The 288,358-nt window shown below is 38.3% G+C and overlaps 16 protein-coding genes and 2 long non-coding RNA genes across 30 annotated transcripts; 13 read left to right on the plus strand and 5 right to left on the minus strand.

The window, feature by feature from the left end:
* Positions 1-4,831: 4,831 nt before the first annotated feature.
* LOC114143966 (ATP-sensitive inward rectifier potassium channel 12-like) lies at positions 4,832-18,020 on the plus strand. Its single transcript, XM_028016380.1, has 3 exons — positions 4,832-5,182; positions 14,552-14,730; positions 15,659-18,020. The coding sequence occupies exons 2-3, from the start codon at positions 14,639-14,641 to the stop codon at positions 17,301-17,303; spliced, it is 1,737 nt and encodes a 578-aa protein (XP_027872181.1). The 5' UTR covers positions 4,832-5,182; positions 14,552-14,638; the 3' UTR covers positions 17,304-18,020.
* A 6,097-nt stretch (positions 18,021-24,117) lies between these two features.
* Positions 24,118-45,387, minus strand: LOC114144163 (uncharacterized). Its single transcript, XR_003595422.1, has 3 exons — positions 45,373-45,387; positions 32,277-32,282; positions 24,118-24,216 (listed from the first exon to the last, which is right to left on the minus strand). It is a non-coding gene; the product is annotated as an uncharacterized LOC114144163 (long non-coding RNA).
* Positions 35,154-38,854, plus strand: LOC114144160 (transcription factor Sox-10-like). Of its 2 annotated transcripts, XM_028016686.1 has the most exons (4): positions 35,154-35,282; positions 35,571-36,271; positions 36,515-36,789; positions 37,240-38,030. In XM_028016686.1, the coding sequence occupies exons 2-4, from the start codon at positions 35,829-35,831 to the stop codon at positions 38,028-38,030; spliced, it is 1,509 nt and encodes a 502-aa protein (XP_027872487.1). In that variant the 5' UTR covers positions 35,154-35,282; positions 35,571-35,828. The 2 variants fall into 2 exon arrangements, with proteins under 2 accessions (XP_027872487.1, XP_027872488.1); XM_028016687.1 differs by lacking the exon at positions 35,154-35,282 and having other exon boundaries at positions 35,829-36,271; positions 37,240-38,854.
* rnaseh2a (ribonuclease H2, subunit A) lies at positions 40,812-44,269 on the plus strand. Its single transcript, XM_028016688.1, has 9 exons — positions 40,812-40,953; positions 41,187-41,322; positions 41,933-42,004; positions 42,177-42,303; positions 42,387-42,474; positions 42,646-42,783; positions 43,430-43,517; positions 43,651-43,774; positions 43,937-44,269. The coding sequence occupies exons 2-9, from the start codon at positions 41,196-41,198 to the stop codon at positions 44,088-44,090; spliced, it is 918 nt and encodes a 305-aa protein (XP_027872489.1). The 5' UTR covers positions 40,812-40,953; positions 41,187-41,195; the 3' UTR covers positions 44,091-44,269.
* Positions 45,388-56,482: 11,095 nt separating the features above from the next.
* mast1a (microtubule associated serine/threonine kinase 1a) lies at positions 56,483-130,328 on the plus strand. Of its 4 annotated transcripts, none has more exons than XM_028016682.1 (27): positions 56,483-57,721; positions 68,953-68,984; positions 90,422-90,510; positions 92,834-92,909; positions 93,381-93,453; positions 97,968-98,128; positions 99,985-100,060; positions 102,508-102,717; positions 102,800-102,901; positions 104,663-104,795; positions 106,335-106,402; positions 106,579-106,655; positions 109,145-109,353; positions 110,439-110,577; positions 110,981-111,113; positions 117,493-117,658; positions 117,745-117,846; positions 118,732-118,854; positions 118,984-119,093; positions 121,981-122,144; positions 122,738-122,982; positions 123,115-123,372; positions 123,460-123,692; positions 124,140-124,262; positions 124,402-124,538; positions 125,142-125,329; positions 125,454-130,328. In XM_028016682.1, exons 1-27 carry the CDS (start codon positions 57,683-57,685, stop codon positions 127,061-127,063), a joined length of 5,076 nt encoding a protein of 1,691 aa, XP_027872483.1. In that variant the 5' UTR covers positions 56,483-57,682; the 3' UTR covers positions 127,064-130,328. The 4 variants fall into 4 exon arrangements, with proteins under 4 accessions (XP_027872483.1, XP_027872484.1, XP_027872486.1 ...); XM_028016683.1 differs by having other exon boundaries at positions 68,956-68,984; XM_028016685.1 differs by lacking the exons at positions 56,483-57,721; positions 68,953-68,984 and adding exons at positions 75,746-75,987; positions 76,084-76,163.
* A 1,445-nt stretch (positions 130,329-131,773) lies between these two features.
* atg4da (autophagy related 4D, cysteine peptidase a) lies at positions 131,774-138,063 on the plus strand. 2 transcript variants are annotated; one of them, XM_028016410.1, is made up of 11 exons: positions 131,774-132,112; positions 133,263-133,530; positions 133,628-133,711; positions 133,961-134,134; positions 134,831-135,182; positions 135,284-135,348; positions 135,448-135,599; positions 135,697-135,775; positions 135,936-136,012; positions 136,142-136,261; positions 137,013-138,063. In XM_028016410.1, exons 2-11 carry the CDS (start codon positions 133,314-133,316, stop codon positions 137,190-137,192), a joined length of 1,500 nt encoding a protein of 499 aa, XP_027872211.1. In that variant the 5' UTR covers positions 131,774-132,112; positions 133,263-133,313; the 3' UTR covers positions 137,193-138,063. The 2 variants fall into 2 exon arrangements, with proteins under 2 accessions (XP_027872211.1, XP_027872212.1); XM_028016411.1 differs by lacking the exon at positions 135,697-135,775.
* A 2,139-nt stretch (positions 138,064-140,202) lies between these two features.
* smarca4b (SWI/SNF related BAF chromatin remodeling complex subunit ATPase 4b) lies at positions 140,203-157,615 on the plus strand. 2 transcript variants are annotated; one of them, XM_028016407.1, is made up of 33 exons: positions 140,203-140,418; positions 141,601-141,733; positions 142,291-142,836; positions 143,028-143,126; positions 143,897-144,155; positions 144,754-144,880; positions 145,014-145,187; positions 145,270-145,443; positions 146,625-146,798; positions 146,921-146,968; positions 147,177-147,307; positions 147,656-147,713; positions 147,822-147,931; positions 148,015-148,162; positions 148,843-149,006; positions 149,108-149,174; positions 149,254-149,364; positions 149,606-149,848; positions 149,941-150,054; positions 150,504-150,611; positions 150,813-150,899; positions 150,997-151,043; positions 151,114-151,280; positions 152,168-152,331; positions 152,468-152,719; positions 152,796-152,873; positions 152,955-153,173; positions 153,285-153,547; positions 153,928-154,036; positions 154,115-154,216; positions 154,292-154,424; positions 154,833-154,972; positions 155,201-157,615. In XM_028016407.1, exons 1-33 carry the CDS (start codon positions 140,203-140,205, stop codon positions 155,234-155,236), a joined length of 5,001 nt encoding a protein of 1,666 aa, XP_027872208.1. In that variant the 3' UTR covers positions 155,237-157,615. The 2 variants fall into 2 exon arrangements, with proteins under 2 accessions (XP_027872208.1, XP_027872209.1); XM_028016408.1 differs by having other exon boundaries at positions 152,468-152,695.
* A 6,480-nt stretch (positions 157,616-164,095) lies between these two features.
* On the plus strand, positions 164,096-177,171 carry ldlrb (low density lipoprotein receptor b). Its single transcript, XM_028016409.1, has 18 exons — positions 164,096-164,342; positions 169,318-169,443; positions 169,559-169,681; positions 170,508-170,885; positions 170,968-171,090; positions 171,210-171,329; positions 171,456-171,578; positions 171,739-171,867; positions 171,954-172,125; positions 172,221-172,448; positions 172,535-172,653; positions 172,738-172,877; positions 173,012-173,153; positions 173,995-174,147; positions 174,242-174,391; positions 174,706-174,780; positions 174,885-175,045; positions 175,144-177,171. Exons 1-18 carry the CDS (start codon positions 164,270-164,272, stop codon positions 175,180-175,182), a joined length of 2,574 nt encoding a protein of 857 aa, XP_027872210.1. The 5' UTR covers positions 164,096-164,269; the 3' UTR covers positions 175,183-177,171.
* Positions 177,172-182,159: 4,988 nt separating this feature from the next.
* ap1m2 (adaptor related protein complex 1 subunit mu 2) lies at positions 182,160-187,394 on the plus strand. The gene is made up of 12 exons (XM_028018828.1): positions 182,160-182,391; positions 183,512-183,668; positions 183,857-183,924; positions 184,102-184,232; positions 184,326-184,473; positions 185,124-185,250; positions 185,347-185,489; positions 185,587-185,658; positions 186,275-186,433; positions 186,527-186,652; positions 186,955-187,030; positions 187,165-187,394. The coding sequence occupies exons 1-12, from the start codon at positions 182,350-182,352 to the stop codon at positions 187,188-187,190; spliced, it is 1,275 nt and encodes a 424-aa protein (XP_027874629.1). The 5' UTR covers positions 182,160-182,349; the 3' UTR covers positions 187,191-187,394.
* Positions 187,395-187,525: 131 nt separating this feature from the next.
* Positions 187,526-190,766, plus strand: cdkn2d (cyclin-dependent kinase inhibitor 2D (p19, inhibits CDK4)). Of its 4 annotated transcripts, XM_028018832.1 has the most exons (4): positions 187,526-187,978; positions 188,129-188,208; positions 188,327-188,487; positions 189,849-190,766. In XM_028018832.1, exons 3-4 carry the CDS (start codon positions 188,347-188,349, stop codon positions 190,200-190,202), a joined length of 495 nt encoding a protein of 164 aa, XP_027874633.1. In that variant the 5' UTR covers positions 187,526-187,978; positions 188,129-188,208; positions 188,327-188,346; the 3' UTR covers positions 190,203-190,766. The 4 variants fall into 4 exon arrangements, with proteins under 4 accessions (XP_027874633.1, XP_027874630.1, XP_027874632.1 ...); XM_028018829.1 differs by having other exon boundaries at positions 187,526-188,208; XM_028018831.1 differs by lacking the exon at positions 188,129-188,208.
* Positions 190,767-193,241: 2,475 nt separating this feature from the next.
* On the minus strand, positions 193,242-197,847 carry LOC114145547 (volume-regulated anion channel subunit LRRC8C). Of its 2 annotated transcripts, none has more exons than XM_028019171.1 (3): positions 197,730-197,847; positions 196,717-196,868; positions 193,242-195,658 (listed from the first exon to the last, which is right to left on the minus strand). In XM_028019171.1, the coding sequence occupies exons 2-3, from the start codon at positions 196,855-196,857 to the stop codon at positions 193,403-193,405; spliced, it is 2,397 nt and encodes a 798-aa protein (XP_027874972.1). In that variant the 5' UTR covers positions 196,858-196,868; positions 197,730-197,847; the 3' UTR covers positions 193,242-193,402. The 2 variants fall into 2 exon arrangements, with proteins under 2 accessions (XP_027874972.1, XP_027874973.1); XM_028019172.1 differs by having other exon boundaries at positions 196,712-196,868.
* Positions 197,848-201,197: 3,350 nt separating this feature from the next.
* keap1b (kelch-like ECH-associated protein 1b) lies at positions 201,198-215,603 on the minus strand. Of its 2 annotated transcripts, none has more exons than XM_028016505.1 (7): positions 215,502-215,603; positions 211,487-212,479; positions 209,301-209,546; positions 207,805-208,481; positions 205,573-205,778; positions 204,847-205,023; positions 201,198-204,311 (listed from the first exon to the last, which is right to left on the minus strand). In XM_028016505.1, exons 2-7 carry the CDS (start codon positions 211,790-211,792, stop codon positions 204,082-204,084), a joined length of 1,842 nt encoding a protein of 613 aa, XP_027872306.1. In that variant the 5' UTR covers positions 211,793-212,479; positions 215,502-215,603; the 3' UTR covers positions 201,198-204,081. The 2 variants fall into 2 exon arrangements, with proteins under 2 accessions (XP_027872306.1, XP_027872307.1); XM_028016506.1 differs by lacking the exon at positions 215,502-215,603 and adding an exon at positions 214,984-215,482.
* A 2,362-nt stretch (positions 215,604-217,965) lies between these two features.
* Positions 217,966-221,862, minus strand: s1pr5b (sphingosine-1-phosphate receptor 5b). Its single transcript, XM_028016507.1, has 2 exons — positions 221,734-221,862; positions 217,966-220,718 (listed from the first exon to the last, which is right to left on the minus strand). The coding sequence occupies exon 2, from the start codon at positions 220,511-220,513 to the stop codon at positions 219,293-219,295; it is 1,221 nt and encodes a 406-aa protein (XP_027872308.1). The 5' UTR covers positions 220,514-220,718; positions 221,734-221,862; the 3' UTR covers positions 217,966-219,292.
* An 11,145-nt stretch (positions 221,863-233,007) lies between these two features.
* On the plus strand, positions 233,008-233,823 carry LOC114145352 (uncharacterized). The gene is made up of 3 exons (XR_003595666.1): positions 233,008-233,148; positions 233,228-233,290; positions 233,546-233,823. It is a non-coding gene; the product is annotated as an uncharacterized LOC114145352 (long non-coding RNA).
* A 34,170-nt stretch (positions 233,824-267,993) lies between these two features.
* fdx2 (ferredoxin 2) lies at positions 267,994-272,645 on the plus strand. Its single transcript, XM_028019183.1, has 5 exons — positions 267,994-268,218; positions 268,537-268,588; positions 271,250-271,356; positions 271,423-271,510; positions 271,583-272,645. Exons 1-5 carry the CDS (start codon positions 268,032-268,034, stop codon positions 271,737-271,739), a joined length of 591 nt encoding a protein of 196 aa, XP_027874984.1. The 5' UTR covers positions 267,994-268,031; the 3' UTR covers positions 271,740-272,645.
* A 126-nt stretch (positions 272,646-272,771) lies between these two features.
* On the plus strand, positions 272,772-278,446 carry zglp1 (zinc finger GATA like protein 1). 2 transcript variants are annotated; one of them, XM_028019181.1, is made up of 5 exons: positions 272,772-272,981; positions 274,355-275,689; positions 275,783-275,895; positions 277,296-277,389; positions 277,604-278,446. In XM_028019181.1, exons 2-5 carry the CDS (start codon positions 274,368-274,370, stop codon positions 277,734-277,736), a joined length of 1,662 nt encoding a protein of 553 aa, XP_027874982.1. In that variant the 5' UTR covers positions 272,772-272,981; positions 274,355-274,367; the 3' UTR covers positions 277,737-278,446. The 2 variants fall into 2 exon arrangements, with proteins under 2 accessions (XP_027874982.1, XP_027874983.1); XM_028019182.1 differs by lacking the exon at positions 272,772-272,981 and adding an exon at positions 272,988-273,383.
* Positions 278,447-280,349: 1,903 nt separating this feature from the next.
* Positions 280,350-281,561, plus strand: LOC114145258 (forkhead box protein D1-like). The gene has a single exon (XM_028018740.1). It carries the CDS (start codon positions 280,613-280,615, stop codon positions 281,420-281,422), a length of 810 nt encoding a protein of 269 aa, XP_027874541.1. The 5' UTR covers positions 280,350-280,612; the 3' UTR covers positions 281,423-281,561.
* A 2,395-nt stretch (positions 281,562-283,956) lies between these two features.
* LOC114145257 (sialidase-3-like) lies at positions 283,957-287,449 on the minus strand. Its single transcript, XM_028018739.1, has 2 exons — positions 287,184-287,449; positions 283,957-287,086 (listed from the first exon to the last, which is right to left on the minus strand). The coding sequence occupies exons 1-2, from the start codon at positions 287,373-287,375 to the stop codon at positions 286,115-286,117; spliced, it is 1,164 nt and encodes a 387-aa protein (XP_027874540.1). The 5' UTR covers positions 287,376-287,449; the 3' UTR covers positions 283,957-286,114.
* Positions 287,450-288,358: the final 909 nt, after the last annotated feature.

Consider the following 288,358-nt stretch of genomic DNA (forward strand, 5'->3'; position numbering starts at 1 on the left):
TTAAAACTAACTGTAATTCAGACAGTTTAATGACTGTGGTAAAGCTACTTAATCCTTTTTTTCCCCTCATAAACAACTCAGAATTAAATTGTTCCTCCCACGCAGACACAAAGATTAGAAGTAAATCAGATGTTTACTGTTTCACTAGCCTCCAAACAATAAGTAGGATGAGTGGTATGTTCATATTTCTCTTTTTAAACTCCAGTGTTGGATATATGAATGAATTATGGGTGCTGTCAGAACTGGAGGATGTTTTCACTCCCACCTGCGCAGCCTTGTTACTGTTTTTTAATCCCTGTTAACATTCCATATTCATTAAGATCATATGCAGTAACTTTCTAAACCAGCCATTTAGAAAGTTGGTTAAACTAAATAGTAAAGTTGTTGCAGCTCATTTTATTGTTTTAAACTCAGTCATAAATGTACTGAATTACAAATCTATTTGACACTCTGTTCAGTTCATTAACTCAATTTGTAACATTTAATCAAGACTATTCAGCCTGTGTGATGCTCAAAAAAGAAAAAGTAATTCTTTGGGATGTGCATTTTTAGAAAATAACATTCAAAAGTTTTTTAAAACTGTAAACATTGTTTGCGTGTCATTTTCATGAGCTGATATCTTTTCAGAAAGGTTTATAGCTTTTTAACATTTTTGTGCAAGATTTGCAAAAATACCAGTTATTTTTTGGTTAATCAGAACAGATGGAAGATCTTACATTCACAGTTAACCCAAGGGCACTCTAGAGTCCACAGCTTTGAGAATGGAGGGTTTTACGTCACAGTTACAAATACTTTCACTTGTAATTGATTGTTCCTCTCGCCATCACTTTGCTTACTGGGACAAAACTGTTCAGAAAGGACATCCAAAAGGAAAAAAAGAACAACACATGTTTTATCACTTTTAAAGATTAAGTAAAGCTCAAGAGACAATCACTTCAGTAAAGAAGAAAGTAAATGCTTAAGCTCTGTGCGCCCTGATACAGCCCAAAGGAAATATTGATCATGTTCAGCACTCCTGTTTACAGCTCTCTGAACCCAATAACTCTTTGCTGCTCCTGCCAGATCTGCTGGGCTGGTTATCCTGAATGTGGATGAAGCAGCTACAGGAAACAGATGAAATGTATAACGTTCAGTGAGTCAGCTATTAGTTTCAAATTTTTCTGTACCCGTTTAATTTCCCTGCTCAGGGTTGCAGTTACAGATGGGCTGGGCCATTTCAGAAATACACTCAGGTGCTAATTCAACATGGAGTTTTTAGGTCGGAGGAAGAACCAGTTTCCACTGATAACCTACAGGTGCAGCATGCAATAACACTCCAGCTACATTCACATCTGGTCATTTTCTTGCTCATAAATCCTAATAATTTAAGTAGTCATTTCAAATTGCATGATAATATTCTTTGTTTGACATTAACTTTTTCTTTGATAATTTGAAACATTTAAATTTGCTGGAAAAAAGGCCAACTTATAAAATTATATATCCTTTCACACAGCATTAGATGTGCTAAGGCCAGACATAACAGCAAAGCTCATTATCTTCTTAACTAGACTGTCATTATGTCAAACCATCTCCTAATAGCATACTTTGTTGCTGTTTTTACAGCAGATATGAGGAGTTTTAGATAACAGCACACCAGAATCAGAAACATTTGGAACCCCTCCTATCTCCATGGCCCTGTTTTTCTAAAAACGTGTTGACCTGGATGAGCTCTGAAAGTGAGAAATGAGCCAGCCGCCTGCTTCCAAGTAAATTGGCTCTCATGGCATTTGAAGGGAGTCATCACACGGGCCCACGAGGAAGGCCAACACCACAAAAAATAGCTCCCATCAGCTGCACATCAAATTTAAAGAGGACTAAAGGGAAGAGTTATTATAACGCTGTTGTGGGATTTTGGGGCCGATTTTTCATCATTGACCCACTCGGTGAAGTTTTTTGTGGAAATATGTGACAGTGCTTCTGCGAGTATTATGAGAAAAGGTGTGTTTGGATCTTGGAAAAACAGAAAAGCCGAATGAGGAGAAAAATATGCTATTAAGATTGCCTCACTGCCACTTTGATCAGAGCTATTTCCATACACAGATGGTTACATTGGCAGGAAGAATCAGCTTCCACTAACCGCACTTAGCCTCCAATCTTGATGCTGCTGATTTGAGAACTTCCTAACATATTGCAGATTGAGACATTTGAAGCACTTGCTGTTTTAATGCTTTTATTTATTAGCTCTTTTATATCCAAAAACTGTTTCCCAAGTGTCAGAATGACCCTGAGTTTGATTGTAAAACTTTGTTCACGTTAATCATCAAACGGCCAAAGTAGCAAACACAGAAGCAACGACTTTTGTTTTCTTCAGACTTAGCAAATAAAGCAAGCAGTGTTTGGCCAGCCTTCTTGTTCAGGCTTTGTGCCGACTTCATTAATCCCCTGACCTCTGATCTATGCCCACACTTCTCGGTCCAATATGGCTGCTGTCCAACACCCCACCAACGCAACGAAACACCCACCTGTTGTTTCATACTGCTAGATAGAAAGGGGTTTTAAAAATAATCTTCATGGAGAGACAGAGCAGATTTGTGTGTGTGAGAGAGGAAAATAAAGTTTCCATGGAAACTAAAGAGTTCTGTCTAATTGGTAAAAAAAAATGCTTCAAAGAGGTATTTGTACAAATAAGACTGGTCTGACATAGCCACAATGAAACCCACATCTGAGATGTTCAATCAACATATATATATACAGTATATATACTGTATATATGCAGTTGAGATATTATCAGTAATATCTGTTTCGGTCCTGATATTGAAAAGATATTTTAGATTGGGTATCTGTGACGATGTGCTCGATCCATAAGGGCAGATCTATTCAGTTTAATTCTATGCTCTCTGCTCTGAGCTATGTCATGTTTTATTATTTATTTTACTTTAGATCATATTTGGAATTCAATTGTACTTCCTTAGTGATATTGAAAGAAGGTTTGTTACAGTTAACTTTTATGTGTTTGTTTTTGTCAGTTTCAGTTTCTTTATTATTTATTTTATATTGGCTGTTATACTCATTATTGCACTGACTTGAGTTAAAGTTGTGTTGTTTTTATTAGTTTAACTAAGCTTGTGAAGCAACTGGTGTATTTAAGTGTGCTATTCTGGGGCAGGGTTATCAAATAAATTAGAAAATTCAGTACATTTACATCTATGTTTAAAAAACAAAAGATTTGAAGTCAATTCAGCACTGTTTTTCTGGATTGGGTCGATATCCTCTCATACGAAACCTGAGATATTGGTATCAATATCGGAAGTGAAAAAAAGTGGATCGGTGCATGCCTAACATGCAGATTTGTTCTCAAGAATAGATGACCTAATAATTTAATAGAAGGTATAGTAGAGTAATACAAAACCGACAGACCCAACAGCTATGACATGAATGCTGCTGATTCTGTCACTGAATCCTAGATTGAAAGGTGTGCGCCCAAAATAAATGTAATGTGGACTCCACTCAGAGAGGTCATTCATCCTTTGGAACCCCCTCCTCCAAAAAGAAACAAAAACTGTCACACAATTGGCTCTCAGGCTACGTTCACACAGCAGGTCTTAATGATCAGTTCTGATATTTTGCTGAAATCAGATTTTTTGTGTGTGTGGTCGGTCATACTTATTAAATGTGACTGCAATCAGACTTTATGTTAATAGTTTTCAATTTCAAAACAACCCACATGTGTAGAAGAAGACTGTTAATGTCACACAGCAGCACACTGTTTATGTAAGTAATAATTAATGGAGCCGCATACGGATCTATTTTAAATTAGCAAAGTGAGACACTTTTTATAGTGTCTCACAAGACTATAAAAGACGAAGGAAACGTTCCACTAATTAGCTCCAACCAAAGTGTCGGCACTGCTCAGCCATTATTTACATCCAGATTTACCATGTCTGGCTTCTTCTGCTACAAGATTATGATGCATGTCTTACGTGAACAACACAAAAGTCAAATAAAATGCAACATGACTGTGCTGACTGCAGATGTTTTGATTTAGTACCACATATGGAAGTGGCACAAATCGGATTTTCTTTTGGGTGAAAAGATCGGAATTGTGTAAATCAAACTCCCATGAAAAATTCAGATGAGTCTCATTTGCCTACTGTGTGAATGTAGCTTTATGTAAAGCTGCAATAGGGAGCTCTGAGAAAAGCTCTAAATGTGTGCAATTTTAATCTATTTTGATGGCACATACTGAAAACTACCATGGTCTCTGACCTGAGCTCTATTGAAATTTATTGACAGTGCTAATCCTACCAAAATGAAACAAACTACCATTTCTGTCTAGAAAAGAAATCCTATATCCAGCCAGAATTATGCCAGAAACTTGTTGATGGATAATCAAATTATGCAGTAAAGATATTAATGGGGTTGTATGTGTATAAGCTCGTGTGTATAATTTTGGCTGAGTGGGAGGTAGAGACAATTCACTATCAGTTCAAGCTAATGCAAGTTGTAACGTAAGCTCACCTTCAAATATAGGTCAAATAAATCATCAATAATGCTAAATTGCTACCACATTTGTGGCTTTAAGGAATGCACAAAATTAGCTAACAAACACCGAATCAAAGATAATGCCTGTAAGCGAAGTAAATATGTCTGTTAAAGTTTAAAATGCAACAAACAGGTTTAAATTTGTTACGTTTAAAGAACCGATTAACTTCTCTCAAACTGGGCTTGTAAATGTCACTCATAAATCTCTACTGTGTGTTTTAAGGATCTGCCTGAGTTGGCTAAAATCTTAAATATATACTCCACATTTCCACTCCCTGGGGAAAACAATAGCACTTATAAATAGGCACATAATCAGAGCTCTCTCTTTTTCTCTCTCCCACACTCACAAACACACCCCTACACACGCACAGTCACCGACTCTGTCAGGCATCAGGACAGATACACAACTCTCAGGCAGGAAAGAAAGAGCGACTCGGTTTGTAGACAATGGAGCAACAGGAGAAAGCTCTGGATAAAGGCGTCACTAAGTTTGCACTTGAGCCATCGGGGTGAACTTTCCTGACAAAGATGTTTGACTACTAAAGAGAACAAGGAGGAGAAGAAGGAGGGAAGCAGCGACAAAAAACCTGCTTACATGTCTGTTCATGAGGATGAAACCACAGTTGGTCTCCATATGATTTTGATTTCCGCACTGCAAAAGGTGAGTGTGGGCAGTTTTTTAAAAATTATATTTGAAATGCATTTATGTGATGCCATACGCTGATGATGTAGAGGTGGAAAGGCTTTTCACATCTTTCAAACATGCTTTACTTCCATGAAACAAAGTAAATCAGAAAGTTGTATACTGCCTTAAGTTGACACTTTGCCCTCTGCTTTGACAAATTACTTTTTAGAAGTTAAAAGTCACCATTAAATGAACGTACAAGAAGGTGAAAGAAACTATTTGAAGAGCCGGTATGCTTTGTTTTTGTCAGGGCAGCACTTAGCTGTAGCTCTTCTATCATCCTCCTGCTGTCAATTATTCCTGGAGGGGGAAATTGATTTTCAGAACTGGACAGTTCCCCTGGCCTGAATGAAGCTAAAGACGTCACAGCTGCAGCTCAGTTTGCAAACAGCCTCGTCATAACTTTAGCTTGCGCTGTGAGAACTCATCGACCCGGATTTAGGAGTTTCTCCTGCAGGGCGTAAAGATAATGCTTTAGAGTTTTGTTTTAAAGGAACTGCAACACTGCAACAGCTAATTAAGTTTTGATGTGGGTGTGAAAATTGCATCATTTGCAAATTTGCCATGCTGTAATGAGTTAAAATATAGACACTGGTTATAAGATGTGCAAAATTCTTAATTTGGAATTTAATTTCCTAATGGTGGAACACACAGAGAGAAAGAAACAGAACATAAAAATTAACATTACATACCTTTGACTCAACGTTCATGTTTACTCTAAATGTACCAGTAGATAAATTTGTTTGGCAGCTAATTTTCAAAGGATGGGTTTTAAGAAACACATGAAATAAAGAGTTTGCGTAGGTTTTTCATTAAATATAGAACATAAGTCTATTGTAGATGAATGATTGTACTTGGTTATATGTGTGTTCTCCTATTTAAAAAGAGAACAGCCCTGGTGAGAGCTCTAGTTTTGGTTTTCTTCAGGGATAGGGCCCAGCAGGAAGCCAAGATAACACTCTTCAGCAATACGCAGGCCGCTCTCGCTTAGGAACATCTTGTACCAACTGTTACAGATTTGAACAAATTCTTGTCTCATATAAGAAACACTTTTTCGAATTGTTTTTTGTGTTGATTTGTTAGTTTGTAATGTTGATGGCTGTAGATCTGAAAAAGAAAATCCCTCACATACTGAAATTTATTCTTTTAATTCTGTCTTTCAGACTCACATCCACAAGTCAAATAACTAGGGCCAAATCCTAAATATAATCCATTAAATTAGGGCATTGATTTTATCTTCATGAGTGCATGTAAACCTATTAAGAAAGAAATATGTGTTTAGATTTTTCTGTATTTGAACAATTTATTAATTATTATTTAAATGTGTTGGACAGTTTTTTAATGCATGCTTTGATTATTGATTGAACAAATTAGTCATTCACATTTTATTTTGCAAAACCATCTTGTATTATTATTCTTATTAGTTTGATCTTATATGCCTATTCTTTAAGAGAAATGTGTTTTCAAATAATGCAGTCATGCGCTATTCATTTACTGACTTATGCATAAAAAACAGACTATGATTCTATGATTTTAGCACATAATAAATTCGACATGACCTGTAAAATGTCCAGGGTGGAGGTGCCCAACTTCAGTCCTCAAAAGCTAAGATCCTCAAAGGCTCAAATTTTTAAATGTGTCCTTCCTTCAACACACTTGAGTCAGATTAATGGCTCATTACCAGGCCTCCACAGAGCTGAATGACTGAGTCATTTGATCCACAGGTGACGCAGAAGGGTTCACCTAAAAGTTGCAGACTTGTTGCCCTTGATGCCTGTAGTTGGACAACCTTGGTCTCGTCCAATACCTACTGGAGATAAGCAAACCCTCATCCCACAGCAAGAGCTTCCAAAATACCCTCTATTACACTGGAAAATATATCATTTGGGTCTTTTAACTGGGTTGCTTTAAAAATTACTATGAACCTGACTGTACCCTCAAAGATCTTTTTTTGGTGTCTATTTTAATATGCTATAATGAAATTCTGCTAATTTTCACATATAAGATTATGTCATCTGTTTCACACAATAAAGCATCAATCTTTCACAATGAACACAACAAGCCAGCCACAAAGGTGGAGCAGACATGTTCTCATGGAGATTTACAGCAATTCAGATCATTATTACTCACTGCAGCTCCCTCTCGGGACTTATGTCAGCTTGGGAAATGACTGTGCTCACACTGAAAGAAAAGCCATTCAAGTTTACTACAGTTATGATGGCTTGGTGGGAATCTACTACCAAAAACAAAAGAAAGCAAGCAAGACAGAGAGATGTATTTAGTTACACGAATGATCTTATGAATAGCAAGAAACTGCACGACAAATGTGGATCAGCCCAAAGGAGTTTTCCTATCATCTCAAAGTTATATAGTGTTTTCTTTTTACTTATTACAACTGAAGAATCCATATTTTAAAGACAGCGTTATCACTTATTTATACAGCTAATGAGCATAATAAATAATAGTATCTGTGCTGCACTTAGTTCCCGTAAAAAGCAACATTTTCTGGTTGCTTTGTCTTTCACTGCTACTTTTATTTTGAGGGCAGAGCAATGTGCCAAAAAGCAGTTCCAGGAGAAAAAAATAACCTTAGAAAATTGAAAAGATCCTGAACTAGGCATGGGGACATATCTTCACTTTGTAAAATATGTGTAAACGTATCATAGTTTGATCTGCTTTTGCTTTGAACAAAAAACAATCTTAAGATTAGCTGTAATATTTATTAATTTTTTTCTATTTTTACATTTAGACAGTAGAATGATGATCTATTGACTGCATAATTAGTTAGGCTGTCTACTTTAAATCTTCTGCCAACTGTAGTTTTAAAACTGTTTTACCCTAACATGAGAAAAAAGTGAAGGATGGTGCTTGTATAATCGTAACACTGCCACTGTCACAACCAGAAATATTTGTTACAATCAAATTGATAAGTCCTCTAAGCAGCCTTCTTTCAGCCAGTTGTCTGACAGTACTCAATTACAGGAAAAGGAAGTGCTGGGCTGTTTTATATTTTTTAAACAGTTTAAAACCTTGAAATACATTTATACAAGTATCTGTCCCATGGCTACTCTGAATCTGTGGCAAAAGTCTTCCAAAGGGACTTTCTAAGCATTTCTGATTGGTTGCGTATTTTCAGCTGTTTGGATCCGTCGTTCCGACTCCGTCATCTGAGTTTAATCTTCCCTAAATCTCATTATTGCTCTTTAAATATTAAAACGAGAATATTTGGAAATATTTTCAGAAACAGACTTCAAACTCAAATACAAGAGATATTTCATACACAACTCTGGGGCAGTAGAGAGAACGAGACAACACAGGTGTCAAAAACTTCTTTCAAGGTTTTTATTTGAGGGAAACCAATCCGGTTTTAAAAAATTTCTTTCTAAGGACTATAACATCTACAAAACACGTTTATTTAATTCAACAATGAAATGTATTAAACATTTATTGTAAGGGCAAATGGCATGTTGCAGGTTCATTGATAGATGTAGTAAGTTTAGATCAAGTCAGAGAATATCATTTTTTGTTAGTGCATCAAAGCATATGTCCCTAATTTTTATTTTATTATGCTAAGCTAAAAAAAAACCTGCTTCTTGGTGACACTTTCAAACTTAAAGAGAGCAGGTTTTAAGTGTTGATGCTTTTAATGGGGGAAAAAATAGATTTTCAGTATTATTACTTATATAAGCTTCCAATAGTCAGAGCAGATGAAGCTAAAATTAATTGATTTTGATGACTGGTTGATTGACTGGGTAATTATAAACCATAACTTTAATAAAGATATCAAGATGTTTTAGTTTAATATTTTCCTGATTATAACAGAATGTTATTTTCCTTTTATTTAGATCTGAGCTTACATTATTTCATTGAACTATTTTTAGATTAAATCAGAATTAACTACATTAAGTTGGGTAATTTGTCATTTGATTGAAATAGAATTATGGTTGTTTTGTTACATGAAACATTAATATTATGTTGCCATGTTGGTCATTCACACCACAGGGCATGCCACGAAGTGTGTTTTCTTGTTTAATATTCTAATCTCAGATCTCAACCAAGGACTAGAATCAATATGATGTCAAACTTTTTCTTGTGAGGAAAAGCTCTGTTTCAGTTTCCCTTATTGAACAGAAAACTGCTAAACATAATTTTATTTATCCTATGACTGGACTTTCACTTTGTACAACGTTGTTTACCTATTCCCTGCTGCACCTTCCTGCCTGTTTGACCTGCTCTGTGTAGAGGAGAGTGGAAAAGAAATCAGCTGAAATACTATTCATTACATTTTATGATGTTCAAGGCAAAGCCCTTGGTTTATGAAGCAAGCGATCAGATCTCTTTTAGTTTTGTTCCCACATAATTTGGTTTGACTGCACTGAAATGAGTCAAACTATCAACAAGTCATATCAAAACATCTAGTGAACCTGATGGCGTCAGCTTAGAACTTTTGCAAATGTCCATGCTTCAACTTAAATTTAGAAAGAAAGAGTTTTGCAGAAACACCTTTTGGTCACCGTCGAGATAAATGGGTACTGAAGGATCCAATGGAGTGAACTAAATGGGACCTAATGAGAAGGGTAGTATATCCAAGACTGTAGTTAAGTAAGAGTAGAAATACTACAGTACATTTTATAGTGAAAAAGGACTCAAATAAAAAAATAATATTTTAGTTAGAGTAAAAAATTCTGGTATTTTAAAAGATGAACAAAGAAAGAAGCGTAAAATCAAAAAAACATCATAACCAAATAAAAAAATCTAAGCAGAAGAACTACATATTTACAAAGCCAACACCCACAGTGGGTGTCAGAATGCAACCCTCTCCTCTACAGATCTCTTCTGTTTTGATTTTTGTTACTCTTGTTTTAGATGATCAAAAAAAAATAAAAATACTGATGGTAGCCAGTTTGTAACATCCGCCCTTACACAAGTCTGGGAGCATCATACATCAAAGTATTTGCACAAATCAAACATGGAGTGAAAGAAAATCCCATCAAGTTATGTATTATCATGTGTGTAAATGTGTGTAGATGTTTTTGTGTCTATTACTTGAAATATCACTATTGAACTGAGGCTTTTAAGCTGCGGCTCTCAAAAATTTTCCCGAAAGCATCCATCGCTATTTTTGATTAATGCATGCCTGTCGGTTATTGTACAGCAACAATAATGATGCACGCACAAGGAACCACAAACCACCACTGACCTTTCGCACCGCATCCAGCTGGGCTTCTATTGCTTATGCAACCCGATGCTTTTTGGTTCCTCTTGCTGACATAACCTTGAAATCGGGCCAAAGAGCGGATCAATTGTTCCTCTAACAGCAGATTACCACTGATTCATCTCTTTTTTAAACCTTTGTCCCTTCCCCTGCCTGTCTGGTTTTCCACCCATGGTAGCTCTGAACGGGCCTAGGGCTAATCACTGGGTAAGAATGCAATCAATAGGCTTTCATTACACAAATCTGTCTCGTCTGCTCCATGCATTAGGCAGAGCTGACAACTCTCGCACATTGAACATGAGATGCACGCAACTAGTCTGTTTCACACATTCTTGCGCCATGCGGCCACTTTCACACATGGCTGGAAAACAATTTCACAACTGATAACATCACTTCACAAAAAAGAGGACACGGACAACATACGGAAAAACAAGACTGGGAGAGCAAGAGCAGAAATGTATTTCCACTTGTTGTTCATGTGTGTTGCTTCAACCATCAGCTGAAAATTCAATATCATATACTAATCTGTTTAATTGCAACTTGTTCCAATGTAACCTTTATGAATGTCTCATCTGATGCTGTTCGCTTTTTAGACACAATATAAAATACTTTTTTCCCCCAGAAGAACAGGTTTACAATTCATTTACAAACATGAAGTCTTTGTCCTATTTATTTTCAGGTGTACGCTCAGTGCCTTGCAAAGGTATTCATAGCAAATGCTGAGAAAGTGTAAAACATACAAGTTATTGCATGTTTTGTGACAATTTTAGCACTGCAACCAACAAAAACTGGAGCATAACTGTGAAGTGGAAGGAAGATGATGCATGAATTGTGAGGATTTTTAACACACAAATTAAAATCTAGAAAGTGTACCATGCACATGTATTCAGGCCCCATAGCTCCTAAATAAAATCCAGTGCAGCCATCAAAAGTCACCTGGTTGCTGAATATAGTCATTTACTCTTTGTATAACTCCAGCCCTCAGAGGTTTGTGGAGAACATTATTGAGCAAACTGCATAATGAACAAAGAATAAGAATAAAGTTGTGAAGAAAGTTTAAAGTTGGGTTCATAGAGAGAAAAAAATCTCTATGTTTTAGCAATTCATCATCAGAAAATAGAAGGAATGTTACAACTGCTAACCTAATAACATGCGTTGTCCACGTGAAATGTGAAAAAAAAAGGACAGAGGGAGCATTAGTTGGTAAAACAGCAAAACGTTGTGACTCCTGAGGAGCTGCAAAAATCTGTAGCTTTTGAGGGAGAATTTTCTCAGAAACCACACATTCCTCATCTACCTTCATGGATTAGTGGCAAAACCCCCAACATTGTTTACATTACAGGTCTGCTTGACGTAAGTCATAAGAGACACAACAAACCTGCTGCAAAAGGTGCTCTGGTTAGAAGAAACCAAAATGTAAAGTTGCGGTCTACATGCAAAAAACATATTGGATAAAAACTAAAACCTCTCATCAGCCTGAATACTTTATCCCTGCTGTGAAACTTGTTGGTGGCAGAATCATTCTTGAGTGACACTTTTCTTCAGTAAGGACAGGGACTCTAGACAGAGTTGCTGGGAAAGTGGGTGGAGCTAAATACAGACCAGACCTGGAAAAAAAAAATGTTAGAAGCTGCAAAAGACAAACTGAGTTTTGCAGTACAGCATGCAAATTATCTTAAACATGCTGAATGGGACTAAATCGCATTTATGCATTGGATTGGCCCAGTCAAATCCAAGACCTAAACCCAGTTGAGAATCTGTGGCAAGACATCCAGTCTGACAGAGCTTGTGCATTTTCACAAAAAAATGGGTGAATTTTACAGTCTCTAGATGTGAAAAGCTGGCTTGTAGATATAAACACATCAAAACGTAACTCTGCAAAGTACTGATTCAGCAAGAGTAGAAACAAAAGCATAGTTTTCAACTCTTATTTACTTGAAAACCATGTCTCATTTCTTTCTCTTCGTAGTTATGAACTACTTTGTGTCTGGTCAGTCTCATGAAATCTGTAGGCACTGAAAATTGTCATGTTTTGTATTAGTACAAAACATGAGTTATTTTGTATTGGATTTTGTCTCTTGTTTTCAAGAGGTTTTTATAATTCTGACTCCTGATAATTGTTGTTTGTATGGGGTCTTTTAGATGTTTGCAATACTATTATAAATGGAACATTTTTGTAAAAAATAGGATTTGTCCTCTAACAGATTTCTTGTGTTTTAGCTTTTTTGTCGTAAATGTTTCAGATCATTAGAGGAAGTCTTAAAAACTAACAAAATGACAATACAAGTTATTTGAAAACTTGTATTGTAGTACAGGTTTTAAAGTAATGAACTGAAGGGGGAAAGGTCATCCAAACTAACCTGCCCCCTAAACTGGATGGGCAATCCTTGATCGCAACAGTCACCATCAATCACCACCCTAATGAGTCTTCTATGCTGCTGTGAATGAATTATTGTCCAGTCTTTGCAGAATTGTTTTTAATCTGCTACACTGAAAGGTATAAAGCATGAACAGCTGTGAGTGTATGATGGATGCATGGTTGTTTGTCCGGCTTGTTTTCACATTGTCCTGTGATGGACTGGCCTACCTCTCACCCAGTGAGCATTCCTCAACCCTGTGAGGAAAAGTCTGTATAGACAATGAATGGATAAACAAATGCCGGTGGAATTGCTGATGTACTTTACATTATTATGCTGGCTACAAACTGATGGTTTCATATTCTCCTGGATTTTTTTGTCAGAGAAAACAGTATCCTGACAAACTTAGCTATATATGTACAAACATTCTCAGAGGAAATGTTCCTGTTCCTATTTTTGCTTTCACTTGGTAACCTGACTCTAGAAGCCATGCATCAAGACAATAGCGCAAATATTCAAAATAAATTAAACCAGAGGGCAAATAATATTAGATTCACCCAGACATAGCTCTTACAAATGTATCTTATAAACCAACAGTGAAGAAGTTCTCTTGATTTCAAAACCAGATTGCTGCATCTCTCTAAACACACATAACTTAGGCAACATGTTAGCAAAGGTGCCCTTGGCCCAAGAACCTTGTTTGCATATGAACAAGAATTGTTTCTATTATTCAGAAAGTGTTTTTTGATGTAACTGTTTGTGTGTACAGGGTAACGAGTACATTGGCCAGTATGCTACTTAGGACAACACTACCGTTGCTCTAAACATGATCCCCTGAAGCGTATTGCTGCTTACCAAAGGGGAGAGTGGAAATGATCCAGTGTCTCCCCAAAGGGTTCAACCACAGATCCAGCTTTGCTGTTTATTTCTCTGTCTGGTCCCGGACCATCTTGGAGAGCTGATAACTTCTGCCTGTTACACAGATACAATACATCTGGAAAAGAAAGTGCCGGCTGACAACTTTTGCTACTGTAACATCCTGTGCCCAGAAGTCATTAGTAGCCTACATAACAAGGTCCCCCCCCACCTCCACCCCCGCATTCTGTACAGAGATGGAGAAGAGTATTTTATTCTTGACATACATTTCTGGAAAAAAACATCTTACATAGAAAATATTGGTGGATCATTTGTCAGCTGGTATGAGAGCACTACTGTATAGAAAAAGACTTGACAACTCATTAGCAGTTCTTTGCAGTTGAATTGTCATATACAATATAATCTGACCCACCATAGATACACTTTCTCAACTGTAGTAGAGCTTAAATTGTTCTCTGTCACTACATCAGGATTACAGAGACACTGACAGTCTTAAAGCAAGATAGACTAGGTGTGTTTTCATCAGCAACTAGTGGGTACTTAAGCAAAAAATACACAATACAAGTTTCTCTGTGATGGTCTGATATTTTTGTACAAGTTAAACATTTGCAAGAATTGAATGGATGTTGGCCATATCATCGCTCTACCATTTTATTTTTGTCATTTTTTGTTATCTTGTACTTGTCTTTCTCACCTGCCACAAGATAGTAGACTCACACTCACACAGAATAATATGTCTCAGTTTCATACTCAGTTATCAGAGTAGAAATGTACTTTAGCAACAAACAAGCAAGCAAACAAAAACAGACTATTTGCGTTGATTCTGGTTTAGAATAAGATAACGTTCATGTTTCTAATTACTTAATCAAATTCTGTCTTCATTCTATTTATCTACAGGAAATGTATCATGAGAAAGGAAGTCCGATCACAAATGCATGACAGACCTGAGCTCATATATCCTCCTTGTCCAGCAAGAATACGTTAATGGTTGGAACTGCCCGCCCCAACCTCCATTACTGCCCTCGCAGACACAGCCTGATGATCACCGGTGCCATGGGAGCGGTGAGGGTCAACAGGTATGTTGGATAGAAGTTAAAACCATGTCAGTAATTACAGTTTAGAAGCAAGTCATTGTACACTGTTCACACAGTGTACAATGACATCAAAAGAAAAGTGCTGTTCACCACAAACCACAAAAGATACCCACCAATCTATATTTAGAGTCATGGAAGTGAATGTGAAAGCTTAAATGTGTGTGGTGGTGTTGGTGTTGCAGTTGAGGTAGATGTGAGGGAAATATTGTTTGCAATCAATAGCCTTTTTCACAAAGCATTACGTCACAAACGCACAAAAACAAACCACCACTGAGCTCCCTCTGCCTGTTCATAAATCACAAGTGGATACAGCAATATCCTGCACAGCTGAGAGTTTTCCAAACTGAAGTTGGCATGGGATATCAGGAGGAGTAATGGGACATTGACGTCATCATTTTGCATTGGATCGGTTTTCAAGTTCTTTGTGTATGAACAGTGTATCATCAGCCAGCTGATGAAGGGCTGTGACTACCTTGTTTAGTGAGACTGGTGCGTAATACAGGTGGCTGAGTTCTACCAACTCAATGCATCGCTCCTTTCACAAAACACATGGAGACAAAAAAAGGCATCTTTATAAAATCTTGAAGTGACTTGTAAAACGGGCTATTGGCAGAAAAGTTGGGTGCCAGGTAGCCTGCACCCAAGCACACTATTAAAAGAGTGCTTTGCAGTATTTCAATAAATATTAGGAAGTTGTCCATTATCTTATATCTTATATCTGCTTTGTTGACTCTGGTCATGTCTAGCTAATGTTAGCAGTTTTGTTGGAATTTCTGTTGGAGCTAACACCATCAGTACCTTAGAATAGCACTTCATACAGTCTTTCAAAATGAAAAGAGAAACGCATGACTTTGTAAAATTGGGATCAGGTTAGTTATCTTTTGTACCTTCTTCTCCTTTTTTCCTCTAGATACAGCATCGTTTCCACTGATGAAGATATGCTGAAAATCTCAAGTTTGGGCCTCCACAATGGCCACAGTCCTCTGACACAGCAAACACTATCAGGGGCATGCATGCGGGGTGAGGAAGGAGGTGGAGGAGGAGAGTATCCAGGAGGTGATGAAGTTCTAGGGGCTTTGCCCTTGAGGATGACGAAAGAGCCGATCATCCACAGCAGCTGTCGTTCCTCTCCTCTGTGTCGTCTGGACCTGGATCTTAGCACTGGACGGCTGCGCAGCCGTTTCGTGAAGAAGAACGGCCAGTGCAATGTAGTTTTCAATAACATGGAGGATAAACCACGACGATACCTGGCTGACATTTTTACCACTTGTGTAGACATACGTTGGCGTTACTTGCTGCTCATCTTTACCGCTACTTTCCTTCTATCCTGGCTGCTCTTTGGTTTTATCTTCTGGGGAGTTGCTCTTGCTCATGGGGACTTTGAACTGGACCTTCCTGTGGCGGATGAGAATCCTAGAAGTATCTCAGAGGAGGCAAAAGATAAAAAGCGGCCATGCATTCTCCACATCCAGGGTTTCATTGGGGCTTTCCTCTTCTCAATAGAGACCCAGACCACTATTGGATATGGCTTCCGGTGTGTCACTGAGGAATGTCCGATTGCTGTTGTGACAGTGGTAGTGCAATCCATTGTGGGGTGTATAATTGACTCTTTCATGATTGGCACCATCATGGCAAAGATGGTTCGCCCCAAAAAGAGAGCGCAGACCTTGTTGTTCTCGCATAATGCAGTCATCGCCCTGAGAGATGGTAAGCTGTGCCTCATGTGGCGCCTAGGGAACATGCGTAAGAGCCACATTGTTGAGGCGCATGTGCGTGCGCAACTCATCAAACCGCATGTGACAGCTGAGGGTGAGTACCTTCCCTTAGAACAAACAGACATTGATGTTGGCTATGACGACGGACTGGATAGACTGTTTTTGGTGTCACCACTGGTGGTTGTCCACGAGATCAACAAAAACAGTCCTCTTTTCAACCTGAGCCACAGTGACCTACAGAAGGAGGACTTTGAGATAGTGGTCATCTTGGAGGGGATGGTGGAGGCCACAGCCATGACTACACAGGCCCGTAGCTCTTACTTGGCCAGAGAGATCCTTTGGGGTCACCGCTTTGAGCCGGTGGTGTTTGAGAAGGGTGACCGCTACCATGTGGATTATTCCCGCTTCCATAAGACTTACGAAGTGCCATCTACACCTCAATGCAGTGCCAGAGAACTGAGCCAGAAAAAGGGTCACAGTGGGCAATTGTCCTCTTCAAGTTCAAGCTTCTCCCGATCTCCATCACTGTTTGCTCCAAGAGCAGCAAGACGTTTGCAGGGATCTCACTCCCCCAGTGCTTTCTGCTATGAGAATGAAGTAGCTTTGTGCTGCGGAGACGATGCAGATGATGAGGAGGCAGATAAGGAAATGGACGGGCTCAAAACAGGAAGTAAAAGGGAGATAAAAATAAGGGATGACATTCACTTGGATTACAAAGGGGCATTTGTGAAAGAGCAGACAGTAGAGATGCTGTGTGTTCTGGACACAGAGAATCAGATCAGCCTTGATAGACTACAGCCAACCCTACCTTTATACATCAGCAGAGAATCAGGAGTTTGATTAATGATAATTCCTGCCATTTTGTTTGTTGTCTGACATTGTTTGATTCAACCAAAGCACTGAACTGAGATAAATATAAAATATGAAAGATGCAGTGTGAGCTTTGCATGTGGAGTGAGAGACGTTTGTTTTCTTAGAACTGGAATAAATTTTGTTTTTGTGTAAAATACAGTTTCAGTCAAAAAAAAAAAAGACGGCATGTGTAAAAACCTCAGAGGTCTTTTAATTTTAAATGTGGTGACAGAGTAATACTTTTATTTCACAAGTGTAAATGTTTTCCTAATTTATTCAGTATTATTTGTGTTTGGTCTATAACTACCTGAAACTTTGTGTTGTTAATTTCCAGTCTTTTTTTGTGTAAATATATGCTTTTATTAACTTTACTTTGGATCTGTTCAGGTCTTAGGACAGAATGTTTATTTATTATTTAATATATAAAGGCAAGAAAGCACAAAATAATTTTCTTGGTTATCTGTATTTTGAAATAGTGTCTTCTTGAATGAGTTTCTTTAACTATTTGTATTTAATTAATTTGTTTCTTGAAAGTCCAACGCACTATGTTCCTAAATTACCCAGCACAAAAGAGGTACATAGTGCAGAAACATGAGATTAAAGTAAGACCTGTGCAAATGAACAAGCACTTTATTATAATATTATCAATAGAAACAAACACTTCACAACTGTCTCTTCATTTTGTATGATCAAACAACTATTAAACAGCAGTTTATACTGTTAAAACTTAAATTGTCTGTGCTTTGTTTCTATGCTCTTGTGCAATGGCCCTCCATACAAGTTCATCTAGGGTTTGTTCCTCCTAAGATAACTTCATTAACCTTGTGTTTACTTATCAACTGAATATATCTGCTCATCTGAGTCACACGCATATGAACTTGAAGTGACATTCAATTCTTAACTCAAAGGGTTTAATATGATGTCACCCTTTGCAGCTGTAACAGCTTCAACTCTTGAGGAAAGTGTTTTCCTGAAAGCAGTGTATTTATGGAATTTTCTGACCATTCTTTCAGAAATGCATTTGTGAGATCAGATGCTGATGTTGGACAAGCTGGTCCAGTCTACTTTATTTCAAATGCTTTTTGTTAGGTTCAAGTAAGGACAGTGCATGCAGGCAAGTTCTAAGACAACTTAGTCACTTATTAGCTTTATGAATCTTGCTTTGTACAGTGGTATGCAGTCATGTTGAAGGAAGAAAGGGGCATCCTCAAACTACCCCCTCAAAATTGGGGGAATAAAATTATTCGAAATGTCTTAGTGATCTGAAGAACTATGAGTTTCTTTCATTGAAACTAAGGAGCCAGACCCAACTTCCACCAAAATCTCAACAGTACCAAATTTTGATACTGTTGGTGAGCTCATCACACCATGTGTCTCAGAACCCACTTACTTTATTCTGTGATTTTACATGGCCTACCTTATTATGGCTGAGTTGCCGTCATTCCTCTCACTCCACTTTGTTATATTTCATCAAAAGCTGACTGAGAAAATGAACAAGTGGCATCCTAATATTTCACCACTGACCCATTCCTTTACTTATGATTGTGTAGGTAGAACCAGTCTGCACACTTAGGTGCTGGATGATATACAGCTGTCATCATGGAAGAGATTAGAACACCTGAGATCAATGATTTGGAGAGATGTGCAACCAATTAATTTAATGCTAGTTAATATGTAGGGCAATATAATCTGTGTTGCTTTCAATAATATTATTACTAGTGTTTTTCTTTCACAGAATTGAACATTTTACTTGATATGTTGCGTAACTCTTGTCTTCTTTCAAGTTATCATCACAAAATTAGGTATCAGTGAACAAGTTACATTTAAACACATTTAAGGTAAATAAATGTCGTTATTCATTGAGACCATTAAAATAGCGATGTCCAATATGTTTTAGATATTGACCTGAATAAAAGGAATAGGTCACAAACAGGTGTATGTGCAGCTTGATGACATGCTGGGAAGCTAATTCAGCCCAGCTGTAGGACAACATGTAGGACACAGATTCTTAAGGACTGGAGTTGCACCCATGAAGTAAAAGCAACCAGGCAAACCACAAATGTGGATATTGCAAGAACTAGTTTCTACAAACTTCTTGCAGTTCTAAGCATTGCATAGAAAACAATATTGAAGAATAAAACGAGTTAAATAAATTTGTAATCTGCATAGATTGAAGTCCTATATTATACAGTCACCGATAATAAATTATCTTACTAACTCATTAACTCAATTCACTTATTAATCACACACAGATTCATGCTTTCAAGCCTTTATTCTTCCTAATTATGATGATTCCCAGCTTTTTGCTCATGGAAACACAGCATTAAAAATTAGAATATTACAGCAAACCAATAAAAAACATAATTAAATTGCCTGGAAGATTAGTACCAGACTTGTCTGGTACTAATCTGAAGACTTTAAAGTACTGAAGACTTTAAATATGTGGCCAATTAATATTTTTACTGGAGAAAAACTACAGTGAATAGTTATTAACATTTTTAGACAGCAGCTGGCTCAGATTCTAACATCAGTATGTTTTGTCTCAACCAACTCTGATCACTCTACAACCTCACACGCCTGGTAAAGCAGATTAAATTGAGAATATGGGTGTGGACGATGAAATCCAGTTGTTATTCATTAATCCTGTCACATTTGTGACTATAATGTCTGAGACGCAAGAGGAGCTGCACTTTTCCAGGTTCCAAATAGAGCAACTAAATGTCTTCCATTAGGTACAATATGTATTTCACAAAAATTTGACTTTCACTCCTTTGGCCAAATAGATTAAATAGGAAAATACAAATCAGCAGAAACTTTATGCTCAAATAAAGTACATGGACATGTAAAATAAGAGCAAACAAAATGGATAGTTATCTTACTAAAGTCTGTTTAGCTGCAACGAAAAGGCAGGTAGTGCCACTTGCTGGGACACCGGCGCCACCATGTGGTCGAGTAGTGCCACTACAGACTCACTGCCAAAGCCAACGCATATTATACAAAAAATTCTCAAAATTATGACGGAAATATGATTTCCAACGGATGACTTACAAACTAGTAAGATGTTTTATCTGACATTTTTATGCTTGTAGGACATCTGATGCAGCATTCAAATAGTCCAATAAGATTGTTTTCTTCACAAAAATAAATTAATAGTTCAGAGAATCTTAAAAGTTTAATTCCTTAATTTGCAAATAATACCAATTTTTTTTGTTTTTTTTATTAATTCATACCTTCAGTCAAACATGTTGCTAGTAATTGTTTTCTTTAGTTTTTTATTTTTAAAATATGCCTTATATATTCGAACAAACCTTTGCAGTTTCAGAGAGGCCTCTGGAAAGGTCACAAATGTTCATGTAGGAAGTATTCAGATTAATGTCAGAGTTGATTTTGTCCCACTCCATGTATTTCAGAAAACTGATCTTCAGTGTTTTGTTTTTCCCCAAATTTAATTCTTCCTTCCATCTCTTTAAAATGTGTCACAGGCAGAAGAAAGGTTAAAAGTTGTCCTTTGTCTTTTCTAAGAAGATATTTCCCTTTTCTCCCTGCTGTCTTTCCATCCTGCTTTGCATCTGTTTTCAGAAGTCGGTTAATTATCCGTACCATCACGTCCCTCTGTCGTCAGCGTCCGTGAGGGGAGCAGCTGTGTGACCTCGCGACCTTTCATAAGACTCCTAATGGCCGACCAGCATCCTGCCTAATAAGCTGCTGTGCGTTCGTTCTGGTGTAGGTTAAGTGTGTGAGTGTGTTTGCGTGCTTTCATGTGTGTGACACCCCTGGATATCTGCTTGGCCTCTCCGGCCTTACTGGCTGTTTGCGGCCTCGGGCTGGTGACAGGGCGTGCGTGCACAGCAGGGGACAGTATTTAGGCACAGAGGGCTGAGGCTGGGGGATCTTTGATTTCATAATAAGCTGTTGTCTGCTGTGGAGCTGCGGAGCGGCCCACTGGGTGGACAGAGGAGCATTGTCTGCAGCTCAGCGTTGCTCAGCTCAGCAGAGGAGGCCTGCTGAGCCATCCTGGGAAACACCACGGGGTAAACATCCTCTGGCTGCTCCTCTCTGTCTCCTGTTTGTCCTGTCTCTCCATCAAATATAGCTTTGCCTGTATTTCCAATAAGGAAATTTTTTTAAATTTTCATCACCCTCCTGCTCATTATGGAGGGTGATAAGACAAATCACATGTCCTAATCCAGCCGGATGTGTCATAATTATGCCTCTGGGAAGCAAAAATCAATTAGATATTTTATGACCCAAAAAAGATTCAGTGACATTTTTGGCTAGTTTAAAAATAGTTATTAATAATAATTAAATATTTCTTAATATTTTTCCCCAACTGAATAAATGTACTTGAAATAATGGTGGATTGTTCAGAACAACTTCTGTGAGAGATTAGGATCCTGCAGTCAAAGCTGTACACATTTCTCTAGTTTCTTCTTTTGCCACCATTGCATTTACAGTTTGTATTTAAAGTACATAGTATCTATAAATAAAAACAACTATAAATACCAGAACATCAATATGTTTATCTGCACCAGTTTTCTATTTTTCTGGTCGTGTTGGGACTTTAGAAATAGATTTCTTGACACTTGAGATAGCTAAACTTCCCAGAGGTCTTTAATTTTTTATGGCCAATCAATTGGATGGCGTCTTTATCCAGTTTATCAATTTCTTAGTGTGTCATTAAATGTTAAAAACTTTGATATATCTTTGCTCGAAGCAGCTGTTGTAGAACACTATAGTACCCAGTATAATTGTTAAAATTTATTATGACATTAGGCTAGCTCACATTCAGCACAGCAAAGACAAGGAGTCAACAATAAATCATCAAATTTCTTACTCTTCTCTCCAAAATATTCCATCTATCTTTCTGTCTCATTGCCTTTAATCTCTCTGTCTGCGCTGACAACAACAGCCTCTTTCATGTAGTCATCTTTTCCTCAGAGCCTCGGGCCCTCACCCTCTTTCTCCTTCGTTCACACGGACTAATTAAATGTTCTGAGAAGAACTCATGATGGGGAAAGTCAAATCCACTTTCTGTTTTCCTCCTACTACTTCTTTCTCAAAGAAAAATGTGTAGATATTGACCCCAAACAGCGTTTAAAAGTTATGTTTGGAATAAGAAACACACATATCACATCTGTTTTCCAAAAAGTGTCACTTTAATGTTTGCACTTTTAACTCAGCTCACATTTAAATTCATTGAGCACAATCTCCAGTTTTAAAAAAAGACGTGACCTCAGAGGAGGAGGCAAAACCAATGGGTAACAGACTCCTGATTTTAATAAAACAATGAAAATTACCAATAATTTGAAATCTGTGGTTTTTTTACTTGTTCATAAAAACACCAAAAGGCACAAAGTGTTTGATAATATAAAAGAACATAAAAAGACAGGACATGGAATTTATGCAAGCTACAAACAGTAAAAGAAAAGTCATTGGTATTATAGCAATCAGTTTAAAGACATACAGCATTTCTATGGAAGAACTTCACACCCATTATTTCTCTTTCTTTATAGAAATAAACTTGTTCTAGGTCAAGAAGCAGCTATGATTCATTGTATGAAGTTTAGCTATTTGGAATTTCTACAAGTAGAAATTTATACTTCACTTTACATGCGGATGTCACAATTTTCTCCAAAATTCTTCAGCTAAGGTAAGATTTGTATTTTCTAAAAAGATTACATAAAATTGTGTTAAAAAAAAGGAATCACTAAATAGATGATTAATGTTTTAGACAAAACTTGACAAATGATGGACTAGTGATTAGTGAAGTAATAGAAAATCTGCAAACTCACATTCAATCCTGTGTGAGACAATCATTATTTAAAAGTCAGAGGAAGTCAAAGAGTGAAGTCATCCTTTCTGGTAAAACAACAAGTGTCAGACAGGTGGCACTTATTTAGCAACAATGGCAGTGAATGTTACAATCTGATAACAGTACACTCTTCTTAGAAACTGAGTAATGTGGGTTTTCCAAAGATATTTGGAAAACCCACATTATAACTTTGACATAATACCTTTGACAATAATTACTTTGACAATAAAACGTTGATTGGAGGGGAGACCTTTCAAGGATGAGCTGCTTAGGCAAAATGATCTCAAATGCTATTAAATCAAAACCAAAACAGTGGAATTAAATGAAAAACTACCATTTAAATGTATCAAACAAAAATCAAAATGGCAAAGAGTAAGCCAGAGATGATTTTGGATGAAAGCCCATGAAAACTGGAACAATTGGATGAGTTTCAAAAGTTATTGACAAGAAGCTCCCGCAAAGCACTGCTGAAAACTGACATGCCAAGCAAAACATTGACTGGCATAAAGAGGAATAGAGTAACATTTTATGGACTGATGAAAGCAAAATTGTTCTTTTCAGGCATAGGAGACAGTTTATCACTAAATTCAAGTCACTTGACTTAGACTTAGACTTAAACTGACTTTATTGTCATTTTGCATGCACAGGGTGTATACAGAACGAAATTTCGTTGCATACGGCTCAGGACAGTGTTTTGAGGTTCCAATGTTGTGAGGTTACTCCAGAATAAAATAAAATACAGTATAAAATATGAATATAAATATGAATATAAAATATAAAGTGCAGGACTGACAGTAAAATGGACGTTACTTAGCTCTGTACATGTGCAAGGTATGAAGTGGAGACCAGATTTTGAGTGCAGTCCAGTTAAGAGTTCAGCAGTCTGATGGCAAGTGGGAAAAAGCTGTTTCGGAACCTGGTGGACCTGCACCGGATGCTGCGGAACCTCTTTCCAGAGGGCAGCAGGGAGAACAGTCCATGGTGGGGGTGTGAGGGGGCTTATGCTTCATTGTATAGGAATGTTTCTCATTCCTCAGAGTCTGGAATATCTTGTGGCATAGCCAAAATTATTGATCAATTTGAATTCATCTATATACTTGAGGAGTTAACATTCCCTCATGTTGAAGAGGAAATGTGCTTGAATGGGTGTTTGAACAAAACAACAACTCCAACCGCACTAAAAATTGAGTTGTATCTTGTTTCATGACCAACATTGAAGTTGTGTAGCACCCAGCCCAATCCCCAAACTTCTATCCAGTAGAAATCTTAGTAGGGTGACACCAAACATGCTGCCACTGAGGCAAAACAATGAAATGTAGTTCAACTGTCCTGCATTGGAACATCTGTCCACGTGTGTCAGAAGTTGGATAACTCCATACAACATTGATGTGCAGCACAATTTACACAAGTAAATATAAGTTCAGTTTGTAAAATCACAATTCCTAAGAACTACTTGAATGCAATATTTGGTTGGATGTCATGACTCAGGGGCCATGTACTTACTCAGAGTGTGCATTTACTGTACACTCTGCATGGCAATATCTGGCCAGTTAAATGGGCACTGGCTTCCCTTCATGCTTGCCTTGTACATATTTTGTATGCCCGAGAGGGAGAAGCTCACACAAAATGTGAGGGGAAAATTGAAAAGAGAAATGGGGTTAGTCATAATCTTTGTTATCACAAAGGTTTTTTGTTTTTTTTAGATTGAGCATCCCAGATTTATAGTAATTCATAATAGTTCCCTTTCATGTGGCAGACAGATGCCATATCATTGCGAGTCTGTTAACAAGGTGAAAAGCTAACAGCTTCACAAACAAATCCAGGATTGGGTGTTTTTAGCCATTTACAACAACTGACACCAAAAATATTTATATCATTGGGATGCAATGCTCCAACCGCAGCTCAGAGAGTGGATTTTAAAATACTTTTGTTAGGTTATAAATGACTGAATGGCTTAGAACCAAAGACATATGTATCAACCTTACAGAAAGATCTTCTGGTTCTAGTCTACAAGAAGGTCAGAAATAAAACATGAAGAAGTAGCATTCAGCTTTTATGTTCCACTAATCTGGAACAAACTTCCAGCCAAAACACTGAATTCAATTACATCAAGACTATAAACCCACCTGTTTAGAGTTGCTTCGGATTAATAGCAATTGGATTTCGCATCTGGCTGTGTTTTGTGTAGCAGTATCAAAGATTCCACATTCCTTTGCTTTTCCAGGATTCATAACTCTTTGGAAAATAACACAAAGAGTTATTTTGTGTTATTTTCTGATGACTAGGTGATCGGTCTGATAAAGCAGATTCCATCAAGATAAACTTAGAACAAGAATCTCAAAGTTCTTCTGCAAGAACAAACTCAATGTTCTTTTATAACACTATTAGTATATAACTACATTACATACTAATGTAGAGGTATTACACTTATATAAACATTTTCAGTTTAAGTTGTCTTTCTAAATTGGTCAAATCTGCAGGAAATGAGACAAGCATCTCTCAAACAAATCAATAGCACAATGTCAATAATCAATGGAAAAATCATCAGTACCATTACAACAATCAAATCCTCCTTTAAGTAGAGATTTTTGCATCTTTCCACTGGTACTTGATTATTTATGTTGAAGATGAACTATTTGAGGATGAAGGCCTCCTGTCCATCTCCCTAATCTTTATCTTTCTCCACAGATTCTCTATCAGAACCAAGTCAGGACCGGACATCGTAAAAATGCTAACATTACTTTCAGTCATAAGAAATATGTTGGTAAAATGAAAAAAAACAAACACTTTAAACCCCAAAACGGGTATGAATAAAAGTGGGCTTACCTGTGTATTTGATCTGGGTTAAAGACAACTTTCTGTTTATCTGTAGCTCTGCGTTTTCACAGTCTATGTTTTCATGGGAAAAAAAATAAATATTTATGAGGACTCACTGACCAAAGAGGTTTTTTTTTAATCTGGAGCATTCCTGGTTAAATAGGATAAAGCATTAGGCTTCATAAAAAGACTTGCAAACATTATTCAGTTACTATTTTACTAAAGACAAACACTAAGTCTAAAAATAATGCTGTCTCAAAATTAAACAAAAAATACAAATGTTTGTCTCATGAGCTTTTAATGAAGTTGTCTACAGCCTTTCATATCCAGGACAATAAGCTCTCGGTTATTTGCTCTGTTCTGATTGAAGAGAAAGATTAAATCTGAGCTGACAGGTCACCTGGGTCCACCTGATGCTGACCTTCTCTGTTTAACTTAACAAGTTTGACTCACTTATTCTCATGACTGAAAAATAAAAATAAAAAATCCAAACGGAGGGATACAAGTCTTGAAAGACATGTAAAAACTTTCAGAAATGACTCTGTCTGAAGTGTTTGTACAATCAAGAAAAAAAGATAATTTGAGAAATAACATGTTTTTTTGTAATCAAACAAGAAAGCACTTGCTGATTCTGCCTTTGCTGAACTTAACGGAGGAATTTCAGGGTGGACAGGAGTCAACATAAATGCATGACTAAACAGCACGCTGGCATGTATGACTGAAGGGCAAACCAGTCATAAAGTTGCAGCCTGAATGCCATCATTGTCTCCAAACCCATCATCCCCACCATCATCATCATCAGCATCATCATGACACTGAGATTTAACTTCCCTCTCCACCTGAGACACCGTCATCCTTCTCTCTCGGACCTTGACTCAAACTTTGGTTTTGGGGGGAGAGAGGAGGTCTTATCACGTTCATATGCAGGTTGTAGATTTCTCTCTTTATGTTCACATGCTTTTCTTCTGTCGCTTCCAGCGTAGCAGAAGTTGTGGCAAAGAGACGTAGACACAGCAAAAGGCCGAACAATAGACCATTCATGGTGCCCTGCAATGCAATGATGATCCTGCTCTGCCCTCCACCTCCTCGCCCTGCACCAGCCTCCACAGCTGCACAAGAATGCAGTCCAACAAGTTCCCCCCTCCCTTCCTCCCTCAACCCCTCTCGTCCCCCGCCACCACCATCGCTACCACCGCCACCACCTCACCAAGTGCTGCCGCTATCGCAACCGAAAGCCCCCTTCTTTCCCCAAACAGAAAAGATGAAGAAGGCAAGAAACCACTGGGGGCGGAGGAGGGCTCTGCAGATGGAGCACAAAGGGAGGATTCATGCTTGGTCACATACACTCTTGGAGGAAAGAAAAAAGAGGGGCACCCATTTAAGTGTGGTGCAGCTGCACTAATTCACTTGGTGAAAATGGGCAAAAAAGGGAGTGACAGAGGTCAGATAGCAGAATCTCTCTTTTTTTAATCCATCCCCATGGATGGCGTGTCACTGCATCACTACAACTTAAAAAGTCTACATGCTGCATAAATCAAGAGATAAGCCGAAAATGCACCTGCACTCAAAGACTTCACCCCTGTCCTCAGACTATAAAGATTTTGAGCCTCTATATATTCTCAATGAGTCAATACTGCGCCTTGTCAAAGCATATATAATGCTCGAACTGTTTCAGAATTTGTCACATTACAACCACAGACTTGGATGTAATTCATTGGGATTTCATGTGATAGTCAGGCAATGCCCAAAGTGTGGCCCGGGGGCCATTTGTGGCGTTTCAAATGATTTTGTGCGGCTTTCTGCAGCAGGACAAACTAAAATAGATTTCCCAACAGACGTGGTTAATGCAGATGCACATTTTAAAAAAAAAAAATGTTAGTATGTACCAAAACAGATCCAGTCAAATAAAAATCATCTCAAGATGTAAAATATGAGGTTCAACACAAAGTATTCAAAATGTAACCCATGTTTTTTTTTTTTTTTTTTGCTAATTTAATTTGAGAGTAAACAGAACCACAAACAGATTTTGGTAAATCAATTTAGTAAACTTGGCTAAATAAAGTAAAAATGTGTCATGTCCTGTTCTTGTTGATGAAAATACACTAACACATGTGACTCATACACACCCAACGCACTCTATGTTATCTTTTTTTTTTAAGCGGGTAAATCTGCATGACCAGCTTTATGTTTTGGACCTACAATCATTTACATATCTTTTCTCTACATACTGGCTGCTTTACTTTACTCAGTAAACGACTGCATGTTCACTTTATCGTTGAGTAAGCAAAATGAATAAAGAGAGCTTCTAATCCCAATTTTAAAAAGGTATAATAGAAAATGTGGCCCCAATGACAAAAACTTTGGACATCAGAGTGACGGAGCAAAAATAATTTAGTGGACAAATGTGACATGGAATAAAAACTATGCATCTATTTTCAAGTTTTTATAAATAAAAATCTGAAAATCTCTACTCACCACCCACGAATCAACACTTTGTAGAGCCCTTTAGCTGCTGGCTTTGCTATCCTTGCCGCTACAGAGGGTAAATGTTTCGCCTGTTGTCCTATGCAGAACATGAACTTTGATTTTGAAGTCTTGCCACAAAGTATTGATCAGAGTTAGAGCAGAACTTTGACTAGGCCATTCTAACACATGATTATGCTTTGATCTGAACCACTTCAAAGCTGTGGTTGTATGTTTAGGGTCACTGAACTGATGGAAGGTGAACCTCAACTCTAGTCTCAAGTGATATGCAGCCTCCACTAGGTTTTGTTCCAGTGCTGCACTACACTATAATTCTCCCTCCATCATGTTTGAAGGTGATGATATGTTCAAGGTTTCACATGTAGACCAAGAATTTTAATGCTGAACTAAGAGCAAAAGTAAAAGGGTAGCTCCGGTAGCTCTGATTTTTCAAGTTACCACTGAAAAAAAACACATGCATGAATTTTTAATTTAAAAAAAAAAGATTTTTAGACCTTCTTTCATATACTAATTTGTGTTAGTCTATCAAATAAAACCCCAATAAAATGTATAAAACATTTGGTTGAAGTTTCAATAGGCATGAATACTACAAAACACAGCATGGCTTCACAGAATCTGACACCATAAAAGTTTTATGGGAGAGACGACGTCTCCAGAGCTCACCACACAGGTCCCAGAAAATGGCGGCAGAATCACATGAGATGCATTTTTATTGGCAGCAATAGCCTAGGAGTTGGAATTTCCCAAGCAAGAAGCACTGACCACAAGTGTTGTCTTCACCCAGACCCTCAGAGGAAATGACATTTATGAATTACAGTGTTTTCCAGAAGTCAAGAATATACACAGCCAACCCGAAGCACAAGAACTGTTGTGGCGTTTACTGATTAATTCTTCTTTTTTAAGGCAGCTGGGCCAAGTAGACCAATTTATGTCACAAATTCAAAGTCTTTTTAATGAGTTCGTCATCTCTTCGAACAAATGCTGCCTTTCAGTTCAAGCCAAAAGTGCCTATTGACATGGGAGTGAATACTTTCCAGCGATTATGCATCAGTTTAATGCAGAATGTGACCCAGAATATTTGACCGCTGTGCATGCTTATCTGCATCTCTCTCCAACTTTCTCTCTCTCTCTTTGTATCAGCCTGTTTTTCCCTCTTGTCTCTCATCAGATTTCAGGAATTTCCCCCAGAGATCTGTGCAACTATTGAGGTCAACGCTAAAGGATGTTCTCACTTTTCCATTTGCCTCTGTACCTCCAGCACCTGATCAGAAAAAAAAAACACACCTCTATCAAAATGTTCTGGTGAAATGAATTGACCAATCATAGAATAACTCTAAATGAGCCAGTATTTCTATCTCATGACAGAGTGTGCACCTGAGGCTGACTCTTTGACCCACTAGGATCTGTGACCTCCCATCTTGATCATGAGACCCTGTCTTCCCATCGTCTCCCCACTCTCCCCCAGGAGCCAGGAAGCAGGCTCTTGTGACACGGCAGTCTGAGGAGCCATGGAGAGGCCCATTAGTGTAGTCACATGGCAGGTTAGCGCAGTTACTGATGCAACTATGTGAGCTCTATTTTCTAACAAGCAACAGCTGCCCCGAGGTTCATGATAGTTTAACTAGAGACAGGAAAACGTTGCCTGTGCACAAGCAGAGTAAACATTTGGACAACATGTCAGTCGCAGGTAAAAGAATCATAACTTGAAACTTTTTGACTCCATCATAGCAGAGCATTGTGTATAAAGATGCATTCTATTTCTATGCCCAAAGTTGGGTTTTTACAAATTACCACTCTGAAATGCAACAAAACCGTTTCCTGAAGCTGCAACTCAGACTTCATAAAGTCAGATTGCTCCAAGCAGGCCCAAGTTCAACAATCAACATGGCTGCACACATAAAACTGGGAAATTTGCAGGTGTAAGCCTTTTACACACAGCTCTGACAGTGTGTACCACAATAAGCCAGAAGCAGGAAAAGAGCTGTATAACTTCGAATTATAAACATCTTCCTCTTGTGTTTGAACCCTTAAAATGGGAAGAAATACAAAAATGCAAATTGCACATCTTATTGGTTTTCCAAAATACAAAGGAGGAATTCTATTTGCCTCTAAGGTGTTTCCCAAATTCCCAATTTGGAGTTATGACTTGGAAATTTAACAGTTTTCAAGTCAGATTCATATTCCAAAAATTCAAATATATGTTCTGATTGGGCTTGTATGTCTTATCAAAATGTTTTGATAATAACAACCTCTCAGTATTTTTTTTATTTATATATTTTCCTTGTGAATCGAGTTACTGAGTAAATTAACTTTTAGGTAATATCCAAACTTATTGAACATGACTTAGATGAATAACAATTAGTAAATGACTGGTTTGCTGACTTGCAGATGCTGTGCTTATGTTCTCCTCGGAAGTCAGATTTCCCAAGTCCACAAATGAAACGCTCGGTGAAGTCGGATCTCTAACTTGAAAAGTCAGCGACTGTGGAACCGCCCTGCTTCCAGCTTGGCTTCCTGACATATAAAATGCTGAGGAAGTTGCAGGAAAAAGACTATTGTGCTGCACAATATTTATGAACATGTCCCTTTTGTGTTTTAGCCTATAACTTTGGGAGGAATACGTGAACTCGCTCTACGTTTGTACTACGTCATCCACGTACTTACTTACGAGACAAATTGATCGCCTCATTAAAACACCTGTCAGAGGGGTAAAAATGTCTGAGTGATACGCATCAAGTACAAAAGTATAGAAAGCATAAATTTGTTTAAAATAAACTATCTGCTTCTGCTAAATGTACAGAAGGCATTTAATTTAAAAACAAAGAAGGCATAAATTAATGCAATATGGTCACTTTACACGGAATTATTTGAGTTTTGAAATATTGGAAATATTGGAAAATTTAAGACATAAAATATCTGTTTAAGTCAAGGTAGTTTTGAGAAATGTGTAATTGCTAAAAACAACAAACATTGTTAAATGAATTTAAAAATCCAGAAATACGCTTCTCATATGAAAAATGATTTTAACTATAAATATTTGTATTTTATTTATATAAATAAATGAAATATAAATATATATATATATATATATACACATTTTTAACATCTGAAAGTGAGCAGATTACAAATCATGCGTCAAGCTATAAAGGCGTTTCAAGGCACTCCGCTTTCTCAGCATTGACTATCACATATCAATCAATAATTTTGTTGTCAATTGCAAACATGATTTAGCTGTAAAGCTGTTTATGCTGTCCTCCTTGATAAAAATCTTTGATTTGGATTGTTTATTCTTAAAGCATTCAAAATATTATATTGCAAAATCAATCTGAAATCTGAAATTAAAGCTGAGATTTTATTTCAGCTTTATCCACGAAGCGCAACGCATTTCGTTATTACGCACTAAAAAAAAATCGGACATTTTTTATCATTGTCATTATTATCGGCACAACGAAAACACTTTGATTAATTTAAAAAAAAAACTACTCAAGGGAAATTCAGAAGTGGAAATTTCAAATTTCAGTTAATAAAATATCTACTAAAATTCTTACGCAATTAATCAACTCAACAGTCATTTTAAAAAAATATGAATGTATTGATAACTGCTGAAGCAGTATTTAAATGCATTTAAATCGAATTTTTTTAAATTCTAAATTATGAGCTTTGTTAAAGAGATTATTCATTCCGGACATTCTCTCAGATGAAACTGGTTCAAACTGACAGAGTCCCTGGAGGCGAATGGCGCATCCAGGAGCAAGAACCAAACAGCCCCCATGAAACCTCAGCCCTCAACAATCTGCAAACACACAGAAAAGAAAACAACAACAACAACAAAACGAATACATACTAACCCTTTCCTGCAGAAACAACCTGAACGAAAATAAGCAAAACTAAAAGCACAACTCACTCCACAAGCCTGAGAGGCCTCACGCAGAATCTCTGTGCCGCTGCAATTTAGCCGGCCGGGTGCAGCAAGTAAGCAAGGTGTTTCCCCCCCCACACACACTCCCACACCTCCCCTCCACCAGCATCTTCCTCAAGCCCAAGCACCACCATCAGCACCTCCGAGGCCCAAATCCAGATGGGTGCACATTGGGAGCGGGGATAGTGTCGCAGCGGGAGAAACAGAGAGGTCCTTGCGTCCCCGTCTGCCGCCGACTATTTTCTCTGTGTGCGCCACTTGTGTCTTGGACATAAGGGGAGGAAGACGCACACATCGCTCTCTGTTATCATTTTTTTTTCCATGTTTGCAGCACAAAACTGCTTTTTGTTCCCCCCCATTTTTTTCATTTACGAGGGTTAATGGATAGAGGCTTGGGCGTTTGATCACATGGCTACAATTCACCTGAGATGGAGACAAAGAGAGCAAAGAGAAGGAGCAGTGAGAGAGAGGGAGAAAACTGAGAGCCGGGCTACACATAAGAAGCAATCGGACACACAGGGGTCATTGTTGCTGTCGTTGGGTGACTGTGTGTGTGTGTGTGTGTGTGCGTGTGTGTGTGTGTGTGTGTCTTTTATACGCTCATCAGACGGTGCTTCCCATCAGGCCACACTTTAACGGTTTATATCACGGCCTGAAACAGCGTGCAAATGGGCCATCATGTGCGGACACGCAGCAACGAAGAGAACAGGGCAATTACTGAACTTACAAGGAGTTTTAAAAAGAAAACATTACGGAACATACTATCCAATATGGGTAGGGTCAATAATCAGATTTGTTCTTTTTTTTTTTTTTTTTACTTTTCTTGTTGCTTCCGCATCTTCATCCAAAAGGGAGATTGGTCAACATGTAGCAGAGGAGGGAACGTTTTTTCTTGTTTGTATTATAAAAATTGCAGATGAACGTTTAAAAATCAACAACATAACAGAATATCCAATAACAGCTTTTGATAGGCTTCATATAGTTAATGTACAAATAACGTCAAATTTAGGTATTATGATCACTGTATCAAAAATAGGGTCTATATGTTATTTAGGGGTATCAGAGTAAAGAGGAGCCCAAATGGAAATCCGCTGGACACTTTTCTGGATTATTGTTTGCAGAAAAACACACACAAAAATACAAATAATAAAGTTCTCTCTTCTCTTTGCAATTCACCACTTTCAATTTAATTCACTGCTTTCCAACAAACTCATCGTTTACTGTTGGAATGTGACGCAGTGTGAAAAAGGTGATAATTTGGCAAGGTGCTGTAAAATTCATACAGACTGTACAGAAGATGTAATGCAACTTTGATGTTGTTTTCAAGTTTCAGTAATGAGCTGTTTACTGACTTAAAGTTCACCTGAAATTTAAACTAGTTTTGCAGAGCAAAGTGCACAATTAACTATTTTATTTAGGGGCATCAGAGTAACTTTGTAGACTTATATTTGTGAATACATATCTCCTTTCCCTTCACATTATAAAGTTTGTGGTTCTGATTTGGAAAAAATGTAAAAAAAAAAAAAACAAAAAAAAAAAAAAAAAACGTTTTTGATTCAATGAACAGATGTTCAATGAGGTCAGAAGATAAATGTGACCCACTTGTAAAAAAGATCTATCCAGTATTGTAGAGACAGTTGGTTTACACTATTTCTTATTTTATCAGAATTTTAACATTAAAGAGCAATCTAGAATGGGTTTACCTTGGGGATCATTTAAAAAAACCCACATTAAATATCAACTACATGACCGTTTTAGAAACAATAAAACAACCAAGAATTTAAAACAAATAATGGCGTGTGAGAGGCTTATAATGAACTTCATTTATAATTTGTTCATTTAAATAAAATAAAGTTTTGGGCGCCGCTCTGTTTCTACATGCTTCTCTAGATTTTATTCATAGGTATTGAATTAAACAAGGTTTTGTACAAATGAACGCCATACTACATGCACAAAACAAACAAACAAACAAAAAAGAAAGGAAGCAAAGTTGGGTTTTCAAAATGTGTTTAACTTGTTTTTATTTTAGGGTTATCAAATAAAGGGGTGTAGATATAAATGCAGGTCACACTTTTTAAATGTTTATTTGTAAAGCTAAATTGAAAACTATGTAGACTTTCTTGGGTTTTCCAAGTCAATGTGTCAGATTTGGGGACATTTTATTCAGAGATATCACTGACTGGGCTAAATGCAAATCCACAACAAACTTTTATAAATTCTATTTACTAACGGAAAATGCAAACTGTATCCTTTGAGTTTTCCAGATGCATGCGGGAAGTTTGGGAACTAATGTCACGGTATCAAAAGGTGTTTCACTGGATTTAAGGGAAAGAGTGAAGGTCGGCTCAAAATGTTTACAACCGTGTGGACTTCAGCATTTCCTAATCGATGTGGCAGATTTGGGAGCTACGCTCATTGTACCAAGTACTACATACTTCTGTTGGCCCACTACATTTCACGATTGATTTTTTACATTTTTTTTTTTTTTTCTGGAAATGACCGAGCAATAACTCTCCCCGCGATTGCTTATTTGTTTGAACCATGTTAACACGTCCAACAAAGATGGCCTTCTCCTGCCTCTAAATGGGCGCACTGTACACTCATCTAAAACTACTCCAAGGTAAAAAAATCTCACCTCTCCTCTGCTGCAAATCCAACATTGATGGGCACTGAGCTCTGATACGCGTTTCGGTCCACTTAGTCAACATCTGCGTCACTAAAGAGCCAATCAGAGCGCAGCACTGTGCCCCGAGGGGCGGGGATTAGCCCTGTACTGGAATGCTGTCTCTTTGGGAATGTTTTCCAGTTTCAATCACTTTTTTTTCCTCCCAGTCCTTCTCACAAGGCGCTCTTTAAGCTCCGCTGTTGCCACACAGAGCAGCCATTCATCGGCTCCGCAGTCAGCCACACACACCACCACTGGACATCTAAATTGGTAGGTTATGTAATTTTATAATGCAACATTTCGGACATAAATGATATCGATATTTATGTGTAACGTACAATAGTCCTTTACACTGACCCAGATTTGGCATTAATTTGTATTTAGCATAAAATTGTATTAGAATTTTTGGATTTTCTTTGGAGATGTTAAATTTCACCTGTTATAATGAACTGAAATAAACAGCAAGTTTTTGGTTCATATACATTTGAGCTTTTATAACATTTATTTTCAGATTTTTAATCGAGTTAAACTTTCTTCTCTTTTTTTGTTTGATTTTAGCTGCTATTTAAAAAATTTAATTACATTTTTAAAAAAGGACCCGACAACAAGAAAGGATATTTGGGCTCACAATTATGACTTTTCCCAAGAAGAGTCAGAACTAATCATTAATTGGTGACACTATAAACTTTTTAACAAGTCAATATCTAATAAAAGAGATTGTTTTTTTTATATTTAAAACCTACTACTGCATTAAAGGTGTTTTGTCAGTGTAATAAACAAACAAATAATAATAGTATAAGAGGAAATATAGAAACTATGTCGGGAGAGGAGCACAGCCTGTCAGAGTCAGAGCTGAGTCCCGTGGGGTCAGATGACGGCCACTCGCTGTCACCGAGTCAGTCCGGAGCGCCACACGGCCCGGACTCCCCCCTGAGCGGCCCGCCTCAGCAGCTCACCGCGCTCTGCGTGGCGGATGCGGGCAGCGAGGACGGAGGCATAGTGAGGGCCAAGTCGGAGGAGGAGGACGATCGCTTCCCCATCGGGATCAGGGAGGCGGTCAGTCAGGTGCTGGACGGATACGACTGGACGCTCGTGCCAATGCCGGTGCGCGTGAACAACGGGAACAAGGCGAAGCCCCACGTGAAGAGGCCCATGAACGCGTTCATGGTGTGGGCGCAAGCCGCGAGGAGGAAGCTGGCAGATCAGTACCCCCACCTACACAACGCGGAGCTCAGCAAGACCCTGGGCAAGCTGTGGAGGTTCGTATGAGCGGAGGAGCAGACAAGCCCTGCTATCATTCATGTCTTTCAGGATGTAAAGCAAAGGGATGATGATGTGCTTAAATGTGAAACGCTGCATGCGAGCTGTATTTCTTTTGAGTCACAAATCATAAAAAGACATTCACATTTTGAGTTGCTTCATTTTACATTTGTAGAAGCTGTACTTAATCGGTCTCAAGGAACGTATGGGATTTAATCTGTCCTTGTTTTTCTCACCCCCAGACTGTTAAACGAGAGCGACAAGAGGCCATTCATCGAGGAGGCAGAGAGGCTGAGAAAACAGCACAAAAAGGACTACCCAGACTACAAGTACCAGCCCCGGAGACGCAAAAATGGCAAACTGACCCCAGCCAGTGAGTCCGACAGCCAGGGGGAAGGGGAGGCCAGCCACTCCCAGTCCCACTACAAGACCCTACACCTGGATCACAATGGTGGGGCTGGGTCTCCCCTGGGTGACCTGCACCACCACCACCACCACCATCACCATCATCCCACAGGTGTGTAGATCCTGTATCCTGGTGCACAAAGCCAAGATATGTAATCAACATTTAAAGAGATATATTTTAAAGCTAAACCTCCCAAATTATGGACATTGATGGATATGTCTTTGATAGCAATGTAGAGCCAAGTAAAATATATAATTAAACTTTATAGCACATATATCATGTTCTAATTTAGTCTCAACTTAAACCCTAACCATACACCCTTAACCCTGACACAAGGCTTGTTTGATGTCTTTATGTAGACTTCTCTTTACACTTCACTTTCAGATACATTTTCACTTTGCTTAGATGGAAGTCGCCTCAACCACATTAACTCTCAATTCTTTTCAATGTCACGCACATATACAAGCTATTGCTTAAAAAACGTACATTGCAAAAATACATGAAAACAACAACAAAGCCAAAGTTCACCTGACAATGCTGGCCTCTCTTCTCTGTATCTAGGTCAGGGTCACAGCCCACCCACACCCCCCACCACCCCAAAGACAGAGCTTCAGTCTGGGAAACTGTCAGATGCCAAAAGGGAGGGTGGAACAGGAGCGGGCGGAGGATCTGGGGGTTCCAGGAGCGCCCTTGGAGTTGGAGCTGAGGGGGCATCTGGTGGTCCTTCATCGTCAAGCACCAAACCCCACATTGACTTCGGCACCATGGATATTGGCGAGATCAGTCATGAGGTGATGTCCAATATTGAGCCGTTTGATGTCAACGAGTTCGACCAGTACCTTCCTCCAAATGGTCACCCACAGAGTGGCGCCGGGGCCCCCCCGGCCGGCTCCTCCGCCTCATCCTACGCTTACGCCCTGGCTGCAGCCAGCGGGCACTCGGCTTGGCTCTCGAAACAGCAGCAGCAGCAGCCTCAGGCCTCTCCTTCGTCCTCGGATCCTTCGAAGGCCCCCATCAAAAGTGAGTCTGCGTCCGCTAGCCACTATGCAGAGGCTTCATCCTCCCCCTCCTCAGGTACCCACGTCACCTACACCCCGCTCAGCCTCCCCCACTATGGCTCCGCTTTCCCTTCGCTGGCCTCCAGGGCTCAGTTTGAGTACGGAGACCACCAAGCCCCCGGGGCATACTACACCCACTCCAGCCAGGCCCCAGGGCTGTATTCAGCATTCTCCTACATGGGCCCTACACAGAGGCCTCTGTACACTACCATAGGAGACCCCTCCAGCGTGGCGCCCTCTCACAGCCCCACACACTGGGAGCAGCCTGTTTATACCACGCTCACAAGACCTTGAGGCAGAGCAGCTGAGCAGCGGGAAATATGGGAAGTGTGTGCGTGAATCTCTTGTATCTGTGTGCAAACATGTGGGTGTATGAATTTTATGTGTGTATCTGTGCCATATTAGTGGTTTTTACCATGTTTTTTTCTTTTTTTTTTTTTTTTAGCCAACATGATAAAAAGTGTCCACAAGAGCTAACACGAAACAAAGACTCGTGCAGAATGAAATGCGAATCATGGGCCCACAGCCAATCAAAAACACGTCAATGTTAACAAACGTGTGCCATCCTATTTTATTTTTTACTTTGTCATGTACAGCACTTGTATATACGTTACAAACGGTAGAGCGAGAGCTGGGATTGGACTAGTGTTGGATTAAAGATTGACTCTGATTACACCAGGAGGTGACAGGTTTTTAGACTGACATAATCTAATTTTATTAACCAAACTAAACGATTATTTGGTGTTTTTGTGTTCATGCAAGTAGTGCATTTATTTTCATCACGGTGTAACCATCTTCACTGATCGGCACCACTGCTATGGAGAAAAAAAGAAGAAGCACGTTCTGTTTCATTTCAGATGTAAGATTGTTTTTCATGGCCAAAAATGGACAGCTGAAACTTTTGTTGTTGTTGTTTTTATTCTGTAGATATCTCACTCTATATTTCTTCCTTTGGATCTATTTTTGCTGAACTAAATAAGCGTGTATAGTGGGGAAAAAAATAGGAAAAAGACAGGGAAAGAGAGCTCTTAAAGATGTAGTATTTTAATGTGTGACTCCTTGGAGATTTACCTCAGTTCTATTTGCTTTGTGGCGATCACCTGAATTCCTGAAAAAAACAAAAAACAAAAGTAAAGCATTTTGTTGAGTTTTAAATGACAAACACTTTGATGATTTATCCACCACCTGTGTTAAGATCTAGAGGTCTTAACCAAATCTTTCGGGGTAACAGGCCAGCTCTGGGTATTACTTTAGGATTAGAATCACATGGACAAGGCTCTACATGTCAGCCAAAATTGTGCCTTCACCTTCAGTTTACACCTTTGCAGCCCTCTCCCACTTTATCAACCTGAATAACGGTCATTACCACAAGTTTGCCTTTATTACTTGACTCAAATGTTTTATACTGACCCTTTTGACATGTAGTTGTCTTTTTTTATGTGAGTAATAATGCATTGTGTGTCACATCTTTGCTTCTTCCATTTTGTATAATTCTGGTTAGTTTTGTAAAGTGTTTGGTATACACTCACTCGAGTATTTTTGCTTCCTTACAAAAAAGCAATGTTGAAATATTATTGTCATCTATTAAATCAATTTATTTATAAAAAAAAAAGAACTGTGTGTGAGACTTATTCTGTGCAATAAGTATGTGAAGGGTGAAAAAGTAAATAAATAACATGGTGCTGACGCGTTAACTGTAACAACAACACAATCAGAGCCCCACCAACCTAAGCTGTTTACTGTGTTTGTGTGTGTGGTGTGAGGCTAAAATTGACTACTAATTCCCCACGTTTAATCGGCTGGGGACTGCGTGTTACTGAGGGGCACAAAGGGAGCCTTTCAGTCGCCAAGAGGGATGCGGAGAGAGAGAGAAGGAGGGAGTGTGCAAGGAGCAAGAGGCAAAGCCAATTTCAGCCCAGGAACCAGTGCACACTTGGACTTTTGTGCATGGCTTTTCCTCTCACGCTACCCAGTCCTCACCACCTGAGGCTCCCTCCCTGCTTCCACGTTCAGCTGCAGTTTAAACTCATTAGGAGGGCATCCAAAATTCAAATGTCAAGTTCACTGCTGGGTCTATGTTTCAGAACACAATCCTAGCAAGCACGGTTCTATACTTAAAAAGTTTTGGATGTAGAGTAAAGAATTGGAGTTCTAAAATAATAATAGCACTTAAACTTTTCCACAATTTGTGGTGCAAAACAGGATAGGGTTAGGGTTAGGGTTAGGGATAGGGTTAGGGTAACCCTAACCCTAACCCTAGGATACTGAGAGATGGTTTTCAAAGAAAATGTGAAAAGAGTTACATTGTTTTGATTTCAGTTCCCAACTTTTTGTAGAAACTGCTTTTGTTGCAGTTATAGCTACAACTTTTTGGAAAATATAGTTTAGCATGTTTAAGCTAACATTCCCGTCTTATCATATTTGAAAAAGAGCTCAGGCACTTCATTGGAAGGAGTGCATTTGTTTTAGAGACAGATTTTTTATTGTATTTATGTTTGGACTTTGATTAGATCTAGCATGTTATGCTAAAAGCTAAACGTATCTCTGGATGTATGTTCAGGCTTGTCACGATCCAAGAAAGATAAATCTTCAGGACAGTCTCATCATTTGCAGACTAACAGATTTTCTTCCAGGATTGCTCTGAACTGATTTGTTTTCATTTTTTTTCCTGTTTTTTAAGCTTTTTCTGTTTTTCTTTTTTATTGTTTTGTATTTTGTTGTGTTGACAGGTTCCCACCCGAGCTGTGGCTTTCTGCAGTTCTTCCAGTCACAATGCCACCCCGGTCCCTTCAACTCTTAATGCTCTCCTTGTCAGTTTAAGTGAAAAGAGAACATTCAAAATTGAGTAAAAAGAAACTCTACATTGTGTAATTTTCCAAATTAAAAGAGAAGAGACGGGGAGCTTTAGAAAAGAAAAATCTAAATAAAGGTGGTCAATTTAAAAAAACAAACAAAAAACAGAACCTCCCAAACCTTCCAAGTAAAAACACGAATTACTTTAACCTGAACAAATTTTAAATTTTTACAACTTTTCTCAAGTTACCGAGTAAATGTAACCAGTTACTATACCCACGGCTCGCTTCATGTTTGAACCAAGGATGCGTGCGAGTCCACCTCCAGTCCAGGTGGTGGCAGTAATTTGCCTGAAAATTCAAAATAGGCGCGGCAAACTGCGGTGGAAGTGAAGAGGAGAGCAGCACAGCCACTGTCTGAGCAGGTCAGAGTTACTTGTGTTATTGTTGACTTATTTAGAAACGAGGGAACTAATAGTTTATTCTCAGTCCTCTTGGAAAACCTTGTTTTTATCTGTGCTGTAGCAGCATGTAGCACCGAGCTAACCTTAGAGTAATCCCCTCGTGGTAATATTGGAAACTGCAGTATTGGCTTTCATCGGGACGCCGATTTGAACACCGTTGTAAACTTTTTCATTTAACGATTGGGTCCGTTCAGTCAGCAGCAATGGACCTGAAACAGTTTGAAGCGGACAACTCTGGCAGCTGCAGGCTGGCCTCTCGGATTCCTGATGTGTGCAGGACGGAGGACTGCTGCCTGGGAGTGGATGAGGCAGGCAGAGGTCCTGTACTCGGTGCGTTATCATTTCATCATTTATCTGCTTATTTGTATTGGGACAAGTGTTAAGTATTAGCAAATACCTAACATAAAAGCATTCAAAGCTAGAGCCAGTTTACAGTGACGGTCCCTGGTTGGACTTTTGGGTTAACAAGCATGTAGAATATTATTAATGGGTTAAAAATAGAAATATGAAACCAAGTACCATTGCATCGTGACATCCCCTGTATCTCGTAGCTTTTCTGTATATTACTTAATGCACCAGGGTGTTAGGTTTCTGGGGGAAACAATAAATGCATAATTTAGTTAAAGACATTTTCTTGTGAAATAGCATCCTTACCAACTACATGTAAAAGTGTATTATCAGCAAACATATGGAAACCTGCACCAAGACATAGTAAAATTACGTTTTTTTGTCTCTGATGATAAGGTATTGTTCATGGCTTACAAAAAATGAATAAAGCCAGTCTGAACATATTTTGGAGAAATGGACATATAATAACATCTGGACATTATGGTTTAAAGGTCTAGACACCCTTTTGAAATTCAGCGTCAAATACTTCACCCTGATCCTAATTATATATATAATTTCTTGGAATACTTACAATGTTCTTTTTCTGATTCAGGACCGATGGTGTATGGGATTTGTTTTTGTCCTGTTTCAAAAAAGGAGGAGCTGAAGGATCTGAAAGTAGCAGGTAATCCTCCGTTTTCCTCTCAGAAGAATAGTCCTTGTTTAAACTGAGTTTATTTGCCATATTTCCTCAGACAAACACACGCACGCACACCCCCACACACACATCGTTCTTTAAAAAGCCTCAATCGGAAGCATTTAATCTCTTAATAAAATGTTTCTTTGTCTTTGGTTAGATTCAAAGACACTAAATGAGGCTGAAAGAGAGAATCTGTTCCAAAAACTGGATGAAGCACAAAGCTACGTAGGCTGGGCTTTGCAGATTCTTTCGCCCAACATGATCTCCACCAGCATGTTGCAAAGGTAGGGCACATTGAGCTCATATATGTGCCAGCCTGAGATGGTAATTGCACACACAATAACATTGTTTTTAATTTTGGTTTAAGGACAAAATACAACCTGAATGCCCTGTCACATGATACAGCCATTTGTCTGATTCAGTATGCCTTGGACAGTGGAGTACAGCTTAAAGAGGTTTGTAAACATTACACCAAAACAGTTTAATTTCTTCAATGTAGTTCTGAATATCCGCAGAGCACCTGCAGCTTGATGCTTCATTATGTGCCATTTTCCATTCTCTATTTTTCCCTTTTTACTCCATATCACCTCCTCTCTGTGCTGTCCTGTATCGCCGATGCTTCTCAGGTGTACGTGGACACAGTCGGACCAGCAGAGAAGTATGAGAAGAAGCTGTCCCAGCTTTTCCCTGGTATCCAGGTGACTGTGAGGCCTAAAGCCGACTCCCTCTTTCCTGTTGTCAGCGCGGCCAGCATCTGTGCAAAGGTCAGTCAGCCAATATGCATTGCTGTCCTTTTTTTTTCTCTTGTTGATCATGTCTCGTCCTATTTCTAGCATTTGTTTGACCTGATTTATACTTCCTTGGAAATCTAAATCTCTTCTGGATAGAAATGTTATTTTATATTTGTATAATACAAGTGTTGTCTAAATGATAAAACCTTTCCTGATCAATTTTAAGACATGTAATTTCCTTTGCTGCTTCATCATAAGGATGTTTTTATTGTTGCCTCACATTGACCTCCTTTTAAAGGTTTAGCTTTCGCTATTTTCCTGTTTTCCTTCTTGTCCGGCAGCTGGTTTTTTTTTGTTGCTGCTGGCATTCTTCTGTTTTTATGTCTGTACATGAAGATACTCCATGTTCACCAGCATCAACGTTCTTGTTGTGTGGTAAGAAACAGGAAAAACTGCACTACTAATGACATACGGCAGGTTTCTGTCACCCATTCCAGTCATGTAGCAAAGACCTGGTGGTGCAAATTTGAATAAAATTCCCTGACTAATGAATCCACAAGTTTCACTTTCTGAAATGAGTGACAACAGTTATTGGTCTCTCTACGGTTATGAGCTGTACTTTTATAATTATGTTTTCTTGCTTTATTTTCACAGTGAAAGTTCTGGTTGTGGTTTTCAGGTTGCCAGAGATCACGTTGTGAAAGGCTGGAACTTTGCAGAAGACCTGGGGGAGATAGATACAGATTATGGCTCAGGGTATCCCAATGGTAACAACATTCGACATGTCAAAGTGCAACATATTTTCATATTCTCGGTGTGCTGCATAGATTTAGAGATTTGTCTCTAAACGAAGGCCAAAGTGGGGAAATGATATCAAAACTTTCTGTTTTCTGTTGCTAGACCCCAAAACTAAAGAATGGCTGCTGAAGTACCTGGACCCTGTGTTTGGTTATCCTCAGTTTGTCAGATTCAGCTGGAGCACAGCTCAGACTCTCATGGACAGCAAGGCAGCGCCTGTACACTGGTGAGGAGCCCGAGGACTTTTTCCAGGCATAAAGAAAATTGTTGGAAGATAAAAATAAAACTTAGTGGAAACCTTTCACACTTTAGGTCTGTGAAAATCCTTTGACATCAGGAGACAAGCTCTAACCACTTTATCAAAAACCTCTTTAATCTGTGTACTTAGGGATGATGATGAAGAGGATGGGGAGAAGGCGGCTCAGCAGCAGAACAACCGTTCCATGTTGTCTTACTTTAGCGCATCAGCAGAAGGCGACAGAGCTCAGCCGACACACCGTTTCTTCTCGGAGAGGAGGCTGAAGAGTTTAAAGTCACTCTGAAAGGGCATCAGAACATGTGACTCATCCTGGACATTAGAGGCTCATTTGGAGAATATTCTCCAGCAGCACAAACAACTAAGATGTTCAGAGTGTGAAAAATCATCATTGGCTGATATATTCGTGATCTAAACTGCAATCTTTGATATTATTTTAATAAATAAAATAATGTGTTAAACATGGTTTCTCCAGATTCTTGTTCAAAAAAGTTCTCTGAGCGCCTGGTCACAGTATATTTTATGTAAAGACTCAGGTTTGGAGCGCTGTAGTGGTTAAGTTTCAAACAAAGCACTTTATACACCAACAAAAGATAAAAGGACCGTAATTCTATAGCTCTTTTTTTAGCCAGTCAGGTTACTCAAAGTGTTTTGCATCACAATCTCATCTGTGCTCCCATTTACCCATCCACACATATTCATTCATTCATTCAGTATGTTTAGTGTGTGCTCAGGAATCTATCATGATTGTAGAGGTCAAATATTATGCATAAGATATAGAATTCGATATTGAGTATCTTTAACTGTACGTATGGTAAAGTAGGGCCCCCAAATATCCAGGTTCACCCATCCATTTAATCAATGGATTAATTAAAAATAAATAAAGTATAAGTAAAAGATAAATACCATGTGTTTTTCCCAACATGTTCCCTTTTAAGATTTTAATATGTCAAAAACTTGGCTCTAAGGAAAAAAAAAACATCTGCATATTATGGGTGACCATATTTGTATTATTCTTGAATCAGTCGAGAGCCCAAATGACCCATGGGTCGCATTTTGAACACTTCTGGTTTAATAGTATTGCAAATGAAATTTTGTACAAAAGTATCGCATTGAAATGTTTTTCTGCTACCATGAAGTTTTATTAAGGAGTAACGCAAAAATAACCAGCCACCATTAGGTGAGCTCTTTGCCTTGCTTTGTGAGTTTAAAATTTGCTGTTCTGTAGTTTGAGAACAGCGTGGATAAGAGTGACTCTCCTTGTTTTTCTTAACTTGAGTTATTTCCAGCTGCAAAATTTGTCTATCTGGAATCTAAAAGAAAATTTGAGAAGCCTTGAAGAGCTGACCATCAGAGCGCAGCAGCAGGTGAGGAAGTGTCGTTGTTGCATTACTTTGTGCCCCATACACCCAAAGAAAACTTCTGTCATTTTGACACTTTCTCTGGTATATCGTTAAAAGTACTTGGTTCTGTAGGGATGATATTGCAGATGATATTGTGACTTTTAAATTTCACCTTGATATTAGAAACCAATCCATGCTTAGTTTCAATAGGGAAAAATATTTTACTTTTCATTCATCAAGCCAGAGACAACAGCTTGCAGGTCTTCTAATACACAATACCTCTAACATTTTTCTTCGTAGGGAAAAGACAGCTGAAATACAAAGTTATAATGATTATGTTGAATGTGATTCTACAAAACGATTAAAGTCCAATGTTAAATGTGGCCTCTAGAGGATTTTCTGTTAATAAAATATATAAAGTGCACCTGGAGGTGTATAAGATTATTCAGATCCAAACAGACCCTAAAGATGTATTACATGCAATCTTTCTTTCTGTAGGCCACGCATTCTAACATTTGCACCTTTCACCTTTCTGCACACTCTGAGCAGAGCCATCTTTTTTTCTAGTTTTCAATGTTGTTTTTATCACTATGACAACAAATCTGAGGTAACATTTGGAAGAGGCTTCTTGATATTACTGCATATTTTTTTCCACCTTCCTGAAATCAGCACCAGTTCAACAAGACATACATTGGTGGAAGCCAGAGGAGTCTCAAACTCATCCACTAGAGGTCTCACATCCTTCTGGTTCCTCAGACTATTCATTAAGATGCCTCATGCTAAACATACAACCACACTTTATGGTACAAGGACACGAGAAAGCTGACCACAAGAGCCAGATAATATGGCTTTGCAAAAAAAGAAAAAGAAAATCGTAATTGTAAGAACTCTTAACTCATGGTAGCTATTGAAGGCATATTCATCAGTCCAGGTGTTTTAGCTTCCATGAGGTTTTTGTCTCAACTCCTGGATCCTCTTCCCACAGTTCATAGCCAAGGCGGAGACAGCAAACGAAGACAGGATCACAATTGAAGTCCCCACAAAGTGAGATGAGACTCCTCTGGGTGCCGCTCGCATGGCTCTCCTGGGGAAGGCCTCTCTGTTGAAGGCTGCGCTGGCGTTCAGGGTCTGAGCTGCAGGATCCATGTTTACAGATTGTGGCTGGGTGGAAGAAAGCTGAAGTTGAGGTGAGGAGCTCAGGGCGTGCTGCGGCCTCACCAGGACGTTTCTGGATCTCTGTGTACTCACCCGCCTGTTTCAGGTCTGGATAGGACACGTATAATCTGGCATCTACCTCAAACCCTCTTTGTGCATCCTTTTATAACCTTGTGAGGCTGCTCCTCTTATTATTTTAAGCCTGGCTTCCTGCAACGTCAATGGGATCAGAAATAGTTAGCCCAATAGCCTGCAATGGGCTAAGCTGGTTATCTATCTCAGCTTACGAGTGAGTAATGTAATACTATTATATCATCCTGCCATTGTTCCAAAGCAACTGGACTTTTTCTGAACATTGACATTAGAAAACGTTCCACTTTAAATATCAATGAGCAATTTTTACCAAAGACTCCCTAAACCAGACCTATTTATTACGGGTAAATAAATCTCACTAGCTGGAGCATTCTTTGGTATTAAGATAGCACTGAAAGTAAAGTTAAAATAGCTCAAAAATAGCAGCAAAGGGTGTCATGTCTCTGTACGTTCACATGTATTTGTCAAAACAAAATAGGATTTTGAAACATTTTCAGCAATTTTGCTTATAATAATAATAATACTTAATGTTAATCTGTTAAGAGATGCAACTGTGATAAATGTGAGTCATTTTAAACTACCAGCCAGGACATCGTGACCATCCACTATTTTGTGTGTTCAGTCTTACACTGTTAAACTACATAAAGTTTGGGGTTGTAACACAATTAAATATGAAAAAGATCCAATGTTATTGATGCTCTACAAACTTGGAATTAAAAAGTCAATTCCAGGTGCAACATATGACTCGTTTGTAGAGCAGGTGCACTAAATTGAGAGGTTACATCTCTCCAAACAGTGGTCACTGAGTTGATTCTCGGCCCTGGGTGCCATGAAAACATTTTTTAAAAATAGGTGAAGGCTGTACTGAGGATGAATATGTTTTGTTTTTAAATGTTGTCAAATAACATGAAAACTTTAAATATTTCACATTGACAGGGTGATTTTGGCACTTTGTGCTCCCACTGAGATTTCAAACGTTGAATGTGGAAAAATACCAACAAGCTACTCATTCCTGAATTAGTTACATGGATCCACTTGTCACAGACATTTAAGCTTTACTATTTATAGGGAATAACTGATGTGGGTTGACATCTGAGCACTTGTTAATAGTTACTGAGTTACCAGCTATTAAAAAACTTTCATCTATATCATAAATAAAGTTCAGTTCAACTAAAACCACAAGTTTTTTTTGACTAGGTGTAACATAATTGGAGCCTCAGAGTCACCAGGTTACATGAGTTCAGGAAGGGTTCTAATCCAGTAAGCTGTTACAGATAGTTCCAGTTTCTTTTTAAGACTCCCGTACGATGAGGCTAATGGGATTAAACTTGTTCTTTTCCAACACAGACACACAGGCTTTTAATCAATGAATGAAATCCGGAATCAAAGTGGTTGCTCCAGACAAATACGTTTTTTTTTAAACAACAACAACAACAAAAAACCCATTTACATAAACAATCATGATGATTAGCAGGTTGTATTTAAAATTATGAAAAAAGCTCAAATTATTTTGTTTTAGAAGTAATATCCAGAAAAGTGCGTAGATAAATATACATACACACACATACATCCACAGACATTGCACTCAGAGAAGTACTGTGCATCAACAGAAAACTATCAACTCTATTGTAGGTGTGTTAATACACACACCTTTAAAAAAGTAGCCTTGCAAATTAAATATTGAAAAACTTTGATTCATAACACAAACATTAAGGACAAATAGGTTTTATACTGTTTTTTAAAATATCAGAAAAGAGATGAAAAATTGCACTTAGTTCAGCAGAAAACAGCAGCGTATTTCCAAAATAATTTGATAAAACAGCCTTTGCCATTTTAATAAAAGCATTGGACGCAAATTGTTTTATAAATGCCATTGTCTGCATGAGTGACCTTTGAAGATTCTTCATTAAAGTGCGGAGCGGGCCTCTTGGCATTTATATTGGCCTCACCCAGTTTAAAGATTTAATGACAATTCAGCACATAACTCACCGCTTCAGTTTTAATTAATATTCATTACACAGTGATGAAGGGTTTGCCGAGTGTCACATGCAATAGCATCCATGAAAGCTTGTAAACCATTGATAAGCATTTTGAATGCAGCCACATTTCAAGGAGCCTTAATGTTTGAGTAGCCTGAATATTCTTTGCCACAAATATTCTTCCTGAACCAGTGTACAGGTTATCTTTAATGGTATCCAATGCTTTTATAGTGCAGTAACTTCAGTGGTAACTGCAGCAAAGTTTCTTCTTTCTGTCAGAACTGGTCTCTGATTGGCCTCAAGAGCAGTGGGCAATTTTCAGAATCATACCATTTCCTTACTATGTACAGAGTCATTATAGCATTTGAAAAGCAATTAAATCTTTCAAACAACCACATCTGAGGCCACCCATAGTTTTCCTTTTCTTCATTGCTGTTTGTGTTACTTCTGTGTCATCTGTATCACTTTAGATTGTGCAAAAGTATTCATACCTATGGAATTTTCCCATAATTTATTACATTAAAAAACAAACTTTGCTGTATGTTTATAGGATTTCATGGAAGAAGTGCATGATCATCAAATGATAGGAACATTTTTATTTATGCTTGTTCTTTCCAAAATAGCTCCAGGGACTTGAACACTTTTGAAAATAACTCTAAGCTCCACATTTGCAACAGAGTTTGCAAAGGTGTGAATACACTTTAATACAACTAAATATTTTGTCCTATATGCAGTTTAGATTAGCTTGAATATGTAGATTGAACAGTTCAAAACAGCACTTGCTACTTTATTTTTATAAATGAAACAATAGTAAGGTTATCAACATGGGAATATGAATTTTACTGCTATTAAGCCATCGAAAGACTGCCGCCTCAAGATGGCGCCAGAGGAAAACTAAACTGATTCAGGGCATGCCAAGTATTCAAATTCAATGTCTGCATCATTGAGACATAAAATATAATTTTACTTCATTTAAATTTAATGAAGTGTATATATTAAATACCTTTAAGACACTGAATGTATTTTTTTTTCTTCATTATTTCATAGAAATATGCTATAAAAAGCAAATATTGCCAGAACCAAAGCCCATCACTGGGCTGGAAACTTTTTCGAAAGATGCTTTGATGGGTAACACATTGTCCTGTTCTAATTTCCATATGAAGAAAAACAAGCAGACACTGTGCAACCATATATGCAGCTCTCTTTAACTTCCTCAAGTATTGGGATGACTAATGCTCAACACTGCTGAGCTTATGGTGTTTTATTTAGAAAAGCTTTTAACACAGCTGTAGTCTGTGACCTACTTCCAGACAGACAGGGTTGGAAATGAGAAGGGGGAAGCTTACAGAGCCGCCTCACGGGGGTAGATCTGCACAAAAAGCAAATGTTAAGGAGGCAAGAAAAACTACTGCTATCTAGATAAACAGGAAAGAAGAAAAAATGACAGACAGTAGAAAGCGCAATCCTTCTTCAAATATGTGTGTTGGGCACCACAGAACTGGATTTCAAACATTGGTTTCTGTGCACTAGGTGAAAGACACAAGTATTAGAAATGTACTATTTCACCTGTGCTTCACCTCATATTCAGATTACATGCTAAGTGCAAACTGACATCAACAGAAGATTAATATGGCATGAATGTGACAACTCTTACCAGCCAAGGTTGTTAAAGGTCTTACCTGTAACCCTTCCAAACACTATCCAGTGTGTTTCTTTTATCATCATACTTCACTTATAGAATGTCTTGTATTCCATTTGTAAATTATAATGCACGGTGATCATGTTATAATAATAATAATGTAATTTAATACAATGGACAAACTGTGGTCCACGTTGGTAAAGAGGCTGTTGTGCTCAGCATATCTCCAAACGTGTGAACTGATGGTTGTCATCTGATGGTTCATGCGTGGCTTTGTACCTGCTAATTAGTTGTAGCGCCATCTGTTACTTCAATATACAGCATGTAACTGTTGGCAGATTCCACTCTGTGTTAAAACTTAAATTACAATTTTAATGTGAACATTTCTGTAGAGCAACACATCTGATCATGTTCATGTTTGAAAACAGCAAAAATCTAGCAGCAGGACTTGGATAGACTTTAATAATTTTGATTAGATTATACATATGCCGTAACCAAATTTGCTTTACAAAAGTGATCTACACAGAGATGAGTTGTTTAAGTAAGTGCAGCAGGAAATATGTTTATGCTAACTAGCAACAGTTACTGCTATCTCATTAGCAACAAAGCAGGCAGAAAATATGAAAGGGTTTGTAATTCACTTTTTCCTTTTCGCCATGTTCTGTTCAGGCTTGTTGATCATGATAGATTAATTTTCATATGTGAAGAAATGCATAAAAAAGCAAGAGAAAAATGGAGCTTCAGACAACTGAGAATGTGCAAGTCTGGAGACAGATCAGTAGCTTGGAGGTCGAACAAACTAACAAAGTCACTTCAAGCCAATGCTACATGCCAGTGCACATGTGGTGGTTGAATGGGAAGTCAAAATGCTGAACTCACAGAGCTCAAACACTGGGAAAAGTCACTGATCTAAATATGTGAAGAAAACACAGCAAGATTAAAGTTTGGAAAGAGCAGTTATTTTTTTATGTAATGAAAGCCACTGTATTTTTTTCACCTGAAAACATTTATACTTGTAAATAACATTTGTAGTCACCTTGATGGTCTGACTGCTGACTCCACCAAGAGCTATCCAGCTATCCATGGTGTAAACCTTCTGTTTTTCCTCACCTCTACTTTCAGTTGTTCTTTCCCCAGAAGACAAGACATCCTGTTATTTCGTAACTTCAAGCAGGACAGTCAAAATAGTCAAAAATGACTATTTTTGGTGAGTGAGAAGGAGTTCACCCTTTTTTTAAAAAAACTCCTCCACAATTTTTGGAGAATGCTCTTATGCTCAGAATAGTCATACTCATTTCAAAAAGGAATTGATTACCAATAAGCAGACATACAACAGTTTGATGTATTCCAGTTAAAAAGGTGTTTTTGTTACTAAAAACAATCAGTTTTCTGTTTACATTGACAAGCATTCCCGCACTGCACTGTCATCAATATTTGGCATCCGCTTTCAATTTTAGAGAGCCATGGCTCTCTAAAAGAGACTCTTTGTGAGTAAAAAACCCAACTCATTCCTTCTTTGAAAATGACTCATCCCCTTTAAAACTGTTACAAAGGCAAGTTATGATATTTAGGTATTATGATATTTGCCCTTTAATAATAATATGTCTTTTAAAAATGTGCCTGCATAGCCAATATTAATTTTATTTATTTTTTATCATAGTATGAACATCAACATGAGATCCCATCTGTCCAGTAAACATGCAAAATGGCTAACCAACTGGTTCCCATGCCTGCAGCCCCACACACACACCATGGTGGTGATTACAAACACAGCATGATTTAATCAGAAAGAGCTTCTTTTGATTTCAGACATAAGTGCCTAACTACCTAACCAAATGAAAGCTGCCGTTGTGATGCTCTCCTTTCACATAATTTTGAAGGCTCATTGATCTGAGTCCCACTGATTTGTATTTCTGGAGAAATGTTAAGCACTTCAGTGGGAAAACATGCTAATACCTCATTGTTTTGTCCCTAGCCTGGCTAATCAAATCTAATTTTATTTGTATAGCACCTTTCAGCAACAGGGATTCTCAAAGTGCTTTACATCATAAAAACACAAAACTACAAAGTCATAAAACACAAGGTGAACAATTGAAGCATTACATTTTGCCGTTGTTACACATCAGATTGTTGATTGTTTCATTGATTATGTCTCAAAAGCACCTCTAAACTGGTGGGTTTTTAGTCTAGATTTAAAGGCACTCAGTGTATCCTAATTATTAGGATAAGCTGCTTACATGACGAACACGTTTCGTGACACACAGGTGAATTGTTTAATCAATTAGTTCAGAGACTCTAAAGTGAGGGGTGATAATTTTATTACCACCAAAGCCGGTTGAAAAGGAATCTGAAAATCATAGCAGAATCAGTAAAAAATAGTTAAGTCATTAATAATGAATAATCTAGTCATGCAGTTCACAACAAGTATTAAATCATTTAACTTATTTCACAAAATAACCTTCGCTTTGTGTTTTAAATATTTCATGTAATGAAACAAGATCTTTGATAAACTGCAGACTTCAAACTGTAACTTCTCAAACTCCCTTCTATGCTGACAAATAAATGAAAGGTTTTCTGGACGGCATGCACAAATGCAGCACTTAGGTTTCCTCTGAAACTGCTGACTTTTACCTATTACTTCACTACATCCTGAAGTAATAGGATGTTGGGTTGTTATGATTGCAAATCCATATGAACTTGCATTTACCGTGGTTAATGTGGGTAAGAGACTCTTCTCTCTTGACTTATGTATGTGCATCACAGATTGCATTTGCGCGTGGACGGATAGACCAAGCATATCTGAATGCAGAAAGAGGCTCTCGCTGTCTGTGAGGAGATTTGAGCTGACGAAGCTCTTGTGAGGCAGGCTCACCAGGACGGGAAATGGGATCGTACAAGCAACGGGCGGATTTAAAAAGGCAGCCATGCCATACCGAGCATCAGGCTGCAGAGAGCTGACCTTGTTACCTCCCACAGGGCATTCTTTGAAAAAGTGGTGACATCATTTTTGAGAGCTCTTGAGCAGTGTAAGAGAAGGATTTTTGCCCACCAAAACTCTGGCGTGTGCACGCACTGCGCTGCCACCACCTCCCCCTTCATCTCTCCCCAAATCTCTCAGCACATAATGAACAAAAATATGTAAAATTCATACGCTCTCATTCATTATTTACACTGAAAAGGGAAAAAAAAGAAGCACAGCTTAATGTGGTAGAGGAGCGAGGCAGGCTGCTAACTAGGCTGTCTTTCAAAATATTAATGATCAAATGCGAACATGTTGTTAATCAGTTTTGTTCTTGGAGCATTATTTTTGTCTGTTGTTCACTGGAAGACATAAAAGTACAAATTAGAAAATGATTGAAAATTCATTTTCATTAAAAAGTTAAACTAGATTCATCATTTTTTTTTTTTTAAGCATTTATGTCTTTTAATTTTGAGGAATATGAAACACAGTCAATGGAAACTCAATGTTCTATTTCTTAGATAATTGCAATATTGCATAAGACCAGTGGATTTTCAATGTCAGCCTGCTGAAAGATACAACTCTGTGAAAACATTAAGTCTACTGCACTGAACCCCATTCAAAACCTCTTGGTTATTCTACCAGATATTGATTCCTGAACTCTTCCTGAGTTAAAACATTAGTATTGTTGGTTCTTAGTAAAAATAAACTTGTTTTCTTTTAATTATTTGAGGTCTGAAAGCTCTGCATCTTTTTTCATTACTTTGACAACTTCTTCAATTTCAGCAAATAAAAACAAAATTTTTGCTTTTAATTTCAGAGACGGGCAGTCAGTACTTCATAGAATAAAAGAACAATATTCATTTCATTCAAACATATACCTACAAAAAATAAAAACAGAGAAACTGATCATTTTAAGTGGTTTCTTAATTTTTTTCCAGAGATGTATGTCCATGCTGTGCACTGTGTTCTATTTCTTTAGTAAACAGTGACATAGAAGATAAGAGGACATCGGTCAGAATAAAGGGAATGCCTTTCTTTATGTCTTTAAGCTGACACGGAAGTGCTGCTGTTGGTGAGACTTGAGGTAATTCCCACACTGAGAGGGAGTGAAGCTTCCAGCTTCATGTTCCCAGTGAGACTGTGACCATTACGGCCATAGTGTTAAAAGCCTCAATGTAGCCTTCTTTTCTCACCCTACTGGAGTCAGAGTAGATGTCTGATACTGTAGGTGGAGTGTTATATCCTCACCATCCTTTAAAAAGGACCCCTTTGACCAACACTTTGCATTTTCATTTCTTTTATTTCATTTGAAAATGCTTAAATGTGTAAAGTTCTTCAGTCTGTCACTCTGTTCATTGGGATGGACTTTACTCATGCAGATGCTTGAGTGTTGTTCCCGTGACATGCAAACTGTCGATTCTGCTTTGCCGTCCATTATTGATGAGGTCAATATTGCAGACACGGTAGGGTCATACAGGTCTGGAGATATGAAAATATCTGTATCTGTAACCTGTAAGCTGAGAGTTTTGCTTCTGGTGAAGCTTTCCTAATCAAGCAGACATGCTGAGACATGTTGGACCGGCAAAAAAAAAGTGTGAGAAGCCTGAAAATGCTTCGTGTCAGTGAATCTCATATGTCGGGTGGCAGGTGTGCATGTTAAAAAATGCATAACGCTGGTTGCCACTGCATGCACCAGGTTATGCTGATGGTTGATTCAACTCCTAAGCTTAAAAATAACTTCATACAGTTAGCAGGGGCCATCGAGGAAAACTGCTGGGGGAGGTTCAAGTTTAATTTCAATAAAGAGAAGAGTTCAGAAACAGCCTCAGTGTCTGTCACAAACTGTCATGTTGAACTTCCCGACACACTTCTCTGTTTCTTTTCCACAGGATGACACAGGAAATTCTAAGATTACAAAATTATTACAGTGTAACATGTGAGAATGTTGAGTTATTGATGTTCACACTAGAGAATGTGTTTCCTCACTTAAGATAAAATTAGTCTTTTAGCTGTTAAGTAGTTTGTGCAATCTAGTCCCCATCTTCTTATATCCAACAGTCATATTTCAAGCAAATATCATAAAAACAATCTAGATAGATAATAGTTTATATATTGCATATATATTTTGTGTCCCGGTTCTACCATTTATCTTTTTCTCACTTCTCAACACATCTGTCTGTCCCCTTTGTCTTCTGAACCAGATGCAGTACATTCCTGCAATTTAATGAAATTAATTTAGCAACAGAGGTACGTCACCTGCTCTTTTGTTGGTGAAATTTGCTGTAAGGCAGCCAGACCCACCACAGAGTTTCACTTTACTGCCAAAAGAGGATACTTTGAAAGTAATAATAATTAAAAAAACCTAGAATGATACCTAGTTACATTTATCTCAGTATTTATCATAAATATGATTGTCTCTCTCTCTCTAGAAGTTCTCAGATCAGTTGAGTGAATGAACAAATAATATAAACACATAAGTGTGTCAATTTTTTTTAAAGTCTAACTGAGATTCCCATTATTGGAAATAAGATGCATGAAAGGATGCACCTATACATTCAGAGTCTCTTTTCTTCAAGGATAGTTTTAACATTAACATTAACCCTTGGATTACCTGCACTCTAATCAGACTTGTGCACAATGTAGCCTGTTATCACCTGCTCATTACCTTCATTATTTTCTCTACCTTTTGCTGCAATTCCCTCCTCGATGTTCTACCAAAGAAATCAATTGTGAACCTGCAGTGAGTTCAGAATGCTGCTGCCTCATCTGCACAAAAAAGAGAAAGCACATTACTGCATCACTCAAGTCCCTCCACTGACTTCCTGTAGCTTTTAAAATTGATTTTAAGATTCTATTACTTGTTTTTAAATGTCCTATTGCCTTGCAATCCATTTTTGTTCCATCTAAGCCGGCGGTAATCTTTTGGTGATAACTAAGTATCAAATTAGGAGGAAAGATGTCCGCTTTTGGCTACAGATGCTGTAATGCTCTTCTAGAGCAAAAAAGACTCCTAAGACTAATTTTTTATTGTTTCCATTAATTGGATTATATTTTAATTGTGGTTACATTTATTGGATCTGTACAGCACTTATCGGTTTACATTTGCTGATTACACTTTATTACAATAGAACTTTATTAGGGCTATTGTTGTTTTCTATTTGTGTCTTTATTTTTCTCTGCAAAGTATTTTGAAAACACTGATAGTGACAAGGTACTATACAAATAAAACTGTCTTTCCCTTGTGTTTTTTTGTTTTTGTTACAATTATTTCCAATAATAAAAACGTATTACTAGTATGGAAATGGGACACACTACTGCCTCTGTCCTTGGTTAGAATCTCAGCCTGCTTACCTAATAATGCAGGATCAAACCCATACTTCAGGCCTGTTGTGTCTGGATCAATACTTAGCACAGGGCTCCTTTAGCAAAATTACTAAAATCGTTGTACGGCATTGCTATTTATTAATACGACCTGCATTTCAATATGAATTTGGTACATATGGAAATAAATTATGCTGTTAAAGCATCTCTGTCTGAATCATAGGCGCTCCTCTGTTGTAAACTCATCATTCCCCGGGTGCACCGCCTCATCATCACAAGCAGAATGAGAGCCAGCAATCTGTACCTCCTCAGCCTGCCACGGCCTGGTTGCTGAGGGGTTAAAAGTCGTGTTATTGTAGGAAGTGGGTGGTATTGGAGACGAGGATGGAGCGATGTCTGTGTGGCAACATGAGATCCCTTTGAACCGGAGAAGCGGCGGTACATCGGAGGAGAGCAACCCGGACTGAACGCACCGCTCACCAGATGACGAGAAAATCCGCGTCCCGAGGAAGTAAAACGAGAAGCGATCGTCCTGTTACCACCGCTGCTGTTTGAATCCTGCCGTATGGACGCTGCACACTGGCTGCAGATTGTGTTTGACCGTGCCGTTGTTAGTGCTTAGATGCTCTAACACTGTGTGGATGTGTCATACTATCAGGGCTCCTAATTAAATGTGCGGCAAGCGTGGACTCTAAATAAATGCGACGAGCGAATATACGAATCTGGACGTGGTTCGACGCTTTAAGAGGACTTCGGGTGTCAGGTGTTTTATAGGTGAGATACAAGATTCCCCCCGCCCCCCATGCTGACAGATGACAGAAGCAGAATTCAATGTCCAACAAACAGATGCGAAGGAATTGTTTTTGTCTTGGATCGTTGCCTGGAAGTGAGGACCTCTGCAAACTTGTTTGTTCTATCTAATCTGTGGGGTAATAACCTTCGGTCTGACCGTCTGGGTTCCTAGCAGAGACTCATCTCTATCACTCAGCTGGACTTCAGTTCATCCCTCTGATCCCTCCATGCAGCCTCCCCACCAAAGAGCAGCCCTGACAGTGGTTCTTGTCTGACAGCATGGATTGTCTGCTCGTGTGGAACACAGGGGCCACACTGTATCATGAACCTTGTTCATAGATGGTTGTCTTTTTGACTGTAAACCAACCCCTCCTCTGCGTTTCTGTTTATAACAACAAACATGATGTTACAGCTTTAGTATATTTTTGTTTTCACCCGAAAATTGATGTGGGCCCTCAGCGAAGTGTGCAGCTGTGATGGTATATCGTGAACCGTGCTGGTCGGCTGGAAGCAACGCGAGACTTGGAACTCTACGTCCAATATTAAGAACTCAAGACAAGGAGACCCGCCACAGGTGTAACCCGGGCACGCGCCATGGATGATTCTGGTATCATCAGAAGACGAAGATTGCAGGTGAGCAGTTTTTTTATTTTAATTAATTAAAATTTTTTTTAACTCTTTAGTAATTTGTCAGAAATTATAGGTTCATTAGCATGATTGTCAGGTCTTATTGTATTTCATGTATATTATTTTATTCTTTTAGAATGATACACAAACACCGACTTCTTCCCTCGCTAATGAACTAATGATGTTTCTTATTGCTTGAGAAAAAGGCTAAGGTGGTTATTTTGGGGGAAAATGGAAGCTGTATAATACTCATACTGTGATAGATTCCAAAGTTGGTGTTAGGGACATATAATTGTTCCTAACACCATCCCCATAACACCATATGGGGAGGTTCTTGGCTGGTGAAGCACCAACTCTTCTGGAGTTAGATTTATATTGCAGAACTCAAAATAGACGCCCATTAAAATGTGAACTTAACTGTAACGTTTAATTGTTTTTAGAAGCTTTCAAAAATGCTTTCATTAGTTCCATATTGTTAAACAATACTAAGACAAACAAAAGGCTATTCAATATAATATTTTTTATCAGTCAGTCTGTAACACACAGATCACCACTACTTCACCTCACTCTTCTATGTCTTTGGCTTTGTGTAAATTCAACAATTCTGACCTTAAAAATGTCGAAATCGTACGGAAAACAAATTGATTTTCTCTTATCATTGTCAGTGATTGCCTCACTTGCCTCCCCTGACTAAACACCACTGAACCCACCAGGTGTGATATTTTGTAGTCACTTTAAAACTTAAACTAATGAAAGAAAACAATTGTTGATGAAGAATATTTCTTTACCCAATTGTTTCAGGTGTGAAATGCAGCCACAGGACGTTTGGTATGTTGTAGAAACACTGTTGAGTAATGCGTCTAGTAGGAGACAGCTCTATTTTATTAAGCCCTTTCTTTGCTGACTAATTGAGAATATCTGGTGAAAAGGGCTACCGTATAAATAATTATTAAAATCTTTTAAAAGCGGTAAACAAATGGCATCAACTGCTATTAGGTGCTTGCCATTGCTGGAAATGAGTCTTTTACGTCACTGTGTGGAGTAGTAACAGGATTTTTCTTTGTAGTTTTATTATAATCCAGACAGCCTGGAGGATTTTCAAGCATGAGTGGATTTTTTAAGATCTCACTGAAGCATTTAAATCAGATTTAAGTTCAGACATCAACTAGGCCTCTCCTAGACATTTTGAGCATTTACAGATGAACTTGCTGGTGTGCTTTGGATCATTGTCCTTCTGCTATTCCCAAGTGAGTTTAACTATTTGATAGCTTGGCATTCTCCTCCAGGACTTTCTGGTGGAGAGCAAAAGTCATGGTTCCATAAATCACAGAAAGTAAATAAAACAGCCCAAAGCCATCATTCTATCTCAGTGTTTAACCTATGACATTCATTTTCTAAGATGCTACTAGTATGCCTGAAGTGAAGGAATGGACAGCTTCCAAAAGGTTTCTGTTTTGTCAGTCCACATAATGCTTTAAAACACTAGAATGGCTGGGTTTTCGATTTCTCCCCAGAATGGCTGAACAGGGCCAAAAGGCCCTGAGTCCACCCTGACGACTCTGATGGCTCAAATTAGCATTCTTCTTCAATTGTAAATGTGGCCGTTGACCGTCAGGCCAGAATGTAGGAATGTGAATAGTCCATGTTGGGGGTGGGTATCTATGATACCTGCAGGAGATCAGATCTCCTGTAGGTAATGCTCTTCAGTTTAGTTTTGAAGCATACATGAAGTGTTTTTGGAGAGATGTGACCTTTTGCAGCTGATCCATGATGTTGTGCTGCATTATCCAGGTCATTTTGCCAAATGTACATAGAGTTTGCAAAACATACAATCTGTTTCAAGAAATATGCAAAGGTTTTTCTAAAAGAAATTAGTAATGTTTTTCTTTGAAATAAAGCTAAGAGGGTATAAAATGACAGTTTAGAAATAAACTAACCAAATTAATTGTGTTGATCCACCTCAAAAAAATCATGCAAAAAGTGTAAGCAAAAGAAATCTGGGAGACTTTGCACATGCAAATTTGCATGCAGCCTTTTGTGCTGTGGAGGATAAATAGGTGACTGCTTCACCTATTTAGTTCACAAGAACTAATGGCATTTATTTCAGTCATAATCTTGCGGGGGGGTGACCAAGGTTCCATCACTATGTGACAGCTGGTCAGCAAACCTGGCAAACATGATTGACATGGCAGCACTGAATGCACATGTGCTTTATCAGGCATGCATTGGGGTGCAGGAGAGACGGGTGGACTTCCTGGTTGAGCTTGCAAAAGAGTTCGGTAACTCTCATGTGAGTGAGAAGAAGGCACACAAGGAGAAACTGCTTCGGCAACAACCTTCCACACCCAGCTCAGGCAAAAGGGCGAAGTGTCAGGTCAACCATCGATGCAGGATGCGTGTCCCGAGGCCGAAACATCATCAGTGACCCCTCACACCCCCACCATGGACTGTTCTCCCTGCTGCCCTCTGGAAAGAGGTTCTGCAGCATCCGGTGCAGGCCCGCCTGGTTCCGAAACAGCTTTTTCCTACTTGCCATCAGACTGCTGAACTCTTAACTGGACTGCACTCAAAAACTGGTCTCCACTTTATACCTTGCACATGTACATAGCTAAATAACTTCTATTTTACTGTCAGTCCTGCACTTTATATTTTATATTTAGATTTATATTCATATTTTATACTGTATTTTATTTTACTCACATTGGAACCTCAAACATTATCCTGAGCCGTATGCAACGAAATTTCGTTCTGTATACACCCTGTGCATTGAAAATGACAACAAAGTCAGTCTAAGTCGAAGTCGAAGTCTAAGGAACAATTGTGCAACTGTGAGATGCGTTGAGGCCATTACCAGGGTACTTCTAAGGTAATGGCCCTAGGTAATGGCCCTATTTACTGAACAAAAGGGCTTCAGTGCAACGGGCTTCAGGCCAGTTGGACTATCTCTAGCCTGAATAGGTATATGTCCAAATGGCCTAACTCCAGCCATTCTACCCAGTGGTTCCCAAAGATTTTCTTCTGGGCCCCCCTATGGATTACTATAAAGTCCCCCCCAAAAATGAAAAAAAAAATCAACTGGGCACACACATCGTTCAACCAGACATAAACCTATACACATATTTTGTTTTCAAACTCCACTGAAGTTTATTTAACACTTCAGGTTGCAACAAAACAAACTCCAAACCACCTTTACAGTAAAACACTTTTGTGTAACTGTTTATTTTTATTTTTGTTCATGCATCTTCTTTCCGCACCCCTCTCCTTTCCCCTGCAATGGCACGCCCCACACTTTGGGAACCAATGCTTTAACCCAAGTTTTGTAGATCATCAATCATATAAGACCCTATAAAACTCCACAGTGAAAGCCTGAAAACAAATATCGAAAATCATGGTCAATATATATGCAGGGATCATACACAGGAAAGCTCATGTTGGTATACTGAATGAGAAAATTAGGCGAGAATCTGTGGTCAGGAATCAGAGCAAGAGGTTCGAGTTCAGATGTCAGAAAGGCTGTAGAGATCTGGTAAGGCAAGGCAGGAATAAAAGTGAAATTGGTGGGAAACTTGGAACGGCACAAGAGGGAGGAAAGGACCATTGGATTTCTACTGGCACAAAGCTGTAGATAATCTGGCATGAAGGCAGAGACTGAGGAGAGGTTAAATAGTGCATACAGGTGATACTGGGAGATAATTAAGCATGGCTCAGGTGAGTTGAATAAGGCTGATTAGAGAGAGACTTGGCATGAACAACATGCTGATGTGGAAACAAAATAAAGCATCGGGTTGACATTGGAATAACGTGAATCTTTACAGGGAGGAAAGAGATTGCCATGGTAACCTTTAGTGAATATACTGTTTTGACTGTATTACTGTTTTTTCCCAAATATATAAACCAAAAGTGGGAACATTATCTAAGTACTTAGATTTAGAGACAAAAATGACAATTAGTCTTGCTGCAGAAAAAATGTATATTGAATCCAAATGCCTAAGTAGAAGGCAACTGGACTTCCTTTGTTTCTTGAATATGTTTAACTTCTCAACCAAAAGGCTTTTTAAAGTGCCTTTAAAAAGTATTCAGCCACTTTTACTGGTTTCACAAATGAATCATGATCAGCAAAACGTGGCTTGTTTGGCATTTTTTAACAAAAAGACTTTAATGCCTAAAGGAAAACTGATTTCTACAAAACAATGACAATTGAATAAAAATATTTAATGTAAAATAAGTGGCTGCTTTAATGTTCACCCCATTGAAGTCAAGATTTAGCAGATGCACCTTTGGCTGCAGTCATAGCACAGAGTCTGTGAGGATGGATCTGAATTAGGTTAGGAAGACTGTGGTTGTCATCACTGTGTCTGCACAAAGCAAAAACGTTTCATATTTTATAGGCAAAATATGAATCACACATTTTTAGCTTAAACTTGCGATATATGCCTTCGCCTAAATAAAGAACTATGGTAACTCCTGATTTGAGAGTAATACAAAATTTTTTATTGAGATCTTGTTTAAATGTTAGACATTTCGTTATGGATTTAATTTGTTCAACCTAATTTAGCTTCTTTTTAAACACCTACAGTACTTTGGTCACTAATAATTCAGGCACATTTGGCAGAAAACACTGTAGAAGTGATTCAATAGCAAGTTAGAAAAACATTCATTCTGGGATAGGTGTCCATATATAAGAAACTTTCATATGTATGCATATAAATCCTCTGTCATGAGGTGCAGTGGTGAGGCAGACGCTGTAGACCCAGGTTGAAGTGAAAGATGGTAATTTTAATAATAAATCATGCTCCAAACAGTCCACAAAGTTCTGGCGGCATGGCTGAGCAGAAGCCAGGGCTCACACCAGTAGCAACAGAAATTATCCTTGGCAAACAAACAGGCAGACAGAAATGACGCGACGAGGACCCGACAAAACACAGAGACACAGGTGAGACTAAATACACAGGAGGTAATTAGGGAACGAGAAACACCTGGGAGTAATCAAAGGGAGACATGACAACACGGAGACTCAGGGACACAGGAAACTCAAAATAAACACACAGAAAAACACGGAACATGACATCCACGGTGTTGAAGTGTTATTCTGGATACATTACCTGAGTTACCAGTTTGTGCATTTGTACCTTAGCCATTACCAGAATCCAGAGTCTCCAGTGTGAATGGACAATATCCGTGCCTCTGTGTACATATGAAATTGACTCCTACCCCAAGTCTGTGCTCTCCATTTTCACTGAAGTGATCAATATCCATATCTCACACAGAGAAGGTCTAAATGCTGAGGATGTGGTGCTGTTGTCAGGCCCATTAGCAAGACATAATGGTGGCCTAAGAGCCTTGTGTGCCCTCAGGGAGGAAGAGCAACCACCAGCAGCAGGACAAGCTGAAAGGCTTGAGGGGTAGTGGGATGGGAGGGGGCAGCATAGACTGGAAGAAGGCAGCAACTGTATCCAATGAGAGAAGCTGTTTAAAGGGCTGGGATGTCTGAGTCTGGAGGAGGTAATATAACTTACTCCTTTACGTTTGCATGGTGGAGGCTAGACACATGAAAATCATACCAATGCACTTCCACGGTGATACTAAACAGATGAAGCAGATGAAGGATGGCATAGGATACTAAACAGATGAAGCATGGCCACTTTCTGCTGTTTATCTCTGACTCCTTCATTCAATTAATATTTAAAGTACTTTGTCCCAAGATTTTCACCTCAACCTTTCCTGCAGACATTATAACCATAAAAGGGGAGGAATTAAAGTGTAATTTTAGTTACAAAATGACAAAAAGTAATAAATTAGAGGAAATGGTGATGAATGTATGGGCCACAGCCAGCTTCTATGCTTGGCCTTTGGTAAAAGTATAGCTGTCTCTCAGGTATTGTTGTTAATTTTATCTACAGATTATATTTTTTCTACACAACCAAAAAAATCTAACTTACCAGGATCACTTCTAACAGTAACATGTAGCAACTTATTGAGATTTCTTTTTAGAAAAAAAAAAACAAAACTGTTTCCAAATGTTCTCAAACCAGATCTGGACGACTTCTGGTCGTTCGGATGTTACGGTGCTGCGTATTTAGTGAAAAAAAAAACAAAACAAAAAAAACTTAATATACATTTGATTTAAACTGTTAATTTGTTACAGCTTAAATAACATTGTATTGCAACGTGATGTAGCTTAAAAAACAAAAGTGATTTTTTGTATCTTTGAGAAATAGCTCAGAGATTTCAGCATGCAAGATAAAGATAACACTTTTTTATCTTTATCTTGATCATGAATGTGAGAATGGTTTAATAAAAACAAGTTTGCTGCCCAACTCTCCTTTTATCACAAAGTAATCTGATCTGCAACCAACCTGGTTGGGTGTGAGATATGGCCTCAGGGTAATAATTTAGTTTGTAATGAAGCCTGTAAAAATAGAAAGTAGTTCAGCTTAAAAGATGATCAGTGCTGTGATCTGCAGCATCAATTGGTGCATTTTATTTGACTGTAGCTGTATGACTGTGTCTGAGTGAGGCAAGTTGATTTCATCTCAAGCAAAACATCTTTATGCAATTGTAGGTGTTTGTGGAGTGCACTTATGCTTAACCCATATGCTCTTTTACTCACGCTGACAAAGAAAAGCATGTCTCATCCCTCTGTGACGTAGGAGTATATAGTGCTCTATTTACACACACTTGGAAGCATAATTTGTCCAATATTTTGTTCTGGGCAGTGTGCCCATTTCCAATATGCTAAGCACAGGGGATAAGAGTGTGATCACTGCGAGGACCCAGTTCTCTGTGCCAAGTCCTGTCACTCACTGCTTTGTTTTGTCTCAACATGTCCTTCTGATGTCAGTGTTAATCAGAAAAAGTTTGGCTTTGAACTTAGAGAGCTAAGCTGGTAAAAAAAAACAAAAAAACCCCAAACATATTAGATCCAGGTTGTGTTTTGTGAATAAATTAAAACTTATTACTTCTTGGCCTGAGAAAACAAAATAAGTTATTTACAACCTAATCACTAAAATAGATAAAAATAGAAAGATTCCAGTATTACAGTTTTAAGATCCATGTGAAACAAATATATAACATACATAACAACACAATTCTAAATTTAAGGGTTTGTTAAAAAACCCCCAACTAAAATCATTAAACCAAGTAGTATACTGTGCTTTGCAGCCTGCTGTTAGTTGGCAGTAAAAACAGAGCAGACGCCTTGTAATTTATCCAGAACATTTGCCCCGCATAGTAACATTTTTATGCCTTTGCTTGCTGTCTGTCCTTTGCTTCCCCTCTATAGTTAAATGACAAAAACAGAACACCTGCTTTCAGTTGCAAGGTCTTATACATCAGGATATGTTAGAAATGATCAGAACCCTCATTAGCTGCGTGTCCATTACAAATGTGTGGAAAATGAAAAAAAAAAACCCACAATTTTGTAATTGGGGCGTTTCCATTAATTAAGAAACGCAATTAAAATCACACGTGAATAAGTTTGTTCTTGCAATAAGTAATTAAAAAACATGCTGCCCCATGATCCTCCAGCTACTTCCTGTATTCTTCTTTGTGATTTGTGCCAGTGGCGACATAATGCAATGTTTCTATTGCTGTACAAACCAATTTTGATGCAAACTCATCCTAGCGCCAAAACCTTTTCTTGAAAAACTAGGGCTTTTATTTTAATTGGCATTTGACGTTTATTTTCAAAATGTCAAATTGCGTAATTATGGTCACTGGAAATGCAGCTACTCTTAAAGACTCTCAGATTCCTCTCAGAAAGTTCCTATCTTAGCTTCTTCTTCTAGGAACTGTGATTAGTTGATACACGGAACAAAGTAAGACACTCACACACAAACAAATACGCCCCAGTTAATAAATAATCAATAAATTGAAGTAACCTTTTTATACAGTCATAAGGTCCCACCACTGCATTTCAATCAGATCGAAGTCTGGACCTTAGATGAGCTATTGCAACATTTTCAGTGTTTACCTTTTCATTCATTTTGTTGGAAAATTACTGATGTATTGTGCATGTTGATGATCCAGTTTGCTACTTGTTCATTAGTTATTAGTTGTCTCTTGATTATTTTGGTTTACATGCAGGTTTGTGATGGGCTTTGCCCCTCCAGGAACTGGACAACTTGCCATAATTACTCTACTTCAATGCTGCTTACGAACATTTGACCAAAAGTTTGTGACATTAAGTTTATCCGCACAGCAGGACAAGTCCACCTTCCTTAGAATTGCTTAAAATAAATAAATCCAGGTGATTTGAAGTAACCTAGTTAAAAGTTGGACTTAAATAAGATTCAGATGCTGTGGCATCACTTTAAAGAAGTTATTTGGTTACTCTAAATTGTGAATAAATTAAGTTCAATCTGGAAGAAGAGTGAGTCATTACTAGTTATTGCCAACACTTGATTGTAGTTGTTGCTCCCGAAGATGGTGCATCCAGTTATTAAGTTTACAGAGCAATAACTCTTGAATAGCTTTTCCCCTTAATAAATAAAATCATTTGTAAACCTTTTTTTTGCCTCATTATGAAGAAGCTGTGGTTCGATAAATGTAGGCACACAGAGTAATGTCTGATGTCCCTTTTCCATGCCCTGATTATAACAGGATTTGCAACAAAATGCTGTTGTAGAAATCTTTGTCTTCATTCAAAGTGCTGCAAAAATCAGTGCCGGGGGGTCTTGAAAACCCACTAATAATTGACAAGTAGGGAGTAGGAATGTGTTGACCTTCATCTCTGGCACGAAATTGTTTATATAGTTATACAAGAGAATCTGTCACATCTGTCATTGTGTCCAAAGTCATGAATAATAATCGTAGATTTTATTATGAACCGTTTGGAGGTCTAGATGTAACCTTCTAGTTGTAACTGATCATTTTCTTTCACTCTTCTAGAATAAATACTTTCTGGATTCATGGATCTGGAGTATGGGTAAAGGAATAATGCTCAAAACTTTAATGCATTATTGTTATTACTTGAATTCTGACAGATAGAAATGATGGGATGACCAGTACCATGGCAACAGCGCACACAATGTCTGTGGATTGGACAGACTTTGAGAGGGAGCAGGTGTTGGCGGCTTTATCCATTAGCCAGGCATATCACCCCATATCCAAACACACACTCATGCACACGCACACACGCCGGCACACACACACACACACACACCCCAATGCACACACACATGCGCACCCCCACGCACACACACACGGACAAGACTCCTATGGGGCTCTCTCTGAGTCACCCTGGCCAAGCTTACTTCCTCTTGATGATGTAGTGTATTAGCATCTCAGAAAGCGCTCACCATAACAGATGATCTCACTCTCATTGAAAAAAAGGTTGATGTGCTCTTCTAAAAATGTTAGGATGCAACTCTAAGTGGTTTTTAATCTCTAACATTTTTAATTTAATTAACTGAATGTCAGCCAGAGGAGACTGCACATTTTCCAGTCCCAAATTTTTATTTTAGTTTTGAAATAATAATAATAAAAAAATGGTAACACTTTATTTGACGGGGTGTGCATAAGACTGACATGACGCTGTCATAAACATGACATAACACCTGTCATGAACATGAAGGAGTCTTTATGAATGTCTATGACCGTTATCATGAAGTGTCATTCGGTAAATAATGGCACTTTTAATGCAAAGTTGCTTTAAAAGATGCATTGAAAGTCCATTAAAAGTCCCAACTTTGCAATATTTTGTAAATAATGACACTTTAAAGCAACTTTGCATTAAAAGTGTCATTATTTACCGAATGACACTTAATGACAACGGTCATAGACATTCATAAAGACTCCTTCATGTTCATGACAGGTGTTATGTCATGTTTATGACAGCGTCATGTCAGTCTTATGCACACCCTGTCAAATAAAGTGTTACCAAAAAAACTCATGTATTGATCTTGACAGGATGGTAAAGACAGAACATAGTATGTTTATTAAATTAAAGTAGCTAAAGTAGTCAAACTCATTAAACTTTACCACTTTTTGTCACAACTACAAACTTTAGTGTAATCTAGTAAAATTTTAGACTAACAAAAACCAGAACAAAATTATGAAGTGAAAGTAAAGTGATTCATGGTTATAGTTTTTTTTAAGAAATAAAAATAGAAAAAGTTTAGCATCCTTTTTCAGGTCTCCTGAGTCAATACTTTGTAAAACCACCATGTGTTGCAGTTGCAACTGTTTCTACCAGCTGAGCACATCTAGAAATACATTTTCCCCATTTTTCCGTGCAAAATAGCACGACCTCAGCAATTTCAAGTCTTGCCACAGATTTCCAGCTTGTTTTAGTGCTGGATTTTGACTGAGCCAATCTAAAATGAAAATATGCTTCATCTGTTGTGATCATATTTTCACCTGTTTTTATTTTTTTTTGTGGCCTTTTTATGCTTTGTCATTTGCTTTTATTTTGTATCACAGTCATGCCTTTGTGTCTTTCTGCGTCATTTGAGTGAAAGCATAATCCACAAACATTAACTTCTTTTTTTTTTGTAAAGCCATCAAGCAGTATAAAATGTCTTGATAAGTAAAGTATGGCAGGCTGGCAATAGAAATTGAGTCATCTGATCTTATATAAACCGAATGTTCAATGGTTTTAAATTACAAACAGATGGACAGCAAGCAGTGTACAGATTCATTGCAGCAGAACCTAATCACATCAGGGTCGTTGCTGTTGTTTCCCAATGTCATAAATATAGCAGCAACAATTTTTCTATTGGCTTTTGCTCCACTCAACCTGCTGGTTCCTGAAGCTTTGAAGTCTCAGAGCACTTAGGATGGATCGGTTTTCAAACGGCCTTTCACCCACTCCAGACATGAATGGAGACGTTTCAAAACAACATCAGAATGGAGTTAAACTCAAATTAATCTAAACACTAAATTGCATCCAGTGATTTCAAGTATTTACAATAATGCGTTACTTCTTTGATCTCATGTTAATTTGTATAATTGTTTAAAGACTTTATTGTTGATTTATTTGGCTAAAGCTGGTCAATTACTGTCACTTTGGTTTTATGGAAGACATGCCAGGGGACATACCTAGGTCGGTGGATTTAGGTCTTTTGAATATTGTCTTATATGAGTATTGTTATTGGATTCCTTGCTCTGTTATTAGTTATTTATTGTTATTAACAATATAATGTTATTAACCATCTATTTCATCCAATCTGAAATTGATCTAACCTGGATTATCTGTTTTCTCTCCCTCCACCCTTCTGATTTGTCTTCCTCACCAGAAGGATTTACCTCTGCCCCGAAAAAGTAGCAGGTAAGATCAACTTTTTTCTTCTTTGAGTTAGGCTACGTAAAGTACATGGGTGCTTTTAAAGTTTATAGGATACATAAGGCATCTTCAAACTGTTTATTTATTTTTTTTGGCTGAAAATTGTCACACAACTATTCACAAAATAGATTACAATACTGTGCTTTAGCTGTTGCTATAAATATATTCTCACTACTTACAGCATGTCTCTAATTTCAAAATGTGAAGACGTTGTGTGAGGTGTTATTAAGACAGAATGTGCTCATTTTGAGCCAAATCTTCTCAGCAGAATGGACATTTCCTGCTGCGTTTGCTTTTTCTTGCAGCATGCAACGTCACACTATTCATTTATGAAAGAGAAAGTACAGAATTAATTGAGCTGATGTTTTGAGTTTTTTAAAATCTGGTCCCTTTTCTTCTGACTCGTGCTGAAAAGTTTAATGTCCAAAGGGAGTTGATCAGTAGCGGCAAAGAAAACATGACACAGTTTGTAAGAATCTTAAAATTTAGACTTGACTAAGTAAAGTGCATGACTTTCTTTCTTTTTTTGGTTGATGAATTGTTCTTGCCTGCATCTACTTGCATGCATTAGTATTTCAGTGTTTTTGTTGTAGTCAGATTTTCTGATATTCATAAGATTGTGTCTTTATTCACTGTACATCAGGTGAGTTTCATTTGTCGGATTGATCCATTTTTAGTTGACAGTTTTAAGCCTCTTGTGAAGAGAACTGTCTCCACTGACTGCAAGTGTCTTTGAATATTTTGGGTGGCTTGATAAGGAGTCATTTAAACAAGATAATCTGGCTAGAACTGGAAAATCTATCAAACATAAACCTAACATAAAGTAATCCTTGTAGAAGAAACTATTGCAGTCTATTTTTGAATTTCTCTTGCTATTTCCTAGTAAATTGTGATTTAATTGGACACAATTTTCTTGCATCAAATCAACTTCCACATTCCATCTGAATGACTTGGACCTGTAACAGTTCTTGGACAACATGAATGTAACATTTTATCACAATATTTTGTGATATTTATTGTAAAAACATGAAGATGAAAAAAAAATCTATTTACAACTTCTTTTCAGTCACTTTTAGGTAACTATGACTACAAACAGAAATACTGCTTTTAAAACACTTCCATTTATATTTACTGATGTTCTCATGGAAACCAACAGAGAAAATAGCAATATATATATATTTCGTGGATTTACTGCATCTTGTCTCTTTATTATATTTACATAAAGACTTGACCAGTTTTCTTCCGAAAAAATTGCAATCTGTAATAATTTAACCATGTGCAGTTGCACTCATTCACAGAATAGTGAACTATGCATCATATTTAAACATTTAAATTACAAATTGCGTGTCCCCATCATCCTTTTGCTATAAACAATCATGTTTACACTAAAGATTCAGCAAAAAAGATAAAACAATCTATTTTTTGATCTTTTTTGGTTGATGATAGGCCAGTAAAACATGGAAAACCATCAAAAGCAACACCTCTCCCAATTTTCAGTCTGAAAATGCTTAGGTCAGTAGCATGTTTCCTATTGGTTCTGTTTTGAGTTCAACAATTCATCAGATGAAGCTCTGAGAACTTAATCTAATGGAAATTAACTATAAAATACTTAAAAATTCCCTCAAGGAAAATTGTAGATCTGTATCAGCTAGATCCTGACTGCTGCATCTCCAGATGATTCCTATGTGCTTCCCATTTTCAAACATTTGGCTTTTATTGAGTAGAAAGCACAGAAGCTGAGCTACAAATGAAGACAAATAGCTTTTTTTTAAAGATCCAGACTCTCTCCTGCTTTGTAATAGGAAGTCATGGTCAAGTGGGGTTATTGTGCTCTGCCTGCCTTGTCTTTCAACTTCAGCATGTTTCAGCTTTGTGTGAGGCCTTTCACTTGGAGAGCTCCTCTGCCGCCCAATCTGTTGCACCAGTGAACTGTGCGATGAACAGTCAGCCGTGGGAGAGCTGTGCTTTCACCCCAATGGCCTTTCTGGATGGGGGGTTCAAGAAGAGAGGGGAATACAGCAGTGTTCATAGTGAACATGTGTATTTTTTTTAAAGATTTTCCTAGTTTCAAAAATATCACATTAATCAATAGCTGTCAGTGAATAACAGACAGGTTGTGTTAGTTTAGAGTAATTCCTTGACTCAAGAGAGGGAAGAAGTCTCTTAGTTGTGATTTTAACCTCTTGTCCTAGCTTCTCCTTTCAAGCATCAACATTAAATCCAGTTATTGACATTGTGTAGCAGCTTTACAATATATGTCCAATGTTTGTCCGAGAGAAACAGACAAATCTGGCTTCAATTGACACATGCATTCATTAAGTGATTAATATTGAAGCTTTGCAATCTGTTTGTATGTATAATTTAGAAAGGAGTGTGATTAAATTATCATTGAAAAATAAATTTAAATGTAGTACTTAAGGGTAGAAGTGTTTGTATTAGACAGCTTCAGCAGATAAACTGTGAAGTATTTGTTAAAAAGAAAACCAAGCTAGTTTTTAGTCTCTGTCCATGGTGCTGAAATGCCGTCTATTCTTTAAAAAGCATCTATGAAATAGGATCAAGGACTTCAATTGCTTTTGCTCCCACTATTTCATTTAATTGTGAGACTGTAATGCAGCAATCTTTTTCTTAATTTAAATCACTAATTTGTTTTTACTTCTGCTTCTGCTGGCCATGTTTGGGCTCACAAACAAAGACTGACTCGGTTTCACACACACTCAAATTATTAACTTCAAAGGACATAAAATAACAAAATGCACAAATATATGTGTATGTATGTACACATATGTCTGAGTATATGTATGTACCGATAGTTTGGAACAAATACAGTGCAAATGTGTGTATTTTGTACTTGACAGAAAATCAGGAAATAGAGTCTCTGCTTGGCTTACTTCCAAACATCTATGTACAAGGACTATCTCAGTACATACATTTTCTGTCTGTATGTAGCTGTAACTATGAAAAGAATGTTTTATTGATTGTTTCCCGTGTTTACATTTACAGACAACAGTCTGTCTAAATTGGTGACTGATCAGGGATATCAAGGTGCATTAGCCAATGAGTAACAGGCTTAAAAACTTCACATTCTACTCAAAATCCTCCCGTATTATTGAAATAACCAGTGAGTGAGAAGGTAGTTTGCATAGGCAGCTGACAACCCTACAATGAGTTGAAAGGACAATTTTACAATTCAAATTCCAGTAACATGTTCTTGTTGATGTTTAGCTTAAATAATTTTTATTGTTTTAATAGTTGATAATTGAAAATAATTATTTTTCTTCCCACCATCTTTTAGCGATTCACTGTTCTTTGAAGCACAGCATTAAGTTCCTTTGAGGTGAACAAACAAGCACAACTGGAAATTAAAATGATGCTGTCTCTTTAAAAACGGAAGCCAAAGGGCATCACTGTGCAAAACTGCCCCATCAGTGTAATAAAATAAACGTGTGTACGGATACATGCTGAATTTGTCGCTCACAGTTTGGTTGCCTTCATATGAGTGGTGCATGGAACTCATGTGTGTGCTCCTAATTGCAGTCAGTGGACAGGAGTGTGTGTGCGTTTTGTCAGTGACCTGTGACCTTTGTGGTGGAGTGGCAGATGTCACAGCCAGACATGAGGGAGACTATAGAGCCGGAAGTTCACAATCAGCTCCCCCCTCCTTTATGTGGTGCTGCTCCTGCTGTTGTATTTGTCTCATTAAGTCCTGCTATGGGTGAAGTTTTGTGCTGTCGGTTTAACTGTTATGGAAAAAGACAGCCAGGATAACAAATAAAAGATTTGATGTTTCAGAAAAGCACTGACACTCAGGAACACTAGTCCCATCTTCTGTATGATATCATGATCCTCATCACCGTCTCTGACCTCCCACTGTGCTACAGTGATATCACCCCCTTCCCTCCCTCTGCCCTCCTCTTCTCTCCCATGTATATTTCATCCATCCAGACTCCCACATTAGAGACAGCATCCATTATTGAATTACTCCCTTCAGCACTACTGTGCAACTGTCACCCGGCGTCAGCTTTAACATTTGGTGGATTGGTTTCAAAGGGAGGGACAGAGGGAATATGTGTGCACATACAGCAGAGTGACATATCTTGGTCGGACATTGAAGAGCAGCTCCGGTGTTACAGACAATACCTGGATTCATGCAGGGTGGCAACTTGCTTCTTAGAAAAATTTTAACTATGTTTCTGTGAAACTGTGCACTTTTTTTAGCTGCTGGTGTATTTATATTAGTACTGTCAATTGATTCAAAAGTGTAATCAGATTACTCACTAGCGCTGTGAATAATCTTGGTTATTCACTATGCTTAACTTTGCATAGTGTGTTATGCAACGGAGCACACCAGTGTGACTGTCCTCGCTTATTTTTCGCGCCTCTACATTGTTGAGGGCAATACAAAGCGTGCGTTAATATGTTAATGTGACAGTCCTAATTTCTAAGATTATAAATTGCTGTCTTGATATTCTACCAGCTGCTCCTTATTGAAGGACTGATAGTAAACTTAGAGGAGTTCATGATTTGCTTCTCTCAAGTTGAGGAGTAATCTGCCCTTGGAAATTAGACAGGTGTCTTCTTGTAAATCTCTTCTGGAAACCCATTGTTTACCCTGGGATTAGACACCATGAGAGATGTTTTTAAGAGATTCTTCTGTAGATTTTTTTAAAATTATTTTTTATTATGAGGTTGTTTACTTGTATATTGTGTGTTATAATGAGGTTTTGTTTGTAACTTATTCAACCATTGAGCACTTTGGTCCCGTACTGTGTGTCTCATGTGCTTTATAAATAAAGTTGGGTTGGCTTGAGTAAATACAAACTGTAGTTTTCAACTGATGACTTAATTTATTATGAGGGAAGACACACAAGACTTTGGGTGCTTTATATACTTTGTGGTTCTTTTGTGATATCTTTGAGTACTTTTATAGTAGTGTGTTTTAGTCTACTTCATGTTGATTTGACTGGTCAAATCAAACTTTGCTGAAATTAAAAGGGAACTACCATTTGTGTTTACTCATTTAAGGTCACCATTATCAGATTTCAGAATTTGTTTATTGACTTGAAAATATTGCGTTTAGCAAAAAGCAAAAGGCAAAAATCTGTAAGGGGACAAACAGTTTTTCACGGCACAGCAGATCATTATAGAAAATATCTGAGAACAGATCTCGAGGTACCTACGAATTACTTATGGAAGATGAGCCCATTTTTTATAAATGTTAGTCACATAGAAGTAATTGGCATGTTTGTAACATTTTTGAACTGCAGATGAACTGATTTCATAGTTATGCAGCAATAAATATCAGTCAAGGGAATGACTCAGAACAATAACATCCCCCTGTTTATAGTAATCAAGTAATATGCCACTCAGTAAACTATGTGACTCAATTGTGTACCGTACTTTTGAAAAGAAATGTCTGTAGATGTTCTGTGCTTCAGTTATCTGCTTCTTTTTAGCTTTTTAATAAGAACTGCATCATTTGTGTCACTCCACAGACTGCTGATTAAATACCGTGACTGTCAATGATGAAAAAGCAGTTAATTATTGGTAGCCAAAAAATTATAATCCCATTCCACTGAAATTAGTTTTGTTTTTCTCCCTGTATTCCATATGTTTATAAATTATTTTCTTCAGATTTATCCATGGCTTATTTACGTTTAACCATGAAGTATTGTTAGACTGATCCTATATTATGTGATATTGATGACAGATGTAGTGTTGTATAACAATAGTACTCTGAAGAAGTTGATGTAGGTGAGACAGTAAACTAAAGGTCAGCAAAACTGAGAATCAATTTTCTTCAATTACTCTCACATTGTTTCATACATTGTTGGCATATTGAAAAATATGTTTTCTTCTGCACATTCAGAGGGACATGAATTTCTGTCATGTCTGAATTATTTGTCTGGCTTTTGAGGCACTTTATTCTGAATTTTGTGTGTCTGCAGGGAAAGGGGATGTAAAATTTAGATCCTGCTGTACCAGGAATCATTGTCTCTTGACTTGTTTTCATATTCAAGGTCAACTGAGGAAGTGAGGGTTAAAGTGTGAAATTAGTGTGCAACTGTGTGGGAAGGCAATGCTAAAGCTTAATTGCTTTGTCTTATTATGCCAATGCAAAACAACAGTGTAACAGAGGTATTAAGATATTCTATCTATAAAATAATCTGAAATATAAACATCCTTATTTTTTACTCTCTTTTTCATTTTAGAAATAAATGCATAACAAATCTCATCACACAAGATGTCCCCATTTTAAAAAGTCATAATATTTCAAACTGAAACTATGTCAACTAGATAGCGCTATATCAGTTTAAGCTGTAACTGTGAGCCTTGATATCACAGTAAGTGGTTTAGTCTTGACATATTCTTGAGTCGTTGTCTTGCTGTGTTGACAGTCAGCTGTCAGCTGCATAAACATCAAAGAAGATCCCACCACTTTTAAATACATTTTTAGAAATATTTTTGCCGAAGAAAGCAAAAATGTTAAGTTCACGTGAGTTCATCAGCATTAATTATGCTGATACGCTCATCAGTCAGTGTCTTTTATGCCACTAATACTATATTAGTCAGTTTCCTTTTTTACTTCTCCCACTGATTTTCCTTCAAATTCACACATTTCTCCAATAGTTTATTGACATACTTCTGTTTTGATGATGATGAGAGCAAACACATGCTCTCTCACTCCCTCTCTTTTTGTGTGCCTAACTCCCTAACTCCCCCCTTTGTCACTGTACACTTCCTGGCTTGGCACGATACCCTTGAGATCATCCCCACAGTCCTCTCTCCTTTAGAGAGGGATGCTCGACAGCCTGCTCTCTCTGTCTGCCTCTGCTCTCCTTGTTTAAATTCTAATCTGCTTGCAGCTGTAGCACAGATGACACCTCCAAGTCTTTTTTTCACTTTTTTCATGGACCCCTGAAGAAATACTCATTTGTGCAGAGTCTGTGGGAGCAATAAGGGACAGTTTGAAGCTGTGTTTGTGTGTGTAAGTGGCCAAGGGAAGATGTCATGCCAGCGTGGAGTGTAATTGCTGCTTCTTGACTGCCTCTTTCTGTGTGTGTGTGTTTATTTCTGTAAAAAGCAATTGTGGCTGTGCTGCTCTCATGTTTATCTGCCAACACATCATTCTGCTGCGAGAAACATGTTTCGACGAACAAAAAGGTAAACGGCGACGTTCTGTCAACGTGCATTCTTTGTGACCGTTGTGGTGCCCTGCTGTTGTAGCTGTTTGTGGAGGTTGTGTTTTTTCCATGATGTTTCCGTGGTCACTGCCAGCTCTCATGCTGTCTCACAGTTGTCCCCTGTCTCCATTTAGCTTCAGCAATATGCCATGTGCTTATGTGTGTGTGTCTTTTTGTCCTTATGTGTTTATCAGCTGTATTCTTGTTGCACACAGCATTGTGCAAAGTACAACGCCATGCCCTTCAGGGTAATTGAAGTACAGTATTTGGTTTCAAAAGCTATGTATTTTCTCTGTGTGTGCTCTCATATGCAAATGCAGTGAACATGTGACACATGAATTTATATTCATGTTGAGCTACATTGTAATAATGCTGAAGCATTTTGTTTCAGTTTATGATTTGTGTACTTGTCTCTCTATATGCATACATAATGTGTTTGTACTTGGTGGTAGCCTGTGTGTCAGAGATAGAAATATGGAGAGAAAGCATTATTTTCAGTGTCCAGGGAGTGCTTGCAGAGAGCCAACAGCGGGCAGTGCGTGAGTGCTGTCTTCCTGGCTCAATTCCCCTATCCTCCATTCCTCTTCATCCCTCCTAAAACACACGCGCACACACATAAGTACATCGCTGTTGCCTGAATTTTGTGCCCCTAACATTATCCCTTTCTCTACTGTCGTTCTCTCCTCTCCTTTATGGGCCATCTGCACAGGGCCTTTAGTCCCCCTGCTGCTAGCTTTCTCCCCTTCTAATCTCAGGGGGATTAGTGTTAGACTTCACTATTATTTCCATCATGCATGCACTGAGCAACAGGATGCCCAGATGCATAAGGGAGAAGAGCTCACTTAGCTCTGGCTTAAGTGTTTGTGAGACATTACAGCTGACTTTTGTTCTAGTAGATGCAGTAGATTTAACCAAATGGGGGATTGATCCCATTAGGCTGTGGATCTAGGCCCTTTTTTCAGTGTTTGTGGTTTGACAGTAAAAACAACAAAACAAAACACACACACACACACACACACACACGCACACACACACACACACACACACATATACAGTATATATATATATAAAGTAAAATCAAAGAAATTGATAATTTTAAGTGGTCTCTTAATTTTGTCCAGAGCTGTACATGTGCAATTTTTAAGTACTAATGTTGTAGTAATGCTATTGACTATCTGCCTTCAGTTTCAATGACTTGAAAATACAGCAAAAACTCAATAATTTCATGTTGTACTATGCAGATTCTCAGTTTGCGCTGATGAAGATTTACTCACCTCTGCATGCTGAATAGTTGGAGCAGCTTCAACTGAGTGCAACTCTGTCTTAATTTGGTTGATACTTAATTCTTAGGGAATTGAATGTTTATACACTGATTCTGAGCTAACTAAAACAATTAAATCATTTAGTGGCACCTCGTTTTCTGTGTGTGTATTCATTCCAAATACACACATGGAAAATGGGGCAGTTTCAAAAGTGACAGATTTCAAAGACAGGACCTGATATTATATAAAACGCTCTTCATTTCCTCCTCTTTAGATCCCCCTAACCTGTCTTATTTAATCGTCCCACAAACATGGCAGAAGACAGAATAATAAGACAGAGTGTGCCAGCAGCTTAAGATGAAAGATACTCTTAGCTGAGCCAAAGTTTTCCAAAATCAAAAATACCACAACACTTAAAGTCTCCACTGTGCTTCAAGGAAGTATGTGCATGTTTCCCACTCAGCCACTTCCCCATTAAACAAATGGGTGCTTTGGTATTATTTTTTTTAATTAACAACATCCATGTTGTCATTGCTGGACTGGAGTTGATTCATGTACGTATCTTGTGGTCTGCTCAGCAACAATAGACAGTTTTGTTTTTGTCACTGTGTGCCTGAAAAATGAATGCAACAACAGCACAAGAAAATATTCTAAGAACACTACTGATGGTATTTTCTTGGGGTTTCTTCTTTGGGGGGGCTTGTTAATTATATTTAGAACAAAGTCAGTGTCACATCTTGTCAGAGAGGAGTGGCTGTAAAACAGGGTTTTACTGATATTTTAAAACAAAGAGGAAATGATTTGAGTTTGTAAAATGTCTATTAGCTGATTAAACAAATTAACTAAAATTATTAGCATCTAGTATTAAGAGATTAGCACGGTGAGCACTATTATATATAAACAACAGCATGTGTATGATGTCTCTCTTGATCTCTGCCTCTAACAGGCTGCCAACGTTTTCAAATCCAGCAGTTTGCATGATAGCCAGAGGTTGAGACAGACATATTTCTGTACTCTTTTAGGTTCAGTATTTCTTTTATCAACTGAAACTCTGTTACAGCTTGCATAATAAATGTCTGGACATGTAGAAAACATAATTTCCTTTTACATCCTTGAGGTTCCTTGATAAAACTTGAAATAGCTAGTCTAAAGTCTTCCTCCAGTTGTGGGATGCTGTTACCATGAATTATTCGAGCTTATCTTGGTGAGTTCACTGATGAGAAAAAGATCAATTCTTGACTTTCTGACTGGCACATGACGGATCAGGATTGATCAGGCTTAAAATTGGACGATTCCAGTCTACAGTCAACTTCTCTGTGCACCTCTTACTCAGTATTAAATTTCTTGTTTAAAGATTAGCAGTAGTGTACAATAAATGCTACATGCGAAGCTAAAACCAGCAAATATTTAGTTTTGTTTTTCTTTTTGCATTTTCAGTCATTGTAAATCAGTTCTGTTTTAAATTTGCTCAATCATTGCTAATTTAATTTGTAATTTACAGAAAAATTACATCTGCGGGAATTTATCATTTTTAAATCTTTGCAGTTGTTTCTTCCACTAACTAGAAATCACAACTTTAACTATAAGATTATGTGGAAGATGGATTTAAAGGTCTGGAAAGGTCCAGAATCTTGTTCTAAACACACATTTTTTCCAGGCTTTCTGATTATGTTTCATAAGTAGCTGTTGAAAACCAGATCTAAATTTACATGCAAGGATTGTTTAACAATTGGGCCCATAATAAAGCATTGGAGGAGCATTTGGCTGCCCATCCCTGGTTTGTGTTATAAATAAAATATCTTTCATCTCTACTTTCTCTTTGTTCATTTTTTAATTACCTCACATTTTGTCCTTCTGTCCTTTCTCCCTTGCTTTGTGTTGCATCTGTCCATCTGTGTATTTTTGGCTGGCTGTAGCAATTAAGAGGATAATGCTTTTCATCCACTCCAAACAGTCTGAGCTAAAGACACTGAAAATATGAGTAAGAGAGGGAACATTAAGCAGTAGACAGAGACTGTGGCAGAGCTGCAGGAAGAGGAGAGTGGAGTTGGATGAAAGGAAGAGCCTGAGGTAGTGCCTCAGCCTACATTTAAGAGAAGCCCACCGGGGTTAACAGACCCCTTGACGATAGATTCTTAAGTCCATTCCTGCTTGTTACTTGTTTGTTTTTACCACTTCTTGTGGGTCTCTGTTGGATTGTGAAAGAAAGAGATAAACAAAACATCTAAAGCTTAAATACTTTCCTATAAGTAGCTTAGTTGCCAAAAAAGTCATCTCACTCACACTCAATGCAAATAATAATGATTTGCACATCTACATTTATGTTCATCCATGATGCAGAGTAGAAAGGATTATGATAAAGCAGAAGATATCTCACAACCGTGTTGTACAATTTGCATATGCTACATTAGATATATAGCACTTTCTAGAGGTGATAGGGCTGGATAATAAGTCAGTAACAATATCGCAAAAAACACATGATCAATATCAATAGATAACACATTAGAATATTCAATAATTTCACTAAACTCCGAACCAGAACCGCACAGCATTCTGGGGGATGGAGGCAGAGGAAAGGCTTTATCTGGCCTGCTCAACATCTCATGGTCAGCTAAGAAAGGTTGCTGGCATCAACTAACTAACTCACTCACTCTTTGGTTACCTAGCAACAACCTGTTACTAGGTGACTTGCACAGCAGGTTCAGCCTGAAGCAACCAGTTTGCCAGTATTTCAGATATGTGAGCATAGTTATGTTCATTGATCAGAAAATTTTTATCCAAATTGCAGAAAATTTGGAATCTGGATAACTGAATTTGGTCAGGGCCAATCACATACAAACTTTCTGGTCACCGGCCAGTTTCTTGGTACATGTGATTTACTTTACTTTTCAAACACTGTGATGTAGATGTGGTCTCTGCAGATGGCTATTTTGCACATTATAAGCTTCCATAAAACTATCATCATAATGATAGCTCTGATACAACAGTGAGAGATCCAGTCATGCACTTCAGCATTGCTACAATGAGGCACACACTCATGGCTTTTATACGGCTCTGAGACAAATATGCTCTGATTTTATTTTTTTCATACATGATGCTGAAAATAATAATATTTCTACCTGCCTTCTTGCTGCTGCAGATGACTGAGATAGAGTTAAATGTTCATCCATTTGTTTTTACTGTATAAAAGTTGTGGAGTAAATTCTCAGCACCAAACATAGAAATACTCTCCATGTTTTTTGTTCCTGTTTGTACCGTGACAGGACCATCTGTTACTGACTGATGTTATGGTTGGCTTAAACCAAAATGCATGCTGACTGCAGTTTATTGCTATGGGATACTATGTTTGTCATATGTAATCTGTATTTATATGACAACCTGTACAGGGGCTGCAACAAAATTGCATTCACTCTTTTGTCTTCTTTGTACTCATAATATTGCTTGAATGCAATTTTTATTGGGACTTGGTTATGTATTTATAAAGGCTGCTGTCAAATGATTTGTCTTTTTATATCTGACGGCGTTGACCAAAACTTGGGACAAATTTCAATTGAGTTGGAAAATATATAAAAATGAATTTTAATTCAATTTATTGATACTTTTATAATTATTTATTTGAATACTTATACTTGTCATAATATATTATCTTAGTATTCCTTTAATTGTTTTAAACTATTATAATGTATTGAGTTTTGCTCCAGGACAAGAGATTTTAAAGACACCCTCTTACTACAATGTTTAAAATAAAAAATACTGGATCTGGGCATTAAGGGAAGTTAAAGTCCACTTTACTGGCCAAATTTGCAAAGTGGGACTGCATGAAACTCTGAATTGTATATCCTAATATCCTGGATGCAGTGCAATGGAGATATTTCACAGACAGTTTTTGTAATAATGAGCATTTTTTTATTATGTTCTTTATCGTGTCAATAGTAGAAATAAAAAATGGCTTCCTAAAATTCAGTTACAGCTCTAAATTGGTACTTCTCGGTGATGGAAATATCCCATATGAGATGCTGCATTTAATCCCATATGAGATGCTGATTGAACTCATGGCAATCATTAAGTCTGGTATATCATAGCATCCCTGTCAAAATGACAGGAAAAGATATTGTCCTAGTAGCAGCTAAAATACTAATCTTCAGCTATTTAGGTTCACATTCCTGAAAACTTTGCTTTCATTCATGATACTAGAATAAACAAAAGGGTGCTTTTCAGTACTGGAATATAAACCATGTCCCAAACCTGTACCACAAAATGCCCCAAGATCTGTTGGTACTTATATTTGTCAAACATAAAGCAAAGCCACAACTGATATCAGGGTCGGGGGAGGGTAAATCAAGACAAAAATGAAAAATGAACTATGAAATGACCAGCTAATCGAAGAGCTACAGCACACAGTTCCCATCTCTGTCAAACTGTATAACTCACTGCCCTGTCACTATCACTCCCTTGGTCTCATCCATCAGTATTCTACCTGGTTGCTGCTGATGGAATCACTGAAGCGACTGCACAGCGTACCGCTATCTGCCATTAATCTGACGTGGTTCTGGCTTCTGCATCCCATCTGGGATCATATTGCTTGGTACATAACCCTTCTGTCTAAAATGAGCAGCACACATAGTTGTTGTTTTTTTCACTACTGACAGGTCAGTAAAATCTCATCCCTTCACCTGCACAACATGCACACAGGACAGAAAGCTCGGACAGGCCAATAAAACTCCTTAAAAGGCTGTCGCTTGTACATATTTTGCTATCCAATAAAAGTCACAAAGTTAAAAGAGAAATTAATCATAATGGAAATCTATCAAGCACATTTTTAAGCTTATGTTTCTGTGTAAGTTTGTGTATCTGCAGGAAATTCCAGAAGAGTTTGTCCTGCTTCTGCTTAGTTTTTCAATTCACCACTGTAACATTTCTTGAGTTCTTGTCGTGCCTTGGGAAATAAGCCATATTGTCTATGTCATAAACTGTCACTGGACAATAAACAGCCACTGCCTTCATAGTAGATGTTCCTTTTTAGATGACATCAGATACAAAACTGTGTACTCTTGTCACTATCAAATGTTATGAGAAATAATAGCCACAAATGATGTCCTTATGTTGAGAGTATTGAGATTACTTAAATCCCGTTAATCTTAGAAACAAAGCATGCTGTCTGTAAAGATGATGCACAATTTGCAGGGTTTTGATGGGCTGCTGTAATGTTTGCATGAAACCATAAGCATCACACTGAACATTTGTTTATACCCACCCTCCTGCTGTTGTCTTTATTTTAGATTTGGTTTTTCAGAGCCTTGGAGCCTTAGCCACAGTCACAACATTTTTGCTTTCTTTTAGAAATGCTGCAAGAGTCAAGCTGGATGCAAATAAGGTCTATTCACTGTGGGACGCTTTCATTTTCTCTGTAAGGTTACTGCCACGGATCACTTCCTGCAAATGAGGACACTTTTTGGATAAAATGAAATGTCATTATTGCAGTGATTCAGGTGCACTTTCTGGCTCTTTACATACAGTCATTGTAGAGAAATTTCACGGCCAGAAAGACACACACTCACAGAAAACAACAAAATAAAACACAAGACAGACAGTGTCATGCAAATACTCAGAAAATCGACAGAGGAAAAGCTGATATGGAGGGAGGATCCTTTTGCATCTTTGCGATGGGGGACGATTTTAGCGTTTCAGAGGACATTTGACAAGAAGTCACAGACAAAAAGTCAACATTTTGATGTTTGTTGTTCCCTTCTGGGTTAAATCTGTGCCCAAACTGTGTTGTGCTGATGCTTCTCATTAAATACCGTGTTAATAGTTCTTATTTTATCACTGTCCACAAACACATGAATGAGTGGTTTTACTAATTTGGAGAACTTGCAATGTTTTTTTTTACTTTTTTATTTTTTTTACAAGAAAATGTTGAACTGAGCTCAGTCCTCCCTGACATCATCTGTTTGAAAGTGAACAAAGGGTTTTAATTGAGAAACTTTTCAAATAAACTTTAACTTGTTTATGCAGAAAAGACTCACAAAATTGACTTGTGAAAGGAAGAGGATGGTGTCTGCTGTTTCTTCCTGTTTCTGTGGGTGTCCACTCACATTTCGGGCTGTGGTGCACACACATCGGAAATCACGTCTAACTATTTTTGTAGAGATAAATACAGCCAAATTAAAAGCGCAAATGTTAATCTATGTGGCGGACTTTTTGGTAGCTGAAGAAACAGGATCAGGATTTAAAACACTCCTTTTCTGCCGTTTAAATGGGGCCTGACTATAAAAAATATACTTTTAATGAGCAAACTTGTGTGCTGTTGTAATTTCGTGGCAGTTTTGCTGTTTGCCAACTAAAACAGGACATTATGTTAATGAGAGCAGCTCTTTGAGAGTTTTGTGCTAATAAAATACAGTTTATGTGAGAAAAGAGAATGGGAGAGAATTACAGAGATGTGTATCTACTGACAAAGTCCAGGTTGAAATTGCTGAGTTATAATATGCTAACTTATACATGACGGCATGATCGATACATGGATGAGAAATAGTTCATGCTGGGACTGTAAACTCAGTTTTGAAGGTGTGAAAAAAACTTGGAACTAGCTCTCAATGATTTATTGTTATTGAAAACAATACTCATTTGGCCCCTCTTTGTCCTAAATTGTGTTACTCACCCCACTGGCTGACTAAGTTTCTTTTAATTGCAGAGGTGTAGTTAAATGTATTTTTTCTGCTGTGATTTAGCGCAGGTTGACACCACTCTTCCCTTCACCAGTGTAAAAACTTTCCATCTGAAGATTAGAGTTGTCACAATTTTAAATGTCAAAGTTGATACTGACACTAAGAAAAAAAAAACTCAATACCATTTCTACAACATTAATTGAAATGCCCAGGGTTTTGCCCAGAGCAAAAATCTGATTTATTTTAACTTCCTTAATTCTGACAAAATCGGAAAGTAGGGGAGAATTAAATCTTTCTTTAGAAAAAAAAAGTAATTTAAGCATTACTTCCCTGTTTGGCAAATCAGTAGAGAAGATAACACATCACAGTATAAGTGTTAATATCCTTCATGTAAATATGAGCCTTTGATTTAGACATGCAATTATTTTATTCCATAATAGTTGCTCATCTTTAGTGTACCACAGTGTGCTTCTGTTTTTGTCTTTGTTTGCTGTTGGGACAAATATATTTTTATACTGAGAGGCAAATAAAGCCCATCAGCCTTACTCAAAATAGAATAGAATAGAGTTTATTATCATTTGCACAGAATCATTAAGCACATTGAAATTCATGTGTGTTTCTCCAACTTAAGGATAATAAATGTTTATAAAATATAAAAAATAAATGTAAGATAAAAAGGACACATTGAAAACAAACATTTAAGAAAAAGCATCAAGCGTTCGTGTAAATAAATAGTAATTGATGTTGCACATTAAAATGATCTGATTGCAGTTCAAAGGCTTCACATTTATCATATTTTGTGTTGCAGTAATGAATAGTTCCTGCCATCTTTTATGTCATGTGCCACTAATTTAACAGTGGCTCTGAAAAAACCTCCTGTGTAATTACTTTGTATTATTTGTATGACTTTGGCTTTCTATTGTTACAAAAGCAATGCAGTGGGTGTTACTCTGTCATCTTTGTTCTCTTTCTTCAACAGAAAAACACCAGATCTTCTATTTTTGTCCCTCTGTGCCAACGAGCTTAGCAGCAGGAGGACCATGTGAATAACACCTGCAACAACCTTTCACATCAACATGACAATGTTGTTCTTCACCTCATCTCATCTTATCTTATTTATCTCTTCTCCTATCATTTTTGTCTCAGCTTGGCCCATTTTCTTAGATCTGCTGCCTGTCAGCATCACTCAGTCATCCTCTCAATCTTCATTTAAATGCCTAAAGCCTGTTAAATCTGGCCACATGGCTTGATTTGGACCCTGTCCCAAATTTGGGATCAGTCCTAGTCCCAGAGGATGTTTTGGACTGTGGATGCAGTGGATGTTGAGTAATTGGATGCACAAACAGGAACCAACCTAACTGGGCGGGGAAGCATTTTAAAGATACAGCTTTTTATCCCATTCAGCTTTATCCCATTGCACACGATGCAAAACATGCACTCACCTTTAAGAGGGCCTGATGTAACCTAATGTGTCCTGTCTGCCCCTGTGAGTCAGCACTCAGTGCAGAAGACGACACCACTGACTGACAGACAACATACACACACATACACACTCGGAGAGTTAATAACCTTCAGGGTAAAACCTATTAAATATGGACAGACGCTAGATCACATCATTCACAAGCTAACGTGTGCAGGCAGATGGAGGTTGAGTCGTGATCTCTCACCCAAACAGAGTGATAGGAAAACTCGCATTTTTTTCTTCACTTGTTCTATTTACATGCACTACCCACTGTGACAAATCTCTATAACTTTGGGCTCTTAATGTTTTCTTTGAATGATTTTTGTTTTCAGGGAGGAGTAAGCTTACAGCAAATAACATCAATAACTTCGACTTAAGTAAGAGGTCAAGAGCTGGACACATAAGTTAGATGTTTTGTGAATTTTCATTTTATAGAGATTCAGGCTCAAATATATACATACACTTGAATATGTGAAATGTCTCTTAGCAAGTTGCTGAAAAGCTCCACTCCTATCATATTGTTTAATAAGGTTCTGGATTCATTTTGGCTTATTTAAATTGTTTTGTTTCCTAGCAGATTTTAAGTATACACCATGCAATTTCAATAGAGCTTAGGTCACAACCAATACAAAAGCATCACATTAGCCGTCTTTGTCCATTCTTAAACCGTGGGCAGGATCATTAGGAGTATGACGAGCCAGAGAGCTAGCCTACTGACTGCTCATGTACAAAGCTGAAATGGCAAGCTGGAAGACCAGTGATTTCAGAACAAGTCTTCACAGTTCCTTCTCTGTAGATAAATGGAGTGCTACCAACAGGAAATAGAGAAAGATAAAACACTTTTGATGAATGAGTAGTAGAATGTCAGCAAGATCTTGGTGAGTTTATTTATCCAAGAAGATGCAACCTCCAGTGACACTTTAGGATTCCCCCAGTGTTAGAGGAGAACCTTGTTATCGGAGATGGTACCTAAATACTTAATCCCTCTACTATCTCAACTGGAGAACTGTGAACCACAGTGGTGACAGCCAAATGCCAGTTCCCTAGAGAAAATAATGAAGAAATTTAAATTTAATGACTTTAGCAGAAGCTTTTTTGGAGGGTTCTCCAACTCCCAAAAGACAGGATTGTAAATTTACAGAGATGTTGATGGCCCAATTGCCAGTTGTAGGCCTGCGGGGGATAATTGTTCGTCAAAGCTTCTGCTCGAGTCATTACTGTGGTTTTAACCTCGCAGTATCTCGCAGCATGCCGACTGGAGCAACCAGTGGCACTACAGTCTGTCATTAGTGACACACAGGCAGAGGTCATGTGTGTGTCAGTCTGACAGTTTTACTAAGTCATGTAAATAAATCCTGAAATTTCTGCACTGTGAAGTTATTGTACAAGTTTCGGAGGCATCTGGTAGGATTGTCTTTAATGACTTTGTGTGTCCATGCTGTAAAACACCATAAGATGCAAACAGGTGGAAGTTAAAAATCTGTTTTTTTGAATACAGTCTGATTCAAACAGATGGACTGTTAAATGTTCAAGATTCAAGGGGTGAAAATACTGTAGTGATGCTCTGTATGTATACACTATAAATATGTTGCGGTGCTGCCCACTCCATGTCTTGTGTCTCTTTGCCCTGTCAAGGATTCTGGTAATGTTTAAATGAGAAAACCTAGATGCACAGACCTTCTGATTCCTGCAAAACACACAGAAAATTACTTACTTGCTTTGCACCTTGTGATAGACTGACACGTTCACTTATATCAACAGACCCCCATGCGATGCACCTGACACTTCCAGACCGAGTGAATCACCCCACTCCTGAATGACAGCATCACAGATTGAGTCTACATTATGGATTAGACAGTGGATTATAATGGATTAGAAATCTGGCATTCACAAAAACCAGTGAATGCCAGATCCCTGCTTTCATTGCAGGGTGACGTCATTCTGTTTGGCTTTGCAGGCTGTCGATCGGAGCTCATTCAGCCTCATGCCCTCCTTCATTACTTCCTTTGTTTGACACGTCTGCTTCTCACTGTTAGCTTTGGTGAAAACGGTTGCATTTGTCACCGTTTGCTTTTTATAAGTGTGACTCTGCATGTGTTACTATGGCAACGCCGTACATTCCTCCTTACGCGTTTTCCCTTCTGGCTGCTCTTCATCTTTCTTCTTTTTTGGTCCATCAGCTCTAGATGGAGGAGAGTCGTGCTGAATGAACCCAATTAGGGTTATAAATTTCTATTAGTGGAGGGTCGCAGTTTTTTTATTAAACCTTCAGTTATTTTTTCAATTTAAGATGAATAATGCATAAGTGATTGACTTAATGATTTGCATGTGTATCTCGAAGGCTTTCTTGTGTGTGACACAGAGACGCATGCACGTTTAGATTTATGGTTTAATGACGACAGTGTGCTGCTTTCTAACTTCCCACTCAGACACAAACACACATGCCATCTTAGCCAGATTGAAAGAGGATGAGCAGTCTGCTATGGACAGATCTGTGAGAGAGTAATTTATAGCCGTGTAGACACAAACACACCTCAACACACTTACACAAACACCCCCAACAGAATTTACTCATCGCTTTCTCATTCAAGTTTATCATTTAATTTAGTTTAATTTGCTGACAGCCTCCTACAGCTACTGTAATCTTTACAGACTACTTCTGCTAATGACAGATAAAAGATTTTCTTTTACACCTCTTCTCTAAAGACTCCAGGTTCCGATTCACCTAAACCACCGTGTCACTTTTTTTTTAATGTTCAGTATTTTCATGAATTTTGAGACAATTTGTGAAGTTCTCTTTCTAAGATGTGTTCTGTGTACATTTTTACTGAAAGAAACAAAATCAATTAGATTTTTTTTTTGTAAACAGACTCTGGTCTACACAAGAACTACAGTATATGACCAAACATGTTTTCACCTTATACATGCTTCTCTTAAAACAAATCAAAATTAAGTTGTAGTTTGACCTTTACTGGCAGCAAGAATAAAGAGCAGCCCTTCTGTTTAGCCTTTGTTACAGTACAAATGCTTTGGGCAAGATGCCCTTTTCCAGAACTCATTTAAGATAACAATGTTGTAGAGCAAAAAGACTTTTCTCTTTATGGGAAGATTAGATGGCTTTGCCCTCAGGAGCTTTCATTGTGTTTCTGTCTTTAATAGTCTTGTCAGCTCTGAGCTCTTTACTTGGGACTTACAGGGGAACAATGTTCTTGACTTCACACATTTCAATAATTTATAATTCAACGAGCTCTGAACAGGATGAGAGCAAGGTTGGATATGGCGCTCTGTGAAAGAACAGACTGAGAACAGAAAGAGCGACCAGCCATCGGAGGATTATTTATGGCAATTAAAATTGATTTACTGAGAGTTCACAGTGACAAGCCACAGATTGATGTGCCATCTGGATAAGATGCAGGTTGATGATTAACCTTAAAATGTATTAAAAACCGGTGGTAAATATCAGGAAGCCTGGTTCAGCTGTAATACATGATGAATCATGAATCAAAAGCCGGGAATATGATCTGGTGTCAAGATGGAGCAGTATGTTTGTTTGCTTAAGTGACTCAGCTTCTGAATAAGGATGAGCAGGTGGATTATCAACACTGGAGATGAAATAAATAAGCTGGTGATTTCAGGCAGGTCTAGGAGCAGGACATCAGTGGTCGACACAAATGAGATAAGTATGTGCAGTTGGTGCCTCTTCACTGCGTCTGTTGTCTTTCCCTCCTCCCCATTGCTTTACTTGTCTTTTCTTATTGAAAAATCTAGAGTGAGGGATGGTGTTAAGTCTGCTCCAGCCCTCTCTGTTCAAAGCCTAATGCATTTCCCTTAAATATTTCAATGTATTCCTCTTCTGTTCTGCAAGGCTGAGTACAAGCTCTCCGTCAGCTGGCGCCCACATAGGCAGACTGCCACCAGGAAAATCCTTCTACTGGTTTGATGTCTCAGAATGCCAGAGAAAATAGCTGCAGAGTGACATCAGTAGGGAGAGAGATAAGGCAGGCAGGAAGGCAGGGTTTTGAAGCGATGCAAGATGATAGATCCAGGCTTCTCACATTATTTAAAGTGCATTAAATAATCGCCTTGTTCTCTATGGCTATATGTTCAGATTTCTCTTTGTGTTCTGCTATTTACAATACTTCCTATGCAGATGTGAGAAGGTTTGGTGGCTGATGCAATGAGAAACCAACTTGTTTTTTTCTTCTTCTTTCTTTTCAGTGGTTCTGCTTCGCAACATCTGATATTGCTGAAGCACACACAGCCACAAAGAGTAGTAAGCAAAAATCCCAGTCAGTACATGACAGTAACACCTGTATCATTCACTTCCCACTTTATGAGCTGTTGTGTGAAACAATAACTCCCGTGTTTCTGTGTGTGTGCCCTCCTGTCAGAATCTCCAATGGCACATCGAGTCTTGCCGCACCAACATGTGAAACCCTAGCGCTTCATTAATTTCAGTTTTTCATTACGGTGAACTCCCGTCTTCCCTGATTTTTTCCCCCTCCCTCTCTTTCCTTCACCACCCCTTCCATTAAATTTCTTGGCAGCAGCTGTCAAGGGGGTGAACCTTAAGGAAGTAAAATATTTTCTTGCTTTGTCGCTGCTTACTGAATAAGCAAATGTTGAAGTCCTGTGAAATGCAGAAACAAAGACATACTTCACTTAAGGTTGCAATATGCTTACACCTACATGTAGTTTACTAGGATTTTACTAAACATCCTATCAGAACAACAAGTAAGGACATATCTAAGAGCAGATGGTATTGATCTGGATGTCTTGGGGTAATCGGTGCAGCTGATTTATGGAGGAAAGACAAATACTTATTTGCTCTTTGTTCTGTTTCCAGTTGCAGAACCAGTAACCGGAAGAGCCTCATCCTGACCAGTACTTCCCCCACCCTGCCGAGGCCGCACTCTCCATTACCCGGACACATAGGTCAGTGAGACATATACCTGCCTGCCAATATATAAAGGTAATCTCATGTATTCTAAATGTCAACATATACAGGGGAAAAACCCCTCAGCACATTCTTACCTCCAATGTGTCTCGATTCATCTAAGAGATCAGGTATTTTTTTTACCACTATTTCATTTTGCAGATATAGTAAGGACCGTTTTCACCATCTGGCTAACATACATTAAGGAAAATGTGATTTTTTTATATATACTTAGCTTTGTCCAAACTCGTTATATTCATTTTGCTAGATTTTGTTCATTTATATTTTTGTGTGTTTGAATATCTTTAAAGTATGAATCAGTGATAGGAATTCAACTAATTTAAAGCACAAAGACTGGTTGAATATACAGGCAAAATTATGCCAGAAAAATTATGGCAACACAAACGATGTAATTTTACTGTAGCTTTCTTAGAAAAATGTTTCCATATATTAGTCAGAGTATGTTATATAGATCTACATTTGAGCCTATATGCTTAATTTTCAATCTGTGTGCAGAATATATCCACAAAATATTAAACCAATATACCTAATTATTTGTATTAGTTAAAAAAATGTATTGAAGTAATTTATTAACAACTTTTAAAAAAGACAAATATTTAAATTAACCTAATTTCTATTATAAAATGTTTGGTGAGAATTTTCCTCCTGCTATTTTAGAAAGTACAGATAAAATTGGATATACAAAACAATCTGTATGTTTACACTTTAAAGCTCTTTGCAGTTTCTTGAAAAACTCCTCAATATTTTATATCTAATCTGGTCTAATTGTTTCTGTATTTGCATTGCAAGACTGGCGTCATACACTCCAAAAGTCTCCACAGTTTTTCTACTGGGGGCTGTATTGCAAATAGGCCATTACAGCACCTGTAGTAACTTCTCCATGTCTTTGATATGCATGCAGGAAGCGGTTATGCAAATTCTTGTTGAAAAATGCATGGACTTCTGTGGAAAAGATGTCGTCTTGAAGGCAGCATATGCTGCTCTAAAACCTCTGCTGTACCTGCTGGCATTAAGGCTGCCATCATAGAAGTGGAAATTAGCTTTGCCAGGGGCACTGATACAAACCCCTGCTGTTACAGAGCCTGGCTTTGAGACCAATTTTTAAAAGTAGTCAAAATCACCCCTTAGTGTCTTTGATCTAAAGCACAGGTCATCCTTTCACCATGTGAACTAATCTCTAATCTACAACTCAGAATTAAATTATTTTGTATTCCTAGAATCAATTTATTAGACATTATGTAGAGAGAAACATTTTTCTTTAAATATTTAATATTCAATTACTTATCAATTAAGTAATTGAAAATCCCCTGACCTTCTTTGCTGTTCAATGGTTCATTCTTTTGGCGTCTTTTGCTTTTGTGCCAAATCATAATTCTAATCGCTTATAGAGTTTGAGCACAGACATCATCTTGCATTGCATTCTGGGATTTTTGGGGTCTTACTGTCAGATCTGCTAAACAGTTGTCTACTGGGTGGTGGAAGAGTGATACAGTTGACAAAGAGAAAAAAAAAACCAGAAAGGAATATAAAGAAAGATGGTTTTATTTATTTTAACAGAAAGCCTTACAGACAAGCAGCAATTTCTTTTTACTCCATAATTTTTTGTAGATGTTTTGCTGAAAAGCTCTCCACAAAGTGAATAATTAGCTATTATTTTCTGCGCACACATAAATCTTACATTTTATCTGATGTTGAAGTTTGAATCTGCCTTAGACATACACAGTATTCACTGCTAGTATAAGCTCCAACATGAAGATATGCTACTGTGACACAATGTTAAATAAAATGCTGAAAGATTAAAATGTTACTCTTAATAAATATTAAGATTTAAAGATGCTTAATAATTAACATTCAGTCTTTTGTAGAATGTTTTTGTAATAATGTTTTGTAATAAGGACAAACAGTACAGGTTTGGATTCCTAGCCTACTGTGATTCAGGATTAGAAGTGACCTAGATTTTGACGATTAGATAGGAAAATGTCTATGTCCGTCATTAGAGACTTGAGACTTGACTTGGACTTGGAAAAAAAGACTCTGAATCACAACAGTTAAAACCAAAACCAAAAAAAACACATAGTGCGTGTATCTTTGGTAACTTTGTTTAGTGTTGTATTCATATTTCCATACAACTGCTTCCCTGCTTCACCATCACTTTACCTTAGCAGATTAAACATAGAAACATTTTCTGTAGGTGTCCAAGTGCAAAAAAGGCAAGCTAGATCATAGTTGTCTCAAAGACAAAAGTGTAATGTCCTGCTTTATATTGCCGGCTTATTCTTTTCTCCACCTGCGTTTCATCAGGAAGCAGTCCACTGGACAGCCCTCGCAACTTCTCACCAAGCGGACCTGCCCACTTCTCCTTTGCCTCGTCTCGAAGGTTGGCTTTGCCTTTTATCACACCATCTGTAGCCACACCTGTGCTTTACAAAAACACAAGGCATTGCAGTTAAATTGTTCTTTGGATTACTTTTGCACACACAACGTCTATCGCAGATCTATACGTCTTTGTCCTGGCCTGCTCCCTCTACGCCTGTGTGACAATGTCTTGACAGCAGGCTGACACAGTTTGAATCAGGCGAAGGGCCAGGACTGTGCCCCTCATTACTCACTCAGAGGAGGCGTCAGACTCTGTGATGATTGGAGAAAGCCTCGAAGGAGAAGAATGAAAGAATCCTACATGTAATTGGATTGGGAGGAAGTGAAGGTGGCGGATTTGCTCTTGTTTAACTGCCAGTTGTGTTTTGCCATGAAAATAAAATAGAAACATAAGGTTACAAAAGAACTCATCCTCCTCTCGGTGTCTAACAAGAATCCTCTTTTCTGATTGTAATTTTTTGTCTTTTGTCAGGGCTGATGGGCGTAGATGGTCTTTGGCATCTTTGCCTTCCTCAGGATATGGCACCAATACACCCAGCTCAACGGTAGGCTCAACAAGAAATTAAAGAAAGATGATTTTTATTTGTCTTGAAATACTATACTTAAATGGTCAAATCTTTTTATATTAATCTTTCTCTTGTGATCTGCTTTATATCAACACACCCATAATTTACCACATATATAATTATATGTATTGCAGAGTTTCACCAACATGTACAGCTGGCTCATGAGGACACTAGATGAAATTTTATCTGTAAATCTGGGAAAATTACTAATACCATTTTTTTTCCTTTTTACTAATAAAGTATGTGCAAATTACAAACTTTCTTTTAAAGAGTTTCTAATCTGTTAGAACTATTGATGTCCATGTTAGACGTTTTGATGCAAAAATGTCAAACAAACAAGTTTTGACTTGAGGCTCAGACTCTCCTGTGTTCACATTATCCTGTCTATAAGGTGTAGCCAAGTTATCTGACAAAAAGCATTCAATAGAAAGCAAAAGCAGCCTTTACGTCCCTTGAGTTTGTTGTCTTATTATTGCAGCAGCAACCTCTCTTTATCCCCTCTCAAATCGAGGAGCCTTCTGACTAAGTGTGCCCTTGTAACAGGAAACTTGTCTATCAAAAAGCAACAGAGGATTTCTCTTCCCTCTGCACAGTGTGAAAATGGAAACTCACTTGGATCATATGCTTTCATCTCCATGTGTACCAGAGAAGCTCAGGAAGAAAACTAACATGAAAGCGAGAGAGATCTGGGTTTCTTCCACACTAATCTTTCTACCTAACTCCAAAAATCCTGATCTTAGAAGCTCTCTTATTTCTGAGTGAAAAGTTTTGCATCATTCTCATGCATATATTTATTCTATTCAAAGACTTAATTTGCATATATTGTAAAGATTTAAGCATGGATGAATCTGAAGATACATAGTTTTGTTTTGCTTTAAAATGATTACATGCCGCAGTTGCAGCTGAATGCCATGGATACACAAACATGTTCACTCAAGCGTTCTTTGACTTTGTGTTCTCTTCAGTGAGTCTTGGGTGATTTTCTTCTCAAAGCTTTTGACTCGCAAGAACATGCAACGCATGTAAAGCAGAGCTAAAAATATCTAATCAGTTGCTAAGATATGATCGACCTGGCTTAGCTGCAACTCATATCTTAGAGTTTCAGGGAAAAAAACGTGCAGCAGAGGTAATTGAAAGGAAATGTAACCAATCGTTGTGTTTGCAAGTGGTTTCTCTTTTCATCTCTAAATCTCCAGAGAGGCAGCGAAAGATGATAAAAGGAGCCAACTGAGACAAAATGAAAGAGAGGGAGTTAGAGATGAAATATGATTTCAGGCAAACGGAGAGACTAAAACAGCAATCGGCTCAGTCTGAATGCAAGATGTTCGAAACATAAGAGGCTTCTGTGAGAGATGAACACTGCCACATTTATTTTTTTTAAATTGTCCATTTAGGAAATGGATTGTAATGCGAGGGAAGCTCAGGTGGATGTGTCAACTCAGTCCACTTGCAGTGCATTTATTTATATCCTGGAGAAACTCACCTCCTCTGCATCCTTTCTGCTTATTCCTCCTAATTTCTGCACTGCAACAACAAAGTAATTCACTCTACTGACTCTTTTTATTGAAGCTGAAGATATCTGCTCTGTCTCTCCAAATTCTTTTTACCTCCAACACACCTCTCCAGCCTTTCCACCCAGTCATTACTGCTCTGCTGGTTCTGACATGCGCCATTACTCGCTTGATTAGCTACAGTGGGACACTTGCATACTAACCAGAAACAATGACAGGAGAACTCTTGTGTTTAAAAAGGAGTTTTTCTTTGAGAACGTTATATATAATAGAAGGGCTGCTGTAAACCCATGCAACGTATCAAATCACAATTGCAATCTCTAAGGACTGTTGGGTTGCAGTAATTGGTAGTATATGTACTTAGTTTTTTAAAGCTTTGATTGATCAGTGAACAGTCAGAGGTTTTCCCAGGATGATCTATGGAGTCAGGCGCAGGCAGATCTATTGATCTGAATTGACTCTGAGCTGGAGTCCAGTACACTTCAGCAGGGCTGTTGTAAACGAATATTTTAGTAATCGAGCAATCTATCGATTATTCTTACGATTAATCAACTAATTGGATAAAAAAAGATCAAATAAAACATTGGTAAATCTAACATAACAGCAGTGTTACTATCGCATATCAACATCAGTCCAATTTTTCACATTTGAGCTTCGCTAACAATAACTTTTATGTAGGTTAGAAAATGAACTTGTAACAATAATAGCTCACTTTCTAAGTTAACCAGAAGAAAAGTTACACAAGAATCTGAAGTTATATTAAATTTAATGATAAAGAGGCAGGCTCACAAATACGCTCATAAAAATGTCTATACTCCAGCTTTTGGTTTATGCATTCATCTTCAGTCAATTTAATAGATGAACTCTCACCTTGCCCAGTCATTTATAGCTTTTGTGTTTATGTTAGCGACGAGATTTGACACCTTCTTTCGTCACACACAGAAACTCATCAACCAGCTATGATGAGCTCCGCCGCCCATTCATTTAGACCGGGATGATATTAAAAACATTTTCCGGTTCGTCCGTAAGACTACACTTAGGTTAATCATCTAATGCGCAGCCGCTCGCAGTGTTCAGTCTATCTGCTCACCTGTATAAATACACCTTCAGCTCTTCCCCACTGTTCGCTGTGAACCGCCACCAGGCAGCAGCTCCGGGATGGAAAAAGCTGCCTTACTCCAGCGTCGTGCCAGTCATTTTAAGGATGCTTATTGATCTCCCTAAAAACGACAAAGACCTGCCGGACATAATCATCAATCAATAAAATCCTCCCAGGCCGAACTTGAAAATTGGACCTTCTGCTGCTAACACTTAGCTTTCGTCAACAACTCAGGCAGAAGTGAGAGCGCTGCGCAACGCAAGTAATTACCCGGCCGGAACACGGTGCATTAAATAATGAAACATAACTTAACGAAGCTTCGAGGCAGTGAAATTTTCCTCGAGGAATTTTAATAATCGAGGTACTCGAATCACTCGAGGAATCGTTTCAGCCCCAAACTTCAGTGCATCTTGTAGATATTTGTTTGTTTTTGACCTTAAGCATTTTCTACTTTATACAGTCCCTTGCAAAGGCATCTGGTTGAGCTTTTCCATGTTTTTTGATATCACCAAAACAACCTCTATGTATTTTATTGTGACTTCATGTGGCACACAAACACAAACTAGTGCTTGGATAAAGATATGTTTAAAGTTATTGTCTGGTACAAGGTGAATCTTCACACTAGTTGCAAGTATTTTGGAGCTTCTAACAAGTTTTATTACATCTTTGCCTTTTATTTAGCTCTGTCTGTCTTTCCTGTTTCTGCTGAAGAAAATTATCTAAACAGCACGATTCTGCCACCTTGGGGGTCAGTGAACTTTTTAGATTTAACTGCGGTATAAAATCTCGATGGGGCATGAATACTTTTGCAATGCATTGCATTACTCCTGTGAAGCAGAGTGCACTATCCTGTTAGGCTGCGGCAGCTGCCATCCTGCAGGGCTGTTGAAACGGAAATCGTTTTGTGGTAAATCAGTGCTTAGCTAGGTGCGGTGACAAAGAGGCATCTATATTAACTCTAAATCCAAAGATTTTCCTGCAGAAAGTTGCATCATGCCATCATGATCAGCACTTTTTTCTCGTTTTACTGCTTTAAACTGTGTCAGTGTGAATCTGTGTGTATCCAAAATCAATAAAACCTCATCAAAATGCTACAAAGTCTTGAAATTGACTGCTAGGTGATCCAACTGTGCTCCTCGTATAGAAAGCAGTTGTAGAAGAAGTGAAAAGATATACTCACAGAAACTCTTTGAAATATGAGATCAATACTAAACATATCTCTTCTATATTGATTATTATATTAAATAAAATTTCTATGAAATAATCTTTGTGTCCAAGAACTTCCTAATTAATTTAGTCCTGTCAGCTCTTCTCTAAACAGAGCATCAACTGGATTTTTGTAGCAGAAATGATTGTGACCAAAGCTAGCTAGCCTTGAACTCCCAAAGGGAGATGTGTTCATTAAGCCTCACATTGATCCAGGCCACTTTCCACTCCTGTGCAGAAGAAAAGTCTTTTGTTTGAGCCCAAACAGCATTACCTTCACCTCCCAGTGGTATCAAACACTTAAAGCAGCAAGTCAACATCTACTTTAAGTTACATTTTTGAGGGGCTGAGGTCTTTCTGATGTTTTCTAGACTACTAAAGTTGGCTATGCTCCTACACAAACCCTTTCAGTGTTGTATTTTCTCCACCTCTCGTAGTTGCTTTTCTTTTACTTAGCTGATTCTATCAATTAGTTTTCTACCCACACACATCATGCTGTGCTTTCTTCTTTTCTTTTTTCCTTTTCTTTTTGATGTGGTCTTTGTTATCTCTGGGTTTCTATTTTTAAATGTTTGATGTTTTTCCTCCAAAGCCTTAAAAAAAAGTCAAAGAAAGAGCAGGTCACTTTAACCCCTCTCTTTTTTCCCTTCTTCTTTCTGTCTCTGATCCCTCTCCAGTCGTCCAGTTCCTCTCAGGAGCGTCTGCACCAGCTGCCCTTTCAACCAACCATGGATGAATTGCACTTCCTGTCCAAGCACTTTGGCAGCACAGAGAGCATCACAGACGATGACGGGGGGCGGCGTTCGCCTCATGTGCGACCTCGCTCCAGAAGCCTCAGGTACAAGAGCTGCAGGTCAAAAGAACGATGTAGAAAAGCATTTTCAAGTGCTTGCTTGCTTGTATCCTAATGGAAAGATCTTATGCCAAATGGTGGAGGTAGAACAGATGAAATCCAAGAAAACAAGTCTACATGTAAGGTTTTGGTTTTTTTCTCTGGGTTAATTTAGGTTTTTGTGTTGTTTTCAGTTAAATTTAGTCTTCGTGTTGTCCTGTCCACTCCTTGATTGTCCCCAGCTGTCCTTTGTTTCTCCTGATTGTCTTCCTGTGTATTTAATCCCACCTGTGTTCCTGGTTTCTTGTTGGGTCCTTGTCTAATCTGTCTAGTTCTTGAGTAACGTCTGTCGTTTCGTCTGCCGTCAGTTATTCATTTGCTCCCGTTGTGCGCATTAGACTTCCGCTCATCTGTGCTGCCTGGATTATTGTGTTTTTTGGATCTATGGATATTAAATCATCATTCTCACTCAACAACCTGGGTTCATCGCATAATCCTCACATTTAAATGACACTACATTTAAAATGCTGATTAAATTTACAGGGATACAGAGGCTTATTTTATAAAGGATAGGGTTCTTCTGAGAGCAATATTTGTGTTCATATCAATCATTGTTGTAACCCTTGAAAAGAGAGATTTTTAGGAACACCTTAGAAATAAAGGGGTGAATACTGCACTTGCAAATTCCCTAAAAAGAGTAAATGTTTCCTCAATTAACATATTTTTCATCATCAGTTGTTAATCCAGATAACATTTTGATTGGCTGTATGTTTAAGATGTACTGGTCGGAGCTTTGTAGTTGATTTCAGGTTTCTAGTTGAGTTTTGCCCTGCTGTTTTGTACATGAAAAAGTCAGGTATGTAACAAACAAAAGCATAGAACCCAAAACTGCTACAGAGCTAAGTCTGAATGAACAGCAGCCATTTCTGTGTAGACAGAAGTTTACTTCTTCTTATTTGGTCTTTTGTTTGACTTATATTGATATTGTAATTAGTCTTCTCCCTTCAGCATTAACTTCCACACTAAAGAGTGTGCGAGATAGGTGTGGTGGATTTTCTGATCAGATTGAATTTTGAGTTTTCAACTGGCTGGTTGCTCAGATTGTGTATATAGAAATCTAGTAGCATTAAACTACAGTGTTCCCCTGCTTCTCATTGCTGTGTGATGATTTTGTATTAAATCTGTTTCTGGCGGTTAATGGGGATTGTAATAAAAACATTACAGAAGCGGCGTGCACTGAATTTCTGAAGACTTTATTAACATAATGGACCAAAACAACATTTATAAAATTAAGTAGAGCAAAAAAAAACTCTCTTTAAGTATAAATTATAAGATAGCATCTGTTAACTTCTTTTGTTTTGCTGTATTTTTGCCTGATTTCCTCAGTAAGAGGTGCACCAGAATATTCAGTGGTGTGACAAAGTGTTTCCTGATTTCATATTTTTATGCAGTTTTGTCACACTTAGGTGTTAATTTCTTTGGATTTCTTCATGTTGTGTTGCTTTTGTGGATCTTTTAGTGTACTTCACTTTGTCATCCAGGTTGTATTTAAATGATGTCTTAATTGAGCAGTGTGGCAGTAACCAGGCTTTTCTGTGCCTAGATACACTAAACTCAGGTGTGTTAAATCACAGTTAAGTTATTTTTTTGAGGATTTTTTGTCTCCATTAATAAACGCCTTAATTTAAAAACTGCATTTTGTGTTTACTTGTGTCGTCTTTGACTAATATTTAAATTGGTTTGATCTAAAACACTTTAAGTGTGACGAACATGCAAAAATAAAGAAAATGAGGAAGGGGTAAACACTTTTTCACACCACTATATGTGTATATTACTCTCCTGCTGTCTGTTTGTCTCCGCAGCCCAGGGCGCTCTCCATCCTGCTATGACAATGAAATTGTGATGATGAACCATGTCTACAAGGAACGCTTCCCCAAGGTCAGGCTCACACAAACCTTACCTAAACACACATATTCCTCTAACACACAGCACAATGGTCAAGTCTTACTTGCAGATAAAACATTCATTTTTTAACAGGAATCAGACCTTTCAAGAACACAGATACCAATTATTTTAGCAAGAACTTCCAAGCAACAGACACAATCTTAAAAACCTTTCAAGAAAACACATTTAAGATTTATTTTTTGTCTTAGGGTTGACAGGTGGCTCAGTATAAACACCTTTTATCCATTTCAGGTGTTAAAGGATTGGTTAATTTGTTTACATTATAAGTTTGACTTTTGTTGAGAATGAGCTAATTTGACCTCAAGATGAAAAGTAGAATATCATCTCAGGCTGTGCTGATTTATTTCCAGTGCTATTGCACACAGCTGCTGCTGTTTATGTTGTAAGACATGAGTCATTTATAACATTCAGCAACAAGTCGGCATTGCAGTGAGTTCTCTATCATCATTATCAAACAGCAGAAAGCGTGCAAGTGATTATTTTATAAAGCTCACAATGAAGGGATTATTTGTCACAGAGCTAACCAAAAAAAAGCCAATTTGTAAAATCTTGCCTCCAACAGCTGAGGATGATATTGGTAAAATATAATGTCAGCAGTTGTGGGTTTCCTGTGTAAAACCATAACTCTTTAGAAATAGATAGTATTTAGCATCAAGACCAAATTATTATACAAGTAGTATTTCATTTGTGACATTTTACCAACTTGTGTCAAGTTCAGTTGACATTTGTTGATTAGAACATGAAATTCACTCAGTCATACACTGTTCAGCCAAATTTAAAAATTGTATGTTTTGCATAAAAGGTGCAAAACAATATACTAATAGGCTTTCTATCAATAACAAATCCATTAGCCCTGTGTAACCCATCTTATTTTTCCTGTTTTATTTAATTGCTACTGCTCGTTTTCTGTTTATAAAAACAAATTAATCAAGGACAACAGCATTCTTTGGAAATTTGTATGCCCACTTTGTAGATATGGATAGTAATTTTCTTCCTTTCTTTTTTTAGGTGTCCATTTTATTGAATATCATTTTATTTCTCTTTGTATCTAAGTAGATTTGAGTAATGATGGAGATGAAGCATAAAAAGAGCTCAGTTTATGTATACATTTAAATATATTTACTTCAAACTTTTAAATAAATTTGATATTCATAATGACATACATTGTAGAAGCATGTACGACAGGATGCACGTCTAGGGAATGACGGGAAAAATGAGAAGCAGTTTCTGAATCCTGAATCCTGTCTCAAACATTGCTGCCATTTGTATTGCAGCTGGATGAGACAGAATAATGCAATGCATGTTTACATAGTGGGTTTAAGATAAAAGTTCTTCACACTTCTTTGTTTCTCACCCCAGAAGCTTCTTAAGTTAGTCAGCTGTAGAACATATTGCAGGTAATTATGTAAATCGGGAATGTTGAGGCAAAGAAGGTCTAAAACCTGCAGTGTTGAAAGCTTTGAGCACTAAACACTGCTTTCAATAGTAATTGCTTACCTTAAATTTGACATTATTGAGGTTTGGGTCTTCAGACTGAGTTCCAAATACAATCAAGAGTTTGGCCTACTTCATCTCAGAATATTATTTGTCCTGTAAATGCCACTAGATTTCACATGAGTGTCTCCTTTAAAGCTCAGTCAAATGCTTGCATTCTCATACCTTCACTGTTTATTTGTAGAGAACCCTTGTGAATACTTACATTTAGCTGACCTCCACTAAAGTGCAGAGCACACTGCAAGAACAAAGAGAAGTATTGATATTTCGTGAGGACTTTTGTGAAAAGGGGATCCTAAGATGTTCAGTCAATCAAGCTCTGCTGGTTACTGTTCAAAAGCTTTCCACAGCTGAGGGAGCAGACAAGCACGAGACAGGCGTCCTGGTTTCTGTTTCCATTGGAGACTTGGACCTGACTTCAGTTTGTACTTCTAACTCAAGAGTACCTAGACTGACAGAGGAACAGGCAATATTAATATAATTTCTATATAAAGTGGTCATGATAAAAAGAAAGTCTTTTTCTCATTGTTTGATCATATGCTGAAGGAACATTTTAATCTGAATCTGTACAAAACGTAAAACGTATTAAACACTGTCATAATTACTGAGAGGAAATGAGGTCACAATGTGTATTTGCCTAAAAATGTAATAATATATCCTTATTCAGTTGCTTGTAAAATCATATTTTTCAGCACAAACATGGTTTCCTGCCTGACTTTAACTCTAAATTGTCTCTAGAATTTTGACTTAAATGTCTGTATTTCATATAGGGTTGTGAGGATTTGCTTATTCAAACGCATGCCATGCAACAAATGTCATGGAATATACTTTAATAGAAGAATCCTCTACTTCTAAAACTTTACAGAAGTGTGCAGTCAAGGTTCTGTTGCATTGTAGTCTAACTCATCACACATGTCCCCACTAAGGCCACAGCTCAGATGGAGGAGAGGTTGGCAGAGTTCATCCAGAACTACTCTCCAGAGAACGTGCTGCCCCTGGCCGACGGGGTCCTCAGTTTCATCCACCACCAGGTCGCCGAGATGTCCAGAGACTGCCTGACCAAATCACACGAGGGGCTGATTACAAGCGTTTACTTCAGAGAGCTGCAGGAGAATCTGGAGAAGCTGTTGCATGATGTGAGTTACGCATGAATCATAAAGATGGAGATAATTGTTGACTTCATATCTCACCTAACGTCATCCTGTCTTTCTTTGCCAGGCGTATGAGCGCTCAGAGAGTTCAGAGCTCACCTTTGTCACTGAGCTTGTGAAAAAGCTCTTCATCATCATATCTCGTCCTGCCAGGCTGCTGGAGTGTTTGGCAAGTTCCTTCTGACCATATATATGTTCCTTTTATCAGTTTGGTTAGTTGGTTAAAAAAGTGTTACAAATCTACTGGGATTTATTAATGCTAAAAGGAAAAAATAAAAATCTTTAGTAATAATCAATACTTCCTGTTATCTGCTGAAAGTGCTGCTCTTTTATTTCCTCGCAATAAACCTCTCAAGCAAAGAATAAACTGTTTAGTTTGAAATAGTTTCTTACATCTCTCTAAGAAATTTCAACCCTCAGTAAAATCATCGTTTTAGATTTTGTGACAAATTCCAGTCACCTACCAATTTCCCTAAGCATCTTTACACTCACTCTGCATATCGGTTTCTTATTAGAATTACATAAATTATAATAGGCATAATAAGCTTTTTCCTGCATACAAGCACTAAATAGTTCATTAGCATAACATTGTTGCATGTTATCTGTAGCAATTCTTCAGTTGTGATATTCATTTTGCATGTGTCATTGCATTTAGAAATAGATTCCAGTGTTTATTTGTTGCTTTTAATTAAATAGCAGTATTTTTATTGTATGATATGTTGGAAACATATAAATGTGTTGTATTATGCAGTAGAGGTCAGGGTCTTGTTAAAACTGTGTGATTCGGTGTATCGCAAATGCTCTGCTGCCGCAGCATATATACTTAATCCTCCAGGATATTTTTTTACTTATCTGCAATATGGAAATTGGAATATTCCTTCCTCCTGTACCTGGCTGTTCTCTCAGAATCAAATCTGCCCTGGTAGATGGAGCCGTGTCCTTGGCATGCTGATGCATATTTCACCTGAAATTATCTAGGAATAACACTAGTTGTTGTGCACATATAAGGTCTAACCACACCTGCATATCTGCTTGCTGATTGATGGCCTCGACTGTTCATCTGGCTCCTAAACCCTCCGGCTCATCTTTCCGTTGTCAAGGCAACCGTTAGAAGAGGTCGATAGGGTCAGTCAGGATGTAGCGGGGACTTTAGATCCTCATGGCTCTAAGGTTGGAAAGGAGAATACTTGCACTGATAAAATGTTGTCCGTGGCTCTGGAGTTCATTTGGCATTCAGGTCAGTTACAAAGTCTGATTTGTTGAAAATGTCACACAGTGAGTACGCTGCTAGCTGCCGGAATATTATCCCCCCAGCAGAGGAAGTGATCAGAAAGCCAGGTTAATTCCTTCTCCTCTGGAATAGAGGAGCAAAGATGAGAAAGCATGGACGGAAATGATCCAACATGCCCTCGGTTTTCCAATCAAAATGTTTTCCCTGCTACAAGAATGAAACTGACTCCCACAAAAACGTGTTCCACTTGAAAAAGGGAGGATTTTGACAAGAAAAAGGGAGCAATTCAAAGTCTACAGGAGTGTTAATGCTGATTGTGTTTTGTCATGTAGTGGACCACTTATGCTTCTACAACTCTAGTGCATTCTTTTAAATTAGCAAAATATTACTTGTATGATGTTCTTCTATCCTTCATCCTTGTGTACGTTTTCATTCTTTCAACTCTTCCTACTGGCGCTTCCACGATATTTTAAACCTCTTCTCGAAATTTCTTCCTTGCATTTATAGCTTTAGTTTCCTATACTTAAAAATGAATGTAAACAACTGTAGACTCTGGAAAACCTAAAAATACATAGGGATGCTCTTAGGATTGGTTCTTCAAATAAATGCCCAATTAGTTTCTGTCTTTCTGTCATGAATACATTTGTGTACTTACTGTTTACATTGATTTCTCTTCAACATTTATCCATCCAATGACAGGAGTTCAATCCAGAAGAGTTTTACCATCTACTGGAGGCTGCAGAGGATCATGCCAAAGAGGGACAATTAATGAAAGCTGACATCCCCAGATATATCATCAGTCAACTGGGACTGACCCGAGATCCTTTAGAAGGTTAAAGAAAGAGCGAATATTTTTTATCTTTTCGCACAACGTTCTGCCTGAAGCAATGCACACAGAATTTTTTTTTCAGTTTGGAGACAGGCTTTAATAGTTTCAATTTATTTCCTGAAGTTAAATCCAAGGATCACTGCCACTCTTTTAGGTCCTGAGCTTCCTATCCTGGAGATGAACAAATAATTCACCGTAAACACTTGAAATAGTTGGAAAGATGAAGGAAATGCACCATGAAACTCAACCCACAGTAAAAGCATCTGACGATAAAAAGCTCACTTGTTATCAGTGAGTGTACAGACCAAAATAAGAAAAGTGGTACATTTGTGGTGAGAAAAAGACAGATTATCTGTTTTAGTGATTTCTGAAGGGAGCAGCTCTATCCTGCATCAATCTGAATGTTTAATGCACAGATTTCTTCATGAATTAGATCTGGGAACTGAGATGATCATTTAATAAGTTTAATTTTGTATGTTGCAAAAAGTTTTGCATCAGTACTTTGCTGAAAGATCCACTGACAATCCAGTTTCCAGATTATTAATTTGAAACCTCCTGATGTTTCAACTCTGATGAACTTAAAAATTAAATTATACATTAACAAAATGCTTCATTTAACTTAAAGAGATTGTTAGGGGCAATAACTGAGTTTGATAAAAAACAGTTATTACCTAAAATGATATTTTTTCACCACTAAATAAATTTACTCATAATGGTTGTATTGAAAAAGAAAATTCGGAATGACAGTGTGGATAAGGATGCTTTGAATAAGACTGTCTGTTTTAACAGTAACATTTGCTGGGTAATATTGTGTAAATGTTGCTCTCTTACATTTATGGTGAGTTAATTTGAGCCCTCTCACTCAAAGTTTTGTCCATTTCTGGTGAACTGCTCCTTTTGTAGTCCTTTAGGAGCTTTAATGGTTTAATGTGACAGAATAACTCACTAAGAAATAACCACATAGTTTTATTTCTGACTGAGTGAAATACTTTATTTTAATAAATCTCTGCTAACAATGTGCCACTTGATATCTTATCCTGCACAGCCTTTTGCACTTACATTGTCATGCACTGGCATGCATGCACACCCACATAGCCGCTTGCACGTTCTTACTTTCACACTATTGTTTCTTTTCTTGGTTTCTTAGCGACGAATGACAAGTCTTTCAGTCTGAAACAGAAAACTCACTAATTATGTGATTCTCTCCTCTGTGACTTTTATCTACAATCAATTTATTAACTACAGCGAAGAGTTGTCGGGGCTTTGGAAACTAAATTCTCAGTCAATTATTTCTCTGCCACGTCAAAACTGTGGCACAATCGGAGGATTTAACCAGCTGTCACATAGAAAATGCAGGAACGTTAACCGTTGGTTGGCAGTGCTGCCGAAGAGGAGAGAGAACAAAACAGGGAGGAAGGAGAGCTAAAGAAAATAGCACCACTTAAAAGGAGGACATTTTGGTTGCCAAAACAAAGTGGGATGCATGTGCTTTTTTATCTTTATAACACCACTTTTGTTTGAAACAAACATGTTTCTCTACAGAAATTGTGAGCCTTGACAGCTATGACAGTGAGGGTCCACACACTCCAGAGACGGATGACTCAGCAGAGGTGAGGAACTAACAAACAAACATCCACCCAATGCTCCTGTTTCATATCAGCAGTCACACACATTTCACATGGATGTCCCTACAGACTAGCATAAAAACTTGGACAGTCAGCTGTTGCAAAAGAAATTGCTTACGTTAATGTTTGAGTTGTGATTTTAAGTCGTTGGATGTTCCCAGGGAAAAGGCAAATCCATCAAGCCACCCTGTGAAGAAGACTTTCAGACCATCAAACTGATAAGCAATGGAGCTTACGGGTAAGTAAAGGATTTGTGCCTCACTGAGTCCGCACAGAAAGAAAATCACATCTGCTTAAGGTATATAAAGTCTTTAGAGGATAAAATCTGGAGAGTTTTGTGGGGACTTACAATCGACTTAAAAAGTTTACACAAGTTTTACACATCTAGAAAAAGCTGGTTTTTAAAGGTATAAAAATTAGACGTTTATTAATAATATTTTTTCCACCTCTAATGTGGCATATCATTTAAAAGTAAAGTAACAAAGTAATTAAACTGTTGGAGGGTGACATAAAAATGTTAATGAAAAAGCTGCCATAAGGCCACTTCAGGTGACTGTAAGCATTTCCTGTCGGATTTAGTTTAGTTTCGCGTTGAACTTTTTTCTATTGAAGCCAGTCATTTGATGATATGAATGGCTGGGCATAGTTTTGCTGTTTTAAAACCTAATATATGCTTTGAAATTGTGGAAAAAAAGTTGTAGCTTGACTTATTGGAAGATTATAAAACATTGTTCTGCAAGATTTTAGTGGAACACAACCAGTGCTAGTTAGGAACTCATGCAATTATTTTAGTGTTTGTCTCTTGGCAGTCTTTGCTGACCTTTTTCTAGCTTATCTTTCCTTCCCTGACATACATTATGCAGTGATTTTTTTGTGCCCATCTGATGCTTTCATACAATGGTTTCCTTTTATTTGTAACTTCTGTACAAAGTGGGGTGTTTACATTTCGGCAAATGTCAGGAAAAACCTACAGATTAACTTTTTTAAGGATTTGATTTTAATTGATGGCTGAATGTTTAAATTGAATCAGAAAGTGTTTTAACAAAGTAACAATCTAATGCACACATATGCAACCAGCTTATTGCAGTGTTTCTTTTTCATTAAACTTCACTAAGTTTTTTTTTTTCTCAGATTAACTGTTGAATAAAATATCACTATAAATGTTGAAAATGATTTATCACTTTACTACAGCACAAACTATAGGATTTAATATGGGTGTGTTCACTTTTTAGTTCCCCTCTAAAGCTAAACAAAATTGGGAATATTATCATTACATCATTTTTTTAAACTATTTAAAATAGGATTTTAGAAAAAAGGCAAAAGATATATATAAATCAGTTCCATATTTAAAATATTAAAATTTAAAATATTTTGGTCAATCATCGGTAATAGAACACTTAGGTTCTATTATTAGGTAACAAAACCCAGATATTCTAAGCTTCTCAGCCATGCTGACTTTGTTATACTTCGCATTCTGTTTAGCCAAAATTAAGATAACTACTTTTAGATTGCCAAATATTTAATATATTTTAACAGCTAGAATGTCATAAGCCAATATTTCTCAAACTAATAACAGAAACTCCTAAGATAAAAGTTTTTTCAGTATTCTAGCTTTTTCTGCTCCTAACTGTGTGGAGCTATGATATTTTATAGACAGAAATAATAGTGTCTTTATGAAACCTAAAGTACCACTAAGTCTGTGGACTTACATATTTTAAATTCAGTTATGTCTGTCAGTGTCTGAGTGATATGCGAGACAAAACAGTTTTGGCATCGCAATTTTTTTAAATCTTGCCCTTCTTTGCTCTATCAATATTTAAAAGAGCAGGAAGTCAAAACCCATGAGATTTAGATTGGACACATTTTATTGGGTTCATGTCAGACATTTGTTCAGGGAATGGCTTTTTCATTTATTTGAAAGTATGTTACATAATTTTAAATGGATTCAGGAAATAATATACCCAAAGGGATTTAAAATAATGAATAACATGTAGTGTCATTTTTATCTTGACCTGCACAAGCTGCTGCATGATAAAAGCTGCCTCAGGTAGCACAGGGAGCAAGAACAGTGCTGTCTCTGCAAAGCCTGCAGTAGACAGGAATTATATGTGTCATGGTTGAGGTAGGAAGGATCCAAGTGAAGAGATATAATATAGCTGGTAAAACAGAGTACTTTAATAAAAAATTTGAAATTGCAGAAAAAAACGTGGAGAGACAGCAGGTCAAAGATTATAATGAACAAAAGAATCAAGCAACAAGCAATGAAAGACCAGGAGCTTTAATACTGAGGCACGGATACAAACTGACAGATTAACCAGCACAACTGTAGGAAAACTGAGCAGGAAGACTAATTAATATAAAGTGAGTTGAACTAAGACTCAAAGGATCTATAAACCAAAATGGAAAGACCTGTCAATAACCTAAGATGAATAAATTTAAATGCACAAAGAACAAAACAAAAGTATAATCTAAGAAACTAAGCAATGAACACATTCCTGTGTTCATTATTGTTGTTGAATAAGGGAAGACCTAATGCACAAAAATAAACAAGCAAAGGATTAAAAGCACAAAACAAAAGCACCCTAGAATCATGACAATATGCTACTATATTCTACTCCAGCAAGAGATATTCTGAACAGGAAAGTTGCTTGTGTTGTATATTCTAAATTTAAAAACAATTTTTTTTTTTCTCGCTCCTCTTCCCTTGTTCTCCACTCCTCTTTGCAGTGCCGTCTACCTGGTGCGGCACAGGGAGACACGTCAGCGATTTGCCATGAAGAAGATCAACAAGCAGAATCTGATACTAAGGAACCAGATCCAGCAAGCATTTGTGGAGAGGGACATCCTCACCTTCGCAGAAAACCCCTTTGTTGTGTCCATGTTCTGTTCCTTCGAAACGCGCCGCCATCTCTGCATGGTCATGGAGTACGTGGAAGGTAACTGGATCAGAACTGGTTTATGTCAGATACACAGGGTGTGTGTTCAGTTTGTAAAGCTTACAAAGCTTTGCAAGTTTACTACGCTTTATAAATCTTAGTAAGTTTGTAAAGCTTCCTAAGCTTTGCAAACTTGGTTGATCCTTTGAACTTCTGAACTCCTGTTTATTAAAGCCAAATGTCGTCAACTGGAACAGATCATTGATCTCCCTCACAAATCACTCCGGAAACTTCAAACGGTCCAGAATCAGCTGCCCGTATCATTACTAAAACCCCCTCATTTTCTCACATCACCCTAGTTTTACAGCATCTTCACTGGCTTCTGGTCATGTTCAGAATCCAATTTAAAATACTGCTGAACACCTTCAAAGCCATCCATAACATCTCCCCTCCTTATCTGTCCGATCTCCTGCACATCACCACTCTTTCACGCTCCCTTTGCATTTCCTCTTCTATCCACCCCACTGTTTCCTCTGACTGCCTCAGCACCATGGGAAGTCTGGAACTCTCTATTTCCAGATATTCTCAATATACTCTCTTCTTACTTTTAAATCACAACTCAAAGCACATCTATTCAAGTTGGCTTTTTCATTGTAATCTCTTGTTAGTTTCTTGTTTTTTTTTCTTTCTTTTGTTTGTTGTTTCTTTTTTTGTGTATTTTTCTCCTGTAAATGTTCTTAGCTGTCTTGTAAACAAATAAAATGCTTATTATTATTAAAACCCAAAGGGATTTACAATAATGAATAACATGTAGTGTCATTTTTATCTTGACCTGCACAAGCTGCTGCATGATAAAAGCTGCTCAGGTGGCTCAGGGAGCAAGAACAGTGCTGTCTCTGCAAAGCCTGCAGTAGACAGGAAATATGTGTGTCATGGTTGAGGTAGGAAGGATCCAAGTGAAGAGATATAATATAGCTGGTAAAACAGAGTACTTTAATAAAAAATTAGAAATTGCAGAAAAAAAAGTGGAGAGACAGCAGGTCATAGATTCAGTCCATTGGATTTGTGGATTGAGCCTAAACTGTTTTCTGTAACAAAATGATAAAAGTTACTCTTGTTTAAAAAAGCTGCTTGTTTTTTCTCAGGAGGTGACTGTGCCACTTTGCTGAAGAACATCGGAGCTCTGCCTGTAGAGCTAGCGAGGATGTACTTTGCTGAAACCGTTTTGGCCTTGGAGTATCTGCATAATTATGGTATTGTTCACAGAGACCTGAAACCTGACAAGTGAGTTCTTTGTGCTGCAGTAATGACTTTCTTTAGATTTGTGTTTTCATGCCCTTCATGTTTTAAAAGTTACCCACTGGCTTTTAATAACCGGCTGAGAAATAAATTAAAGTTCAATGTTGATGTTTACATATACTGTAAGTAACCATGGTGACTGATAAAAATTATCCAGTATTCTTTTAACTCAGTTTGAGAATTTTAAAGACAACCCTTTATTTTTTTGTTACTTATGGAAGAGCAGTAGTTAAAACCCAAAAGAAAAGTTGAAGGAGTGAACAGGGCAATACCCAAACATTTTAATATGTAAAATTTATTTAAAAATAAAACATTAATGGCACAACAGCAAGAACGTGTATTTTCCATTTTTCAACAGCGTTAATGCCTTTTTCTTGTTTCCTTGCAGTCTATTGATCACTTCCATGGGGCACATAAAGCTGACAGACTTTGGTTTGTCAAAGATGGGTCTAATGAGTCTCACCACCAACCTGTATGAAGGACACATTGAGAAAGACGCTCGGGAATTCCTCGACAAACAGGTGCAGTCAGAAAAAGCCTTTATTTGAACATTTATTTAAAAGCTTCTCTCACACTGTTTCCTATCTTTCAACATATATTTTCTACATGCGTTTCACATGAGTCTAAATATGAAGAAATTATGGGCATTTTGAGAAACATCAAGCCCTGCTTTATCTGTGAAGTTAATGTGTGTTCCTTATAAGGTTGTCAAAATTTCAAACTTGATACCAATCCGTAGAAAAATCCTTCATACTGAACACCATTTTTAAAACCATGTGAGTGTTTTTTACAAAACAAAGGGTTCTTTGTAGATGACAACAAAGTATGATTAATTACAATGTACAATACAATTGCAACATTTTTGCCAACAGTAAAGACAAAAAATAAGCTCCCAGCAAGAGCTGAATGTGGATGAATGTGGTGGAAAATAATGAGAACATCTGGTGCCACAAGCACATTATTCCCAAAAAGTGACATCTTGAAATATTATGTTGTAATTTCTTGAAATACTCAGCATGTTGATGTAAAACAAACACCACATCCAAGCCATACTAGAAACTGTGTTGAATTAAACTGACCGCAGTTAATGGGTCATTGTCACAATTTAGTATTACAATACTTCAGTGGTTTTTATAAGCAGTATCTGAAATTACACGTGCAAACAGTCACTCTCTCTACTTTGGAAAGGTTTTGCAGGAGAAACCCAGTTTAAAGGAGTCCAAACTTTGTATGTAATATAATCTTTATGTCATTGGAACTGAAATACATTTTTTAAAGTGTTTTGTTGCTTCTGCTATACTAAATACCATTAATGCACTGCACCTTCAAATTATTTCTGCTATTTTGTGCGCTTTTGTGTTTGTACCTTTAAAAAAGCTGTATAAAGTTATCCAGACAACATTTAACTTGGTAGCCTTCAGATTATGTGAAGCTCGGTATGTTGTCTGTCTGTTCAGTTTACAGTGTTTTTTGCCTGCATCATTTAGATTGTGCAAAAGATGAGACATCCAGATGTTGCTTAGCAATTTAAAACATATTTTATCCCTTCCAGTCATTTATGCAAACTTGCCAAATCATCCTCCTAAAACCTATAAGCTCTTAAAACCTGCTACACAATTCCTCCTGTAGAGTTGCTGTTACTGAATCATTTATGCTCTCCAGCTTCATCACAAATCAATTTTGCAATCAAATTTATTTAGTCTGTAAATTAAACTGTAATCAGTCATTCAGGCTGCATGGATTCTACAGGCGCCTGTTAGTCTGCCAGTAATCATCTCATATTTGTGGCTAGCACAGACCACTAATTTGCTTTTTAAGTTTTTAATGGAGTCCCTTATTGAAGGGAAATGCCTCATTCAGTCGTCAGCAATGCCTGCCTTTATAAGACGGTGGGCACAAGTAGAAGCACTTACACCCTCACACAAAAGCATGCATTTATTACTCGGCAACAGATAGTCTAAAATTGCACATTAATGAATAGCGTATGCTAAGTATGGTTTCAGAGCGTAACCATGAACATTTAAACACATCACAAGGGACTCACTGAATATCAGAGGACACCATGGCACCATTTTAATCCAATAAAATCTCCTTATTTTCATGACATTGTCATCAGGTCCAAAGAAAAAATCCTCAACATATTTCAGTAGACGAGCCTTTTTCGGCTAGTCAGACACTGTTGTGGTCATGTATGGTTTTTCCACAGAGTTTACTAAATGAATAAATTGTTAAATCGCTAGTATGTCTTGTTTATTCAGACTTCAATTATCAAATCCAATAAACAACAACCCACAAGAGTCAATAGCAGAATGAGCTGTTTGGCATTGGCAGAGTGGTTTTGCCAAGCTTTTCCTGTGAACAACCCACACACTCAACTCAGTTGCTAAACGCACCAATGCATTCTCCTTGCAAATGTGGCACCATTTAAAGGGAAATAAACAGACTTTCCAATGATATGTTATTGCCCAGAAGTATTGGTACAAAAAAGAAATAATCAACTAAATACAAATTTCCTTAGTTTTTATGCTAAGTTTACATGGATAATACAAGTATTTTTAGTGAAAAATAAGAAAGAGCACAAACTGCTTTTCCCAGAGGTAACATTAGTTTTCTCCCATGACCAGATTCTGCTTTTGTTTGCAGAACAAGGATGCATCTTTATTAAAAGCTGCTGGAATTGATTAAATCCCTATAAAAAGGAAGAAAAAGGAAAACAATAGGAACACATTTTTATTTGTAAATGACAAGCTTCAAACTTTCTAGTTATTAATTAAGATTTTTTTTGTCATTTTCCTCTCCATTGTCTGATTTGAATGTTGCATTATTTTTCCAGCTTCAGCTAAAATTGTGGACCACAAGAGATGTTTTTCCTGCCATTTGTGGAACAAGGTGTTCATGGGTTAATTCGCACTCCTGAGAGTGGAACATCTCTTTTGAAATACAATGATTGATTTTTATCTGTTTGACTCCCCTGTTTGACGAAGAAAACATTTCAAAGGTTTAATTGATGTTAATGACATGGGAATAAAGGCATTTTAACAGTTCCAACAAGAGGGAACATCTGAGTTCTTTTGACATTAAGGTTTATGTTCATTTCAACAAAATACAGTGTTATAAATAAAAATTTTTGCCTCCTTAAATATTTTTTCTTTATGCTTTATGTTTGTTTTCAAATTATGATATTGTTTATTAAAGAAAAAAAGCTGTCAAACCAAAATAGTAATTCTCCTCTACACCTAAAAGCTGCCATTACGAGATTGTGATAATTGGTAAAGAGTTTTTATATCACTTTGGAGGAATTTAGGCCCGCATTTCTTTCCAAAATTGCTTTATTCAGCCAGACTGAAGAGTTTTTAGCCATGATCAGCCTACTTGATTTTATGTCACAGTATCTCAATCAGTTTTCACTCCAAATCCTTCATTTATTTTGTTTACTTTGTTTATTTTTTAATTGCTGGTGTGGTTTCAATCACTGCCTTTCTGCATTGCCCAAATGCACTTGTGGTTAAGGTCACAAGCTAACAGAAGCAGTCAAGGGTCTTCACAATATGTTTCTTTTCAAAGCAGGGGTTTTGTCCTTGTGACTCTGGGGGGGAAAAGCCAATTTTCCCAGTCTCTTTGTAATAGTTAAACACTGATGTGCATTGTTTAAGACGTTCTGGGTTCTTTTCATGACCTTTTGGATGAGTTCTCAAAGCACTCTTGAACTAATTTTTGTAGGGCGGCCATTTTTTAGAAGGTTGAACACTTTTCCAGTTTGGATAATGACTCAATCTGCTACATTGGGTCCAGAAACCATAAAAATGTCTACGTAAATCTTTCCAGAGCGATCAATGTCAAAAAATATGTGTCTCGTCTCTTGCTTTATTGCCTTGGCTTTGGATATGATGTGTTGTTTTTTTAGATCATTTAGCTGATATTCAGATTTTTTTTTAAGGGATTTCTTGTCTTGCCAAAATAACACCCGGAAATATTGTTAGGACAGGAGTCACAGCTGAAAATCGTGATTCAACTTGTCAAGAAAATCCGAGCTTCTGGACAGGGATTTACCCTGTCCAGAACTGAAGTAAACTCTGTTTAAGCTGGTTTCGAGAAACGATTCGCCTGGTTATCTGACGGCCTACATCCAGGTGTCCCACCCTTCTTCCCCCTGTGAATTAGCCAGACTGAGTAGCCTACAGCCAACTAGTTTCACAGAGCACACCTGTTAACGGTCGCTCGTTCTCTATTTTGCAACTTGCATTTGTTATTGAACCAGGTAGGTTTTAGTGACTCGGGCGAGTCCCAAGGATGAGGTTTTAAATATGGGCTACCAGCAACCTAAAAACATTTTCCACCTCTTCCTCTCCAGAATCAAACATCACAGCTATTTTACAACCATCAATGAACTTTAAGGTGACTCATTAACTGAATGTCCACAACATCTTTAGATTTTCTTTATGCTAAATATTTTATTAGTGAGGCATTTTTGCAAGGGTCAGTACAGCTTAATTCAGTAGCAGAAATAATCAAATAAGTAAAATCAATCATCTAGTCTATCTTTCCCTACTGCTGACACTGAGAACTAAAAAAGGAAACCTTTGAGAGAGACGGACGGAGTTTGGTGTTTCGAACCCCAGACCTGGCACGATGATGAAGAAGGTGTTGCAACAGGAGGAAGACGCCGATCGATGAAGGCCAGGATCTCCGCAGGTCTGATGAGCCTCCTCTCCGCATGGATGCTGAGGTCACACAGGACTTGGTGCTGGCAGGAAAAAAGGCACCAGTTCTCCTTCTTTGTCTTTGCCTTTGTCTTTGTCTTCATCTTTGTCTTTGGGGTCTGAACCCAGCCGATGAGAGAAGTGTGATTCGAAGCCACAGATTGTGGGCCAGACGGGTTGGTCTCCATGTGCAGGACAGTCTCCGGCTCCGTGGCCCCGGCTCTTCTTCAGCTGCAGAGTTCTTTGTCCATCTCGATCTTGGCTCGAAGCTGCCCGGAGGATCCAACGAACGGTTCCTCTTTTGCACCCACCTTATATAGGGTTTATCTGTCTGCTTAGACAGATGATCTCATATCCGTCACTGTCTTAAGAGACATCATGTCATGATGTCTGTGCCAATGTCTCGGGGCTGCTCAACCTCCTGTTTCCATATAAGGTGCTGATCATCTCTGCTCTCCTGTTAGTTCCCCTTTTTCCCTTCCTGTCACCTTTCACCTACCATCTACCTCCAACATATCAGTGATGTTTAATTGCAGTTTTACAACCTTTTACACCATTTCAAGTTCAATGTCAAAATCACATTTATATCACATTTATTTTCTTTAGCTTCTCTGATTTAGCATTCATTTATAATTTTATAACCATAACTTATTAGTTACTCTTATTATGATCTTAATGTGAGTTATTACAGATGTTTTTCTGAAAAGAAACCAAGAATAATCTATTATTCTAATTATTTGATACCAAAGTTACATTTGCTTGTTTTTCTTATAAGTGTTCTCACAAATATAAGTGTAAGTATTATTACAAGTAAATCAATATTAATATAAGTATTTTACTTTGAATCTTATCAAATTACTCAAAATGTTTAGATTTAATTTTTTAAAACTTTCATGCTTTAAAATAAGGAATAGTCTCAGCTATTTTTATAAATCTGCAGGCTGGAAACTTCCTCTTTTTCCAGGAAACCTGCTTTTCCTGTTTAATGACTCTCTCTGACTGACTATGATTTCTTATGATTAGATAGAAAAAAGTAGAATTAAAGCAAAGTTTGCATGAGACAAAAACAACACACACAACTAGATTTATTTTATTGACACTTAAGTCTACTGTTGGGCCTTGATGTCACTTGAGTGATTCATTTTAAAGATAACTTTATTTATTATTACTGTTAAACTAACTTTATTGACACTTAAGTCTACTGCTGGGCCTTGATGTCACTTGAGTGATTCATTTTAAAGATAACTTTATTTATTATTACTGTTAAACTAAAATCTCCAGCATGGGGAAGTGGGATGAGCTCGGATTTTCTTGACACCCCCTCCACGAGGTCAGACCTTTCACATGCTGGGAGTCCATCACCCTCCTGCAGTTCGCCGTCCTCATCCACTAGAAAGAGAAGAGGTTCGTCTGGGATGTGAAGATGCAGATTCTTCATCCTCAGTTTTCACAGAGGGCTCAGTGTAGTCATCAAAACTCCACTTCTCTTGACAAACTAAACCTATGATTTCCCACTGGGCCCACTTTTGTCTCTTAATAAAAGAAATCATTACTTAGAAACGTTTTCTTGTGTTCACTCAGGTTCTCTTCATCTGATATTCATATTTGTTTAATAATCTGAAACATTTAATTGTGACCGATAAGCAAAGGAAGAAATCTATTAGGTGTTAAGTTTTTTTCTTTCTCACACTATAGAGCCTAATTTCAAACACTGGATCCAGCAAACCCTCTTGCACAAAAAAATGTTGTTTATTGTATAAATGACTTTCACAGAGTGAGCTAGACAGAGTTTAATTCAGTTTAAACATTTGCTTATTGATTGATGTGTCAACTTCTCAGGCACTTTTTCTATAAATAAATGAATACATTATATCCCAGCATGTCATTAAGCCTTCCTGTAGGAATTCCTCTTTTCAGTAGGTTCTCAGTATTTATCTGTGTCATTGTGCTATATTATAGCCTGGAAACTGTTAATTGATGTCACACTGTTGTCTGTAAAGCTTCTCTAACAACAAAGCTCAGTGTTTCCCCCCTGGCAGAGATTTCAGCAAACCTACACAGGCTTCACTTGAGCTTGTTTGAAGTTTAGATAATCTAGCCTGGGCTTTAGAGCATTTCATAACATGCACAATAAGAGCTTACATTATTAAACATTTTTCTATTACATTCTTGCTCTTTACCATCTCTCCATCACTTCCAGGTCTGTGGGACTCCTGAGTACATCGCTCCTGAGGTGATTCTCCGTCAAGGTTATGGGAAACCTGTGGATTGGTGGGCAATGGGCATCATCCTCTATGAGTTCTTGGTGGGATGTGTACCTTTCTTTGGAGACACTCCTGAAGAGCTGTTTGGACAGGTCATCACTGGTGAGAAACCCAAATTAATTTGGTCTTCAAGTGATTTATCAGGCTAACATTTTTAACCTTTGCTCTGTGTTTGCCATCTGTTGTAGATGACATAGTTTGGCCAGATGGTGATGATGCTTTGCCTGCAGACGCTCAGGCCCTCATCTCTGCTCTGTTACAGACTAGCCCTCTTTTAAGGCTGGGCACAGGTACGGTTTCATGCATTTACTGTAACATTGTGTCTGTATTTAGAACCAAGTTACAAATTATATAGAATTACTATTGATCCAGTATCAATATTTTGGCAAGTTTTTTTCAGGGGGGTTTTCTACATTGCATTATTTCTGATTTTGTGTTGAATAACAATTATGAGCATTATGCATCCTTTATTTTTTTTTTAGAACACATAAAACCTAAATCTCTTAGTCTGGACAAATGTAACTTAAACTTAGCAAATGAAAAGCTGTTTGTAGGTGAAGCAGATGCCATTCACAGCCAATAGTTGTACACTTGTTCAAGAAAAAAAACTACTTTTTAAAGAGTATGGGAAAGTGTTTAATTTCATTTAAGCATTTTCAAAACCTGGATAGGTTTAAAAGAAAAACTTTGTATAAATAAATGTTTAAATATACAGAGTTTATTCTGTATACTGACAGCAAATCAGAATTTTTGAAAAATTGAATATTAGACTTCATTGGTTTATTTTTTGGTTGCCGACGGCAATGCTTTCAGCTGCTTTTGAGATGCTCTCAGTATTGCACAAATGTATAATTTCAATAAATCAAACTTTCTTTTAGTTTAGATTTTTTTTTAATAAATTTAACACTGTTGTTGCAACAAGTACTCCTATTAAAGTAAGACTGATTTTAATTGGGATTACTGCCTGAGAACCCTGTAATTGCCAAAGGGCAATCACTTTAAATGAATCCCTGACAACTTTAACTGTTATTATGTTTTTAAATTCTCAGGAAACCAGATAGTATAGGATGCACTAAAAATAAAAATGAACAAATCTAAATATTTTTGTCACATTTTTGTCCATTATTTTAAATCACTGGAAGACAGACATTTGTTGCCTCTGTTTCTCTCACCAGGTGGAGCATTTGAGGTTAAGCAGCACGCTTTTTTTTCTGCGCTGGACTGGAACAGTTTGTTGAGACAGAAAGCAGAGTTTGTCCCCCACCTGGAGTCAGAGGAAGACACTAGCTACTTTGATAGTATGTGCACTTTGTGTCTCTGGATTAATATGCCTAAAAATAAGAGTAAATGCATTTAAGACAAGTTTAGGTTATAATCTGACACAGCTCAGTCACAGCTCTCCTGTCTCCCATTTTCCTGTTTTCCAGCCCGTTCAGATCGTTACCACCACATCAACACGTACGATGAGGATGACACCAATGATGATGAACCTGTGGAGATCAGACAGTTCTCCTCTTGTTCTCCTCGCTTCAGTAAGGTACACCTCTTCCTTTTTCTTACCCTTGGTTGTGTTTCTATCTACGCTTTTATCTTCCCCTCTTTGTGTCAACACACCATACTTTCTTTGCACTTGAGATTACATGACAAGGGTTGATGAGGAAGGGGAAAAATGTGGGTCAGACTGCACCAAGAGGCTCTACAAGGCTGAGCCTGGTTTCATACCTGCTGTTAATGAGGTCTGTGTCGATTTTCTAACAGCCACACTATGTATGCTGCTTTCACCGGTCTCCAATTTCTACTGAAGGTTCAAAATGTTTATGCACCTTTTCAATATATTTAGAAGGTATTCATTCTCCTTTTTGCATTTTGTCATGTTACACCCCACAAACTGTAGTGTATTTTAGATGGTTTTTCGTAATAAACTAATAAAAAGCAATATATAAATGTAAACCCTCATGTAATTTTAGTGCAATGCTAAGGAGGAGTGCAGAAAATGTCACGATCAGACTGCAGGGAACTGTGAGAGGTCGTCCCGTCAGACCGTCAGTTCCCAAAACCACATAAAAAAAAAAACTAACTCGTAAATCTTGTGCTGGTTCACCATAAGTGACCAACCCAATGCAAATCATAACACAAAGTCCTTGGTCTTGATTATGTCAAGACCAAGGATAGACAAATACAGTGGTGAAGAAATTTAAAGCAAAGTTAGATCAGAAGAATTCAATATCTCATGAACTTTTCAATTTATTCTCTGAAACAGGAAAAAATGCAACACAACTGTAAACAAACCAAAACATCAACTACTTAAACTTGGTAGGTTTGCAGTCATTTACAGACAATGGGCTGAATGTTTCCTAACAAACTTCTGAGGCCTTCGTTCCACACAGATGGGTTCTATTTACTTATTTGGCATCTTGTGAAGGAAGTCGGCTACACTGGATTTTATTTACAAATACTCACCTTTTTTTATTGCAAAAAATGTTAGAAAATATTAGAAACCATGAATACTTTTGCTTTCTTTACAGCTATACACTACTTTGTGGTAGTCTGTCACATAAAGCCCAGAGAAAATACATTGAGGTCTGTGGTTAAAACACAGCAAAACTGGAACAAATGTATTTATAAAGTACTGTATGTGACTGTTAACATTGCTGTTTTCCTTCTGAGAAGACAGCTGGGTCTTCAGCCATTGCTTGTTTCCATGGTGCACTCCTGCAGCTCGTCTCATTGTCCTCCCCCACAAACTGTTACTCTGCACATAATGAGAGCCTTACAAGCCATGACAAATAAAAAATGTGACCAACATTAAACCTCAAGTTAAAATTGGTACTCTAATTATTTGCCACAATTACATAGTGTAATCAGCTTTACAACCTGGTGTGAAAGAAAACAAAATCACTGCTTGATGTACTCCACATAAACCTCTAATTACTAATCTTAGCCTAACAGATGACAGGGGCAGTGAAACTCTTGGCAGAAATTTAGGCATTTGGCTTTATGCTGCTTGTAGCTAAAGTGTATGTCTGTTCATCAGTTGGTTAAAATATTTGAGTCACATTCTGTCTTTTACCGAAGTTTTGTAAACAACTTCAAAAGTCTGGGCAAAGCTGTCACTGTGTTTATTAAAGGATCGAGATGCAGTTTGGCTGGTAGAAACAAGCAGTTATTCATATCATAAGAAAAAAACACAATGCAGAACTGATTTCATTAACCTAACTGATGAGAATGAAAATATACAGATTATGTATTATTTACTTTAATAAATAAGGAAGGGCTAATCAACCGGGAAGCAGGGAACAACTATTGGAAGCAAAGCAAATAGGAAGACAGACACAAGTCCTTGTAAAAGACTTGTCAGTTTACAGCCTCTCAAAAGTATTTATTCCCACATAGATTGTGTCACATTGCAACCACAAACTACAATGTTTTTTCATTGACCATAACTGATAGGCTAGTACAAAGTAGTGCCTAATTTTGGAGTGGAGGGGAAATGAAATGGGAATGAAAAGTCAAAACATTTCTCTGCAATGACAGCTGTAAGTCTTCTGGTCTTACAGCTGTCTTTCCAGATTTACCTCCTTTAGAGGTAAATCTGCCTTCCATTAACTGCTAAGCAAGTCCATACACCTTGGTGTTGGCAGAATCATATCTGCTTTCAGAATTATGTAAAATGTTAGTTTTCTGCCACACAAAGCTGCCTGCATGACCCAAAAAGTTAAAACAAAACAATTGACTTGCTCATCTTCTTTCACATATTTACTGTCTGCTGCATGGCTTGTAACAAACTGCAAACAATGCTTGTTATAGTTTTCTTTAAGCAATAGCTGTCATGGATAACAGAGTGGATTATTTAGGGTTTTATATCAGGATTGTCTGGATTTCTTTCTTGGTCTCTAAATAAAGTCTCAGAACACATTCATTTTTATTTGTTCAGTTGTGCATCACTTTGTGTTTGCCTTTTATATACAAAGGCAAACACAAAGTGTTTACAACCACAAATCACCATTTGTGGCTGTAAAATGACAAAATAGAATACGGTTCATGGGATCTGAAAATTTTTGCAAGGCACTGTTATTGCTTTATTTAAGGTTAAAGGTCATGAAGATGGAAAATAGTTCTCTTAGAAATCTTGAATTGTCAAACACAAATGTGATAAAAATCCTCCTATATTGAGAACTTTTTCTAATGAAAAGTGAATATTCTTCCTCTGTAATAAAACCTTCCACCATTACTCATAATGCAACACAAGTGCTGACAGTTATGTTTAACATGCAGCCGTATTTCTCTGCGAAATTTATGTAGCCTGACAGTTAACATAATCACCACACAGAAACACTGTATGGATCTTTGTTACGACTCAGCAGTTACATTATTAGTTTAAGACATCCAACTTAAGGATTTACGAGTTGTTTGTCTTTCCGCAGGTGTACAGCAGCATGGAGCACCTTTCCCAGCTGGAGCAGAAAGCCACAACCTCTGTGTCCCGTCGAGAACACAGGAGCCCACGAGAGGACAAGGTGGCAAAAAGAGAGAGCCTGGGAAGCTTCGGCATGAGGGAGAAAAGCTGGAGGACTGGATCTCCTGAGATGTGAGTTGCTGTCAGCTTTCTGTGAGGTTTTTTTATTGTAAATATATCTTAATTCTTCCAAGAAAACACATTGCTATTTACTCTTAATACATCAAAGATTTTGTTGCTGATTTTCACTTCTGAAAAGCTTTATCTGGAGATATCCATTTTAGCCAATTCCCATTTACCTTTAAGAATCATTAATAGCTTGAGCAGACTTTCTGCTTGCTTCACAAACGCAAAATGTAATTGTTTTAACATTAAAATGTTCATTTCAAAGTAAAAAAAAAAAGAAAAGATTTTTGTCAGATACCACCACAGATTACCTTGCTATCTGTTTCTGCATCACTGGGAATCTATAAATACAGTAAAAGAAGAAGCAAGGTCAATCCCCGTGTGAAAGAGAAGTTGGTGTTACGCAGATCTACAATTAAACAGGGCTTCACTGTCCTCACTTCTCTTTTCTTTCTACCCTTCCTCCTGTCCACCTGCTGTTGAACAAAGACCTGTAGTGCCACAAAAACCGTTAAAAATTCCTTTAATGCACATGAGCAAATGTTTTTATGCTAAAACTATAGTTATTGTTTTACCTCACCACCCTTATGGTTGTTCAGGAAGCGGCTGTCTTGTTCTGAGTCTCTGTACATGGAAGGAGACGCTAGCCCTCCTCTTGGTGCCAGGCGACGCTTCTCAGCTTTGATGGACACCCATCGCTTTGCGTCACCCTTCGAAGGAGAGTCCGACTCCCTGACCCGTCAGAACCTCATGAAGTTCCGAGGAACGTCGCTTGATGGTACCACTGTCCCTTCACCAAGCCTCCTGGAACACAGGCCCATTGGGAGGGAGATAAATGGAGCAGGTTTGTTGGCAAAACTTAGAAAGCACAAAGTCTGTAATGCCTGATTTGATGCAGAGAATCGAACCAGTGGGACTATTTCTAATTTCAGCTGAAATTATCCTGTAATGTTCAAACCATTTGGATTTCTTGCAGACAAATCAAGTAGACTTGGAGAGAGTGCCAGTGTAAGTTCAGCCATCATGGCATTATCCCCCGGTCTTGCAGCACCCAGTCGGGATGTGATCACTCCTCTGTATGACCCTCTGGGGCCCAGAGCCACAAATGACCTGGTCCTCCGCCGGGCACGCCACCACCATTTATCTGGCGATGGAGAAAAACGGAACTCCAGACAAGGAAACAAAGTTATCAAGTCAGCGTCTGCCACAGCTCTGTCTGTTATCATCCCATCAGGTGAGAGACTGAAGGTCCTAAAGCACTGCTACTCTCTGAAACGCCTGAAGTCTATTTTCTCTGATCTTGCCTCCTCCTTGCCTGCAGTGGAGCAACACGGTGGCTTCTCTCCATTGGCCAGCCCCATGTCGCCTCACTCTTTCTCCTCCAATCCCTCGTCACGTGACTCCTCACCCAGCAGAGACTTCTTTCCTGCAGTCAGTGTTCTGCGCTCCCCGATCACAATCCATCGCTCTGGAAAGAAATACGGCTTTACCCTAAGGGCTATCAGGGTCTACATTGGAGACAGTGACATCTACAGTGTCCATCACATGGTTTGGGTAAGAAAAATGTGGAAATGACATGAGTCATAGTTTTGTGGCATTTACTCTACTGGAGTTGAACATTTACTAGCTTAAACTACTTTATTACTTTGACTGTTGAATGTGCAAATGGAAATGAATGGTCTGATATAGCAGATTAATAGCTGAAAAAATAAAATAAAAGTTGAACACAGAGGAAAACTAGTCTATCTTTTGACCTGCATCTTTATATATCAGGCAGATTTGTTGGCACCCTTGTTAAAATTGTGTACCCCGGGGTTTCAATTAGTGTGTTCCCACAATGACATGGATATAAATCACCTCAACAGAAACCATCTGGATCATTTTTAAATGTTCCAAAAATGTAATGGTGCTCCAATTTTTTTATATATATATATTTGAATCATGACTAGAGGTATTTTGTTTTTCTGAATGCAATCTTATATATTTTTTGTGCCTCGGCAGCATGTTGAAGATGGAGGCCCCGCTCAGGAAGCCGGTCTTTGTGCAGGTGACCTAATAACTCATGTTAACGGGGAGCCGGTCCACGGTTTGGTCCACACTGAAGTGGTAGAGCTCATCCTCAAGGTTGGCATCAGTGACATTTCATCTTATTTATAGGCTGTGCCAGCAACTTTTAAATGACAAAGCATGACTAGTTTCAAACATGTCAACATTGAATCATTGTAAGCTTTCACGGCAGAACTCATTTAATTGCTCTGTGCAGAGTGGGAATAAGGTGACGGTGACAACCACACCTTTTGAGAACACCTCCATTAAAGTGGGCCCTGCCCGCAAAGCCAGCTACAAGTGTAAGATGGCTCGACGAAACAAGAGGACAGCTGGGAAGGAAAGCCAGGACAGGTAGGATCTACAGGTGTCATGAAGCTAACATTTAAAACTCATTACTTTAAATAAGCTACTAATTCCTTTACTGCTGGACAGAGTAAAGGAATTCCAATGAAGGAATGGTGAGCTGCTTCATCATGAAGGTTTTGGTGTCATATTCCAGTTATATTTTGATAGAGTATTTTGTCAATACATGCCTTTCTTCAAAATTTTGGGTAGCTTTACAGTCAACATTTTCAGCAGTTTGCTAGACAGTTTTACCATTAAATTCCCTTAACTAAAACTTGCCAGATGCTTAACAACATTTGTAATATACAGTCCTGCTTCTTTAAATACTGTCTCTTGGCCACATGAGTTAAAAGTAGATCAAATTCAGTTTTTCTGCATTTTTAGGGTATGGGTGTTGATTACCTACTTCCTTTATTTAGTTAGCCAGGGTTTATCTTGTTTGAGTTTTCCTCTTCATATTAACTGTGTAAGGAAATGGTCTTTTATAGAATCTCTAACGATCTGGTTTGAAACATCAAGAGTCATTTCTGTGCCAGTTAGTATGAGTATGTGTTAATTTAAGATCAACACGTTCATTTTGTACACTTCAATTCTCTGTCAATCCTTCAGTAAGAAGCGCAATTCCTTGTTCCGTAAGATCACAAAGCAGTCCAATCTCCTCCACACCAGCCGCAGTCTGTCCTCTCTGAATCGCTCATTATCCTCCAGTGAAAGTCTTCCTGGCTCCCCAACTCACAGCCTCTCTGCCCGGTCCCCAACTCAGGTCCACCGCTCAACCCCGGAGCCCTCCTACCTCGGTATGTTGCCATGTTTAGATAGTTATCCAGCAATTATCCTTGAGATCACCTTTCTTTGTGTAACTGTGAACCTCTTCCTCTGGTGATTTCTTACATCTCCCCATGTGTCCGCTGAACTCTTTAGGTGCTTCCTCCCAGAGCAGCTCTCCTGCCTCCAGCACTCCAAACTCACCCTCTCCCTCTCAGCACATGCGGCCCAGCTCCTTGCATGGCCTGTCCCCAAAACTTCACCGCCAGTATCGCTCTGCCCGTTGCAAGTCTGCTGGAAACATCCCGCTGTCCCCTCTGGCACACACACCCTCCCCGACTCAGTCTTCCCCTCCTGCGATGCCAGGCCACACAATAGGGAGTTCCAACACAACACAGTCCTTTCCTGCAAAGCTCCACTCCTCGCCACCGGTGGTCCGGCCCAGGCCAAAGAGCGCAGAGCCCCCGCGGTCACCTCTTCTCAAGCGGGTGCAATCAGCAGAGAAGCTCGGCTCACCTCTGACCCAGTCCAGTTCTACCGGAGGGCTTGGAGGTCCGTTGAGGAAGCACAGCCTGGAGGTGCAGCACTCTGAGTACCGCAAAGATGCCTTCCTCTGTGAGCTGGGGCTCCAGAGCCTGCTGGAGACGGAAGGAGAAAATCTGCCTCCTAATGCTCCTCCACTGCCCGTGTCCTCCACCACTCCAGAGACTGGTGTGCTGAAGCCTGTGAGGAGACTCGGGAGACAGGAGTCGCCGCTCAGCAGGGAGACTCTGCTGGCCGGAAGGGAGAGGGAAGAGAGAGAGCGAGAAAGAGGAAGGGACAGGGAGAAAGACAGAGACGTAAACCAAGCAGGTCTACCAGCGTCACAGTCATCTTTGGCAAGGAAATCTCATGCAAGCGATTTTAACATGAACTCCAAACAAAGTGAAGAAACTAGTAGACTCATAACCCCTGCCTCTCCTATTAAAACTGCAAGCACACCCCCAACGCAGGTAGAAATTAGAAACAGCAAAGATCTCCAGCTCAAGCAACAAGGAGGAAAACCCGAGCCAAAGCAAGAAGGGGAGAACAAAAATCGGTCCTGTCTGCCAACTGCTGCCTTCAACAAGAGCTCATCTACTCCGGATAAATCCAGTGGAATCAATACAGTCGCGACAGGAGCCTCTTCAAGCATAAATAAGACTTTTAAATCATCAGGAATGGGGAACGGTCAACGGAAGTCTGACGGCAATGATTCAAGAACTGCTGAGCTCGGCTCCAAAAGCCCCAAACTGGCAGCTCGGGTCCTGGCTCCCGTAGTTCCCTCGCATGGGCAGCCGCTCTCGCTAGGCAAAGTGCGACAGGGTTTGGGCCCTGTTAATTGTTACAGGGGAACTCTTGACTGGGAGGACAAATGTCGCCTGGAAGTGGTGGAGGAGCACTCCCCTTCTCCCTCCCCCTCTCCAACAGCTGTCACCCCCTCCCTCTGTGGACCTTCGCTGTGTAAGTCACGGCCTGTCTCCCCTGGAGATAAGACTAGCTTCGTCAGCCAGCTCACCACCGTGGCCAAAAACGTCCTCGGACCAATCAAACTAGGCTCTACGGAGGGGACTAGGAATAAAGAGCAGCAGAGCAAGGCATCAGAGGAGAAGCTGGGACCTGCCACCGGGAGGTCCGATACTCCTGCAGGAGCGCGAACGGTTCTGGGCGCTGCAGTGGTGACTCAAAGTCCTGGCAGTTCTTTGCTTGAAAAGTCAGCACCACCTGGGAACCTGCCAAAAAAGTGACTCCCTGGATCATTACATCAAACTTTAGTAGAAAATAGTAAAAAAATGTTGTTTGGAGGGACAAAAAACAGAAGAGAGGCACTTAAAGATGTACATTCCAGTTTCATAGTATACAAAGTCTTATTTATTGATTAAATCCTTGAATAAATCTAATGTAAAAGCAGTAAGAAAATAGCTGTAAAGGTGCATTAACTGTTGGTTTTCTATGATGCATAATTTATTAAGACACATAGTCATGTAAAGTGAAACACTTTATCAGATATATATGTGTGAGTCAATGTGAATGCATGTTATATTCTATATATGTACTGTATGTGCATAACAGGTACAAGAGGGTCAAAAAGTGCTTTACTGATCAAAACATGCTGAATACTGTGAATACCAAATTCTGTAACTCTTTTTCAACTAGACCATTCAGAATTTTTTACTGCTGTTCAAAATAGAAGAGTGAATAAGTCAAGTTGTAATATTTGCATTAAGCAGCACAGCATCGGTTTGGCTTCTCTATAAAAGCAGCAACATGATTAGGCATGTTTATTCATCATGCAGCAGTTTACTTTCTCTTAGCGGTTAGACGAATCCACAACAACCCTCTCTGTCAGTGGATGTTACATTAGGACCTGTCTAACTCCCAGTCTGTCACAGAGGATTGTCTGTGAGTGTGTTTATCCTCCTCCTATGGTTCCTATCACTCTTGAAGGCTGCAGAGGAGAAAAGAAACGACTGAACTTGGGCTCAGTGCTTATCTCGTCCTTGCAGGAAGGCCACACCGGCCTTTCTTCTCCCTCCGCCTCCCAGTGCTGCAATGGGCAGGAGCACAAACACCCCAAAACATTTGCATTGCCACAGGAGACGGCTCTGTCAGCAGCTGATTTCAATACTTTTTAATCCATACTCCTTTTGTGGTCTGTGAAGCAGGACATAAGTGTGCTTGGGAGAGTGATTTGGAAAGGTTCAAACATGTGTACATAACATGTGTGTTATGTTCATTAAAGTAACATGACAGAAAACAGCCTGGAAATTTGTAGTTTGGATCCAGGGGTACTAGTGGGATTATAAGGCTTTAATTGACTTATCGCACTCACACTGTGCATGCTGATTTTACCGTAGAAGCATAAAACAGAGTAGAATACATATATGTCATAAGAACATAATGTATATACTAAAATCAAGAGTTTTCAGCCAGACAGTTACTGATGTAGCTTAAAATAATTTGCTGAAGAGCTCTGTGGCTAAAATAGAGGTAGCTCGTATAGACCTAAAAATATCATGAATCAATTTAAAAATGGTCCTGTGTTAAAATCAAAGGGAATATTTAATGTAACATGTTGATAAAGACTGTTACCCACGTCAAAGCTCAGATAATATTTCACAGGACACAAAATTTATCTCACAGTGACGGCAACCGTATTCATATCCATTGAACACATTTTGTTGTGTTATAAGAACCTTACTGTATTTTTTTCTTTGAATGGATGGAATGTGATAGACCAACACAAACTAACAAATATTTAGACATTAGAAGAAATTACATGGTTTTTAACTTAAAGCAGTAAAGCATGTTATTTATATCCATCTCCAATGAGACAATAATTTGCAGAGCTGCTTGTTGCTGCAGTTACAGCTGCATATCTTTTGGGGATATGTCTCACCTAGCTTTGCACATCTACACTGTGTATTTTAGCTTCTTTTTACTTTCATAATAGCACAAACTGGGTGGAGATAATTTGAAACTACATTTTTCAGTGCAGCAACATACTTCAGTTGGGTTTTATGTCTGGACTTTGGCTAGACCATCCTAATAAATTAATATACTTGCAACACTCAGCATCCAAGAGCAGAGAAGGGCTGGAAGACACACCAGACAAGGTACCACCTGACAGTGGTGCATGGCAAACCTGCAACAACCCCCAGGCCAAAGAGGCACAGCTAGAGATGTAGGAAACCAAACCCGTCAACACAGCTGTTTGTTCTCGAATGCTCTCTTTGACTCTTCAATTCAGTTTGTTGCACCAGAATAGGAATGCACAGCACACTTTTTAGATTGTTACTGGTAAAAGTGTGAATGTATCATTTTCCTTCCAACTCACAATTCTTTATGAGTTTGTGTTGGTCTGTCCCAATGGTCAAATCCCAATATTATGTAGTTTATAAATCTAACATTGCAAAATGTCATAACTTCAAAGGATATAACTACTATTGCAACACATTGTTTTTCCTTAAATGTAAGCATCTTAACCTATTTTAAGCACATACATATACATTGTATGTAAATGTATGCAATTTGTCTTTGATTTCTTTTGATTAACTTATGCAAAAATGCAACATAAAATTATCCAAGTGCAGCATATCAATTTGTCAGTAAGATAGTGTTTAAAAGCTGAAATATATGTTTGAATTTGTACTTGAACTATAATTTTTTAGGACTTGGTTGGAAACTGTTTTTACCACATTAGACTATCGTACTGTCCAATTTGACATTAAGTCTACATAAAGTTACAGCAAAGTGAAAACCTGATTCCTCTTACATGCAGTGGTATCACCTCTATTGTTCACATGAAAGCATATACCCTATCTAGTAGATGCTATGGAGTCTAAAGGATTTTTTACATTCATGTAGTTCTCTACTGCCCTCAACTGGTTCCTAGTGACGACTATTTAATGTGTTTAATATTCTAACAAACCTGAGATTGGTGATTTATTGCGGGATGTTACAAACCATAGTGTTATAAATATGCATTCATGTTTCTGAACTATTACCTGAACACTTGGAACAAAAATTATTTTCTCTGGTGTTCTACTTGTGACTGTTAATTTTATATCTGGATTCCATTTTTGAATATAATGTATGCATAATTCTGACAGGAAAGACTACTTCTTATATATTAATGTAACAATGAAAATGTAATAAATAATTAATGTGATAAAGAAATAATCTTTTTTTTTTTTCATATTTAGGCCTTAGCCCAAGCAGTTGAGTCAAAAAAATACCCTTTTTTTAGTATTTTGGATTGACTGAGAGAACATCATCCAAGCACTTTATTTGAGAGAAGAATATCTTTGTTTTCGGCGTTGCTTCAAAGTTACCAGATGCTAACAAAGATAGATGGTAAAAATGATCACAGTAATCCAACTATAAACATTCCACTCCTCTCTGTTCACTCTGTGTATTTAGTTGTTCCACTGGGGTATTTTTGTTTGTAATAGATGCAGACACCTGAAGTGCAGTATGTGGAATAAAGTGAAGAAATTTGTTCTCTAACTTCTCTTGTCAATTGCTCTTTTCTCATTTATGTTTTAGATTGACAATACTTTATCAATCTTCTGATTAGCTAACTTCTGTTTATAGCATCAGCTGCCAATCAGGACTTCTAAGACTTGTATTTACAGGTACATCTCAGTCAGTTAAATAGTATCATTTCAATTGATTTGTAAAAGGATAAATCATAAATTATTTAGATTTTTTTTCCCACACATTGAGATTTTTTAAAGTTGGTATTTCTGTTCATTTAGCTGTGGCTTACAGATAATAAAATTAAATTGCCCAGAATACTATATAAATAAGACAAAAAATTTTAAATGACTTTTTATATTATGTTATGTGTCATGCTGGGTTCTACATGGTGGGGAAAACTTCTTACTTGATAGTGGTTGAGAATACAAATTAGTAACACATTCCACAGGAAGAGTAAGAAACAACTGATTGTTGTAAAAAAACAATAAAAGAATAAAAAAAAAAAAAAAAGGCTGCTTTGTGCAGCATGCTTCATCAAAACATATGAATGGAGAGCTAAGTGGTTGAAAAAAGTTTGGTAGATTGGATTGAGTCAAAGTCTAATCAAGCCAAAATGGCCTAGTCTAGCATCACAGTGCTTAATTGATCAGCCAACTGGCCTGACCTACAAGGAGAGGCTTTAAACATCTTAAGGGTTGCTGTTTAATCAATCATTTAAAACAGAGTATGGCCCTTCTACGTTTGTATATATATATATGTCATTTTCAGTTCAATTCACAATTCTGTACTACTGTTTATACATAATATAATTATAATTACATATACAGTAATTACATATAATAAATAAATTACATATCATTAAAATTATATGTACATATATAATTTAATAATTAATATATATAACATATAATTTACATATATAATAATTATATGTACATATATAATGTTAATTATGTTGCATATAATTAAAATTATATGGATTATTACATATAATTAAAATGTTAGCATCTGGTATAATTTAAATTACATATAATTATACATATAAGTACAATTATAATTACATTTTTATGTTTTTAGATAATATAATTATCTGTTTTTTTATATTGCATAAAATACCACTAAAATAGATTCAAATGTGTGGCTCAGACAAATGCGGATAAATCCAAGAGGGTGTGAATAATTTCTAAAGGCACTGTATTAAGGGTTACTTCTGAGATTACCGTTAAAAGTTGTGTCGTAATATCCTGATCTTAAATATATATACTAAGTACTTATTGAAATTACATTTTTATGGAACATATTTTGTATTGCATATACTGAAGCAGGGAATGTATTCGTTAGATATTTTTATTTTTAGTTCCGGTCACAAAGTAAAACGTAGTTAATATCACCCAATGAAGGTTTGCCGATTACAAATACGAGCTGAACGGCGAATCAGCGTTCTCGCAACGGTTATTTCAACCAATCGCGTGGCAGCAGGAACGGGGAACAGAAAGTAAGTACAGCGATAGCTAAAGGGAGACCCTAAAGCCGGAGCTGTACAGTGGGGCGGACGGTATTACTCTGGTTTAAACTAAACTAATTCACCTGGGTGTCTTAAGGAGAAACATCTTCTGCACTGAGATTTGATGTAGAGTGTTGGGATATAATGGCGTTCGTTGTTGTGTGCTCATAATTTTTACCGAGCTAACGCCGGGTCTAGCGCTAAAGTTAGCTTATTAAGGCATCTAGTTTTAGTGACGGGAGCGAAGAAGGCAACGAAATGAGTGAATGTGCGACCAGACATCGGCATGCTTAACCAAGAGCTGAGACAGGTAAGTAGGCCCTCACCTGAGGGAACTTTAACTCTGCATAAAGCTTGGTGTTTGGTCCGTATTGCTGGACCCAATGTCGTAAGACGTTACTACAGTGTAATTACTCTAACGCTGTTGGACATATTCACAATAGCATGTTCTTGCTGCAATGGCACTCATAATTTTTGGTGTAGACTGTAAAAAACAAAAAACAAAAAAAAAAAAACTTAACCGGATGGATGACATCCATCTGACTGTGATCAGATGACTTTCTGTGGCACTGAAAAAAAGCCTGACATACCGGTTGTCAAATGGGAATCACATGACGTCTGTGCTTCCTTTTTATTTTCCAGCATTGTAAAATTGCACAGCAGTGTGTTCCTTATTGAAACTACTATTCATCAGTTTCAGGGCGGGGTGAGAAAATCCTTCAGTGTTTAAGGCTTTAGGATGATTGTTAGTTGAATTTGATCAAGTTTACGGTCACTATTTGGCTTTTTTTTTTTTTTGCTGTTTTAGAATAGTGTTATTAAATGAAGTACAATTTCAGTTATAGAAGTTATTTAACTACTTGTATAAATTTCCCAAGGAAAGAGTCAAAAATATTTTGCCAGATCACAGTTTCCAATGGCAAATTATAAGTGTGTTATTGAGACTTTCAGAAGATGTGTGTGACCAAAATGTCAACAGTATGTCATGGTTATCGTCAACATCCCTATTTAACATTGGCAGTGTTTCTGTAAGTGGTTTAAAAAGGGGCAACGCTCTGATACCTTATGCTCTCTGCAATCTCAATTAAAGCAATTTAATTTGTAAGAATTACATTAAAAAGATGTTGCTGTTTTCAAAATAGTTATATAGTTTTTGTCATGATCTGGCTTAATACTGGTAAACCACACAAGTTCATATTGAGTTATTACCATATTTATATCAAACACTAAAAAAAGGGATCAAATATAAAATGTGTTGCAAAAAAACATTTGAGACTAGAAATAATTGAACATTTTACCTAGAGATAATGATTATAAAGTAGGCTTAAAATCATGGAACGATTCAGCTTAAGAAGTGAAATAGTTTTAAACTTCTAAAAAAACAACAGACTTATTATTAAAGAGCCATAACAAGAGAGGACAGTATATTAATTTAGTGTCCCTTATTTCTTTCACTTTAGTTCAATGTTGCAATGAGGACCATCAGCATCCGTCTTTGAGGGCTCGGAGGCATGAACTCGGTTTCCCCCAGCGCAGCGCAGTACATGGGGGTAGTGATGCAGGATGAGCAGGTGGAGAGCCGGAGGCAGCCGTCCCTGGAGCGGCAGGGCAGCTTTGGATTCAGAGGGCCTCAAGCTTCAGATGCAAGCAGAGATACAGCCAGAGAGCCTGATGAGATGGACAAAGTCAAGGCCAAACTGATGTCAGCATGGAACAATGTCAAATATGGTGTGTAATTACATCTTTGCAGAGGCTTCAAAGTTGAAATCATGAGAATGAGTTTTCTGAGCCAACACCCTTCACCTGTTTTCTCTGCTATTTTCAGGTTGGACTATTAAAACTAAAACCTCTTTCAACAAAATATCTCCTGTCACAATCCTGGGGCACTCTTATCTACTCAACAATGAAGGTATTTGTTCCTTCTTTCCTCTGTGATAACTATATCCTCTGACTCAGATGTGCTATTTTTTTTGAAAAATGTCAGCTTTGCTCAATAGACTGTGTAACGCTGGAAAATGAAACTTTAAGAACAGGTCCTCTGTGATGTGGGAATGTGTTAACAAAGCTAATGAAAATGCCGTTCCTTCACGAAGGTTGTAAAATCTACATTTATTAGATATTTTTACACCTTTTTTTCACTTTTCTCTTACGTTGTCAGATGAGGTGGAGCGGTTCCGTCGGGATTTTGTGTCCAGAATATGGCTGACCTACCGGAGGGAGTTTCCCCTGCTGGAAGGCTCTACCTGGACAACAGACTGTGGCTGGGGCTGCATGCTGCGCAGCGGACAGATGCTGCTGGCACAGGGGTTTGTGGTCCACCTGATGCCCAGAGGTTTGTGCACTTAACCTTTAGTAATCATTTGTGACGTGTTTATCTCTTGACTTTTGACAATCTATTGACAAACTTGCTTCATCTACTCTGCACTTGCACTCAGCCCCGCGTCTGCATTTACAGCTTACCAAAGTGTATGTAAATGAACTACCCCACCAGTCAGTCACAGACAGATATTGTTTTCATCCAGTATTCCTTGCAAGTCCTTGTTTGGTTGAAAAACAACCAATCACAACCAGCAAAAATTTAAAAAAGGAACATGTATCTCCAGTATTCCTTTAAGTGGTAGAAACTACAACATTACAGTAGTTTCATTGGGAGTTTTACCAGATCTGTCTTAGTCTTCTGAGTTTCTTTATATTAAGCTTCAAATGTGAGGTTGATAGAGAAGAAACTATTTTTGAAAAATTTTTAGCCTGGCACTGCTTCAATCATGCAGGATCTTCTTTTGAATGATCACCCCTAGTTAAACTTTGTATTTACAACATAACTGCTCAGTTCTTGGGTTGATTGCATGTTAAGCTCATATCTTTCTAATATCATTACTGCCCTGAGAAAGCATATTTATAACAACAAATTTTCAACCGATTTATTCTAAGCAATACTTCTGTACCTTTTAGAATTAAAAAACAATATTCTATTGATCAACCAGACTTTGCTACATTACTATTCTTAAGCTTTTTTTGTAATCTGTAGATTGGATTTGGCCAGATGCTCTGCAGCTAACTGATGTGGACTTCGAGGTATTCCGACCTCGTTCCCCAGTTCGGGCTGGAGGGGTTCCTATCCCTTCCTTTGGTTCTTTGCGAGGATCCAGCAGCCCAGAGAAAATTCCAGCTGGCAGTCAGGCGCCCAGATGCTGCCAGAGAAAGAGACCTGAATCTGCCAAGGACCGGCAGGCGGAGCCCATCCACTCCAAGCTAATCACCTGGTTTGGAGACCAGCCTCCAGCACCTTTTGGTGTTCACCAGCTGGTGGAAATAGGCAAAAGTTCAGGGAAGAAGGCTGGCGACTGGTACGGCCCATCGATAGTTGCGCATATTCTTCGGTAAGTGCTCTACGTTTGGATAAATGCTATTTCAAATTGTTCTGAAGTCGTTTAGATGGTTTGAGATGCTGAGTGATTAAGTCTTTTTCCTCTGTTTGCAGGAAAGCAGTAGCCAAAACCCCTGTGGCACAAAGCCTAGCTGTATATGTTGCTCAGGATTGCACAAGTAAGAATTAGAACTAAGTGTTAGCGATTTTTCTTTTTCTACTCACAGTGACGTATTTCTCCTCTTATTTTAATCCCATGATGTGATTTTGTTTCCTAGTATACAAAGAGGATGTGGTGCATCTCTGTGATCTGTCACCAAGTCAGAGCCCTGCTGATCCTTCCGACCAAGCCTGGAAGTCTGTCATCATACTGGTCCCTGTCCGGCTCGGAGGAGAGGCCCTTAACCCGTCTTACATTGAGTGTGTCAAGGTCTGCATATTCTGATTAGCCAGCTCCTTGTTTAATCATGTCTTACTAAAATAAAAAGCAGTACAAAAGTACTGAAAACACTTTTGTTAAATTTCAGAATATCCTGAAGCTGGATTGTTGTATTGGAATAATTGGAGGGAAACCAAAGCACTCACTCTACTTCATTGGCTTCCAAGGTGAAAACCATCTGCTTCATCTTGTTTGGTTTAGAATAATCAGAGTAAAGAGAATAAACCCTACAAAGCTGAAATGTAGCGAATGTTGTTGTTTTTTCTCTAAATAAACTTCACCTTAAGAATTTAAGACAGATTATTTTTTTCCTTTTGTGTCATGCAGATGAGCAGCTTCTCTATCTGGACCCACACTTCTGCCAGCCGGTTGTCGATGTCACTCAAGCAGACTTCTCACTGGAGGTCTGTTATCATGTCTGCACGTGTCAGTGCACCTCGCTCTCAATATCACAAGATGTATCTATCATAGTGGAATTCAAGAATCATGTTGACTTTTTCTTGTGTGACGCGTCTCCGTCTATCACTCTGCAGTCGTTCCACTGCAGCTCCCCTAAAAAGATGCCCTTCAGCCGCATGGATCCCAGCTGCACCATCGGCTTCTATGCCAAGAACAAGAAGGACTTTGAGTCTCTATGTGCTGCTGTTGGCATGGTGAGACTTTAAAACGCCTGCCTATTTAAGGGACTCAGTTTTTACTAGCACCAAAAACCAGATGCATACACTCTTTTTAAAAAGAAAACCCTTTTTAAATTCAGATGCATAAAGTACCATGAAATACTTCATTAACAAATGGTTTGAATTGACGAGTTGCAGCAAGGAGAATGTAAAAACCTCTGACTTTTGTCTTATAATGCACATGAAAAATCTTTTTGTTTTTTTATTTATTTATTTCACACTGGTTGTTTTTTTTTTTTTTAACAAAACAAGTAATCACTAGAACAGGAAAAAGCTTGCAACGACTTTTCTGTTTGAAAACGAGTAGGAAGAAGTAAAGCCCTTACTTAATCCTACCACTTATCCCCGTTTTTTTATAAAAAAACAAAACAAAACACCATTTTAATTTATGCTTGTTTTGTCTGGTATTTTAGTGCAGGTATATCAAAACATTTTTGGGCTATTAGGGTTTAGTGTTATTTTTTTTATTATTTTAAACTTAATTAGCACTTCTTTCCACTTCACCCATATGCACTACTTTGTTTACATTTTAAATTTTACAGGAACATGTCGGTGCCAAATATACTAAATTAAACATTAATTTCACACTCATTACAGATGTAAACAAACGTTTAATTTGACTGCATATTTTTTGTATGTTACAAACTGCTCTCCAGAGCACGTCCTTTTCTAACGTTGCATTTTGTAGACTTTTTGGAGTTTATTTTCACTGTTGTCATCTGTCCAGGCTCTGTCCTCATCCAAGGAGAAATACCCCATCTTCACCTTCGTCGAGGGGCCGGGGCAGGACTATGGACTTGAGGGTGACAGCAGCAACCACAGTGGACCCTCAGCCCACATCTTGCCTCCAGACACACTGAGCAGGAGTAACAACAGAAGAAGCAGTGAGGAGTTTGTCTTCCTGTGAGCCGCTAAGGAACATGACCTCCCACATTTCACCACTCGGTGGCAGAAGACTTATCCTGACTTGGTTTCGGTGGATACAGCTCCTTGTCGGCCTTGGTTCAAAGATATTATCGTTTCTATATGAATCAGTTGACTGATCTGCTTTCTTGACTGGAGGAAGATAATTTTCAGATCTCTCTCTTGACTTCTTAACTGGAAAGAACTGATTATTTTTTCCCTTGATAAAGTCAAAAAATTCTAAAACTCCAATACTCAAGGTTGCAGCTTCCCATTATTATTCCTGTGTAATGTATATCACCTTCTGTACACATTTTTCTTTTTAAAAAAGTTTCATCCTCTTTCGAGTTTATTTATAAGATTTATGAATGTGTGTGTGTGAGTGAGTGCAAGGTTTGTGTAAGTTATTGGTCTTTAATTGTCCTGATATATTTAGATGTCAGTGCTGTCGTACCTCCCAGAGGTTTTGGGCTCTTGCAAGCGTTTATTGAACATCTGCAGTGAAACTTTTGTATCTCTGAGAAAGCCCCAGCCCAGAACCTTTCCTAATTATTTGCCATCAGGAATATAAAACTCTCCCAGAAATCTGCTGTTACATTTCTCTTGCTGCTAGAAATTGGTATTTATCTTTACTGATTAGCCAAGCCTCGTCAAACATTTTTTAAAACGTAATCTGGATACATTTTCAAAGTAAAACCCAAAGGAGCTCTGCTTAATCAACAAAGTTGAGGTTTTATTGTGTTAATGTGTGACATGACCATGCTGAGTTGAGTTTTTGGTCCCATGGCCTGTTCTTTCACATGACAGCACTTACTGGAAATTGCACTACTACTGTTAGTTTGCTGTCCAGATTAAATCCAAACACTGGAACACTATCCTCCTTGTGTGTCTTTTTTTTGTTGTATAATTTAAGATCTGTGCTGTTTTATCTTTATCTACTTTCTAGAAAATGTCACCTCAATTTGGGCATTGAGTATTTTGCACTCAATACCCAAATTTTAGTTTTATTTCGATAATTTATTTCAGCATATTCTTGCATTCTCCCCTTTTTGTATCCTTTGTTTTTCCAAGTCTCCTATTCTTTTGTCCCTTCATTTCTTTTTTCCTTACTGTTTCTGGATCTTATTTAAAGGGGTATAACATGTTTTCCAGCCACATAGAATCACTTTACAGCACAATAACTGTTTCATAATGTTGTTATAAAATGCTGTATATGTCAGATGACTTCATAATTGAATGCCTTGAAATTGGGCTGCTGTCCCTTTTAGAAATTCCTGCTCCTTTCAACACTCTGCCTTAAGAAAGTCTTCACAACATCCCTCTTCTATTAACCCTTCAACAACAATTTTACCAGAATTGCACTGAGAACTAGCTTGTGTAATGAGCACAGCAGATGCCAATTTCACCAGATTATTGCTGATTGCTGTTGGCTAGTCTGAAGGAGCTGAGTTGGGGGAGTAGCAGGGTGGGCTGCTCCATGAAACAGAAGCTTGGAGGGTTGTGGTTGTTGTACCTTAGTCTAAATTGTACTAAATAAATCTCTTTCCTCTAAATTCTACACACAAATAGATAATTATGACAATGTGGATTTCTTTTGTGTATTGCAGATTTGTTAATATAAAAATGAGTCACATTGTCCCTTTTGGAAACAGGAAGGTGGCAGTATTATGTGCTAAGGATGCTTTTCTTCAGCATGGACACAAAAACTGGACAGAATTGATACATGGCAATCCTGGGATAAAACCTTGGATTGCCACAGTTAGCAAAACAAAAATCCTAAACATAAATCTGATTTAAATGAATAGGTTTCTTCAAATCAGTTTGTTAGAACGTTCAAACATAATGCATTTGAGAAAGACTGGAAATGTGATACTTACAGATAAGCTACTTTGCGAAGAAACATGGGGGACATTTCTTTTCTCAAAAAAGCTGAAGCCATAACCAGTAGTGATTATAATGAAAAAGCAAGCCACACGTTTCAGATTTTTATTTTTAAAAACATTTGAAAACCTAGTATAACTTATGTTCCACAATGTGCACTATTTTGTGTTGGCCTGATACATAAAATCCCAGAAAATAGAAGGCAGTAGTTGCAAGATGACAAAATATGAAGAAGTTCAAGGCGTATTAATATTTTTGCTGCTACTGCTTTTGAAATCCCACCGCGAGAAGAATCGTTTAATCACCAAAGGCTATGAACGCCTTCTTCCAGGAGCAGGTATCTGTTGGTGTAGTTTTGTTTGGGAGTTCAGACTGCTTTCCCTCGTAGTTATCATGATGGTTAAATTGACTGTAAACAGATTAAATTCCGTATTGTTCTGTCTTGATGCGCTGCTATCGCCGCGCACGCATGCGCGCTGCTGCACGGCCGTGACTAGACATTCGGTCATAGGAGCGGTGGAGGGGGGCGCTCGAGCCACGTCGGTAAAACAAATCAACGCTTGAAGGCGGATTACAAAGAGGCTGAGGAGACTAATTGCGACAACCGCGGCTTCTTCTTTTCTTTCCCACAAATATCAGGTCGGGAGCGCAGAGATTCGGCCCAGGCTGCCTTTCCTGTTGATGCCGGTAGGTCAGTCAGCACAAGCACGGTCCGCCATTCCCCCTTTTTTATGTTTTACTAGACTCCCTTCCATGGGCTGATTGAGGAAATTCTCAGCAGCAGGGGCTCGTGTGCATAATTTACTGTATTTCCCCATGCTCGGATCAAGTTCAGCGCTAGAGCCGGCAGTTGTAATTGCATATGCAGGCATCGGGCGGTTTGGTGCAGCGCAGCAGGAGAAAATCTACATCTGACATTCGTTTGGAAAATTTCTCTCTTTTCTGCAATTTACTTATTCAAAATATTATATTATTAAACAGAGATGCGCATCTGGTTTTGGCAATTCAGCTCCAGTGTCACTGCATCTATAAGAAGTATCAAATCGGCCTAATGACTTTTGCATATTAAATGGCCACTTTTGCAAAGGTTTTCTTCCTATTTTTGATCCCTTTCTCCCAGGAGATCCAGGGCGATGTCAACACCTGATCCTCCCATGGGGGGTACCCCCCGTCCGGGTCCATCACCCGGTCCTGGCCCCTCCCCCAATGCTATGCTTGGCCCCAGCCCGGGTCCTTCCCCTGGCTCCTCTCACAGCATGATGGGGCCCAGCCCCGGTCCTCCTTCCTCGGGACACTCCCAGCCAGTACCCTCTGGATATGGCCCCGAAAATATGCACCCTTTGCACAAAGTAAGGACAAAATACACCCAGGGGTTCCCATTCTACCCTTCATCACTTCAAACAATTTAGCACCGAAGATGGTAGATACACTGTTATTTCAAGAACAATTGTTTAGAAGCAGGATAATTTTAAAAAACATACAAAATGTGTGTATTTGTGCATGAAAACAATGATCTATTTAAAATAAGTGACAATACAACTGTGCCAACAACAGAAATGTGTAGATAATGCAGAAATGTTATTTAAAATGAAACATCGCAAATACCAGTAGGGATGTCAAAATTGATTGAGTTTGTTGGGAGCATCTGCTGGACGGAAGGATCTATTATTACGATCCTTTGTGCACCCAGGATGCAGCAGTCTGCCACTCAACAAGCTCTCTGGTTCAGCACCAGTTTCATGGATAGAGCCGGAGACATTGTCTAACAGCGATGCTATCTTAACCAGAATCCTTCTGCCCTCTTGACCTGCACCAGCTCAAGGGGGAGTCCTGGCACAGATCTGGCCTTCCTGATGAGCAGCTTCACTAAGAGACAACATTATAGAAGATGTGCAAGTCTTTCATGCACCTGTGTCATCTAAAATAGTTTCATCTAATGACCTCCTTTACCAGGCCAGCTGTCTGAAATTGCCTTTTTAAAAGTGTTTGTCAGATGTTTTTTTTTGTTGACTACAAGTAATGTGGAGCTGCCTGTACATTACTTTTGCTTCTTTGTGTCGTTCTTCATCTGTCCTGAAAAACAGGACGGAAATTAGTTTTCTGTTTTATTTTTGAGAAGCCATTGTGCAGTAACCTCTCCAAGCCTGTCTCCACCAGCTTTGTGTGTCAAGAGACTAAAATTTTGCTCATTCTTTTTGCAAATTTTGTCTGAATGCAGAGGAACATCAAGGCTGACCACAGATTCCCAATTAAGTCTTTACTTTGAGTAGGCAATTCTAGCACATCACTATGCTTATATGTAAAACATACAGTTTTAGCTCTGGCTGTAGGATCACTGTGTTTTTGAAAAGATGAACGTCCCCCAATTTCTTGCAAGTTTTCTTCTAGGGTAGCTCTGTTTGTAGCTCCATCCATTTTCCCATCAAATCTGATCAGAATCTTCCACAAAGCTTAATGCTTCCACCACCATTTCAGATCGTAGTTATTGTATTCTACGTTGCTTACTGTTCTGTTTTGATTTCTCCACACAGCCCATGGAGGGCATGCATGAGAAGAGCTTGTGTGATGACAGTCGCTTCAGTCAGATGAAGGGACTTTCGATGAGACAGGGCGGGCACAGTGGTATGGGCCCTCCACCCAGCCCTCTGGACCAACACTCACAAGGTAAATTAGCAACAAGCTGTCTGAAGCAACGTCTTTCCATCTAGGGTTGAGTAAGAAGACCAGTGGTGCGCAGCTTATTGCTTGTTACAACATGTGTGAGGCATTGTCTCAAACTGTTTTTTTTTTTTATGTCTGCCACTAAATAGAAATGATCATGATTTCACAATTCAGTCTAGCTAAAACAATAAAAGCATATTTAATCACATCGTTGCTATGTAATAATTCCTCCTATCATGAAGACATCCAGGTTTACTACTAGACAGCTGGTCTTGGGTTTAACTCAGGGAGTTTGTCTGAGAAAGCTTTTGAAATAACATTTGGGCAGGATTTAATGAGGGTTGGGTAATGATTCATTGTTTTGAAACAGGAAATTGTTTTGACATTTAGGAATATGTACATCACTGATGTGCTAGAATTCCAGCAAGAAAACTAGTACCATCCCAGTCAGCAGTTGGTTTGAAGATTTGTGAACACATTGTTTGGATTTTTGACCTACTTCTTTTAGCAAACTCAGTGAGTAATCTGTTTCTTTTTGCCTTTCTATTTGGGCCTTCCAGGCTACCACTCTCCACTTGGTGGCTCGGACCACTCCAGCCCTGTCGCTTCAAATGGCCCCCCATCCGGTCCTCTTATGCCATCAACCTCCTCCTCATCATCTTCTGCAGGTTCTGGTTCTGCTTCAGCCTCTCTTGATGGCCCCAATGTAGATCAACATTCCTTGGGGCCTAATAACCGGTCTGGACCTCCGGGGAATTCTGGACCTGGCCCTAGCCCTGGGCCTACCCTTGGCTCCAGCGTTCCCAGCCTCGGTTCTGGCCTTGATGGTAGTGGCCCTGGAGGACCTGGTGGGCCGACTCCCTTTAACCAAAACCAGCTTCACCAACTCAGAGCCCAGATCATGGCGTATAAGATGCTCGCCCGCGGACAGCCCCTGCCGGATCATCTCCAAATGGCTGTTCAAGGAAAAAGGCCGATGCCAGGGATGCAACAGCAGCAGCCCATGTCCAGTCTGGTTTCTGGAACTAGTGCAGGACCAGGAGGTGGTCCAACAGGACCCGGATCAGGGCCTGGACCTATGAGCTCAAGCTACAGTCGGCCTCATGGTGAGTCTGCTTATACAGAATACTCTTTGATTTATTTATTTTTTTGTGGCAAGATTTGTGTATCTTTCTGAATTTCTGGAAAAGGTGCGAAAAACTACCAAGCTTTTGCACATCTTTTCTCCTAATTCAAAATAATTTTGTGAAAATGCAGTTATTGAACCAGAGATGGTCTGTGTTTTTCCATAACACAGGCATGATGGGTCCCAACATGCCTCCCCCTGGTCCTTCAGGGACCCCAGTTGGCATGCAAGGACCGAATCCCAACGGACCCTCCAAGTCATGGCCTGAAGGTTAGCAGTTGTTCTGTCAGGCTACAAAATGCAGCAACTTTCTTAGCTGTTTGGAGCCCTGTTACTGAATGTTTATCTTATTTACAGTACTGGTAGGAAAATATCAGACTTCCCCCAACAGTCCTCCTCATTGTAGTTGTTTATAAACGGTATAAAATATTGAAGTTGTCTTTAACAGTGTTTCCTCTGACAGTTTTCCTTTCCACTTTATCTCTTTAGTAATTTCATTTTCTTAATCTTCTGAATACTGACCTATGAATCGCTCCAAAGGGTTCTAAATTAAGAAATAAACCAGTGCAAACAGTAAACAGCCAGTTCTAAATTAGATCTTTTAAACATCCATCCATCCATTTTCTGTTCACCGTTGTCCCTAATGGGGTCAGGAGGGTTGCTGGTGCCTATCTCTAGGGAGAATTTAGAGAGACCAATTAACCTAACAGTCATGCTTTTGGACTGTGGGAGGAAGCCGGAGAACCCGGAGAGAACCCACAGGGAGAACATGCAAACTCCATGCAGAAAGACCCCAGCCGGGAATCGAACCCAGGACCTTCTTGCTGCAAGGCAACAGTGCTACCAACTGCTCCACTGTGCAGCCCCATCTTTTAAACATGAAATGTCAAATTTAACATAATATGACATACAAAGTGTTTTTGCTAGGCTTCCCATGTGCTCAGCAGTAAAGTGTTAAGATTTTACTTTTTTATGTTTGCTGTTATTACAGAGGCGGGGCTTTAAGTTTTTCTTCCTTTGCTCATTTCTCTTTCCTTCAGGCCCCATGGTGAATGCAGCGGCCCCCTCCAACGCACCCCAAAAATTGATCCCTCCTCAGCCCACAGGCAGGCCTTCTCCTGCTCCCCCATCAGTTCCCCCGGCTGCTTCCCCTGTAATGCCCCCACAGACCCAGTCCCCTGGTCAGCCTGCTCAGCCTCCTCCCATGATGCCTTACCACGCCAAGCAGAACCGCATTACCCCCATCCAGAAACCCTGCGGTCTCGACCCTGTAGAGATTCTGCAAGAGAGGGAGTACAGGTACATCAAGCTCCATTAGGGATCCTTCTTCTATTATCACAAGTAAATTTTTTATATCTCATGGACAGCATTCTTAAGCACTAATGTTAGCATTTTTACTTTTGATATGACTCATTGATAACTGATTTTATATTAATGTGGTTCAACTTACTTGTTTTCTGGCAAAACGTACAGAAATAGGTGTTATAACTTTATAACTTTTGCTATTGAACTAACTTTTGCTTTTGAAATAACTTTTGCTTTTGCTATTGCTTACTGTGCAGATCTCTCATAAATGGACAAATCTGCTTGTCTTAGCAAAGCAGATTTTTATTATAAATATCACTGTAAACAATGAGATACTCTCAGATTGTTAAGGTGAACCCAGTTTCAATATATCTACAAAATGTTGTGTATGGCCTATCATATGGTTATGTTAGTTATGTACATAATAGAGCATTATTTATAATAAAAACACAAAGTACACCAACAACAGGCATGAAGGGGTTGAGTATAATTTGTGACTGCGATGATAACACCTAGGATCGAATCTGAACATCCCTAATGAACACAATGATGAATATCAAAGAAACTGACAGTGTGTCATTTGCTTTTTCAGGTTGCAGGCTCGTATTGCTCATCGCATTGCTGAATTGGAGAACCTGCCTGGTTCTTTGGCTGGTGATCTACGTACCAAAGCTACAATAGAGCTCAAAGCTCTTCGTTTGCTGAACTTCCAGAGACAGGTGGGAACTAAAACATCTTCACCTTCAGGTGTAAAGATAACGTAATTTTCCTTCACTGTGGATCACAGTGGTTGTGTGTTTTTTTTCTGTATCTGAGGTGAGTTTATGCTTAAGTGTTTGTTGCTGTCCGTAGCTGCGTCAAGAAGTAGTGGTGTGCATGCGACGTGACACAGCTCTCGAGACTGCTCTGGATGCCAAAGCCTACAAGCGGAGCAAGCGCCAGTCTCTGCGGGAGGCCCGCATCACAGAGAAACTGGAGAAACAGCAAAAGATTGAGCAAGAGCGCAAACGCAGACAAAAACATCAGGTAAAAGAGAAACAGAAAGCCAACATGTAAAATTATTCTAATGACTCCTTTAATGGTTTGGGTTTTTGTTTGTCTACGCCAGGAGTACCTCAACAGCATTCTCCAGCATGCCAAAGACTTCAAGGAGTATCACCGCTCAGTCACGGGAAAGATGCAGAAGCTGACCAAAGCCGTGTCCACCTACCACGCAAACACGGAGCGTGAGCAGAAGAAGGAGAATGAGCGCATTGAGAAAGAACGGATGAGGAGGCTTATGGTAAGAAGTGACAGCTATATCACTGCACCATACAGACGTACAAATGGCCAAAGGCAGGGGTGTCAAACTCATTTCTATTTTGAGCCACATTAAAATTATGAATGTGCTCGAAGAGCCAGTTGTGGCAAAATATATCAATAAAACGACCCGTTAAAGTGTTAAAATATGAATAAGTAGGTGTTTTTTTACGTACAATGAGGTTTTTTTTAAGTTAAATAACATTGAACCTTTTTCACATTAATGTAAATTGGCAGAATACAGATAAAAACTGCTTTAATGTGACGGATAAAATATTTAGACAAACTAATTCATAGTCTCCAGCTCAACTCTTATTTGGAACCCAGAAATGTGAGCATATAACCCCAGTATTGGCTTCTCTGCATTGGCTGCCAGTTTTCTTATTGGATTGATTTTAAAATGATTTTATTTGTTTTTAAAATTGTAAATAACTTGCCCCCGGCTTATCACCAGGATCTTCTTTACGACCATTCCATTTCCAGAACACTTCGATCAAATAATAAACTGCTCCTACATATTCCCAGAACCAGACTTAAAAGCAGAGGAGACTGGGCATTTGCAGTCACTGCTCCTAATTTGTGGAACAACTTATCCTTCATAGTCTGGAACACTTCAAATCGCTCCTGAAAACTCAGTTTTATTCTTTGGCACTTACATAATGCCTGGCATTTTAATTTACCTGTCCGATCTGATTAATTTATTGTGTTTTATTACCATATCTTTTATTCCAATGTGTTTATTTTACTGGTGGTTTTATGATTACTGTGCAGCAGTTTGGTGCAGTTAATAGCTGTTTTAACGTGCTTTTTGAATACAATTGACACTGACAACTGTTTTCTTGAAAGCTCTATCTATATGTGTCTCTTTAGAGTGTAGAGGGCTACGTAAAAAGTTATGATGGGCTGAATTTAGTCCCCAGGCCTTTTTTATGTCATCTATACCTAGTCTCAGTGCAATGATGCAATAAATTTAGCAAGAAAAATGTATCTGAACCGATACCGGAATGAACGACTATTGAACATCTAAAGGAAAAGTTATTCTCATGTTTTATCAACATTGTCATGAATCTAGTAAAACTTTACATCAAGACACTGTTCCTCAAGACAGCTCTATGCATGAGCTGTATACAAACCCTCCCATTTCCACCTGTTTTGTTTTCTCAGGCTGAAGATGAAGAGGGCTACCGTAAACTGATTGACCAGAAGAAGGATAAGCGCCTGGCCTATTTGCTGCAGCAAACTGACGAGTATGTCGCTAACCTCACTGAGCTGGTACGAGCCCACAAAGCTGCACAGGCCCTCAAGGAGAAGAAAAAGAAGAAAAAGAAAAAGAAGAAGGTAAAAAGATGTTTCTAGAAAGTTTGATCTTCTATTGTATGAAGCTGCTGCTGAGTATTTGGATCATTGTATGTCATTGTATGTCATTGTTTCATAACTTATTTTGTTCGCTTGAGCTGCAGTTGGAGAATGCAGAGGGTCAAACTCCTGCTCTTGGGCCGGATGGAGAGGTGAGGCGAAGGGATACACAGACTTCTGTAGTTTTACAACATAGACACTGCAGGCATAAAAATAAAGCAATGCATCTTTTCAATAAAAACAATAATAGACAGCAGATTTGAGAGCGTATTACTGTACCATATTTTACTCTTTATACTGACATTTAAAAACAACTTGCCTGTGCGAGAAGAATCAGATCTAGCGTATGTCTTCTTGCAGCCCCTGGATGAAACTAGCCAGATGAGTGACCTGCCTGTAAAGGTCATCCATGTGGACAGCGGCAATATCTTGACGGGCGTGGATGCTCCGAAGGCTGGACAGTTGGAAACATGGCTGGAGATGAACCCTGGGTGAGGAAAAATGCATGGAGAAAGATCATTTAGTCACCACCAAATCTAAATCAGGAAATAATGCAGCGTAGAACATGCTGCATGCACAAAAGATGCAATCTGCTCACTAACTTTTCTCATTCTTATTATATATTTTCTGCATTATCATAATAGCTGCCTGCTTTATTTGTATTTTATTTAAATTTCACTGTAAAAAATGCCCAAAGGGATATGATTTCACATTTCACATATGATAACTTTATACAATTTAACTAAAATCTTGTTTGTTTAGTGAGCTTTTGTGTTTTCTGATAATGCAAAGAATCTTTTCAGTTGATTTAATTTTGGCAATTGTCTGTGTGTGTTTAGTTATGAGGTCGCTCCCCGCTCAGACAGTGAAGACAGTGAGGAGGAGGAAGAAGAAGAGGTGGGTTGCTTCTCTATACTTGTTATGATAATGTAGCTGTAGTTACTGTACATCATCACTGTTCCAATGAGACGCAAAGGAACTTCTAGCTGAAAAATTGTGTGGTAGGAAGAAGAAGAGGAGCCTCAACCTTCATCAGCTCCAGTGGAAGAAAAGAAGAAGATTACGGACCCAGACAGCGAAGACGTGTCAGAAGTGGATGTCCGACATATCATTGAGTGAGTTTACTTGCTTTGATCATGTGTTAGATACGTTTTCAGTTGATATTTTTAAAGCAAAGCTAACTATGTGTTATGTACAGAAACGCTAAACAGGATGTGGATGACGAGTACAGTGGTGCAGCGTTCGCTCGAGGGCTCCAGTCGTATTATTCTGTGGCCCATGCCGTCACAGAGAAGGTGGAGAAACAGTCTACTTTACTGATAAATGGACAGCTTAAACAATATCAGGTAAACACTAATACCTAGAAATGCAGGTTTCAGTGCTTGCTATGCTGAAGCCAGTTATTTAATGGGATGTTAAGACATCTCACACAGTGAAGTGGATCAAAGTTACCAGTTGTGATTCTATTTCCTGTACTCGATTTTAAATTATTATGGCTCTGATTGTTACTTACCTGTGTGGAGACAACAGAGGTAAATATTTCTCTTACTGTCTAACAATAAATATAAGAGATGGTCTGATAGAATTTATTTGCTGAAACATGTCATTTAACGTTAGGTATTTGATGATCAAAACTCCCCCTCCATTATTATACTGTATTAAAATAATTACCAGTGTATGCTTAAAAACTCAGTGACTTAAATGTGCAGGAAAAACACATTACATTTCTTTGGTACCAAAGACCTTCCATATCTCATTTTCTGCTCAGTGACGGATATATTATCCCAACAAGAGTTTTGCAGAATATATATCTGACTCACACACACATCTGGAGCTTTTAATAAAATGCCTCTCCTGATGTCTTTTTTCTGAAAAACCTTTAAAAATCCTAGGCTGATATTTACTTGTTCTTTCCCTGTTTTTATTGTCAGTCACGACCCATAAAAAAAACTTAGCTGTTTGAACATTGTAAAATTTATTGAGTGATGTTTCAGCTGCAAGAGGTATTACCATATTTGTCTTTCAGATTAAAGGTCTGGAATGGCTAGTTTCTCTTTACAATAATAATCTGAATGGGATCCTGGCTGATGAGATGGGTTTGGGAAAAACCATCCAGACGATTGCTCTTATCACCTACCTCATGGAGCACAAGCGGCTCAACGGACCCTACCTCATCATTGTCCCCCTCTCGTGAGTTAATCCGTCTTTGCAAGATGTGACGTTTACATAAACAGCAGTTTAACGAAAACATTATATTGCTAAAATGAATCTGAGGTGAATCTGTTTGGCAGAACTTTGTCCAACTGGGTGTATGAGTTTGACAAGTGGGCACCATCGGTCGTTAAAGTGTCCTACAAAGTGAGTTTTTACTTGCATCCACATTCAGCAGGTATGTAACCTTTTGCACACATTTGTAGAGATTATGTGTGTGTTGTAGGGGTCTCCTGCTGCTAGAAGAGCCTTTGTCCCCCAGCTGCGAAGCGGCAAGTTTAATGTTTTACTCACCACTTACGAGTACATCATCAAGGACAAACAAGTACTGGCCAAGGTAAGAGACGTTGGAAAAACAAACACAGACGCAAGGATGTGTACAAACAAGCACAAGCAGACATAATGCAACTCCCAGCATTTACACGTGCCTTCGATAAGACATTCTATGCAGCTGTTTGTGCTCAATTGAATAATCTTTTGACTTCCCAAACCCATTGAAAGGTGTTGAGTCCAATCTGACCTCCCACTCTGCTGTGTCTCTGTTCTCTCTCCTATGTTCTCACTCTCCTGCCCCCCAGATTCGATGGAAGTACATGATTGTGGATGAAGGCCACCGCATGAAGAACCACCACTGTAAGCTGACCCAGGTTCTAAACACCCACTACCTCGCTCCGAGGAGAGTGTTGCTGACCGGGACGCCATTGCAGAACAAACTACCTGAACTGTGGGCGCTCCTCAACTTCCTGCTGCCCACCATTTTCAAGAGCTGCAGCACATTCGAGCAGTGGTTCAACGCCCCATTTGCAATGACTGGAGAGAAGGTGTGCACTTCATGTAGAAGTATTCTAAATTAGACAGATATTTGCAGAGTTATTAGAGTTTATATTTTTGATCAAATCTTCTCCTTTTTAAGGTGGATCTTAATGAAGAGGAGACAATCTTGATTATTCGTCGCCTGCACAAAGTGCTCCGCCCCTTCCTGTTGCGAAGGTTAAAGAAAGAAGTGGAGGCTCAGCTTCCAGAAAAGGCAAGAGCTTCTTCCCTCAGCACGTACAAGACAGCGACTCCAGATATATATGAGGAGAAGTCTGTCTCACCACTATAGCAATCTAGCCAATTACTACTTTTTCTGGTCAAGATGTGTAAAATAGATGTCTTTTATTGCAGTAAATTGATCTCACATTGACCAATTTTGAAATATCTAAGCTTTATTTGGAGGAGATTCATTTAGTGAGGTCAAGTAAATCTCGCCGTGTTTCAACTCCATCAGTTTTACTGAACCAAATCGAAAGTCTAAAGCCACCTACTGATAAAATTCAGAGTAAATCCCCAAACAATCAATGACCGTCTTGATCAAAACTCTTAATGTGCATCATTGTCTGATTGATAAATCTTTTTTATTGTTTTTGGCTTTCATTTACCTGGAAAACACAAGAGGAATATATGATGTGTACAACCTTTTCCTCGCCCCCTCAGGTGGAGTATGTCATCAAGTGTGACATGTCGGCTCTTCAGAGGGTCCTGTACCGGCACATGCAGGCCAAAGGGGTCCTGCTCACTGACGGATCCGAGAAAGACAAGAAGGTAAAGGCATAAAGCAATAAACATTAATTGTTTCAGTTACCTTTATGTCTTGTTATGGGGGTACAGATACATTTTTACTATAATTTGGTGTCTTTGTGTTTCTAGGGACAGTTTGAATCTCTTCATGTCATGAAACGTAACGAAGATCACACAGTGTATGCATTAAATGTTGTTTGTCTCTCTGTTATGTCTCTAATTCAGGGTAAAGGAGGCACAAAAACTCTGATGAACACCATCATGCAGCTGAGGAAGATCTGTAATCATCCATATATGTTCCAGCAAATTGAGGTAAACTGAGATAAATTAACCCTGCATATCTGTCAGTCATATGACAAACATCAACTTAAATGATAAATGACAAGGTATATTTTGTTTGTGTTTTAAGGAATCTTTCTCTGAGCATTTAGGATTCTCTGGTGGAATAGTCCAAGGGTGAGAAAGTGCTTCTTATTATGCCAAACACAAACGCTTTCCTTTGTAATTACATTGTCCTGTTTGTTAGTCCTGACCTTTATCGAGCTTCAGGAAAGTTTGAGGTGCTGGATCGCATCCTGCCAAAGCTGAGGGCCACAAACCACAAAGTGCTGCTCTTCTGCCAGATGACCACACTCATGACCATCATGGAGGATTACTTCGCCTACCGCAACTTCAAGTATCTGCGTCTGGACGGTAGGGCGCCTTTTCAGATGACTTTACGTGCACATTTAAAATATTAATGTTCCACCTCCAACAAAACTTTAAAAATCTCTCCGTCATAACAAAGTATTCATTGTGGAGAATGCATACTCCACAATGAGTGGAAATTTAAGGAGGGCTGTCTATGGACTCTGCCATTCACTTCTACTTCTTTAATTTAATGAGCTGAGAAGTCATTTTTAGGCGAAATCCCTTAAAATTTCTTCTGTGCTGCATCCTACAAAAGATGCTGCTTATTAGCTCAGCTAAGACTGTCATCAAATAGCAAAGTAATGCATAATAGCAAAGTGGAAAGAATTTTAATATTTTTGCAAATAATAATCTTGAAACTTTGTGGTGCATTTGTGTTCAACCTTTGAAGATTTGTATTCCTAAAAATAATTTAAAAAACAGGTAGCATTTTTCTTCGGCCTCCCAGTGGAAGAAATTTGACCTAGCACATATTTGTGGAAGTTACAGGTATGCATTTTATTAAAAGTAAAAAAAAAAAAATCCATCTGTGTAAACATTTGGAGATTGTTAATTTAAGGATCCGCATTAGTCTCTACCATAATAGACTATTCTTCCTGGGGTCCACATCAACGTTACTTTAAGCATCCTTAACAAACATTCCTAAAAAGACATAGAGTTATTTCTTAAGAGACAGTGTTTAATTAAACACCAAATTTAAATCAACTGCCACAATAACTTACAAACATCACAGAAAGACATGAGAAAAAAAACCTTACATGACTTGTAGATAAGTGCGGCTTATATATGAACATTTTTGTTTTCTTTTTGAAGTTAGTAGGCGCAGCTTATATTCAGGTGCACTCAACAGTCCAGAAATTACAGCATATTTCTCCTCCTCTTCATATAAGGCACAACAAAGGCTGAAGACCGAGGAATGCTGCTGAAGACATTTAATGAACCGGGGTCAGAGTACTTTATTTTTCTGCTGAGCACAAGAGCCGGCGGTCTCGGCCTCAACCTGCAGTCTGCAGACACTGTGATTATTTTTGACTCAGATTGGAACCCCCATCAGGTGTGTAAATCTATAACCAATGATCAAACTTCAAAGGCAAAATCACATCATATTTCCATCACTTTTTTAGCACTTATTTTCCAATTTTTTTTGCAGGAAAATGACAAATTAGGGAATATATGATGTTTCTCTGCAGGACTTACAGGCTCAAGACAGAGCCCATCGCATCGGCCAGCAGAACGAGGTGCGAGTGCTGCGCCTCTGCACCGTCAACAGTGTGGAAGAGAAAATTCTGGCAGCCGCCAAGTATAAATTGAATGTGGACCAGAAAGTCATCCAGGCCGGCATGTTCGATCAGAAATCCTCCAGCCACGAGCGCCGGGCCTTCTTGCAGGCCATCCTGGAGCACGAGGAGCAAGACGAGGTCTGGGGTCAAGAGCTTGTGAATGTGTGTGCCTGCACCGACTCATTTACACCCTGAGCTCCTGTTGCTGCGCTTGCCAACTTGTGTCTGCTGCTTTCAGGAGGAGGACGAGGTGCCGGACGATGAGACCGTCAACCAAATGATCGCCAGGAGCGAAGAGGAGTTTGAGCAGTTCATGGTCAGTCTCTGAGTAAGAATCAGAACTTTGACACTGAGTCAGGAAATCTTTAACTAGGACAGTCTTTTCTCCTTACCCCAGCGCATGGACCTGGACAGGCGTCGCGAGGAGGCTCGTAATCCTCGGCGAAAACCTCGTCTGATGGAAGAGGACGAGCTTCCCACCTGGATCATGAAGGACGATGCTGAAGTTGAGCGTCTGACCTGCGAAGAGGAGGAGGAAAAAATGTTTGGACGAGGTTCTCGACAGCGCAAGGAGGTGGACTACAGCGATTCACTGACAGAGAAACAGTGGCTCAAGGTGGCTTTCTGGAAGACTCCCACAAAATTTACAGAGAATATGTATGAGTCATCCTTTTTAGGGATGTTAAAACATATATGTTAAACCAGCAATAATTTTTTTTCTATTCAGGCAATTGAGGAAGGCACACTCGAAGAGATGGAGGAAGAAGTACGTCACAAAAAGACAACCCGAAAGAGGAAAAGGGACCGTGATCTGGATCTCCCAGGACCCTCATCTTCCTCTGGGAGCCGGGGACGAGGCGACAGAGATGATGATGGGAAGAGACAACGGAAGAGGGGAAGACCGCCAGCTGAGAAACTCTCCCCCAACCCTCCGGGCCTCACAAAGAAAATGAGGAAAATAGTGGATGCTGTCATCAAATATAAAGACAGGTGAGGGAAATGAGCTCAACAGGGAGATTAGGTTTTTCAACATATTACTTCTTTTGTAGAATCTCCTCATCAATATCTTTTTAACATGTTCATTTTTGTAATTGTTGGCCTGCTTATGAGTAAAATTGTTGCAAAGTCAAAAATGTTTCCTTTTGCATCAAAGCTGCATCGATTTCCTACAAAAATCCAAATCGTCATCCAAACATGTGGAAGCATGAACTGTTTTCTGAATTAGCTGTGTGAAATGATGTCATGCATACAGAGTGGATGCTCCTCTGTAAATGTAACTGCTGTTTCTCTTAAATTTTCTTGTAATGCAAATAAGATTAATAGAGGACAAAGGCTGGTTTGTTTCATCCTGCTGGTATAACCTCCTGCAGCACCAGTGGGCGTCAGCTCAGCGAGGTTTTCATCCAGCTGCCGTCTCGAAAGGAACTGCCCGAGTACTACGAGCTGATCCGCAAGCCAGTGGACTTCAGGAAAATCAAGGTAGGATGATCCTCCTAAAAATGAGAGAACAATAATTAATCCCTCAAACATGATTCACATGATGTGGCTTTCCTGTAGGAGAGGATTCGAAGCCACCGCTACCGCAGTCTGGGTGACCTGGAGAGAGACGTCATGCTCCTCTTCCAAAACGCTCAGACCTTCAACCTGGAGGGTTCCCTGGTGAGACCCCGGCATGCTTCTTTACATGTGACATCGTTCATGCGGTGACGATAACAGTGTTTTGTTTTCTGATAGATATACGAAGACTCCATCGTGCTGCAGTCAGTGTTCACCAGCTTGAGGCAGAAGATTGAGAAGGAGGAGGAAAGCGAGGGAGAGGAGAGCGATGAGGAGGAGGAAGAGCAGGAAGACGGATCGGAGTCAGAATGTGAGCACCTCTGTGCAAACAAAGCAAAAACTTTCACTTTGTTTTATTCTATTTGCTATCTAGGTTTAGTGTATTCAATTATTTATGGACATTGTTTGAATTCTAGTGCCATGCAAAAGTATTTATACCCACTGAACTGTTTCAAACCCTGCACTTGACACACACTTTAGTGTATTAAAGTAGTACATAATTGTGAAGTGGAGTTATTATAGCATATGGTTTTTATTGCTTTTCCAAATTAGAATCTGATTCTAATGTTACTTTGACACCCGTAAATAAAGCTTCACTAAATTCCTGAATAGAGTCCTGGGGATGTGAACACTTTTTTAACCTGCGCTCTATCTGAATGTTCTGCACATTCCTTCATTTATTTCCACTCCAAACACCACCTCTGTGGTTTGTACACAGCTCGCTCAGTCAAAGTGAAAATCCGCCTGAGTCGAAAGGATAAAGGTGGAGATCGAGGAAAGGGGCGCAGCAGGCGAACAGGACGCACCCGGGCCAAACCGGTCGTCAGTGATGACGACTCCGAGGATGAACAGGAGGAGGTAACTAAGGCTGTGTGTGGCCATGCACTGCAGCACAACAAGGGACGTTAAAACACATTCATAAAACTGAGAACTTAAAGTAAAAGGGAAGTTATGAAGAAACGAAAGATGAAGTGTAGATATGACTTTTAATTTGTAACTTTTCACATACAACATGCTCCTCTTTTAATGCGACAGTTAGTTTGGAAAATCAATCAGACTAAAATGACCTGCTTGTCCGTTTCCCAGGAGCGCTCAGCCAGCGGCACTGATGAAGAGGCTTGAACTACACCAGGGGCTTAAAGAGAAGGAGGCACACATGGATTTTCCAACAAGTCAAAAAACAAATAACCATATAAACAAGCCACAGTCAGCTCCATCCACCCTCAGTCAAACGACACCTGAAAGAAAGGGCAATAGATGAGTTAAGTATAATTTCTGAGCTGAAAAAGACTGGAAATAAATGAATCTGTTATCACAGTTGCAGAATCTGATTGTGAGAAATTAGGAAAAGTACAACTTTTAATTTGAAAGCATTTATTGGGGAAGAGTCTCGTGTTAAGAAATAATTGTTTTTAGGTCCCCAGGGTATAAATATAACATACAACCGAGGTATTTTCCGTCAGCGACTCTTGAAAAAGGGAAACACTAAGAATCATGCTGTGCAATCACACTGTTTCTTCATAAGTGATGAAATTGACTAGAAAAAAAATAAGCACTTAGCTCAAATCTTCCCATATCTGCAATCAGAGTTCTAGCGAAAAAGTTTAAAACGGTAGTGACCAACAAGGCTAGATGAGGACCCGTGTTTATGTTGCCAAGAGACGGACGTTAGAGGAGGGAATGAAAATTGGTCCCAACTCAGAGGTAGAAAAGGGTTAGGGTTAGAAAATTGCAACTGCAATAAGAGATACTATATATTAGATTACATTTCTGTAAATCAGTCACAGTCTGCACAGGTGAGGCTAAATACATTATGCAGGAGGGCTTAATGTAATGCTAATATTTTAGACAGATTCTTTAAAGAGCTTCACAATCATCAAGCAGGATAACCAGGTCTAAACGGGGGATTTTTGGCAAAACGTTTGAAGCTTAGAAGCTACTGTTTCCCTCGGCAGAAGGATGCAGCCGCCAGTCTGGTTCATTAGGTGACGCCCAGTGAGTTCAGTTAAACATGATTGTGAAAGCACACATGGTGCCAACTGCACTCAGCAGTGCTATGGTAGAGGAAGCGATGTGCAACTGCTAAAATTTATTATAAGCTATAAAAATACTGACATCATGTTTTTTTTTTAAATCCTTTTAAGGATATTGTGATCTGGTATTATCTTTATAACGTTAGCAGGATGTGATCTTAATTGTTTTGATGTTTTTTGTAGGTTTGTTTTATGCTTGTCATCCTTTACTTGTAGGTATTTCTGACTTTAGTTATAGGAATATTTAAATATGGATCATATTTAATTCAAATTTTACAAAAACTGTGAAGCACTCATTTATTTTACTTCTAATCTTTGTAATTGATATCATGTGATTGTGCACACTTCTAATGTTAATTCAACTATAGTTATTGAGTTTTTGCTGCTTTTTCACAAACAATTTTTTTTCTTTATTGCTTACTGCAGACTGAAACTCTTGCTGTCTGTTTTTTTATTTATTGAGGTAAATACAGCATTATTATTCTGTGTTATGGAATGTTCCTAATTGATTTATTAAGTTTTTAAAGCAGAATTGAAAAGTCTAGTTAAAATTCTGTCTATCCAGATCACTAAAAATTGTTGAAGATTTGTATGTTTTCTCAAGCCAATATTTAAGGTTTTCAGAATTTTCTTTTTTTGCAGAATTTCTAAAAAAAAAAAAAAAAAAAAAAAGAACAACTTCCACACTTCCATGAGGAATTAAACCTTTTGAGGATTGAAGTAAAATCAAGTCAACACCAATGAATGTAAACAGAAAATGAGTGCAGATAAAATGAGCGCATCTTAACAACCCAGCCTGGAGAACATAAACAAACCTGACCCTTGAATCAGTCTTCAGCCATGTGTTGTAGCCGTGTTTGGCCCCTCCGGAGCCACCGGGATTAGCAGATCAGGTGTAAATCAGGTGTTTGTTGTCGTCGGAGCTGGAGAGCGAAGCTGCTGTGGGTGTGATGTGTTCAACAACCCACCAGGGTTATTAGACTGAGGCTTAATGGAGCTGAGGTTACAGCATAAAAAACAATCCAGCTGCTGCTTCACCGATACCTATTAATGGTAGACTTGAATAATTTTTAGTTTGTATGAGTACTGTAGCTTTAATTGTCTCTTCTTCAGTTGTTGCGTAGTGATTTTAGGATTTCAGAGCTGTTTGGGAGAAGGGTTTGCACTTTTTTTTTCTCTTTTCAAGACAAAGGACCAGGGGGACAGTGGCTCCTCTCTGCTTGAGACTCCCTCATTCGAGGCTGTATGGTGTTGGATATACTGTGAAGACTATTTATAGAGTATAATGTCAGTGCACGTATGTACAGCTTGCAACTCATGTACTGTAACTTTTTCCTCATCCCCATAGGTAACCAGAGTGAACCAAAGCATCACTGTTTCCTCCACTGAGTTAACATGTGTCTGTGCTGTGCTGTATTGCTGTTGCTCATACTTATATAAAACAATAAACTATTGACATTGTGCGATAGTGTGCTGTTAAAATGCCCATTTTTCAGCTCAACGTTTAGTTTTAGGCACAGGCAGCACTAAAGGTAAGCCATAACATGTAATGATCCTGTTTCTCCACTGGGAGGAGTTCTTACATAAACACAGAGAGCAGCTAAGTTCAACCCTCTGCATCTTGGTTTCTTCTTTTTTTTTTGGAATATTTTATACTACAGGGAGGGAGAAACTAAGTTTCCTTAGAGAACCTTTTCTACTTCCATCTTTTCTTAGTCTCACTTTTCAGTCAAACTTCACAAAATGAATTCCGACAGTTCACTTTAATGAAGTGAAAGTCAACAGTTTTTATATTTGTGGATGTACAGTTGGTCTGCTGAGTCAGAATGAGCAGAATGAGGGTGGGGTCTAACAGTTTAATTACAACCACAGACCTCCGTTTCCTGGTTTCTAGGAAATTATACTCCCAGCTTCTCCGCTTCACATTATGCTGAGGATGACTAGTTCTCCACATTTTTTTTCTTTCACTGGAACTACAAAGACCAACACTTCGCAAAAGCATTAATGCCCTTTGACTCTTTGTTAACATTTTGTAAAGTTGAAACCACAAACTTTGATGTGTTTTATTAGGCTTTTGTTTGACATAACACAAGTTGCATAAATGTGAAGTGAAAGAATTGTTTTCCTCTTTCTTTTTTTTTTACCAATTAAAATCAAAAATTTGTGCCATACTGTTTGTACTAAGTCAATACTGTTCTAGAACCACAGTTTGCTGCTGGTTTGCACTTACTTGCCAGTTTGGTTGGCGCATGTGTGCACAGCTATTTGCCATCCTTGCACCAGGTTCTCAATTAGTTTAAAGTAAAAACTTTGACAAGGCCCTCCACTTTGATCATTTCTAAACTTTTCAGCATTTGACCCACAAAATAGAAGTGAAAGAGATTCATGATCACAACTATTGTTTTATTGTATTAGCTCCATCCATCTATCCATTAACTCTGACCTGGTTCTCAGGAGAAAAGCATCACCACAGCATGATGCTGCCATCACCAGGATTCACAGTTTTCCAGTGGAGTTTGTATGTTAGTCAAAAAGTAACCAGACTAGAAAATCTTCTACAATGTTTGTGGTACACAGCAAACACAACTTATGATCTTTTTTTTTTTTTTTAAATAATGTCTTTCTTCTTGTCATTCGAATTTGTGGAATGAATGCCTCACATGTGTCCTGAAAAAGACATTCAAAACCTCATTAAGCTTATTGTTTCAGAACCTTGCTGTGGTTTTTAACTAATCTTTGAGACTTTCACAACAGCTGAGTTTATTCTGATATTAAATCACACAGAAGCTGACTCTATTCACTAATCAGGAGACTTTTGAAGGCAATTGGCTGCCTCCTTTTTAGGGATATCGGTAAAAAGTATTTTAACTTAGTTTATTCGCCTTAATTCTTTTATTATTTGTTTTTGTTTTTTTATTTATTATCCTTCAATGAATCATTTGTCCTGTTTAGCTGCTTTATAAAAGGGATGCAAGTCCACGCCATCATTTATTAGTCAGTGTGTTTGCTCACATTTTTATCTCTATGTGACATTTACAATAGTCAGGCTGCCTCTGTTCGAATTACTTTGTGAGAAAAACACCAATAACAAGAAGGATATAACCTTTGGGACTTGTGAGAACAATGAGCTGAGTTCCCCATGCCAGCTTCATTATTAGCTCTACACTTTTATGTTTGATAAATACAGGCTTTTCTTTAATACATTATCTTTTAAAGGAAATTATTGTAGGGTAGCAGATATATTTTACAGTTTTATTACTTGTTTAGTGCATTATGATGTGCAAATCTTTAAAAAAAAAAAAAGCAAACAATTATTTTAAAGCTAGCACCATGGAAGTACTGAGATGTGTGCCTGTGTGTGCGCATAGCTCTGATATGTTGTTACTCATGTGATAACGATGTTAGTATCGTTATCATCAAAACTATGCTGACGGCCTAGATGTTTTTAAATGTGTCTGTTCAGATTTTTTAAGCTGAGATGCGACGAGATTTACAGATGACTGAGGACATGCCGTACGTAACACTGAGTCTTTACTCATTATCAAAAGATGCGCTCAGATGAGCCGTTGACAAAAAAGTTGTTCCTGTTAAACTTCCATTTGAGCTTCCTTTTTTAATGTAAGCGGTGTGGATTTACAAGCATCACATTCTATTAGCGGGGAACTAATCCATTTCTTTTGTTACATAGTATAAACAGTGTCACTGAAGCCTTCAAATTAATAGTTTGGGGCAAGAAGCTCTACTTCTGTCCCACAAAATTTACAAATATACAATTATTTGTACACAAGGTGAATTAGTAGGAATATACAAAACCAAACTTCTGATGTTTATTATTATTTAAAAGATTTTCTGTGGGCCCCCCCAAATTTAACTTGTTTTAGGGCCTCAAACAGCGTCGGACATGATTTGTTCGCTATGCAAAAACACAAAAACTAGCAAGAAAAACGTAGCTTTTCATCTAATGACTGATGAGACATTAATATCAAAACTGAAATCCAAATCCTAATGCAATTTGAAGAAGTTTTGTTTTTCCATCTTTTTTTGCTTTCTTGATGGTTTTTTTTTTTAGTAAGTTTTAATAAATTTGTAAAAGCAAATTGTAAGTTTGCATTTTGGTGGTAAATTCCTTCCAGTAAAAACCATCACACATACAAACCAAAGCAATATTTCAGCCTGAGAGGAACATGAATGTATTTAGCTGTCTTAAAAAATCTTCGACCACTAAATCCTTCTCGGTTTTCTTAAAATAACATATTTAACAGCATTTATTTCAGTGATTTCATGAAAGGTGTCGGACATCTGAGTAAAATGGGAGAAATGTGGAATACAAACAGAGGTTAGCAGGCAGCTGATCAATGCTGTTGTTGGTCAAAGCACAGACAGTGACCACATGCAGAAAGTGATAGCAGGGATATTAGATAGAGCTGAACAGATATTAGCCATGAATAGTGAACATGACTGAGCTTTAGAAAGATAATGTTTTACTTCAGCTGCTGGCTGTTCCATACAACACAGCTAACATATTTTAAAAATAATTTTTTGATAACATTAGCTTCGTCTGCATAGGCATTTTTGTTTAGACTTACAGTACTGTAGCAAGCAGTTGACTAGGTGTACCTAATAAAGTGGCCTATGGTTATTGTGTGTCTTACTTTAGCATCTAGTAATTCAGCTTCAGGTGACTGTCTAGGTGTCTGTTATTCCATCTTGTGAGTTGGATATCTCTTAGTAAGAACTGAATACACAATTAAACACCGTCTTTCAACTGTACAAAAATCATATAAGAAAATATGTATTATGGGAATTTTTGCAGAGGTGGTACTTGGTATAAAAAGCTTCCAAATTGCTTTGTCTAATGCAGTCCTACACGCCGACATTGTGAAACTGCAGCATTCATGCTGTAGCTACATTGTGTCTGAGTGTGCAGCGGATGGAGCAAGGAATGCAACCCAGCAGCAATTCTGGCATTTATGGAAAACCTCAAGATGCTCATTCCTGGGCAACATTTGAATAAGGTCCACTCACCACACACCTATGTCTTTTTTTTTTTTCAACGACTCATTTGATGAATTATAAAAGGGGCCCCTCCCCAAGGTGCCTGTCAGAAAAAGAAAAAACAAATTTTTTAAAAACTTATATTCTTAATAATGACAGCAGTTCTCTTAGTGAGACCACAAAGGATTATGAGTCATGAAACATAGTTAAAATATTGAATCACAGTGAGAAAAGTTGTGACAACCAACATTAAAGAAGGGAACGGACTCCACACGGGGAGCTGAGCTTGGGCTCAGATTCACACACAAATAAGTGAAACCTCCCAGCTACTCAGCTGGAAGGAGGCTGCAGATTATTTGCTTTGACTTTCATTTAAGTAGAAATATTCAAATGAATAGGTGCCTTGCATGAACTAGACCTAGCTGATGTAAAACATGATTAATTTGTGTGCAGTGTCAATGCTCTAACCAAAAAGCAAATAGAGCATTTGCAAAACAAAATATTCCCTTTTCTACTGATGCAAAATACATGTTAGAGCACAGCACCAAAACAGGTGAAGTTACTGGAACTGATCTGGGTCAGAAGGGAGATGCCTTAGCTTCAGATAATATCCTATCTTTTTCTGGAAGTTGAATAATTTGGGGAAGCATGTGCAATATGTTACAGTCTATTTCTGCTCTTTATTCTAATCTAGCTCCAGAGAAACTCACAGAAAGCCGACTAATTGGCCTTCCTCATCAATGTGTTAATATACCATGATGAGGACATACAGATTATCCTACAGCTTTTAAATTAAACCAGAATGAAAATGATAAAATTTACAGATTTCATGATGCAGTTTTCCATAAATAAATGGCACAACTAAGTTTTGTATATGAAATTGGAAGAACTTTGTCTAGAGGGGCATAATGACGCACTTTAAACATTTATGCCTGGTGTTGATTAAAAAATAAAATAATTCATTTTCAATTAGATTTTTTTTTAAAGATAATTGTGTTCATTAACTTTGATATCCTGGCTTTTATTGACACTAATCCATGACTTCCTGTTTTCTGAGTCATAAATGTAACACAGACTGAATTCTCTTAGCCGCTTTTCAAAATAAAAAAAAGAAAAAAAGAAAACGACATGAAATCCAGGTCTTTGTGAGTTTATCTTCATAAGTCAGGAAATAGCAATAAAAAAATATAAATATATTCAGCTAAATGTTCTCATAGCTACAGTCGGATCTGTGACAAACTAGACTGGAAGAGGAGCCATATTTATCGTGCCATCTTCCTGCTGTAGGGAGGATTTGAAATTAAATGGATCTATAAATCTCATTCTTAGAGAAGTCTCCAGAACAATCATTAGATACTAAAACCATCACTAATACCAGTCCTTCACACTGTTTTTACACATTTATTTACATAATTTATGCTGTTATTATGCATCAATTTTCCGTAGTGCACTGATATCCTGTATTGCACATATGTCAGAGTCAAGGCCCGCGGGCCACATCCGGCCCGCGAGAAGGTTTTTTACGGCCCCTGGAATGATCTTGATTTATTATTAGAACCGGCCCGCAGACCGCAGTAAGCCGGCACCCCGTCTGAAAAAAAATACCTTCCTTATTTGAACTGTAAGTAGTTCTTTAAATGTTCTGTGAGATGATGTACTTACCCATGTATCCATAACAACCGGAACTTTCAATATCCACCAAGTTATTGCCGAAATATACCATCTATTAAAGGAGTGCCCCCCGGATTAATTACACTCTCTGCAGCTGCAGCTGCGAAGTTACAGTATTAACCCGATACTTGCTGGAAAGTGCAACGTCTCCCCTTTCAGAAACCGTTGGAACTTTTCCACTTAGCGCTACGTGTGGCGGAATTACGGTACTGCAAATTTAGATGTGTCGCCGGCGACACGTGTAGAAGGGACAACTGTTTTCTTTGATGAACCTGAACAAAACATCACACAGAAGTCGACTTACTGCTGAACACCTTCACTCAATTCTGAGGATTTCCTCAGAAACATTGAGGAAATCCTCAATGTTTCTGAGGATTTCCGATTTGTTCGGATTTCCGATTTCCGAACATTGATGAACTTGTGGAAAAGATGGGACACCACCAAGTATCACCCTCAACCTCAAACAAGTGAACATTACTGTGCAATCACATATTTAGAGTTTTTACTCAGTTCAAGTTTAAAAGTTAAAGTTTAATATTTGTTTTCACTGCATGTTACTTCTCCTTGATGAAAGTGCTGTTTTTGATTAATAGATTTTTGCACTTTATTTTATTGTATTTCAATCCAATTATATTGTAAAAATATTTCAGTTGTGTCTGTTGAAAATTAAAGATTACTGACAGAGCCATAAGAAAATATTGCTTTATTTATCTGATCATATTGGAATATATTTGTTAGGTTTTCAGTAGGTTCAATTAGGTTCACTAGACTATATGCGTCATTTAAAAAAATTTCAATGAACATTCGATCAGTCCGGCCCTCGGCTTGTAGCTAAATTTTTTATTTGGCCCTCCGTCCATTTGACTTTGACACCCCTGCTGTATTGTAAATAGTTTGTTGTCTTTTTAATGCTCACATCACATCCACAATATGTACATGTACATGCATTTCCATTCTAACAACTGCACAGCATTTTTTATTTTAAAAGCTTGTACTCTACATTATAATTATTGTTAATCTTATTTTTAATATTTTTTTTTCAACGTTTCGACTGAACCAATATGTCTTATAATATATATTGCACAACTGCACTAATTTAAGTGTAAAGACACACACACATGCTGAATACACTAAACAGATTTTAGAGAGAGAAAAAAAAAAGACATGATGACAAGAGATAGTGATGCAGCAACATTGTGGCTCCTCCCATTGTCCCATCACGCCTAATTTCTAACATCACACCACTGTTCTAAGCCCCGCCCGCCTGTCAGCTCCTTAAAACATGCTGAGATGCGACACTGACCACAGAGGATTTTACCGGTCCAGAACCACAGCTGTCCACTCTTTGACCCAGACTCTCGAACCGGCAGAACCCACCTCGGATCTCGTCTCCATCTCCAACCTGCGCTGTCTAAGCCGACTTTTCATTCTGTTGAGGGACAAATAAAGACAGGACATGACAGGGGTGTGGAAGGGACTGTCTACATGTTGGTGTCTGTTGATGCTGATTCACTGTCTGGCTCAAACAGGTAAGACATTTTATCCAAAATGAAGGAAGATCACTGTCTAAATGAGTGCGGGTTGTTATACTGAGTCATGTTGATGCTGTTTAAATAACCTCATTATAATGCCAATAAAATGCGGTTTAATTCTGGTTGTTTCAAATGAAAACGGATGTAATTAAATTAACACTGTTTTTCTCGTCTTGAAATCGCTACCTGAAATTTACTTTTAAAAAATTTACTTTAAATTTTAGCTCTTACTGTGACGGATTTCCTGTAGAAAACCTGACTGATAAAGTTATGCGAAAATAACCTCGATGAGGTTTGCGTTTGAATGAAACGTACGCACAGCGCCGTGATTGGCTGCTTCCGCCGTCCAATGCACGTTGCATCCAATCAGGTTCACGGATTTAGATGTTTTCTTTCCTCGGGGGCGGGACAAACCTTTAGACGGTTGTCAAGGAAGGAAGTCGCTAGAAAAGTGTGCACCTCGCTTTAGCTGCACAAACCTTTTCGTCAATTTCATGTGACATCGGCTTTCACAACATGCAGCTTCTACTGCGTGATGTTCTTTTAATTCAGGAGGGGATGTTTTGTCAGAATAACACTGCAAAAATAACAGTGTTATTCTGTTACACTGAATAACACTGTATGTGAAATAGTACAGATAGTTTTAAATACATAATACAGATTATTGTTTACAGACTGTCAAAAAATATGGAGGGGCATATATATATAGTACAGACCAAAAGTTTGGACACACCTTTTAATTCAATGAGTTTCCTTTATTTTCATGACTATTAACATTGTAGATTCACACTGAAGGCATCAAAACTATGAATAATACATGTAGAAATATGCACTAAACAAAAAAGTGTAAAACAACTGAAAATACCCCTTATATTCTAGTTTCTTCAAAGTAGCAACCTTTTGCTGTGATTACTGCTTTGCACACACTCTGCATTTTCTTGATGAGCTTCAAGAGGTCGTCACCTGAAATGGTTTTCACTACATAGGTGTGCCCTGTCAGGTTAATAAGTGGGATTTCTTGTCTTATAAATAGTCATGAAAATAAAGAAAACCCATTGAATTAGAAAGGTGTGTCCAAACCTTTGGTCTGTACTATATATATATATATATACATAGCGAGAGACTAGAAATTGTTACTATATGTACAGAAATAAGATGCAGTTGATGATTAGGTCATTTAACTATTTACATTACTAACATTTTCCAGGGTTTTCTTTCCAAGATTTGTCAATCACTAAAAATGCAAAGGAAAAAGTAAAACAACCTTCCAGGATCCTGAATCCATTATATAATGCTGAATGGGCATGTTGCCTATTATTAGCTAAAGGTTTTTTAAAATCAAAGGTAAACTATGTGAAAGGAGAGAACGGTCCTTAACTTGAGTCATTTAACCAGCTTATGCAGATATCCACCCACAAATCTCTGGTCTCTTCAAAAAATTTTCCCAAATCTATTTATTTCTGTTTTGCTGCCCTTATTTCCAGTCATCAGATTTTCCAGTTAGTCTCTCTCTTTCTCTCTCTCTGTGTGTGTGGGGGGGGGTTTGTAGAGAGAAATAAATCTGGCTCTGGTTTATTTAATGTAGCGTCACTTACTGTTTATCGTGCTTCTAAAATAAGTCACTCTTTCCAGGCTGTGAAAGAGTCTGGAAAGACTCTTTCCAGACTCTGGAACCAGGTTAAAGTTACTTTAACCTAGTTAAAGTAACTTTATTACTTTAACCTGGTTAAAGTAACTTTATCCAGGTTAAAGTTACTTTAACCTGGATAAAAGTTAATCTGGTTCACATGTGGATAAAAGTAAAGTTACTTTTATCCACATGTGAACCAGATTAATTGTTAATCCAGGTTAATTGTTATTCTGTTAACCATAATGTTAGGTGCCCAAAAAGCTAGATTTGTACAACTTAATCATCCAGGGAGCCAAAATTGAATATTTTCCCTTACTGGGCTCTGACTGGTGACTGGAAGAATACATAGAGAAAATCTGATTATTTTTTTATTCAATTAATGCATCAGTCTAAACATGTATCAACCTTGTATTCTTGTAACTTTTTTTTTCAAAAACCCATAATTAAAATGAGTGAAACCCATAGCCCAGCCCCAATCCACCAAGTTAACTCAGACCTGGGTGGATCCATATTTGATCCAGAACTAGTCAGCAGCTTGGTTTCATCACATCAAACAGGATCAGTAACTCGTCGCCCAGTGACTCCTGTAAACTCTCATCAATAAAAGCTCATCTTAATTACTTACCCAGCGTGATGTATGCACCTGCTGGCTATTTATTAACTGCTGAGTGCATTTTTGACCACATAAAAGAACCTCTTTGTGTAGGTTCTCATTGTGCATATTCCAAGCATTTGCCACTAAATAACAGGACTGCCTTATGCTCTCACAGCATTGTTGAGCTATAACGTCTCAACAACTTGTCAAACCACTCTGGCAGTTTCTGCCGTCAAACAGGTCTCACCTTACATGCTTTGTGAGCTCAAGGTTGATTGTAGTGGCTTTTTGCGGAAATGCCTCCTTACATGGCATGTAGTGAGGTGTGGTAGTTTTAAAGTTAAGCACAGATTACATTTGTTTTTCTTCAGAAGAAAATCAAGTACTTTCTTTGCAGCATCCTACCTGTGGTTTGTGATTCCAAGTCCAGCTTTTGATTGGAGTTTTTCCATTGTGCAAATGGGCCAGCCAGTTAGTAGGCATTTGTTATTTGTTTCAGGCAAATAACTGCTTCAGGCAGTTTCACTACTACTTTACTATGCTTTAAATCTGGAAGTGAAAACATCCACATTCATTATGTCACTCTTAGTGGCAATTAACTACAATTTAATGACTAAACTTCTCTTTGAGAACTTTTGAATTAGAACGAGTTAACCGTGGTTGGTGGGATGATTAACAGTGGAAAACTGAAGCATAGTCTGGAGTGGTTTCTATTTCCTCCTAACCTCAGAGATGAGGCCAGGATTCTGAAGCTGGGATGTGATGTCAAATGTGACCCACTTGTAGTTCTGTTTTTTCTCGTACTATAAAGTTGATTCCTAAAAAGGTAAAGAGAGTGGAAGGCATTTAGCTTTTTTGAACAGGAGGAGTTTATGTTAGAAACTTTCTCAATATGCAGTCTTCCTGGCTTCCCTGCCATGTGTGCACATTAGTGTGTGTGTGTTTTACTGGTTCCTGAAATAAGTAATCAAAGGAATTCAACATTCTCGTAAATGTTACTACATCAGATTCCTCCCATTCGAAGTGTTAAGGTGACATTGTGAAATCATTTCTTGTAGGAAGCTGTCTAACCAGTCTCATGGTTTGTCTTTCATCACTCTGATGCTGGCGGCTGGACAGACTACCTGGTCTCTGTAGAGTTGCATGTTGTTGTGAGGAATGCCATCCTGGGGCCAATCAGCAACTGGTGGTGTGATGGTTCAACTCCTCCCATGCTATTGTCTTAAAGGGACAGTCTGACAATGGGTCCAGCCTCCAGGTGACTGAGGCCAAAAAAAGGCAGTGCAAACAGTGATAGAGGATGATGAAAGAGGCCCCTGTCTGTTTCACCTGTGCTCTTCTGATGCTTTGGCTGCTGCTGTAACCAGCTGCTGATAAGGCCTTTGAGCTGGAAATAAAACACTTTCAGTGTGGCAGCATTACCTTTTAAAGTTTAACCTGCTTAGTCAGTCTACTGCTACCACATCCTTGTTAAAAAATAACTCTGCTTCCGTACTGGTGATAAAGTTAGGGGTTTGTTCTCACACCTTGGCACAAGTATATAGCGGACTAGAATAAATGTTTTCATTAATCACTAGCAATATAAATATGAAGAAATTTAAAGTAATATTCTCTGAATGCCACAAAGACAATAAGATAAATAGTTTAAAAAACAAAATGATGCTTGCTTCATTAGAAATTCACAAGGAATCTATGGCAAGAGAAGATCTCCAACATGGCGGTCCCTTTCATAGAAAGTGTCCTGATATCTGCCCAGTTGTGAGAGTGGAGAAAAGCAATCCATAAGATAATCTAAGTGGAAAAAATGAGGGAAACAGCAAAGACTTTACCAAATGACTTGGTCTGCTAATCACAAATTAAAAGTATCTCAAAATGTCTTAAATTTAATTCTTAGAAATTTGCAGAACCTGCATCTAAGAATAACATCACATGCAAATTAACTAAGTTATGGTTCAAAAATGAAAGACCAGTGGGATCTGCTAATTGAAGTGCTTTGAGAACTACTTAGTACTCCCAATACAAGCTAACAAATAATGTTCTGTGAAGTAAGTTATATATTCATGAATGAAAGACTTAATAACACCAATCAACAGTTGGGTTTTCCAGCAGCTATTTCAAAGTTTCACAAGACAGGCAGCCATTTTGGATGTTGAAGTTGGGGTTGGTAAGAACTCAGAATTGGGACTTTGAGACCGTTCTCTTACTTTTTTCAAACTTTAAACAGGGAAATTTAGACTTCTGAGTATAAAGAACCTTATAATTATGTGTTGTCCTTTTAGTTAATAACAGAGGGAAAACGGAAAAGAATGTTTTCTTCTTTAAGTGCCGTTTTTGTAAAATTGCACAAAGTCGTAATGTACAATTATTTTAAAAAATTTATACTTGGATGCTGGTCTCTTCAAAGAGTTAGTGTTACTCCACGTCTTGCCTAACCATGAGTCAGATGTTAACATAATTTTGTAAACTCCTCTGGGTTAAGCAACGAATAAAAGGCGTGGTTTTAACACTGTTCCTTATCTGAACTCCAGGAACCTTCGATTGGACCTGGTCTAATTGTGTACAATTTTGGGTCAAACATTAACTCTAAGAGGATATGAGCTGTGTTGACACACGCAGCTTACACTGCTGCAAGAACCTTTTATCCAGGAGATGCAAGCTGAGCTAGAATTGCTGATAACATCCACAGAGTCTGTATGTGGTGTGTTGGTTTGTCCTGGTGTGATATTACCATCGCTTGTCATCTGCAGATGCAGCCTTCACATGCAGCTCCACTCAGTTTAAGTGTGGAAACGGGAGATGCGTCACCCGCAGGTGGCTCTGTGATGGAAACGACGATTGTGGCGATGGAAGTGATGAACTAACAGCTGTCTGCTGTATGCTAGCTTTTCTTGTCATGAGTATTTTTATTTGATCTAAATGAACAGAAAAGATGCATTATTTGTGTCTACATACAGAAAATTCAACCTTTATTCTTGATTCCCTCCTCAGCGGCAAAATCATGCATGGAGTCCCAGTTCAACTGTGGGGCGCCTTTGAATCACTGTATACCAAAGAACTGGCATTGTGATGGCAAACCTGACTGTGAAAACAGATCTGATGAGAGAAACTGCAGTAAGTATCCCACCAGTACAGAGTCTTTTATCTGGTCGGTTACTGGAAATTCACCCAACAAAAAGCAGCTCAATCAATAGCAGGGTAATAATTAAATGACTGAGAGATTATTTGAAGTGGAGAAAAACCAAAATGTAATTCAAATTGAGGGAAGTACGTTATCCATTAAAACATATTTATTACATGTCAGAGGCCACAGTCCTCATTGTAGCTGCATTTCTTCCTCTTCTGTTTCTGTCCTTTTTCCTGTCCAGCTACTGATAAACAAAGTCCTCTAGTGGCGCAAAACCCTTAAAAAGCAAACACAATATCTATAAACTGAATTGCTGTTAGAAACATCTACAGTCCAATCTGCAATCTCTGGCTGCCCTAAGTTATAAGATGTGCAAAAAGCCATAAAATATATTCAACTTATCATAGAAATATAACCCTACAATACATATTAGAAAAATATCACCTTTAATTTGAGTGTTTTTAATCAGCAATGTGAAGTAAATGTTAAAAAAAAACATTTTTAATAAATGATCTGTGGTATAGCTGAAGATTTTGCAACCTGTACCTTACTTTATGTTTATGAGTATCTATTGCAACACTTAAGCAATGCTTAAATCTATATATGATTATTTATATTTTCACTTGAAATAAAATGTAATCTTTTAAAGATTAACTAATGTTGCGCTGTCTGTAGGTTTACCATAAAGAAATGTGTACATACTGTACATTCACTGTAATTCTAATGTCTACCTATAACACAAACTATAAACTGTTTGAAATTCTGAGCATGTCATCACGTTAACTTATTCTCCTTTCCCTTGCTTCAACACAGCTGCAAAAGAATGCAAGACCGATGAGTTTAGGTGCACCAATGGTCAGTGTATATCCAAGGCTTATGTTTGTGACAAAGACAAGGACTGTTCTGATGGCTCAGACGAGGTGGACTGTCCCAAGCCCACCTGCCACCCTCGGACCTTCCAGTGCAACAATTCAATTTGCGTGCCATTGCTGTGGAAATGTGACGGAGACAGAGACTGTCTGGACGGGTCTGACGAGTGGCCGGAGAACTGCGAGGGGAAGCAGACGTTGAAGAAGCCGTCGCAATGTGGCGCCCATGATTTTGAGTGCTCAAACGGGGAATGTATTCATAGGGCATGGAGGTGTGATGGAACTCCCGACTGCTCAGACCAGTCAGATGAATTCAACTGCAGTAAGTCAGCCCTCTTGGAGTTTGACTTAATCCCTCTTAGCATTGTTGTCCAATTTTCTAAGCAGTTTGCACAATTTTTCAGGTCAGCCTAGTTGTCATGATGGTCAATTCCAGTGTGGCAACGGTGTCTGTATCAGTGAAGACCTGAAGTGTAACTCCGCGAACGACTGTGGGGACAACAGTGATGAAGTGAGCTGTCAAACAGGTGGGCCTCTCATTCAAGAGTACTTTTATGAGGCATCATGTTTGCATACAGAAGTAAAGGTTTTCATGTCTTAAGGTGTTTTCTCTGCAGTCTCTCAAGTTCCTGTTCTGTTTCCACAGATAATGTGTGTGAAGGTCCAACCAACTTCAAGTGTGGCAGTGGGGAGTGCATCAGCATGGACAAAGTATGTGACTCAAACAGAGATTGCAACGATCAGTCTGATGAACCTCTTGAGTGTGGTAAGCTACCTTCTGGCTAAACATCCTCTATAGTTTTAATATAGGCAAACTAGCAATACAGCAGTGTTACCTCCCAGCTGGCATGAGGAAATACCTGACATGTTTTATATTTATTTGTGTCCACAGGCAAAAACGAGTGTTCAACAGGAAATCACAGTTGTTCTCATCAATGCAATGACCTGAAGATTGGCTACAACTGCTCCTGCCCTGCTGGATACAGACTGAAGAGTGACAATCAAACTTGTGAAGGTACAAAAAGTGTGTTTTTAAGGCCCAGTGTGTAAAAAGCCACCAATCTCCAAACTGTGATGGAGTCATAGATTAAACTGAGAAACGACAGAGATCCTCTTTAGTGTATGAGTTGTCCTCAGTATGCTAATCTCTGGAACCTGTGTTCATCCATCTGCAGACATTGATGAATGCGAGGTGCCAGACACCTGCAGTCAGATATGCATCAACCTGCCTGGAAGCTACAAGTGTGACTGCAATGATGGCTATCAAATTGATCCAGTGAGCAAAACGTGCAAGGCTGAATCAGGTAGCCAGATTGTGTTCCTCAATAATACTTTCCTTCTCAATAGCCCTGTCTGAAAGCTAAATCCGACTCTCTTGTGTTTTCTGCAGGGAATGTGGCCACGTTGTTCTTCACCACTAAACACGAGGTCAGGGAGCTCACAGTGGACCGCAGTGAGTATACCAGGCTGATCCCAGAGCTGAAAAATGCTGTGGCTCTGGATCTGGACATGCTGAACAAGAAGATCTTCTGGTCGGACCGCTCTCAGAAGAAAATCTTTAGGTAAGCCTGACGGATGTTAATTATTTGCGTTTGTCTCACACATTTTAAATTAATTATCTCTCTCTAAGTCCATGCTGTTGTCTCCTTCCCCACAGCTCAAACATAGACATGGCCAGCAACTCTGCTAATCACAATGTTGTGATTGAAAACGGGATTGAAGCCCCAGAAGCCCTTGTGGTGGATTGGATCCATGGCAACATCTACTGGACTGACAGCACCTTGAAGACCATTTCTGTGGCAACTACAGAAGGCAACAAAAGGAAGACCCTCATCAATGAGAAACTTGGGAGGCCCAGAGCCATCACAATTGACCCAGAAAATAAGTGAGAAAAATGTCCTTTGAATGATTTAGTTCTTTTAAAAATTCAAGCTCATTTTGCTAATTCCATTTTTTCTGTGTCCTCTTCAGCTTTATGTACTGGACTGACTGGGGAGAGGAGCCAAAGATTGAGAAGTGTGGACTCAACGGAGTCGGTCGTGTTGCCTTGGTGACAGATAACATTGAATGGCCCAATGGCATCACCCTTGGTAAACAGAGCTCTATGGAAATCGGAGTTGAAACAAAGCATGTCATTTCCCTGTCTAATGAGCCACCTTTGTCCCCGTAAACAGATATGGTAAGCCAGCGTCTGTACTGGGTGGATGCCAAGCTGCATGCTATCTTCAGTGTTGATGTTAACGGAGGGACCAGACACATGATCATATCTGGTGAAGAAAACATCCATCATCCCTTCTCACTGACTGTCTTTGAGGTTAGTGAAGACACCTGTTTTCCTCAATTAAAACACAGCTCACTGAACATTGATGAATGTAGTCAGTTTCACAGTAATCAGGATTGTTTGTCATTTATAACAAATGACGAAATGTTTTATTTCTTCTAAAACAGGAGAAAGTTTTTTGGACGGAGTCCTTCCGTGGCACAGTTTCCAGTGCTAACCGCCTGACAGGAAATGACATCAATGAGTTGGTGACTGATCTGCAAAATCCAGAGGCCCTTGTTCTTTACCACAACCTGAAGCAGCCAATCAGTAAGCATTCATCTCAACATTTACATGCAAACATAAAACATTAGCGACAAAGAGAAATCCTATTTTTTTTATTTTCCAACCATACCAAACCTAGTTGCTATCACTAACCCTCTTGTTACTATGAAAGGGAAACTAAGATGTAGCTATTTTAAGTAAGGTGTTCAAAAAAGCACAACAGGAAGAGCTGCAACAACCATTTAAACTTAAGTTATTTTCAACAGAGCAAAGTTCATTAAGGCTGTTAGAACAAAGGCCGAGACTTTGGCAGATGGAGGTCATTTACTCCCTTTGCCTTTTCTTACTTTTGATTTGGTTATTTCTTGCCCAATTTATTAGGAAAAGGAAGCATTAGCCCCATATGTATTCATAGCCCTCACGGATGTTTTGTTGAACTGTCAAATAGGTAGTTTGATTCTGAGCTAATAAAGTTGAACTCTACACCAAAAGTCATCCTTTATCCTTTTGAGCTTCCAACCTCTGTCTGCCATTATAAATTCTGGATTTAAATACAAGCATTAAGGTTAGAATTAACAACTTCTAGGAAATGCATATCAGCAATCCTGATTGAGCTAATTGTTAAACAATATTAATGAAAGCTTACCATGTCAACTATGTCATCATTTATTTTAAAATAAATAGTAGAGTCTTGCTTTAGTGCAAGTGCTCACACACACAATGTGATGTCCTTGCTGCTCCTTTAAGTATAATTCTTCATGGAAGATCTGGATTTGTAGTTTCAAATCATCTCAAAAACAGGAAGTGAGAAGTCGGCTCCAAATCTCTGATAAATTAATCTCTGAAATATACCCTAAATTGATGTCATTACAATGCTTTCTTTTAGGCATAAACTGGTGCAGAGTGGGTAACAGCATAAATGGAGGTTGTGAGTACCTGTGCCTTCCTGCTCCTCTGCTTGACGAGAGCTCTCCTAAATACACCTGTGCCTGTCCAGACAACATGGTCCTGGCCGCTGATATGAAGAAATGTGTGGGAGGTATGGTTCCTCTGCACAAATATTCAAAAACCTTTAAATCCATCTTCCTGTGCTGAGAGTAACTTTTATTCTTTAATGTCTCACATGTGCTCAGCTGCACCTCCTGCCAGGACTGACCCACCTGTCATGTCCAAGACCAGTAAACCAGCCACACGTGGAACCACTAAAGCTGCTAAGATGCCCACAACTAGTTCATCTGTCCAGCCCAAGCAGACCACAGATAAACCTGCTGGCACTCCTCAAGGTAAAGGAAAGTGTGAGGATAAACAAGAAATACATGATTTGTTACCAAAACTTGCAAAAACAATTTTTAATTAATTTATCTTGGTCAACACACATTTGTTAAATTCTTAGATTTTTCCCTTTTTTTTCCAAACTTGTGTTCTATAAGGCGGAAAGAAATTATTTTCTTTTTGACAACAATGGAAATGATAAACTGACCATTCTTTGAATTATTTTTGACATATTACATACTGTTTTAAATTTGTAATAAAAGAAAAAACAGCTATAAAAAGCTATATATTAAAAAAAGAACTGTATTCTTGTTTTCTTCCTTAGGCTTCCAAAAAGCCGTGATGCCCGAGGAAGCTCCTGCATCTCATTCTGTTGCTCTCTACGTTTTTCTACCACTCGGTACGTTCCACCTTTTATCCATTCCACATTAAACTTAAACATTTGATCTTGGCAGTCTTTTTTTGTGATGTGACATGGATGTACTTCCCTCCTGTCTTCTGCAGTGATCATAGCAGCACTGGTGTGTGGAGCAGTGTTGTTTTGGAGAAACTGGCACAGGAAGAACACCAACACCATTCACTTCGCCAATCCCGTGTACCAGAAAACCACCGAGGATGAGGTGCACATCTGCAGGAACGGCTCCGACGGCTTCGTCTATCCTGAGGTAGCCCAGCGTTGTTCTCCGTTAACAGCTTCCTTCACATGGCTTTGAAACTTTACAAGCAAATCTAAATAATCCTTTACATTCTTGTTCTTTTGCAGAGGCAAATTGTGAGCATGGACGACATGGAGATTGCATGATCTGAAGAATTTTAGCTGAAGGTTTATTTTTTCCTCTGAGGAAACAAGACCTGCTTCTTCACAAAGCCCTCCCCTTTTTCCAGTGACCTCCTTTTGTCGTTTGTTTTCGACCTCAGCACTGTGCCTTACAAGCCTGCAATAGAGATTCTCTTAACTCTAGTATGGCAAATGGAAGCATGGGTACAAGCAGGCACACTTTTTTTCTAAGTAAAAGAGCAACACGCAGTATCAGAAGATGATGCTAATCTGGGAGTTTTGACTCTTTTGATGCTACTTGAACATACTTAGTAACAAAAATCACATCAAAAATGTAAAAAATTACATCATCTTGCCCCTTCACCATTTCATACTTTTGCAATTATGACTATTACGGTACATACTCAAATTTTGCATTTGATAAAAAAAACGTTTTTCATGGTATGCTTTTTATTGATCATCATAATTTCATTAATGTAAAACTTTCGTTCTAATAATAATTTTCTGTTACTTAGGTTGCTCTTTCTTAAATCGGTTTGATCAGTTTGATTTGTGGTATTTAATTGAAGTCAACGACTCTTAAGAGCTAAATTAAGCAATATTTGGAAAAATACCAAGAAACACTGATGCCTGGATGAATATGTAAGAAGTAGTGTGTTTATGGGTACAAAACAAGACAAAATGAGAATGTATGGGTTTGAAATTGTAAGAACTGGGGAAGGGGCAAATTGACCCAAAGCCTACTGAAACTTACATTTTGCATTTATTGTATTTATTACATAACAAATGTTTTCACTGCAATGCATGGATGACTCTAAAGTCCTTAACTGTAAAGTTTTAGCAGTTCATGTGTGCCTTGTAATGACACTCCAGTAGTTGGAAGAAATGTATCGGAAGCCTTACTGATCCCTCTGCCTTCCACACCGTGGCCTTTTCTCACTCGGGAACCAGGGTTGTGCGTTTTATTTGGCTCCCATGTCAAACAGCCTTTTGTTGTAATCTGTAATATTCGTCTACAACATTTTTACGTTGCTGCTGTCTTTGTTTTGTCCGATCACCAAATACGCTGCGGCTGTTTGGAGCCACAGGTGGTTTACATTTTGAAATGAAGAAGCTGCTGAGTCATTTTGACATCAACCAAAGTGAAGAAAATGTTCTTTTTTTGTTGTTAATAAGTAATTGTAGATGACTACCTTTTGCAACATTGTAAATAGTTGTAAATATTTTTGTAAAATATCCACTTGCTCACATTTGTAAATAGAACGAAGAAGTACGTGATTAGTTGTTTTATTTATTTATGGTTCGTTTTAGATAGTTCCCAGCTGGCTGTAATGGATATCTCTAAATGGTGAAGTCTCACCTGAACACTGTGCAGCTATAATTTAACTGATGTCAGTGAAAGCTTTGAATGGTTGTTTGGTTTTGCATACAAGGCAGTGCACCAGGGTTAGTGATTTACTTTGCACTAGAGAGCAACTATTTATGGTGTCGTAGCACGAATGAAGAGACCTTCTGTTCCTCTTTCCCCTGCATGTGGTCTCTCTCTCATGACTCAGATTATTTATTGTGCTTCCTGTGTTCTGTTACTGTGATGGCCTGATTGTATCGTGGGATTCATGCTGCATTCGAGTCCCCTGGAAATTGTCATTACTCTGATCTGGGAATAAGTACACCAGACTTGCGTTGAAGTCGGCAAGCAGATGCATATACTGATTTAATTTGTTTTAACTAACCTCATTCTGTGCACTGAAACACTAAAGGAGATCCTTACAAAAAGTTATTTATGAAACTTTTAGTGTATCTTACATGCACAGCACTCATGAAACTTCCGACTTCCTAAGTCTGGAACCAGGGAGCCTCAAATGCAGCATACAATATTTTTCAAATGACATGATGATTTATTTCGTGCAGAATATACATATTGAAGTATGTAAGGCTGATGCACAGCTGATAGCTTGTTTGTTCTCATCACCTTGTTCACTTTTGTTTGAAATAAAAGAGCTTGAATGTTTATCAGTCTGTTTTCCTAGTTCATTTAGAACCATGTAAATGACTGAGATCAACGCAGGATAATTCATTACAGATCGGGGAGTCTCTCCTATCTGCGTTGTCATTCCAGGCATTCAGATTGTGAAGTATGTTAAGTTTGTTTTAATAGTATCAGTCTATTACTTTAGTCAATAGGACTAGCTGATTAACAGACAGGAATGGGGCATCCTTCCCAGGCAAAGCTAAGTATTTTAACATTAAGCTTAACAGAAGTCTACAAAAAGCTTAAACTTAGGTTGCCTGGAATCGTTGCCATTATGTTCCCATTTACAAAATCCCCTTAACGTGAACTGGTAGGTTGGTTTTACTTTCAGATCTGAATTTTTTCCACTTGTATTTTCAAACAGCTAACTGCTATCACAGCAAGGGGATTTTTATTTTCTCTGGCCAAAATAAACAAATACCATCAGGTCATATAATAGTTTCAGCTGCTGTCAGTAGTGTAAAGTCTTACACTGAAAAATGTAATAAAACTTTTATCTAAGTACATCCATTTAGGGGAAAGGAAATTCCGTGATTAAAATGATTGTTTATAACAAAAATACCATAATCTGTTGTCAGTAACACAAGGTTACTCTAACATTTCACAAGGGTGGAGCACACAGAGAAAGGAATGTTTGCACAATCACTTTACAAAGTTAATTTTATGTCTAGTGAGTAATTTCTAAGCTAATATGGTTATCTTTTGCATAGTTTTTCTGTGAATCACAATGACAAACTATTATAGTTCATGGTAAAGTTCATCTGATTAATATTAAAATGTTCTGGCGTGTCAATTGTTGATCCCTAAAACCTATAAGATTTTAGACAACTTTTAAGTTGTCTGTTGTCTTTTTAGATACACCTCCTTGAAGGATTTAAGTATAAAGCAGCAGTTTTGTCAGAGGAGTCATAAATGTGCCGGCTTCAGGAGAAACCTGCTCCCTAATTCAATAAACCTCCTGCATAATTAATCTTATGTAACTTTACAAAAAATATATATTTCAATCCAGTCACACATACATTCCAATTGGTCTTAGTTGTCAAATGGTGCATTAAGTTAGACATGAACTTTTGAAGTTAACAACTGAAATAACAGAAAATTAAAGAGTAGAAGAAGAAGAAAGCATGAGTGTGATGAAAAGTTGTCAGCCTGTCCTCAAGGCAGTAGCCTAAAGCTATCTTCAGAGATATTTATGCTATCTCTAATAGCATAACTAGATAACCTAATGAGGCTTGAGAGAATCAGAGTCAAGGACTGTATTCCTCCTCCCCCAGACTGGGCTGTATACTCCCTCTGTTTTTAACTGTAAGCTTTATCAAAAAGAAAACTTTAATGCCTAGTCTGGAAAGCAGACAGCACTCTGGGGATAAAGAAGGGTCATGCTAGCTGTAAGTTGAAGCAAATTTTGTAAAACTTATTTACATGTCAAATCGTTGTGGGTCTAGGGATAAGCATGTAAGATGATGGATGGATGGATGAATGGATGGATGGATGGATGGATGGATGGATGGATGGATGGATGGATGGATGGACGGATGGATGGACGGACGGATGGATGGATGGATGGATAGATGGATGGATGAACAGACGGACGGACGGACAGACGGAAATTGTTGTAGGTGGGCGTGCTGCTGTGTTATGCCCAGTATCAGCCCAATACGAACATAACGCCTTTACCTTGACTGAATAATGATGCTGAAACTGGCATCTGATCCAAAGATTTCAATTGGTTGCCCAACTCACTTCCTATTTGAAATTAATCTAAATATAATCATCTCTAGTTCAGTCTCTAAAATAATAGGATTAATACCCTAAACAAAGACCATGAGACCGACCAGTGTAATATATATTCTTGGCTGGACTGAATTTGGTGAAAATCTTTTGTTTTTTTTAATTATAATTTGTGAAATCTTTACTTAAATAATGAAAACACACAAAAAATAACAATTCTAGGTTTCTTTAAGAAAATTTTATGTGGGGGATAGAGATGGAAGTAGTGGTTTCTTGAAGATGCCTTTAATACATGAGTCATTACTGGTTGTGACATTCAAATGAAAAGAGCTCTTCACCTACAAAGTTGACAGCATTGTTTAAACAAAAGAGACTGATGAAAAATGTGCTTGTGTCTTGGGTTTGTCTTCAAGGACAGACTTTGTTTGGGGACATGTTGAGCCATCTAGAAAACTATGGAATGCTGTCTGTTCAGAACTGGTTCAACATTCCTGCATGAAAAACTCCACGCCCATCTGATTATGTTTAAATATAATTCACCGTTTTACTCACCTTGTGTTTTGTTAGTAGGTATTTCATTAAAGATTAAAGTAGAATCGGAGATGTGAAGCTGACTTGCCCATCAATGGCAGCACCCAGGAGGATTAAGAAAGCTACCAGGGAGTCTGAGGTGACAAATGACACCTGTTTCCCGGAGGCTGTAATCTGCATCCTCTCCTGATTATTTACATACAGGATTGTTGGGTTTCTCATTGGTCAGGTGGCGAAAGCAGGGAGGAGCCGCATCTCACACCACTGATTCGTAGGCAAAGGGGAGTGTCCTCAAAAAGTAACAGCAGGAGGAGACAGGATGGATGATGGAGGACCGATACTCCATTGTTAAGCATCCAAATGTGTAACAAAAGGCCCTGATGAGAAGTAACAATGATCCCATGTTTGGTCTTATCAGGACACCCTGAGGCCTCAGCAGGTGGGTGACTGCTGCAAGAGAACAGCATGTGCAACTGATAGGTTTTGTCAAAAGAAAAAAAAACTGCTCAATTTAATACTCTGTGAACTAAAAGTTGAGGCTATTTTATCTGTGAAGGACACAAAGCTCATGAGAACCTTCATGGGAAATACTCCCAAAACAATCTGTTTTTGCTTTGGGAGAGACATATAATATAGACATATGGGAGAGAGTTTAATTTCTCTGAAATCTTTTTCACTCACTCAGAAATCCTTTGACATAATTTCTTCCTTTCACACTTGTGCCTGTGCAACATTATAATGATTCCTGTTTACTCTGGATTCTGTTAAAGTCTTCGCAGAGATGCTGAGAAGAATCTCCACATTCAGCATTCAACATTGTTGACGATAGTATGTTACTGGAGCGACTGAAAAACGAACTTTCTGGAACAACACCTGACTGGTTAAAATCTTACTTAATGGATAAGGGCCTCTTTGTGCCAATAAGTAATTGTTAGAAACATTTGTATTAAGGAACCATTCAAAGCCTAATCTAATCAGAGACAGATACTCACAAATGTCCATTTCAAGGATTTTTACTTGATCAAGAAGTACTATGAGTTGCAGAGTGTAGGTCATTGGACTTCTCACTAACAAAGAAAATTATCTTGCTTGTTTAAACTTGTCTATGACATTTGCAAACTGACTTTTCAGTGAAGAAAAACACCCTATCTGCGAATTTAGTGAGTATTTACATCTTTGAGATGAAGTCAATAATCAAGCCATGCAGTTTTTTTTAGACTAATATACTATCGGTTGTATCCAGTGCAAGAACAACATTACAGTGTGTCAATTACAGCCCAGATAAAAGTATGACTCATTAGATAAAGAGTGGTCTGATAAGAGGAGCCTCACTCTTATGGACCAAAGGAGTGGGACACAGGAAGACTCTACACTCCATCTGGACCATACAGTCTTTTTTGAGACACACATATTGTAAACCTGTCAGAATGTGTAATTTCATGGTAATTGCTCTTCTACACAACGGTGATAAGAAGCAGCGGCCAGGATCTGGGTATAATAAACACAGAAAGGATAATAGAGGTTTATGGCCTAAGAAGAACCCAGCCATATGGGTAGAAAATATTTCTTTAGGTTTAAGGCAAAGTCCACAGGTCAGGCTCTCATAAAATTTAAAATTGGGCCAGATAGATAACTTTGTCTGTGTCTACCAATGCAATAAAATAAACTTTGAAGTCAGTTTTTGTACTCCAGATGTTTGTACCTAGAGATACAGCAATATATCTTATTGTGGCTGAGTGTAATGTGCTTTTTAAGAACATCAGAATCATAAAAAGGAAATTGTTTTGGTTTTGAAAAACTGTTACACAAAGATGTTTTTTTTCACATTTCTTATTATTTTGAGGTTTATTGCTTATATCACAGAAAAAGCTACTGTAGGAACATAATTTGCACAACAACCTTGAATAGATATTACACTAATTCTGCCATAAACACACATACTACTTTTTAAAAATTTATTTTAAAAAAGTATGTGAACGTGGGCATTATTGTAAATTCATATTTTTCAGTTTGAAGTTTTGTGATACTCTTTCCATTTTCGAAGGATTCAACAGTGCTCCATATTTATTCTTGTGATATTGTTTTAGAACCTGATTCTTCTTTGATCTTTGAATAGACAGGTATTTATCAGAGACCTGTCTAATGTTTCTCTTGGGCTTCAGGATTTTGGATGGACTTTGTTAACTGGGTGATGGGATTTAGCTGCAATGGATTTTATTTAATTATATCCAGTAGGGGATATAGTATGCAAATGCTATGCATGTACTTTGTCTGTCACACAAAGGTCCAATAACATACATTCAAGTTTGTGGTTGTAATGTAAGTTCAAGGGGCATGAGTACCTTTCACAAATCACTGTATATGTAAACACTACGAGCTCCTGACGACACTGAACAGTAAATACGCCAAAGTGTGCGTTGCAGCCATTTTCAAGTAATATAATGGATATTTATGAACATGCATTAAACAATATAGCAGCATAAAATTTTTTAAAAAGCGTAAAAACAACCGGTTAAGAAGTTTTTGAAGCTTTTCATTGTTGTATCTTTAAGTTGTTGCCATGTTCCAAGACAAACACATTTACCTGGGTCAGGTATCATAAAGTCAGCAGCAACATTGTCCTCCAGTGTAATATGTGTGCCGGTGCCGCCCTCTAGTGGTTTTGACGAGCATTACAGTCACCTCTGCCAGTTGTCCTCCGCTCAGGTGAGGTGGTTAATGTTTCACCTGCGCGAGACCACGTCACGTTAGCTTCAGGAAAAAGCCACCGTGGAGTCTGTGATCCCACTGGACTGATGCTTTTCTCTGTGTTTTTAATGGTGAAACTGAAGTCTGACGAGCCGTACTGAACTTTACTCTGAGTTTGTTGATACCTGTAAAGTCGTGTACCAAGCAGAATGTCTGCCTCCGCAATATTTGTGTTGGATTTGAAAGGGAAGGTAAGATAACTGTTGGGACTGATAAAATTGGTCACATTTAGTGGTCGTTTCTACTGCAGGTTCGTGTTTTCAGCGTGAATTTAAAAAGTTTACCTTAAAATTACTCCAGTTTTGCTGTTGCTTTTACTGTAAAACATTAATGGCGTCGTTAAAAATTAATGAAAATCTTGCGACAGACCTATTTAGTGGCCGTTTCTCGCTACTTCCGGATTCAGTTAAAAACCTAACGTGCTGCACCTGTTACCCCTCAGCAACTGGAGGTGCATTAGCGTCACGGTTTCTTCATTGTTTTGACGTCTGTCCTCTGTCACACGGGACATGTTAACATGACACACGCCTCTCAATAACAGAAAGACTTAATGTTCTTTTTCTTGTAGGCTATGCTGAAAATATAATGTATGTAATATTTGATCTGATAAATTTAGCTGAGACAGTTTTATGATGAGTATTGGCTTTGCTCATATTTGAAACTGTCCCCTGCAGCATGTTGGGCCATTGTTCAAAGTAATACTGTAGTGCCATTTTTTTATTGGTAGCATGTTTAATTTCATGGAATTGTAGGTCTTTCTTTTCTTTCTTTCTTAGTTTTTTATTTATTAATTTATTTATATATATATGTATTTATTTATTTTTGACATTTTGCAGTTTTTAGGTACATACTCAGGTCTTTTAATCTTGACCAACTCGGTTACTTGTCATGCCTCAATAGACGAAAGAGACTTAGATTAGTAAATAAATTGAACATAAAGTGCAGCAAGATGCAGTGCAACAAAACAGAGGTAAAACTTGGATACTGAGAAATTAATTAGTATGAAAAAATCTTACATCAAACAGTTGGCCAAAAATAGGACTCTGTAAAATTGGTATTTTTTTCATTCTATTTCACAATTTACCTCATGTTATTCCATGAATTACAAATCAATGCATTCTTTCTTACAATGTATTCAGTAATATAATCAGTTTCAGTAATTCAACAGAAAGATACTTCAAAATTGTTGGGAATTTAGTAGTTTTGTAAATCTGAAAAAAAAAACACAGATGAGTTAACTCTTAAGTATTTCTGTTATAAAATAGTAGCCCACTTGTGTCCAAACTTTGTTTTTCTGTTCTTTCTGCTCAGGTGCTGATTTGTCGTAATTACAAAGGCGATGTGGACATGGCAGAGATTGACCACTTTATGAATTTACTCATGCAGCATGAAGAGGAAGGACTTCTCAGTCCTGTGTTGTCCCATGGCAATGTTCACTTCATGTGGATCAAGCACAGCAATCTTTACCGTATCCTTGCCCGGATTGTAGTACACATAATTTGAAGCATACTTTGCTGATGTGGTACATTATACATTTTAACTTTGGGAGACCAGTACAAATTCTACTCAATTATGGAAGCAAATGGTTTGAACATTCCCAACTTCAATACTCAACGGTGCGATTTTAGCATAATCCTTGACTTGCACTTTTTACAGTTGTGGCCACCACCAATAAGAACTCAAACGCCTCGCTCATTTACTCATTTCTTTACAAAATAGTTGAGGTAAGTGGGACATATGCAGTGTTTTATTAAAATGCAAATAAGTTGTTTGAAAAAAATACAGTTTTCTTTTGGAAAGTTGGTAAAGTTGGCGAACAAACAGCTTTCAGATGTGATGTCCAAATGTGGTTCTTCACATTCTTCCAGACATTGCATTTATGTGTTGTGTGATTTCCACAGGTGTTCACAGAATACTTCAAGGAGCTGGAAGAAGAGAGCATTCAGGATAATTTTGTTGTTGTTTATGAGCTGCTCGATGAGTTGATGGACTTTGGGTTCCCTCAGACTACCGACAGCAAGATCCTGCAAGAGTGAGACTCTCATGCATAGTCAAAGGTCTCATACATAAGTTAACTAGAAGAAAAGGATTTTGTATCATAATGTCTGTTGATTTTGTTTTACAGATACATAACCCAGGAAGGTGCAAAGCTGGAGGTGGCGAAGAGCAAGGTCCCCACCACTGTCACCAACGCTGTTTCCTGGCGGTCGGAGGGCATCAAATACAAAAAGAACGAGGTTTTCATTGACGTCATTGAGTCCATCAATGTACTGGTAAGATGAAGAATGGGATGCAGTTATCCTTTACTGAAAAATTAATTTAAAAAATCTTTCAAACTGAATCCAAATTCCTCTGGTCTTAGATAAACAAAGCTTTTCAGATATTTGTTGGTCTGTCTTCTCTGGTCTGCTTTAGAGGTCAGTGAAGAGTGACCTGGGGAAGCTTTTGATTTAAGTTAGTTATTCTTAAACTATTAAAACTGAAAAATAAATATTGTAAAACTGTCTTGAAAGGGATTTTTAGTGTAGATGTGAGAGAGGGATTCTGTATTTTACTACTACTACTATGAACTAAAGACAGGCAAACTTCCAGTACTTTCCACACTAGTATTACACAGGACTACCACATATTTTAAGGTTTTTTGGGGTCTTTTTTTAAGTGTAGAAGATTAAAATAAATCTACTGGCTTCAAATAAAATGCAGTCTTTCCAGTTTAGTGTCAGTTAATTTTTTAAATCAGATAATCTGCCTTTGCCATTCATATGCAAATAGTATTTCACCTAAGGATCCAAAAACATTTGCATGCCAGTTTACACCCTAAAGTGCATTATGAATTAGTTTACTTTACTAAATATTTGGTGCAACTGCCAAAATAAATCAAATGAAAATAAAATGTTTTATTCACACCGTATTGTTTTAACAGGTAAATGCCAATGGGAGCGTAATGAGCAGTGACATTGTGGGGAGCATTAAACTGAAGACCATGCTGTCTGGAATGCCTGAACTGCGCCTCGGCCTCAATGATCGCGTTCTTTTTGCGCTCACTGGACGTATGAATGCAGTTTGGACACCTGTGATATCTATATGCGTCATATAGCTATTAAATCAGAACATCCTGAGGAAGTGCATTGGCTGTTGTTTTTCAGGTGACAAGGGGAAGACGGTGGTGATGGAGGACGTGAAATTTCATCAGTGTGTCCGTCTCTCCCGTTTTGAAAGCGATCGGACAATCTCCTTCATTCCTCCAGATGGAGAATCTGAACTCATGTCATATCGCATCAATACGCATGTATGACACACTTCAGTATCGACTTCGCTATATATGCAAACATATGCTATAGGAAAATTATAACTTTGTTTCACCAAATGCTGTTTTTGTCTTACAGGTGAAACCTCTGATATGGATTGAGTCAGTCATTGAGAAATTTTCTCACAGCAGAGTTGAGATCATGGTTAAGGTATTTTGGAAAGTCTTGTGCTTCTACTTATTTTTATTTTTTACATTATGTCACATTTCATTCACAAACGTTAAAGGATCCACACACATCCTTTGTGTGGATGTGATTTCCACACATCCACACAAAGATTTTCCTAAATGCAAATGGATGTATTGTTTTAGGGTTTTAAATCAAAATGTGTGATGTGCATTTATTCAGGCTCCCTCATGTTAATTCCCCTAAATTCAGTTCTGTGAAATCATTTGCCTTGAGGCTAATAGAAAACTCTTAGAATTAGAAAAAAATCCATATAATTACTGTGAAGCCGCAGTTGGTTAGACAACACCCTGTATCCAAAAAGATCTAGGAATGAGATCTGCATATTAGAAAATCTTTTGGTGATAATATTTGCAAATAGTCCAACAATATCTGCCTATTTTCTTCTGTTCTCTCTTTATCATGTGTGCTTCCTGTAAGTTGGAAATGTACAATAAATGACAATTCATTAAATTAATCATGTAAACAGGGTTCTTGTGATGTAGCACCTTCACACACCCTGGAGCTGAACCTGTCCTTGCCTAGAAACCGTTTCACGTTGGGCAAAATGATGATTCTTTCTTTATTGTTCTGTTTTTAGGCAAAGGGACAGTTTAAAAAGCAGTCTGTGGCCAATAATGTGGAGGTGAGGGTCCCGGTCCCCAGTGATGCTGATTCACCCAAGTTCAAAACCAGCACAGGCAGTGCTAAATATGTACCTGAGAAGAACCTGGTGGTGTGGACCATCAAGTCATTCCCTGTAAGGAACTCACTACAGAGTGCATCACATTAAAACTGCCAGTGTTGTCTGTCTCTTTGTTTAATTTGTCTCTGTGTTCATCTGTCGATACAGGGAGGAAAGGAGTTTCTTATGAGAGCTCACTTTGGTTTGCCCAGTGTAGAGAATGATGTAGCAGAAGGGAAACCACCTATTACAGTCAAATTTGAAATCCCCTATTTCACAGTCTCTGGCATTCAGGTATGTTTGAACACTGGTTATTTTGTTTATGATGAGGTAATCTAGCATGTGGACATGGGCATCAAGTTAATCGGGAGATGGAAAATGTTTGTTCTTTTGCTCTTTTTTTGCAGTGTGTTTTTCGTATTACTCTGCTGCTCTGTTACTCAATTAGCTCTTTCTTTTGCTTCTAGGCATGTTCAGTAGACTTTAATAGTCAAGTTAGATCATGTAGGAGCTGATGTGACTCAATTCAGTTTATTTGCTTTTATGATGCACTGCAGTCTTGCCACAGCATGTTGTAACACTCTCTTTTTTGCTAGGTTCGGTATATGAAGATTATTGAAAAAAGCGGGTACCAGGCTTTACCCTGGGTGCGCTACATCACACAGAGTGGAGGTAGAGTTGCAACACTCCTTATAGTGTTCTCTAATATTAGAAATAGTTCCCTTCCTATATAAATAAATTGTCAAACACTTTGTCATTATTTTTTAAATGTTTTTGGCCTTTACATTTGTTCTCTTCGTATTCAGATTACCAGCTGAGGACTAACGTGTAAAGGCTGAGGGATGCTCCATTGTATATTCTTCATGACTTTCCGAGGAACAAAAAGATCACTTTTAACAGCACTGGAGGAAAAAAAAAAACATGTTTTAAAATATCACCTGCTTTAATGTTAATTTTCCTGTTTTAAGAAGTTTTTATGAAATGTGTTTACTCAGAATTTAATGTGCACTCATACATTAAAATTATTTAAAACATATTTCTTTAAAGCAGTTTGTTATCAGTGGCCTTTAGTGTATTTCTTTTTTAGTTTTGCATGTGTCAAACGCCGTTTAACTGGTGATATTTCTATCACACCTGCAGGCACGCATTGTGTAATCACAGTCGATAAATTCCGCCCAAAATTACAAACTCGCACCCGCCTTTTTTCTGTCACTCCCACCTGCAGAAGTACAAGCCAAAGGATGGAAATCTGAATGAACTGCCCTTTGAAGACGCCAACGTTTACAAATCGCCCGCTTTATTCGCTTCTAGCTCTGATTGGTCAGATGTTGATGTTGCCACTGCGAGAGCGTAGTAACAGAGTTATAGCTCCTCCTATTTTTCCATATATGGACGAACAACGCCTACTGGGAGAGTTGTGATTGGCCAGCGTATTCTCCTTTCCAATGTTTGTAAATTTTAGACTAGGGAGACGCCGCAGTTTGGATCTCAGCGCGCAAATGTATTTTTTAAAGGTTGATAAACTTTTCTCGTTTGAATTGTATTTAAAAATAACTGGGCACTAGAAGCAACGAGTTGTGGAGACTTGACGACGCTTGGTATCTCAACGGACGGAATAAGGTAGGCACAGAAACCTTTATGGTTGATAAACCGTTAGCTCGGATGCTACTTGTTATTAACATTCAGTCTATATGAATTATCTCTGTCGAGATGGCAAATATTTCCCTTCACCAGTGCGGTTTAACCTTATATTTTGTTTAAACACCCCAGCGTTGCAGCTGTACGCAACAACCCAGTAATATGGCGTCAGCGGAGAACTACAAGTTACGTTAGCCGGATGCTGTAGTAAGGTTAGCTAGGGGTAGCCGACATTATCATCCCGGCTTTTCGAAATAACCTGTCAATTTCTCTACCTTAATGAAATATTTTAGTTTGAGTTTTGATGTGACTGCTTCGTGACTTATCCAGTACCAGAAACCCAGAGTATAATGGTCCTGAGTCAGATGGACGCGGGGAAAGCTTTGACGGCGGCAGCAGCCAAAGGGAATGCCGATGAGGTGCAGAGGATCCTGGAGGAATGCAGAGTGCATCCCGATACTCCCAACGAGTTCGGCCGGACCGCGCTGCAGGTAAGCGCCGTTATTATTCACGTTCACACATCATGAATCAGTTTCAGAACCATTACCTTCTTAATATGAGCCGATGACAAATTCATTTGGTCGCTGTGTTTGAGTTGTTTCCGATGTCCGCCCTGTTATGGTAACGGAAATTACATAATCCCTACTTCACATTTTATATCTTTTCATTTATTTTGGGTGGGCTGCTTATTACCAATGTCATGTTTTTCTTTTGGCTTTATTATTTAATCCACAATAATTTACAGAATTATTGCCGCTGATCAATTCGTATATTTGTAGTTTTGGTTCTTGGGATTCGACTTTTTTCGGCTACGAAAAGACGTCGTCTGTTGTTGGATACCGTGTAATTAAATGATGGCATATCAGTTTATTTTTCTTCTTAGCAGAGACGTACTTAGAATTCAAAGCATCCCATGTACACACATACTGCTGGAAGCTGTATTTATGTCCAAAATACCCCAGAAAAAAAATCATATTTTCCGTACATGCTGGACTCCTCATGCTCTGAAACATCCTGTGCAAACATCTTTAATTCCTACCTTGAAAAAGTCTGTAACTACAAATGAAAACTACAAAGGCATGACATGGTAAATCCATATAAGGCATAGTCATAGTCTATTACAAAATATGTTTTTGACTCCCAAAAAGAAATAGTTTTTGCCATACCTGTAAATTCGGTTTGACCAGGTAGATTTCAATGTAATTATTTTCAGAAAATAAAATGTGACACCTGTATTTGAGCATAATTATCAGTTTACTTTTGCAACTCATTACAATTCAGAAGTGCAACTTAAACATACTAATGAGCAAAGGTATAAATACGTTATTATTAAATTAGTTGCTTGAAGTTTTGAAATTGATTGATTTAAAAAGGGACAATAGAAACACGTTGGTACGAATCGGGTTTACAAATTTACATAGAAGTGAAATTATTTGGAGCTTTCAGCTTTTCTTTATTGTTAGTAGTAGTAGTAGTAATATTTCAGCTAAGGTATGTGGATTTCCAAATATAAAAGTTTTAGTTCAGAGTTATCTATTATTGTTATTGGGGAACATTTTGAGATTTTAAATATTGGAACGGCTATACATAAAGGCTTAGTTTAACAGAAGCTTATAATGCTACAATTTTTTTTAGATACAATCATTAAGAACAAACATTTAGAAAATGTACTTACAAATTTAACATTTTGTGAAAAAAGACATGTTGATGCTTATAGTAAATAGAGTTGAGTTCTTACTGACATAAAGCTGAGAAAATAAGAGGTCTTTGACTGTATAACATACCGATTTACACAAAGGTGTTTAAAAGGATTATGTGCTCTACATTCATCTTATTTAACATGCCCTTTCAGGTGATGATGATGGGGAACTCCAAAGTAGCAAGGTTGTTGCTGGAAAAAGGAGCTGAGCCCAACGTCCAGGACAAACACGGCATAGCGCCTGTCCATGATGCAGCACAGACGGGGTTCCTCGAGACCCTGCAGGTCCTGGTGGAGCACGGGGCTTCAGTGAACATCCAGGACCAGAACGGCGCCCTCCCCATCCACATCGCCATACGAGAAGGCCACCGGGATATCGTGGAGTTCTTGGCTCCACGATCCGACCTGAAACATGCCAACGTCAGTGGTCAAACAGCAATAGACGTTGCCCGATCTCTGGGTGAGCTGGATATGATGAACTCACTTTTTGCTCACATTCACAGTTAGTAAGAATGGTAAAAAACCTTACTTCTTTTTTTTTTTTGCTTTGTACCTGGTTACTTGAATACCTGAATTAGGTTTTGGAGATGAACATTAAAATGTGATGGGAGGTGATGTCTTTTGAGTTTCTTTTCAGTGAATTGGTGGCTATATACTGTAGACACCTTTTGCACAGTGCAGTTTAGGCACCTTATATTTACATTCTTTCCCTGTTAATTGGGAGTGCACATTTGTAGATAGTTGTCCTCCAGTGTTATGTGATTTGTTTTACATTATTTCCATTGTGTGTATGAATTGTAACAGTTTCTACACATGTATGTTTTTGGGTTTTTTTTAATTTACAAAAATGAAATGGTGCACCCTGATTGCTTTGCATAGTTGTGTTTCTCTTAATTAGATGAACTTTGAATTTACTCTTATTTATTGTTGGAAGAGGAATTAATATTCCTGTGACTTTGTAAATAGCAACATTTGATGTGATTTGTTGAAATGTTATTTATATAAATACCTTTAAGACAAAAGTGAGATTATTCACTTTGAGAAAGCACAAAATAAAGTTATGAACTTTAAGTCTTATTGTCTCTCATTGTCTTTTTTTAAATTTAATCTTTTTTGAACTCTCTCCTGTTGGTAAAAATACTTTTCTATGAATTTATTTTTAAATAGGGAATTTAAAAAAAAAAAATAACGCAGATGACCAGTTTTTAGCGTCATTCCAGCATTATGTGAGTAGTATTCACTTGATTTTCATTTTTAAAACGCTGATAAACAGAGGTTTTGATCCATATTGTTTTTCTTTTTAAATATTTTTTTGTGTTTTAACACTTCCTCAAGATAATCCATCAATGACAAAGCTGTAAATTCCACAATGGAATGCACAGAACCAGAAAACCCTGTTAAAGGTCACAAAGCTAACTGCTCTGAAGCTAAAAATGAATGCGAGTCCTGTTTTTGTTACAGACTGTAGGTAACCGAGGCACAGTTTGCTCCTGTTTGTGCTCAGGGCTCTCACAGCACAATGGCTATTTTGTTTGCCTGTGCTCCTCCTCCAGCCAACTTCACCAGAAGAGAGAGCAGATACAGTTCAGTTACTGTGCTGCTGGTTCTTTGTGTTGAAGTGCGTATTCACAGGTCACTTACAGCGCCTTCCAAAAGTATTCAGACCTGCAGCTGTAACTGCAGTGAAAGGTAACTACAATGCATTGACTCAAGAGAATGCAATCCAAATGTACACCACAATTTTCAGGTTTGCATCACCTCAGTTTTGTACTATTTTGTATTCGTCTATTTCTTAAAAATCCAGATTAAAATGCTTGCATGGTAGAATAATTTTTGTTTTTATCATGTGAAGCCCTTTGAACTGCTTTGCTACTAAAATGTACAATACAAATAAACTTAACTTGATCAGTATAAGAGTCAGATTGAGACACTCAATCAGACACTAGGTAGAGCTCAGTTGCTCAATTGGGTTGGATGTGGGTGTGCTGTGTGCAAATACTTCCAGTCAAGTTGTTGTTGGCATGTTCTGCAGGTAACGGTGAAAAGTTAACATCTACACTTATAAGATAGTTACAAAATAGAGACAAAAGGAACATTTACATGGAGTTTATGTCAAATGAGTGTGATAAAAATCTGTCCAGTTTATTTTAAACCCAAAAAGAGTCTGATAAAGTTGTTTTACCAATTAACACCAGAGGTACATTTTCTTATTTTTTTGTAAAGGAAATTAAGATTATTAAAGAAATCCTGCTTCTAGATCCTCAGAATGGTTACAAGAATCTGCATGTCATAAGCATGACTATCAAAACCACTTATAAGACCTTCATGCTGAGACCTCTGTGGAAAATGAATCTAAAAACTGTGCTTCAGTTTCTAACACATTTTTTCCCAGCATTCAGCTGTTTTTAGCTCCATCCATTTCTCCCCTCAGATCTGACCAGTTTGGTCAACGCCACAGAAGAACAGCATCCCCACAGCATGATGCTGCCACCGTCATGTTTTACTGTGGGAACCGAGTATTTAGGGTGATGGGCAGTTTTGGTTTTCTGACAGACAGTCTTGCATGTAGACTAAAGCGATGTCTCGTCTGACCAGATGATAAAATCGGGGGGGGGGGAAATTGTGCTGTATTCCTAGCTTTAAATCACCTTTCTAGACCTATCAGTTTAAGTGACTGCTCATGCGTTTGTAAGTTTGCAGTTATGGAATATTTATTTTGTGAATTATGGAATGAACAGTTCCCTGTGAGACATGGAAATTGTTTTTTAATCTAAAACTGCTTAAAATGTTTACACAACCTTCTGTCTAATACTGGTGACACTCTTCATCACCCCCTTAACTACAAGAGAAAAGACACAGGGTAATGATTTACTTGGTATGCTGGCATTTGGCACATACTGTGCAGCCACTGTTGTTCAAACTCCTCAGTTACACCCAAATAACAATCTATAATATAATACTATGAGGGTGGGTTAGTGTTACATTTTACAGAAGAGGTATTTCTGTTCACTTCACTGCTAGGATCCTGTTTTTCAGTCATGCTCTGCAAGCCAGAACATGAATAGACTTGAAGGTACAAAGCAGAAACAGAAAAATTTTTTTGGGTTGCTGAGTTTAAACCTTCAGTACACTCAGAGGGAAAATCATGGATAAATAAATGGAGAAAGAATACAATAAAAAATCTTTGTATTTAACCTTTTAGTATTATGATCTTCAGATTAGTAACAGAATAGTCTTTCAGTTGTATTTCTAATGCAACAATTAAATAAATGATACACAATTAAATTAAAACTTAAGTGTATTGGGGTTTGTCTCAAAGGTCTCCCTTTTTCTCTATATCTCCTAAACGGAGGCAACATGACTCAACACAGTGAAGGACTCCTCTCTGGGCAGTAAAAACCTGTTCTACAGGATACAGCACAAACCTCCTCAGTCAGAAACAACATAGGTCTGTCTGACTCTTTATTTTGTGCTAGCATTAAGGGGAAACCTTTCGAGAACTATAGTTTGATCCAAAAAAAGTAAAAAAACAAACAAGAAACAAGCTCTGTAAAAAGATATTTTAATAAAAGAAGACACTTTGTTTTTCTAAAACGCATATGTATTACATATGTTTGTCCACAATTAAAACACTTTCCTCAATGCAAGCCAGAACACAATTGGCCACCATGATTTTCTTAGTTTGCCACTATTCTCAGCTTTCAGTCTCAGCCTTGACTCAGCTTCTTTTGTAAGTCTGATGGCAGCAAGTCAAACAGGCTGCCCTCTACTATCAGTCCAGTGCATCTCAGAAGAGGACACTCTCCTATCTCCAAAGGCAGAGAGTCCAACTGATTTCCCTTAATATCCAGTCGCACAAGCTGGGCCAGGTTGCCCACTTTGGGGCTAAGATACGAAAGGCGGTTGTTACTCAGAACCAGAGTTTTTATTCGTTTACAGGAGAAGAGCTCCTCTGGCAGAGACTCTAGAGAGTTGAAGGCAGCAGAAAAGAACTGAAGACCCGGTAGTATGTTCACTTCTGAAGGAATGGATGTGATCTGATTGTGGGAGATGTCAAGGTGCCTTAGCCGGGTGCAATAGAACAGCCGAGACGGAAGCTTTTTCAGCTTGTTAAAGCTTATGTCCAACGTCTCCAGTGTGTGCAGCTTAGTGATGTGATCAGGAATGTAAGTGATTTTATTGTGCCACAGACGGAGCGTCACCAAACGCCGACAATGCTGCAGACTCAGGATCTCTTCCACAGTGCAAAGCTTATTTTCCTTCAGGTCTAGCTCCTGTAGATTGTTCAGGCTGAAAACAGCGCTTGGGATGCGCTCCAGGTCACAGCCTGATAGCTCTAATGAAGCTAAGTTTGTTAACTTCTTCAGTGTGCTAAATGCCTGGAGCTTGACCCCTTCATTTTGGATGCACAATGCCTTCAACTGTGACGCTAGGTCACCAACACTGGGTGGTATCTTTCGTAGGTTGGACCGTAGACTGAGGAGTTTCAAAGTGCTGAGATCTCGCAGCGATTCCAAGTTGCCAGTTTTCGACACCTCATTAGTTAAAGGACCAGTCAGATATAACTCCTCCAGACAATGGAGGGTATACATCCACATAGGGATCTCCTCTGAACTTTCAAAAGTAAGACGTAGAACCTTTAAGTGTTCTTTGAGATGGTTCAGGGCGAGCAGTTGCAGCTTAGCTGGACAGTAGATCAAAGAGAACTCCTGCAAAGAATCCAGCTTTGCCACGCCAGCTGGAATTGTGACATTTTTAACTTGCTCCAGTTTGAGTGATTCAATTTCTGTGATTTCAAAGACAGTGTCTGGAAGGCCTGGTAGTCCTGTAAGACAGATTTCCAACTTATCTTTTGAGTTTTTAGAAAGGTGGGCGCGCAGCTTTTTGTTGGTCCACTCGTGGTTCAGGTTGAGTTGATGGAGGTGGCTCTCGCTTACCTCTGAAAGAAAGACTGCAAACCTTTTAGGATGCAGAGCATCATACTGGTCCACTAGATGAAGCAAGAAAGCAAAGTCGTTCTTTACATCCGGTATGTCATTGACACCCGTTTCCAGTCTGACGTGCTCAAAGGAGTACTCCTTCAAAGGTCGGTGGAACACCCAATATAAGGTGTAGATGCACATAAGTCCATACACTCCTATGAAGCAGATGTAGCAGTAAGCAAGCTTGGAGAAAAGATGGGCTTTGATGTGGTTACAGCAATATATATGAAAACCAGTCAGGTCAGGAGGGACATCACAGCGCACAATTACTTCAATATTTTGTACCAGCACTGCAGTGTAAACAATGATAATAAGGAACTTGAAGACTTTGAGAGATGTTTGTAGCACATACATAAGGTACAAGATGTCTGCCTCCTCTACATGGGTTCGAAACTTCTTCACCTTTTCAAAGAGAGCTTTGGCCTGCTCTCCCTCCTTTTTGTCCAACACTGAAGGAGTAGGCTGGGGGTCCTGGACTTTTTTTTCTGAATTAGATATGACAGAGGTGGAGCGAAGAAGTCCTATATTCTCCTCCTCATCTGCTCTGTGGTCTTTGAAATCCTTTGACACTGTGTTCTTCCTCAAACTGACCAGCTTCTCCTCTCCTCTTTCCTCTGAAACTTCACTCAGGGCCCTCGTGGTCCAGGGTGAGTCAAAGCACTTTCTCAGAATGTTGACAAAAAGGTCAATTTTAGAAGATGTCCCAGGGAATTTGAACCAGAAGCTGCTTGCTACCATGAAGATCATAGAGTGGATCACCACAAGGTATGGGAAGTACTTTGCATACCAGTGCACAAACCTCTCATAGCAATATTGGTTAACAAACAAGTATTGGTGAATGTCCAGGTTATTCTTGCGACCGAACAACTCCGTGACGATGGGGCTGTCACTGTTGTTACTGCTGTAGTCAATGATGTAGGTGCAGTCTACTGCCTCATTCTTGATATGGCTGGGCAGACATGCGATCTTGTCCTGGGTTAGCTGTGGAAATTAAATAGAAAATGTTCTGTAACTTAGCTAGAAACAAAAGCATAAAGACTACAATAAATAATGTGTGGCAATGCATTCTGATAAGATCCCCAAATTATTAATAATGTGAAATAAACCACATTTTTACAGTTTAAGTGTTGGAATTCTGGTTTTCTGCATTTCCTCTCTTTTAACTGCAGTAAACCTACAAACTTATGCTGTATAAATATTCATGAGGTCCTGTTTTTGTAGAAGTTTTACTTGTTATCTTTCGATCAACATACACCTATAGTACATAGAAAAAACTATCACCCTGACCCCTGGATGTTTTAACAATTTTATTGCTTTTAAAAATCAATCAAGATCAATCCTGGCTTTTTTTTCTTTTCTTTTTTTTTTTTTTTACAAAAAAAAAAACTTTATAATGTCCACATTAAAGCTGATTTCTACAAAATTAGGGCAATTAAATAAACATATGTAACATAAATTAAGTCACTGTATAAAAAAATTGTCTCTTTAGCAATCTTCCCAGGGTCTTCAGAGGAGTAACAGGCCCGCGGCATCATAGAACCTCCACCATACTTTCTATCATCTGACCAAAGCGCATGGTTCCAGTTAAGATCCCAGAAGAGTGTAATGGTAAGATAGATTTTTTTTCCTGGCAACCCCGCACTGTTTGAAAGGTTCGTTTGGTGTGGCAATTGTGCCACAAGCAATTTTGTCTTAACATGATTTTGTTTTATTCCCTCCCACTGAATAAATGCACTACAAGTAAAGGCTGGACTTTTCTGAGGTTTTTAGTGGTACTGTGACATAGTCTGTCTTAGAGCAGAGTTACTAAATTATACTTGGTGTGTTTTCAAATGGCTTGGAGGTGAGAAACAGCACATACTTTTATGCTTTGCACTGAGACAGAGAGAAGGGTGTGTGGGGAATTTAACATTCTGATACGTCATTCCGGGGTGCCACAACACGCCAAAAGAAGCTAATAATTAACCTCCCCAGGATATTAAGTTGTAGAAATTAGGTAACATGCAGTAAAATATCTTTAATGCTGGCAGATACCTCACCTGCAGGGTGCAGCCAAAGACACCAATCATGAGCATTGCAATGCACAGGTACTCTGACAGAACGTCCCACCATGGTTTCAGCACCCGGAACTGGGAGTTCTGCTCAATCCCGAGGCTTTTGAATTCACCCACTGGGATCATGCTGCTGCGCTCTGGTGATGGAAGAACAGTGGAGGTCAACATGGATTTAAATTGACACCATCTGCCAAGCCAGTTTCAAAGTTTTGCAAAGAGATATGGCAGAAAAAATTTGTGTTAAAACTAAAGGCTAAGTGTCTGTGCCTCTGAATAAATAAAGTAGGGACCAGGGCTGCTGCTAGAAAGTTTTTCAAAGGGGGCCAGTGATAATCTTAGGCTTGGCACACCAAAACCAAACAAACACAACAGAATTTCAGATTTTTTGTCTAGTGCTGTTTACATATGTAGATGTAAATATTGCCACGGGCTGGGAATGGGTGATAAATATTTAACAGTAGCACTTCATTTAGTTGACATAAAATGACAGATCATAAATAAATGCTGCAACCTATTGAAACATGCATTCTCCTATCTCATAGTGCTGGGATCTGAACTTTTATAGGGGTAACAATAAATGCCCTGCCTACCTCCACACCACACCACACCCCTTACTTAAAAGGACTGAACGAATGTTGACAAAGTGGAAAAGCTAGTCAGACAAGAAGAAACAGCCCTCACACAGGAAACAGTTAAACATATCATGAGAAATTTGGTTTAAATGTGTTTACAAGTCCCCAGTGATTTTAAATAAAGATAATGTACCTATGACCGTACATTTTATCCAATCCAGTTAACAGTAGATCTACTGAATCTGAGATCTGCTGAATAACCCGTTCGATGAGCAATTTACCCTAAAGGGCTAAGTTTTGCAAAGGTTAACGGGCGCTCATAACCTTAGCTGAGTTGTTTCTAAAGTTTTCACATTAGTTTCGCGTTATGGGCTCACAAAGTAAAGTAAAAGCGAACGGTGACTCAGCCAAGTGAGCCCGCCTTACCTGCGTCCGGAGAGTTTCTGTTTTTGTCCGGGGATAGTTGGAGCACTTGGTTTTTTATTTTTTCATCACCTCAAGGGAGCGCACCGGTGTGAAGCGAGGGACAAGTGACAGGAGATTTCCGTTCAGACTTTCAAAGTAAACTCCAGTTCGCTAAAACTCCCACGTCAACACACCTGAAAGATCAAATCTAGACCGGAAACAGACTTTTTGTTTCCTCCAGGCCAGTTTTGCTTGATGCACGTGACTTCTCAGTAGCTACAGCTTATGCGATTCCCTGTTTTCAGTCTCCTGAAAGCCCATTCTTCCTTCCCCTCACATTTTAGTGTTGTGTTTAAAAAGACGTAAATGTGTTTAATGGGAAAAATGGTCTTATTTTTTTAAAAGCGAAATATAATAAAGTTAATGTTAAAATCCAATTCAATGCGGAGATTGAATTCGTATCAAATCAGTCAACAGTAAGGTTTTACTTTGCTGTGTTTAATGATCAGAACCAGCTCTAATTAAAATCTAAAAAGTGTTGATTAATCTCAATTTGAATCGCTACACACTTCCTACACTGTTAAACACATTTTAAAATTGGTTATATGTGTTTTTTTTAGTTTTCTTTGGTGTAAGTGTGACTGAAAATACCAATAGCTTACTTGTAACTGTTCAACCCCATGGACTACTCTACAGTCAGAACAGATTCTTTAAAACACACCTGAAACTTTTGAGCTTAGAAAAGGCAACATAAACCTTTATTTTTCTGCCACATCCACTGACTTAGTTCAGATTCATTCCCTGACCTTCCAACCTTCGTCTTAATATCTTTTTCTCCAGACATTCCTGTACCCATCACATGAACATTTCTGTCTACCACGAATACTCTTTGAAATACACTTTGTGATCTGTAAAGCATGCTAGTTTCTTCAGCTTTTAATAACCAGTAACACCTCAGTTAATTTAAAATGTTCACAGTACTATCATATCCACATATTTGCTTGGACTGTTTCAGTTTGTTGTTTCATTGATGATGGAATTACGAGTCAGATTCCAAGAGCTAAAGTCTGACGTTTTTATCAGTCCTGACTTTAAAGGCAGCCCTTTTATGGTGAAGGGCTTCCTTTCTCATAAAACAAAGTGATAGCTGCAGTAAGCAATATCCTGCCAAAGTGTTGGGAAGTAAAAAAATAAAATAAATACACATTGCCAAGGTAACACAATCACTTTGAACTTAATAAATTCCTCTACGGTTTGAATTTGAATCAAGGTTGGTTGGTAGTACAATTCCCAGATCCTTGTTACACTGAACACAGCATGAGCAGCTCTTGCTTCTGTTTCAAGCTCTTCCTCTTCATTGCCTGTCATTTGTATATATTTACCTTGCAAATAATTCATACCAACATTTCCTTTGAGTTGCTACTTCTACAGGGATGCATTGCTCCGGGCTCCTGTATTTGGTGAGATTACAGCCTAAGACTCTTGTGAATGCACAGAGTGTGGGATGCTTCCTTTTGGATTATGTAATAATGGTCTACAGTTTCCACCTGCCAGATTTGGGCAGGAAGCTTTTTTTCTAGCTATCATGGGTGGTCGATTTTACAGCACACTGTGTTCCAGTGAACATTGACTAAGTCACATTAAATAGAAGAAAAAACACCTATTTTACAACATTAGTAGTCTATATCTGTAACTACATTTAAACTGGTGGCCCTTAAAAATAAAAGATTTGGCTCTGTTTCAAAGAGCGTTGGCCCCCTCTAGTGTCTCCTGCTGCTTCAAACTCATGTCCTACTTTGAGGTTAGAAAGGGTTTAGGAGTCATCATTCCAGATGATGTTTTCATTGGACGTAAATGTACATTTGGCATTGCAAACATCAATTCACTTAAGCATTTTAACCATCCAACATAAATAAGTAAAAAAAAGTTTCCTTCCCTTTAGTGTTTGTTGTACTATACCATTAACAGTTTCTTGGAAAACTTCCTGGATCATTACACATATAATCCAGTCAACGTTGTCATATTAAGCAGAAACTTCCCACACCAAATATCTTTCCACTGTGTCTGTTATTCAAGAACACACAATCACAAAGCCTCAGTCCCAGAGGTTTCTATGGCTTTAAGGATGCCTTGAGGTATAATGCAATCTAGTTTTGTAGTGCTGATTGTAAAGAAGTGAAATACATAACAGTTCGGTGTTTGAAAGTTACTTTTAACACTGAATTTGTTTTGTTAAATAACCAAATATCCAGTTCAGATTTTCTGTAAGCCTCAAAGGCCCATAATATTTGGTTAAATTTATTTCACCACATTTCTGTAGCCATCAACAAGTTAATGGTACTTTTGTGGTTGGATTCTAGACTTCCCTTATGGTCAGACTGGTTAGAGTTAGTTCATTTCAATATATTGATTTCCCAAGAAGCTATTACGCATTGTCCAATGTTCTGGATGGACAAATGGACATGCTAGTCTGTTTTATGGATTCCAAAGTCAGTTTTTCACCGTGTCCTGTTGGCCCAACCAAAGCGGTCATCATTTCAGCCTTCTACCTTCCCACTTGAAATGGCGTTAAAGAATTTGGAGGTAGGCCTCCTCTGTGCAAAACACAAGTACATCTGGAAACAAAACCCCAAAGAAAAATGCTGCCACCATCCTGTTTGACAACTCGGTCAGTGTTATAAAGACACAGTTGACACCCCCAAACATACTTTTTATTGAAATAGCTAATTTTGTGTCTCACTGAATTAAAAAGACACTTGGTTTATCTATGTGTGGAAGGTGTTAATTTTGGTGATGTGAAACCTTGGTTATTTCTTAACATATTAACCAATTATCTTTTTCACTGAAGATGACAGTTCAGCCATTCTAGGAGACCTTGGCAAACTGGTGACAAAACTGAACAACTTGTTCTTAGATATGGTTTTCTGAGGTCACAATCCTGGAATCAGCACCTATTTAGAGTTTCCATTATGAATGGATGCTAAAAAAATGAACCAAATTTGCTAGTTCTGCAAAAGATTGGTACAGATCCAGCAAGATATAAATCCAGAATTTATATAAGATAGTATTTCAGTACCTTGTTAAAGGCTACAAAACATGTGGTTGATGTGGTGGGCCTGGTATGTATAATTTGGACCATGTGTGAATTAGATAACAATTCAAACGTCTGTACCTACTTCTAGTTAAAAAATAAATAATAAAAAATCCAGCCTAGAAAAATACCGTAATGCCTCAATCAAATCACTAAAAGTGAAATTAATCAGCTAAATGCAGCTGTGAAGAGTGGAGCTAAAAACATCTGACAAGAACTGGATCAAAACATTGTGTTCTTTGGTTCTGAATTGTAAAACGTGAACAAAAAAATTTAAGAGCATATACATTACAAACGTTTCTGGAGTAATTTTTGGTCAACGTCTTAAATAATTAGCTTTATATTATGTGGTATAAGTGGTCTCAAGCACCAGGAAAAAAAGACCAATAAAGAGCACAGCAGTACAAGAAATATATTTATGGGTGCTTTTGCAGAAAAAGAAACTTACAAAGCAGATGAATATTCTAATTTCAAACCACTGAGTGGACAACAGAAAGCAGTCCCTTTCAATGTGAAGATTTTTTCTAAACACCCAAACTTAGCACTAACAGACATCGCCACTGAGTTACAATACATGCTAGTTATTCAAAATACTACAGCAAGAGTCTGATTTAATACAAAGCTGATGTCAGTTGAAAAGCAAGCAAAAAAAATCAAAGAATAGGATCCGAACAAATAAATAAAAACATCAACTCTGGAATTCTGTACACAGCGATTCAGATTTTCAATGTACAAAACATTTCTAAAAAAAATGTCCGTAGCTTAGATGGCTGTTACAAATACGCTTCTTGGAGCAAGTCCTTGTCATTAGTATACAACAGAAAAATACCGTAATGTACAGCAGTCCTCAAACATAGGCGCTACTGTTTCTGATGTCTGCAGAAGAGGATTTTCAGTCCTGTCAGTGGTTAGTGTTTCTGGTTTCAACATATAAAAACACATTCAGCAAAATGTTTGAATCCAGGCTTCAAAATGCTACGTTTCTTTTTTTTTTTTTCTTTCTGTTTTTTCAAATCAAAGTCAGGACTTGCTTTTTAATCAAATCACGGTTTACGCAACAATCATTCCCGAGTCCTCTCTGAAATTTCACATTTTATCACCCTGCCAGTGGCTCGACAGAGAAAAGGCCTCATTTGCTGCTGTACAGTTTCTTTACAGCCCTGATTTTTCTGAACCAGCATCAAACTGAGACAATGGGCTCCATGCAAGAACTTCTTCTGAGTGAGATTCACCAGGTTGATATTAGCTGAGAATTTACAGTTACATAAAAGGAAGACAAACTATACAATCTACCAGCTCCATGGAAAAATATTATAGAATTAAAGTCATTTTAGGTTGTGGATAGTGTCAATTACAGCTCCAGCTGGTTACATTACACATTTTAGCCATCACATGCAGAAAATGCCCACTCAGTGGAGAGTCTCATAACCAGGACTGGAACAGCATCCATGGATTGCATCAGTTTAGTTCATGATCATTTCAAAGCAGTTGTTGCAGGGCCTTGAGCGGAAAAGCAAAAGTGCTGCTGATGTGTGATTTAGGTCGTAAAAGGTGCGCAAGCAGGAGGCAGGTGTCAAAGTAACAGTCATGTGAGTGCCGGGATTCTGGTTTCCCCTGAAGGTCGTTGTTGCAACAAGATAAGTGTAACTTACAGTGTTTAGTAGCCTGTTGATGTATTCCCAGATACAATACAAACAGTCTAATCCAACTGTCCCACTTTTATTAAGGCGCTGATGTTTGATTCCTGTTTGAACTGACAGCAAAGAAAAATTGAGTATCATATTGGTGATGTTGAACTGTCCCTATGGTGACGCCGTTTCTTGTTTTTATTAACCAAGTTTAATGACTAAGGAACAGCTGCTGTTCACAGCACACTCCCACTGTGCAGACAAAGACAGGAAAACTTTGGGGGTATCAATATTAGAAATGTGTGAAAAGCTTTTGAATAAATTCATCTTTTATTCCAATGGCCAATTCCAATAATCTAAAGACTGAACGATTTTAGAAGAAATTGAACTTTATAATTATTGCTTTAGGAGTGTTTGTTACTGAACAGTTCTGACCCAAACACACAGCTCCAGTAGTTAGGAAAACTCTACATTTATGTTTATGATGGTAGGGCAGAAAAAAACCTTTTCTTGGCAAACCAACCATTTGGGTTGTAGTCACCACTTCTGGAATTTTACACTGATCCTAATACGCAAATCTTTGCTGCAGTTTTCCAACAATGAGCTTTGTTTTTTTTTTTTTTCTTTCTTTACCACTCTGCTCACTGGGAATGGTGGCAAAACATATGGGGATTCTTATACTGGTATTGACTAAAACACTTGGGACAATATTACAGCTCAAAGAAATAGGAAGATATTAATAATTACAAGTTTTTATAAACTAAGATCAACCTAAAAATAGAATGATTAAAACAAATTCTTTAACATTTATTTTGCAGGGATTTTCTGCAGTGTAAATTACATTCTTAACATGTTTTTTGTACTTTATGCAGATTTTGTGTTTTTAGAACATCTTTAATGTGCTGCTATAATAAAACATGAATTTATTTAGACATTTTACACATCTTTACCAGCAGGGAAGCTAGTAAACAAAATTGTCTACCATTTACAGCAGACTAAAACCACTAGAAGTTACAGTTTGCTTTGTTACATCGTCTGATCCAAATGTTTCCGCTACACTCGATGCATTTCCACCTGGAAAAGGCAATTTCTTAATCAAATATTGGGAATAAAAAAAGTCATAAATGTTTTGTGGAAAGCTTTAAAACATTCTTGCATGAGGCCCATTGTCATGCATGAACTTCATGTTAGATGTATGCTCCTCTCCAAGGAAACGTTGCACTGACAATAGTAATAATAAAGCCCCCCCAGGCACTGTAATGGCACTTTAAATACTACTGCCTGCTACTTTTAGTCCTATTGTAGTTTCACCATCAGATTCAATCAATTTAAAAATGACCTGATGAGTGTTTGAGCCAATAAAATACATTTCAACTTGCAGCCCTTTTCTGGTTGAACATGGCCTGTTGGCTGTAGAACAGATGCACTGAGGGGTCTTGTGCTCAGTGCTGCTAATTTCCACCTTACAAAAGAGAATCAGCAGCACACGGGCAATAAGATACGACTCGTGTTGATTCATCTTTAAACACCTAAAGTCAATGAGGCAGGATGTGGTGTTCTGCACACGTCTGCCCTTACTTTATACAGAGCAGAGCTAAACATTAGGGCGGCTCAACGACGTATGAGGGCATGTGCCTTCAAACATTCATGTGCCTTAGCTAAACGGTCCACACTGGCTAAAATCGGAGCTGACGGACTGGACGATCGAGCCTTCGAAGCTCTCAGTCATCTGACTCTGAGACAGACCCTTTTGGCACGGCTCCATGGTAACAGCCACACCCACGCCGCTCCGCCCTGATGTCATGTGGGTGACCTCTGACCAGCTGTCTGTCTCTGGGTCATAGCTCTCCACACTGTCTAGGAAAGTGTTGCCATCATAGCCTCCTGTAAAGACGATGTTGGTGTTTTAGTTTGAGTTTATTACAAAATGACTTAAGACTCTAGTGTTTAATACTATAGACCAAAACATAGTCTTTTTTTACCTTCTCCAATGTTTTCACCTAACAACCACAAGTTTAATCTATTTTATTGTGACTTCAGCTGTGGCATACATTCTTATTCTTCCCCCTTTACTCCAAATTTAAGGACGCACCATATTAACTGTAATCTGGTGCGTCCTTAATTTTGGAAGATTGGTTCGGTAAAATTAATATACAAATATACCCACCTCTCTTCAGATTATAAGAATATTTCTTTTTTTTGCTTCTACTTCACAGTTATGCACTACTTTCTCAAGGCTATATTGTAATATCCAACAACTTTTTTGATGATTCTGATAAAGTTTTGCTCACGTTTTAAGGATTCACAGTCCATGTAAACAACATTTTAAAAATAATAATAATTATTGCTTCTTATCTACAATGTTATTTCTATAATATGCTCCAGGCTAATATTAATCTTTGGTCACGCTTCAACTCACCTAACACATAAATACGGCCATGTAAAGCAGTGACTCCCAGCGCACTGCGCCTGTGCCTCATGGAGGCGGCAGAGCTCCACGTGTCCGTTTCCACGTCGTAGCGCTCCACTGTGTTCAGCTGGTTGGTGCCGTCGTATCCACCCATCACAAAAATTTGATTACCCAGCGCACACACACCTCAAAGAAAAAAGACAAAGATAGTTTCTTATCAGTTTAAATTAGATTATCTAAAAATAGAAACAGCCAAATAGTATCGTTTATACTTCACTTTTATATGAAAGGTAAATATCTCAACATACTGCATGTTAAATCTGTTTTCTAAAGATAAGTGTATAAGTTCAGTAGATTACTTGTGAATTCTTCATGTTACTCAGAAGTGATGCCCGACCCTGTAGGAATGGACACAGCCAGTTTCCACTGCTCTAAGCAGAGCACAAAGCCGAGGTGACACTGAACTGGACTGACTTCAAGACTAAAAATACATTTTTAGAAGGAACTTAGTCTGACAGAAAAGTTTAATGTCCTGCATCACCAGCCTCATTCTGGTCTGAATCAAACACCCCATTGTTCATGTTAGCATAGACCAAAGGTGCTGGACAGGCAGATGTTTCTAGACTTTAAAAACAAAGTGCGGAAAATTGCGCAACCAGTTGAATAACTTTCCACACTCTCAGTTCACAGAGTTTATCATTACAAAGCAGTTTTTCCCTCCTCCTCCTTCCTTACCAGCTCCAGACCGGACAGTGTTCATGGGGGCCATGGTCCTCCACTCGTCCTTCTCTGGGTAGTAGCACTCACAGGAGCTGAGCCGGTTGGCGCCGTCGAAACCCCCGACAGCGTAAAGCAGTCGATTGATCACAGCAACACCCACACCAATACGCCGCGTTAACATTGGGGCTACCAGCTGCCACTGGTCCCGCTCTGGATCATACCTGTGAACACATGATTGTGTTTGATGTTGCCGTTGTAACTCAAGGAGACTGTTTGTGCACCGAAACATTTGTGAGAAGTCACAAAAAGTGAAGATACTTTATTTCAGTAAACTATTGAAATTCCAGTGCTGTTTTTATATAGTTTTCTGCTCATTCTCAGAAATTAGCTCAAAACTCTAAGACATAATTATTCTTTCCTCCTAACAATTTAATCTAAAGAATGAAGATGAATCAGAATGTGTACCTTCTTTGGCACAGATTTCTTTCCCCCCCCCAACATCGGCAGTTTGCTGCAAAAAGTCACATGTTTGTTCCACAAATGTCGCCACCTAACAATTAAAACAGGCTGGGCATGTTCCTCTTTCAAAGCGATACTGGCTTTCTCTGTGAATTATGTCTGGATTAGTGCCAGAGTTTGGATCCATTTCATCCTTAAACGCAGCTATATTTGAAATTAAAGATTGTACCACATGTTCGTGGCTGCTTCTGGGTCACATTCCAGCTAAAATACGTACACCAGACACCTACAGTGAGACAAAGTTAAATGTTTGATTTCTGTTTCGGTCATAATGTACCATTCACAAACTGAACTATTGTTCATGAGAGGAAGCAGAAATAAATTTAGGAACAAAAGTGCCTTGTAGATCTAGTCATGCACATGAATTTTTTCATACTGCATCAAGTTACAACCACAGACTATTTTTTTTTGTTGGGGTTTTATGTGACAGACCAGCAAAACATATATGAACACTTTTTGTAAATGACAAGACCTATATACTTTGATGTAAACTATTCCATTGTAGCTCTGGCTCTGTGTTTACATTGTCTTGCTTAGACGTGTATTTTAGTTAATTTATTATTTGATATTGTGAAGAACTGACTAAACTACAATCATGGTTATCGGATAGTTTTAGTACCATATGTTCTGGAACTCTACTCCTGTAATACATTCAGTGGTACTTGTTGTTTAATGAAACTTTAAAGTTTCCAGAGGTGAAGAGGTGGTAAATGTATTAAGAAACAACTTAGTTATTGCTATGTCGAAGGGAACAGCCAAAAAGCAATGTTTTCTTAAATCCTTGTTGAGAAATATCTCAACAATATGTCTTTCCAGCAGTTGGAATTATTTAATGGAAAATATATTGTTAATGTGACATTCACCAAAATTATTGCATGTCACATGTTTTCCTATTATGATGCAGCCATATGCTGCCTTTCAAGACTGCTCTGTTTATTAAGCACCATCCATCCTGCCATCTACATCAATATTAAGGCTAAACTAATTGCTATTAAGATTTTTTTTTGAGTGGGGGATGTTATAGTAAAGAGGTATACAAATTCATGCCACACTTCTCAGATTGTTGTTTATGAAATCATTTCAAAACCATGTACCATACTATTTAATAATTAGATGATACTTTATGTTGTTCTGTCATATAAAATTCCCATAAATAAACATGAGTGTGTAGCTGTAATCTGTAATGTGAAAATGTTCAGTTGGGTAATTTTGAAAGATTTCTTTATCAAAAGGTTGGAGTAATGTCTGCAGAACAGGATTGTAGCTGGGTTTTTCTGGCTCTGGTAGTAATCTCAGTGCAGGTGTTTTGCCTCAAGCGAAGAAATCGAGAAAAACAACATTACTCTTTTTTTTTTCTTTTTTTTTAAATAATGTGTCAACTTGCAAAATACTGCATTAAAGAAAATCCACAGCAACACTATTCGGTGTTGCAGAAGTAAGACATATAAATAGCCCTGAGCAAATAAAAAAAAAAAAAGATTACAGGAAGTGAAACATCACCAGATAAATTCCAGGAAGTTTCTTTTACTTAAGGTTAGCATGCGGACTACATAAAAAATACTTAAGTCCGTGCTATAAATATCAGCTTCTGGGCAGAGGCAAACCACAGAAACTCAAACATAATGACATCAAATCCCATTGGGCCAATAGGCTTCACATCAAAACACACTTGTAAAACAAATTGCACCTGTTGGTATCAACTTCAATCGGCCAAGCTCAGTTACTCACCTTTCCACGCTGTTGTGATGGATGCACCCATGTGAACCGCCAACCGCATAAATCATGCCATCGATGACGCCGACCCCAATTCGGTTTCTTGAAACGCTCATTGGTGCACACGGGTGCCAGCAGTTGTTCATAGGGTTGTAGCAGTCCAACGTGTTGGAGTCCATGTTCCCGTCAGGTGCATTGTTTCTGCCGCCGACGGCGTAGAAGAGTCCACTGATGACGCAGGACGCCAGCCCACTGCGGGGAACCTGCAGGTCAGCCAGCCTCAGCCAGGCGCCTGTACAGGGGTTGTAGGCCTCCAGGTAGCTGAGAGACTGGCGGAAATATCCCCCTGCGGTGTAGATGAGCTGCGGTACCTTGGGAGTTCGGCAAGGAACGGCTTTGGTAGGTTTGTGGAGTGTGAGGTCCTGGAAGATTTGAGCCAAGTAGTCTTTACACTGAGGGTCCCAGTCCAAAGACTGGAGCTGCGCCTGCAGGAAGTTGGGAGTGAGGGAATGGCAGCGGACAGCCTGGAGTAAGGCCTGGACGTACGGTCGGCGGTTCTCATGGTCGTAGCGCACCCAGGCCACGCACGCCTGGAAGACCTCGGACTCGCAGCGCACGTTGAGCTCATCGCGGCTGATGAGGTTGACCAGCTGGCACTGGGACAAGTTGAAAAACTCCTCCTGAGTTGCAACCTGGGAGAGGAAGTGGAGATACATTTTTTTTGTCATACATCATACCAGTGCTTGTAGGAATGCCTTTGTAATTTAAGTACTGACATATTAAGACTTGATGAAGTATTCTTTAATGACACTCCCATTGCCTTTGGCAAATCAGACACAAAGCAATGCAGATATCACTGAAACATGATCTCCATCTCTCTGAACAAACACCAAGAGTGTTTTCACATCTGATAGTCCGATAGACTTGTTTCGAGTGGGACCCATGTTTAACGAACCCGAAACAAAATACCCTCGCCTGTGGTGGCGCTGCGCCAAGAACCACTGAAGAAAACGACACAAAAACTTCCGAACAAGAAACTGACCCAACTTCCTTCTTCACAAAATGTAAACAACAAAGGACTATTAGAAGATTTTAGCAGTTGTAGAATTTCTCTTTGGTAAAAGACCATGAGTCATTTCACCCTCTAGTTTTAAAACTCTCGTTTTTGGTCTATTTGCCTAAAATGCTGTGCGCTACAGTTTGCTTTCTGCTTTTGGAGCGGTCTTCAATCCACATAAGCATTCGAACCGCATCAGAGTTCACTTAAATTGTACTTAGGCTTTCGTTTGTAGGTGGAACATGCAGGTGTGCAGGCACTCAAACAGAAACTATTGACAAACTAAAGCTGTATGAACTTATTTACCACACAGCACTTCCACCGTTTCAGTACAAAACTTATCCTAAGTAGGGGTATTAAACGTTAACTTCAACACTTCTTTATTTTCATCTGTTTCAGTTCTGAAAGGGAACCTCCTTGGTTTTGTTTCTGAAATATTCCTCTTCTGGCGTACCTGGCTGAAGTTCATGTAGATGTATTCTCTGGCCTTCTGGTGGAGCTCCGTGCAACCGATCTGCTCAGCAAAGCTGGCGATGCCGATGGCGTTGCTGGGGTCGAGCTGCTGGACGAGGAAGTCGCAGCAAGCCTTGACCACACTGTCTATCTGATACATGACGGCGCCGTTCATCACATGGATGACGCACTTCTCCCCCACAGAGATGCTGGCAGTGTAGGCAAACTCAATCAATCGGTCCATAACCTAAGCGGGGAGTGGGGAAGGGTTAGGGTCAAAGAAGAAAAAAATGAAAAATAAAGCTGCTTAAATCCTTTCATTTCTGCCAACGGGGAACAGAGATTAGCTTTGATGAGTCACACACGGTGCCCTTGTTTGTATGTGAGCCACCATAGCATAGTACAGTGCCTCGACAAACTATTCTCACCCGCTGAACTCTGCAAACACAAACTTCCAATATTTTTATTTGGATTCTTTTTGTGACAGCCCAACACAAGCAGTGTGGAAATGTGATTTAGAAGAAAACTGATACATGTTTTTATTTGTGGTGGGAGTTGATTAAAAGTTCAGAGGTAATTGCAGGGACTGTAAATAATTAATTGTAATAACATTCTAATAGAAACCTATGTGTTCAACAAAATAAGCAATGTTGTCAATTAAAAAAAGTTTTATTTATTGAATAAATAGATATACAAGTTCAACAACAAAGATACTTATTGCTTTAAAATCTGTTGTTTAGGTTAATGGGTAAAAATGCTGTTATGACCATGCAGCTTTCCAGCAATTTCTCTGAAGATATATTTCTTTTGAAATGCGGAAATTGACATTAGCGTTGGGGACGTCAGTGCTTGCAACAAGTTTTGCATTGAGATTGTATTTCAGGCTTGAATAGCTTCCGTGGTAGGCCAGTTAATTTTAGCACAACAGTAGTCTTTTCCAGTGCCCTATTAGATTGTTTTTGAAGCAAAAATGAATTTGTTTTTGGCCCAGAAAATAAGTTTTGTGTTTGTGGACGCTGCTTGTGTGTTAGATTTAAGGGCGACTAAAAACGTGGATACAAAAGTTCTGTCTGCAGCCTCTGTATGTAAAAATAAATAAATAAAAAAAGCCATTAATTGCATTACAACCTGTGTATGTAATTTTCAAAATTAATAAGTTAAAGTATGAGCCCTAGTTTTATATTTTTACAAATAAAAGTGTTAAAAAGTGAATAATGCAACCCACAATAATCAGATACCCGTAAATAAAATCAAGAGTAACCTATTTCTTTTAGACGTCTTCTGGGAGGTAAATAGAGTCATTTAGTCTCAGTAAAAATCCAGCTGTTCTGGATTTAAACAGCCTTGTGAAGACCAAGTAACAGAGCAAACACTGATCTGTTAACAGATGTTTTCCACAGAAGAACAGGCAAATATTTCCATCTACAGAGGTGCAAAACTGGCACAGACATACCCCAAAAACCTGCTACTGTAGCTGTAGTGAAAGGTGGTTCTCCAAAGGATTGATGTATGATGGCTGAATTCAAGTGCACTCTGCATTTTTAATTGTCAAAAACAATTAAATCATTTTGCTCAAAACTATTTACTACTTTGTATTTGTCTATCACATAAAGTAGTGTTTCCCAACCCTGGTCCTCAAGGTATCCCTGCTTTAATGTGCCTGATTCAACTGATTGCAGTTCAACAAACGTCTGTTAATCAGTCATTAATTGAAATGAGCTGGACTGAAGCAAGGAAATACCTAAAACATGCAGGGCAGTGCGCCTTGAGGACCAGGGTTGGGAAACACTGACAAAGTACACTGAGGTTTGTGGACCTTATGTGACAAAATGAGGAAAAGTTAAAGTGGTTTTCTGACTCATTCAGATAAGACTGATGCAATGCTAACTAAGCATACTTCTAGGTGAAGCAAAAGCTGACTTTTTAGCTTCTGTGTTTAGCACATCTGATCAGACCTACATTCTTTCTATAGAATAACAGCCATGTGGCACACAGTATTACCATCTGATGTTATCTGTAAATCAATCAAGAGAGACAATTCACATGTTAAAACCTCAGAGTCAAACCAAATAAGTGGGGTAGTTGATGTGCTTTTACCACAGCATTTATCATAAAACCTCTATGTTGTTCCTGTAAATGTGACCGGTTAATACTAAAACAGAGAGCAGTGCTATTAAACTGACTTACTCTGGGATGGATCCCTTCAATGGGAACCAGCTCCATGCCGCACTCCTTCAGGCCGTTGGTGAACATGGCGCGGAAGACGGGCGACGACGAGGCCAGCACCACCTTGTGAGCCACGAAGTCCACTGCCTCCAGGTCCTTGTAGCGCACGCGCAGGGTGACGTCGCACAGCTGCTTCTCCAGGCGCAGCTCGTTCATGATGGCGAAGGCGGCTGAGGTGTGGCTCTCCAACGTGTAGCTGAAGACGCGGTGACCGTTGCGCGTGGATGGAGTCACCAGCGCCTTGCATTCTGTCAGGCACTCTGTCATTTCCTGTCTTCCCACTCTGCTCCACCGTAAACCTCTCTCTCATGAACTGCGGTCGACGTGATGCGGCATCCCTGCACCTCATGCAGACACGGGTAAAATAAAGAAGGGATTTAAAGGCAGGGGGCGAGACGGTGACGACAGAAAACGGGACCAGATTTGCCTGATTTTCTTTTTTCCAGAGAAAAATCTTTCAATTGTCCATTAAGGCATCACGATATTTGGATCCAAGTTTTTCTTCAGTGCTAGATATGGAGTTATACAGAGCTCCGACATGGTAAAAGTTTTTCAAATGAATTCTTCTGTTGATGTTGCAGATAACTTGGTACTATGACTCAGAGTGATCCTGTTCAGCTTAACTGTTAGTTTTGGCTGCACTGATGCTTTTCTTTCCACTTTTCACAGAGCTCATTATAAACTTCTTAGTCATTCCCTAAAGGCAAAAAAAAAAGGAGGTGGCGGCCCACTTTCAAAGGGAAAAATAAAAAAAACAAGATATTAACATTTGGCTGAGAGAAGACGAGGCAGATAGTGAGATTAGGCAGTTAGAAGGTTGTTGACCCTGAACGGCAACAAATGGGTCAGATGCCAAATGTGTTACACGCGTCACTTGGTGTCCCTTGGACCCGAGTGGGGACAGCTGCTTTGCCTGAGGCGCTTTCCTTGGAGTTGCCCAACTCTGGAATTCAACTGAGGAGAAAAGAAGACGAAATTTAAATTGATGAGTGGAGGCTTTCTAATTCATTCATATGGAAAAATTGGACAAGTGTGTGCTTTCATATCCAGCCCCGTTAACTTTGACACCCCCAGATAAAATGAAGAGAAACAGTTGCCTTTAGAGGTCAACTAATTGATAATATTAGTTTAAATCCAGCTGTTCTCTGAGGGGCTTTGTCGTATGGCTAAGTTATAAAACTGCAGACCTAAGTCCACTTTATAATGAGTGAAAAGACTCGAAAAATTATGTTCATAGCAATTTACTATTCAATCTGACTGTGCTTGACATATTTTTACCTACTTTGTGTCGATGACATAAAATGTCAGTAAACTAAACATGACAAGATCAGGGAAGATCAAAGGTTTAGGAAGATATTTCTGTGACAAACTTTGTGTAAACACGGACCTTAATTTATAATTAACAAGTCTGTTCTAAAACAATCACAAAGTTTATAAATAACTGGATTCACCCACTGATTCAAGCACCAACACAACAATAAAAAATGAAAAACATTAATTGGAAACAAAACCATCTAGCTGTGATAATCAGGGCCATGACTGCAAACAGAGTATAAGGAGGAAGAGGGGAGTCCTGCTCGGGATAAACTTGGCTTGAGTCCAGCCGGCCAGCATGACTTGGTTTTTACTCTGTCCTGTGACCCGTCTATCTGGGGCTGGAATAGAAGGAACGTTTCACACAAAAACACAACCACAACGATGTCTGAAAGCACGTTTAACAACCCCAACAAAGTTTAATTCACACATTATAACAATTCAACCATAACCTATGGTAGTGGTTTTACACTGCATAACCCTGCTGATTGGTTGGATGGAAAATGTTGGGTGAAATCAGCTTTAAAAGTGAATGAAAAATGAAACTCATGGAAGTTAACAGGTGAGGGTTTGAGCTGTGAAGAGATTCATTAAAATCATTGCCTCATACCACTGTGATTCTAACTTCTTCCTTTCAGGACATGATCTGCATGCAACAGTGAACTAACAGTAACAGTCTGGTGATCGCTGAAAAGTTAGAATCAAAGCAACAATGAAGCAGTGAGAGTTCAGTTATACAATACGGCTATGTTGCATACAAGCACCCATAAGCTGCATGCCTATGCACTTATCACAGATCTGAGCAGCTTCTGCTGTCAACAATTAATGACGTGCGCAAGGTCAACGCACAGCTTGTCATAAGTTAGTCAGCCACTTAGACCGCTGTAATATGAAGCGTGTTGTGATTCAGATTTACCTCAGTGCTTTTCCCCCTGCAAAGTTCTGAGTAAAACATTTTCAGAGCAGAACATATTGCTCAACTCCTGCTGCCTCGCTCTGTCTTCCTCTGTGCAAGGCACAAAAATTTCTGAATGACAAATAGGCTTCTCGTGCACGACCCTGGATCTGCTGACAATCTCTCATACTTTACTAATAGTTTCACAAGGGAAAAGTACAAGATTTGAGGAAGGACTACAAATATTTTGCCTCAGTTTTATTAGAGAAAATTAGTCTTATCAGAACCCAATTAGAGCAAAGCAAGCAGAGTCTTTGATGTTTAATATGCAAAGTCTCTATTTGCAGTTCCAGACAGGCTTTATGAACAAATCAATCTCCAACTTTAACGGGTAAGAAATTTGGATCACTATTAAGCCTATCGCAATAAGCAATTGTTTTTCTCGTGTGTCTCTTCCTATGAGAGACTGAACAACAAAATGCTTCAACCTGGTGAACTGGTCTCAACTATTTTAAAGGCCAATTTTGTGTACAGAGGCTTCAGAATCCACTTTATATGTAATTTCAGATGTTTTCTTTTAAAAATGTCTTCCAGATCCAGTGTAAAAATGATCTGTAAGAGTGAGTATTTGTTTTATTATGTTACTTGAAATTGGACTCAAAGCAGCAATATCATTAACTTGACCCGATAACTTTTGGGACAATTTGTTGTCTAGCAAAATTAGTTACTGTGACAGGCTTAACAAATCTGCATAAATAAAGTTCTGCTCCAACACAATGTAAACAGAGTTGACAGCAGGAGGCAACATCAGTGACCCAGAGGAGCTGTGAACTAGCCATAAAAGCACTTCAGCGTTTGAGCTGCGAAATGCTGAATCATGCTGGTGCTGGCAGCATCATGCTGTGGGGTTTATTTACATCAGCAGGAACCAGGAAGTTGGTCAGAGCTGATCGGAAGATGGATGAAACTAAACACAAAACAACCCTGTTACACTCTGGGAGACTAGATTAAAGCATTTTGTTCCGTAGGAATAACCGAGTCGAAGTCCAGAACTAAATGTGTGATGATCATGAGTTTCAACTTTGACCCCGTTGCCCCTGCAGAGCTGAATCAAGTGAGTGCATTTCAGCAGGAAACGACCCATCACCTGGGTTTCTCTTTAGCTTATAGTGACGAGTCGAAAGAGAAACAAACGCACACGACTGAGCATTGTATAACCCACAGAAGAGCGTCCCGCTCAGTGACTCACCGTGAAGTTCTCCCCGAGCCAACAGTAGAACTGGATGTACCAAAACATGACCCAGAAGTGGGGCTAGTCCTTACATAAGCCCGAACGGAATTAGATTTCCGCGCCATCTACCTGCCCTCCTTCACACAAATCGCCGTTCACCCCCGCTTCGCTGCTGGCACTGAAAAAGGTCACCATCTCCTGGCTTGTTTTCATCCAAATATCACAGGGAGCTGGCGTGGAAAACCCGAAACAGGCGCGACACAGACGTCTGGGAGTTTGTAAGGGACGGCAGTGTCGCGATAAAACGCGACATCACGGACAATAAATTCAAGAAAATGGGAAATAGAGCTGACAGCAGGACCCTAATGATAGAAGGTTGTAAGGCGACACAACAGCCGCACAAACATGCTAACAAAACCATGCCTCAAACTATTTCTGCTACGAACCACTTGCTCATTTATCAAAGCAGTCCGTGAAAGTATTAACTGTCACTGAGACGATATATTTCTGGAAAAAAAAACGGAAAGGAAACTCACGTAGTCTGGCTCAATTCCTCCACCATGGTACCGATCTGTGGCTACATAGGAAGGAGGAGGGGTGGGGAAGCTGTAACTCACCGTGACTAAGCATTGTGCCGAGCCTCCCGTGGGCCTTCATAATAAAAGCTTCCCCCAGCGCGCGACGACTGCCTCCGTTGACGTGTAAAGGAGAGCGAGGGCGTCGCGATCCCGGGGGCTTTTATTGTGAAGGAATTCTCAGAATGACGGAAAAGCAAGCCAGAACTATATTCAGTGCCAAAACATGCAGCCCATTCAACTTTACTGTTCAATGTAAAGTAAACTCCGCAGTACAGAGATTTGGGAGTTGATGAAATCCCATCCAGTCGCAGAAAACACACAGTTATTGCTTGATTCAAGAAAACTATCATTGAAAAACAAATTTTTACAGCAAATTTATAGCAAAGCAAACACTTCTGTTCTAACAAGGTATTTATTGCATCAATAACCCAACTAAACAATATTTTTAATAAATAACTAATCTCATAACCCACTCTGCTTCTGTTATGTAAGAATTGTTTACCTCAAACTTGCCTCTCAAGTGTTTTTCGTCACAGTAAATATGTTTAAAAACAGCTCCCACACAGTGAAATCAGCTTGCCCCAGGCTGGTGCTGACGCATCAGTTTGTCCCTCTTTCAAAATATATATAATCTAGTTCAGGTCAATAAGGTGTCGTGGAGCAACATTTCCTTCTCAAGCAATAGGTGGCGCCAAAGCTTAACATTTAGAGTTTATAGGTCCAACGAGCAGCTGCTCTAACATGAGTTGTGTCACGTTAGATGTCTCAGTGAACTAAGCATGTGTCCCTTGTCAACACTGACAAATGACCTACAGCTTTTACCGTCCAACGCAATTTATTGTATGATTTCAACAGCAGGAAGGAAGTCCTGACTGTGTGACCTCTATCTGCAGCAGATACGTTTCTGGTGGATACAGTCAACATCTGGGAGGACATCTGCACCGGTGCAAATCATATATAAAAAAATGGTGGTTTATTGTAACAGAGCCAAGTTTCTAGACAACAGTGTCTTTAGGTCACAACACAAGGGAAAAACTGCGGGGTCTTGCAAATCTATGTATGCCTTAATGTAGCTTAATTCTGTTGAGCTCAGTTGGATTTAAAAGCACAGGGACATTTAATGTACTAAATAAGTTTCTTCAGAGTCGTTACAGATTGTGATAAGTTAACTCTTTTAACAGAAAGGATATTCTAGAAATATGAACAAGTCGTCTCTTCCTGCAAACATCCTGTAGCTGTATTGTGAAAAGGATTTTAGGAGTTGTCCATTATGATCGTAATTTCATAAAGAAGCCTTTTTTGCACAATCATCTCCCGAGGCTGCAGTGCAGACCCAGAACAGAACCAGCCTTCATTATGAGCTTGTTCATATTTTCAATTCACTGGCTCTGTTGCTGCAAACTCTACTGAGGACAGCAGAAATTCCACTCTCCTCTGTAGACTTAAACAAGAAATGAAGCTTTACTGCCATCTACCTGTTTGTATAATAATTTCTTTCATATTGTTCACATTGAACATAAAATGATAGCTTCTGCAGTATGCCATGTCATGTTACATCCACAAACTTCAGTGTCGTAAACAAACAAAAAGTAGGGCATAATTTTGATGTGAGAGGAAAGCTACTTTTGTAGTTTTACAGTCTGGGGAAGGGTTGAATTCATTTGGATTCATTAGAGGATAAAGAGTAGGAGGACATTCAAACCCTCTCTCTGATCACAAAAGGCAATGTGAATTTTTTGGCAAACAAAATGGATGTTGTGGACCATCTGGAGATTCTTGTGCAAAGAAAGAGTCTTCATAAAATGAAGATCATCACAGACAACCCTGAGCATCCTCTTTATCACACAACAACACTGTGTCTTCACTTAGAGATGTCTTCATCTATAGTAATATAGACTGCAACAGGAACTCGTCCCCTACATTTTGCAAATCTACAACAAATCTTCAATTTCCTACCCCTAAATAAAATCCTTGCAACCATCTGCCCTCAAAAATCACCTGTAAAGGGATTTGTAAAGAAAGCTCACCCTTTTGTATAAAAAGTGCTGTTCTGTGAAGGTCTTAAGCGGTTTGTTAGAGATCCATTCTTGCAGGAATTTCTACTAGAGCGTTTTCTTCTTCACAAATGTGGACATTACTTATATCAATGTATGGTGATAATAAATTTCACCTATGTTTTTTTCAAGAAAAAGCAGAATAACAAAGGGTGCGTGTTCATTGTTTCATAAGAGGAGTGTTGAATTGTGTTCAAGCCAGTCTGAGACCAGCAGACCTTGATGTGTGCTGCCCAATGTCATTAACAGATGTGAGACGGGGGGTTGACTTCCTGTGGTACTTACAACTTCAGTCGCTCGAGACAAAATACACCCAGTCTCATTTAGATCTGTTACAGAAAATGAAAATAAATCACAAACTCTTTGGAATCACTTAAAATGTATTTTTTATTATGATTTCTTTTATGAAAAGAAAGGTTATGTTGGATTTAGACTGTTACAAAAAAAGGTATAATTTATAGTACAGATGTTACAAAAACGTGTTCTGAAACCCAGAAAGTCCACCACACAGATCTCAGTATAAAAAACAACATTAATCATTCAAGCTACAAAAGTGGTTCTCAGCCTGGTTTTATTCTAAAAATGCGTACCTCACATTAGAAGCAGAAATGTTCCAGGTGAACAGTAAAATAAGGGATCTGAGAGTGAATACATCCACACCCTAAGTAATTAAACGAGCACACACTTTTGTCAAATAAAGTTCTGATGCACCTGATTAAAAAAAAAAACATTTACAGATCATGATGTGCTCACTCACCAGCCAGCTGATTCAGGTTCAGTCATCGTTAAACTGTCAGCATGTTGCAACAGAAAAAAGCAATAACAATTTTACAAGTGCACATTAGTCATAGCACAGATGTATTGACATTTTGTCATGTTCATTTATCTTTTTCTTTCGGTATAGCAGTTGAACTGCGGGTGACTGGGTGACATTTTACAAGAATAGGACACCTACCCAAAGACCAACTATTTCTCCGTCAAACTTTAGCACTCAGTCATTTCAAAATGCTGTGTGGGGGGGTTTGGTTTGCACCTCTCCTCCCTCAATAAGACCACAATGTTCTCCACTGCATTCTGTGGTTGTGTCACTGAGAAGTGAGATACCTCTTTCCTGGTATCTGTTAGACATCGCTTAACTCTTTACAGACAGGCAAGTGTTTGCAAAAGAATCATATCTGAATAAAATTGAAGCGCCTCGAGTTTCCGAACCAGCGGAAACCCAAGCATCAGCAAAAGCAGGCATCATAGACTGCAAGTGCTGTCTTAAAAAGTCCTTAAGAATTCAAATACAGAAAATAATACCAGTTTTATAACCTTTGGTATGTGTAGGCTATCAATTTGACCAAACCCATTTTTACTAGTGAAAGAGGAGATGCAAAACTCCAAGAACTATATCCATGGACATATTCAACATGGTTTATAAAGTTAGTTAATTTAATTTACTCAAACCACCTTCAACCACACTTTAACATTGCTTAGACAGAAGGAAATGTCTTTTCATTCTTTTAAGCTAACCTCTGCTTGGAGGACAAAGTCTTAATGTCTTTTTTTTGTGCCTCCATTTGTAGTTCATTCCAACTATTCAGTTTTCAGGTTTATCCCACAGACCTCTCTTTCCATTATTGGAATATTTTCTTTGTGCACTGCAAGGTTCTTTCACAGTCTTTCGGACTCTGCATATAAAAGTTTCAATCTTTATGACTTAAAAAGTTTAGGATAAAGAGATTTAATCGTGGATGGAGAGGTTACTGCATTCCCCGAGGAAATGGTTGTATCTAGTCCATGGTCCAGTTTTTGAGAAGGTACCTCAGTTTTACTGAAACTGCACTCTATAAATGGCATTCCAATCTTCTTGACCTGTCCATCTTTGGTCATCAGACACGACTGACAGAGTAGCCTCAGAATGGCTCTCCTCATGTCCTTGCTGGTCAAAGTATAGATGATTGGGTTGAGGAATGAATTGAGGATGGCTACTCCCAAGAAGTAGTCTGCCTTTTTGAGCATCGGGCACTGGCCCGTGGGGCAGAAAAAGTCCAAGAGAAGGAGGATGAAGAGGGGCAGCCAACAAGCAATGAAGACCCCCACCACAATAGTGACAGTCTTGAGGAGGGCGATGTACTTCTGCGTCACCCTGGCGAGGCTGTTTCTCATGCTGGATTTCAGGCTCAGCCGCTGCCGCCTCGTGTTGGTGCGGACAATGCGGAAAACCCGAGCATAGAGGACCACAATGGACAAAAGCACCGTGCTGAACACAGACACACTAAAAAGGATGTAGCTTTTGGCATAAAGTGGGAGCACGGTTGAACATTGGTCCAATCTGTTTATGCAGTTCCATCCCAAAATAGGGAGAACCCCCAGAAATGCTGACAGGGCCCAACTTCCACCAATCAGTGCAATCATCCGACCCCGTTTTGCACCGTGGTATGGACGCATTGTCACCATAGTGACGTGACGTTCAATTGCAATGGCCAGCAGGCTAATGATGGACGCAGCCAGAGTGATGAAGACCCCTCCTTCTCTGAGGAACCATAGCAACGGTGTCAGTTTCAAAGTATTGTGTCCTGACATCAGGATGTTGGCCATGTAGGTGACACCTGCCAGCAGGTCTGACAGAGTCAAGTTTCCCAGCAGGTAATACATGGGCAGGTGGAACTTCTTGTTCTTCCAAATGGCAATGAGCACCACTGCATTCTCCAGGATGATGAGGAGACACACCACCAGGAATACAATGCTCTCAGGTTTCAGATCCTCACGATTCTTGAGCTTGCCAGTGTAGTTGTAATGCTTACAAATGACAGACCTATTGTGGTAATCCCAGAAGAACTCAAAGTAGCTGGCAGAAGAGGAAGGTGAGGAGGTGGAGGCCATGGTTGTGGAGGGGTTAGTCCCTGCAGGGTCAGAAGATGACGCACCCATGCGGAATGCTGCTTTTTACCTTCTCTTCCTGCAGTTGGGATTATGAAGTCATTTCGTTGACTTGCAGCTGACAGCAAGAGCAGGAAACATCAAATTAAGGAAGAGCCTTCAGTAAATGGAGAAGTGTGATGAAAATGATGCAGATGTTTTCTTTATCGCCAGCAGACGGTGCTCTTGAGCTCTGGTTGGCTGTAGGCTCCAATTACTATGGAAACATAAAAAAAATTCAATGTAGTGGCACTAAATCATTAACTCATAAAAGTTTACAAAGCTGAGTCAAAGATACATGCATTTTGAAAAAAAAGAGGAACATGTAAATATGTCACCCTGAGCAAAACATTAAATCACATTGCATATTAATTCATAAGCAGATGAGATATGCACTCTATTTGGATTAATACGGTATATTTTCATATTAAAAGATAAAAAGATGATGTACAACTATTACTATAATCATTTCAGTTATGGTTGAGGTTTGTGTGCCCCAGTAAAATTGTTAGACAGCAACCACTTCAACATGTAATCTATAACATTTGCAGCTGGTTCTGGTGTTGCAGAGTAACAAAAGTATGACACAAAAATAGGCTTTTAAGAGAATCAAAAGATTTCTAAAACTATTTAAACTTCATTTAAAAGAAGTTTAATGGTCATTTGTAACCATGGTTGTATTTCTCTTGGTTTTTATTAAAAGTTCATATCCTATTTTTCAATCTGACTGCTTTAGCATGCAGTGTGCTGTAAAAATGCTGTAAAATTGCCATTGATTGTAAAAAAAATCCAAGAAAACAGAGACTAGATTTTCACCAATCGATTAACATTTAAACATTTAATTATTAAATATTTTGTTTGTGTACCTAAAATAATTATAAAAAGTGAATGTGTCCCTAAATCCTTTATAGCACTGAAAATATATAATGATAGTTTTTGACCTTTTGCATTATAGTATAACTAAAATGTAGTATTCATGTTTCAATTGATCCAACTTTGCCTTGGTATTGCCTTGCTCTAGTGAAATAGATGTTGCCTTCACATGCAAAAGTATTACAATACATTTCTTTATGCTCATACCAAAACTTATGCTCAGGATAACCACAGTTTCCTTCTACTTAACTCGTTCTATAAACAATATGCATCATTAATAAGAATATCTAAAGTAAAGGTTTTTGATGATAAAGTCTTTAACATTTAATCCAACTGAAAAGCTTTGCAGTAAATATTACCTGGGAAGCAATGTCGTGCTGAGGTTATCCTGCCATTCATCTGATAATTTCACTCAAGAGAATCCAAACATGTGCGGCAAGTTAGTCACCGTCAAACTGACAAGGCAGAGGGAGTGAAGTCTTCAGTTGAAACATGCAACGGCTCTGGGGGTTGGTCTTAACGCAAACAGTCTCTCCCCCTTACATTCTCTCAAACTAGCTCTCACTCAGTGTTGTGCTATACTGCACTTCACAAGCAGCTTTTGCTTCCTTAGATTTTGATGCCATTTATTTTTCTGGACTTTTTAATGCAGAACTTGTAGGTGTGTGACCTATATACACGATGTGAAAGCTGAAAAGATATTACTCACCTGCTGCCAAACAGGAACAGATGATTAAGGGCAACACTGACTCGCAGACATCTTCATATCAAGTGAGACTTCCTCTCAAGATAAGAGCCCATCCTAGCAGAAGAAATGAAAGCTTCCCTCATTTTAAATCCAGAGTGAGCTAAAAGAGTACCGAGCGGCTCCAGAACCTATAGAATGAAATTGCTGCACAAGTCAGGTTTTCAAATGTTTTTTTGTGTACAAGTGATACACCTTATCTCTGTTCCTTCAGTTAAAGCACTTTAAACTCTGAGAATGATACATATTGCTTTGCCTTGTGAACTTTATCAATGGTTCCGTAACATCTATAATAAATGTCTGAACATGGTTGATATCAATGGAATATTTGTTGACGAATGGTGCTTGATGTTAATGGGAAGGCTTCCACGAATCAAATTCATTTTAGGGTCCCACACAGCCTTTGATAGTCTTTGTCTAAACCATGCTTATTAAATAGCACAGATGAAGATCTGTCCAAATGAAGATCTAAAATCAGAGATAAAACTGACAGCTGTTTATACTTGGATAAGACATAATCAAGTATGTATTTTTTCCAGTGTTTTCTAAAAGGAACAGATTTTTATTAAAGCTGGAAGAACAAGTTTAAAAACAAAGATGACTCAGCAATCCTCTCCGTTAAAAGCAACATTTTCTTCCTCCTTTTTACATTTATTGCATACGAGCTTATATAAGAAACACATAACTTTGTTGGAAACAATTACATGGCCATTTTGAAATCCAAATTCCCACAACCCGTCAGCAAGATTTTGGCATGTTTTGACACGCCTTCTTGGTTCACCTGTGAAACTTTGCCTGTCAGCTCTGAACAAGATTCATCAGGACAAAGTAAAGCAGGTGAGGGGTGACAGTAATGCTGGAGAAGCCAAAAACGTTTTTCTTTGTAACTTGCTTCAGCTTTCTAAACTCAGATTCCTTAGGATACACATGCTGCCCTCATCATTCAACATGATCCTGTATATAAATACATAAATGTGAAACAGCTGTGACTTAAACAACGTTCCTTGCACTGAGTGTTTTCTCAGATGGGAATCCTGTTCTGAAATCCGGATGCTTTTCTGACACATTACACCGCAGCAATGCCTTATTAAAACAGTGGTTTCCTTCTCCTGAACTGGTTTGTTAGGATTTTACCTAGTTTCAATGGAGGGATCATCTGTCTTCTTTGAGGCTGAACTGTACCTAAACAAAAGATTTTCATTGTTTTGTATTATGGTCACACCTTCTCTGAATTTCAATATCTCCCATGCTTTTCACCACAGCCAGCATCATGACAGAGTCAAGTGGCTGCTTTCTGGGCTGATAAAATATGTGGACAGCTTTGACAGTTACTGACACTACAGTCCGTAAATACATCAGCAGAAAATTTAATGCAGACGAGTATTTAAAAAATATGCAGAACACGTTCTGTGTCTGTGTTGCCCTGTGATGGACTGGGGAAATGGACAACCTTTTAACAACGATAGTTGAAGCAGTTTTTTTGAGTCCTGAGCTTCATTGTTTGCTGCTATAAACTCTCTACATCAAATTCTCATGTACTTTAAGCACTTGTTAGTCTTCTTAAAGTGTTCTGAACACACCCACAAAGTCACACAATACTCAAAAAACATAAATTTAAAACACTCTGGAAGCCCACCACACAAATTCAGTTGATAGCTTAGCAACTTTCTCTTTGCTGCTCTGAGCATACATTGTGCCTTGATTAAATCACATTCTCTCAAAGTTATCTACCCCTTGTGAACAGGTCAGAAGCCACTTGTCCATTGTCAAGTCTCACTAATCCCTGGTTCAGTTCTTGACAAGCTGCGTGTTTCTCCGTTGACAGTTTGTTCCTTACTATATGGGCACAAAGATAGGCAGGAACTTCATGAGCGCTCAGGAGCTGGTTGGCACTCTGATTATGCTATTTTGCGTTTGTAACCTTGGAGAGCCCGTTTTTCTTTTCTGTATATTTGTTTATTTCACTGTCCAGTTAATGTTGAATGTGCTTTAATTGATAAAAAGGTTCTGAATTCAAGGTTTGAACATGAAATTCACCAAATCTGCGATCTTAACGCGGATTGAAAATAGTAGTTGAGATGTTGTTGTTGATTCAAATCCATGGGCCAGTCAGTGAATGCAACCTGCTGCCAATCAAATTGCCGTGCGTGATACCTGGTTAAGTTTGGTTTGTATCACTCTTGAGATGGTTCCAAAAAATAGTTAAATGGGGGAAATGGAGATGAATCTGATCGGAGCCAGCTCGGGAGGAACCGTAACTTCTTCAATACTGAATGCTTATTTTTCCATTACAGACAAACTTTTTAAACATAGTTCCACCACAACTGGCAACCTGTCCATGGCGTCCCCTGCGCCATTTATGTATGTTTTCCACCTACGTACATTCCCGGATGTGAAACAGTGCATGTAGGAGGAGATATTTAAAAATAGTCATTAGACACTAATATCCTGTTGTGACAAAAGCAGTGGCCTCACATCAGAGTCTGAAGTGAAGAAACAGAAGTCTGAGAAATCCCTCAGACTTCTCTGAGGGAGACTAAGGCAGCATGAACAGGAAAGTCATTTCAAGAATGAAATGATCTTCCTGTTTGAAATTATGTCCTTTTTGATCTTTGATCATTTGTGGCCAGTTTTGTGTTGGAATCTTCTTTTCCTCTTCTAACTTTCAGTTTCCCCCCTCTTAGATTTCTTAGAATCACATTCACAAACCTCAATATATTTTACCTGGATTTTATGAGAAGTTGGGCTTAGTTGTAAAGTGGATTAAAAGGAAAAATGGTTTTCAAAACATTTTAGAAATAAAAAAATGTGGCGTGTATTTGTATTTAAACACTATAAATCAACAGTTTATCCAACCACCTTTCCCTGCAATAAAGCAGTTGGGGTATGTCTCTGATTTACACACGACAGTCTATTTTTCCATGAAAAATAGTTCAAAGTCAGATTGGTTGAAGAGTGTTAGCTATTCCGAAGTCTTGTAAAAGATTCTGAAATAGATTCTTCAATATAAACAATTAAGTTTTAGCCTTGGCTGCATTTTTAGTATTGGAAAGTGAACCTCGACTCCAGTCTGAACTCCATTACTGTCTCGAGTAAGTATTCCTCTGAATTTAACTAATCAGCTTCCCTCTTGAGGAAGAAAAGCATGATACAGCATGATGTTGCCACCATCATGTTATTTCTGTGCAGAGCATTTTTTCAAGATGACATGTTAGTTTATGTGCAAGTTTCAATGTAAAGCTGCAGCTTATGGGTCTAATGTAAAAAAATTCTGAGTGTAAATACTTTCGCAAGTCGATGTAGGTCAACCCTGAAGATGGAAAACGTAGGCCTCCAAGTAGAATATGTTTATGGCCACACACACACTCTGCTGTAATACTATAGCTGCTTTCAGCTTAGCTGGTTCCTCCTGGACGCAGATGTAATGCTGACCTTGTTGGGCTATTTGTGACACACTATATGTGACCCCAAGTTTATTTTGGGGTCCAAAATCCCTGTTCTTGTGTGATTCTAACAAGGTAGTGATACTCCTCGCCAAACTGTTCCAGCTGTACATGTGACCTATTTAACCTACAAAAATCTATGAATTATTAAGATCTGCTTGGTCTAGACATGTCTCTCAAAAGTAGGCATCCATTATAAAACTACTGAAAACTTCCCAATCAAACTTCCTAATTAAAAAGAGAACATATACGTTCTGGCATTATTTTGTTGTCTTTACTTTTTAAGGATTTGTTTTGGCTCTCTTTTGAACCAGACCAGTACTTCCCCTCAGCGCAGTCACAGTTTAAAATACTCCAGATGTCACAGCTTCAGCCTGTCAGACATTCATTAGAGATTTGAACACCTAAGAGGGAGATACATAAACACAGAGCTTTGAAATATCATCTAAGGGGTCTTTGTTTGCCAAGTTCTCCAAACTTTTCTCTGAGACCAGATCACTGTGGACCCCCTGCAATCTATCACCAGTCAGTCCTCAGACTTACTCCCCCGATAAGGTCCTCAAATCAGAACATCCAGACCATGTCTGTGATGATAAGAAAACATTCCTCTCAGCTTTTAATTGCATCTCATCCTCTTCTTTGTACTTGCATAAATGCTGAACAGCTGCAGGCTGCACTCTTGAGACTGTAGCTTACAGCTATGTTTCTGGACAGTCCTAAACAAAGATGTCAAAAGTAAAAACTAATATGTGTTGATCTATCCTGAACACTAATTCTGTGTAGGAAACTGTAGGTTAAATGATAATCAGAAAAGATATGGTTATTCCCTATTATCATGGTGTGACTATCTGACGTTTTGTGTCTATAATTCTTGTGAAGCTGATTGCCTCCTCGGGAGAGGTTGCTCAAGATGCAGATTATCATCTCTTCACATATTTACTTTTAGAGGACAAGAGGAACAGAAACTCTCTCAGCTGCATTTTTGGATGCAGTAATCAAGCCTCTTAGATGCATTCTGTCTCAGTTCTATGTCTCGAAATCTCCTTGAGCTTCTTTTTGATAATCTGTAGGTTCATAAAATCACTTTCTAGTTTTCACCACTTTAAAACGACTAACCTGGAAAACCTCAGAAGCTCTAAACTTACAAAATGCACCTTAGATCCTCCTGTATGCATGATCACTCTCACAAAATCGATCTACCTGCCTCCCCATGCCTGCCCGCTTTTATCTGCAAACACTGTTTTAAAGCAAAAGAGTGTGTGGCCAACAATTTTCCTTCTTAATTCAATCATTTGTCTCTCACGGACATCAAGGTTTAGATTACATTGATTTTTTTAGGTAAATAAATAGAACCCACTCAAATCTTGACTTCTTCTTGTTCTCTTTTGAGTGCTGTAAACAATTTACAAGCCAGAAGATTGTTACCGCCTGTGAGACTGTGGTGAAAACTGTTTATTGGTGAGTGGATGGCAGTGGTTTAACTGTGTCTAAAAAAGTTAGAATAAAGTTCAGCTTATAATCACCACCATTGTCTTGACGAACAGCATACTTTGACACAGATTGTGGTGTTAGCCCTGTCAGGAAGCGGGTGTGTTCAACTTCTCACCACTTCAGCTGGTCGTACACATCTCCATCTTTGTGAGGTTGTTGCACACAGTGTGAACGGAGCTTGCCAGACAGAAACAGCGGCAGAGTCTAATAACTCATTAGATTTTAAAGGAAGTAATTGGTTCAATGAAGGAAGTAAAAATGTGACTGAAAGTAACACTTTGGAGCCAAGTAGTGTAGTTAACACTAAAATTATCTGTACTTCCTGTCACAGGGGACCCAGATAGAAGTATAAACAAGCCTTAATGAGCATCTGTAAGCAAATTAATATTGACGAAAACTTTCTGAGATTTTCATCAAAATCTCAAGAAATAAAAGGCATGGAAGATTTCACTCTATGTGTAATAGATCTATGTATTGTACAAGTTATACTTTTTACAATGAGGAACAAGAAAAGAATAGACCTTTTCACAATATTCCCATCTTCTTCAGGTGTACTTTTTAACTGTTGTCTTATTGTCATTTGTACATGTTCTCTTGTCAGTGGTTTGTAATATTTTCTTTTTTTCTTTTGCATAAGGTGTGGACAGTGAACACAATGGACCAGACAATCTTATCTTGTCTGACCTGTGGGCTTGTAATGTTGTGTTGCCATGTTTCCTGATTGGAACGTTTTTTTTACTTTTGCAATCTATGATCTCCTCCAGAAACAGCCGTGGGTGCGGCTGTTTCTGCAGGACTTCATGCTTACGTGCAAATAATCCTGTTGTTGCTTTCGGAGTATATGACGAACAGGAAGACTCCTCCTAGATGAATACTTAGAAGTATAGCAATACCTTGCTCCTTACTGTGCCTGTAGCTAAACTCAAATGTCGTTCAAATTCAAAATCCTTAAGCCTCTTCCTGGTTCAGACCACTTCTACATTAATTTATATCAGCGCAGTCAGCTTACCTGTGTTCTCCTTCCTATCTGCTCTGGCTCCCAAAAACAATCTGGAGATCAGCTTGTGTGCAAAGGAAAAACATGGCAAATCAATTAACTGTTACCTGTGACTGCATCCCCTCGTCTACAAACATCACCAAGAGATTTCTTAACCAGCCAAGGAGTAACACAACACTTTCAGGCAGGATCAAGACACCACTTCAATGTGCTTTTGTGCTTAGTGAAAGTACTGAGGTGGCAAGGGTGGGTCAACCAGTTTGATTTCTGAAGGCTTGTGTTTGAGCAGGATATCACCAGCTTTACTAGTGATTTATGAATGAACCACAGGAAAGCGGCTTGCCTTTGAGAGATTATGACAGAACTGTCTCCTGACAGAGACTAGGGACTTAAACACCTCGGCACCTGGCTGTTCAACATCTGATTTAGCCATTTCAGGACCCAACCCCCTTGTGCCATTAATCTATGTATTACAAATAATACTCTAACTATCTTACATCCTCAGAAATCTCTCCTGAGTCACACTAATCTTATTCCCTCGTCTTCCAGAGAAATCCCTGGCTGAAGTCGTCATTAGATTTTAAATTTTACAATAGGTCTGCTTCAACATTACTTTGCAGCTTAAATGTGACTATAAGATTTGGGTCACAAGAAACAACCTCAAACATGACCCAGTGAGCGCAATCCCATGTGACTAATTCTAAAATTATTTCTTTAAGTTAGCCAATACAAATGCAGCATTCAATGTCTTTCTGTTCAATGTATGTAAAAGTGAGGAACACAAACCGAAATTGAGTAGCTGGGACATGAGTTGTTCAAACTAAAACGTTTTACATCAGCATATGAACAGCAGCCATGATGTCTGGAATAATTAAGATAATTATACATCAGTACATGGATTAAAGATGATGTCACAGTGCAGTTTATTAGTTCAGTGTTGTATGGAGCGGGTTGCCATAAGCATTAAAAAAAAAAATCTTCTCAATCCTCCTACTCTGGTGGCGCCTTTTAAATGTCTCTCCTCAGACCTTCTCATACACACCGGAATATTTCCTCCAATTACTTGACAGTTTCTTTGCATGACCTAAGACAGACAATCCCACTCATCAGCGTATTGTTTATTTGGGTTTTCCAGCCAACGTGCAGTGGTTTGGTGGTCAAGATAGGGTAATTCATAAAGAGCTGCTTTTCTTTGCTTCAAGATTGTATTGGCCTCAGGAGGATGGATGAGTTTGGGAATGAGTTCAAAGAAGAGAGTGAGCGGGAGTCGATTCTGGAAAGTGGCTACGCGTGATCTGGTCTTGCTTTGTGAAACAGCTGGATGTGTTCTCAAAGATGCAGAGGAGAGCAATGAGTCATGAAGCCCAGGAAATGGCCACCTATTTCTCCAATTAGAGTGATAAGACTAGATAGCTCCTTGGAGAAAAGAGAAGTCAGAGATTACTTCAGTGTGTGTTAAGACCTACATGCAAGCATTTATATCTGTTTTCATTGGAATCTCTTTTTTTCCTCTGAAAGCAGACACTTGAGCCCATATCCAACATTTATTCAGCGGTTTCTATTTTCAACTCCATGGCTGTTTTACTTGATCGTTGATGGAATATTTTTCTCTGTGTGTGCCGATCCATTAGGGGGTCTGTGTCTGCCGTCTGGATGTGTTCAGGATTGGCATGGCCTAATGAGATCCAGGTTTGAGAACATTCCGGGTTTAAAGTGTGACACTGACACCCGTCTCGGCTCCACGGGGCTGTAACCATATCACACAACCATCCAGATGATGTGTTCATTCCTGCAGAGCCAGAAGTAACTCTTGACACCCAATGAGGTCTGCCTGCCGAGGGCTAATGTGCATCTGTTACAGCTTTTGTCAGCTAGACTTTGCATATTCTCACACTTTTACACAAGAATACACACAAATACACACTTGCATATCTCTGGGAGAAAGAATAACAACTTTGATGAGACTGCCAAACCCAAAGTTAAATATTTAATTCATCCAGTGGAAGTTTGACCTGAACAGAAAGCTCAAACTTAAAGTACTGGTGGATTTTTCCATCTGGAACATTTGGTTTTTATAACAAATTAGGTTATTAAAAATAGATTATTCAGTTCAGAGAAAATTAATTCTTTAGTTTTCTATTATATGAGCAAGTAAAGAAAGGACAGTAGAGCTGCTGATGAGAACTTACCTGACTGTGGTTGTTTGTCTTGAACTCCCATCATTCCTCTGCCACAGAACCATCAAAGCTGAGCCCCTTACATAGCAAATTCCATCTGAAGCCCTGTTGATCACCAGGCTTAACAAGTTCAGCAGAAATACAGAGAAGCCAACACAAAACTAACAGTAGTTTTGTTCTTTATTCAATAGCAATTCAAATTTAACACTGATTGATGTCATACTAAGATAATTTCTCAACATTTTCAATTTTAACAAATTGGAGTCAGTAACAAACCATCTCTTTTGTATTGTTATTTTTCCACCAAAGTGGTTCAAGTGCTAAGCTTGGGTCAGTGCTTGTTTAGCATCAGTTCTTTCTCTTTGCTCCAGCGAAAACACCACCCAGAGGACTGCTGTTCATGGAGACAAAGGTGGGAAAGTAACTCTCTAGACTGCTGTGAGAGCCATGATTAAAACTTACCTTCTGGCAGCGTACTTTATTCTACATGATCTTGTGAATGTAGGTTAATGCACTAAGAGCTATTCTAATAGATGTATTTATAAAACTGAGTTTGCATCCATCTTTATAAGCACTGTCAAATGCTGAGGTTTATGCATCCTGGCCAAAATGGTTGTATAACATAAATGATCTAAGCTTTGATCAGAAAACAAAAATACTGGTTATCCTTGCAGAGAACGTTCCCAAACAAAATCCGTTGTTTGAAACAGCATTTGAAAATCTGACTCGGGATTTTATGGGCTATGCTATCTATGTTGTCCATAGCAAGACATATTTTGTGACTTTGGCAGATAAATTGTTTTTCTGAGGTGGAACTATTTACAAAAATTCAAGATATATAACAAAGTCTGGAAGAGGAATTTTAATCGACTCATTGACATGGCTCCATGTTGGCTCTCTGAATGTAGAAAACTAAACTGGTAGTTCTTTTTTATGTTTACGAGTTATAAAAGTTCTGGCATCTAAACTGGTCTAACACTGGAACTGGAACCAGGACTTGTTAAATTCTTTGTACGTTTGGGAAGAGATACTAGAAACTACACATTTTATTTTATGGTAAAAAACTGAAATGATTCTATTTTACTACACCAATGAATCAAAAAGTTGAATATGTTAAAAAGAAAAGAGTGGAGAAAGTAAAATGTGTTGTAGTTTAGCAAAAAAAAAAATAGTAAAGCATGTCAACAATTAAATCACTGGTAACTTTGAGGCCACATTATTAGAGTTTACTATTATCTAAAGACAATCTGCTTTTGAGTTGACCAAAACTTTCCAAACAGATTTCAAAGCTACACCTTAAATGCAGAGGAGTTATAAAACTGAATACAAACTTGTCCATACAGATTCTTTTAATCACATGTAAGCACATAAACTCTGATCTCATGGATTTTCCACAAAACCCCGATGGCAAACAACGACATTACGAGCACAAATATAAAGCCATTAAATTTCATGTGAAATGTTCACAGTGTTGTCTATGATGCAATCATTTCAGTTCTTTTTACACCTGCACCTTTAATGAAATTTAACTTTGACAACTGAGAAAGAAAGAGAAGGGAGAGACTGAGAAAGGTAACAATACAAGCTAAAGTCAGATCTGTAGGATATGCCCTCCCTCTACTTCCCAGAATAATTTGTTGAAATGTAGAGCCACTGATAAGCATCAAGAAAGGCCCAAAACAAGCTCAGACCTGACAACGTATCTTTGTCATTTTCAGTTTTACATGCTCTATTTCTTTGTATTCAATCAAAAGTTTGTAGAGCAATCATACGAAACCTGGGCGTAGCACTAACTCAGTCAGTCAGGCAGACAAAAAGCCTAGTGTCACTAGAATTTGAGTTTTTCCCACATTCTCTCAGTTTTGAAATGTTGGAGGTCAGATTTAACACAAGCCCTTCAAATCTTTCTAAACCAAATCAAAACGAGAATGTGAGCAACAAGTGTTGGATGACATTTTCCAATTATTGTTGTCAGTTTCATGAAGCTAAGATTTGTAGCAGATATGCTGTGTCAGATAAAACAGATGACCGAGTTAGACACTGTGTGAAAAGTATTTTGTCCCTTTCCAGAGAAAGACTAAAATGTTGATTCCACTTTAACTGAGCCAGAACCATGGGGTTGTACAGTCTTGTTTGGATTGCAACAGTGCCAAAACACATGTCACCTAAGGTGAGTAACAGCAACCTTTCTTCTACATTTGCATTGGTGCAATTTTACAGAAAGGGAATTTAGGGGACAAGTAAATAAAGTAGGGATGGCGTAGGGGACTCTGAAAAAACTAAATTATTGACACCCTGGATTGTGACATTCTTAGATTAGAGTTGAAATTAGAAACCGCCATAAATGTTTATGCGAGAAATATGTGGCAATAATAGTGATTTAATAATCTAAAACCAAATATGAGGCAATAATAGTGATTTAATAATCTAAAACCAAATATGTGGCAATAATAGTGATTTAATAATCTAAAACCTTGTTCCAGTTTTTGCAAGCAGTCCTGCCAGCTACAACTAAGATACTGCAACAGGTTAATTGTCTTCATTATAATATTGTTTTTTTATTATTATTGTTATTATTTTATGTTAAATATGACTAACCAACATTTCAAACCGCAAGATTTTAAACAATCAGTACTGGAGTTACTAACTAAACTCAACTCCTAATGCCACTTGTCAATCTATTTTTGCAATTAAGTCGGTTGCACCACCAGGGAGACATGCTGCAGCATTTTGTGGGGTTCAGTTTTTACAGATGAGACCTTATTCTGGGTGCATGAATTTGTAACCCAGGGTAAAAACTGCCCTTAATCCCGCCTTTGGTGCTCCATTGGTTAGAGTGACAGTCAGTCACACAGTGCATTCAGCCAATCACTGCATCTTGAGTGGTGTGAGGGGGAGAGCTGGAGACAAAGGAGCCACAGGTTTGTTCTTCCAAACAATTAGTTTATCTCATTGTTTATTATGCACTTTTAAAACTCACAATATAAAAAAATCATGTAGATCTGAACATCCAGTGAGCTTGGAGCCATGAAGTTGTCATGCACTGAACTATATATGGAATTGGTGAGTAGTGAACACAAATGTTTGTTTGGTTGGCCTGTTGATGGTGGTAGCCAATGCTAATTGTTTGATCATCAATTGTAGCTTCTTAAATTCAATATGTGTTTAAGATAATGAGATAAATGCTGATATCTTTAATTTGTCTGAAAGATTAGATTGTGGATATAATTGCATTTATTTCTGTATATAGTAACAACTGAAACAAGTCTAGTTAACTAGCAGGCTGGTAATTTACTGGTCCTGTTTATTTCAATACAGGCCAGGTGATCCCTTTGTAGGGTTAAAGGATGGCGAGCTTCTGACAACTGGCTGGAGCCAGGAGAACCTGAAATTTACTCCACACTGGTCTGGTAGGAGTCTGATGGTCCATAACATTTCCCCCTCCATCTCACTACATAGACACACAATCCATTATTCATCCCTTCTCTGGTGGAAACAAATTGCTCTTGGACATTTTTCCATCTCAAATAACTGGACAATTAAAACATGAACTTTTAAATGTGTGTCAGTCAGACAATGTGCTGACCAGCGGGGAACGATAGGACTGTTTGTGCACATCTATATAGAAGATCTACTGCAGTACTGTGTATATATATTGTATTTATTTTTATTTTTTTTTTGGTTTCCATGTATGTTTGTGTTTTGTGGTGTTCATTAAATTTTTTTTCTTTAAAATACATAATATTGAAAGCAGTTATTCTTTTGTATTGTTTTATTGATTACTGACAACAGCTCCAGTAGATGAACCTAGTCTTCTGGCGTTTTAAGCCATCTAGTCCCTTAACTACATTAAGTAGTGCTCCAAATTGCATTATAGTTATAGCAAATTATGTTTTGGGATTTATGCCTAAGATCAAAGGTTTTCCCGCCCTTTGACATTAAGACAGAGAAGCTCCCGAGGATCCCTATTTGTTTGTTATTTTTGGGACTTACTTTGCTCTCTGCGCTTAGAAGTTCAGAAACTTGCAGTGAGATCTGAGGTCAGAGGATGACATGGAATTGTGCAAGTTAGTATCAAAATTACCTTCATCAAATGTAACACTTGAGTCCCTAGTGAAGACATAACTGTTTGTATTAATGCATGCATACGTCAGTCTCAGCTATGTGGCAAATTTATAACTTCATTATGTGCTTAATATTTACTGCATCAAACTAATGTGCAAGACTCAACTTCCACATCTCAGAATAAAGAGACGGAGGGATGGCTGAGACAGTCAGCTGACAGGATTCTAGTCAGCAGTACTTCTTATAAATATGCAACAACTGTATAGCAATAACAATCTGGACATTTGTGAGAAATAAAGAAATAAAGAGCTTTTCTTCCTTTATCAATGTCAATGCCAAATGTATTTATATATCACTTTAAAAGCAGTATAAAACTGCACCAAAGTGCTGTACAGAACAGGAAGTCCACAAATCTCTCCTTCCTCTTTTCTTCAAACAAAAGTCAGTAAGAAAATAAACTTTTGCCATGTTATTGATGTGCTGTTGCCAGTGAGCTCACTTTATAAAAATAGCTTTTACATAGGCACATGAAATCTGAGACAGCTTAAGAAGGCATAAAAACTGCTTTTCAGATAACTTTTCAAATTCTAACTCAAGGGTTTGCACATGCTGAAGCAAATCCCTATCATAACAGGACACAAAAGCAGAGCACAACTGTGCCCATCTGTACTCTGATCCCAGTGAAAATATTAGTCTGACGATGCCAGGTACCCGCCTGAGCAAAAAACGATATTGAATTATTTCTTTTAAGTTATGCTTAACTCAAAGGTTCTCCTACTGCTTTAAAGTGATTAAACTATTTGAAAATGTTGGAAATAAAATACGTAAACATAGTGTGATAGCAAAAATCGCTTTTTACAAATAGACTAGTGAAGACAGTGCTTACCAGGACAGTACTGTAGGATTTGAAAACTCCTGTTTTGACGTTCCAAACACATTCTAAACAAATGAAAATATTCTGTAAACCTAGTTCACACAGGAACCAGGAAAGTTTAATTGAAATTAAAAACCTATTTTTTTAAGGAAGTCCCATCCAAGAAGCAGAAAATGTTAGTTATGAATGACTCATATCAAAACAGAACGGAAACAGGCTGATGCTAAGGCTAACTGGCTAACAGATAAATAGCAGGATTTTGTGCAAGACTGTAGTTTTAGTGTCAAGTCAGATAATTTTTTTTTAACATAAACATTTTTTTAACAAATGATAGGTTTGAGTCATCATTACAGGAGGCTTGTTGTCAGAACATCATGGTAGCTTTCTTAAAGCTACCATTGCCCCATGTTGGAGCAATGTACTGAAGGAGATCTTCAGAAAATCTTTTTAGGGCCAGATGTTTGATAGTATCAAGAAATGGGAGAAAATACATGAATGGATTCAGCATCTGGAATATAATTGGTTGAGTGAGTTATAAAAAATTGCAAGGTGTTATTTTGCTACACTTTAAAGTAAAAGTTTTAGGGCAAATGTGTGGTATTGTTTTTAATGAGTGTAATGACATGTCAAATAGGACCTCAGTTTTGCATATTCTTAAATTACTTAGGTTGGTGCTGGAGGCAAAACGAGCTGATTAGCACATCAACAATTTTTGATCAACTTAAGCAAAAATAAAGAGCAAATTTAGCTGTCGTTTTCAAGTGCACATTGTACAGAACAAACAAGCCTTGCCTTTGCTTTTTATAGAGAAACACGAGGATAATGTTAATCAGTCAGGCCGACTGCTTAAGTAGCAAACCTGCTATTGGTTTCTTAGCATATATGTTGCTTGTGTTTTCAGCTGTGGTTTTAAAAAGTGCAACTTTCTTGATGGTGCTTCTTTGTTCTCTGCACCATGGCCTTGCACCCAGATAATTTACAGACAGACAAGTTCAGGAAAAACGTAGCAAACTCCTTTCTCCAAGCAGTATGCAGCAACACGTGGAAAGGCTTCATATAGCTGGAAACTCTGATTATTGTCTGGGAACTTTAACTCAATGATAAAAAAATTTTAACTACCTTTAAACAGGAACTTAGTAAAATATTCTCATTCTGACAAATAAGTGCAAAAAATGTCGAGAAACTTTATAGGGAAACAAAAATATTTCCCAAAAATGGCTTCCCAAACCAACCCAAGCTGGGATGGTTTTCTAAAACAAAACAAACTGACACACATTTGGAACATTGAATTATTGCATTGTGGTGTGATAATTTTTGTTTAAAAGGACAATTAGGATCTCTTGACATGATATCCTCCAGTATGCTGGATTTATTGAATAGATTGATCTTCATGTACGGCTCTGTTTCTATTTAAGGAGGCTTGTAAAGAACACAAGTACATGGCAAAGTTACTTCAATGCATTGCTGCTCATATGTTTTCCAGAATCAAAGCATCAGAATGCAAATCAAACATATGTCCTACATCTTGTGTAATTACATTTGACATTCAACCATCTGAAAAGTATTATTAAAGATAGATTGTTTTACTTTATTTTCTAGTGAAACTGTCTTGTCCAGTTTCACTGTGAGATGTTTTAATGTATCAAAGCGATCACTTTTTTTTTTTTAAATGTCGATGACATCTGAGGATGCCTTACATGCAAAGTGAGGTCTGCAGAGACAACTCCGGCACAGACTGAGATCATTTCTGATGGAGCCATTATAATAAAACAAAATGAAGCAGAATAGAACAGAAACATAATAATTGGGTGTAAAAGGCTGCATGCATGATCTCTGGTAGTCTGGTTTCTCCTTTAGCTAGCTCATTACAAAATCAGCTCTCTGATGTCATTCAGCCTCTGTAAACAATTATGTGCGGTTTGGAGAAATTTAAGAGCAGAAACCTTAATGTCTTCTTTGGTTACAGCGAATCCAAGTGTATGTGTCAGTCACTCTATTTCACCCCCCCCTTTCAGAGAAACCATATCTCTAGGCTGTTTGTTCCATTGCTAGCAATTAGATGTCAGGTCTCACGCACGGCAGCAGCTGGATTCTGTTTCATTGTGCCGAAGTGTAAGTTCAGCGCAGGCTTTAGTGAAGTGGGTATCCTGAGTTTATTGGTGGACTGTACACAGATGCAAACCAGCTGGCCTCTTTGGGAATTGGAAAAGAGAAAGCAAGTGGAATTTTAATCGATTTGAAATGGTTCTTGATGAATCTTGATGTTTTCTTTTTTGCTTTGAGCCAATAGGAGCTGTGGGATGATTACCCCAGCCTGCGCACTTATTGTTCACGCAAAGGCATGTGCATACATCTGAATGCCCAGGGGGGAAGTGGGTAAATTCCTCCGAAGCCATGTTTGACTCCACCTATTTTGGAAAAACTATTGGAGAATTTGATTAGGTAGAAACAGAAATACAGAAAAAGTCTCTGAAGTAACAAAACTCCCTGTCAAACTGTTCTGTTTTTGTGGTTTTCTTCATTTCTCCCCCCTTAAATGAATCCTCCAAATTCTTGAGTTCTGAGTAAACTTCAGAGATTTCATTTTATTTCAACACATAGCCACTTATGGGACAAATTTACTGTGTGGTTAATTTCTTGAGAAGTCCAAAGGTTGGGGGTTTGAACTAGAGTTTCATTGAAATGTTCCCCTGCAAAACTATTCACAGCCCCATATTTCCTATTTTGAGTTGTTACAAAGACAAACTTTATTAGAGTTTATGTTATGGATCATGATACGTGTCTTTCTTTTAATTTAAAAATAAGAGTTTGAAAATTGTGACTTGCATTTGTATTCAGCCCCGTTTACTCTAATGTTCAGTGAAATCAGACAAACTGTGTCCAATTGAGAGTTATTTAATCTCAGGATAAAACCAGCTGTAATGTGAAGGCCTCAAAAGTTTGAACATTAGTGAACAAGCAGCGTTATAAGGAAAAAAGAACACAATAGACACATGAGGGAAAAAGATGTAGAATTTCAAAACAGGATTTGGTTATAAATCAAAATCTAATTGATCATTGCTCAACCGATCATTCAAAAATTGGAAAGAGGATGGCACAACTTCAAACCATAGTGAGTTATAGCTGACAACCTGATCTGACAGGCCAGGCAAGGAGGATCAGAAGCTCAGGTGTGAGAGTCTCTTAGCAGCAGAACCAGCTATTTAGTCCACAAATGCAATCCACAAATGTGACCTTTAGGGAAAAGTGGCAAGAAGAAGGGCATTGCTGAAAGAAAGCCATAATAAATTATGTTTCATATCTGGAAAGTTGATGGACGTGCCTAAGAGACTTGCAGCTGCAACTGGATCCAAAGGTGACTCCATATAGTATTACCTTGCTTGTATCTTTTTCCTTTCACTTTACAATTGTCCACTACTTAGCCAGTCACATAAAATCCCAATAAAATGCATAGCTTATGCTTTATAGGTGCATTGTGACAATAAAGTGGAAAAGGCGAGTGTGTATGAACACTTCTTAAGGCACTGTACATCAACAAAGGGCTTTTAATTCAGGTGGTATTCCGTAGGCTAACTTGATACAAGTAATCCTGACATCACTTGGTTCCCACGGGATTGTTGGCAGGTCTGTACAAAGCTTCAGTGTTATTCCACTGAAATATCAAATATATCAGTCCAAATTACAGAGAAAAGACCAACGAGATAAAACATTTTCAAATATCACCACTGCGTTGCATCTTAAGTGGCATGCCAAGACATGCATTTCGAGCATGTTTTTGTGATTTTATCCAACTGAGGAAAACCAGTTTCACCAAATCAAAGGTTGCTGTAGCGTATTTGAAAGGACATGTTGGGAACCAAACAAGGGGACTTCCCAAAATTAGCATCCATGTAGTTGTGTGTCCATACCAATCAGCACCGTGGGACTGCAGAGGCCAGGGGACCACTCAGAAGTTTCAGCTCCATATCTTATTTTGGTGTTTTGTTTGAGTGATTTTCAGGAGAGAGGGTATTTTAGTTTTCCCAGTGATCGCTGTTTACGGAAGCACAATTATACGAGCAACTTGGTAGCGCACTGACTCTGAATGAGTCGCCAGGGACTCCCAACGGCCAGCTTACGTCTAACCGTTTAGTCCTCGCAAAGGGGCAGCTGGTGTCTCCACTCACTCCTGTAAACCTTTTTACTGCTGGGCAGCGCGGCAGACTTTGTGCATAGCCTGTATTTTGCGAGGCATCTCGTGCTAAAAGTTTGTATATAAATGGAATTTTATATGCAGATGTATTTTTGATATGTGGCACAGACACACACACGCCCACACACGCACTCGCCCACACACGCACACACCCCCACACACGCGTACACCCCCACACACGCCCACACAAGCGCACACCCCCACACACGCGCACATGCCCACACACGCCCGCACACACACACACCCACACACACACACACAAAAAACAACCAGCCAGTGGAGACGGATTTTATAAGTTTCCTTCTGGGTGTCTTTTGACATTCCCTCTGGGACTTGTCATGTGGAAACCTTCATCTGACCTCGGCCAGAAGTAGGATTAGTGGAGCATTTCAGGGAGCTGGGGGATTTGAATGGGAAGTATATGTAAACAAAGGCTGATGAAGTAGTTCAATGAAAAATAAAGCATAATTGAAAATGACTGATGCTAAATTAAACAATTCTTTGAACAATTGGAAAGATTCAAAAACAGGGCAAAGTCTGTCTTTAAAATCCAGGAAAATCCCATTGGCAGCCTTCATTCTGGTTTGTTTAGACAAGGGAGCAGAGCATTGTTCATAAATCATCAAGATTTTATCCCAAGTAAGAAAAAAAAATTCTTTGAGTACTGGTGCCAAGAAACAGTACTTCTCTGACTACAGATTTCTTCTTTGCTGTATCTTTGTTACACTTAATTGTTTGACAACAGTAAGTAAATCTAAATATCAGATAAAGATAACTAAAAGATGAGTGAATAGAAAATGTCATTTTCTACTGATTGTGATTTATTAAGGGACAAATTCTATCCAACCAACGCCCTCAGTGAAAATATCATTGACCTCTTTTCTTGGTACAATTTCCACAGTCACTCCCAGGTCTGATTACTGCCTTGTCTGTTGAATCAGGTCAAAAGATCTCAAAAAGCGACACATCATGCCTCAATGAGCAACAAAGCCATTGACATCTATCAGTCTAAAAATTGTTAGAGTCATTATTAGGCTTTGGGATGTCAATGAAACACAATAAGAGTCATTATCCAGAAATGTAGAAACATGAGACAGTGACCAGTCTATTTACTAAAGAACCCTGAACTACTTCTTTACTGAAAGCCTGACTTGAATGAGTAAAGCTCTGTATTCGTGACTTCAACAGTAAGAGACATCAAATCCATGGAAGATTTCCAAGGTGAAAATTGCTGATCAAAAAGAACACACTTCACTTTTGCCAAAAAACATCTTAAGGATCTCCAAGCAATTGGAGAAAATGTCATCTGATACCTTGCGGTAATGAATTGAACCATAAATTCTGCTATCAAAAATTATTGAAGAGTCTCTTGTTATCTGGGTTATGCAAAAGAATCATGATCCAAAGCCCACAAGCAAGTCCAAAGCTGCATGGCTCATACAGAATCAAAATGGAGGCTGGTCAAAGTCTCAACTTAAAATTCTTGAAGAAATTTGATCCTCCAATGTGGCTGAACTAAAACAATAGTGCAAATAAGAGTGCTCTAAGATTTCTCCACAGCGATGTAAAAGACACATTTATCCCAAACTCTTGATGGCAACTGGTGCCTCAAAGGTCCAGACTGGTAAACAAAGCAACTTTCCATTCATAAATGAACTCAACTTTTTAGAAGTGCTTTTTACACTTCTTCAAGTTTTGGCTGCCTGACATTACAGTGTGGTTGAAGATTTGAAGCCCTTGGCATGAAGGGATGAAGTGCCCTTTCATCCTCTCTATGTTTTGTCCACAGTAATTGTCTACAGGACTAACACAACTTTGTTGAATCATCATATTTTAGCTCTGTATTTGCTTCAAAAAGTCTGTTCAGAGGAGTCTCTAACAAAAGGTTTTCAACTTGCCCATAGTTTACTTTTCTGCTGTTCCTCCCCCCTTCTGCTCTGTTTTCTCAGTGACCCCCACCCTGCCCTCTTATCCTTTCTTCCTTTGGCAAATTTTTTATTTTTTTGTTTTTGCACAAACCACTTCACTCAGCTCACTCACGATTGATCATGCCAGCATCAACACCAGAACTCTGTGCTTTAAAGGCAAGAATGTTCTTCCCACAAAGTCTGCAGAATAACCTTCTGATTCCAACGAATAAAAGAGCAACTAGGAACCAAATTCAGGACAAGAACAAAGAAAAAAACAAAGCTAGAATAAATTGACCATGTAAAACAAGTGAGGCACATCGAGAAATGAAGGGAATTAACCTAAATGGGAAACAAAGAATAAAACAGAATCTAAAGAACATGATGTACTTTTTGCACAAACATCATCAATATACTTCACAGGATGGTATGAAAAAACAGACCAATCCAGCCCAGGCTGGAAACAATAGATTTGTTGCTGTGATCTCAAAGTTTCTGACCTAAAGAATGTAGATTTGTTTCTTGAAAATGTACAGAATGACAGTTTTTGTACTTTCCATACTATCATAAACTTTTCTGAACCAAAATAAAGTAAATTCGGCAATGAATAGACTGAAAAGAAAAACAAAGGTCTCACAGCGGTTTCAAAAGGATACAGGGACTGGATTATTCGATGTAAGAAGAAACATAGATATTTGAAATAATTACTCTCTGTGTCTTTCACCTGGTCACTTGTAGCTTCTCCAGTCTCAAACCCAAAAGGAAGGTCAGGGATGAAGTATTATTATCAAACTTGATTACTGCACTGCTCTCCTCGTCAAAATTCCTGTGAAAGACAAGATGTTCAGAATGACGATGCCAGAATCCTGACGACGTTGACTAAATGTGAACACACCACACCTGTTCTTTGTTCACTTCACTGATTACCCGTTTCTGCTGGGATAAATACCAAAATCTCCCTGCTCACTTTTCACTGTCTGCACAAATCTCCTCACTCTTCAATATCCCTCACTTGCTCTCCGTTCCTCAAATACAAACCATCTTTGCATTCCCAGGATTCGCACCTGCACTATGGGTGGCCGTGCTTTTTCTTGTGCTGTGGAATACGCTGCCTCTTCACCTGAGGGCTCCACGGAGTGTGACATGCCTCTAAAGAGGTCTAAACACCTTTCTTTTTACTCATTGTGTTTAATGATTTCCTTTTAACTAGTGTGTCCTGCTCTAAACTGTATTTTATGGTTGTTGTTTGTTGCTGTTTTATATTAACCAGTACGCATGAAATTATTTCCCAGGTCTCTGTATTTGATGTTGCCCTGTCTGATCATTTCTCTGTTAGCTTTGAAAGTGCAATCTCTGTTGACTCACTTACCAAAACAGATGTTGTTACAAAACGTTTTTTTTACAGGCAAGACAACAGAAACTTTTAATCAAACCTACTCTTACTTCTCTGCTTGTCTTGTCGTACTTCTCTGCTGTGACTCAGTAGATGAGCTGGTACATAATTTCTATTCTAAAATTTCAGACATAATTGATTCCATTGCCCCTGTGAAAGTGAAGATCGTGTCTGGAAGGAAGAAGTCTCTGTGCAGAACTGCTCCACTAGTTCGGTGTGGGATAAGCCTAAATCAAAGGGCTGAACATAAATGGCGCAAAACTCACATTTGTTTTGAAATCTACAAACAAAAGACTGCGAAGCTATAACTCAACACTAACACACTCAAGGGAAACATTCTTTGCGGATGTCAAAAACAAAAGCATTATCAATGCTTGAGTTTATTTACCACAGTTGACTTGTTGTCACTCCTGCAACTGTAGTATCTGAACTCCACTCTGGCAGGGCCCGCAAAGAAATTGCCAAGAAAATTCAAAAGATCAGAGGATTAATCTGTACACCCTTATCAAATCCAGTAACAATGCTATGCCCATCCATAACAAATGCAGAGAAAGTGGCTGAATTTCACCAACTCAACCATGAAAACTTATAAGCTCCTCCTCCTGCTGTCTGGATATCCTACCCACAACTTTCCTTAAAACATACAGCTGCTTTGACGTCTTTCAGTCAGTTTCTGTGCGAACCACTTTACTGACACTGCCCTCGTCAAAGTGTTCAATGACATAAACATAAACATAGGCTGCGGAAGAACCACAGGGTTGGTTCTGTTCAGCCCAGCATTTCACACTGTTGCCCATGACATATTATTGAAGCGACTGGAGAGATGGGTATAGCATTATCTGGTTCAATACTAATTTTTTTGAATCGTACCTAAAGAACAGGGATTTCTTTGTGTCAATTGGTCACCATAGCGGACACAAGTCACATGTGGGGCACCCCAAGGTTCAAACCTGGGACTCCTCCTATTTAATATCTACACTGGCTCAGGTTATAACAAGAAATAAGATTAGTTAATAAACATATTTGATGTTAGTAACTAACATTAAACATGTTAATAAACTTGAATTCATTGTTTTATTGATTGTAGCACTTTGGGATTTTGTAAATGTAAAGTCCATTATAAATAAACTGTATTATTATTATTTATTATCAAACAATATCCTGAACTTTACACTGTTCAGTGAATCATCTGATACTAGAAGGAGAATGGTACAACTCAATACACCTACCAAGAAATGACCGGGTGAGCAAGAAGAACATTGATTAAAGGAGCAGCCAAGACACTGATAGTTACAAAGGAGGTGCAAAGATTTACAGCTTTTTTCCAGGAACAGGGATTGTAGTTGGGCTCATGGTGGCACAGTTTGAATCAGTTCAAGAAGATCCGATATTCAAATCCCATCCAGGCTCCTTTACTACCCTGCATAAATAAGTAAGACAATGGATATTGACGTATGGAATAGATGGAGACAACTTTGTCTATAAAAGTAATACAAATTGTTGATACAATATATATTTTACATGTTTGTCTCTGAAATATGGTTCAATTAGTTAATCTGTGATCTAATTAGGAATGTGGAATTTTTCAGCATATTTGATCTTGTAAAAGAACTCTAACCACAGTGTTGTTCTACATTGGTCGGATGCCAAAACAGAAGAAATTTGTATTTTAAGCATTTAGTCAAAGTATATTTTGTATAAGTGGTCATGAATAAAACAATAAACCAAGACAACACACAGTTGGACATTTACCCAGCTGTTGCAGCATTTGTTTCCTCTGATTAAGTCTTCTGTGTTAATAGTATTTTGGAATAAGAGCAGCACAAAGAGCTCCGATAAAGTCTCTCTTGAGGGCTACTGGCCAAAGGCTCATTTCTTCCTGAACAGCTGACAATTTCATGCCAAGTTCTCGCTCCCATAGCATCACATTATTCGATTTCCGAAAAATGTTTTTGCATTTGGCTAATGGTAAAAACAAACAAACAAACAAACAAAAAAAAAAACTTGCAAAAAATAGTCATGAATCCAGTTGATTTTATTTTATTTAGTCTTATCAGTTACTGTTAGTCTTGTCACGGCTTGGATGACTGATCAGCAAAGAAGACTGCATTGAAAGGCAGTTTATTTATTGGTCCAACTGGGAATACTTGTTTGTTTCAGTTCTTGCTCAAGAGCTACCATGCCACAGATGCAATTTTTACCATGCATCTTTAAAAATATGCACTACACAACAAGTGACCGTGCAAGTTTCTACAGGAACCTGAAAAGGATGGGAATGCTCAAGTAACACCCTGCTTGGCGCAATGAGGAGAAATAGAGCCGGCAAAACGATTGTCAGGAAACAAAGTTCAGCAGCAGTTTCAGTCACCTTATATCCATCTAACTGAGCTTATTTTCATTCTTTACATTTAGCTCGTTCTTCTACCAGCGCCTCACCCACAATCTGACCCTCACATCTCCATATTCATTCTCTGGTTCTCTTAAGTGCCACATTAACATCAATTTACTCATTTAAGTTAGAATGTGTGGAAAGCCGGCGTGATGCTGCTCTCTAGCCAAATATGTAATTGAGCCAACAGCAGCTGCTTGAGCCGGATTTTAAAACACATTCACATGTTCCATTAGGATCTGGACCCACAAGCCCTTGGTGATGTGACTGGCTCCAGATGTTTTTTTGTGTGTTTTTTTTACAATGCCAAGACAAAAAAAAAAAAAAAAAGAGGCCTCATAACAACAGCAGAGGAAGCAGCAGATGGGAAATAGTGAGGTTTCTGTCACAAGAAATGATGATAATTGTTCCTGGTGATTTTAAAGATCCAAAATGAGCCCACTCACTCGTTAAATCAGAGCATGTCTGTTTTTGCCAAATCCTCCTCAGTGATCATGTCCATTCCAAGGCATCCAAATGATAACACTGCAGGGATAATGTTTTGATTCTGGGAAAAAAAGGGTTCTCTGCTGCTGATTAACTCATATTTGTGGTGACATGATTCAAATGGTTATGGGTGACTAAGACTAAATCAAATGCAAATTCCCGCCCCAGGATTTATTACTTAATGGATTTTTGTGCGTCCTTGTTTGTGACACTTGAACGAGGTTTGCTTGTTTCTTGTTCATAGCAACTGGCCTGTGATTAATAACGTAAATTATTGTCTCAGATGGTGCTGCCAGTAACTGCTTTCCGAGCCAGACAGCTGCGCTCTCAAGGGAAACTTGCTGCCGTCGCTGCTGTCTTTAGGTTATTCATGTAGGATCAAGCTTTCAGAATGTCTTTTCTCATGACTCAAGTTTTCTTGCTTCCAGCTGCCCTGGCCAGGATGAAGATGCTCATTCACGTGTTTAGTTTCTCATGTCAGCATCTGTCTGAATGTTTTTCTTCATAAGGTAATTACTTGATTGCAAAGGAGAGATCCTAAAAGCTGCTCTGAAGCTTCTAGTTTATTTTATTTCTGATTTGCTTGACTTATAATCAAAATCAAGGCATTTAGAACAACATTACATGGAGTCCCTTTGAAAACTTTGAGTCATTTACAACTTTTTGCTATTTTGTCAGTGTTGTATGTATCTGTATTCATCCCACCAAAGCCAATCATTTTTAGAACCATATTTTGTCATAATCATTGTTGCAAACATTCGGGGGTATGTCTGCCAACTTTCTACATGTAGAGACATTTCACTATTTTCTTTGCAAAATATCTCAAGCTCAATTAGACTGTATGCAAAGCACTTCAGCTTTTTAGATTAGATTTAGGTCTGGAGTTGGAATGTTGTATCTATCATGTTTATGCTACTCATATGCATGATCCTCAGTCCCAGTCTCAAAACTTGCAGCCTCCTGTGGTTTTTCTACTAGGATTGTTTTGTATGGTGGACCAGCTAGAACTGTTGCCTTGCAGCAATTGGTCCTGGATTCACATCCCAGTCAAGGGTCTTTAGAATGGAGTTTGCATGTTCTCCCAGTGCATGCATGAGTTCTCTCCAGGTACTCCTGCTTTCTCCTACAGTCCAAGATCCTGACTGTATGGTTAACTGACCTCTCACAGTGTGGATGGTGTGTCCAAAGACTTGTGCAGTATTAGTTCACTACATATATCGACTTTCATGTATGCTGAACAGCTTAACCTTGGTCTCATCTACCAGAGCATCTTCTTTTACATGTTTGCTGTGTGGCTCGTGCCAAACTGCAGATGAAGACTTCGTTTCAACTGTAATTTTCTTTTTATTCAACTAACATTCGTTCTGTTACTGATGTAATTTACACCAGGTTTACATTAATTGCACTGATGTACAGTGCAAATGACACTGAAACAGAAAATAATTGCCCAAGATCATGTCAAACCAACAAATGCATTCAGTGACATCATAGGACACATCAAGTGTTTTACTGGCAGTGATGATAGATAAAGCCACAACTGTGTGGGTGAAAGCTGGTTGGTCTTATCAGAAAGCTTATTTATGCACAAAGAGCTTGGCTCCTATAGTTTACCAGTGACTGACACTTCAACATATTGTCTTGTTATGCCAACCATCTCACTTGTTTAACTTGAAAAATACTTCTACATAACAAATAATGGGCTCGGGTGTTGAAGCCGTAGGAAGAGATTATGACTTGGCAATTTGAATGGAGCAGGACTTTTTCAACTAATTTATGATCTGACTTTTTTTTTAAACTCGAAACCATATCCTGGGCGAGTCTTCAGTCCAACATACTGAGGAAGTCATAACATTTACTCCTAAGCCTGTCTAGAGACTGCATGCATGGAAACATTTTTTGCACTGCTGGGGAAAGTGGAAAAGAAAAACCTTTCAAAAAATGCTAACAACTTACACATATTCACTCTGTAGGTGTGTATGATCAAAAGCAAACCCCAGTTTTTGACATTTTATAATGAGATAAAGAACTTAATGCAATTAATACCTTAGAAATAATTGCACCCGAAATGATACATTTGACATTACAGGATTAAAAAACTACCATGAATCATTGCTACAAAAATTCTTGGATTGTTCATTATCACTTTCTTCTCTCTGGCTTTGATTTTGCAATGTTGAGTAGGTTTCACAACCGGTGTGTAACAGACACATAATAACCATATACTATAATATATAATCCTATACTATAATATAGGATTATAATAAGAAATCCCCTGACAAAGAGTGTTTGAGTGCTTCATTTTCTAGTTTTGTTGGAAAAATGGAGACCATTATTGTTAAGAACATACAACTTCATAGGAAATTGTGTCTTCTTGATCCCATTGAACTTCCAAAAGGATAAAGATCAAATGGGACATTAGATAAATATTCATATTTGATCATGTATAGAAAAATTATAAATGAATACAATAAATTAATATTTCTGGAAATGCCTCAAAAATGTGTGAAATACATAATTGTTATATATTGAAATCATTGTTTAAAATGTATTTCCTATATTACAGATGTTATTTAATTACAAAAACTGTCAGTTTCGTGTATTAAACATTTAAATATGAATGATTAACTCGCACAACTTAACTGTGGACAATCCCCCATCTGAAATATGATTATGGCAAATAAAAAACTTTTTTTTTTCATTTAAAATGCCTAAATGTTTTTTACAAGTAAACATTTACCTATGTATATTAAGTAAGATTTAATTCAAATATTGCTTTTAATATTTATATTTATTGGGTTTTTGCCCTTTTGACCTTCCATAGTAATTTGATTGTCTAAAATAATCTTACTATTTTATTTTAGTAAGTATTCACACAGTTGGACTGTGGAATCATAGTCATTGGAGCAAAACACGTTTTCTTCAATTTTCAGTACTTTACATGCTTAAACAGTTAAACACAAAGGCTTCTCAGAACAGCTTAAAAGTTAGTAACATTCTTGCAAACTCTGGCATATAGACACAAATGCAAACAAATACGACAACTCTAATTTCAGAAAGTTTGATTAAATATTTTTGTCCCAGAGTGAATGCCTCTCCAGCATCAGCCAATGTGTGATTTACAAGTCCTTCTTATCATCTGTGCATACTTAAACACTTGTTTTCTCCTGTGGTTATGGTCTCTGTGGTTCTGATCTCTACAGCTAACTGCTCCCTGTGCAGTAAACTCAACTACAAATCGTAAATTCTGCATAGATCTCGAATCTGGAGTGGTGTTTCTCCACATCATAGAATGAGCAGAAGGTAATTGGCATCAGGGGATTTTTTTTAATGACACATTCATCTGGGTGGCTTTTGTGTTTAACAACGCTGATGTAGCACACATCTGCTCGCTCAGAGCAAAACCCATCCAGTTTGATGAAGAACTCGATGCATCAGGCTTTGTGTAAACATAAAGTGGAGCTCAAAGATTGCTACGCTTTTTATGATCGTTCCTCTTTCCATTCCACCATCTGTCAAAGTGCCACAAGACTTTTCATCTGCTGCGACATGTTTAACACGGATGTCTCTCAGACTGTGCGCACACAACAGAGACCGTGTTAAAGTACAGCGGTCCAGGCAGAAGCTGTTCTGAAATACTACAGTTATATATTCAGCTTTAACTCCCTCAGAATTACTTCTCCTTTCCTGCATGGATCAGCACATTTTCAAGGCTGAATGTTTAGGGAGTCACACAACTCACGAATGACCTTTGACTGTTTCATACACAGACATAACACAGAGCAATGGTGCTGTACATTTTCTACCATGATCTCTGGTTTACCTTATCAGCACTCTCATCAAAATTTATTTCTGCTACCTCAAATTATCATCTGTTGGTAACTGCTGGTTGACAGACAAGTCTTAAAGTGACATCATGCAACCTGCTAATAAATTCTTTATTGGAAAAAACAAAACACTTCCTGCATTCTTGCTGTAGAGACAGTTACTTCCCTAGAATTTTGCCTTTAGTTGTGTAATACTTCAAAGCCATGTATCTGAGGAGTTGTTATTTGAAATCTTAATTTTTTTCTTGAATATATTAAAAAAAATGTCTGCAACAGGTCTTAGGTTTGTCAACACTCACAATAACCTGTTAAAATATTTTTTGTTTTCACACCTTTTAGCCATATAATCATATTATTTTGGTGGGGTTTTATGTAGTAGAACCCCACCACTTGTGAAAGTGCACTGTTCACAAATATAAATTTGAAGTCTTGATATATATGTATTCAGTGTCTCTGAGTCCGTACTTTATGGAACCACCTTGCTCTCAGCATGACTACCAGATTTGCAGATGCAGAGAATAAAATAAAATAAACAACCTGAAAGCCACAGAGTAGCTGTCTTCATTCTTAGTTTAAATCACACTCAGCTTCTCTATTGATACACACAACACTTAGTTTAGACATTTAGTTGTGAAGAAATTTAAAACCATATATCATTTTCCTTCCACTTCATAAGGAGGCTCTACGTAACGTCGGACTCTGCAACATTTACAATCCAAACAGCCATTTTTGACCTCAGTCCAAATATATAAAAGTTTAGAGTCACAAATCTTACATGACTTTAGGTAAAATTGCAGCTTTTGATGAATATCTTCTGTAGGAAATTTGTTGTTTACTTTTAAAGAACCATTATTTTATTTCTATTTCTTGATTTTAGGATAAAGAAAAATACATAATTCTCTTATGTGCTATTGATATTTGTGAAAAATTATGTAGAAAAGCAAATAGCTAATAATGTAATAACAAGAGAACTAAACCTACATAAAGTATTGGTTAGTGCCATTCTGTTGTAGAAATTCAATGTAGTTATTCCATAGAAACTACATTTGCTACGATAGCTATAATCAAAAATATTAGTTTGTTCTTCATCATGTTTTGCCAAAATTATTAAGAGCCACTGTCTAAAATATCACTTGTGGCTCCAGAAGTGCAAGTTGCAGACCCCTAATGTAACCCATACATTTCTATCAAAATGCATGAATACATAGTGGTTATACTGTGACAAAATGTAAAATAAATTAAAGGCTGTGAATACTTTTGAGATTCACTGCATGGCGACCTTTGGAAGCAGAAGGTCAGCTCATCTCTGTGAAAGCAAAGATTCAACTGACCACTGAGCCAAGCTGTCATTACAGATGCTATAAGCTGCAAAGCCATTAAGTCTCCGTTCCTCTGTGTAAACAAAGTGTTGTTCAGTTCTCCTCCTAGACAACTGGAGCCATAACAGACACCACAGAAACCCAAGCTTTCTGCTTATTAAAGACTCCCTGCATCCATAGCCTGTTTCATAAGCCCCTCTACCCCTTCCTCTCTATCCCGTCCTCCCTTTTGCCTCCGATCTCATTCCTTGTGGGTTTTGGGTTGGCGAGTGCAACGAGTCACAGAATCAGAGGCCAGCTCTTTCACTCAGCTCTCGTTTTTTCCCACTCTTTATGAGCATTCCCTGACTTCATCTGGTCTGTGCTTCCTTTACTCCCTTTCTCAGGACTGGGCGTTCACCATTCTGGGATGCAAGGTACAGCCAATGCTCACGTTTGGGAGGAAAAATGAGATTTAGTCTGAAAGAAAACACAGGAAGCAAAGATGTGTGGAGACCATCGGGCCCATGCCACGGTCTGAGTTTTAGTCAGCCAGACTGTGGTGTGGTGTGTAGGTGCGTGGCAGCAAGATTCCTCCCCTAAGAGTGATTTACCTCACACAGACAGAACCCACTGAACTCCACACATGGGCATAGTCACCCACACACTTTCTATGTGAGCACATAGAAAGTCTAAATCTTCTGTTTCCTTTCATTCTGAGTCATCTAAGGTTCTCAAACCTGCTTACGTTCCTTTTTTTATTTAACTATGAATGTCCCATTAAGACACAATATCTACTGGAGAGTTCTCATTGAGATCAGTGTTAAAAAGAATTGTATGCACAAATACACGAAGCTAAAATACAAACACAGTGACATAATCGAAAACAGATATGGTACTCAAGACAGAAAGCTTCAATAAAAACTTTAAGTAAACTGCTGGTTAAAGCTAATATCTTACAGTAATTAAGTCAATACAAGTTTGTTCTGGAAGTCATTCCATACACAAGGAGTCTGTTTAATAAGGAGTAAATTTTTGTACGAGCTCAAGGAACTTAAAAAAAACACATTTTCTGAAAACCAAGAATTATGTACATGTGGTTCAAATTGAGTCATGTTTCTTTTGTGCAGTCTAAATTTGACACATGTTCACTAACAAAAGTTCCACCACACAGTATGTTTGAGAATGAGTGAAATGCACACTAACTCTGCCGGCAATACATTTTAAACATGTGGCAGCCATCTTGGATTTTAAGGTCATGTTAAGGAGAATTCTCTGAGTTTCTTAGATGCAAATTTGACTTTAGCAAACTTCCTGGCTATATTTTCACCTGGGAACATGCCCCTTTTTGACTTATAAGGGAACACTTAATGCACATAGTTAATGAATAAGAATTGTATTTTTTTCCTCACCTTTTCATGCTTTTGAAAAAAACACAACAAGCTGTAAGTTAAAGTCGAGCAGTATTACAGTTTTTAAAATGTTAAAATGGTGCTGCTTTGAAACATTTTATATTTGCTTAGTGGGCACTTGATATAGATGTTTTAGAACCACTTGGGAGATTAAGTATTTCCAAGTGTATTTGACTGTTTTATGAGGTGCATACAAAAATAGCTGCTAAGAAAGAATCTACAGGGAGAGATAACAACCAAACATCATGTAGAAATGTAATGATTTGCACATATAGGAAGGCGGATTTCTATAAAGGTTCAGAGGAGGCTTGAAATAGGTTGTTAAAAATGTGTATATGATATCAGTTTTATGGCTATTTAAAAAAATGCATGCAGGGGAGGTGTGCAATTAACAAAAAAAAAGTGATAGCGGTGTTTTACAGATGCATGTGGAATCCTGTTCCTTAAATGGGGTTTTCCAGCAAAGGTCCCTTCATGGAGCAATAAATAACATGGCGTCAGAATGGGAGTTAGGAGGAGAAAAAGAGTAATCATAAGCTGGAAGGGAGTCACAGTGTGAGGAGGGAGTTCAGACTGTGTAACTTGCATACATCCTCCCAGCCTACGGTTTCACGTTAATCATCAAGAGGCAGTTACTTAATTAGACCAACCACACTCTTCACACTTACATCCTATTCTGAAGGCTTCACAGTTTAACAGAGAAACATAATAAAAATTTGTGGTAGCTTTCTAGTACGGCAGCTACTTATCAACTTCTTAGATTTCAACTGACCTTCTGGGAAGAAAGCAACCCATAAATGTGAACTGTTCATTTTATTCCGCAAACATTCAAAGAAACATCTGCTCATACATGCTGAAGTCGACCTTCATGTCTTTGAGGAACAGCCTGACACCTCTTTGGCATGCTGACCTTTGACATTTGCACAGGAAAGGTCTGATGTGGAGAATTTAAAGTTACAAACTGCTGACAGCAAGGAAACGTAATATCTTATGTACCTAAACAAAAGATCTGTCTACAGGACACTCTGTCTGGAGCGACTCTGCTTTGACTTATTTATATCGATTTTTAAGTGTTAAAACGTTTTAATCAAAATGACCAAAACTTTACTGAGTTAACTACCCTGTAATCTGGATGGTCAGCACTCTTGTGGTTTGGATTTTCACTTTTATTTGGATTATTTTGGGTTGCCATGTCAGTCAAGGGGTCACATTCAAGACACTCAATCTACCATAAAAGGAGTTAGAGAAGATTAAACCTTCAATGTTAGCATTAAACTGTTACAGCACACAAATGGCAATTGTCAAATATATTATGTCTTTAGGCTACATACCAGTATATTGACAATTCAGAAGAAAAGCTTAAAAAAGCTATAAGCTTTGTTTAAGCTAATTTAAATTAACATACTTTCAAATAAGAGAATGCTACTGAATGAGAGAAATAGTGTAGCTTAGTTGCTGTGAAAGGTTTAGTATTTGATATATTGAGCACATCCTTAGTAATTAGTGAGGAACTCTTTCTCGGGAATTTCCACATGCTGGGTTACTTATACTTGTCTAAACTGTATGTCTTTGTGTGAGCGGGCCCCCATCTGCAGTCATGTCACGTACACAACCACGCTGTGATAACAGAAACCTTGAATGGGTTGCAAGAGTAATTAAAGAAATGATTACTAGCTGTATTTTGGTTAAGAAAAATGATAAACAGACTGTGACTTGCCAGATGCCCCGTGGCTCGACTTCCAGTAAAAATAGTCTTTTATCAGATTTTTTTTTTTTTCTTTTGAATTTATATCTTTATTCTGTGTTTACAGGAAGGTTTATCTGAAAATTATCATTGATCTGTTTACATTTAGCATTTTTGTTGATTGCATTTTCATGGTAGGGGCATTTTCTCGTCGTATATGTTGACAAGTAAACAAACCAAGACAGGCTTGCCAACGAGTGTGAACATGCAGATTTGTAATGTCGTACTGAAGTCGCAGGTGTTACATTTTAGAGAGAAAGGATGAGTCAGAATAATTACAGACCGCAGTGTATGTAAAAGAGAATGGTAGACAGAGGATTCATCTGCTGATTTCTTTTGTGACTGATTGTTTATTTCAATATGATGTGAGCAATGCTGTCTTGGAATACTTATGACTAAACCTGCATGGTGGTGGGGCCCAGTCACAGACACAGAAAACGTCACTGGACACACCTGATGGTGAGGCGTTACCTCCTCAGGTGTCTGGTTCTGTTTTATGCCATTTCTTGAGGAGTAAAGACGGGTGTACGTCTCTGAGAGGTTTCACACGATAAGAAATTACTAATAAAGCAACTCTGATGTTGCAGTTGTTACAGTTGCAGTCGGATGTTTTCGTACACTAATAGTCGCTATGTAGGCCATATTGAGTTTTGACTTTTATGTATGCATTTTAAAGTAGTTAAAATATGACATATTGTTGCAATGATTTAAAAAAAAAAAAAAAGGACCGGAGGCATTTATAATTCAGAGCCTATGTGAAATCAAAGCTGGGGGATAAATTCAATTGATCTATTATTCAAATTTTATGTTTATGAGAATTTAACTTCTGAAAAATGGGGATTATTTTTTTCTGCTGTTGCATTATTTGGGCTTCCGTAATTTAGAGTGATGTCAGCTCGCTCTGGGCCCACTATCTTGTTTTACAACTTGTGTTTGTTTGGATTTGGAATTCAGATCAACTTCCGAAAGAGATATCTGAATTAAAAGCAAGTTTTTGAAAAATAATTCTGTATTTTCATTCTAAGAAAAGAAAGGGAGAAATGAAGATGAAACAAATGGAAATTTGATTGCTGGGCCATTTTGCCTAACCCTTTGCAAAATAAATCCAAACTTTAAAAAAAGAAATTAGAAGTTGTTTGTGGTATTGTCATTCCACCCTGGTAAAAGAAACGCTTTGTATAAATCAACCCAAAATTAACATGACATTTGGGCTCATAATTAGCACATGTAACTTTGTGATCTCATCTGATTGACAGCCAGTATGTCTGTGACTACGTCGAGAGGAAAACCTCGGAGTAATAACTCACAGCATGGTGACAGGAGCCGCTGCGATGCCCTGTGCAGATACATGATCTGGCCTCACGCTGCTGTGTTCACAGCTCTCCATATTCCAGGAAAAGGAACAGCAGACTGTTCAACTGTCATCTACCAGGCCTTTATCATGGCCTGCCTATCCTGGCTTAAACGTATGTGTGTGGTGCAATGTGGCCCCTGATAGAGGAGAAAGTAAATTTGCGCTGTCAGAGAAAGGGTGTTGAAGGAAAGGAAAGGCTGATAAAAAGCCGTTTTCTCATTTCCCTAACAAATTTTTATCTCAATTAAAATGAAAGCAGCTGCTTCGCTTGAGGCTCATATGGTCATCAATTTTTCTTTTGAATTTGGGGCTAAACAGCTTTTGCTGAGTGTGACTCTTCTCTACACTTTCCGGTTTATTTACAAATTTCTCTTGATATAATCCTCCTCTACTCAGGATCACAAACCCTAAAGATATAAGAAGAATAAAAAATTAAGTCAACATAGAGGTTGATCAAATCTAATGCTGTTCACAAAGACTTTTGCATTTCTTTAGTCCCAGCTACTGAAGTATATGGAAGAAACAAAAAACGTTATATGTTTACAGATTTAATATATATACTATGAAAAAATATTTGTCAAAAATACTTTGTTGATATTGATATTTCTTAAAGATATTGGAATTGGCCAAAATCAATATCAGAAGGTAAGACCTGTACAAAAAGAGAGATTGGAAATTTGTCACATCTCTAGAGCCAATCTATAATATAATCCAATCTAATAGAAACATGTAAGCTGACTATTGAACTTATAAATACCACTAAAGGGCCTGAGTACCACCCGTGTTACCTGTACCACAGTTTGAGAACCATGACTATTGACAGCGGGAGACTCATGCTCTGAAGCCACATCAGGTCAGGTCATTGACAGTCAGGTCATTGTTTACTCTGCTGGGAAGTGACAAAGACAGAAGGTCCTGACAAAACAGCAACAGTGCAGCAAACAACAAAACCATCATGCAAAATACAGATGGAAAAAGATAACACACACTTGAATTTACTTCATTTAGGATTTACACGAGACTTTCACAGTGAAGCAATATATTCAAAGTAATTATCTAAAAACTAAAAGAGAAACAAGTAGAAACAATTTTTTCTTTTAAAGATCAAAAAAGATTTTAAAATACATATTCTGAATTTACATCCCAGGTTTCCCATTCTGGACACACACTGGCTTCCTGTGTCAGGGTGCCAGCCATGCAGACACTGATAACACTGTTTAGACTGGATTTTCTGCAGACGTGTCTGCCTGAGTCCTACAACTAAATTGTTCTTGTCTTTTGATACGGGTTGGAAGAGAGAGATGGGGGAGAGAAAGGAGGAATGACTGATGAGGAGATTTAAAATAGTAAGAGAAGACTATTATGCAGGGACAGAGGGAGCAAATTCAGAGTTTTAGTTTGTCTGAAAGAGGTGGCAAGTAGATGAAAAAAGTAATTGTGTGATACACTACTAATAAACCATTGAAAATCTGCCATGTAATTATCCAAAAGAAAACTGAAAGTGTGGCATGCTAGTCTATTTACCCCCATGAGTGTAAACTTTGCAGAACCAATTGATGTTGCAAGTCTGAACCAGCTTTGCAGAGTGAGAGAGTGCCATTACTGCTCTTTTTCTCTTTTTAAATACTGCCACACATTCTAAAATTGATTCAAGTTCAGACTGTGACTGGACCATTCTAACAAAAATAATTGATTCCAGTTAGTCGGTTGTACTCCTGGCTGTGTGTTTAGAGTGGTTACCCTGCTGTATGTTGAACCTTTGGTCCATCTCCAGTCTTTCTCAGTCTGTAATAGCTTTACTTCAAGGATTGCCATCTTTTTAACTGACCAGTTTCTGTGTTCATGATGAATACTTTTACCAGGGTCATTACACAATATTGTTTTGAAACAGTTTTTTTTTTAGTTCTCTTGGCCTTCATAAGGTTGATTACAAAACGACCAATAAGCCATAAAACCAACATTTATTGGTTGGGTTCTCAGTAATTTAAGTGTTGCTGACGTCTTTGCCTCACCATATTTTTTGTCTCTTTCTACGTACTTTGTGAGTAGAAGTCAGTGGAAAGAAACGCGTCCCCTCAGCATAATGCTGCCTCTGTCATGTTCTATTATGTTCGTTTTATGCCATTCATATAGTTTTTCACCAAAAAGATAACCTTCAATCTTGTCCAACCAGAGCACCTCATGGTCAGGAAGAGGGTATTCTGGAAAAGTTTGAATGGGACTTTCAATATCTTTCTCTCAACAATTTCTCTTTTCCCGTATCCATTAGAAGCCTGGAATAAATGTGAAGTGTGAAATAAGTGACAAACTGTGGATCTCTCTTGCTCCTCCAGAGTTACCATGAGCCTCCTTGATTCTATTTTTACTTGGCTTGTCAAGGTAGATGACATCAATATTTGGAGGTGAGATTGAACTGTTTGAGATGTTGAAAACCTCTTCATTATGTTTGTTCACTAATTTTCTGTAACAAACATCTGAGGTCTTTATAGCACAGCTGAACTTCATGCTGATTAAATGCTCTGCTTTCAGAGTCCACTTTTCAGAGTGGAGGCGACTGTGGCTCTATGGTAGAGTAGTCGTCTTGTGATCGGTTCGATTCCTCCTGCCACATGTCGATGTGCCTCTGGGCAAGGCACTTAACCTCAAATTGCCTACCGATCTGCGTATCGGTGTGTGATTTTGTGACTGCGACTGGGTGAATGTGACTCTAGTGCTATGAGTGGTCAAAAATGACTGGAAAAGTGCTATATAAGTCCAGTCCATTTATTTTACTGCTATTTACTAATTAGGTGACTTCTGAATACAATTGGTCACACTAGATTTTATTTAGTGGTATCAGAATAAGGTGGCAGTTATTTGCACTACACCTTTTATTTATATTTATACATTTTTCATTTGTAACCATGTATTATTTTTCCCACTTCACATTCATGCTCTACTTTGTGCTGGTCTACTACATTTACCATAAAATATTTTAAAGTATATGCAGGTGGTTGTAACGTGACAAAATGTGTTACCAAGGCACAGCTTGCTTTAAAAAAGATTAAACTGTGTTCATCTACAAGTGAAATCTACAGCTGCAGACACAAAACCCTCCACCAGCTAATCGTTCATTTTTAAAATATGTTGCTGAGAGAATTTATAGCTGCAGTGAAAAGTTGTGCTCTTATTATGTGGAACAGAACCGACCCAGTTTGACACAGAGGTAGCACCTCATAGTCCCAAGAGAGGCATCAGTTCTGCCCTACAGTGGGTCAGTTACAGCCAGCGTTTAACAGCAGGAGCATGTTATATGGAGACACACATACACACACACACACACACACACGCACACAACCACCCGTGCACGCCCACACACATAAATGCACACTGGTAAGTTTTGCCATTCCTAAGAAATATCATGTAAAAACTGATAGGCATGTTGAAGTTTTTCTACATGATACAGATTTTCAGCAGATAAAGAAAATCTTAAGTTAAGTTAAGGCTGAGTAGAATACTGAGTAAATTTCTTGTAGGCAGCATGAACCCAAGATAATGTGGTCACCTTTATTTTATGCATTGGTTTGTGTTTTTTGGGGCTGCGTACATTACCAAGCAAAAAATATTACTGAGTGATTTAATGTTACCTATGAAGTGAAAATAAAAATGTTCTAGATTTAATTTAGACATACAAAAATTAATAAAACGTGTGTAAATTTTCCCTTAATCACCTCTGGTCAGTGGCTTGTAGGTCAGTTCCTAGAGAGAACGAGATTTTCTTCCTGTTCATTAAATGAAACTTGACCCAGAACTCAGTGACTTTTTTAAAATAAATCTGCTGTCAAAACCTGAAGCACATTTTTAAATTTTTATGTCCTTTGACTAAATAAAGTCTAAGTTGATCTGGAAACTGGAAATTTGCGTCAACATAGAAAAGTTGACACAAGAGATGTGTGAGACTAATCAATGCAATATATAAAAGTCAAAATATTCCATCCAAATGATATTTGCATGCTTCTTACATTTCAGGGCATAAAGAGCTATGTTCTTTAAGATGATATGACTAAAAAAGCATAATTTTTCATTCTCTGGCATTTGCATTTAGAGCATGTACTGTAAGTGCCCAATAGCAAACAGGAAGTCAGAAACATTTAACAAAAAAAAGCAGATCCAGATAAGACAGAGAAAAGCACAGACACAGTACAAATAAAAAAGCCATGAAGAGCAGTGAAATCAACAAACGGTCTTGTTATTACAAGAACCGGATGTACAAGAGAAGCAGAGTGAAGTAATTGCAGCATAAAGCGCCACATCAAAACAAAGGAACAGAACCATGAAACCATTACCCTCTTTTGGGAACCAGGATCTGGAGTATGCAGTGCAAACATGGAAACATCAAAAACATTTGGAAACATCAAACAAAAATCCAACTAACAGGATGACAGATGAAACCAAGAGCAAAAGATGAATCTGCTCTACAGTAGAGTTACAGAACACATCAGCAAAGGGAGTAATTTGTTTTCCTGTTACGACAAATATAAGTTTCTGTTTAAAGCTTTCTTTAGTAATATTTATTTATTTAGAATGTGTGATTGCCAATTATTTCCATTACTTTGTAACTGCCATCCAACAAGCTTGGAAGCCATAATTTTTAAGTGGAAAGAAGCTTGAACTTCCTTATGAGCAGCGTCTGCAATGAAGGACGTTATGTTATCTCAGGTGGGAAATATCTATAAAACCCCCAAGGCAGGAAAATTGTGAGTCCCACCTGATATACAACCATCAACCCTGAAGCTAAAGTCTGTTATATCCTGCTGTCTTTTGGCAGGGAATTCCTGAAGCAGGAAACTTTGAATAACTTTATAATTTGTTTCCTACCACCTATCAATCTTGTATCATATTATATAAAGGCAAATTGATAATAACCATACAATTTAAAACCAAATGCACAAGTTTGAATTTATTCTTTATGCTCTCCCATCCAAAAAGGGTCACAATCTTACACATAGGCAATAGTCAAATGTCCATTAACATTAGCAACTAATAAATAAATTAACATTTCAATAATATTCCAACTGAATTAAATCAGTGTGTATTTACTTTTCACTAACACAATGCCTTCTAAAATTGCAACTATGAAATGTAATGACATTTTTATTTTATTTATGATAGTTTGTCAAAGATGTGAATATGTTTTCATATTTTTCCTCTTAGCTCTGTTCAATAGTAAAATACACAACAGCAAAGGGTTAAAAGTTTTTAAATTGATACTTTTTTACAACTTCAGAAGATTTTTCCATCTTTAATCAAACTACTATTAATTCAATACAATTATTAAAGACTTTGTAATAGTATTTAGAAGCAGACAGAAAATACAGTTCTAAATAAAAAAAAAAATCTAGAAATTAGTTTTCTGCTGTATTCGCGATGCTTCCCTCTACGCGCAAACAACAGCTCTTTCTCTTTGCCTTTTATCCAGGAAACTCATGAACTTTTTTCTCTTCTCCCCATGGATTATTTTTAAATTCCTGCATTTTGAAGTGTTAACAAAAACAGAAACACCAACCTCTAAATCCAAACTCAGTGATGTGGACCACACAGGTAGACAGGCACGCCAGGCCGAAGAGCATTTTTTATTTTTAAACAAAGAATGTTTTTATTAATGCTGCCTTTTAAGAAACAAGCATAGAAACTGGCTAATCAGGCTTTCTTTGACAATGGAAATTTGTTGACATGATTTGTCAGACTTCCCTGACCTATTAAACCTTTGACCTCTTCGTTCAACTTCTCTTTATCTGTGGTCAAAGGTCAACATTCAGTGGTCAGCGCTGTCTATCACACGCCAGACGGTACTCACGCCCGTCGCAGTTTGAAACAACATCCAGAGCTCAAGCATCTTAATGAGCGTCGAGATGTTTTCAGTGGAGCGTGTGGGAAAGGTCATCAATTACCAGCAACAGAAGCTTGGCCCTCAGAAAGACTTGGAAGGGCTTCTCTCAATTAAATGTTTGACACAGAACGCAATGAAAGTGTTGAAGGAACATTAAGATCTCCTAAAGTAGAGGAGTCAGCTTTCCCTACAATAGTGCCAGCTCTCCGACTGTTTCTGTGTTTACTCATTTGCGGTGCGCTTCCCATTTTTGTGAGCTGAAAAGCAAGCATTCCCACGCAGATGAGGCATGAAATGCCATAGGGCCAATTATTTTAACCTGTTTCTAATTACCTTCTTTCAGAGGGTTTGGTGACTCATCGGGGAGCAGGAGAGTTATGACAATGCTGCTCATATTCAGGTTAGCACACGCTGAGGTTTCCACCACTGAGATCAAGATACCGATAAGATCAAGTGGGAGTGAGCTACAGCAGGTAGTTCAGATAGTTTCCATTGTCAGTATATTTTCTTTGAAGCTTTTGAAGTCCTATCCAACAACATGATTGCTGTAAACTTCCTGACAGGGCTATAGCCACACATCCAACACGGTAGTTTAACATTACCGCCTCGTAAACAAAGCATGTAGAACTATTGACTTTAAATAATTGCATTTTTGATGCATTTGTTCAGAGCTGACTAATAAATTATAACCATGATAAACTCCATTAAAACTCTCATTTTAAATCATCGCAGCTCTAAGCAGAAGATTCCCAAAGAAGACAAGTAAGAAATTTATTGAAACTACTGCTGCCGTCTAACATGGTGGTAAAAAAAAAAAATAGCAATGTCCTCTTGTAAGCTTGACATATAACTGAAAGTAAGTGCTAATTAATTATGATTAACTTCATCTGCTATGTTTGTATAAAATACTGCTATATTCTATGACTGCAAACATGTCTATAGCCATTCGAGGACCTTGATATTTATCTGTATCATGTAGATCTATAGTATGTTCAAAGTCTCTTAATCACATTTTCTTCTGAATTCTGATGCCTAGTTGCATCTTTAGTAGCTTGTCTTCACCTCCTAGATCCCTAAGTATATAAAGATGCTACCATCTGCACACAGCATCTAACACTGACGCTATGTGCAGGAAGGGGATGAGCAGACTCTATTTTTTAAGGAAGCTGAGATCCTTCAATGTGTGCGGCAAGATGTTGGAGACCTTCTGTCACAGTGTTGTTGCCGGTGCCATCTTCTTTGCTGCTGTGTGTTGGGGAAGCAGCATCAGAGCCAGCGACTCTAATAGACTGGACAAGATCATCAGGAAAGCTGGCTCTGTACTGGGTCTAAGGCTGGAGTCCCTGGAAACTGTGGTGGAGAGGAGGACATTGAAGAAGGTTCTGTCTATTATGGACAATAAACAGCACCCTCTCCACCACATAGTAGACAGACAGCGGAGCACCTTCTCACATAGGCTGCTCCAGCTCCGCTGTCGTAGGGACAGATACAGGAAATCCTTCCTGCCACATTCCATCTCACTGTACAATAAAAGCTAAATCATTGTTCTGCACTAATCAGTCCAATTTCGCACAACTGCACTGTGGCACACTTGCTGTACATATATTTACATATACATTCTGATCTGCATTTTGAATCCTTGCAAGGTCTGCTCTAAGCTGCTTTTTATATTGACAGCATGTCATATTTTATTCTTATTTTATCTTGTCTACATTGCTACTCAGTGGTGGATGTTGTGTGTCTTGTCTCTATGCTGCTGTAACTGTAAAATAATTTCCCTGCTGGGATGAATAAAGTAATTCTATTCTATTCTATTCTATTCTATTCTATGTGATTAGATGACTCACCATTGTGTTGACAAGCAGTTGAATGGATGTAGCTAATAAAATAACCCGTGAGTGTGTAAAGTCTTAAATTAATTCTCTCCCAGATATTTCTGTTCCCCCCGTAGATATTCCACTGACTGATGAATAAAGCTCTAAAACATAAAAACTGTGATATTTGGAGCTTCTTCAGACATCCACGATTTGCCCAAGGTGTTTCCCAACTTTTCAACATTGCATAAATTCTTACAGTGATGTGACGAGTTAATGACATTTATTCAGAGAATCTGTCATGAATGCCACAGACGTTAATCCTATAAACAACTCTTGTCTTTGATCTTGTCAGTTTAAAATGACATTTGAGAAAACCTGTAGTTGCACAGAGAAAATGCCTTGTGACCAGAAACAAACGATTTCAGCTTAACCAGCACTGACCAGTAAGTGGATGGTCAAAAACTCAAAATCTGTTTCTGATCAATGAATGCACCATACCTAATAGCTGCCAGGTCACATTAACAAAAATACAAGTTTTATGACAAGAAGCAGACTCTCCTTGATATGTATCTTGCAGTATCAGGGAGATACCCACTTGGAAAGGGCATGGGATCGCTCTAAGGATGCACCCATAAGGCCTCCTGATAAAATACCCAAAAACCTTAGCATTCAGATAAACACTGAATGCTAATTATGCTAATTGTTGACAGCAAATAGCTCAACATGTCTATTTCAGATCACTAAGTCTCTGTTTTAAATGAATAAAACCAAGTAATACAGTGACTAAGTGATGGCTTCTGCTCTTAAAAATGAATAATTAAAGACCATTTACCCCAGCAAGAATAGACAAACAATCTTGAGTACTCTTAGTTATAGTTCTCAAGAAGAAATCATAAATGGGCTAAAACAGCTTTTGTTAACAAGATAAAGATGGAAAGTGCATAATTTGGTGTTGGACGGAAGTCAAACTCAGGCAGGAGGCAGGCGGGTTCATGATGAGCTGTTTATAAAAGAAATAAAATCACTACTTACAACTACAGAGTGGAAACCAGCAGTGGCAAAGAGACAACATGACCAGTATGGTAGAAAACCAGAAAAAATAAAGTTTCCTTGAGCGAGAAATGGGTGAGTTTAACTGCAGATGGGCAGGAAGCAAAAGTGAGGAGGCTGAGGGAAAACTTATTGAAAAAAACTAAATGCACAGAGAAAACACAGATCAGTGAACCATCTAACAAGACGCACAACAAACATGATAAAAATATTAAGAATGACACAAAATGCAAATTCAAAGTGTAAATGGATCATGACAGGAAAAGGTAAATGGACCAAATGTGCTGTTGTGAGTGCTAAAGTAAAGCTGGCTAAAAACAACAACAACAATGGCTGTGCTGACAGGAGTGATTGAAAGCGCCCAAAGGACAGACAGGGAAATGCCGTACTTTCCATACGTTATCTGGCTTTGGAAACACGTGTGTATGCACATGGTCTCCAGAGGGTCACCAAGCTCATTATATCAATGAGAAAATGTCCAAGCATTGCGGGTGAGGATAGCAAAATAAACTGCACAGCTTTCCTACGGAGGGTCTCAGGAGGGTGCATATGTTTTTGTACTACATAGTCATCAGGGAAATAAAGGGAGTCTAAGGAGCAGCTAAAGGCCACTTTGTATCCCAGTCACACATATAACTGCATCCAGGGCCCAATTAAAGGTTAAAACCCCTGAATTCACACAGATAAATATCCCTAGACAATAACACTGTTCAGGTGTGCGGCTGTTAGAAAACGTACTAACATAAAAGTCTGATAGTGTTTCATTATGTGGATTTACAGTCTATAAAATGGATGAATTTATATGCCAGTCAGTTTGACTCCAAGTTGGCTCCACCGTAAAGTGAAAAATTTGACAAAGTGACCCATTTTGCTTTTTTTATGATCACCTACATGGGAGGAACCCCCTGCAGCTAGTTCCAGATGGGAGGTGTGTACACAGCTTACAACTTGCTTTATGACTACAGATCCTACTAAGCAAAGTTCATTGTGAGATAATTACACAGAAATATGAAGGGAAAGCTAAATCTCAGGGGGAATCCACGAGTATGAGGTCATAGGTTATTAGGAGTCAGCCAAGCTGAAGTATTGCCTCTCAAACATAAACAAATCTCGCCCTTAATAAGGGTTTATATAATTGACACAGTTTAGTTTTTATTCTTTCAAAGCAACTTCCATTATTTCCTAAGGACAAGAAGGCATGAAAGAGCTGGAGCTTTTTACTTGTCTCCAGTCATAACATCACTTATTTGTCTTCACACATCAGTGGTCTTAATCTCCCTAAACTAAAGCCAAGAAACAGACAGGACACAACATGAAATCAGTCACTGTGGTATAAAAGTGCCCTGTGCTTTTTTTTTTTTTTTTTTTTTTTGATTGAATGGGAGACTTCTATTTTGAGTCATCTGACCTACAAATAATAGAAAAGCGAATGATGAATGAACAAAAGTGAAAACCTTTCTCTCAACATAATAAAAATCTTTAACAAGTTTGGACAAGTCGAGGATGCAAATATGGGGCAGTTATTCAAACAAGATGGTAAGCCATTTTGAACAGTAATTTCAAAGTAATTCTGCATTTCAACGTAACATTTAAGTATTTCTATAGGATCTTTTAAAAGTAGTTTACATTTTGTCATGCTACAACCACAAATCTTGATGCATTTTGTTGAGATTCTTGATGATAAACCAACAAAGAGCAGTTTGTGACAGTGAAGTAAAAGAAACATGACACTTAGTTTCTCACATTTTTTCTAAACAAAAATTTTGATGGTATTGTATGCAATTGTTTTAAGCCCCCCTTTACTCTGATGTCACTAAATAAAATCCTGTAAAACCAATTTGTTTCAGAAAACAGAAAAAAAACAGTGCAGTAATCAGGGAAGTAGCCAAGAAGCTCATGGTAACTATAGATAAACAGCAGAGATTCACATCTATTGACCAGACAAATATTAGTTTTTCTCCTCACAAATATGAATAAAAATAAAATGTAATAAAATAAAAACTATGACTCCTTTTAAGACAATTCTATGCATTGGATTGCCATGTACAACTCAAATGAAGTACATACCATTATTCATTTTACAAAATGCGAAAAAATTATGTTTTAAAAAAGTTAGGGGTAGTGAATACTTTTGTTTGGAAGGCACTGTGGAAAGTGGATGGAGTAGTTTCATTTTCACTTAATTTTATGCTTTAAATTATTCACTCAATAATATGAGGGAATACATTATTCAGTCATTTGTTACATATTTTATTATGCAACAACTAAAAGAAATCATGAATGAAAAGGGGTATACAGAGGAATAAACTTGTATTATCTGCCCTCTATTCACAAAATATGTTAGTCAGCTCAGAAGTAGTGAAATAATGAACTGAGACCACAAACCTTTTTCCTCACATTGGCAAAACATTTTACAGGTTTAGACAAGTCAAAGCTGCTACTATGTAAATAACATGTCACCAGTGTAAATATTCTTAAGAAAGTGAATTTCAAAGTACTACTGTAGTGTGTCTGAACACAAAATCTGTTTATGTGTATTCTTATCTACTGATTCTTTAATTAAAAAACTGTCTCCAACATAATAAGCGTTACAGGGTGGTAAATCTCTTTCTCAATAAAGTGAAATGAATGCTGCTTTGTAAGTAACTAATTTTTGGTACGTGTCAAATGTGGTTGTTCATGTGTAAGTAAGAAATTATATTTCCACATTCAAACTCTCTTTTTGTCTTTTTCCACTTTCACTTTTCCCTCAAACAAGCTTGACTCAAAACTATTGTGGCTTTGATGCCTCTGTGCATTTCTCACCCAGTTAGCTGCTTACATTTATGGTGTCAAGTTTTAAAAAACACAGACGGTATAGTTCATATAAGTGGTTCTTAATAATAAAATTGCAAAAGAAGATATAATTGTAAGAATTTTGTAATAATCAAATTAAAAAATGATCTTCACTTTGCCACAGGCACATATCTGTTATGACTGATGAATCATAATTATAACCTTTTGCATTGACAAGCTTCATCATTCTGCACTTTGAGGCAAGACGTGACAGATAGTCAGAGTTGAAAGTCATATCTTTGGTTTTTGCAGGTTTGTTGTAGAAGAAACTTACAAGAAGGCAGAGGCTGTTAAATAGGATTAGTAAAGAAATAGCATCATGAAGGCAAAGAAAATAACAAAATAAAACAAAACACAGAAACAGGTCAGGGTGAAGGTGTGGAAAAGTGTAACGCAGGGTGTGGATATAAAACATTATTTCTGGTTTCTTAGGAAATATAGTTTAATCCATCATCTCATAATAAAATAATGTGGCACAACTGCAAACGTACAAAAGCCAGGGGAATAGCAGGAGTGTTCAAAGAAGTAAACACCTTTGTAAGAGAGCCCTAAAAAGTCTTGTCAAAAGTTTTTTTTTTGTTTTTTTTTACATGTCATGTGCAGGCACAACAGCAGGTAGATAAAGTTCAGATTAAAACTACATTTTTGGTCCAAACACAGAAGACTATGTGTAGATGAAAACTATCACACAGTAGGGGAAAGTATCCCCTACTGTATGGGTAGCACAGTAGGGGCAGCATCATGCTGAGGGGATGTGGGAACAGACTGACAGACATATAAACAGACAGGCAACCTGGGACAAATAATCCAGATATGCAGCCTGACCTTCACTGGAATGGCTTAGACCAAAGAATAAATATGTCTTAAAATAGACATGGTGAGGTCAGGACATAAATTTCATGAAGAATCTGTAATGATTTTAAAATTTATGTTCCCAGATTCTATCCATTCATTCAAAATAAGAATAACCTATTTTGCAAACAAAAGTTTGTAAGATTCTGAGTGTTTAGATGTGTTTACAGCTGTGACATGCTCCCAAAACCTTGCAGGAAAAGTTGATTCTACCAAGTATTGTATCAAATACAAAGACAAGTTTTCCTTCCACTTATCAATTAACACTGCTCTGTCTAATACAATAAAATGAAATTGAACATTTCAAATGCCTCAATTTCCTGTTTTGACAGTGGTGCAGTAGCACTCTCTGCTGTCAGAAAAGCGCTTCACAGCAGAAAGCGACCGCTTGGCTCCCCTCTTTTCCTATTGGTTGATTTTGGCCATATGACCAAAACAGCGTCATGGCGGCGGCCGTTGCAGCCAGGTCGAGCATGGGACTGACTTTGAGGTTCTCCAGAGTTATCCCGGACTGTCGGTCATGTCCTTTGTACAGATTCAAGGGCTGCGTCGTCAACACCGCCGGCTCTCAGAGGAGGGGCTCGTTTGATCGTCTCCGGACGATAAATCGGCATTTACAGACCAGTATATGTGAGTGGTGTAGCTTGCTAGCAGTGTTTAGCATACATTTTAGGGTGCATTCGTGAAGATAAACTGTTTTTTTTTTTAAATAAAACATCTAATAAATAGTAACCTGTCTTATGAATACTGTGTTGTTGATAATGCCTGCAAAGTTTGGCTTGCAATTAATATTTCATTGTTTAAAAGCTCTTGTGTAACTTTTTCCCAGTTGGAGTTGTTATGAGACTTATGCAACATCTGTGCAACAAGTTGTAGATTCCCGTCTTTGTATTTCTTTGATATGAAACAGTTACGTAATTCCTGAAGTTGCTGTTTCTCTTTCCAAAGGTCTCTCCCAAGCTGAAGAGGGCAGCTCCAACGCAGAAGACCCAGATGATGTGTAAGTTCAAAGGACTTTTATTGTGGAGTTATAACAGCTATTAACCGGGACTAATCAATAATAAAAATAAAAATCCCCACTAAAACGTTGAAAGTTTTATATTTTGAACTGGTTAAATTCTGTTTTTTGAATTATGTACTTTAGTTCACAGTCTTGGTTTATCAAAGACAAGATACTTTACATTTTCAGACACTGACTGTTTTCTGCAAATGCTCCATTGTTTCAGCGATAACCGTCAACATTTTAGATAAGCATTATCAGTATTTGTGTGGACATGATAAAATTTTAAAAAGTCTTATGATAAATATTGTTTTCCGTTTATAATGGAAACCTATGCTCTACACCAGTGTTTCTCAACCTTTTTCGGGTCAGCACCTCCCTATCCATTATGCAGGTCCCATACCGCCCCCCATCAAAGAATTTGTAGGCTACTTTGCACTGAATATTATTTTATTATTAATATTACTATCACTGTTGTTGATGTTGTGTTTTTTATGGTTGTTTCTGGAGTTATCGTCAAAAATAATTTTCCAGAGAACAAAAGAGCAATGCGAATAGAAATTATTTTTACAGGCATCTAAGAAAAATGCAATGAACATTGCATTCATTGATTCAGATTACCAATCTACCAATCTGAAGTTGCTTCAGATTGGTAGACCTAACAGCAGCCAATCATAGTGAAAAAAAATATTCTTGTTCTGTGCCATTTTCTAGTTGTTAAATATTACACAAAATGACCAGTTAACAGATGTACAACAATGCCAGTTTAAACTTTGAACTATTTGCAAAAAGACTGAGCTCTGCAACATTAAAACATGGCTATAACTCCAGCTATGTCAATCATAACTCTTCTTCTCTCCAATGTTTCTGAGTTTCTGGTGGTGCAGCTCTGTGCTGCCTTCAGGAGAATGGGACATCAGAGTATTGTAGATAAAATTTCACCCACATGACATTTACTGTGTAAACCAGAGCTTTCAGTGGAAAAACAAAAGTTCCAGATCCTTTTAATGCCATACAAATATGGGACAGGGACATGGATTATATCTTTATAGAGGCCTGTGTATTGATTTATAGATTAATAGTTTGTTGCTCCATTCTATGTCACGGTTCTCCTGTTTGAGAGCAACGTGCGCGTCGTCTTTTTTTTTTTTACCCCATAGTGTGCGGAGCGGTTGGGAAGTGCGTATCGATGGAGAAAAGCAGACTGAGATAAACCTTTTAGCTCCAGTATTCTGATGATTAAAATTCAAAAGTGCCGTGGTGCTACTGTTTCATACCAGATCACTTACAGAACCAACGTTAATTCTATAAAATGAACGCTCTCTATCGAGGTATCACCCATGGAGGGCTTTCTTTATTTAAATGGGTTCATTTTTCTGAGGGATACACAGTGAGGGTATCGTGACATGTTTATAAGAGCAATTTTCTGTTGTCCTGTCATGGAAGCCTGCAGCATCCAGACGAACATTAAAGCACTTTTTAATATAAGTTGCTGCTTTGACATGATCACAACACTGCCAAAATATATGTACAAAAATTCTCAATAAAACATAAAATATTTGAAAATCAGACACCAGACTAGTGAATAACAGCAACGTCATCAGCTGGTGTAACGCTGAACTGGTGTAACGCTGAACTGATGCGGTGAAGCTATCAGTAGCAGGAGCACGGAGCTACAAACACTGAAGAGAAGGAGAGCTGCCATCGATACAGTTGCAGCCAAGCATTTTTTAATGTTGCACATTAAAACATGTGTAAGCAAGCAAGTTGCTCAGTCTAAACTGGTATTGTTGTGCATTTAAGGTGTAAATTTACCTCCAAGCCATCGCCCCCCCAAAAGAATCCCAGCACCCCCATTTTGTAAAAATATCCACCAGCGCCCCCTGCCATCCGCTGAACGCCCCCTGGGGGGCGGTACTGTCCCCGTTGACAAACGCTACCCTAAACACTTGCCCTGCAAAAGTATTCACATCATTTCATGTCATAAAGTAATGCAAATTAGAGTAATTTGGAAGTGAAAGGCAGTGATGTATGGTTTTCCATCCATCCATCCATTTTCTTACATTGCTATCCCACTGGGGTTGGGAGGGGCGCTGGTGCATATCTCCAGTTTCAACGGCGAGAGGCGGGGTACACCCTGGACAGGTCGCCAGTCCATCACAGGTGTATGGTTTTCCTTTATTCATTATTTTTTAAACAAAAAAGTCAGCTGATATCCAAAATTAAAACTTATAGCAACTAATTGTCTTCTGAAGACAATGTCTACAAAGTTTGCCTTGCAGGTCAGTTTTAGACCAAAACTGAACTGTTCGCCCTTCATGCAAAATGCTATATGTGGTGGAAAACCAAAAAACGCACCTCGTCCTGAATGTACTGCGCCCCACCTTAAAACATGATTATGTGATGCAAGGACAGGGAGGCAAGTCAAAAATATTGGGAAGAGAGAGCTAGAGCTAAAAGTTGGTGAAATACCAAAAATACCTGCAGCAAAAGTTCTGAGTTTTGCCTAAAATTGGGCTGAATACAAATTACACTTCCACAAACATCGCAGTTATGCATTTCTACGTGTTTCGCATATGAATACTTTTGCAAGGCACTGAGTTGAAAAGTATACTTAAAATCTGTTTTTTGTTTATTATTGTTATCTTTTCTAACCTCCAGGGTCAACGTAGTGTATATTGACCGCTCTGGCGAAAGAATCCCAGTTAAGGCCAAAGTCGGGGATAACGTCCTGTATTTGGCTCATAAACATGGAATTGACCTTGAAGGTGAGGGTGGATGCAGCTTAACTAATGTATGATGCTGGAATAATTGGAACTTATGTTTTCCTGTAGGAGCCTGTGAGGCATCGCTGGCCTGCTCAACATGCCACGTCTATGTGAACTCTGCCCATCTCGACAAGCTTCCAGAACCTGAAGAGAGGTACGTTTGCAGCTGAATCTTTCCTGTATGCTCTGGATCTCGGTAAAAGTTGACACATGTTTCCGTCCCCAGGGAGGATGACATGCTCGACATGGCACCCATGCTTCAGGAGAATTCCCGCCTGGGATGTCAGATCATTCTCACCCCGGATCTTGACGGCATTGAGCTCACTTTGCCCAAAGTCACCAGGAACTTCTATGTGGACGGCCATGTTCCCAAACCTCATTGAGCAGAGAAGCAAAGGAGGAAAAGTGGGGACTGAATAAAGAAAGAGGGTGGTGCTATGAGCCAAACACCGTGTCCTGGTTGAGCAATGGAGGTGACTGAAGAGATGGAACAGCTGGGGATGCACAAGGATAGTGTTATCCACAGCAGCTCTGAGAGCATCTTACTGACATTTCCAGTTGTTTATGCAATGTCGGGACAGATTTTAGATGAGATTGAGTCCGACACTAAGAAAATCTGGTGATCTCAAAGGTTACATGCAAAAGAAACTGGTGGTTCGACTGATGATGTATTTATTGAAGTAAAAAGTTTTCTGACCATTTTAAGATTTCATTCAATGTTACAGACTGCTCACTACTCCAATGTCAGTTTAAGACAGAGCAGAGTCAGTGTCTTTGCTGGTGAACGGCACATTCCTTGTTACAGCTTACATACGCACAAATATTACAAATGATTATTTTTCTGACCAGTCTCTTCTGATCTTAATTGTCACACTTTCTACTATGCATTATACTTCATTTTATGTACCATAGTCATTTGTATATGTTACTGTGTTTTATGAAATTGGCCATAAGTCACACATAGAAGGGTTTCATTGCTGTTTGGCTATCAAGGCTGACAGAAAAGCCATGCAAGTGTACTTGATGTTTGAATTCCAGAATGATGCCGATACTCATTCGTTTAAACATTTCAAAACATGCAGATGCATTGGATTTGAGTATAATATATATATATATATAGTATAAAATAAATTAGTTGATACATTTCAGGTGTACCAAGATGGATAACATTGTGGGAGTTTACTCAAGTCTACTGTAATTGTCCAACATGCGCACAAATGGGATTTTTTTTTGGTTTTTTTTTTTGTTAAAATGTTCAGACTGTGCAATAAAATCCGCTCAGAAACTCATTTGTAAGCAGTGCATTGTTTGAATACATGCTTAATAAGAAAATCATCCGTCTGCTTAAAAAAAAACTAGTTTAATCCAAGGCTAACAAGCGGCCATTGCTCACCCTGCAACTACGCCTGTTTTCAATGCAGCGTCACTTAAAGTAGTAGAGCCTATCCCTGATCAGCATTTTTATACTGTGCAGGTGCAATCTATTAAACCAAAATCACCTGTGTGGCCTCAGGCTGACCCCAAACCCAATTCATAGCTAACTGCTTAATCGGGTTGCGTTCCAAACAAATTCATTAACTTAGCCTACATTTCTCAACATTTTAAAGGGATTTATGTGATCCACGGTGAGTTAAAAAAAAAAGCGATTAGCTCTCATTCGAACTCAATGTTCAACGTTAGCTGTTTGGTGCTGCTTGTGAGTTTTGTTGTGGGAAATATTCGCGCAAACATCCCTCCTGTCCAACGTCAGTTGAATTCATATCGTATTATGTCAAATCGTCAGATCTAAAAGTTTTAATTCGCAGTCTGATCCACCAGAAAATGGGATTTGTGCCTTGAATGTGTTTGATTCCATGACAACGGCCAGTCTCTTGATGTGAGCCGCCGAGCTTACGCGCTCGCGAGAGTCTACTTCAGATGGCCGCGAAAAACCTTCGACGTTCTAGAACGCAGAAAAGTGCAACCTTTTCGTTCTAGAACGAATTTAAACGAGACCAACGATTCCAATAATGGTTACATTCTTTCCGGTGAGTTAAAAAAAGTTATATTTTATTAACTGAGATCAAATTTTAGGACGTAAATCATGTGTTTGCTTTTTTTTTTTTAAATAACAATTCTTCTTAGCACATCTAAGCTGTTTATAGGCGATGTATTTACTCAAAATGTTGTGAACTCCAGAGGTCATGTTGTCCGCTGTCAAACGTCAAATGGAAACAAGAACCCCAATTATGTGTAAAAGCCTTGAGTTGACCTTTTTAGGTTGATAGAAACTTAAAATCTTTACTCGGCTCAAAACTCTGAACGTGCAATCTGAGCTCGTATCAGAATTTCTGCGTTTTCTTGTATAGTTGTTGCTTCATAATATGATTTTATATCTATCTATCTATCTGACAAGAATCAGCATAGTGATTTGTGGAAGAAATTATGGATTAAAACTTGTTTAAAAATGGGCAACTACAGGTGCTACTGGTGTCATGCTACTGTGTGATGTGATAGTTGTGCAGCACACTGGACATCATTGGATGTGAGTGTTGCGTGTAAATGTAATGGATTATATAGAAAAGAAAAAGTTTTTTATGCTTTTGCAGAACATCAATGTATATAGATATCTTGCAGAAGACTGTATGTAGATTTTGTGGAATGTTTAGAAAGTTTTTTAGAAAACCTAGAATGTTTAATTGTGACAGAGGACGAATTATATGAATATATATATATATATTTATAAAGTAGGAAGTATGTGGTTTCCATACAAAAGAAAAAAGTACATGGCATTAGTCACATCAGTTGCTTCTTAAAATGGATTTTCCAGTATAGAGCTGAGGTTAAGCACAGAATGACAGGGCAAATTATATAATCTATAGTTCAGCTGACAGCCACTTTCTAGAAATAGACTGGGTTAGACTCAGAGTAGGCCAGCTGTAGCTTTTATTGAAAGCTGTTTCAATTCAATTGGTATGTGATGCCCTTAATTTATCTGCTTGTTTTGATCATTTTGCAGACAGTGGCTTAGCATGAGCACAGCACTAAGGACAGAAGCTGCATTTACCCTGGACAACCAAGGCAAAGCAGAACACAATGATTCACATTCGGCCCTCTATTACCTCTTTCATGAAGTTTCCAAGCTTGCATCACCAATCCACAAAACTTTGTTTGACACAAATCCTGCTTCCAAAAAACCTAGTGAGGCATCAGTTGGTAATAATTGCATAACTGAAAAGGAAGAGCGAGCCACTTCCAACCCTTCAGAGGATCCGTCAGGAGGAAAAGACGGGGATGAACATTTATTCCAATCCTCTTGCAGTTCTCACCGACACAGTTTGTGTTGCATGATACCAAACAGCCCCTGGAAAGTGCTGAGTCTAATCAACCTGCACTGTGATAGGCTACGTCATGATAAAGATGCTGAGGAGGCGGGCCTCAGTTTAGGATCATCTTCAAGAGTCAGTCACTTGAATGCGAAATTTGCAACTGCATCGCCAGTCACAACAAAGAGGGGAAATACAGAAGACAGTCTTGAGAGCACTTCGGGGCTGTCACTTCAACTCTGTGAGAGACAGAAATCTCCAGCATCTGTGGTGGATTTGAAAATGGGTAGCTCTGAAGAGGTTGTAGAAGATTCTGGTGAGGGTTGTAGCCTGCAGATATATTCTGCTGAGAAAACATCTGCTCATGCTGTAGCTTTGTGTGAATGCAGCTCAGCAGTAACTTTGCAGTCTCTGCAAAGTTACAGGGAGAAGCCAAGTGTTGGCAAACAGCAATCATTGATCCAGGAGTGCAAGAAGGACTGGTTTCTTACTGAAAAGGATCATTTGAATGTATTGTTTCCTGAAAATGCTTTGCAGCAAGCACAAACCTCCAGTGTATGTTCTACTGCCCAGAGTACTTTCAGTTCAACCTATATGGAGTGCACAGATGTGCTAACACTAGACCACAATGCAAATGTTACTTTATCTACAGAGAAACTATGTAACACCCAGCTACCTCCTACCAGTGCAGGTCTGCTCTCACCGCAATTGGGACAATATGATCAATTTTCAGCATCTAAAACTGAATGCTGTCATGTTCCCCAGGAAGAAAGCCACCCTGTAGCTGACTATTCAACAGTTTCTAGCTGTAGCTTGTCATATGCAACAGATATTTGGAAGGTGAGCAATGATGAAAAAGATCAGCTTTCTACCAACAAATGTAGAACCAAGACCCGACGGAAACAGCCTCACCCCTCTCGCAGCGCTGATAGTCAGGACCCAGACTTCCAGGGTGTAACTTTCAGGATAGACACAGAGCTGGATGACAACAGGCAACAGTGTCGGCTTCTCATTACTTCAAAGTACAGGTGGAAATGGCTTCGGCGCATTTTAATGATAACATTTTTGAAGTGTTTTAATTTGAGATGATTGACAGTCTGCAACACGTGTGTCTGTCACAGCAAGGAGCCCTGCAAAAGTGTGAGGAAACCAAAGCTGAGGACACGGGCATTGCAGAAATTGGCTAAAACCAGAAGTTCAGATGAGGAGACTGACCACACAACTAATATCAATAGTAAGTAAAACATGAAATACAAAACGCTTTGTAATAATATTTACTATTATTGGAGATCCCTAATAATCCACTGACCAGGCTTATACTGGCTCAAGCCAATCTACACTAGGAGGTCTACCAATTTTGATTGTAATCTGTTTAGTAGTTTAACACATGCAAATTAAACCACATTAAAATAGTTTTTATCTAACCAATTCATTTGGCATTTAAAAAAAACAAAAATGCTGTAGGTTATGTGAAAGTTGTGATAGTTTTGAAGAGTAATCCAATATATCAATCAATCAAATTTTATTTGTATAGCACATTTCAGCAGCAAGGCATTTCAAAGTGCTTTACATCATATCAAACACAGAAACACAAAGTCATCAAGTGGGGGGTTCTTGCTTTTGCATCCATAAAAGGTTTACCGGTTACACTCCTACTGTGTTATATGGAACAAAATACCTATTGGTATTTTTATTCCCACTCACGCTCACAATCACTCAGTTTAAAACGACGTAAACAGCCTTTCAACGGGCTTCCGGTACGAGGCTCCGTACACCTCTTTCACGGAATTTCGAGCAGGGACTCCGTCGTCCCTCATGGATTTTTGTGCAATTCTATGGTATCTGTTGGTGTCTAGAATTTACAGGGTTTCTGTTACACGCAATGGCCCTAAAACATTATAAGCATGGAAGAACATATCAAATAGCTTCATTTTTACTGAACCTAAAATCTAAGTGCTGCATTTAATATATAAAAAAAAAAAACATCCATGTCTTAGGCAGACATACCAGTTCAATACTAAAGTATCAAATGTTGTCTGGTGGCAAAATTTTAAAAAGTAATATGTGGAATGTCAATTTCTCCACTAGGGGGTGCGACTAGACCACCATCTTATACCATTAGTCTGAGTAAAACTTCTGGGATTATTGGTAAAAATAGAATCATGACTAAAATGACTTGCACTAATGAATACTTTAAAAAACATGAGTCCAAATTGTTTGTAATTGTCTGTAACCATGTAGTGCTTGTATGAATCATAATCTATCATATGCAGCATACGTTGAGTGAAAAGAATTTTAGATTTTCTCTCAAATGATCCTTTCACTTCATATGTTGGTCAGCACACTTTTCCGTCTTTTGGAGGGCGAAATTCAAAATGCATTTACAAATTCATTTCAAACTCTTTTATCCATAATTTATATTTTACTAGCATTTATTTTAGGACTTCACAGTCTTTAAGTTCGTAGTTGTATGAATGCTTTCATGACAGAGTGAACTTATTGGTCATTAACGAGACAAAGAAATCCCAAAATGTTCAGTGGTATTACTTTACTTTTTGAGACTAATGCTTGATGATGATCATGTTTTTACTTCTGTAATGCAAAACTGATACAGCTGTAATTCTGTGTTATCAGAAGGAAAAGTCTGTGCATCCTGCTGCACAAGGAAGACCCCCATGTGGAGGGATGCAGAGGATGGGACTCCTCTCTGTAATGCTTGTGGCATAAGGTAGATCTAAAGTCTTAAAAACCCTTTCAGCTTACTGTAATTTTTAATGGGTTTTTTTTTTAGTTCTTCAAATAATTGTCTCCTCTTAATATCAAGGCTAATCATGGATATTTTTAATGAATGTGCATCTTGTAAGACAGATATACTTTGTGGAAGGGCTGTAAATAAGTCTGTAATCTAAACAGTAACATTTTTTTTGTCCTTTTTGTTGAAGGTATAAGAAATACCGAGTCCGCTGTGTCAAATGCTGGCATATTCCCCGGAAAGAGGGCAACTCCAGCTCGCTCTGCATCAGGTGTGGAAATTTGGTGAAACTCACCTCAGCTCAGCGGAAACATTCTTCTTAGGCTGCACACATGTCGGTTTTTTATGTTTATTCTTGGTAAAGCTAGGAAAGAACGAGGTCAGAGCTGCTTCTTTTACAGTTGTTTACAGTTAAACGCAGGTAACAATGCAAAAAAAAAAGTTTGAAAAGAGTTGTAAAACGCTTTACAATTGTTGTCAGAGCATAAAGTGAAGAATTGATGCCAGTTTGTGCATCTTAATTTGTATGCATCAAGTGTGATGGTGTTTAGACAGTGTTTTGTGTGTGTAAATAGAAACATTTACTTATATGGAGATTGAAACTTTTGTGGACAAGCTGTACCTCATGTAGTCTCAAAAACAGGATGCTGAAAGATTGCTGAAACGTATTGCAGAAAGTTTACCTTTATTACTGTTGATATCTTGTCATTTAACTTTGTTTTTCTGTGTAATGACTATTAGTTACGCCTGGTGGCTCCAGTAATTAATGGTAATATTTGCTGATATTAACTTCAAAAACAATTTATTGCCTCTGACCCTGACAGTGACTCTGTTTGCTAAACCCAGTGGGTAAACATGCACAAGTTACATTTTATTTTGTCTTGTTATATTTGTCGGTTGCACTTGTTGGCAAAATACATTTTGAAGGCTGAAGTGGTGCACTTTCTGTTGCCTCTGAGAAAAAAAACCAAGCAGTTACTTTGTGTGGTTGCATGTGCTTTGGTCTGTAGTAAATTCAAAAAGAAACATCTGATATATTTTCCACTTCTTTCATGTGTGTAAATAAAATCTGTACAGCTGACATAAATCCACTGTGATAATTACAGGGATTACAGCATAAAATAATGGTTTTAGAGAGGTGCACAGATTACATTGGAGGTAACAAATTCTCCATAATGAGGCTTCCCACAGTTTCCCCCAGCCGTCCAAGTGGGTGGCCTCAAACAAATTGATACAACGCAGCTATTATATCAAAATGGATTACGTCTTCAACGGTTTCCTCTCTCACCATGTGCCAAAACATTTAGGAAGGAGAAACACTGGTGGAAATGAGCACCGTGTAAGCCAAGAACATAAAACAAACAGCAGCTTCATAAATTTCACGTGTCCTCTCAGATTTCCTAGAAAAAACATTTTGAAACTCACCTGTTACCATCAGTTAAATGGAACGGTAAATGCAAGTTATAACAAACACACTAATGAAGGACAAGTTTGTCTATGCATATTATTTTCAAAGGCAAACTTTTGATTTGAATTAATGCCAAATGGGACTTGAGTGATCATCTTTATATTGCCTTGCAAGAGTATTCTGTCCCCTTAAACTTTTTTCACATATTGTTACACGATATACAAAAACTTCTATGTTCTCTGGGGTTTTATGTGTTAGCCCACCGAAAAGTGCGATGTGCATCTGTATTCAACTTCCTGCATTAAACGTTAAATAAAATTCAATGCAACCCATTGCACTGATCAGATGAGACCCAAGCTGAACATTTTGCTTTAAATACAAAAAGCTATGTGTGCTGAAAAAGCCACACAATTAAACAATTGAAACATAGCAAATGTATAACAAAAAAATTTATTACACCAGTATTAAATGTTGCCAAATGGGACTTGAGTGATCAGTGTTCAATAAGTTCAATCCAAGTCTATGGAACAGTCACAAAATGTCACCAAAATCACTCCGTCCCTCTAAAATCTTTCAGAAAATCTTAAAACTGTATAGAATCATCGTTTTGCTGAATATTGTGATATACAGTACAGACCAAAAGTTTGGACACACCTTTTAATTCAATGAGTTTCCTTTATTTTCATGACTATTGACATTGTAGATTCACACTGAAGGCATCAAAACTATGAATAACACATGTGGAAATATGCACTAAACAAAAAAGTGTAGAACAACTGAAAATACCCCTTATATTCTAGTTTCTTCAAAGTAGCAACCTTTTGCTGTGATTACTGCTTTGCACACACTCTGCATTTTCTTGATGAGCTTCAAGAGGTAGTCACCTGAAATGGTTTTCACTTCATAGGTGTGCCCTGTCAGGTTAATAAGTGGGATTTCTTGCCTTATAAATAGTCATGAAAATAAAGAAAACCCATTGAATTAGAAAGGTGTGTCCAAACTTTTGGTCTGTACTGTATATCATATCGTGAGCAGAATATCGCGAATCGTATTGTATCATGAGATTAATGTATCGCTACAGCCTTACTCCACGCCGTACTGGATACGGAGGTGCCAGCATTATGCTGTGGGAATTGTTTTTATCAGGTTCCAATTAGTTTGTTTAAGTGGATGGGCAGATGGATAAAACTGTATGACTCCTGGACGAAAACCTGACAATAAAAAAAAAATGGGGATAAGTTTAATCTGATCAAGGCTAGACATGAGGCCAGCTGAGCTCTCCTCGCATTGATCTGATGAAACTTTGTAAAGAACATGCAAGAAATGTAATATCTAGATGCGGTGAGCTGGTAGAGACGTACTCTGAGACTTAAAGTCGTAAGTCTTGTGAGATCCTTTAATTGTTAAAATAAAAATAACCAAAGTCTAACAAAGAACACTGAAAATGCTGTAAAAGCATTGCTGTGAACAATTATGTTTAAGTTGGACATCTTGATGTGTTCAAAAGATTGTTCTATTTTTATGCAAAAGTTTAGCAGCAGTGGATTGTAAACTTGGACATGTTATAGTTAATATTTTGCTGGTAAATAGATGGCGCTTTGTCTGATGTTAGCATTTTGGGTTGAGTCTGCAGGGGGCAAAGGAGGAGGATGTTTAGAGTGGGAGGCTGCACTTAGATGCAGTCAGATGGTTTATGTTTTTGTTAATGAAAAGGGAGCAGGGGGTCCTTCCCATTAGGCTCTGATTTCCCCTGTTGGGGCAGTAGTCTCTCCATTGGGTACCCTCTGGACCATGACGCTGGATCCCAGACCCATGGATGAGACGGACATTGACGTGGAGGGTCAGAGCGACTGTGAAGACACGGAGTTTTCTGTGTTCAGTGAGAAATCCGCGTCCTCTGCTGCTGCTGTCCCCAGACAGGACGGTCAGAGCAGGAGATCCGCCTCTAAGCCTCCGTTCTCTTACATCGCTCTCATCACCATGGCGATCCTCCAGAGTCCGAAGAAGAGGCTGACCCTCAGTGAGATCTGTCACTTCATCCTTCAGCGCTTCGCCTATTATCGGGAGAGGTTCCCGGCGTGGCAGAACTCCATCCGCCACAACCTCTCGTTAAATGACTGCTTCGTGAAAATGCCCCGGGAGCCCGGGAATCCTGGCAAGGGGAACTACTGGACGCTGGATCCCATGTCGGCCGACATGTTCGCAAACGGGAGCTTTCTTCGCAGGAGGAAACGCTTCAAGCGGCAGCAGTTGTTTCTGGGAGCGCTCAAGGAGCACAGGGCGCAGGAGCGACGCAGCCCGGCTGCGGCGTCGCCGTTTGGCTCCGGACTCCACTGTCCCGATTCAAGCCTCCAGGCGGGCTCGGGAGGCCGGCTACGACTTCAAGTTTGTCCCGGGGTGCCACCTCGGGGCTGCATGATCCCAGCGCTCTCCTCGCTCCTCTCCAGAAATCCTCTGCTCATGTTTGAACACTGGAACTCAGGATTCCCAGCAATACCTCAAAATCTTGTCCTTCCTTCCGCCTCGCTACACGGATTACCGTCCTATCCAGCTACTCAGATGCCAGTTTCCCCCTTGAAAGTTTCGCCCTGTTTGATCTAAAATATTGCATTGAGTTGAACTGCAAACATCCAGACGCCATGACGGTACATATGTTTCTCAGTCCAACAGGCCGTGTTTATAAATATGACTGTCTCACATTTAGTGCTGGTTTAAATAAATCTGTTTAATTATAAACTAATAGTGTCAGTTTGAATTAATCAAACAATTATAATTTATGCTAAAAATGTTTTCAATTGTGAAAATATTTAAGAAAAACTGAGATAAAAAAAAAAAAAAGCAATAAATAACCAAATAATGATCAGACAGTAATATTCAGGCATAACATTTATTCATCAAAGAGACGCAGAGAGACGCATGAAGAAAAATAATTTAGGGAAAAACATGCGACACATTACATTTACATCGGACTACAGTAACTATATAAAGAACTGCTTTTTGCAGCAATTTTAACTACAAGTTGAATTTATTTTTGGATAAATGTTTGTGTCATGTTTGGAAAAAGGCCCAGATTTAAATGTAAGAAGCGGTGAATATCACAGATGAAATCCTCGGTAGGTAATATCAAATTTTCGAACGACACTGATTACTGCATGCTTGATTGCTTAAAGTGTGGAAACAGACTAATCTGTATCAAAAAATTATACCAAACTGATAAATGCACGAAAGGCTAATAGGATTTAATGAGACTTTAGAGTTAGGGAGATCCATTCCATATTTTAATGCATTTGCCTTAACCCTAAGTAATGTTTACTGTCCTTACACTTGAAATGGGTTTACATTAAATATAGAGGAAAATGTTCATAAAATCAAACCGAAAAACACTTTTTGTTTTATTTATCCTAGCCTGGTACAAACCAGCTCCTTGTCCTGTTTGCTGTGCTGCAAGCGAGAGTTTATTCGAGCGGAATTGTAGAGGAAGGCAATGTCTAAAATATCTATCTCTAATCGATTCTTCTGAAATATTTACACATGACTATTTTTGTGTTTTGTTTTAAGCTCTGAGCCAGATATTGAAAGGAGGATGTGCGAATTACCTGAGTGTAAATGGGAGGATGGACATCTGCAGCTAAACATTGTTGCTCTATCGGTTTCACTTGCAAAAAAGAAAAAGAAATTGCTGGAAATATTACGAACTCTTCCAAAGTTAGACATACAAGTAAAAAAATTTGCTGTGGATATTTAGAATTTTATTAAATGACATCTTGTCGTATTGTCCTATTTTAAGAGGCATTAAGGTCCCCGAGCGGCTTTTAGCGTGACCTGTCAAAATCCACGTAAGTCCATAATGTTTTATACCCCTGGTAAATTTGGATTCATTATTTGTTTAATTTTATTTTATATTTATTTTGATTAAGATGTTTGTTTCCGATAGGGAATGAGACAGACGTTTTTCAAAAAATAGAGCATTTATGAAATGAGTACTGATTTAAAATCAAATAAGAAATGTAATTTATATACTTTTTTTAAAATGGCACGTCAAAAAATATTTCTACCCTTCTCAGTAATCAATGGGAACGTTTTTGTTGTCCTGACACTTTTTTATTTTTATTTTTTGTCTTCACTGGTATTTCGATTATTTATGTTTGGTGATGAACTTCACAGATTTTGAGGTCGGAGGCCTCCATGCAATCATCCTAATCTTTGACATATTCTGTGTCAGATTCATGTCAAAGATCTTGCTGGGCCACTTTAAAACCTTAATATAACCCTTACTCAGAAAAAAAAAAAACTTTGATTAAATAAAAAAATCCTTTAAACCTAAACTAGAACTTTTGTAATAGACCCAAAGAGAAAAGCACATAAAATGAAGGAACATGCTTTGTTTTCAAATTGTTTATTAAAAATCTGAAAACAGGGATGTGAATATGTCAGGGCTGGAAGCAAAGTCATTAATGACATCATTGTAAGAGATGTCATGGCCAACTGTGTGGTTGGAGCTAATAAGTACAAGGCCACTGAGTCGCTCCTGTACCAATGGCGAACTTAGGTAAATTTTGATCAGTTTCAGTTTGGAAAAACTCCGTCCTGCTGAAGCGATTGTTAGATTCAGGCTTTTATGAGTATGCCAAAGATTTGGGAACAACCCAGGAATTGTAATTATGCATAACTGCATGTCCCCAAAAGTGGCGGCAGCCAACAGTAGAATAACATTAACCTATTGTTTGTGTACCAACTATAAAAATTATATATATATAAATATATATATAATATGGCTTTGGTATATGCATTGTCCTCCTTTCATTCTTTTACCTCTAAATTCAATCTAGCATTAACTGTATTAAAAGTATCAAATATCTTCAGAAGTAATCTAAAGTAAATAGAGTTTATCTGTGGGTAATTTAATCCCTGCTCTGTTGAGGTTTGTTCTAGAACATTAGTCAACAAACAACTACATGAAAATCAAGAATCACAGCAGGGAGAAAGTTATGGGGAGTAACATGAAAATTGATGTTCAGAGTTTATATAGTTGCTCAAAGCTGGTGGAGAAATTCACCAAAAATGATAAAAATTGCAACAGAAAATTGTTCAACAAACTGATTAAATCAGGGAACCAGACACCACATTTTCAGACCTTGGTTGTCAAAATGTTTAATGTATCAGAACAAATGACAACGGTACAGTCCCACAGCATTATGGTACCACAACCATGCTCCGAGAGTCTGTTTGATTTTTCAAACTTTTCATTGTGACTAAAATTTTCAGTCTTTCTCCAGGACACATTTAGCTCGTTCATGCAGTCAAATCTCAGGAACTTCCTTCTTGGTGGGCATCCGGTAAGTCCACGCTGATAAAAAATTTGGTTCTCTGTGGACGGTGTCATTGTCATTTCAAAGTTCATGACAGGAATTCAAACGTACCCCAAACACCAAAGCCTAGAAAAGCAGCTGTTTTAGAGATGATCCAAACACTTATTGGTCATCACAGTTTGAACCTTGTCAAAGTTCCTCAGATATTCATGGTACAGCAGCACAGATGAAACAAAACAACTTTAAAACATATTAAAGGACACCTTGGTTTTCCCAGGGCTAACAAGAAAATTCAGTTTGTAATTTGACGTAATTTATGTCTAATGAAGAGGAATTCAGTGCCACTTTAATGCCTCAGTGTCAGCAAACTAAAATATTAATCATTTAAGCATAAATCCAGCAATAATAATAATTTTAAAAATTAGCTGCAAAATACCACAGAGAACATAGAATGTATGTAATAACAAGGCACATCTTTAGCCCCACAATAACGGAGACTCGATCGTTGTTCCAGAGGAAAATACTTACTTCGCAATGTAAACCATCATCTGGTGTCATTTCGTTGTATATTGTGGTCTTGACAGATAAATTATAAACACATGTTCAGTAACTGTCATCAAAAATCCACAGGTTTATGTAGAGAATAAAAACACACTAAAACACTATCCCAGTTGCCTCTCATGTTCTCCCATTTAGATTGTTATGCTGCATTGCTAATAGCCCTAAATTACTTTGCCCTTCAAAAACACAGATCGTCTGTCATCTGTGGGATCCATAAACAGCACCCTGCTAACTATTTCCATGCAGGGAAGCAAGACTGCCAGTCAGAAATGCAGAACACTTTCTGGGCGTATTTCACTGATAATAACACATCTAATATATAATACAAGCTAAAGACAGGAGGCCAATTTTTCCAGCTGCATTGTCTTTCGCAGATGTTGGCTTCCTCTGGAAGTCCTGGAAGGATCCAGCTCTAGCTTCCAGTCACCTTATTCATTTTCAGTGAAAAGATTTTTACAGGCTGAAGAAGAACATGTACTCTGTGGATAGTAATACAGGGCAGTATGGTGAATAAGTGCAACATCAGAAGTCTTAACCTGTGGGAGTCTCTGCTGAATTAATTTAGAAACATTCAAAGGCAGGTGATTTCGTAAAACGAAGTAAACCTTTTTTTCCCTGTCTATTAAATCAGACCAAACCTGACCTGTTTTAGATCAGTTAGGGTAGCCAGAATAATGGAATATATTTGTGATGTTCAATCCAAAACATTGACTTTTTTGTCCTTCAGCCACTTTTTATTAATGACCCTGATTGGGGTCATTGTCTGTTTGGAAGAACCATTTGTGTTGAAGCTTTACCTTTATGAGATGTTGCTTTAATAATTACCACATGATGCTCTGTCCTTGTGATGTCTATTTAGGTCACCTGTCCCTCCTGTTGCATAATCTTTCAAGGAGGGTAAATACATTTTAAATCAAAACAGGTTTATCTAAGGGCCACATAAAAAGCTCTGGAGGGGCAGATTTGGCCCCCGGGCCTTCAGTTTGTCACGTGTGTTAAGTACTTTGTATTTTCAAGAAAAATCTTCAACAGCTCAATCAAAGTTTTACTGACTAAAAATTAGAAATTGCAAATAATAATATTGCCTCATAGGATTTTAATGCACTTTTTTAATTTCAGTTGTGCTAAGGAAACATAACCAAAAAGATTACAGAAGTAAATAAACATAACAAAAAGAAGATTACACTACATTTTGTCAATGTCAGAAAAGTATTAAGAATTAATGTTAAAGATGTTAATGTTGGAAATACACCTCATGCTCAATACAAGCTACAAGAAAAACATTTCATGTAGACATTTGTTTCATGTAAACTGAAATCATATCATTTATCATTTGACTTTGTTCATTTCTCATTAAAGATTTTTGGTCAACCTTTCATAAATGGTCCAATTGGCAAAACTGAGTTATAGGATTTTCATTTGATTAGGCAAAGCAAGTAATTATTTCACTCCCTATAGTGGGTTGCTGCAATGTGGAGGTGTGACTTTCTTCTGCGTCTCCCTCCATTTCATTTAAGTTGAAAATTTTTAAAGCAATCTGCTCAGTTTCCTCTTCCTTCCCACATTCAAACAAACACGCAAACCAACCATCACCAAGGTAAGCCAGGTCAGAGTAACCACTGGGGCCCCTGTAAAGGATCCAGGGTTCACTCCATGCATTTGGATTGGATGGGGATTTGTTCAGAAACACACCCAAATCAAATCGTTTTCTTTTATGGCTTGGGTGTGTGTATAAAAGCCAGTGAGTTGTATCGCCTGCTGCTGCCAAGTCTTTGTTTTGGGCTGGGAAGGAGACCACGCTTCCCTGACAGCCACAACCTGTTTCCACAAGCTTTTTGTCACTGTGTATTGCAAACATTTGTCCTTTACTGTCACTGGAAGCTTCCACCCTATGCCCTTCGCTACTGCGGGCATTGCAATAGATGAACCTACCATTTGCATCACAAACCTCAGCCATTTGACACTCTATTGATTGTCCTTCAAACAAAGTGCCAAACTGCCAGTTTACACCAGAATCGTCACTATACATGGAGACAGCGCGCGGGACAGGCTTAAGGGGTTTTACACCGACATAAGCATAAGCTGGAATCATCAGTCTACCACTCTCTATTTGAAGACCATGACCTGGCCCGGTTGCAAAGGTCACCCAGTCACTACGCAAATGTTCAGTCAGATCAGTCAGTCCACTCCAGGTTTCTCCAAGATCATCACTCGTGACGTAGCAGAGCCGGGTTTTGTTGCAGTAATTGCCAATTTGCCACCATTCTGTGCAGTTTCCTTCTACGCAGATGAAAAACAAGAAGAGCTTGCCGTTTGTCCTGTCGTATACTGGACAGGGATTCATGGTGCGGTAACCATCAATGTGCGCTTCTTCCACATCTTTCTGCTCAGTCCACTGCAAAACAGGATATTCAGAGTAAGATACAGTGTGCTTGACAGAAAAAAAAGTAAAATGATGCAGCAATTAAACAGTTAACTGGGGGGCGAAATACCTGAACTGTAACTCTGTTGATTTCCCTCTGGAGCGATCCCTTTTTCATAGCCAGCTCCTCCGCCATATGATCGGCTTTTTCTGTTCTCCGCTCAGCAAAGGCCAGAAGAGTTTCTCCCACCGACAAAAGAGCAGGAATCCTGTAAACCTTAGGTTTGCAGGACGATTGTGGAGTATTATGTAACTTGTCCATTGTTGGAAAGTTAAGGATGCAGCTCTGCGACTGTTTGTATCTAGTAGTGACGTGCCTGTCTTCTTCGTCCTACCTTTTATTGGCGGTTGGCAAGAAACGTTTGGTACTGCCGCCACCTACTGGTTCAGGATGACCTCTTTGTATCTGTATATCTTCGTCTGTCTGTCTTTATATACACACATAACTACTATATATAAAATCACATTTTATGAAACAATTTATTTTTCTTTAAAAATCGAATGATTTGTATATTTGCTACCTCAGTTCCAATTCAATTTCTAACGTTTTCCTTAATATTTTTAAACTTCCTTCTTTGTCACTCCTTCATATTTGGCATTCTGATATAACATGCTTTGTTGTTAAATAGGTCAGTGGTCACATTTATGCTTCTGTATTTTAAAAAGTGCATATTTAACTAATGTTTGTCCAAATCTAAATCTTATTCATTTATCCTCTTATCTTGTTTCTTCTTCCAGTCCTTATTTCTCCTACTATGTTTAAAAACCATCTTCTTTTTCTTTCTTTATTCCACTTTTCTTGCCATTATTTCACCACTTTTTGTTTGAAAATACTCTTTTCCTCGGATTTGCTCGGCTTAACTATGAAGCTAATGGAAATTTAAATCGTCTTTTTTGCCATCTTATCTGCCTTCTCATTTCCTTTTACTCCAACATGCTGGTAACCACTCAAATGTTGCTGTTAAATATTCTGTACTTAAAATAATGAAAGGAATATTTCCAGTAAAATGTCTGGTCTACTAATCTGAATGATTATATTTTAATGCAGAGCTTGAATCTGAAAAATTATTGCTTATAATGGTTTTATGTCTTTTTATTTCATAGCCAACAATACTGCCAAAATCTCACCTTTGTGCAACAGTGATTTGTTTCTCTATTTTTAAGTTAAATTATAGTACAACACATGCTATTACTACTGTAGATTTGAACATATTAATTGTAATTGTTTAAATATAATTCTACTGA

The sequence above is a fragment of the Xiphophorus couchianus genome, chromosome 5, assembly GCF_001444195.1.
Source record: "Xiphophorus couchianus chromosome 5, X_couchianus-1.0, whole genome shotgun sequence".
NCBI classification, from domain to species: domain Eukaryota; kingdom Metazoa; phylum Chordata; class Actinopteri; order Cyprinodontiformes; family Poeciliidae; genus Xiphophorus; species Xiphophorus couchianus.

Bases quoted from the DNA above. Each gene is read 5' to 3' on its own strand.
- LOC114143966 (XM_028016380.1), top strand. From the start codon at position 14,639: ATGGTTGGAACTGCCCGCCCCAACCTCCATTACTGCCCTCGCAGACAC. The intron at 14,731-15,658 runs GTATGTTGGATA...TTTTTCCTCTAG, and splicing joins GGAGCGGTGAGGGTCAACAG to ATACAGCATCGTTTCCACTG.
- LOC114144160 (XM_028016686.1), top strand. From the start codon at position 35,829: ATGTCGGGAGAGGAGCACAGCCTGTCAGAGTCAGAGCTGAGTCCCGTG. The intron at 36,272-36,514 runs GTTCGTATGAGC...TCTCACCCCCAG, and splicing joins ACCCTGGGCAAGCTGTGGAG to ACTGTTAAACGAGAGCGACA. The intron at 36,790-37,239 runs GTGTGTAGATCC...CTCTGTATCTAG, and splicing joins CCATCACCATCATCCCACAG to GTCAGGGTCACAGCCCACCC.
- rnaseh2a (XM_028016688.1), top strand. From the start codon at position 41,196: ATGGACCTGAAACAGTTTGAAGCGGACAACTCTGGCAGCTGCAGGCTG. The intron at 42,005-42,176 runs GTAATCCTCCGT...GTCTTTGGTTAG, and splicing joins GAAGGATCTGAAAGTAGCAG to ATTCAAAGACACTAAATGAG. The intron at 42,304-42,386 runs GTAGGGCACATT...TTTTGGTTTAAG, and splicing joins TCCACCAGCATGTTGCAAAG to GACAAAATACAACCTGAATG.
- mast1a (XM_028016682.1), top strand. From the start codon at position 57,683: ATGGATGATTCTGGTATCATCAGAAGACGAAGATTGCAG. The intron at 109,354-110,438 runs GTAACTGGATCA...GTTTTTTCTCAG, and splicing joins GGTCATGGAGTACGTGGAAG to GAGGTGACTGTGCCACTTTG. The intron at 122,983-123,114 runs GTTTGTTGGCAA...GATTTCTTGCAG, and splicing joins GAGGGAGATAAATGGAGCAG to ACAAATCAAGTAGACTTGGA.
- atg4da (XM_028016410.1), top strand. From the start codon at position 133,314: ATGAACTCGGTTTCCCCCAGCGCAGCGCAGTACATGGGGGTAGTGATG. The intron at 134,135-134,830 runs GTTTGTGCACTT...TGTAATCTGTAG, and splicing joins GGTCCACCTGATGCCCAGAG to ATTGGATTTGGCCAGATGCT. The intron at 136,262-137,012 runs GTGAGACTTTAA...TCATCTGTCCAG, and splicing joins TATGTGCTGCTGTTGGCATG to GCTCTGTCCTCATCCAAGGA.
- smarca4b (XM_028016407.1), top strand. From the start codon at position 140,203: ATGTCAACACCTGATCCTCCCATGGGGGGTACCCCCCGTCCGGGTCCA. The intron at 147,714-147,821 runs GTGGGTTGCTTC...ATTGTGTGGTAG, and splicing joins AGGAGGAGGAAGAAGAAGAG to GAAGAAGAAGAGGAGCCTCA. The intron at 151,281-152,167 runs GTAGGGCGCCTT...TCTTCATATAAG, and splicing joins CAAGTATCTGCGTCTGGACG to GCACAACAAAGGCTGAAGAC.
- ldlrb (XM_028016409.1), top strand. From the start codon at position 164,270: ATGACAGGGGTGTGGAAGGGACTGTCTACATGTTGGTGTCTGTTGATG. The intron at 171,579-171,738 runs GTACAAAAAGTG...ATCCATCTGCAG, and splicing joins TGACAATCAAACTTGTGAAG to ACATTGATGAATGCGAGGTG. The intron at 172,878-173,011 runs GTTAGTGAAGAC...CTTCTAAAACAG, and splicing joins TCTCACTGACTGTCTTTGAG to GAGAAAGTTTTTTGGACGGA.
- ap1m2 (XM_028018828.1), top strand. From the start codon at position 182,350: ATGTCTGCCTCCGCAATATTTGTGTTGGATTTGAAAGGGAAG. The intron at 183,669-183,856 runs GTATCCTTGCCC...CACTTTTTACAG, and splicing joins CAAGCACAGCAATCTTTACC to TTGTGGCCACCACCAATAAG. The intron at 185,251-185,346 runs GTATGAATGCAG...GTTGTTTTTCAG, and splicing joins TCTTTTTGCGCTCACTGGAC to GTGACAAGGGGAAGACGGTG.
- cdkn2d (XM_028018829.1), top strand. From the start codon at position 188,347: ATGGTCCTGAGTCAGATGGACGCGGGGAAAGCTTTGACGGCGGCAGCA. The intron at 188,488-189,848 runs GTAAGCGCCGTT...ATGCCCTTTCAG, and splicing joins TCGGCCGGACCGCGCTGCAG to GTGATGATGATGGGGAACTC.
- LOC114145547 (XM_028019171.1), bottom strand. From the start codon at position 196,857: ATGATCCCAGTGGGTGAATTCAAAAGCCTCGGGATTGAGCAGAACTCC. The intron at 195,659-196,716 runs GTGAGGTATCTG...TAATTTCCACAG, and splicing joins TCTTTGGCTGCACCCTGCAG to CTAACCCAGGACAAGATCGC.
- keap1b (XM_028016505.1), bottom strand. From the start codon at position 211,792: ATGACAGAGTGCCTGACAGAATGCAAGGCGCTGGTGACTCCATCCACG. The intron at 205,779-207,804 runs GTGAGTAACTGA...ATGTGTTCACAG, and splicing joins CATCACAACAGCGTGGAAAG to GTATGATCCAGAGCGGGACC. The intron at 204,312-204,846 runs GTGAGTTGAAGC...TCGTCTTTACAG, and splicing joins TGGCCGTATTTATGTGTTAG to GAGGCTATGATGGCAACACT.
- s1pr5b (XM_028016507.1), bottom strand. From the start codon at position 220,513: ATGGGTGCGTCATCTTCTGACCCTGCAGGGACTAACCCCTCCACAACC.
- fdx2 (XM_028019183.1), top strand. From the start codon at position 268,032: ATGGCGGCGGCCGTTGCAGCCAGGTCGAGCATGGGACTGACTTTGAGG. The intron at 271,357-271,422 runs GTGAGGGTGGAT...GTTTTCCTGTAG, and splicing joins ACATGGAATTGACCTTGAAG to GAGCCTGTGAGGCATCGCTG. The intron at 271,511-271,582 runs GTACGTTTGCAG...TTCCGTCCCCAG, and splicing joins CTTCCAGAACCTGAAGAGAG to GGAGGATGACATGCTCGACA.
- zglp1 (XM_028019181.1), top strand. From the start codon at position 274,368: ATGAGCACAGCACTAAGGACAGAAGCTGCATTTACCCTGGACAACCAA. The intron at 275,690-275,782 runs GTGGAAATGGCT...TGTCTGTCACAG, and splicing joins CTCATTACTTCAAAGTACAG to CAAGGAGCCCTGCAAAAGTG. The intron at 275,896-277,295 runs GTAAGTAAAACA...CTGTGTTATCAG, and splicing joins CCACACAACTAATATCAATA to AAGGAAAAGTCTGTGCATCC.
- LOC114145258 (XM_028018740.1), top strand. From the start codon at position 280,613: ATGACGCTGGATCCCAGACCCATGGATGAGACGGACATTGACGTGGAG.
- LOC114145257 (XM_028018739.1), bottom strand. From the start codon at position 287,375: ATGGACAAGTTACATAATACTCCACAATCGTCCTGCAAACCTAAGGTT. The intron at 287,087-287,183 runs GTATTTCGCCCC...CCTGTTTTGCAG, and splicing joins TCAACAGAGTTACAGTTCAG to TGGACTGAGCAGAAAGATGT.